The sequence below is a fragment of the Oryza sativa genome, chromosome 6, assembly GCF_034140825.1.
Source record: "Oryza sativa Japonica Group chromosome 6, ASM3414082v1".
In the NCBI taxonomy this organism is placed as follows: Eukaryota; Viridiplantae; Streptophyta; class Magnoliopsida; order Poales; family Poaceae; genus Oryza; species Oryza sativa.
The window spans coordinates 404,425-672,500 of record NC_089040.1 but is presented as its reverse complement, the minus strand read 5'-3'; the positions used below and the strand labels follow the sequence as shown (position 1 = coordinate 672,500).

The 268,076-nt window shown below is 45.9% G+C and overlaps 31 protein-coding genes and 2 long non-coding RNA genes across 45 annotated transcripts; 19 read left to right on the top strand and 14 right to left on the bottom strand.

The window, feature by feature from the left end:
* The first annotated feature begins 3,652 nt into the window (after nt 1-3,652).
* LOC107276467 (expansin-A17-like) lies at nt 3,653-4,941 on the top strand. Its single transcript, NM_001425697.1, has 2 exons — nt 3,653-3,900; nt 3,996-4,941. Exons 1-2 carry the CDS (start codon nt 3,690-3,692, stop codon nt 4,637-4,639), a joined length of 855 nt encoding a protein of 284 aa, NP_001412626.1. The 5' UTR covers nt 3,653-3,689; the 3' UTR covers nt 4,640-4,941.
* Nucleotides 4,942-5,035: 94 nt separating this feature from the next.
* Nucleotides 5,036-21,733, bottom strand: LOC107276241 (MADS-box transcription factor 50-like). Of its 5 annotated transcripts, none has more exons than XM_015787054.3 (8): nt 21,626-21,733; nt 21,232-21,524; nt 6,528-6,609; nt 6,343-6,404; nt 6,112-6,211; nt 5,953-5,994; nt 5,663-5,704; nt 5,036-5,452 (listed from the first exon to the last, which is right to left on the bottom strand). In XM_015787054.3, exons 2-8 carry the CDS (start codon nt 21,441-21,443, stop codon nt 5,345-5,347), a joined length of 648 nt encoding a protein of 215 aa, XP_015642540.1. In that variant the 5' UTR covers nt 21,444-21,524; nt 21,626-21,733; the 3' UTR covers nt 5,036-5,344. The 5 variants fall into 5 exon arrangements, with proteins under 5 accessions (XP_015642540.1, XP_015642543.1, XP_015642541.1 ...); XM_015787057.3 differs by having other exon boundaries at nt 5,036-5,446; NM_001425698.1 differs by having other exon boundaries at nt 5,090-5,452; nt 6,534-6,609; nt 21,626-21,660.
* Nucleotides 21,734-26,076: 4,343 nt separating this feature from the next.
* Nucleotides 26,077-26,735, top strand: LOC9270779 (uncharacterized). Its single transcript, XR_001546542.3, has 2 exons — nt 26,077-26,243; nt 26,357-26,735. It is a non-coding gene; the product is annotated as an uncharacterized lncRNA (long non-coding RNA).
* A 4,400-nt stretch (nt 26,736-31,135) lies between these two features.
* LOC4339875 (B3 domain-containing protein Os06g0107800-like) lies at nt 31,136-32,164 on the top strand. The gene has a single exon (NM_001420981.1). The coding sequence runs from the start codon at nt 31,202-31,204 to the stop codon at nt 31,799-31,801; it is 600 nt and encodes a 199-aa protein (NP_001407910.1). The 5' UTR covers nt 31,136-31,201; the 3' UTR covers nt 31,802-32,164.
* Nucleotides 32,165-34,842: 2,678 nt separating this feature from the next.
* Nucleotides 34,843-37,334, top strand: LFNR1 (ferredoxin--NADP reductase, leaf isozyme 1, chloroplastic-like). Its single transcript, NM_001402679.1, has 8 exons — nt 34,843-35,329; nt 35,409-35,542; nt 35,647-35,725; nt 36,159-36,250; nt 36,334-36,411; nt 36,535-36,597; nt 36,692-36,926; nt 37,022-37,334. The coding sequence occupies exons 1-8, from the start codon at nt 34,990-34,992 to the stop codon at nt 37,087-37,089; spliced, it is 1,089 nt and encodes a 362-aa protein (NP_001389608.1). The 5' UTR covers nt 34,843-34,989; the 3' UTR covers nt 37,090-37,334.
* LOC9270724 (WAT1-related protein At4g01440) lies at nt 37,308-39,623 on the bottom strand. Its single transcript, XM_015785493.3, has 6 exons — nt 39,125-39,623; nt 38,970-39,032; nt 38,713-38,829; nt 38,185-38,593; nt 37,914-38,065; nt 37,308-37,807 (listed from the first exon to the last, which is right to left on the bottom strand). Exons 1-6 carry the CDS (start codon nt 39,307-39,309, stop codon nt 37,642-37,644), a joined length of 1,092 nt encoding a protein of 363 aa, XP_015640979.1. The 5' UTR covers nt 39,310-39,623; the 3' UTR covers nt 37,308-37,641.
* An 11,376-nt stretch (nt 39,624-50,999) lies between these two features.
* LOC4339872 (uncharacterized) lies at nt 51,000-55,388 on the top strand. The gene is made up of 7 exons (XM_066311419.1): nt 51,000-51,184; nt 51,293-51,449; nt 51,677-51,740; nt 52,499-52,732; nt 52,841-53,056; nt 54,274-54,336; nt 55,211-55,388. Exons 1-6 carry the CDS (start codon nt 51,000-51,002, stop codon nt 54,315-54,317), a joined length of 900 nt encoding a protein of 299 aa, XP_066167516.1. The 3' UTR covers nt 54,318-54,336; nt 55,211-55,388.
* A 3,900-nt stretch (nt 55,389-59,288) lies between these two features.
* Nucleotides 59,289-61,706, bottom strand: LOC4339871 (uncharacterized). 2 transcript variants are annotated; one of them, XM_015786427.3, is made up of 5 exons: nt 61,334-61,706; nt 61,019-61,248; nt 60,451-60,561; nt 60,161-60,313; nt 59,289-60,076 (listed from the first exon to the last, which is right to left on the bottom strand). In XM_015786427.3, exons 1-5 carry the CDS (start codon nt 61,588-61,590, stop codon nt 59,499-59,501), a joined length of 1,329 nt encoding a protein of 442 aa, XP_015641913.1. In that variant the 5' UTR covers nt 61,591-61,706; the 3' UTR covers nt 59,289-59,498. The 2 variants fall into 2 exon arrangements, with proteins under 2 accessions (XP_015641913.1, XP_015641914.1); XM_015786428.3 differs by having other exon boundaries at nt 59,289-60,073; nt 61,334-61,704.
* Nucleotides 61,707-62,777: 1,071 nt separating this feature from the next.
* Nucleotides 62,778-65,616, bottom strand: LOC4339870 (uncharacterized). The gene is made up of 4 exons (XM_015786701.3): nt 65,381-65,616; nt 64,516-64,777; nt 64,336-64,403; nt 62,778-63,662 (listed from the first exon to the last, which is right to left on the bottom strand). Exons 1-4 carry the CDS (start codon nt 65,555-65,557, stop codon nt 63,348-63,350), a joined length of 822 nt encoding a protein of 273 aa, XP_015642187.1. The 5' UTR covers nt 65,558-65,616; the 3' UTR covers nt 62,778-63,347.
* A 3,085-nt stretch (nt 65,617-68,701) lies between these two features.
* Nucleotides 68,702-71,599, top strand: LOC4339869 (uncharacterized). The gene is made up of 3 exons (XM_015785487.2): nt 68,702-68,940; nt 70,337-70,463; nt 70,563-71,599. Exon 3 carries the CDS (start codon nt 70,599-70,601, stop codon nt 71,244-71,246), a length of 648 nt encoding a protein of 215 aa, XP_015640973.1. The 5' UTR covers nt 68,702-68,940; nt 70,337-70,463; nt 70,563-70,598; the 3' UTR covers nt 71,247-71,599.
* A 3,447-nt stretch (nt 71,600-75,046) lies between these two features.
* On the top strand, nt 75,047-77,449 carry LOC4339868 (probable polygalacturonase). Its single transcript, XM_015788293.3, has 2 exons — nt 75,047-75,156; nt 75,804-77,449. The coding sequence occupies exons 1-2, from the start codon at nt 75,112-75,114 to the stop codon at nt 77,214-77,216; spliced, it is 1,458 nt and encodes a 485-aa protein (XP_015643779.1). The 5' UTR covers nt 75,047-75,111; the 3' UTR covers nt 77,217-77,449.
* A 13,891-nt stretch (nt 77,450-91,340) lies between these two features.
* On the bottom strand, nt 91,341-95,741 carry LOC4339867 (uncharacterized). Its single transcript, XM_015786102.3, has 3 exons — nt 94,418-95,741; nt 92,507-92,783; nt 91,341-92,403 (listed from the first exon to the last, which is right to left on the bottom strand). The coding sequence occupies exons 2-3, from the start codon at nt 92,742-92,744 to the stop codon at nt 91,733-91,735; spliced, it is 909 nt and encodes a 302-aa protein (XP_015641588.1). The 5' UTR covers nt 92,745-92,783; nt 94,418-95,741; the 3' UTR covers nt 91,341-91,732.
* Nucleotides 95,083-100,215, top strand: LOC107281230 (uncharacterized). The gene is made up of 3 exons (XM_015786700.1): nt 95,083-95,196; nt 97,725-98,270; nt 99,487-100,215. Exons 1-3 carry the CDS (start codon nt 95,083-95,085, stop codon nt 99,979-99,981), a joined length of 1,155 nt encoding a protein of 384 aa, XP_015642186.1. The 3' UTR covers nt 99,982-100,215.
* Nucleotides 100,216-100,466: 251 nt separating this feature from the next.
* On the top strand, nt 100,467-103,018 carry LOC4339866 (uncharacterized). The gene is made up of 7 exons (XM_015788730.3): nt 100,467-100,700; nt 101,289-101,395; nt 101,569-101,610; nt 101,692-101,779; nt 102,315-102,408; nt 102,515-102,621; nt 102,714-103,018. Exons 1-7 carry the CDS (start codon nt 100,570-100,572, stop codon nt 102,835-102,837), a joined length of 693 nt encoding a protein of 230 aa, XP_015644216.1. The 5' UTR covers nt 100,467-100,569; the 3' UTR covers nt 102,838-103,018.
* Nucleotides 103,019-103,475: 457 nt separating this feature from the next.
* On the bottom strand, nt 103,476-105,539 carry LOC4339865 (septum site-determining protein minD homolog, chloroplastic). The gene is made up of 2 exons (XM_015787444.3): nt 104,968-105,539; nt 103,476-104,111 (listed from the first exon to the last, which is right to left on the bottom strand). The coding sequence occupies exons 1-2, from the start codon at nt 105,449-105,451 to the stop codon at nt 103,675-103,677; spliced, it is 921 nt and encodes a 306-aa protein (XP_015642930.1). The 5' UTR covers nt 105,452-105,539; the 3' UTR covers nt 103,476-103,674.
* Nucleotides 105,540-106,373: 834 nt separating this feature from the next.
* On the bottom strand, nt 106,374-112,787 carry LOC4339864 (uncharacterized). Its single transcript, XM_015787442.2, has 11 exons — nt 112,540-112,787; nt 112,188-112,441; nt 111,980-112,081; nt 111,695-111,891; nt 111,180-111,358; nt 110,976-111,081; nt 110,576-110,892; nt 109,907-110,281; nt 109,229-109,313; nt 107,446-108,942; nt 106,374-106,937 (listed from the first exon to the last, which is right to left on the bottom strand). The coding sequence occupies exons 2-11, from the start codon at nt 112,220-112,222 to the stop codon at nt 106,774-106,776; spliced, it is 3,057 nt and encodes a 1,018-aa protein (XP_015642928.1). The 5' UTR covers nt 112,223-112,441; nt 112,540-112,787; the 3' UTR covers nt 106,374-106,773.
* A 230-nt stretch (nt 112,788-113,017) lies between these two features.
* LOC4339863 (protein REVEILLE 6) lies at nt 113,018-117,919 on the top strand. The gene is made up of 9 exons (XM_015787445.3): nt 113,018-113,321; nt 113,884-113,941; nt 114,530-114,653; nt 114,752-114,913; nt 115,002-115,100; nt 115,873-115,982; nt 116,715-116,774; nt 117,185-117,282; nt 117,367-117,919. The coding sequence occupies exons 1-9, from the start codon at nt 113,152-113,154 to the stop codon at nt 117,380-117,382; spliced, it is 897 nt and encodes a 298-aa protein (XP_015642931.1). The 5' UTR covers nt 113,018-113,151; the 3' UTR covers nt 117,383-117,919.
* Nucleotides 117,920-119,206: 1,287 nt separating this feature from the next.
* Nucleotides 119,207-122,116, top strand: LOC4339862 (WAT1-related protein At5g47470). Its single transcript, XM_026026379.2, has 7 exons — nt 119,207-119,492; nt 119,653-119,718; nt 120,222-120,338; nt 120,427-120,637; nt 120,756-120,917; nt 121,030-121,181; nt 121,574-122,116. Exons 1-7 carry the CDS (start codon nt 119,281-119,283, stop codon nt 121,692-121,694), a joined length of 1,041 nt encoding a protein of 346 aa, XP_025882164.1. The 5' UTR covers nt 119,207-119,280; the 3' UTR covers nt 121,695-122,116.
* Nucleotides 122,117-122,418: 302 nt separating this feature from the next.
* On the top strand, nt 122,419-129,292 carry LOC4339861 (protein transport protein SEC16A homolog). The gene is made up of 13 exons (XM_015788058.3): nt 122,419-124,566; nt 124,646-124,969; nt 125,285-125,413; nt 125,493-125,615; nt 125,725-125,892; nt 126,262-126,390; nt 126,464-126,598; nt 127,030-127,157; nt 127,236-127,347; nt 127,445-127,768; nt 127,838-127,942; nt 128,044-128,339; nt 128,414-129,292. Exons 1-13 carry the CDS (start codon nt 122,611-122,613, stop codon nt 128,934-128,936), a joined length of 4,452 nt encoding a protein of 1,483 aa, XP_015643544.1. The 5' UTR covers nt 122,419-122,610; the 3' UTR covers nt 128,937-129,292.
* A 4,536-nt stretch (nt 129,293-133,828) lies between these two features.
* Nucleotides 133,829-140,823, bottom strand: LOC4339860 (protein arginine N-methyltransferase 7-like). Of its 4 annotated transcripts, none has more exons than XR_001546354.3 (14): nt 140,423-140,769; nt 139,419-139,644; nt 138,629-138,754; nt 138,370-138,534; nt 138,175-138,293; nt 138,010-138,101; nt 137,290-137,546; nt 136,666-136,902; nt 136,453-136,526; nt 135,195-135,288; nt 134,941-135,098; nt 134,792-134,866; nt 134,307-134,403; nt 133,829-134,218 (listed from the first exon to the last, which is right to left on the bottom strand). XR_001546354.3 is itself a non-coding variant. In XM_015785520.3 (14 exons), the coding sequence occupies exons 1-14, from the start codon at nt 140,725-140,727 to the stop codon at nt 134,073-134,075; spliced, it is 2,145 nt and encodes a 714-aa protein (XP_015641006.1). In that variant the 5' UTR covers nt 140,728-140,769; the 3' UTR covers nt 133,829-134,072. The 4 variants fall into 4 exon arrangements, 3 of the variants coding, with proteins under 3 accessions (XP_015641006.1, XP_015641007.1, NP_001407908.1); XM_015785520.3 differs by having other exon boundaries at nt 134,941-135,090; nt 138,028-138,101; XM_015785521.3 differs by having other exon boundaries at nt 134,941-135,090; nt 138,031-138,101.
* A 691-nt stretch (nt 140,824-141,514) lies between these two features.
* On the top strand, nt 141,515-146,416 carry LOC4339859 (dihydrolipoyllysine-residue acetyltransferase component 3 of pyruvate dehydrogenase complex, mitochondrial). 3 transcript variants are annotated; one of them, NM_001420980.1, is made up of 19 exons: nt 141,515-141,647; nt 142,295-142,388; nt 142,607-142,707; nt 142,804-142,901; nt 143,010-143,050; nt 143,201-143,256; nt 143,393-143,467; nt 143,575-143,667; nt 143,777-144,022; nt 144,103-144,175; nt 144,362-144,447; nt 144,537-144,622; nt 144,831-144,906; nt 145,066-145,133; nt 145,219-145,285; nt 145,356-145,451; nt 145,521-145,623; nt 145,752-145,844; nt 145,944-146,416. In NM_001420980.1, the coding sequence occupies exons 1-19, from the start codon at nt 141,618-141,620 to the stop codon at nt 146,012-146,014; spliced, it is 1,653 nt and encodes a 550-aa protein (NP_001407909.1). In that variant the 5' UTR covers nt 141,515-141,617; the 3' UTR covers nt 146,015-146,416. The 3 variants fall into 3 exon arrangements, with proteins under 3 accessions (NP_001407909.1, XP_066167217.1, XP_066167218.1); XM_066311120.1 differs by having other exon boundaries at nt 141,541-141,647; nt 142,591-142,707; nt 145,944-146,241; XM_066311121.1 differs by lacking the exon at nt 143,010-143,050 and having other exon boundaries at nt 141,541-141,647; nt 142,804-142,918; nt 143,184-143,256; nt 145,944-146,241.
* A 3,096-nt stretch (nt 146,417-149,512) lies between these two features.
* Nucleotides 149,513-151,405, bottom strand: LOC107275984 (scarecrow-like protein 6). The gene has a single exon (XM_026026076.2). It carries the CDS (start codon nt 151,221-151,223, stop codon nt 149,754-149,756), a length of 1,470 nt encoding a protein of 489 aa, XP_025881861.1. The 5' UTR covers nt 151,224-151,405; the 3' UTR covers nt 149,513-149,753.
* Nucleotides 151,406-154,752: 3,347 nt separating this feature from the next.
* LOC112936019 (vacuolar-processing enzyme) lies at nt 154,753-156,917 on the bottom strand. The gene is made up of 3 exons (XM_026026077.2): nt 156,505-156,917; nt 155,895-156,054; nt 154,753-155,789 (listed from the first exon to the last, which is right to left on the bottom strand). The coding sequence occupies exons 1-3, from the start codon at nt 156,841-156,843 to the stop codon at nt 154,930-154,932; spliced, it is 1,359 nt and encodes a 452-aa protein (XP_025881862.1). The 5' UTR covers nt 156,844-156,917; the 3' UTR covers nt 154,753-154,929.
* An 11,084-nt stretch (nt 156,918-168,001) lies between these two features.
* On the top strand, nt 168,002-169,506 carry LOC4339856 (L-lactate dehydrogenase B). Its single transcript, XM_015787092.3, has one exon. It carries the CDS (start codon nt 168,157-168,159, stop codon nt 169,237-169,239), a length of 1,083 nt encoding a protein of 360 aa, XP_015642578.1. The 5' UTR covers nt 168,002-168,156; the 3' UTR covers nt 169,240-169,506.
* Nucleotides 169,507-171,906: 2,400 nt separating this feature from the next.
* LOC107278286 (lipid transfer protein EARLI 1) lies at nt 171,907-172,426 on the bottom strand. The gene has a single exon (XM_015787093.3). It carries the CDS (start codon nt 172,371-172,373, stop codon nt 172,005-172,007), a length of 369 nt encoding a protein of 122 aa, XP_015642579.1. The 5' UTR covers nt 172,374-172,426; the 3' UTR covers nt 171,907-172,004.
* Nucleotides 172,427-207,807: 35,381 nt separating this feature from the next.
* Nucleotides 207,808-210,318, top strand: LOC4339855 (BAG family molecular chaperone regulator 7). The gene is made up of 3 exons (XM_015788700.3): nt 207,808-208,688; nt 208,989-209,264; nt 209,849-210,318. Exons 1-3 carry the CDS (start codon nt 207,903-207,905, stop codon nt 210,053-210,055), a joined length of 1,269 nt encoding a protein of 422 aa, XP_015644186.2. The 5' UTR covers nt 207,808-207,902; the 3' UTR covers nt 210,056-210,318.
* Nucleotides 210,319-214,732: 4,414 nt separating this feature from the next.
* Nucleotides 214,733-219,143, top strand: LOC4339854 (monocopper oxidase-like protein SKU5). Its single transcript, XM_015785718.3, has 9 exons — nt 214,733-214,945; nt 215,554-215,663; nt 215,781-216,051; nt 216,139-216,277; nt 216,556-216,922; nt 217,635-218,000; nt 218,086-218,164; nt 218,407-218,609; nt 218,723-219,143. The coding sequence occupies exons 1-9, from the start codon at nt 214,808-214,810 to the stop codon at nt 218,829-218,831; spliced, it is 1,782 nt and encodes a 593-aa protein (XP_015641204.1). The 5' UTR covers nt 214,733-214,807; the 3' UTR covers nt 218,832-219,143.
* Nucleotides 219,144-225,188: 6,045 nt separating this feature from the next.
* Nucleotides 225,189-228,831, bottom strand: LOC136356881 (uncharacterized). The gene is made up of 4 exons (XR_010741908.1): nt 228,627-228,831; nt 226,313-226,871; nt 225,780-226,132; nt 225,189-225,653 (listed from the first exon to the last, which is right to left on the bottom strand). It is a non-coding gene; the product is annotated as an uncharacterized lncRNA (long non-coding RNA).
* LOC4339853 (NAC domain-containing protein 105) lies at nt 225,493-226,848 on the top strand. The gene is made up of 3 exons (XM_015787478.3): nt 225,493-225,682; nt 225,791-226,083; nt 226,237-226,848. The coding sequence occupies exons 1-3, from the start codon at nt 225,493-225,495 to the stop codon at nt 226,846-226,848; spliced, it is 1,095 nt and encodes a 364-aa protein (XP_015642964.1).
* Nucleotides 228,832-232,068: 3,237 nt separating the features above from the next.
* LOC4339852 (uncharacterized) lies at nt 232,069-234,242 on the bottom strand. The gene is made up of 2 exons (XM_015787479.3): nt 234,011-234,242; nt 232,069-233,254 (listed from the first exon to the last, which is right to left on the bottom strand). The coding sequence occupies exon 2, from the start codon at nt 233,221-233,223 to the stop codon at nt 232,315-232,317; it is 909 nt and encodes a 302-aa protein (XP_015642965.1). The 5' UTR covers nt 233,224-233,254; nt 234,011-234,242; the 3' UTR covers nt 232,069-232,314.
* LOC4339851 (uncharacterized) lies at nt 234,087-239,730 on the top strand. 2 transcript variants are annotated; one of them, XR_001546730.3, is made up of 15 exons: nt 234,087-234,772; nt 234,845-235,102; nt 235,196-235,375; nt 235,471-235,606; nt 236,302-236,636; nt 236,802-236,931; nt 237,390-237,518; nt 237,771-237,815; nt 237,949-238,032; nt 238,126-238,222; nt 238,567-238,656; nt 238,754-238,807; nt 238,896-238,961; nt 239,040-239,205; nt 239,412-239,730. XR_001546730.3 is itself a non-coding variant. In XM_015787472.3 (15 exons), exons 1-15 carry the CDS (start codon nt 234,087-234,089, stop codon nt 239,414-239,416), a joined length of 2,457 nt encoding a protein of 818 aa, XP_015642958.1. In that variant the 3' UTR covers nt 239,417-239,730. The 2 variants fall into 2 exon arrangements, 1 of the variants encoding a protein (XP_015642958.1); XM_015787472.3 differs by having other exon boundaries at nt 237,949-238,028.
* Nucleotides 239,731-241,112: 1,382 nt separating this feature from the next.
* Nucleotides 241,113-244,565, top strand: LOC4339850 (probable methyltransferase PMT17). 2 transcript variants are annotated; one of them, XM_015787475.3, is made up of 6 exons: nt 241,113-241,216; nt 241,400-242,097; nt 242,181-242,391; nt 242,506-242,803; nt 243,429-243,896; nt 244,100-244,565. In XM_015787475.3, exons 2-6 carry the CDS (start codon nt 241,405-241,407, stop codon nt 244,323-244,325), a joined length of 1,896 nt encoding a protein of 631 aa, XP_015642961.1. In that variant the 5' UTR covers nt 241,113-241,216; nt 241,400-241,404; the 3' UTR covers nt 244,326-244,565. The 2 variants fall into 2 exon arrangements, with proteins under 2 accessions (XP_015642961.1, XP_015642962.1); XM_015787476.3 differs by having other exon boundaries at nt 241,113-241,253.
* Nucleotides 244,524-249,841, bottom strand: LOC4339849 (membrane protein of ER body-like protein). Its single transcript, XM_015787474.3, has 9 exons — nt 249,556-249,841; nt 247,064-247,738; nt 246,451-246,615; nt 246,086-246,361; nt 245,861-245,977; nt 245,671-245,748; nt 245,340-245,594; nt 245,201-245,262; nt 244,524-245,121 (listed from the first exon to the last, which is right to left on the bottom strand). Exons 1-9 carry the CDS (start codon nt 249,770-249,772, stop codon nt 244,708-244,710), a joined length of 2,259 nt encoding a protein of 752 aa, XP_015642960.1. The 5' UTR covers nt 249,773-249,841; the 3' UTR covers nt 244,524-244,707.
* Nucleotides 249,842-268,076: the final 18,235 nt, after the last annotated feature.

Below are 268,076 nucleotides of genomic sequence, written 5' to 3'. Positions count from 1 at the left end.
AGGATCGGAGCAGTAACTCTATTCTATAGAGGAGCAATTTTGTGTGTAACCCCAGTTTTACAGGACAAAAATGTTGAGCATGACTGTATGAGCCGTATCAAATGAGTCAATAGCATGCATGGACTTAAAGTTTAACGAAGGGTTCAAAAGTTTAGTGCTTTAGGATGAGAAAGTGTTTAGGTACCCATAGAAATTTCAAATATTTTGTTAATTTTAGTTTGAAGACGACGGCGCGCGATATATATAGGAAAATGTTGATGCGTACATGTATACATATGTGGTGGACGGATGGGAAAGTTTACCTGCATGACGGACCACGTACGTATGGGTACGATCGATCGATCACCAACCAACCTGCAGATTACTTGTTCACTTCATTCTTAGACGACCTCGCCAATAGCCTATAGATATTCTTAATTTGTCCTAGCAAACTGCAAACGAAAAAAGTCAATCTTAATTCACCGAATGATTTTTCATTCTCACAGCATTCGTTTTGTGGTCCATTGATTTCGGGTGGCAAGATTCGTGCAAAACAGTGTGGACTCCTCTGCTATTCTTTTTATAGGAGCGCTAGAAATCTGCCGAATGATTTTTTTATTTCCACATCATTTGTTTTCTGGACTGTCGATTTTCGGCGTCAAAATTCGTGCAAAACAGTACGTGCTTCTCTGCCATTTTTTTTACATAATTGTTACTCCTGGAAAACTTTTGCAAGCATTTTGTTCCCAAAACTTCCATATTAATTAGTGACCATCAAATCACTTCGAGATTTGTGCGTAAAGAAAAAAATGCTAGAAAATTTTTTTCACACATGTCATACATAAGATCCTGATGCTAACCAACCAAACCATAGTTAAATAAAAGTTTTATATTAATTATATCATAGTTACAGTATAGTTATAGTGTAGTTACAATATAGTTACACTTAAATTATATTATAGTTATATCTAAAAGTTTTTCGCTCCAAAAAAACCCTCCCATTACATACTTTAATTTTTCGTTCGGGGTTTATATATCCTGACGCATGGATATATTATGCAGCTGTAGTTGCTTCATTGCTTGGAATCAGTATACCGGCCGCATTAGGAGATTTTAGTGCATGGATAGACTAGTGGTTCGGCCCATTATTGTTGAAGCCCAGGTTTGATTGACCTGCAGGCTGGGCTTGCTATTGTAGCCCAAGCACCATCCTATTCTATTCTAGGAATAAGTTCATCTAAGGTCCCTTAACTTGTCAACGAATCCGATTTTCGTCCTTCAACCACAAAACCAGATACAACGGGTCCCTCAACTATCAAAACCAGTGCAGATGAGGTCCCTCGGTGGTTTTGACGGTGGTTTTGGCTGACGTGGCACCTATGTGGCAAATTTGACTTAGTCTTCATCTGATGTGGCATTGACGTGGCGCATACGTGGCAATTTGATCTGGAAAAATAATAAACTTTGTGGGACCCACATGTCAGTCTCACACATAAATCAATAAAAGAATGGTGGGGCTCACGTGGGCCCCAATGTCAGCCACAAGTCCCTCTCGGCTTTCCTTTCTCCTCCTCTTCGCTCTCCCTCGTCCTCGCGGCGGCGGCAGGAGCATGCCGGCGGACGGAGCGGCGGAGAGGCGGGCGGAGCGGCGGCAGGCCGCGGGCGGCGGAGGTTGCCGGAGGAGGAAGAGGCAGAGGAGGAGGTCGTCAGCGAGCGCGACAGCTACACTCCGTTGGCCGCTCCGCCCGCGATGCCCAGTTGAAAGGCGCTGCCCTCCTCGCTCGGTCTCCGCGCGCCGCCTCCCTCCTCGCCTTGCCGCCACACGCCGCCTCCCTCCTCGCCCGACCGCCACCGCTGACATCCTCGATGGTCACATCTGGGTCGGAGCTGCCCCTCCCCTCGCCCGGCCGCCTCAAAAAACCCAAGCTTTTGCCGCCGCCCCGACTGGCTGACCATCCCAAGAAAGAAGGCACCTCCTCGTCGCCTCTGCTGCCTCCACACTGCCCGCGGCGTGAGGGCCCTAGACCTCCGGGAGGGCTCCGGCGAGGTCCCGGCGGACCGCGAGTTGGAAATGCAATTAACAGATTCAAATATTCAATTCGCTTCTTGATTGAGCAAGTTATAGGTGCAAGGATTTTACTTATATGTATAATGAAGCTATTAATATTCCCTCTTGTGATGCTATATTTGCGATATGCTTGGCTCTGTCTGGATATTGGTTGCCGCGAGCTTTACTTATATGTCTGCTGCTGCTAGCCGTAGTTGACGAGGAGACGCAGAGCGGCGAGATGTCCTCGAGGGCATCACGCTAGGCAACGCCCTGGAGAAGGAGAAGAGCAAGCTACGTGGCGGCGATGACCCGTCGCGCTGGTCCGACGAGAAGAGCGGCAGCGGCAGGGAGTGGTCAAGCCTGGGATGGCACGGCGATCCTCGGCACGAGCAAGCGGTACTGCGCATATGCGAGGAAGGCTCGTTTGGCGACGGACGGCCGTGGCAGTCCGAGGGTTGGCGGGGAGAGGAGGGGCGGCAAGCCGGCGGCGGGTTCGGCCTGGTCAACGGCGAATCGGCGATGGCGGGGCGGCTGGGTCCAACGATGAGCTCCGTGAGGGAGGAGGCGAGCTCCTTGTGCTCCGACGGAGGAGGGGCTCCCACTCCGTCCCCTCGTACTCGGGTTCCGGCGACGAGAACGGTGGTGGTGGTGACGAGAACGCCGCGAGCTTCCATGGCAGGTTCTTGTCGCGTCCGGTGCGGGGGAGGAGGTGGCGTGGCCGCCGTGTTCCGTCTCGCCGCCGGCGCCATCCATCGGTGGGCACCGGTCGATGCCATCCACGAGAGAGAGAAGGGTGAAGGCCGAAGGGGAAGATGAAAGGTGATGAGGATAGAGATGACATGTGGGGCCCACGTGGGTCCCACCATTTTTTAATTATTTTGTGTGTGAAGCTGACATGTGGGTCCCATGGGTTTTATTATTTTTTTCATATCGGATTGCCACGTAAGCGCCACGTCAATGCCACATCAGATGAAGACCGAGTCAAATTAGCCGCGTATGCGCCACGTCAGCCAAAACAGCAGTCTAAACCGCCGAGGGACCTCGTTTGCACCGGTTTTGATAGTTGAGGGATCTATTGTATCTGGTTTTCCGGTTGAAGGATGAAAACCGGATTCGTTGACAAGTTAAGGGACCTCAGATGAATTTATTCCTCTATTCTAAGAGGATAAAAGTCCATTCGGCCCTAGAAGTTGGCCTTAACCAACCCCCCTCCCCTAAAAAAAAAACTTTTAAAACCGTGTACTAGACCTTCAAAATTTCAATACGAGGGCATCTGACCTCTTTATAACGTTTTCAATCTTTTTTTTTTGGTTCTTCTGGGGATAAGATTCAAAGAAAATTAAGCTCAGGAGGATTATTGGGATGCCTGCAGGCCGGCATGAAATTAATAATATATCTGACTTAATATGTAGGAGTAATATGCGTGGCGAGCATGTCCTGCAAGCATTAGTCACACACATTTTTTAAAAAAATAAAAATGAAAACAAATTAATCGTGCGCTCATCAACATTTGGCGCGATCGATCATTAACGTGGCAGGCACCAACTAACAAGAGCTAGCTAGATCGATGTACCCATGCATATATACTCCAGTAGCTAGCTACAATCAAATCATACGTACGCTAGCTGCACATCCCTCGCCGCCGATCGACGACAATAGCATGGCCAGCAGCTGGAATAATCCGGCCATCTTCCTCGCCGCCGCGCTGGCGGTGGCGACGGCGGCGCAGGTCGTCACGGCCGGTTTCACCACAGACTTGTACTGGCAGCAACAGCCGGCGCCTGGTGCCGTCACCCCCTACAAGACATCGGACTGGCACGACGGCTCCGCCACCTTCTACGGCGACCCCTCCGGCATGGGCGACGACTTCGGTACGTAGTATCGTCTTCATTTCATTTGCTTTTCTCTCCGGCCATGAACGCCGACGAGCTATATAACGAATGCATGTACTACTACTGCTATATAGGTGGCGCGTGCGGGTACGTGTCGAACGACATCGTGTCGCTCTACTCGACGAAGACGGCGGCGCTGAGCACGCCGCTGTTCGCCGACGGCAACGGGTGCGGGCAGTGCTACGAGCTGCGGTGCGTCAAGTCGCCGTGGTGCAACCCGGGGTCGCCGTCGGTGGTCATCACGGGGACCAACCTGTGCCCGCCCAACTGGTACCTCCCCAACGACGACGGCGGCTGGTGCAACCCGCCGCGGCACCACTTCGACATGGCGCCGCCCTCCTTCCTCAAGCTCGCGCAGAGGGTCGCCGGGATCGTGCCGGTGCAGTACCGCCGCGTGCCGTGCCAGAGGACCGGCGGCGTCAGGTTCTGCCTCCAGGGGAACCACTACTGGTTGCTGCTCTACGTCATGAACGTCGGCGGCGCCGGCGACGTCTCCTCCCTCTCCGTCAAGACCTCCGGTGGCGGCGGCGCCTGGATCCAGGCGGCGCACAACTGGGGCATCACGTACCAGGTGTTCGCCGCGCTGGACAACTCCGACGGCCTCACCGTCAAGCTCACCACCTACAGCACGCCGCAGCAGACCATCATCGTCTCCGACGCCATCTCCCCCTGGTGGATCACCGGACTCTGCTACCAGGGATCCAACAACTTCTACTAATCATCAATCGATCGATCATCAGATCGAGTTCAAAGTTGCAGTGGTTCATCTCTTCATTTTGTTTCTTCTTCTTGGCTTGCTCTGCTATGCGATGCGATGCTAGCTATTGTCAAAGTTCATGGACTCTCTGTTTCTTTCTTTTGTTCATAGAACGGGATGCATTTCTAGTTCAATGTTTATGCTAATCCATCTTCTGTTGAGAGAATTCTTTTTCCCTTTTTCAAAACTTTCAAAAATGGTGGATTGATTATGATGTATACTTGATCTCCGCATAAGTTCAGTAAATATATATATCCCTGAAAACAAAGTTTGGTTTCCTCTCTGTGTATAGCTGTCTGGACTCTGGAATTCGTGCCACCAACTAGATTTGATCGAGAATATCACACATATATCAACTTCTTTTCAAAGATCTACCACCACATACATAATTGATATGATTATTCAATTTGATTGGTTTATGTATATCCGATCCGAACTGCACAGCATGTCTGTTGGTCAAACACAAGCCTGAATACAATGCTGCATGTATAGGCGCCACTACCTTCTCCTCATAGCAAGATTATATAATATCGACAAATAAATTTAGCAACTTGCTACAAACAAATTGTGTATAACTCGCTCAGTCAACAAGTTGATCCTCATCAACACATTCACTTCTCTTCTGTGAACTGTTTCCACAACCACTTCTGTAAAATCTGAATATTTTCACCGTCTTCCAATGACCAGCTCAGTGTCAACATCAATATCCTGGACATGCTGGTTCTGATTCATCTCGCGCGCTGGAGCCCCGATTGGAGCATGTTGCACCTTGCCCTCCACAAACAAGAACGAACAAGAAGAAAAGATTCATCATCATGCAAAAGCTGACATGTATAGATGGATATTAACACCGGTCACTGTAAGTTGCATTGGATAGATAGCGCCTTTTGCCCCACATGTCAGTGACATTATTGGCAGATTAATCCGGCAGCTAGTAGGTGCAGTAAATAGGCGTGTGGTTGATGATGAGTTTTTTAATGATACCTGATCGAGGAGCAGTGCGTTCTCCTCCGACAGAATCTTCTCCTGCATGTTCAGTTTCGTCAGTTAATCACACATGGATATATAGATAATCTTTTGAGATTTGTATTTGTATCAACATCTTTTGTAAAGCAGTACACTCCAGGAAGAGACGGCTTGTTGAGGCGAACAAGTGTTTCCATCTAATCATACTGATGTATTACTAACAAGTTATGCAAAAATCCTCTTTCAGAACAATAATTCTTGTCAGCCATGCTTTGATATATATTATATTCAGATACATAAGTGCATACCTGTTGTTGTAGCTGTGAAATCTTATCCATCAGCTTCTTTTGCTGCAATGTTGACGGACAACAAGAAAGATATTTATGTAAATCTGATCAAAATGCATATATCATAGAGATATTCACAACAGCAACAACATAGATAGCACATTGCGACCATTTGCTTGCCTTTTGTAAACGGATGCTGCTTAGGCTCTTCTCCATCTGCATCTCCAGGCCATGCAGTTCTTGCAACGAGCATGATTCCAGGTTTTCGCCCTGCATCTTCCTACGTGAAAAATCATTTTCATCTAGTCATGTGAATTTCCCCACCCTAATAATTAGGAACATATAGTAATTGCCAGTCTGCATGATTTCATATATATTCTGATAAGGAATAATCATTGCTATTATAGTTACCTTGTGTATGCCTCAACTGTGTCAATCTCCATTGCTAAGGTTTCGGATTGAGATTTCATATTCTGTATGCAGTAGTTGTGAAGAAAAAAAAATTAATGCAAGTTGCACACATTATCGTCATCGATCCTAACAGTATATGATCATGGTTGATAGATATGAGGAATTCAGAATGTATCCACAAGGACCTTTACAGTAAGTTCACGGGGCTTCTTGTTTGCAGGCGCCTCTTGGGTGTGGCTAATGTAGCGGTCGATTGTCCCCTCCAGGCTGAAAAAAGAATTCCAGAGTTGTGAAAAATAGTTTATTACATGGAAATACAGATAATATATATGTGTTCATAATCAAGTAACTGAACGTACTACTACTGGATATCAGACCAAAGTAATGTTTTCACTAAAAATAGCAGCGGTACTTATATACGTTAATTTGTGCCTAATAAGATACCGGTATCAGAAACGAATAAAAACAATACAAATTTCAGCAAGAATAGATACCACTACATATGTACATGAAACTGACTATTCTCAACAAACTTAAATTGTAAATGGATGTCCATTAATTCTAGGAAGCATTATAGATGATGAATTAAGGATCCACCATTGACATTTAATTTATCTGATAACAAATTAATTGAAACTAGTATACTAAAAAACATCAATTAATATAAGACATGAAATAAATTGATACTTCCTCCTGTCAGAAATATTTGACAACGGTCTAACACCCAACACCACAGGCGACGGCTGGGAACCAGGACGAAACCCTAATCTTCACTTCACTTTATCTTCTCTTCAGGGCCGGGGAACTATATATATATTTATATAGAGCAAGGGTGAGTACTTTCGTACTCAGCAAGTCACGGGAACTTAGGTGTTTAATGCAAGCTTGGAAGAGAGGCAAGGTTGTTTTGCAAATCTTTTATTTGAAGACATTTTGAAATCACTAAGTGATTTATTTCTTTCTAAGTTTGGGCCGAAAAGAGACTTGCGTCTCGATTCGACATTAAGAGATGTTTTTTTTTCAACAGCTCATTTAGTAATGTACCGACCTCCCGGGTCAGATCATTACTTCTCGGCTCCCAGAGCCATTCCATTTGATTAATCGGCTCCCAGAGCCTTTTTCATTTTCTCGGACTCCCAGAGTCCAGCTGCCCAGCAGCACAACAATCCGCTTCCACTCGGGAAGCCTAGTCTATGATGCCCGCAGACATCCCGAATCACACAGATTCGTTTCTGACCACTTAGGTCGTCCATCTGCCACATAGGCTGATTCTGGTTACGATTCCCACACCACAACAACTTTTCACAAAGCACAGGCAAACAAATCTACGCAACGGGAACCACCTCACATCCGCCCATGACCGTGGGCACGGCTGCTCGAACAGTTAGTTAACCTCTGCAGAGGGGTACACTTTACCCACAAGATACGAACTTATTCCGAACACCCGTCGGTATCGGAGGTTCGCAACAAAGCCTTTCCCCAGCCGACCCAGGGTTACCTCATGCCACATAGAAGGATCAAATCCTCACATAAACATAGGCCATTTTAGGCGTGCACAAATCAAACTCCAACCACCTTGATCGGTAAGTGAGCAAGCTTCTCGTCCTTGCCTTACCAGGAACCCGGTTTGTCCGACCCCGCCCCGGCGTTCCCAACTATTGGCATGCGAGGTTTCCCTGAACCGTCTAGTTACTTAGCTAGGGTGTCCCATTCCACCTTGTGGTTGCACTTTGGTTATGTTCGGTGAGTTTCCCACAGGAATCGGTCCTTATATGCGAATACGGGACAGTGCCACATAGGCACAACCCCCGCATCGCGAGTTTTCACAATTCATTTTATTTTCAAACACACCGACACCACATGTCGGGTTTTGAAGGCTTCACAAACCCATTTCCCAAGTTTTCGACAAACAACGGTGTATGTGGGATATTTGGTATACGCGCTCAGAGAGCACGAATACCGAGGTACCACAAGGGTGGAGCGTCAAGGAATCAGGGTAGTATGACCTACGGAAATTAGTGCGACTACTGGGTAGGTCCGTCGATTTGGCATGCAACCCGAGGCCAAGCAAGTTAAGTGTGTGATTCTAAAAATGCAAGTTGCAAACAAAATAATAATGATTTTTCAATTATAGGAGCAATTGATCAAAGGGTGACTTGCCTTGCTCAAGGTCTTCACGAAGCTTCACGAATCTTCGAGAAAACCCGCGATCGACGAAAATCCGATAACCGCAACTATACGCAAACAATCGAAAACCTAAACAAAAGACCAAAAGAAAGATCCTATTTAGACTAATTATTAGTGCCATTGAATAGATCTCAATTTTACGGAATTACTGGAAGTGGAACGGAGTCAATCGGATGAGCGGTTGAGAAGACATGAATTTTGGAAGTTTAATTGGAGTTTCTGGAATAGGAGAAATGGTTTATGGAATTTTATAGAAATAATATTCTCAAGAATATTATTGACAGTCACTGACGCGCGGGACCAAAGGAAATGATTTGTGGAATTTTGGAATAAGGAATTGATTTATGGGACAAAGGAAAAAGGATTTATTAAATCCCTGGAAAAAGAAAAGGATGGAGGGATGTCAATCAGACTTGTCTCGGGTGGCATTGGCGCGGCCCGAGGGACTTGCGCAGCTCGGGCGAGCCTAATGGGCCGGCACGGCCGCGAGGAGGGCGGCCCAAGGGGCGCGCGGGGAGAGAGGGTGGCCCGTCGGGGTGGGCGCGGTCCACCGCGCGGGACCCACATGGCAGTGGTTGGGTTCACGGTGGGGAGGGTGCACGCGGAGGTGGGCGCTAGGGTTTCGGATGCACGCGGTTCAGGCGCGGCGCGCCGGGTGGACGGATGGCGGCGGGCCCACGTGCAGCCGCACGGCTTGCCGTGGACCGCGCGCACGGGAGGGAAGACGGAGGGAGGAGGCTGACTGGGCGCGACTTGACCCAGTCAAGCGGGCCCGGGACTGAGGTGGCGTCCACGTGGAAGTCACGTCGGATGGGGAGGCAGAGGAGGCCGGGCAGGTTGATCCGACAGCTCACGGCATGCGGCGGGATCCGGCGAACGGCGGCGAGCCGGAAGGGGCAGCTAGCACTGGCGGCAGGAGGAGGAGAAGGGGAACTCATTCCACGGCTCGGATCAGGAAGAGGACGCGCGACGACGGCCGGCGGCGGCGGCCAATCTCGCCGGCATGCCGACGTGGCCGCGCGCGAGGAGAGCGAAGGGTGCGCGGGCTTGGGTTTAGCCGAACCGGTATGGTGTTGCGACGCGCACGCGGTGACGCGGGACCCGATGGTCACCGGCGGCGCACGCACGGCGGCGTTATGCGGCGGCGGAAGCGGCGACACGGCGCGGAGACAAAGGAGAAGGCCGACGGCCTTGGGGCAGCCAGGGGGAGGTCAAAGGGATCCCCGGGGGCGTGGCGGCGAGAGGAATCGACGCGAGAGAAGCCGACGATGGCGGCGGCAATCACCGGAGAGCAAAAAAGGGGAAAACACGACGAGACGACGAGGGTTCGATTCAAAGGGATGGGAGCATCTCCGGGGTTCAAGGAATCCATTCCCGGCGTCGGATTGGACGGAGCGGCACCGAGGTTGGCTGGCGACGAGAGACGGCCTCCGGGACAGAGCATGGCGGCCGGCGAGCTAGCGCGCGGTGCAAGGGCGACGAGCGGCGGTTCGGCGGCGAGACCTGGGGCAGTGTCCATGCGTGTTCGGGGGGCTAGCCGAGCTACCACGCGAGCTAGGGAGGGAGAGGACGAGCAAGAAGGGAGAACGGAGGGTGGCATTACCAAGCCGAGACGGGCGCAGTGACGAGCGGCCGACGGCTCGGGAGCGAGCTCTCCGGCCTCGGGCCGAGGAAGGGGAGGAAGGAGGGTGCCCGGAGTCCCGCGTCACGCGTCCTCGCACGCACCGGTCTCCCGGTGCTCTGCGGCGGACGGCGACGGCGAGAGCAGAGGAAGGGCGACAATGGCGCAGTGGAGTAGGAGTGTGAAGTGGGAGGGATTGAGATGGAATGGGGAGCTCGGCTTCGGGTTTTATAGGCGCGGGGTGAGGCGATGTCGGTTTGGGGGGAGAACCGACCTTGGCGGTCAAGCGCTCGGCTTGCGGCAGCGGCGGTTTCGTGGGCGATGCGAAAGCGGCGACGGCGTGGATGCTCTGGGCGGCGAAGGCGGTGGATCGGACGGCCGATTTCGAACCACGGGAGCGCAGGGCTGGCGCGGTCAAGGTGGGAGCGGTGAGCTGGCATGGTCGCGGTGGTGGCGTGGGCGCGACAGGGCGCAAAGGTGGCGTCAGCGGCGCCCTGTGTACGCTCCCGCACCAGGACAAGGGAGAGAGCGAGACGGCCTTGCCCGCAAGGGAAAAGCGAAAGGAGGAGGAGGAAAGGGAGCCTTGCTCCTTCCGTTTTTGGGCGGCGAGGCTGGAGAGGCGCGTGGGATTGGCGTCGCCACGTTGGCGGCTTGTGGCATGCGGAGGCGGGGCCATGGTGACGCAGCGGATGACAGCGAAAAGGGAGGAGGGCTGGTTTGGCGGCGAGCGCGGACCAAGGCGGTCGACGCGGCAGGGGCGACGGTGGCGCGGCCACAGCGGTCGGCCATGAGCGGCGCCGCGCGCGGGAGCATCGGCGTGGCGCGGTCAAGGTGGGGCACAGGCGCGGCAGGACGTTGTCGGCGTCCTCTGCCTCCGCGCACAAGAAGACAAGGGCGAGAGGAGAGAGGCCGGGTTTAGAAGGGAAAAGTGAGGGAGGACGGTGGAAAGGGAAGCCTCTCCCTTCCGTTTTGGGCGGCGGGCAGGCGAGGCGCGCGCGGGAAGGGCGGCCGGCGAATTCAAACGGCGGCGGCGGGAATCGGCGCCGAGGTGAGGAGAAAGCAGAGAGGGCGAGAGAGGGAGAGGGCGGCGCTCTCTCTTGGCTCGGGCACGACGCGCGTGCTCAGCACGTGGGAAGGGAAGGGGGAGGAGCGGCTGAGAGGAGATGGGCCGAGGAGAAAACGGCCCACAAAAATCCGAGGGAGGCAAAATAGACTTTTTCGGAGGAGATTGATTTGGAGAGAAATGGAGAGATTTAGGGTTTGGATTCGAATTCAAATTTGATATTCAAACTCGAGGGTTTAGGAATGAATCAAGGGAGACTCAAGGAAATGATTCGAGATGGGGATTTGATATTTTCGGAAATGGGGATAGGTATTTGGCGGGGATTCAAGGGATGTGATTGAATTTCGGAGACTTGAGTCGGATTTGGAATCTTGAGGTGGACGATTTTGATGGCGATGAGAGGGAACAACGGGATTTGAATTGAGGTCCTTGGCACAACCTAGACTCGCACACAAAGAACGAAAATTTTCGCAATTACGATTTTGCCGAAATAGTTTTTAACGACTCACGAAAAGCGGAGCGTTACAGATCCACCCCCCTTACAAGAATCTCGACCCCGAGATTCGAAGGTGGACCACACACACGAAACCAAAAAGGATCTTCAGACTTCTTCACAGCTTCAGACTCTGCTAGTCTTTCTTCAACTTATTGTTGCGTGCTTGCCGCAAAACGGTCTGGTACTCTGACTCACTTAGAATTCTTCATCTTACTGTGGCTCTGCTCTTGCCTGTGGAACCTGTTCTTCTCCTGCTCCTTCAACTTGCTCGAGATTCACAACTTTTCCGTTTGTTTCTACTTGCACATGGTTCAGACGACCTTGTCCGACGGGCGGTGAGGTCAACGAGGCAGAACCACTGTTTGGTGACTTTGAACTTTTTGGTCCAGATACGTTGGGAAGGCTTGTTGTTGGTTGGACTCGTTTTGACTTGACTTTCTGAGGGCAGCACCATGAATAGTGTCCCATCTCATGGCAGATGAAACATTCGACTCCTGCCTTATAACCACGTCTTTTTGAAGGTGTAGGGCATGGTACGGAGTTGCTTCCTTCATGGCTATTACTGTTGATCATTGTGGCTTGCTGACCAGGTTCTGACATAGTCGAACGAGACGTAGAACCGGAACTAGTTGAATGCTGAGATGCTTTCTGATAGTATTGTGCTGGCGAGTTTGTTTTTCGACACAAATCTTCTTTTGCTTGAATCTCTAGGGACATTACTTTGCGTCTCTTGTATTCTTGCATCTCTTTCTTTTCTTGGATGTCTTGGCACATGTCGCAGGATGCTTTTGCTCTTTTGTCATCAGGGAAGGTTGAACGTACTGCATTAACATTTGGCGAATTTGGGCTTCCTTGGGGATAGAAGGGCATCCTTGAGGTTCTCATATTAGCTTGTAGTGGTGCATCCATATAGGGTTTTTGGGGGCAGTGTCTCATGTAATGGCCAATTTTGTGGCAAATGAAGCATATGAATCCGGGAACGTGTCTGATCTTCTTTGATTTGAGGGTGGGGGACTTGGGTAAGTTTTGGCAAGATTGCATTGTCTGACATTGTGGGACATCTTGCATGTCAACTTCTGATGGCAAGGTCTTTCTTTTGTGACAACTTCCTTCTTTAATCATGCTATTTTCTCGCGATACGGATTTATTGATTGAGTTCTGAAGGTTGGGGCAATTATTAGCTCGAAGTGGGGTTTTCATCCCTGTAATCATCACATTTAAGAATTCTTTGTTCTTCTCTTTATGGGTATCAGTGCCTTCTACTGATTGTGTTCCTTGTATTTCTGCGGCCTCATTCTTACTCTTGTCTGGATTCACCTTGGGCTGTGGTAGTAGCAGTTGTTGTTGTATAGAAGCCAAATTTTGAGCTATTTCTTGTAGCATCTGAGTCTGGTTGGCTAGAATCTGATAAATATCCATTGAGGAGTGTTGATTTCTGGTTGCAACTTCCTTGTTTGGTCCAGGAACAGTATTATCAGTCTTGGCAACTTGGTTGGGGACTTGTTCAGCTAGTTGATTTGGATTTTCTGACAAAGCTGGGTCTTCCTTAGAACCAAGGTAGTTGCGGACACAAGTCTGACAGGTTGGTTGAGGTGCCATCTGCTTCAGAGGGACTGAGATCTGACCAACGCAGAAAGTAGATAAGAAGAAAAGGAGGAAAACAAAAACACTACATCAAAACGGTTTTCGAAATCACAGAAGACATAGGTGGTGTGTTCCAGCCGGTAACCCAACTGGTCTAACACCTGAACACGGACTACCAAACAAAACTCACACACGCACTAGTTCACCACAACTCCTACCGAGCGTGTGACGGTACTAAGGTTAGCCTACCAACAAGGGCTTAACTAAGACTCCTAAAGGCTTGAGCACACCTTTCTTCAACTGGGCGTGAAGACAGGTTTACTCTAGGATAAAAGTCAAAACGAACGACTAGCTTCTACTTTTGGACACAAAAGATTTTTCGCAAAACTAGAGCTAAAGGGGACAACGACACCTTAGCTTTCACAAATATTTTTGTACTCAAATAATGCCATCCTATTAAGGGGTTTCGATCCTAGGGCCAACCTATGCTCTGATACCATCTCTGTCACACCCCAATCTGATACCGCCGTACAACGGCACCTGACAGGAGCGTGTCGTAGGGAAAACGGCGCGAACCGCTTCCTACGAAACCGCGATCTCGGTACCAGTCCCAGGACATAGTGCTGGTACCCACGGTGACAAATATGAATCATAGCAATCCTTAAAATAAATAGAGGACTTATTTACCTTAACTTAGGTTGCAGCTCAGACAGCCCGAGAATACAACCGACGACACGGACGAGGCGAACACCAACAACAGCAGCAGCAGCGGAACCAACGGTCTAACACCCAACACCACAGGCGACGGCTGGGAACCAGGACGAAACCCTAATCTTCACTTCACTTTATCTTCTCTTCAGGGCCGGGGAACTATATATATTGAGTACTTTCGTACTCAGCAAGTCACGGGAACTTAGGTGTTTAATGCAAGCTTGGAAGAGAGGCAAGGTTGTTTTGCAAATCTTTTATTTGAAGACATTTTGAAATCACTAAGTGATTTATTTCTTTCTAAGTTTGGGCCGAAAAGAGACTTGCGTCTCGATTCGACATTAAGAGATGTTTTTTTTTCAACAGCTCATTTAGTAATGTACCGACCTCCCGGGTCAGATCATTACTTCTCGGCTCCCAGAGCCATTCCATTTGATTAATCGGCTCCCAGAGCCTTTTTCATTTTCTTGGACTCCCAGAGTCCAGCTGCCCAGCAGCACAACAATCCGCTTCCACTTGGGAAGCCTAGTCTATGATGCCCGCAGACATCCCGAATCACACAGATTCGTTTCTGACCACTTAGGTCGTCCATCTGCCACATAGGCTGATTCTGGTTACGATTCCCACACCACAACAACTTTTCACAAAGCACAGGCAAACAAATCTACGCAACGGGAACCACCTCACATCCGCCCATGACCGTGGGCACGGCTGCTCGAACAGTTAGTTAACCTCTGCAGAGGGGTACACTTTACCCACAAGATACGAACTTATTCCGAACACCCGTCGGTATCGGAGGTTCGCAACAAAGCCTTTCCCCAGCCGACCCAGGGTTACCTCATGCCACATAGAAGGATCAAATCCTCACATAAACATAGGCCATTTTAGGCGTGCACAAATCAAACTCCAACCACCTTGATCGGTAAGTGAGCAAGCTTCTCGTCCTTGCCTTACCAGGAACCCGGTTTGTCCGACCCCGCCCCGGCGTTCCCAACTATTGGCATGCGAGGTTTCCCTGAACCGTCTAGTTACTTAGCCAGGGTGTCCCATTCCACCTTGTGGTTGCACTTTGGTTATGTTCGGTGAGTTTCCCACAGGAATCGGTCCTTATATGCGAATACGGGACAGTGCCACATAGGCACAACCCCCGCATCGCGAGTTTTCACAATTCATTTTATTTTCAAACACACCGACACCACATGTCGGGTTTTGAAGGCTTCACAAACCCATTTCCCAAGTTTTCGACAAACAACGGTGTATGTGGGATATTTGGTATACGCGCTCAGAGAGCACGAATACCGAGGTACCACAAGGGTGGAGCGTCAAGGAATCAGGGTAGTATGACCTACGGAAATTAGTGCGACTACTGGGTAGGTCCGTCGATTTGGCATGCAACCCGAGGCCAAGCAAGTTAAGTGTGTGATTCTAAAAATGCAAGTTGCAAACAAAATAATAATGATTTTTCAATTATAGGAGCAATTGATCAAAGGGTGACTTGCCTTGCTCAAGGTCTTCACGAAGCTTCACGAATCTTCGAGAAAACCCGCGATCGACGAAAATCCGATAACCGCAACTATACGCAAACAATCGAAAACCTAAACAAAAGACCAAAAGAAAGATCCTATTTAGACTAATTATTAGTGCCATTGAAAAGATCTCAATTTTACGGAATTACTGGAAGTGGAACGGAGTCAATCGGATGAGCGGTTGAGAAGACATGAATTTTGGAAGTTTAATTGGAGTTTCTGGAATAGGAGAAATGGTTTATGGAATTTTATAGAAATAATATTCTCAAGAATATTATTGACAGTCACTGACGCGCGGGACCAAAGGAAATGATTTGTGGAATTTTGGAATAAGGAATTGATTTATGGGACAAAGGAAAAAGGATTTATTAAATCCCTGGAAAAAGAAAAGGATGGAGGGATGTCAATCAGACTTGTCTCGGGTGGCATTGGCGCGGCCCGAGGGACTTGCGCAGCTCGGGCGAGCCTAATGGGCCGGCACGGCCGCGAGGAGGGCGGCCCAAGGGGCGCGCGGGGAGAGAGGGTGGCCCGTCGGGGTGGGCGCGGTCCACCGCGCGGGACCCACATGGCAGTGGTTGGGTTCACGGTGGGGAGGGTGTACGCGGAGGTGGGCGCTAGGGTTTCGGATGCACGCGGTTCAGGCGCGGCGCGCCGGGTGGACGGATGGCGGCGGGCCCACGTGCAGCCGCACGGCTTGCCGTGGACCGCGCGCACGGGAGGGAAGACGAGGGAGGAGGCTGACTGGGCGCGACTTGACCCAATCAAGCGGGCCCGGGACTGAGGTGGCGTCCACGTGGAAGTCACGTCGGATGGGGAGGCAGAGGAGGCCGGGCAGGTTGATCCGACGGCTCACGGCGTGCGGCGGGATCCGGCGAACGGCGGCGAGCCGGAAGGGGCAGCTAGCACTGGCGGCAGGAGGAGGAGAAGGGGAACTCATTCCACGGCTCGGATCAGGAAGAGGACGCGCGACGACGGCCGGCGGCGGCGGCCAATCTCGCCGGCATGCCGACGTGGCCGCGCGCGAGGAGAGCGAAGGGTGCGCGGGCTCGGGTTTAGCCGAACCGGTATGGTGTTGCGACGCGCACGCGGTGACGCGGGACCCGATGGTCACCGGCGGCGCACGCACGGCGGCGTTATGCAGCGGCGGAAGCGGCGACACGGCGCGGAGACAAAGGAGAAGGCCGACGGCCTTGGGGCAGCCAGGGGGAGGTCAAAGGGATCCCCGGGGGCGTGGCGGCGAGAGGAATCGACGCGAGAGAAGCCGACGATGGCGGATTGCGGCGGCGGCAATCACCGGAGAGCAAAAAAGGGGAAAACACGACGAGACGACGAGGGTTCGATTCAAAGGGATGGGAGCATCTCCGGGGTTCAAGGAATCCATTCCCGGCGTCGGATTGGACGGAGCGGCACCGAGGTTGGCTGGCGACGAGAGACGGCCTCCGGGACAGAGCATGGCGGCCGGCGAGCTAGCGCGCGGTGCAAGGGCGACGAGCGGCGGTTCGGCGGCGAGACCTGGGGCAGTGTCCATGCGTGTTCGGGGGGCTAGCCGAGCTACCACGCGAGCTAGGGAGGGAGAGGACGAGCAAGAAGGGAGAACGGAGGGTGGCATTACCAAGCCGAGACGGGCGCAGTGACGAGCGGCCGACGGCTCGGGAGCGAGCTCTCCGGCCTCGGGCCGAGGAAGGGGAGGAAGGAGGGTGCCCGGAGTCCCGCGTCACGCGTCCTCGCACGCACCGGTCTCCCGGTGCTCTGCGGCGGACGGCGACGGCGAGAGCAGAGGAAGGGCGACAATGGCGCAGTGGAGTAGGAGTGTGAAGTGGGAGGGATTGAGATGGAATGGGGAGCTCGGCTTCGGGTTTTATAGGCGCGGGGTGAGGCGATGTCGGTTTGGGGGGAGAACCGACCTTGGCGGTCAAGCGCTCGGCTTGCGGCAGCGGCGGTTTCGTGGGCGATGCGAAAGCGGCGACGGCGTGGATGCTCTGGGCGGCGAAGGCGGTGGATCGGACGGCCGATTTCGAACCACGGGAGCGCAGGGCTGGCGCGGTCAAGGTGGGAGCGGTGAGCTGGCATGGTCGCGGTGGTGGCGTGGGCGCGACAGGGCGCAAAGGTGGCGTCAGCGGCGCCCTGTGTACGCTCCCGCACCAGGACAAGGGAGAGAGCGAGACGGCCTTGCCCGCAAGGGAAAAGCGAAAGGAGGAGGAGGAAAGGGAGCCTTGCTCCTTCCGTTTTTGGGCGGCGAGGCTGGAGAGGCGCGTGGGATTGGCGTCGCCACGTTGGCGGCTTGTGGCATGCGGAGGCGGGGCCATGGTGACGCAGCGGATGACAGCGAAAAGGGAGGAGGGCTGGTTTGGCGGCGAGCGCGGACCAAGGCGGTCGACGCGGCAGGGGCGACGGTGGCGCGGCCACAGCGGTCGGCCATGAGCGGCGCCGCGCGCGGGAGCATCGGCGTGGCGCGGTCAAGGTGGGGCACAGGCGCGGCAGGACGTTGTCGGCGTCCTCTGCCTCCGCGCACAAGAAGACAAGGGCGAGAGGAGAGAGGCCGGGTTTAGAAGGGAAAAGTGAGGGAGGACGGTGGAAAGGGAAGCCTCTCCCTTCCGTTTTGGGCGGCGGGCAGGCGAGGCGCGCGCGGGAAGGGCGGCCGGCGAATTCAAACGGCGGCGGCGGGAATCGGCGCCGAGGTGAGGAGAAAGCAGAGAGGGCGAGAGAGGGAGAGGGCGGCGCTCTCTCTTGGCTCGGGCACGACGCGCGTGCTCAGCACGTGGGAAGGGAAGGGGGAGGAGCGGCTGAGAGGAGATGGGCCGAGGAGAAAACGGCCCACAAAAATCTGAGGGAGGCAAAATAGACTTTTTCGGAGGAGATTGATTTGGAGAGAAATGGAGAGATTTAGGGTTTGGATTCGAATTCAAATTTGATATTCAAACTCGAGGGTTTAGGAATGAATCAAGGGAGACTCAAGGAAATGATTCGAGATGGGGATTTGATATTTTCGGAAATGGGGATAGGTATTTGGCGGGGATTCAAGGGATGTGATTGAATTTCGGAGACTTGAGTCGGATTTGGAATCTTGAGGTGGACGATTTTGATGGCGATGAGAGGGAACAACGGGATTTGAATTGAGGTCCTTGGCACAACCTAGACTCGCACACAAAGAACGAAAATTTTCGCAATTACGATTTTGCCGAAATAGTTTTTAACGACTCACGAAAAGCGGAGCGTTACATCTTAATGCCTGAAATGCCCTTTGACTAATTGACTAAAACCTAGCCCAAATTTCACGAATCCTCACCGCCGGCGACCAGGTGCCGCCCTCCCCGTCATCCGGCCACCACGACTCCACCGCCGGCGTCCTGGCTCCGCCCCCCACCATGCCTCCATCGCCGGCATCTTGGCGCCGTCGCCCGCAGCGCCGCCGCCCTTCCCTTCGTCCGCCCACCAGGCCTCCACCGCGGACATCCTGACCCCGTCGCCCGCCGCACCGCCGTCCTCCCCGTCGTTCACCACCACGCCACCACCGCGGATGTCCTGGCGCCGTCGCTTGCTGTGCCGCCGTCCTCCCCATCGTCCGCCCACCACGCCTCCACCGCCGGCGTCCTGGCGCCGTTGCCCGCCGCGCCGCCGCCCTCCCCGTCCTCCGCTCACAATGCCTCCATCATCGGTGTCCTGGCGTCATCGCCCACAGCGCTGCCACCCTCTCCGTCATCCACAGCGCCGCCGCCCTACCCGTCGCCCGCAGCGCTGGCGCCCTCCCCGTCCTCTGCCCACCACGCCTTCACCGTCGGCGTACTGGCGCCGTCGCCTGCAGCGCCGCCGCCCTTCCCATGCTCTGCCAACCACACCTCCACCGCCGGCGTCCTGGCTTCGTTGCCTGCAGCACCGCCGCCTCGTCCAACCGCCCACCGCCCCTCCACTGCCGGTGTCCTAGCGCTTCCGTCCCCATCACCATCGTCCCCGGCGCCGCTGCAACCGCCGTCCCCAGCGTTGCTGCAACCGGTCGCCCACCGCCGGCAAGGAGCTGGCCCTCCTTGATGACAACAAGGAGGTAGCCATGCCTGTAGAATGGGCTAGGGGCAAATAGGTCTTTTTAGAGCTCTAACAGAGGTTAACTAGACGGTGATGGCACATTTTAGAGGTTAAACAAAACACGGTGGTACATTATAGAACTTTACAATATCAGTGGTAGATTGTAGAAGGGTGACAAACTCAGTGGTACTGAGTGGATTCTCTCTATATACTATCTAAAACACTCTATATATGACCAAAAGTTCCCCCATACACCCCTGCAAGGAATGAGTCATGCATGTTTAATTAGCACCTATATTTGACTTACCTCCTTGTTTCACACGAAAAAGGGTTGACATGAAAGTATGATGCTTTGGGCCATGCAAGAAGGCTGACATGCCAACAATTTGATGATCTTATAATGACAAATAGTTCATGTTAATTATGTAGTCTCTTCATCGATCGTGCTTATTAGTCATAGCCAAATTTTGAATTTTAAAACTTAATTATAGAGTTAATTTTAAAGTTATTTCATCTTAATCTGTTTTTCAGCAATGGGTTTTAAACCACTAATAATAACACAGATATAGAATTTATATTCATAAAATTAGTTTTGGCGTATTTGTTCATTATATTTTTTTTCATAGCTTGTGATCTGCCGCAGCTCAAACAATTTGCAATGGATTTAATTTGCCCTCATTTTTTTTATATGAATGCTTTGTGTAATCGCTATACCTCTAATTTGACATCAACAAGTAGTAATGTAATTTGGTTAAGGCTATGGTTTTGTGAAACATTATATGGCATAAAACGTGTGGTATTACATTATTATTGGTGTTAGCATGCATTATATTTTGTTTGCACAGTTATAATTATAAAACAGAAAATTAGTTAATTGATCTCTCTTGTCACAAAAAACAGAATTACGTGTACATGTGTCTGTATATTTATGGCCGATGGATATATAGAAAATGAGAAAAAAAAATAATGCCTATGCATATGTAAATGTGGTGGTGGTTTGGTGTATTAATTGAAAAAGCAATGTGTGATAGAAATGAATGACATATCAATTCAATATATAGTACTACTAGGAAATAGTAGCTACTCCATATATAGTAGTTGTAGATTGCATATATAATTCTGAGATTTTATAAGCTATATACTCCCTCCGTCCTAAAAAAAGACAAACCCTGGTTTCCGTGACCAACGTTTGACCGTTCGTCTTATTTGAAAAAATTATGAAAAAAATTAAAAAGACAAGTCGCGCATAAAATATTAATCATGTTTTATCATCTAACAACAATGAAAATACGAATTATAAAAAAAATTTCATATAAGACGAAGTTGGGCACGTAAACCTATAGTTTACCATTTTTTAGGACGGAGGAAGTATGACGCAATTTACAGTGTGGAGGTGAGAAAATAAAATGGATCGATCTATCAAATCCATCTGATATCAAATTAAAGCTAGTAGTACGCTGCTACACCAGCTAGTAGAGAAGCAGAAACAGTATATTTCATGTAGTAGCTCGTGACACCTTCTTTAAATCCGGCACGTACGGATCGAACTAGCTAGGGGAATAATAAGGGTGAAAAACAGATTAGAAAGATGAAAAATATCATGAGGTAATTTAGTAATAAATTAGGGAATTAATAAGCTAGTACAGTAGTAGGGAAGAAGGAGGAGGGCGGGATGGTGGCGTACGAGGGAGCGGAGGCGAAGTGGAAGAAGCGGCCGCGCGGGGAGAAGACGAGCAGCGCCACCTCCGCGTCGCACAGCACCGACAGCTCCGACGCCTTCTTCAGAAGCCCCTTCCGCCGCTTCGAGAACGTCACCTGCCGCCTCGTCGTGTCCTCGATCCGCCGCATCTCTCGCCGCCCGCCGCGCCGCCTCTGCTGCCCTCCCGCCGCCGCCATAAGCAGTACGTGCGTGCAGGGTATGCGAGAGATCTACTCCGGCTCGCCGGCCGGGAACAGATCGATCTATGTCGCTGCTGGCTGCAGAGGAGAGGAGACGTACGGATCGGATAGGGAAGTAGAAGAAGAAAGCGGCGGCGATTGAAAGAATGAATGATTTGGGGGGCCTTGAATTGGGTTACCTGATTTTCCTCGCAAAGGAAAGCATCCCAAACCTGGAAACACTTGGCATATATGGTATTCGCCTTAAATGGCCCTTCTTCCTCCCCTCCTCCACTGCACCAATGCCCGCTTCACACTTCATACCACATATATTTTTATATTTTCTTTATTTATTTACTTTCTGAAGAATATGCTTTGCATCAGTCACTGACATGCTGGGCGCTCGCTATAGCCAAATACATATATACTCCCTCCGTCCTATAAAAAAACCAATCTATTACTACCGAACTAGTTGGGTGGCCCGCGCAATTGCGCGGCTAGCATCCATATAAAATTATCTATTTTTTCCATATGATTTTATTTAAAATTATCATTCCCGTGTTTCAAATTTTATTGCACCTTATTTCTTTATCACCCCTTTATTGTTTGCTTGATCTATCACTACGACTATTCATTGTCTTTAGAAATTTCAAAAATTAGACCTTGTAGCTTTTACAGATCATTGTCTAGTTGACTTTCGTTCTCATAATTTTTAGAAGTCCCATCAAACATCGCCAATGTACTCCTCTATGGCCCGTTTACTATCTCATCTCTTTACTATCCTTGGGATTTTAAAAATCGAACATAATTATTGTTTGTGTTCTTTTTACTTTCTGAAAGTCCCGCCAAACTATTAGCGGCTTCGCCACTATACTCCTCTACGGCCTGCCCGCTGCCTCCCATCCTTTTTGTCATTGAGATTTTGAAAATCGAACATAATTATCATTGGGGTTTATTTATTTTATTTTCTATAAGTTCCGCCAACCGCCATAACCGTGCTGCTTAACGGTGTGCCCGTCGTCCCTCCTCTTAATCGTTATTGGGATTATATTTTTCAATAGTCTTTATTTTTATTACGAATTTTATTTATTTATAAAATGTATTCCAGATGAACTCCTATTTTTTCTTTTTCTAATTTTAGGATTTAGTTTATTTTAAATTTAGAATTTTAGTTAATCTCATATAGTGCTCTGATTTTATTTAAAAATATCATTCTCGTGTTTCTAATTTTATATTTTTCAGTCACCCCTTTATTTGATTTCTCGATCTACCACATTTTCTTTAGAACTTTAAAAATTAGACCTTGTAGTTCTTAGAGTTCATTGTCTTGTTGAGTTTCGTTTTTATAATTTTTAGAAGTCTTGTCAAACGTTGTCAATGTACTCCTCTTCGGTCCGTCCACAGCCTCATCTATTTATTGTCTTTGACATTTTAAAAATCGTTCATAATTATTATTTGTGTTCTTTTTTATTTTCTAAAAGTCCTGCCAAATTGTCAACGGTTTCGTGCAAAACTTATGGTTGAAGGAGTTTGACTGCCCAGCTGGTTTGCCTTCCTGCACATGATTTTGTACAGGACGTGTTAATTGTGCATATATACTATTTCTAATTTAGCTATGCGTATAGGACGTGATTGTCTCGTGTCAGTAAATTAAGTTTGGTAATCTGATTTTGATTTCAGAGGCTATTGAGCACATGTCAAATGTTATTTTCGCGCTTTTTCATGAAAACATAGTCAAGCTTTTACACCTATTTCGATTAAATCTCAACTCTTATAATCTAGATCTATTATGATCTAATGGTGTAGACTTTTTATTTCTCTCTGATTTTCGTGAAAATTTCTAGACCTGTAGGGCAAACGTGATGTCTCATTTTAAAATTATCTTAATAATGTACTTTTTAATGATACTCATATAAAAATGTAGGGAGGATGTCTTCAGAAATTTAAATTGACGTGTACATCTTAGTTCTTATTTGTTTGAATATCTAAAAGGTGCTTGGTAGTATTTAAGTTTAGAAACTTGAAAGCAAAAGAGAACTCATATAACTTATAATTTTTAAAATTAGCATGTGCTAATCATTAAGAGCTTGTTGTAATTAAGGAGTATAATTATCAGGCATCGATGATTACTAATTATATGTTTGAAGAAAACCAAGAACGTGTCCGGTTGATAGGCCAGAAGCTCAAAAGAACCTTTCTACTTTGTCCGGCTGGGAATCCGACTCTGAATAGGAGTCCAAACATGATTTATATAATTTCTAAAGCCTGAATAGGACTTATATATATACGATCAATCTCAACCGTTATAATCTAGATCTACTACGATCTAACAGTTTAAATATTTTTCTTTTTCTCCGATTAACGTGGGATTTTCTAGCCTCTACATCAAACGTGGTGCCTTATTTTCAAGCTGTCTTAATTATATAATAGATAGTATAGCACATCTTAATATTATGCATCTGGACATACATCTGTCCAGATTCATAGTACTAGGCAGGGTTCCTCTCACCGTTTTCGGTGTGGTTGCCGGACCCGCGGTAACCGTGCGGTTACAGCGAAAACCGTGTGGTAACCGCGAGACATACCGTGGTTTATAAGGTTACCGTGCATGGTAACCGCGATAATTACGTGGTAGCCGCGCGGTTTTGTAAACCCTGGTACTAGGATGTATCACATGCTATCCTAGATTTGGTTTTTATGGGATAGATAGAGTATGTGTTTATTTGCACTTATATATACATTTGTAGCTTATCACGCATTATCTATTCTTGGGATATGTTAGAATGATTTCAAGTCAGTCTCTAGACATGCTCGTACATACTACAAGGGATACCGTCACAGTAATCCATAAGAATCAGTTTTACTTTCAAAAAGAGCATGCCAACCAAAATAAAGGACGATCGGAATTGTTGATTTCGTACGTCATTAATTCCTGCCCGACTTGGGATAAAGCTGGACGACAAATCGAGCTCGTATTTGAAGGCCTCATTGTTTGGCTTATGCTTATTCCTATAAACCAAAATTTAAAATTTAGAACTTAATTTGAATTCAAATTTTTGGCTTTTTTATCGTACTTTTTTTTACATCATTTGCTTTTGAGTCGCTAAGAACATATGTATAAAAGATTTGCACACAAATAAAATAGTCTTTAAACGAAACAATGGGCTGTGATTATTTATCCACACGTATGTACAAATTAAATTGGCTCTACCCGTTGCAACGCATAGGGGTATTTTTTTCTAGTATATTATTAAGAATATAATTATGATTAGTTTGAAAAGAGTACTCAAATTCACTCTCTAGGCATAGACCGTAAGCACTGGATGAACATCAGCTGTTGCAGCCACAGTCCCAGCCTTATGAACACTCGTATAGAAATTATTACCAGATCGACCGGCCGGATAAATCGAAAGGCACATGTTGCAGAAATGTTTATATTTAGACAAAATTTAAATCCTATAAATCATTTATATTCTGGAGCAGAGGGAGAGGGCGTAGTTGTTTATACTCCATCCGTTTCAAAATGTTTGACACTGTTGATTTTTTATACGTGTTTGACCATTCGTCTTATTTAAAAAATTTAAGTAATTATTTATTCTTTTCATATCATTTGATTCATTGTTAAATATACTTTTATATACACATATAGTTTTACATATTTTACAAATTTTTTTAATAAGACGAACGGTCAAACATGTGCTAAAAAGTCAATTGTGTCGAATATTTTGAAACGGAGGGAGTATTAGTTAGCTCATGCGCATTGCATACCTACATGCGGGTATGAGTTCTTTGGGCACTCCAATAATAATCTCCTATTTTAAAAGCCCCAAAGACCAAATGAAGGTTGCCCCATTTAATTTCCTGAGAACCTAAAAGCTCTAAACCGCACTCCAAACCACTTACTCCCTCCGGTTTTATTTTAATTGACATTTTGGACAATGACACCGTCTACAAAATATACCTTGACCTTATTTTCTATTATAATATATACAATAAATAAATACATGTTTACTTTTATTATAGTGTTTTGAAAGACAAATATATATATGTTGTTCTAGTTTCTTTAAACTAAATATTTTTAAAGTTATTGATGGTTAAAGTTATAAAAGTTTGACCTTAACCTTGTTCAAAACGTTAATTATTATAGAACCGGAGGGAGTAGGATGCAAAATAAGCTGGTCTTGATAGTTGAGAGATATTTTATATTTGGTTTAACGGTTGAGAGATGCTTATCAATTTGGGCAATATATGAGGGGTCACAAAAAGACTTTTGAAAGGCTTTTATGGGCCAATGCAGGTGCGGAATCCGTCTTGGGCAGAGTATGTGTCATGGGCCGTGCAATGGCTCACCGCTTATTGGGCTTTTTCGCGCAGCGTGTGAGAGGCCGGAATGGGGGGAATGGGATGGAAAAGGTACACCGAAGGTCCCTCAACTTGTCATCGGAATATAAAAACAATCTCGAACCGCAAAACCAGATATTTGGGATCCCTTAACTATATAAGACCGGTCACCCGAGGTTCTTCGGTGGTTTTGACCCGGTTCTAGTCTACGTGGCAGCTAAATCAGCGTGGGACCCATGTGAGACCCACGTGTCAGTGTGCCACGTCAACAGCCTTTATTTCCCATCTTCTCTCCCCCCCTCTCTCTCTCAATCTTGTCTCTGCAGGGCGCCGGCGGGTGGGGAGGAGGCCGGCGGGGAGCTCCTCCTGCGTGGCCGCGAGCTCCGCGTCAAAGGGTGGTGGGTGCTGCCGGTCAAGGCGCACCACGCCGCGGGGCGGCTGACGGGCGCCGCGTCCGCCATGCTTGCCATCGCAGCCGTAAGACATCCCTCCTCGGCGAGACTTCCCCTGTGTTCATGTTCGCTGCTGCTTCTTGATTCGTCAGGTCCCGCGATGAACTTGCTCTTCCTGATTTAATTTGTCCGGTGCAGTGCGGGAAGCCTCTGCAGCATGGCGCCGTTGCGCGGGGCCAAGCGCCGGAGAAGAAGGCTACAATGGCGGCGGCCGCTGCGGCGGGTGGCGTGCCCAGAGCAGATTGCGAGGCGGATCGACGCCGACGGCGCGCCGGGGGAGAGCACAGCGCTGCGGGCGCGCTCCTACGGCTGCATCCGGGTGTTCCTCGTCCTATCCCTGCTGCTGCTCGCCGTCGAGGTCGCCGCCTACCTCTAGGGGCCTTGCTCCCCCCGCCGCCGCCTACCTCGGCCAGGAGGACGGGGGAGCTCCGTTTTCGTACCCAGCCACCGCGACCCCATCTTGAATATTGATACATACTCTGAATTTTGAGAGCTTTTGGTGTGTGTTCTTGTTTCATGGTTGCCCTCTCGATCTTCATGGTCATGGGACGACGTTGTCCTTCTCCAGCGGAATCGATCGATCCACCCGTCCGTGGCCATAGCCGCCGTCGCCGGTCAATACATCATCCACGCAATTGTGCTGCTCCTCTCCCAAGAAAACCACGCAAGCGAGCTCCGCGGAAACCGATCTCCGCTGCCGACGACAAAATAGGCGATTTAGATGCAAGATTGGGGAACGGCGGGGAGGATTCCTGCTCCATGTTGATCCTCCGCAGCAGCCGTGACCGCGTCCATGTCCCCATCAGCCGCCATCCCGCCATCCGGCGGGGACGAGTGTCGCCCTCCTCCTCCCACCACCGCGCTCGCCTCCCGCCCCGTGCCGCGCCGCGCCGTTCCTCATCGTCGACAGCCTCTCCCGCAATCACGACGGCGCGCCGCGGCGTCGTCGGGGCAGACGAGCAGTTGGGCCTCCCCATGCTTCGCCTCCCCCCGTGCTCCCGCCGCCGTCGCCATCGGCTGCCGCACCTCCTTTCCTGCCTCGCCCCGCCGGCCTCCTCCCCACCTGTCGCCGCCCTGCCCGAATGAGATGAAGAGTGAGAGAGAGGAGGAGGTGAGAAAACAGTGAAAAGAGATTGGTGATGACGTGGACAGTCTGACAGATGGGTCCCACGTAGGTCTCACGCTGACTCAGCCGCCACGTCCAACAAAACCAGAGACAAAACCACCAAAGGACTGTTTTGTAAGTTGAGGGATGTTCTATATCTGTTTTGCGGTTGGAAGATGATTTTAAAATTCGATGACAAGTTGAGGGATGTTTGGTGTACTTTTCTCCGAATGGGATTGCGGAGTATATATGGGCCGTATCTTTTGTGAAACTTTTTGGGCCGACGCGGTGAGGAATTTGACATGGTCTATTGGGCTTCTTCCATTTCCCTTCTAGTCCGTGTAATTAAGTATAGTCAATTCGCCATCGTCAACTTACTCCTCATATAGGAGTATATACTATCTGATCATGAAACATCTATCTCACCTACTTCCTCCGTTTCACAATATAAATCATTTTAACATTTTTTATATTCATATTGATGTTAATGAATCTAGATATTTTGTCTAGATTTATTAACATCAATATAAATATAGAAAATGCTAGAATGACTTAGATTGTGAAACAGATGGAGTAATTAGCTACGAACTTACTTAAATTTGTCCTGACCCGACCTGGATTGATATGATCAGTATCTTGTTGGTTTATATATTATCTGGTAGTACTTGTACTTACCACTAAATATATGCTTAATTAGATATGCCATGCCGGATATATGCATGTACAACGAACTAATAATAACTCCTTAATAACTGAAAAAATAACTAATAACTCTTCAACTGAACCAAGGGTTAAGCAGCTCGATCGATCGATCATCCTCTCTTTATAGTTATTATATATGCCATCATAATCATTAAGTATACTCAACTAGTGTACTGCACGCTAGCTATTTCCATCTTAATTGGCACGTCGTGGCATAGCCAACTAGCATCAATAATTAACTTCCATCACGCACTTTTTGTGGCCAAAGGTATTACTTATTCATCAAGCCAACAACTGCATGCAGCTCATGTAAGAACTAATTCACATCGAACTTTTTTTTTCTTAAAAGAAGAGATTAAAATCCGGTCTCTCATATATTTCATAATGTTGAATGACTTTGCAAAGTGAGTGGATAGGTTTCTTGTGGTGAAATCTATCTATCCTGTTCAAGTTCTAAATTTGACACATGCGCTTTTATTTATGACTAATTATTCTTTTAATGATAGACGATACATATACCCCTCACAGCGAGACACTCCTAGTGATTTCTTCAATCTTAAGACATGTCAATCTAATCTTTCAAAAATGTTTATAGGGTAGTTTGTGTGTTTGTAAATCCCAAGACATATCAACTCAGTTTTTTAAAAGTGTTTATTGTATTTTTAAAAAAGAAACAATACCGTTGTGTGTCTTATGACATAAGCCGGAGATGTAATCCATTTCCATTATCTTAAAAAAAAAAGAAACAATACCGAATCATTCGTGTTTTTTGGGGTAAGTGTGAAATCGTGTTTCAAAAAAAAATTGTTGAACGACTTTTGACTTAATATTTTTTAGGTGTGCCTTTTCTCATGATCAATAGATAATAGATGAATAGTTTGTGATAATTATTTATGGTATAAATGAATGACTTAATAATTATAAAATTTTAAAAAATGGATTTAAAAGTATTATAAGAAGTTCATAATATATAAAAAGTTTTAGCAAATATTGTACCGTTTAGGATCGAGTGGCCTAACACAACTAAGTAGGAGTTTAACTGAAGCAAGTTACCAAGTTAGCCAGCTAGGAATAACTGATCTTGTCTCTTGGGGGAGACGAGTGGGTCACAAACAACAAGTGGCAAAGCAACATCTTCTCCATTAATCAAATACAACTAGGGCAAGTGCGCCCTAATCTCCTGGTCAGGAAACTTGGGAGCTATTAACTGTTTGCGATTAAACTATACAAAATGTTTTGATTAAAGGGAGCTACGGCAACAACCAGCTTTGAATCCTTCTGACCAAGCAGAAACAGGGGTGACATAAACCACCTTTCCGACGCTGACATCACAACCTTCAAGCTTAATTGGATATGTATAACCTGTTATACCCATCAGATTCCTACAAGAAGAGGAACACTATTAACTTAATCCTAATCAGGGCCAACAGGATGAGGACAAGGTCACCATGACATGGCACATTGCCAATTTGCCTTTTCTTTTCTTTTCTTTTCTTTTCTTTTCTTTTTTTTTTTTGGTTTTCCTTTTGGTCCTCCAATTATGCACTTAAACAATGGGATCATTTTTTTGTTTCCCACAGGACAATAAAAAGGCTTAATTGGACTGATCAACTATTGCTGCTTGCAAAGCTTGCTCACCTGGCAAAGGCATTAGTTTAAGCTTGGTCGACATGACCAGCTGGTTGAGCATGAAGTGTACTAGATTTGTTTGATTCAGCTGGTTCCGAGCTAAGCCAGATAACTACTTGCCAAATAGAGTATATATAACTATCTGATTGATACTCTCAATGCCTGTATAAACATGAGTATTTAATTTGGTCATTAGCATCCAGCTTTGCTTGCATCTACTCTAAGACTTTGCAACCGATATATGCGACAAAATTATCAGTTGACCGACTTAATCTCTTCAGCTCATTTATTTATTTATTTCTCCTACTCTGCAGCATAATCGGAGTTGATTATCTAATTGGGTAGCTGCTGGGCATTCATAGTATGATTAGCTCAAGTACATCACTACATCTGCAAATGGTAATTGTCTAAGCAATAGTGCCCATGGCATCATTGCATTACAATAATAACCAGTTTGATTTGTTCAAGCAAGAAGAAATTGGTGTGTGTAAGCATGTGAATTTGCATTACCCATGGTTTAATTCGATTTATATTTACCTCCTGCAGCAGGACCGACGACCGGCCGGTTCTTAACCTTTTCTGAAGAAGAACAGTTCTGTTAACGTCAACAGATTCAGCAACTCTGTAGATGAAATGGTAAAGGTGATTACAAGTGCTTTAATTAATTAATTAATTTTTTTTACTGGCGTCAAGTTTCGAGTGGACTGTATCTCACTCTTTTTCTTACCTGCTCGATCGTAGTTATTTAATTAGTCACTCATGGGGCCTCATGGTTTCACATTAATCTGATCCTCAACTGTAATATACCAATATATACTACACTTATCAAAGGAGTGATCAAAGCATGACACAGTGAGCAAAAAAAAAAAGCATGACACAGTGATCAGACATAAACCTTGGATCAGCATGCGCAACTAAGCTACTGGTTCAAAGATCAATACACGGTGGATTGAAGAATCATTCTTTCAACCTCTCTCACTTGTAATTATTTTGGATATGTAAAGTTAATGTACATGGATTATTAGTATCTAAAGCTGTGAAATAGTTGTACGTACGTACGTACGTACGTGCAGTAACAGAATTTAGACTGATGCAATTGATTTCACAAACCATGGGAGATGGTGACGTGCACGACAGCTTGATTTCTTGATCTGATTATATAATTAGGGTAGTCTAATCACGCTCCCACATGTATCTAATCTATACTACGTAGTACTATCTAACACGCGGAGACTAAGGAACATTTCCTCCCCGTTGACCACAAACGAACACAAGATCCATGCATCCGGGCCGTTGGATCGTATGAATCAACGGCTAAGATTATCCACGCGCCAAGCACGAAAAGTCAGCGCATGTACGACGGGCAATGAGAAAAGTCATAGGCCGTTGATCCCTGATCGGACGGTCCAGGATCAACCTGGAAAGATCCCACGCCTAGTCACCATCTATATATACGTGGAGACTGGAGAGAGATTAGCTTTGTGATTAGTAAGCAACTTAACACAAGATAGTCCTAGTTCTAGCTAGATAGGTTTGAAGAGCTAGCCATGGCCACCATTGTTGCATGGGAGAGTAGAAACCTGCAGCTGCAAGGAGGAGGAGGTGGCCATGGCGGTGGCGGCGGCGGTGGCGGCGGCGAGCGGCGGGAGTACATGTTCGAGAAGGTGGTGACGCCGAGCGACGTGGGGAAGCTGAACAGGCTGGTGGTGCCGAAGCACTACGCCGAGAAGTACTTCCCGCTGGGGCCGGCGGCGAGGACCAGCCCGGCGGGCACCGTGCTGTGCTTCGAGGACGCGCGGGGCGGCGACAGCACGTGGCGCTTCCGCTACTCCTACTGGAGCAGCAGCCAGAGCTACGTCATCACCAAGGGATGGAGCCGCTACGTCCGCGACAAGCGCCTCGCCGCCGGCGACACCGTCTCCTTCTGCCGCGCCGGTGCCCGCCTCTTCATCGACTGCCGGAAGCGCGCCGCCTCCGTGTCGTCCTCGTCGCTGGTGCCACCGGCCTTGATCAAGGTGCAGCTGCCGCCGTCGCGGCCTGTCGTCGACGAGGAGGAGGCTGCGTGTGGCCGGCGGTGCCTCCGGCTGTTCGGCGTGGACCTCCAGCTCCGCGCCGATGCCTCGCCGGCGCTGGATTTGCAGCTTTGATCTAGCTGAGGCATCTCATCAGTTTTGTACTAATTCTCCAACTGATTAGTATTCATTTTCCCTCAAAAAAATTAGTATTATTCATACACGAACATGCATGCTGCTCTCCTGTCGAATAAAATGAGGTCGTCGAAGACGAAGTTGTACATTAGATTAGCACAAGATTAATTAGGAGGGGTGAATTTAATTAATTAGACATGGATCGATTGATATATATGCACTGAAGATGATTAATTGGACGATGGAAGCAAGCAACAACACAAGGCTAAGGTACCTAGCTAGCTTTGCTTTCATTTTTCCAAATTAAATTTCATGTTTCTTGTCAGATCGATGAATAGAATTTGTTTTTGCGGGTTGATTGTGAATTTCGGTTCTCCTGTTCTTAATTTCGCCCTCTTCACACGCGTCGCCATACGACATTAACACGATCGCCCTCTTAACATATTCTAATTCAACTAGCTAGCCACCTACACCATGATCAGAACAAGAAAGCCTATCACTATATATCTAACTAAGCTCTAGCTAGCTCCAAATATATATATATATATATATATATATATATATATATATATATATATATATATATATATATCCCGGCCACTTGATATATTACATACATCAGGTCAATTAAACTTACTCATCTTGTTCATAAACAATCTGCAGCTTGACTGCATTTATATGCAGTCATAGCAGCTAGCGTGTAAGTTCACTTGGTGCAAATCAGGGAAAAATCAAGTTGGTACCAAGAAAGAGGAAGGCCCATGTACACTGATGTCTTCAATAAACTTAATTAGGCCCACCGCATTCATGCTTCAGTGCCCATGCGGCCCAGCCCATCCCTTCAATTGGGCTCACTGTGGCCTAGAGCCTACTCCAGTAGTTTATCTTTGGCACAGACATCTCTGCCCCAGGACAATTATCAACTTCTTTACACATTAACCCTTCTAATCCCACCGTCAAATATTTATTCCCCCAATTCCAATTCCTGGTGCCTAGTTTCGTCCATTACGCTGTTTTTTTTTCTCAAATTGTACTAAGCACATGGAAAACAAATACAATAATTAATCTCTACTATTATAAAAATTAAAGATGTTTTTGTCGGTACTTTAGTACGTCATTCGTGTTTGAGTTGGTTTTTAAATTCATTCACTTTTAGAAATACATATTTGTGTTTGACTCAGTTTCTAAGTTCATTCTCTTTTAGAAATTTAGAAGGAGTCGCATAAGAAATCTCTTAAAAAAACTCGCATGCTAACTTGAGACGATTGGACTTCTAATTGCAACTTATGATTTTGTAAAAAAAAAACAAACAACAATAATAATATTAAAATAGCCCTTCACCCGTTGCAACGCACGGGCATTTTTTTTCTAGTAGAAAAAATTGTTGAAACCAAGACAACAATTGATCTACTGGTGACCTATTTTAGACCGAAAACGATACCAAACCTAAACCTGCTCAGTTTATTAGAGGAAACCGAGATAAATCAATGAAGACAACCAACTCAACACCTAGCTAAAGTAACCGCAATAATAGGATTAGCAAACTTAAAATGTAGTAATAAGACTTTAACACTCTGGCAACAATCCAATGTTATTGTCGTCATACCATCGTATCTATGACTACAAGCCGATTTCAAAGGAAATAAGGCCTACCAACCCACGCTTCCAACTCTATCAAATTTGTGTTATCATTGCCACATGTTGCGTTGTGCCAATACCGCAAGTTTTCACTTGATGATCAACTTTATTACAATAGGGCTAAGATCGACTGAAAGAACCCAATAGACTTAGATCAATCATTCATGCACCCGGTTAGATGGAACTGTCGACTCCATTGTATCATCGTTGCTCCTGATTTAATTGACACTAGTCTCAACTCATCAGACACTAGCTAGCATAGGGTTAGGATCTCCAAAATGATGACTCCATGGTCAGATGACTCCGACTTCGATATGAAGCACCAATAAATATGGTCAAGGTGACTTGAGCTATGCTCCTAGAGAAATGTGACGTCTGAAGTCTCTCCCTGCGAACTTGATGGTTTTGGCCTAACCAATTTCGGTCGTCTGAGCCTTCAGCACATATGCCTAAACCAGGCAATTGATTAGGGTTGCAACCAAACATTACTCTGGCAGCTCTCAAGCAGCAGTCCGTTCAGGCAAATTTGGTTCAGGGTAGCAACCAAACACCCCCTAAGACCTGCAACCCAACCCATATTTCCAACTCAATCATACTTATGTTATCATTGTCGCACATTGCAATTATCGACTTTATAATGGTAGTGATGAGATTAATTGGAAGAGCCTAATAGAATTAGAGCAACCGGTCATACACACAATTAGATGGAACCATCCACTCCATCAAATATTATCGTTGCTCTTGATTTAACTGAGACCGGTCGTCTAGCATAGGGTTAGGATCTCCAATATGATGGCTCGATGAGACTTCTCGATTTAACAAACCAGATTTAGGGCCCATTTGATTTGGAGGAAAAACATAGGAATTTTAGAGGATTTCAAAAATTTTCTATGAAGCCCTTTGAAACAAAGGATTGAATTCTATCTAATCCTTTGAAATTCCTATGGAATGAACAATCCTATAGAGATTTTGGAAGAAATTTAGCAAGAGTTTCAACCTCTTGCTAACTTTCCTTTGAGTCTATATCTCTCATCCAATTCCTGTGGTTCAATCAAACGGTCATTCCTGTGTTTTTTCTGTGTTTTGCAATCCTCTGTTTTACACTTACATTCCTATCAAAATCCTACGTTTTTCCTATTCCTACGTTTTCTCAATCCTGCGACCAAGGTCTTTTCGCTACAATTGTATCATATTGATGTAATTGACCCATTACAATAAAGCTTCTTTCATCTGAGAAAAAAGAGATATTTTTTGAGTTGTAAAGGAGAGATGGAGCAAAGGTAGAGGGAGATAGCTGAAGAGATATCTGAATCTGCAGGAATCTGAAAAGGAGAGCAGCACCACCCAAGGGCAAGCTGAGAGAAGAAAAGTGTGCAGTGTAGTGTGGAGTTCCCTCCAAAATCACTGGCTACCCCGCCACATCCTCTGCCTTCCACTCATCATCTATCTCTTCTCTTCTTCTCACTACTACAACTACTTCTTCCTCCTCCTCACACCTGCACACACTTGCACACTTGCACCCACCCTCTCTCCTCCATCCAGCACCGACCATGGCCGCCGTCACGGCTGCGGCCGTCTCCACCTCCGCCGCTGCTGCAGTCACCAAGGCATCGCCGTCCCCCGCCCACTGCTTCCTGCCATGCCCGCCAAGAACCAGAGCCGCCCACCAGCGCGGCCTGCTGCTGCGCGCGCAGGTGTCCACCACCGACGCCGCCGCCGTCGCCGCCGCGCCGGCCAAGAAGGAGAAGATATCCAAGAAGCATGACGAGGGCGTCGTCACCAACAAGTACAGGCCCAAGGAGCCCTACGTCGGCAAGTGCCTCCTCAACACCAAGATCACCGCCGACGACGCGCCCGGCGAGACATGGCACATGGTCTTCAGCACCGAGGGTCTGTAACTCATCATCCATCCTATCCAATCCAATCCAATCCAATCCAATCCTTGATTACTCACTACTCAGGATTGCAGGTGAGATCCCCTACAGAGAGGGGCAGTCCATCGGCGTCATCGCCGACGGCGTCGACAAGAACGGCAAGCCGCACAAGCTCAGGCTCTACTCCATCGCCAGCAGCGCTCTCGGCGACTTCGGCGACTCCAAGACCGTCAGTCCCCCTCTTCTCTTCTCCTCCTTATTCAATCTCATTCCTTCTCATCGGATCGATCTCCTTTCTTCACACCAGATAATCATCTTCACTTGTACCTCTAGGTTTCACTCTGCGTCAAGAGGCTCGTTTACACCAACGACCAGGGAGAGATTGTCAAAGGAGTCTGCTCCAACTTCCTCTGTGAGTTCGTCTGCATTCTTCTCATGATGATCACAATTGCATTCTGAATTTTACTGCATTAGTTTGCATTCAGCTCTTCTCAAGACGGTATTCAGAGTACTGCATTCTGCTGTCCTGATCAACAAATAGTTTCACACAGTATATATTCAGAGTACTGCGCTTTGCTGCTGCTCTGAACCTGAATACTAACATATTAATTTGTTACAGATTTCAGAGATTCAGTTTAAGTCTTACATATCTCAATCTGCTAGTTTTTTTCCCACTGAAAACAACATGCTGCTAGCTCTAATCTTGAATAATCAATATGATCCATCAAATTATATTTGATTCAACATGTAACCTGCATATAATGATTCTCCATTCAATAAGTTTATGTCTCACATCTACTTTTTGCGGGGTCATGTCTCACATCTACTTCACCTTGCTAATATAGGTGACTTGAAGCCTGGTTCTGATGTCAAGATAACCGGACCAGTAGGCAAAGAAATGCTCATGCCCAAAGATCCCAATGCTAATATTATAATGGTGAGCTTAAATTGCATGGTGAATTGATCCATCTCAAAAAATCTACACCACAACAAATTTTAACCTTGTGCGGTTACTTGCAGCTTGCGACCGGTACTGGTATTGCCCCGTTCCGCTCATTCTTGTGGAAAATGTTTTTTGAGAAGTATGATGACTACAAGGTACCAATGTTGCATCATTAGTTTTCAGACTTTATGCTTGTTTCAAAATCTTAAAATTCATACTTTATTTCTCCAAATGATTTTTTTCTTTGTTTTAAACAATATGTGTGAACTCTTGTGCAGTTCAATGGTCTGGCTTGGCTCTTCTTGGGAGTCCCAACTAGCAGTTCTTTACTCTACAAGGAGGTCAGCTTATACATACATCTCTGCAAGTGCTACTGCTACTTTTGTGTGCTACTGAAATTCCTCACTTGCACTGTATGTATTTGTTAAAATTCAGGAGTTTGACAAAATGAAGGCGAAAGCGCCAGAGAACTTCCGGGTCGATTATGCTGTGAGCAGGGAGCAGACCAATGCTCAAGGAGAGAAGATGTACATTCAGACCAGGATGGCAGAGTACAAGGAAGAGCTGTGGGAGCTCCTGAAGAAGGACCACACCTATGTGTACATGTGTGGACTGAAAGGCATGGAGAAGGGTATTGATGACATTATGGTGTCATTGGCTGCAAAAGATGGTATATATGCTTCTGAACCTTACCTTTTTGCATGGATAATTTAAGAATCTGAGTAATTCTTTTGCATGCTAAATTTTGCATGGTATCGTTGTTAGGAATCGACTGGGCTGATTACAAGAAGCAACTGAAGAAGGGCGAGCAATGGAACGTGGAAGTCTACTAATTCTTCCAATTTTCCTCACATCTGTTTCTTTTTTTTCTTCCATTTGTATCTGTGTGCACATCTGTGCCTGTGATCACTCTATAATGTTAGATAGGCGTATATATATACTGTTTGTCATGTTGGTTAAATTCAAGCTTCATATAAGAATTACTACTTATGTCTGATCCAAATACTACTATGGTCAAGTCAAGAGTAATAATAATAATAATGCAATGCAGTTCACTCAAGAACACCTTTATGCCGAGTATATGTAAACTCGCAGAAGTCATGGAATTACACGGTTTATCCATAAATCACACGTAGAATTCTTATATGGTTGCAGTTAAACTATTGCATACAGGATCTATTTCTGAAGTGGTAGCTAATTAACTCAGTGTTGGTTTAGATCATTTCTAGTATTCTTTGGATCAATTAAAACCTAAATAACTTCATGCATGATAGTGCTCTCGGATTAATTGTACAACAACATGGCTGCCCTGATTGACAAAAAAAAAAGTTGGTGGAGAACTTATTTGTTAAAATCCCAAAGGGGACGCTGTCACCACTCTTCATTCAGAGTTGCACTTGCTGCTGCTGTTGTTGCTGCTGTTGCTGTTGCTGTTGCTGTTGCTGCTCTTTATCATGTTCAGCAACTTTTGGAGGGAGGTGCAAGGCCTCCTGCCTCTTGCCCCACAGCAGAAGATAAAGGCCACCTATCACAAGTACAGATCCCAGCACGCTGCATATGTGTATGGCAGTGCAATGGTTTCAAAATCTGAATGTGCAATCAATCTGACATTACTTACATAGGAGCATATATATGCTGTAACAATGAGTAACCGTACCTTCCAAGGAAGAGCTGTTCATGGAGGACAGTGAAGTCAATCACTGAAACAATGATCTGCACCACCGGAATGAAGGCTGCGACGAACACTGGACCGCGCTTCTCGATGCACCATGTCAGTAGCACAAACGAAAGGCCACACCCCACCACACCCTGAAACAAAAGAAATGAAGAAAGAAAAAATGATGAGAAAATTAAGCAGAATTGAAGCTCTGTAAGTGATCAGTGAATTGAAGCAAGAAGAAACAGAAAGGAGTTGAGTAATTGCGTACGGCGTAGAGGATGGTGAGTATGTGGAACTTGGTCCTGACGATCCAGACGGAGACGTTGCGTTGTGTGGAGAGGCCGACGACGGCCACCTGGAGGAAGCTGAACATGCACATGAAGGCATTGCAGGAGTAGACATGGGGGTACTTCTTGGCGAGCCTGCTGTGGAGGAGGAACCAGCAGGAGAGGCACACGCAGTTGCCCAGGATGGCCACCGTGCCCAGCGTCCAGTTCCTGCTGCTCATGGCTGCTTCTGCTGCTACTGCTGCTGCTGCTGTTGCATGGTGGATCTTGGTTGTGTGGGTGACAGCCACGCCCTTGTAAAATGTCAGCACCATGGCTCCTGCTACTGATATCAGCGTGCCCACAAGCTTTGCAATGCCTGTCTTTCTCCTCAGGTTCAGTGATTCTGACCTGTCCATTCGTGTATAAGGCCAGGCCAATTAATTGGCAAGCAAAAGATAAAGAGAAAAAGGTTGACACCTGGTGTGCAATAATTCAGAATTTATTGGGTCTTCCAATCAAGAACCTACCGTGTTAGGATGGCAAGCAAGAATGTGAGGACAGGAGCGATATTGGAGAAGGCAGTGACGAAGGTCGCCGTGGTGTATCTCAAAGCAACGAAGATCATGTACTGCCTTAGAGCTGCCCTGCAAGAACAAGAGAGAAGAACAACTTAGTAAAGCCATGAATTTGTTTTTTCGCCGGGAGATGAATTTGTTTTTTCTTCAAGAGCAAAAGAAGAAGAAAATTAAACTAGAGGCAAAATTCGTATGAATTGAATTGGTACCCGAGCGCAGCACTGACGAAGAGATAAGTGAAGATCTCCAGTGTGAGCTTTGGCCTGGACTTCCTGCATGAGCACAATTCAATAAAGCAGTTACAGCACTGAATTGTTGAATAATCCAGGTCCAGGATGTGTAGATGCAAGTCATTGATGAACACCTCTCTTTGAAGTAGGCAATTGGGCCGAGGAAGATGGCGGCCGTGAGCTGCTGAAGAGTGACGAGGACGAGAGGGTTGAGGCCGCCGTCCATGGCGACCTTGACGAGCGACACCAACACCGCCGCGACGACGTTGAGAGCCAGCATGGCGATGACCGGCAGGCCACCTCCGAGCCACCACCCCATGCTAGCTTCACTTGTTCTTGGAAGCTCGATCCTCTCGGTGCAGTGCCCTCTGCTCTCTGACTGGACTGCAACAACAACAGCTAAGCTAAGCTGTCTCCTTGATACAACAACAAAGTCAGTTTCAGGTAGATTTATAGGGTTTCGATCGATAGAGGAAGGAGATGAAAGAAAGAAAGAATGAGGTGGCGAGGATGACAAGACACAAAATGCTGGACGGGCAGGCGCAGGGGGTGACCAAAGAATCGTTTCAGGTACGCCTTTTTCGTCCTGAAGAAAAAAAGATGTTGATCTCTGAATTCTGATGATGATGATGGATTAGTAGTTACAGCATCTGGGTGCCCGATGAACTGTACAACGCCATCATTTTAATTGGTGTGGGCAATGATGCAGTCGGCATTTCGCATGGCACAAACCATCTTTCCCAAAGCCAAAATCATCTCCGTTTTAAAGCTCTTTAATTTTAACTGTTTGTTAGATATGTTGGTATCCCCTTGCAATCATGCTCCCTTTGATTTCATTTCATCTCAATCCCATCAGCCCACATGTATTTACACTTATACATACATAGCATACATTCTCCTCTCTTTCACTGCACTCACATACTTAATTAGCTGTATAAACAGGTGAAGCATATCTCTGCTTAATTACGGCGGCAGAGCGGTTAAAGTGAAAGAGGGAATAGAATTTCCTTTCTGAATGTCTTGTTCCTGCTGCAATTGCGCTTGTGCAGCAAGAATAATTTATTACCATACGGAATTGGATGTTAATATAAGTAATTAGCATTTGCAGAAAGAAAATATGCAGCTAGCTTAGCTTTATATATTCGATCCCTCCGGCCGGCCGGCGTCACAATGTCTACCAAAGGTATAATAAAAACACATATTTTTTTATTTGGTAAAAAAAAAAAACCTAAGGCAAGGCAAGGCAATGCAAGAGGCCAGTTGTCCTCTCAACTGTTGATTGAGATGAGAAGGTGAGAAAAGAATGGTAGGGGAGAGGAAAAGCGATGACCTTATCACTTTGTGTCTGAGATGACCTGAAATGAAAATTTGATGGCACTTTTCCTAGTGCATGAAAGAATCAGTCACTTGAAACCATTTCTTTAATGTTCTTTCTTTCTCCCATGGAAGTGATGAAGTGAAGTGAAGTGAAGTAAGGGGAGTAGCATGCATGCACACCCATGTGGTCTGGTCATCTATATGTACTACAGTAACACATGCATGCACTGGCTGTTCTTCATTTTGCTGCCTCTCTCTCTCAGTTTCAGTTGACATGAGAAAAGGGATCTGATGCTACTGCTCTTTAATTAGCTGCAATTGTACAAAAAGAAACACAAAGGGGAATTAGCTAGCACCCCTCCTGAAACGACGTCTTTGGTCTATATATATATATTAGTAAATGATCAGATCACACAGTTGAAGCATATGCTGTGGGCTTTCATGCTGTCTTCAAATTTAAAATGGACAGTAATATCTTTCAACTGCATGCAGAATCATATGATTCACTCCAAGGGATTTATTCATTTCATCTCAACAATATTGAACCTTATCTTCATCAAGTTGAAAACTTTCAGTTCCAGTACTCCACCGTTCTGAGCTTTTTCTTCTGTAATAATAATCCAGACGATAATTAATATACTGAGTCTGAAAAAGAAGTAGAATGGACAGGAGATTCCTCTCATTTCTTGCATGTCATCAAATTTTTGACAAAAATTGACAAAATAGATTAATATGAAATATCACTCTACAAACATGCAAATCTAAATTCAACTTTTACATGTAAAAAAAAGAACAAATTAAACTGAAAATAATTAACGTGCATTCATAGTTATATATTTTTTTGTTTTTGTTACAACTTGTAAAAGTTGGATTTGAATTTGTATGTTTGTGGAGTGATATAGTTCATATTAATCTATCTTTTTAAATTATTTATGACTATTTTAGATGACATGTAAAAAAAATGAGGGATATCCACTTGAGAGATGAGAACACTTTCCCGAATGGATATTGATATTTCAGACTTGATCTGAAACCACCCATGCATACACAGTGGAATTCAGATCTTTGTGCACTAGTACGTGCAGTGCAACCTAAAGGACACTAATGCGTCCTTGTAGCCACTTAGTTATGTTGTTAATTTTTGGAGGGTCCTAGCTTAGCTAGCTAGCATCTTTTCTAGTAATGACTACTGAGATCAGCGACCAGGAGAGGATACAGTTGATACAAAACTGTCTTTGAATCAAAGCAATTAATTTTAAGCAAGTTGTGGAAGCGGCTAGTGTCCTCCCCTTAACTGGCAGGCAATTAAGTTTATGATTATCTTAACTGCATCCAAACATACTGATCGATACTTTCATGATCAACAGTAGTAACACTGTTAATAATGCTTCAATTAGGTAAAAAAATACAGCCCTAAACTAAAAGCAAGAAGGAGCAGGGCAGTTCTTTAATTTGTAGGGGCAGAGGACGCTGTGTTTGCCCTGGCAGATCGTTTGCTAGCTTAATTCTCTGCTTTCCTCGATCGATATATCACTTTGACGAGACATTACATTGTTGATATGCTAGAGCTCCCTTTTGAGTCATGGAATATATAGTATAGTATAGAATAGGCAAAGACCCTAACACATGCAACTCTTTGAGGAGCCACCTTTATCTGTCTCCTTATTTTTCATATAGACACTATTGACAAACACCTCTGATCTAATCTAAACTTACCATATTGTGTTGGTCTATCAAGTCACAAATACTGGAGGTGTGTTTAGTTGGGGAAAAGAAAATTTTTGGGTGTCACATGGAACGTTTGACCGGATGTTGGAAGAGGTTTTCGGATACGAATGGAAAAACTAATTTCAGAACTCGCCTGGAAACCGCGAGATGAATCTTCTGAGACTAATTAAGCCGTCATTAGCACATGTGGGTTACTGTAGCACTTATGGCTAATCACGGACTAATTAGGCTTAAAAGATTTGTCTCGCGATTTCTCCCATATCTGTGCAATTAGTTTTTCTTTTTATCTATATTTAATGCTTTATGCATGTGTTAAAGATTCGATGTGATGTTTTTGGGAAAAAAATTTAGGTAACTAAATGGGCCCTGGGTAACAACAGTGCATGCTCTTTAATTTCCCCTGTTCAGAAAACAGAACAGATCGAGCACGAGTTCACTTACAGTAGTGTGTACTAATTTTCCACAAAAATTATACTGCTTTAGAAAAATTAACATTTTGGTCACAAAATTTGGATTACTAGCAAAAATGCCCGTGCGTTACAACGGGAAGTGTATAGACCAGAAAATTGAGGAAAAGTTAAGAAAAAAATTACATTATGTAATCAATTAAAATACAAATTTGCTGAAATATTTAGTATTTTTAAGTAGATAGGTGTATAATTAAATCAATTTATAAGTAAATCAAGTGTGAGAAATAAAATGACATGGTTAAATTTAATTTTATTAAATTCTCCATGATTAATTACGCTCTTTAGAATTTTATTAAAATTATCAGAGCTTAATTGCTAATTTTTAATAATACAAACATCATTTAACAATTATTTAATTGGAAAAAGGAATCAAAATCCTCCCTTATAGGTTTGGGCCGAATAAAGAAAAGTTTCCCTCCCTTCGTCTATTCTATGTGTCTGGCCTGTTTCCTTTCTCCGTTGAAGTCCATTTTGCATCCTCCATTCGGTGGCCCAATAGGTCGGCGGCCCGACACGGGAGCATCTGGAGCCGTTCGATCGAATGGACGGTCCAGATTAATCCTAACCTAAATAAATATACCAAAACCCTAACCCTAACCCTAGGATTCATTTCCCCATCCCCCTGCCCCCAATCTCCCCCGAGCGACGATGGTGGTGGCACCCTCCTCCCCCGAGCGGCTGCGGCGGCTCGGAGCAACGACCGGCGAGCGGTGCCCCTGATCCCCTCTCTCAAAGCAACGGCGGCGGCGCCCCCCCTCCTCCTCTCCCTCTCACCTCGGCGGCGGCGGGTTGGTGGCGGCCGCGGCGGATCCGAGGGTGGGGGCAGCGTTGGCGGCGGCGACGGCGGCTCCCTCCATCCCCTCTAGCCTCCCTCCCGCGGCAGATCCGCCGGTGGTGGCGGCGGCGGCGGTAGCCACGGGTGGATCCGTAGGTGGTGGCGGCGGCTGCGGGCGGATACGACGGTGGCGGCTCTCTCCTCCCCTCTCGTCTCCCTCCTGCCCCAGATCCGACGGCGATTGCGATGTCTGTGCGTCGGCGGGTGAGTCCGTTGGCGGTGGCGGCGGCGGCGGGCCGGCGGCGGCTCCCTCCTCCCCTCTCGCCTCCCTCCTGATCCGGCGTCGGCTCGCTCCTCCCCTCTCGCCTCCCTCCCGCTCCAGATCCGGCGACGATGGATCCGGCGACGGTGGCGGCATCGGCGGCTGCCGCGGATGGATTCGGTGGCTACGGCGACGGCCGAGGGTGGATCCGGTGGTAGGGAGTGAAGTTTTGTGATGTATGTATGTTGGATGATTATTTTTGTAATATTTTGTAATTTTGGGCAAAGATTGGTTGAATTTTGTTTTTTTTTGCGGTGTGTTCATCCGATTTGGTTGTGCCGATTTTGGGATGTGTTCCTTGTATTCGATTCTGAGTGCAATAGGGATTCGGGGGGTTTTGAAGGCGCACCGTGAGGGACGAAGGCGCCTTTCGTCCCACTTGTGACGATAGGAAAAATCCGAATATTTATATTAGTTAGTTATAGATTTGGTTCTCTTGGAGCTGTGAGAAACAAGTGTAGTGCATTCGGCCCGCGAAGGTGAAGAAGGCCTGCTCGGACTCAAAGTTTGTGCAGCACAGTCCTTTTCTCCGGCCCACGTGCATGCGCGCCTGTGTGGCCCACAATTAAGGGGAGCGTGCTACGCGTCGGACGTACGGCGCGAGACGAAAAATCGGACGCCTCGCACGACCGTCGGATCCACGCACGTGCGCGCCAGCCATCCATCATGTATGGATCAAGCGAACTTTAACTATTTTTTTCTCTTAAAATATTTATCCAAATCATGATCCGATTATACCATTAAATCCGTTACAATTGAATCTTTAAAACAAGACCACATATGAATATAATCTGATGAAAAAAAATTAGTTTATTATTGAATTATTTTTAAATGTTGTACGTTGTTGCGCCAAGTATATCGGAATTGTTTCACTAAGTTGATAAAAAATGTTTCACTAAGTATATCGAAATTTGCAAATCTCCGGACGATGTCGCACTGTACGTTAAAAAATGTTGCAATGTTTCATTGCTTGAAAAAATGTTTCAATATGAATTGTTTCTTGATGTTTCATCTTTCACTGAAAAATGTTTCACCGCTTTATCGAAAATGTTGCAATTGAATGCAACACTCGAGAACGCTGACTGCAACAACAAAAACACAGTATGTGCAACAACCAGTACTGACCACAACCGTCACCGTCGCCGGCGGTGGGATCCTCCTTGATGCGTAGCATCCTCCTCAGCTCTTCCTCCTCCTCGTCCCACGCCTCCGACAGGTACGGCCTCCTCGGCGCCGAGGAGAACGAGGAGGCGTCGGCCGGAGCAGAGTTGATCCAGCGATCGGCTCCACGCGGCGAGCCTCCTCGGTGCGCCCCGACGCGCTTAGCTTCTTGATGAGCGCGGCGAAGGTGCCCGCATCAGGCCTCCGCGCGCACCCGACGAGGCGGAGCGCCTTGTCGAGCTCCCCATGGCGGACGAGCTAGCGGAGGCGATCTCTGGAGGAGGAAGATGCCCGGTGGGACACGGCGGCGGAGCCTGCGATGCGGAGGCGCGGCCTGGGAGCGGCGGCGGTTCTCGGCGCGGGAAGGGAAGGCTAGGAAGGGCACGAGGCGAAGGAGAGGAGGCCGGACATGGCAGGCAGCAGCGAAGCTGTCGGTGCGGGCGTGACCATCGGGCCTGGTTTTCGCTGAGCTCGATCCGCTTCACCCCCTACGTACACAGCTTCTTCGTCGACACATGCACCGTGCTCCAGCAGCGGCCGGCCGATGCCGATCTCACCACCGCCGCCGCTAATGGCGGCTGTGCCTTCTGCCCGCCCGGACGTGTTCTGCACCCCACCGAATTCTACTGTGGAAAGCAGCAGCACAAGGATGAGCTTGATTTGTCGCTTCAGAAACTTAAGTTATTGTCGTAAATATTATATTCATCCTGCATGCTGTTAGCAACCCAATCAGCAATCTTAACACCAACTCAATTGGTAATCTACCAGTGCAAGTCTAGTATATTTTGGGAGAGTTGGAAGAGGGAAAACTAAATAGATGCAAGTGGTAGAAGGCACCAGAAGCTTCTAGAACAAGCAGGAAAGAAGGGAGGTAGGAAGAGATCGACAAGGGTGCCCACCGGCGCTTCTAGAACAAGTAGGGAAGAAGGGAGGTAGGAAGAGATCGACAAGGGTACCCACCGGCCACCCAGGTCACCGCCGCCACCGAGAGCTTCGGGGAATTTAATTATTTGCCACTTTTAGATTTGTCAATTATTCAAATGCTCCTTTTAGGTTCGCGCTTAATAATTTGCCACTGGAGAGAGGTGATTTTTTTTAACTATTTGCCACTTTTGCCTACGTGGTGAGCCATCGTGGCGTGCCCGCATGGAAAATAACATGGACCCCACCCGTCAGCCCCTCCCCTCACCTTCTTCTCCACCTCCAGCCGCAGTTTTTCCTCCACCTCGGCTCGCCGGGGTTCCTGTTCCTCTCGCCGACGTTCTGCTTCCCGATGCTGGACCGCCTCGACCTCTCACTTGTCTCGCTGTGGGGGCACCCGCTCCTCTCCTTCGTCCGGCCTGGCGGCGGCGGCGCGCCGTCGTTGACATCGACGTCGTCGAGGATGAACCTGTACCACCCCGAGGCGATCTCCGAGCAGAACGCCTCCATCGCCGCCCGTCTCGTGGGTTGCTTGCCGGCGGTGACCTCGCTCGCCGTCTACTGCTGCGACCCCACCACACTCGCCAATCTCACGCCGCACTGGCAGGCCTCCCTCTACCGCGTCAAGCTCGTGCGCTGGCACCAATGCCCACCCAACCTCCCCATGGTGCGGATTTCGACTGATGGGTGGAGAAATGATGGCCGGAGGTGGAGAAGAAGGAGATGGGAGGGGCTGACGGGTGGGGTCCACGTCGTTTTCCACGCGGACATGCCACGATGGCTCGCCACGTAGGCAAAAGTGGCAAATAGTTAAGAAATCACCTCTCTCCAATGGCAAATTATTAAATACGAACCTAAGAGGGATATTTAGATAATTGACAAACCTAAAAGTAGCAAATAGTTAAAATTCCCCGAGAGCTTCTGGTCTGTTCGTCCTTAGAGGACCAGCTGCTGTTGCTCTTATAGTTCTCTCTTTTGGGCTGGTTTGGGACACTGCTCGGTGAGAACTGGCCCATTGGATGGCACAAACCGAGTCCCTGACACATGCATTCTCGTATATCAAGAGATTTTCTAGAATGCTTGGAATGCCTAATATTCGTTGATTGGCTGTGATCTAACGGTTTACAACATTTGAACCATGTCATCAACCACGATTACATGGTTCAGTTAATCACTTACATGAGTCCATGATATAATGGTCTCTAACACACATGTACGAGTAAAAAAAAATAAATATTAGGGAAGAATCTAATATCAAATAAAAGGCTGGCTAGCCCACCGCCTTGTGGAATTACCCGGAAGACATCTTGATGTTTCTCACATGTATAAGTTATATGCCATGATCATATTATATGTGAGATTAATTCCAATAGAGGCAACTAGTTCCACTAATGATATTAGACGTGTTGTTGGGACAAAGTCCAAACAATGTATTCAATGTGTATTCTGTATTCAATTTGCCCTTAACTGTGGGCAATGCTTACATATACTAGGGATACAAGAGAAAGTTACATCTTTGCTCTAACTAAAACAGATGTAGTGTGGCCGGCCGATGGGCTAGCCCTTGGGCAATCGTTAAAATCCCAAGTGACAGGAAAGGCTGCGCCCATTAAGGATGCGGTGACGCTTTCCGAGGGTGATGGCTATTATCCGGGTAAAGGCATGCCCCCGGATGATAGTGGATGCCGCCCTGCCCCTGTCAGAATGTCAGAGGTGGTTGGCGGACGCGTAATGCGTATTTATGGCGCCCCACTACGCTCGTGCGCCATTCCTTCATGCTTGGATACTTTGGGTCCCCGGATATTCCGGAGCCCTTGATCTGCTTCGGAGCTATTGGTTAGCTCCAGCGTCGTTGATATGCTCCGGAGCCTATGACAGGCTTCAGGGCGGCTAGTCTGCTCCGGAGCTGGTGATGTGCTCCGGAGCTCTCGGTTGGTTCCGAAACCTTCGGTCATTCTCCCTTGGTGGATGGCTCCGAGTAGAGTTTCCCCACTGACGGAGGCCAGCTCCGTCAACCGGAGCCACTCCCCCAACATGTGTGAATCATCCCCGCCTACTCTCTCCGTCCAAAAAAAAATCAACCTAGGAATGAGATGTAACATAATCTAGTACAACGTATCTGGATATGCTTCTGTCGTATCTGGACATGCTTCTGTCTAGATTCGTTGTATTAGATTATGTCACATATTAGTCCTAGGTTGAGTTTTTTTTTTTTTGACGGAGGGAGTATACTTTTTTTTTTTTACACGCGGACATACACCCTTCTGTTTGTGCGATCGGTCCCTTCCAAGTTGGGTTTTTTTTTTCTGTTAAAAGAAAAAGAAAAAGACTTGCGCAGAAGAGTGGTAGGGTGAGGGAGGCCTCGTCACTTGTCAGATCCAACGGCTCAGAAGTTGAAAATTATGCTCCTAGCTTCCTATTCCTCGCCGCCGCCGCCGCCGCCGCCGCCTGCATCGCCTTCTCAGTCCTGGTTGTTCCGCCGCGGGCGTACTTCGTGCGCCCCTCTTGCCGTCGGCTCCGACCGCGACCACTCCTGCTCCGGCTGCCTCGGCGCCTCCAACTCCGGCGGCGCCATGTGGTTGTGGAAGTGGGGAGGAGTCGGCGCTCGGCGGCGGAGGACGGGGCGCGCTGGCCGCGTCCTCCTCCTCCCGGCCCCCGCCACCTCTTCAAAGCACATCACAAGCCCGCAACCAGGCACGACAATTCAGATTCGGTCACAATATTGGCTAATTACTAAATGCATTCAGTCTTTTCTTGTTTTTTCAGCCAAGCTGATACAATACATTCACTAGTTTGTCAAATCACCTTCATCAAGTAAGGATTGCTTGTATTCCTTTCATCATCCCATAGATTATTAAGGAAGAAATTTAGTTTACTTATCAACATGGTAACACTGAATCTGTTGTCTTCAGTGGCCTGTTTGTTTTGGGTCTGGGCGTCTGGCTAGCAAACATGGTTGCTAACTTTGATTTCGGGTTTTCCATACTTTTTTACTATATAGCATCAGCATCCTATGGTGATCTTTCTCAACTTATGGTGCTTATTATATATGTTTTCTAATTGCAGCTTACCAGAGCTGGAGCTCCCAAGGAAACAATTTCGAGAATCATTAACTTTCTCATTATTTAATTCTACGACTTGCTGTTTCCTGATTTTTTTTCCTTTTTTTTTTTGACGCAACTGATTTTTCGTATTGTGCTGCCCCCATAGATTCCAATGTAAATGAGAACCATCTCAATCATGTGCTGAAATTGGTCATGTGAAGATTTCTCTAGGCAAAGCTCCGTGGATTTGCCCAATTTACTAGCAGCAGATTAATGAATTCTTCAAGCTTTCTTTGTAATCATCTTCACCTAATACTATCAGTACATATGATTCTTTGTTGCTTTGGTTATATTATTCTACTTTCAGGTCATCCGCTAAAGAAACCATCCATCCGTGTTTGGAGTGTATCTCCGATAGGTGGGTACCAAGTTCGGCTTTCATGGGGCTGCTCTCCTCATCAGAACAAACAGGTTTCTGTACAGAGTTTAATCCTTGGTTGTTTATGCGAGCTGCAGCATGCATGTGCATAGGTTAACCCCAAAACCTGTAATGCCAGCTGACTGAATTTCAGGCCTCCCCAGCAGGATCCCAGCCAGTGGAATGGCAACTACTAAGGATACGGGCTGTGATGCATACTATGGTGCACCAAATGCACAGCATCCTAGCACGCAAAACTACTTTGAATATGTGATAATGGCAATCATGAGCAGCAGCAGGAGCAGACACAACATCAGCAGGACTCCCACAGCAGGTATGACATTGAAAGCCCAGTCAATCATCGACATTTTTCTCATCATAACATACACCATAGTTCACTTTTTAAACTTCAAATGAGCGAAGAAGCATTGATGTACATCTGCTTTGTGAGCTGCAATTGTCAACTGAGTTCTTGCAGCCATTACAAAACCTCATTATGCAGTGACCATGGTGACAGTACAACTTTCAGAGTGCAACCGGATTACCAGGGAGTACACTCGCATGAACTCGAGTGGTGTTTTCTTGAGTTGTTGCAGAAGTCTTGTCATGTGGACGATGCCATGAGTTATCATCCATTGTCCTTAAACGACTCATTAAGTCATTTTTTAGTATCACCACAGATACCTGGTACTCTTGAGAATCACTTGAATGTGAGACTTGTTTTTGTTAATCAACATCTTTACCATTCAAGCTGAAAGTGATTTTTATGGGCTTATTTCTCAATCTGACAATGACAATAGGTTTAGAATAGAACAGCACAAAGCAATATCTACAAAAAGAATGGTGGGCTGAAAGTTGGAAGGTGGAAGTAATTCCCGGGATGTACTGTGTGACTTTCTCTGGTTCAATATTTGTGTCTGCAGTTGACTCCCTGAGGATAAAGGACATCATCAAGACCATCACCCAAGACTCCTTGGAATAAAGGATATTTCCATCTCCATCATCCACAATTAAGTTACTGTTGACCTGTGGATTAATTTCTATAGCTTGAGGTTTGGAACTTGTTTTCACATCGATGTCCCCAATATACTTGTTTGGCACATTCTTTGTGTGGCTAACAAAATGAATCTTTGAGGTAGCAGGAAGACCAAGTGAAGCAGTATATGCGGAGCAAAGTTCTCCATGAAGAACCTGCTCAGATCAAACACCTCTTTGTCACTCTGGACTCTGGAGGTGCACTGACTTGAGACTGGTGACAAAAGCCCTTTTACCCAGTTGCTGCAAATTGGGATATTGAACCAGCCCTGATGCTGTATTCTGAGATATCTGCTGCAGTAGTTGTGTATTTGGCTAGAAAAAGGAAATTTGCAGAAGCAATAAACATGATTTATTTATTTTGCGTGTATATAGTGTTTTGCACCTGGGAAGAGTAACGGAATGCATGATCAACTTGCAATATTCATTCTTGGCAAAATTCTCTTGTGACATGATAACACATAAAGAAAAGCCTGCTAATCTTGACATGGATAGCTCCTTGCCCCCGAGGATTACCATAACTCAGTACTATTATCTGTTTAGAGCTTTTCTGGTGAGGACTAATACAGTGTGGTTTGTTCACTCTGTTGTTTGTTTGAAGGCAAGAAAAAGAAGCCGCCATGGCAGTGGGGAGAAGGGGATGAAGGAATACTTAGACACGTGGCATGATCTCAGGAGCCGAGGGGCCTCAAGTCGGTACAGGTGCGGGCTTCAAATACTAGTACCCGCTCTAACCCAACGGCCTCCAATTCTCTCTCTCTTCCAGCTATTGAACCAAGAGAGCAAGAACCACCGGCCGTGAAGTTCGCAGCGGGGAAATGGAATTCGAGGAGGATTCGGCCTCCTTCCATGGCGGCGAGGGCGTCACCTGCATTCTTCACCGCCCCAAGAAGATGCTGCTGGAGCTCGAGCAGGCGCCCCTGGGCCACGACGTCAGCCAGCGCGGGGGCGCGATGCCGACCCCCTTCCACGGCGGCGAGGGCGTCACCGGCGTACTGCGCTGGCACACGACGACGCTATCGGATTCGCCCATCGGCGATTAAGAACCCCTCTCACTGGGCCACGACGTCACCAGCCTCTTCTCCTTGTGCCGCGACTTCCGCCGGTGCAGGGTTGTGATTCCGAACCCCATCTACGGCGGTGACGCCGGCCTTCTACATGTGCACAACAACAAGAAGACGCTGGCCATCCGCGAGCAGGTGTCAGTGTCGCCTGGCCGCGAACCCGGCGTCAAGAACAGGACATCCGTGTGCAAGCGGCGTCCTCGGGTAATTAAGTCTGTTTCTTGTTCTTGATTCGCTCAACATTGCCACCGCCATGTCATTCTCATGGGGTTTCTTGCACCCCCTCTCTTGCGCCGTGTTTCTTCTGGTTATTCCCCTTTTCCGCCTAAAAAACAAATTCTTTCATCATGCCTGGGGGTAGCTACATCTTGATGTGAAATTCCTGATTCAATTGTTGATCATGTGCTTCCCTTGTGTGTTTTCCGTTGCAGACGTTCATCTCCCTTCGTCTGCTTCTCAGAAGCAGTGGGCTCCATATACATCACATTGTATCAGGTAACGATATAACCAATATTTATTATCATGATTGTTCTGATAGATGTTTTCAGTCTAAACACTGGCTCTCTCTTATTAACTGGTATCATCATTGAAAACAGCCCATAGCCTGCTCCTCATATTTCTGAAATTAGCTCCATATGTTAACTGAAACTGAGTGAATGCTTATATGTTCACTGGAGACTGCGTGTAGCGCAGATGGCATGGTGCAGCCGTTGTGCTCCCCGCGACCCGCGTTCGACTCTGGCCGGACACGCTCACCCTCTTTCTTGATAAATTCCACATTGGGTCCTTCCCCATTGTCCAGCGTTTTGTTTTTCTTGTATGTTCACTGAAATAAGGTTGTTGCATGTGTTTATATTTCAGTAAACAAACATTTCACTGAAGAGCACTTCTAAATTGAGTGCTTTAGAAGTACTTGTAATTTGGTACAGATCTCAAATGCTACATGTGTTTATATTTTAGAATGGAGGGAATAGCAGCTAGTACCTTAAAAAATGTATTCGCTCATTGCTCCATGTCTGCCTGAGAGATTGAGTTTAGCATGAAGCTAGTAGTGTAGCAATTCGTTCAGGTAGTTTTTGTCCTCGCTAGCTCCAACAAGCTCAAGTCCAAAACTAGAAGTAGTAATTGAGGCTGTTAGCTGCATGGGTCTTGCAGATCTACCAGGTTAATTTGTAGTAGTAGTAGTACATTGTTATGTTTGTTCATGCTTCTGCTTCTAGTCACATGACGAACAAATTGCACAATGCTTGCAGATTACAAGGATAGGAATGAAGAGGAATATGAGGGAATGAACATATCACTCTTGGAGGAGGCCTCAGTGCAGAAGGCTGATGCAAAACCTGTGTACTGCACAAAGTTTCTATCTGACTGGGTTTGCAGCTTAAGAAATTTTAAGTGGAAAGTAGTGGCAGGGATTCACCAAGCATTAGTACCGAATGAATACAGTTGGGAAGAAGTAATGGGCTCACCAATTATTCAATACGCAGGTGAAGCTCCTAACTGGAATAGTAATACCTGCTCTCTCATTGATTGACTAATTTCTCCACCCTCTCACTGACTGATCTCTCTGTGTATGTATTGTATGCATGGTGCAGGAGGCTGCTCGCTCTCGGCGTGCAGTGTATGTATCGACCGGCTTGCGTTTGAGAGAATCCATGGGAGAGGATCCTTTGCATGGAGGGTAGAATCACCCCCTGCAAAACTCAGAAAAGAATGCCTTAAGAGGAATGCCTGGTCACAGGAAAGTGGTGGGAAATCTGACAGGGTGCTGGATGTAATCATTGACATCGGAGGGCTACCAACGACTGACGGTATGGCTCTACTACAGATAGAGAGATACCGTAGATTTGTTGGACCCTACAGGACTACAATTCAAATGCTTTTCTCCATGTTCGAATGGCCCTGTCATTGGGGTCCTCTGGGCTACCCCAAAGGGATACTCCGGTTGCGATGCTGACAAGGATGCCAGGAGGGTGTACAGAGGCTGCCCAGCGTTCTTGGTTGACAACCAAACGGCCTCTCTGCATGCCGTTGTATGCTATGCATACCGGTTTTCGGCAACCCCTTTTGGCCGGGAATTGCACATTGAAGTTCTCGACAGTCACAATGCTAGAGGTCCTCCAAGATGGGTTCTATTTGAAGCGTTCCTTAGGTTCTTTCTGCCGGTCGTCCGGCCTCTGTCCCCTCTTGCCAGTTAGCTTCTCAGCTTACAGGCGAACTAATTCAATTCATTAGTTCATTGTACAACAGATAACTGATTGCTTCTATTCTATGAGAAGCGTTTTGGGATGTTGTTACTCTCTCTGGAGTGCAATACATAAATCGTTGACAGACCCCTCGCTCCTCCAGCTATCCATCCAGTCTCTTCTGCGCTTGTTCTCTTTCAATAGCTATCCATCTCAGCGATAAAAAAACTCCCAAGAAACCGGGATTGAAAGAGATTTGACTCTGCCCTTGTTCGTTTTCTTGGTCCGTGGTTAATTATCCAACAAGGATTCCCGGGGCACGCTTTGAGTTGTGAATACTTCATTCGTGCTTCCACAGCCTCCCAGAATGCCATCTCATGTTGTTGTTTTACCAGCCCCGTAGTTGCAGGCGATCAGCTGTCCATATCCTGTTTTGAAATCAGTAGCCAAGCCACACATAAATTCAGCACTTGGAACTTTCCAGATCAAAGTGGGACAGTGAGAGAATTATGAACTGATCTGAGCTTGGTAAGCTGATCTTGCCGTATACATCCATCTCAGCGATATTATCATCTCGAAGACTACATCACCGCCTGATCCCGCTTCCTCGCCATTGACCTCCGCCCATCGTTCCATCGCTGCCGACTTATTCACTATCATGGAATAAAATACAAAGAAAAAATTGCACTCCATATGCTTTTGAATCTATCGCAGGGGTCAGATTGTTGAGGTTCATCTCAACAATTCAACAAGGATGACATAACAGTTGTTGAAATTTCTTTGTTTCCTGCATCCTGTCTCTGATATTCAGTTGCTTATTCAGTCAATTTTTTTTTTGGCAGGAATTATCATGTTACCTTGGTTGCTTTGCAGCGTCAAATGGTAGATGTCCAAAAGCATTTCAGGTAAATAGCTCCCTTCTAATAACCTGAGCTGTGCCACAAAATATCTATTCTCAGTGATGAATTCAATAGTGGTTTGGTGGCATATGATCTTAGAAGGACCACTTCTTTAGACATATATCACATTGTGTCAGAAATGATTGTGGATTATCACACAATAGGTAGGATAAGTATAACAATATTGAACATTGTTCTTCAATCATGTTGAGAATATTGACCATAAAAGAGTGATGGAGCAATCTTGTAAAAGAATATCTAAATTGCAGACAAATTCATAAGGTGTATATACTATTTTTCAACTTTCTGATTAACTTTGGCTATTCTTGATGCCTGATTCACTGCATAATATCTGGGGTATTGATGCCAACTCATATAGTGCTCTGCTCTCACTATTTCAGTAGTATATATACTACTCTATCCGTTTTAAAATGTTTGACGCTATTGACTTTTTAGTACATGTTTGACCATTCGTCTTATTCAAAAAATTTAAGTAATTATTTATTCTTTTCATATCATTTGATTCATTGTTAAATATACTTTCATGTACACATATAGTTTTACATATTTCACAAATTTTTTTAATAAGACAAACGGTCAAACATGTGCTAAAAAGTCAACGGTGTCAAACATTTTGAAACGGAGGGAGTATTACACAAAATGATTTCATTTTGAAACCTCGTTGCTTGATATGGTTTGACTCCTTCCTCTTTTGAAAGGTTTTCAGTTGGTACAGTTTTTTTGTTTTTTTACTACAATTTATTGACAATGCATTCCATTTTACTACTGGAATTACTTCACAGGTTAGATTGTTCATGCCTTTCAAATCTGTACGAGTCATAGATCCATGCAAATATAAATGTGAATTTTCATGTTGCAGGGGTGGCTCATAATCCGGCTGCAATAGATTTGATGCTGCATGTTTTCATTTAACACTGTAAAATGATGAATCCTTCTTTGTGATGTTGATCAGGGATAAGATGCCCATACTATATATGTTTCTTTGTCATTTGAGATCAAGCATTATGTTCCATTTACGTGAACTATTTGCAGATTCATTAACTTATTGAATTACAATGAGAATTTATTTGAAGACATTACACCTATAGTCATACAGTAATTTAAGAACGCCCTGATCTCCCTCTTGCCGAAGAAGGACGAGGCTGTTGACATTAAGGATTTTAGGCTGATTAGCCTTATCCACAGCTTTGGGAAGCTGTTCTCCAAGATCTTGGCCTCTCGTCTCTCCCCTCGCCTGGACGAGCTTGTGGCGTCTAACCAGAGCGCTTTCATCAAGGGCCGCTCTCTTCATGACAACTTCCGCTATGTCAAGCTTGCGGCAAGGGCGCTCCACGCCAAACGCGTTCCCTGACTTCTTCTCAAGGTGGATATCGCGAAGGCCTTTGACACGGTCAGCTGGCCTTTCTTGCTTGAGGTGCTAGCCCAACTTGGCTTCAGTCAACGTTGGCGTGATTGGATCTCCCTCATTCTCAGTGCCTCCTCTTCCCGGGTGCTGGTTAATGGGGTGCCAGGTCCACGGTTCCCCCATCGGAGAGGTCTTCGCCAAGGAGATCCTCTTTCCCCCATGCTTTTCATTCTAGTCATGGATGTGCTCAATGCGATGCTCCGCAAAGCCTTTGACTCGGGTGGTTTTCTTCCCCTCAATGATCGTGCTATTCGACATCGTGCATCCCTCTACGCCGATGATCTAGTTCTCTTCCTTTCCCCCGTTCGGCAAGACCTTGAGTTCATCCAAGGCATCCTCTCTGTCTTCGGTGCCGCTTCTGGGCTTCGGACCAACTTCACCAAGTGCTCGATTACTCCGATCCGCTGCTCGGTTCTTGACCTGAAACTGGTTCAGTCCTCTTTTCCTTGCTCAATCTCGGAGTTTCCCTGCACCTACCTCGGCATTCCACTGTCAGTTCGCAAGCTGCCAAAAGCGGCCCTGCAACCGCTTGTGGATAAAGTCTCCCATCGGCTCCCTCCTGGAAGGGCCGTCTCACCACTCTGGCGGGTCGCTCGGTTCTAGTCCAGTCGGTTCTCTCTTCCATTCCAGTCCATGTTTCTATGGCGATCGGCTTGCCAAGCTGGGTTATCAAAGCCATTGACAAGAAGCGTTGCGCCTTCTTGTGGACGGGTACGGACTCGGCCAATGGGGGATAGTGCCGGGTGTCCTGGACGAGGGTTTGTCGTCCTAGGGATCTCAGTGGACTGGGCATTATGGATCTCATGATGGCTGGCTTTGCCTTGAGAGTTCGTTGGCTCTGGCTTCAGCACTCGGGACATCACTACTGGTTTGTTCTGAAGGCCCCTGTTGAGTGGAGCGTCTCCGACATGTTTGCAGCATCCACCTTCTCTATCCTGGGAGATGGTCAGTCCACGCTCTTCTGGACTGACCGATGGATCGATGGTCGCTCGATAGCTTCTATAGCTCCTGACCTCCTCCACGCCGTGCCTCCACGCTTTCGGGGATCGCGCACGGTTGCCGTTGGGTTAGCGAACAACTCCTGGGTTGGTGACATATGTGGCGCCCTCACTGTCCCGGTCATCTCTCAGTTCCTGTTAGTCTGGGATGCGGTGCTTCCTACCCAGCTCTCATCGGGTGTTGAGGATCACCTCGCCTGGCGTTGGACGGGTGACCAGTGCTACTCAACGCAATCGACGTATCGGGCGTTCTTCCTTGGCCAGCACTCTTTTGCCTGTGCCGACCTACTCTGGCACGCGAAGGGCCCTGCTAAATGCAAGTTCTTCCTTTGGTTTGCATTTCAGCAGCGCTGCTGGACTGCCGATCTTCTCCAAAAGCGTGGTATCGATAGCCACTCTGCTTGCCCCTTTTGCGCTCAGAAGCTTGAGACGGCGAACCACATCCTCATCGATTGCGTGTTCGCTCGGCAGGTCTGGCTCCGTGTGATGTCCCCTCCTGGCTGGGCTGCCCTCTCTCCCCTTCGTGGCAGCTGGCTCCAGGATTGGTGGTCATCCTCCAGGGCCTGTTTACCTGAGCACCACTGCAGCGGCTTCGACTCCTTGGTACTCCTAGTCTCCTGGCAGCTGTGGAAGGAACGAAACTCCAGGGTTTTCGACTCTGCGCTCGCTTCGGTCGCAGTGGTTATGGAGTCCACCCGCTCGGAGGGCCAGCTGTGGTCTTTAGCCGACGTTGCTTTTTTTGGGGATCTCTTAGGAGTGTAGCGTGGCTCTGTCCCCTCCCGTTGTTTGGAGTTGCGTTTTTAACCGTCGTAGTAGTTCCTAGCTTCAAGTTTTTTTATTTTGCTTTTTCTCCCCTCCTCCCTTTGCATAAGCCAGTCTGGCCGATTACTTTGTGTAACAAAAACTCTTTTCTTGCTAATATATTGACGTGCAATCCTTTTGCGCGTTCTCAAAAAAGAAGCGCATCAAGAACATATATATGGTTTCAAAAGATAAAAAAAATGGGGATGTTATTTTAGACACTTGTGGCTATGTAATTCACAATATAATAATTCTATGTCGTTCATTTTTCATCAATCTTAAATATATCTTATTCAAGCTCGTTATATTACATTTATGTTTGGTTTGCATTCCAAATATCATCGTAGCGTTAGTATGTGCATATTACTAGTGGTATTTAATGTGGAAAGAAAGACTAATTTTCAAGAGGTTAGCCTAGTCGTGCAGGAGTTAAATCAATTACAACTTCTTTGGTTTCTTTGTTTCTTGTTGGTTGTAGGATCAAACCAACTGGAACGCCCTGAACTCGAAAGCGATCTCTTTGGACTTGCACTAGAGTAAAGCAAACCTCTTAGGCTAGCGCGTATTTTTCGCATCGACAGCTACGCGGTTCTGGCGGGAGGACGAAAGTGTAATTAAGCGGAGTGGTATGTGTAAGTGGGCCCGCCTGTCCGATAGGCTGGCTACGCGGTACGGGAGGGAGGGTTGTTACAGTTGTTGCCGGTCACCGAGCTTCGTCGGATATGGAGGAGGTAGGGTTGCTGGAGCATGAATCACAAAGCAAATCTCAAGGTTAGAAATTAAATTTACAAGATTTTGACCTTAGTTTTCTATTGGATGACATTTAGCAATTCCGATATTTTTTCCATTCCATGCCCTAGCACGAATCGTAACACTCATCTGATGACTGACAAACTAAGAGTTTTATTCAGGGAAAAAAAAAATCTGGCGACAGTTGTATATCAAATCCGTTTTTGTAATTTTGATGAGAAGCAGTAGGAGTCGTATTGAGATTAATCTATAATGATTCCGATTTGGATACAAACACGAAACGAGGGAGGCTGCCTACAGATTGTAAATAAATATAAGAGATACATCGCGCGGTGGATCGAATCGTTGGGGTTAGTTTTGGGACGCGCAACGAAAGGTGATGAGGTGAGGTGGGTGATGGTAGAGGGGGGCGCCGTTTTGGACGACCCCAAGCGGCCACCGTACCTGGAGGAGCAGGAGCAAGCACGCCGGCAACTACTTGTGATGGGGTCCTGCACCGAGCACCGAACGCCAATGACGGAGCAAGAGCGCCGTGCGGAGTACATCCAAGAAGCCCTCGCCCATTACAACTCGCCACGATGGCGCCGCCATTGCAAGAGCCAAGGAGTTGATGACGACTACTTGGTGTTCGACCCAGTGGAGGACAGCAAGCTGCTGCCTGACCCGCCTCCCATCGCCGCCTGCTCCATCCGCTTCAGAGGCCTCTTCTACCTCCACCTCAACTTCGTCGCTCGCAGCATCAAAAACCCCACCCACAAGCACCTCCTCTTCGCCGAGCTCCGCTTTACGCCCTACCTCCTCGACGCCCCCAGCTTCGTCCACGCTTGCACCCTGCCATTGCCAACTACCACCACCACCTGTGCCTTCTGTCCCCCTGCCCGTTTACTGCACCCAACCAATTTTCCTCACTGTGGAAATCAGCAGCACAAGGACGAGCTTGATTTTTCGGTTCAGAACCTTAATTTGTTGTAATCCATCCATCATCTGCAAAACTTTTCTTCTTCTTCTTCTAATAATAATAGTATTACTCTTGATAAATAATACAGTATTTTCTTCTTCTTCTTCTTCTTCTTCTAATGTTTACACTTTTCATTGAAATGCATGCATGATTCTTCATTGCTACTACTCCTCCATTATTATTTATTGATCACAGCTATATATAAACCAATTGAATTGTTAGTACTATAGATTGGTTAGGCGCCGCAGATCCTCCTGAGCACAAACATGCCGAACCCGATGCCAACAAACGTGGCAATGGAGATCCCGAACATGCCCACCAGGATGCCCGGCACGATCAGCGAGCTCCACCCCTTGGCCGTCGCCATGGCCGCCGCCGTCGTCGGCCCGCCCACGTTGGCGTTGGACGCGATCAGCAGCGGCTTCCGCTCGAACCCCATCAGCTTCCCTGCGGCGAGCACGATGCCTAGGTGGATGGTCACTTGCACCAGCGCGAACGCGAACACGCTGGGCGCCTTGGTCACCGCGTCCACCAGGTTGCCGTTGGCGCCCACCACCGTGAAGAACACCTGCATCAGGATCAGCGCGATGGTCTCGCCGGACGGCGCCAGCTTCCCCAGCAGCCGCGGGAACGCCGTCGCCAGCGCCACCACCAGCGCCGTCACGCACGGCAGGGTGCCGCCCTGGATTCCCAGCTGGCTGGAGATGGCCGACCCGGCCTTGCAGATCACGAACGACAGCGCCACCGCCGCGCCGCCATGGAGCACCGACATCCGCCTTCCGCCCTCAGACTCGCCGCCGTTACTACCCTCTGCTATGCTCCATCCATCATTTCATTAATTAGCTTTATAAGCTAAGAAATTCAGATGATATATACATATTGAATCTCCGTACGTACCTTGAGCAGTTTTAGGTTCAGCTGGTATCTTGGCTGCCAGCGAGAAGAGGGTCATGAAGTAGAGTGCAGAGATGATGTTGTCTGCAGCCACACCGGCTGCTAGCACTGACGGAGAAACGCCAAGTGCTTCAGAGATTGCGACGTAATTCACCGCTGTTTCAATCATATGGAAATGGAAATGCGTGCTCAGATCATAATTAATGTCCTAATTAATCAAAATGTAGTATGTGTAATTCTTTCTTAAATCCTGCCAAAATATACCCCCCATTTAGCTGGTAACGATGATTTACCTCCACCAATGTAGCTGCCCATGAGCGCAGCGGCGATCTTCCAGCTATCTTGACCCAGTGATTTCATAGGAACCAACAGAAAGGCTATCGTTGTGCCAATTGTAGTTGCAACTGCAAAGGTTAATTGCATCATCAATAATAAAGCACATTCAGCCGCATCACATCAATCTTGTCAGTCAGTTAATTCCTGCTCAACATCACTGTCCCAGTGTTTGAGTGACTGGGTGACTTGGAAAGATGAAATCATTGTGGCATTTTGTAGTTAAAAATTAATCAAAGTAAGTACTCCTACCAGTTACAAAGGCAATGACACATGCACTATAATGTCAGTATGACCGAGTGAGTTTGCATCTTGGGAGCTTGCGATTTGTTTGCTTTTAAACGAAAATTAATTAGCTGGGCTGGCCGGCAGGCCGGACGGCAAGAGGGGGAATTAATCAATTAAAGTAGCAAAGTTTTGCAATGTTATTGGTTCGCTGATTCAAGAGAGAGACATTAGTTAATTAATTAATTGTGGAGGTACTAGAATTGATTAATATACACATAATAAGGAAGATAATTAAGTTACCTGATCCGATGAGGAAGGCCTTGAGGAGGTCGCCGGTGGTGCTGACGACGCGGCGGAGGTCGGCGCCGAGAAGCAGGAGCGGGACGGTGGCCGGCAGCAGGTAGTCCATGACGGCGTCTTGCGCCGGCGCGCCGGCCGTGACGAGACCCGTGGCCGTGGCGGCCAGGCCGGCCATGATGCTGACGAGCGAGCCGCTGAGCGCGGCGCCCCACGACGTGGACTCCTCCGACCTGCCATGCCATCATTATTCAGCAATGAGCAGGCAGAGCAGAGCAGACGAGACGAGCATGAGAAGAAGGGAGCGGCATTCGGTACCAGGTGCCGAAGGCGGCGGCGGAGAGGAGGAAGGCCCAGTTGCCCCAGTGGTCGCCGGGGGCGATGGCGATGGCCGGCAGGGCGGCGGCACGGAGCGGGGCGGCATGCCGAAGGCGAAGGCGAAGGCGAGGGGGCGGCGAGGGCGAGGCCGAGGCGCAGGCGAAGCCGGTGGCGTGGTGCAGGATTGGGCGAGGCAGGAGCGGGCGATAGGAATGGTTGGAGGGGAGGAGGAGAGCGGCCGGTGCCGGTGGCGCCATGCCAGATTTCTTTAGCTCTCGTCGTTTACCTTTACCACCTCTACCTGTACGGTCTCGTTGTTTTGTCTGCGCCAAGTGTGACGCCCTCCTCCTTTTCTTCTTCTTCTTCTTTATGTTGCAACAAACAACTAGTAGCATTCAGGTTTTGAGCATCAATTCTCTCCTGATAAATCCAAACGCAATTTAATTCCTCATGCTGATATTTTCTACTACCGTGGTACCAAACGGATAAATGTTTTTTTTTCTTTCTTTCTTTCTTTCTTTCTAGTTTGTCCGTCGTGGCGTGCTGTTTAAACATTTTTAGTCAGGCACACCAAAACACAAAACAGTAAATTATAATTTTTTTTAATGGTCAGGCTGTTTGGCTGTGCCTGAGTTGCTGCGCGAAATCATGGTTTTATATTTGGGGACGGGGAGTGGCGAAAAGCGCCATAAAAATCGAGTCATTCAGTTGAGAAATGAGATAGGAGAAGATATGGTACGAGTTACTTGTGACCACAAACCCTGATGAGTGATGAGATGAACGCCGCGACCTGCTTCTGCTTCTCTCCCACAGGACCAGGGCTTCTCCTACCTACTGTTCCAAAAATAAATAAATAAATAAATTTAGAATTGGATGTGACATGTCCTAGTCACAACGTATCTGGACAGAATTTCTAACCATGTTCGTTGTACTAGAATATATCACATTCAGTTCCAAGTTCGTTTTTTTAAAAAAAAATATTTACGGAGGGAATACCTTACTTCAGGATGATCAAGTCTTGGCATAGGAAACTTCTTCCATCCATCAGAGATTCATCACCAGTACGTGCATTCAGCCAATCTCTGGACTGCAACTACTCTACCACGCAAGCAAGGATAATTGGCAATAATGGTGGACATGATTTCCTTCAAGATTGAGACAATGCTACGAACCTCATGATTGCCCCCCTAATAAACAAGCTTAACCACAAATGCTTCTGCATCAGGTTTTATACTCAGATTTGGGGGACATCACAGGTTGGCAACAATTCTTTGCACCTGAGAAACATGGACACGACACCACACCTGACCAGAATAAATGACAAGTCTGCAGTTTGTTCCACCAGATGCACACATGTCTGTTCATCAGAAACCACAGAGCCACAATCAAGTCAAAGATTTGCACATCACACGCGGACAAACAGCCCAATCAATCCTGACACAAATAGATCAACAGAAGCATCTCATTTCATACCAACAGACACTGCAAGATTATACAAAAAAACAACATCATTCAGGTATAGTCAATGGCTCCCTCAGCTAATACGGCAATGAAACAAGAGTTTAGCTGTCATGTCTTCCATTCAGATACAACATCTCCTAGCCTATAAGTACACGACGGGAACAGAGATCAAGCATAGTGCCAGACAAGTTTTCTGATATCTCCTTCACCAACATGGGCGAGAAAGCTTGCAAGGTTGCCTCTGCTCATCTCATCAAAGTCTACAAGGGCGAAAAGCAAATGAGAGTTCGTCCACTGCCACGCCGTGGGCAAGTAAAGTCCAGGATTGCACGCATTGTGATGAGCGCCATCACTTCGGCACTTGTCAGGGCTTTGTCACAGCTCCCCGTTCTTGATCACAAGTCGATGCCACCCAATGTGTAAATTAGGTTCTTGTTGTAGATTGCTTGCTCGCTGTGTAAATTTTTTTAATCAGCAAATTGCAATCTTGAAATGTTGCTCCTCTTTCGGTACATTGTGGTGTGACCTTCATGGATGATGGCATGGTCTATTCTCACTTTCCTGCTTGCTCTTGTGTAGCATCCTTTTTTTCTTCAATTTGATCACCGCTAGGCTGTTGGCAATCTGATTCCCTCTCATCTTCAGATTTTTCATCATCTGAACTATCTGAACTATCCGAACACATGAGACTCCTTGATGGTTTCATACTGATGCCGATGATACTTCTGAGCCATGTCCCCTCAAAAAGAGAACTATTTGTTGAACCGCCTGAGTCATCTGCATTTGATGGTGAACTTGAAGATGCACCAGTCAAATATGTGGTGGCTGCTTTGCATGCACCCGCAATGTCCTTTTTTGCTTGCTTCAGCTGAGTGAAAAGTAAAAAAGATCTATGCCAGATCAATTTACTCCAAATAAATAGGCAGTAAAACTAACTAATGTTAATAGTCAGTGGACATGGTATTTGGATTTTTGCACTTCTTTTGTTTTTATGATCCTTGAGGAGGTACCAAAAATTTATACTAAGAACTATTGTTCATGAATTACCTTTCCAAACCGATGTGACAAGTTGACAGTGTGCACATTAATTTCAAAATTTTTGACAGCTAGTATAAGTGCTGATTTGCAGTTTTTTTTTGTGCTTTCACCATATTATTTATTTATTTCAATTGAGCATCTAAGTATCATTCATGTGCTCACACAGTTTATGTGCTACGGCTGTATCCATAATTTTGTTACTGAAAAATCTAGCAGATATACGGGACTTGAGGGGATATATATGGTATTGGGTTTCTACCTTCTAGTGCCAGTTAAAGTACTGAACATACAAATGGAGTATAACCAGTATTAAGTTGAAGCTGGGAACCAGCATATAAACCTTAGATGCACAAAGGAAGCTGGTTAACCAATTAGCATGAGTTGAGTTAAAAGTGCAAATGGGTTGCTATGTGTGTATAGTATATATAATGGGGTTACTACTTACTAGAGCCGGCTTGGACACTGGGCTGTTACATATAGCATAGAAGTTCAGAATGGTGCACCTTTTCTGCTGTATTTTCAGCTACCTCTAGAGCAGCATCCCCAGCATTTGCGAAGCGATTGACCCAAGCTGTACATAATTGATTGAAATTTTGTTGTCATTGTGTGTTGTAAAACTATTACAGTCAGATATGAGTACATATGGTTTATATGGTAATGAATCAGCAAACAATTTGAAGGACCTGGAAGTTTTGGTACATCAAGCTTCTCACAGAAAGTATTGCAGAAGTGATTGCAGTTCCTGGACAGGAGTTCATATGAGCCTCCAGGCCATTTCCAGCTCAGTTCCCGTAGTATTTGGTTTACCGTGAAAATAGAGCAGGTCGTCTTCCCCAGCACTATGGACTCACGGTACGTGTACATGGGGTTTTTGCACGGGGGGCAGCTAAAAACCCCGGTGCCATTTTCACAGTAACCAAAGGACCATTCTTCATCTCCATACACCTGTAATAGGCACACAGAATGAATCAATACCTAGGGGTTCATCTGATTGCAGATGCTCAAGAATGAGCATGTATTAATCAACAGTAAGTAGCTAGGGGTTTCGTTGCAAGACCATGTATCAAGAAAGTTCAACAAGGAACAGTATTGCCACCTATTAAGTGCATCAATATAATTTTTTTTCCCGGAAGGCTAGTATATGCAGATTTACCCAATTCGTAGTGAACATTTCAGCTAAAATGTAGGATATTTTTTGACGATTTAATCAACAAGAAATTGAGACCTAAGTGGAAGCCGAAAAAGGCTCTGAATTGTCCTACCAGGTGTACTACATTTCTCACAGTATTCTTCCAGTTTCTAAAAGGTCCGATTTTTGCAAGGCATTCTACATCAATTGAGTTGTGCACCACCGGTTCCAATGTGACTGAATGAGCAAAGATCTTCCCAGGAGAAACTGGTTATTCCCAGATCGACCGCTGTCTGTTTGCTTAGCATTCAAAATGAGAGTTTTTCTTTTCCGTAGAAGACGAATACATTGGGCCGGGCGCAAGCAAGATGCAGATCGATATTTCTTACAATCCGGAAGAACAATTAATGGGGGGAAACCTGGATGGCGGTGTGGAAGATGCCGCCGAGGCCGATGGCGTCCTTGAAGAAGCGGTTGACGTGGAGGATGGCGGTGCCGCCGCCGCCCCCCTCCGACGACCCGCTGCTCGCAACGTCGTACACGTGCGCCACCACCTCCTGGACCTGCCTCCCCTCCTCCTCCTCGCCCTCGCTCATGGGTGATCCCCCGGCAAAATCTAAACCGAGAAGCCTCTTGATTTAGTGTTAATCAGCGACCATCTAGTTGTGAGAAAAAGTACTACTACACGTGCATGCTTTTTTTCAATGTAGACATGCATGTCTTTTTTTTTCCGACGATTTTTTCTCGTTCAATGTCTTTTTTCAATGGTCTCGAAGATAGAAATTTTGCATTTTTATCTATGGGGTCACAGCCGAGGTCGTGGTAAATCCATGAATTTGATTCAATTAGTTTTTCTTATACTATAGAAATAAACATTAGAATTCAGGATTATTCCATGATTCCTATTTCCAAGAAAGCCTATTTTTTAAGGGAAAAATGAAAAAAAGTAACCTCTCTTTTCCCTTCTTATAAAGTTTTCTCTCAAATTACTTATCCGATCTACAATCCGATTACACTATTGTGTTCGTTAGAATTAAATCTTCAAAACAATATCTTACATAATTATATTACGATGAACAAATGTTTATATTTATAAATTATTTTTATTATATACGTAAGTTACTTTTAGATTTCACTAAATTACTTCTTCGACATATAAAAGTAAATTCAATAAAGTCTAAAAGTAATTTACATATATTATAAAAGTATCTTAAAACAAAACGGAAGTAACTTTGTCACGACATTAGAAGTAAATTCGTTGTAGGGATAAAAATATGACTTTATCTAGAAATTAAATTTAATCAGCACAGATTAACACACATAAGTTTAACAATTTTTAAAAGTAACTTCAATGTTAATTGGAAGGAACTTTTGCATGGTTCAGAAGTAACTCTCTATAAATCTGTTTAATTACCAATTGTTTTTCTCCTTTCATTTTTGTTTTTCGTGTAGAATGAGAAAAGAAGATAAAACCTTTGATGGATTGCAAATAACATTGATGGAATAAATAATGAGAATTAACCATGTATAAGATGTAATAGCTACTTCCTGATAACTTGGAAGTTACTTTCTATAACATGTAATAAATTACTTTTAAATTAATAAAATGTTAGAATATATTCAATATGAATCTCGTTTTGTCACATATTTTGAGTGAAGTACAATGATACAAATAGATCTTAAAAATAATATGAAAGGAGACACTAGATGGAGTACAAACCAACTACCACTAGTTGTGTAGTCACGGCTAATGAAAAAAAGGCATGCATTAAAGTTACTTTCTTTTTTTATAAGTTACTTAATATATGTAAATTAATTTTAGGCTATATTGAATTTACTTTTATATGTCTAAGAAGTAATTTAGTGAAATCTAAAAGTAATTTATAATTTTTCATCAAAATATAATCATGTAAGATCTTGTTATAAATATTTAATTGTTACGAACACAACGGTGTAATCGGATCGTAGATCGGATGAGTAGTTTAAGAGAAAATTTTATTTGAAGTATAGGTGGATAGGATCTCTTATAGATGGAGTGGTAGTTAGTTTAGACAAATCAGCTACCACTAGCTGTGTAGTCACGTCTGTGATCCCTCCTGGCTCATGCCTGCCTCCCTTGCTTTCTATTTTTCACCCTTTCTACGTTTCTTTCCTTTTCTTTTCCCCCCTTTCGATAGCAGGAGTTTTGCATTCGATTTTCTTGAGATAGGTTCGATGAGAATCAAGGTAAATCAAAATGTTTTATCAATAAATGATGTGGCACATAATAACTATTACTCCCTCCGTTTTTTAATACATAACGTCGTTGACTTTTTCTCACATGTTTGACCATTCGTCTTATTCAAAATTTTTATGTAAATGTATAAGATATAAATCACACTTAAAGTACTATGAGTGATAAAACCACTCATAACAAAATAAATTATAATTACATAAATTTTTTAATAAAACGAATGGTCAAATATGTGAGAAAAAGTCAACGGCATCATCGATTAAAAAAACGGAGGTAGTACTACTACTGGATCGTATAAGGTAGAATGGTGATAAATCCGTACGGCATAGATCTTTTTACCCGAATACTTATAAGATTTTTTTAATGTATTGGTTTATTTATGGTGCCTGTCCTATTGAGCATGTGCTGGAAGAACGTTTTTTCCATCTAGTATAGGCCCTGTTTAGTTGGTGAAATAATAATTTTTTGATGTCACATCGGACGTTTGACCGGATGTTGGAAGGAGTTTTCGGACACGAATGAAAAACCTAATTTCATAACTCACATGTAAACCGTGAGACGAAACTTTTGAACTTAATTAAGCCGTCATTAGCACATATGGGGTATTATAGTATTTATGGCTAATCATGAACTAATTAGGCTTAAAATATTCGTCTCGCGATTTACATGCAAACTGTGCAATTAGTTTTTCTTTTTATCTATATTTAATGCTCCATATATGTGTCCAAAGATTCGATGTGATGTTTTTGCGAAAAGTTTTTGAGGAACTAAACATAGCCTTTATATGAGTATGACATGTAAAGTCTGAATCGAAAAGCCTAATGGGCAATCGATCGCCCCGAGCTATCACCCCCTCCTCCATGTGGTTTTCTTTTTTGGCACCGCATTACTTTCCTATTTTAGTAAATTTATGTACCTAAAGTTTATACACCTCAAGTTTACACATCTAAAGTTTAGAGACCCAAAGTTTATAAGTCAAAAGTTTATATATCCGATTCAAATTTAAATTTGAATTCAAATATTTTTTATATATAGTATTTCTATACATCTAAAGTTTATAGACCCAAAGTTTATAAGTCAAAAATTTATATACCTGATTCAAATTAGAATTAGAATTCAAATATTTTTATATGTAGTATTTCTATACATAAATTTTTCTAACTTTGTTTTTTTATTTTCTTTAAAAAATTATGGTGTAGTAGGAAGAGAAGAAGAGGAGGAGGAAGGGGGGAGAGGAGTGCATTGGGGGGGGGGGGAGGGACGGCGATCACCCGTCCATTAGCGTCACCCAGTCTAAATCTACATTGCAAATATGATGTTTCTTTTTTTCAACTTAGTGGCATTTTATGATGGTGCGTTGCAAATTGGCTTGAGAAATTTTAAATTTTTTATTGCAAATTTAAGCCAAATAGAGATAATAGTCTTGGATACCGATGGTCCCACCCATCCCATCCCATGTAGTACAGCGGTAGTATTTTGCGGTGGTTGGATTGGAGGGAGGGAAATTAATTGATGATATCCGGTTTGGTGCCCGCGGATTCCTTCCTTCCTCCCTCCGTCGCCGCCTTCTCTTCTCTTCTCTTCTCTTCCCCCGCGAGGCCGCGACGCACTCGGTCGCCGCCGGATCTCGACCCCCCTCCGCTCGCCGACTTCGCCTCCTCCCCCCCGGATCTCCACTCGCACCCAACGGATCTCTCCCTCCTCCGCCTTCTCCGCCGCCACTGGGACGCATATAGGTCCATAGGGGTGAGTTCCCCCAATCCTTCATCCTCAATTCTCTCTCTTGTTTCTTACTCAGATGGACAAGGGACGCCAATTGCTTCAATTTTCCATCTTTTTTTTCCGGTCAACTGTACCAGGATAACACTAGTGGTGGTAATTGTTTTTGCATATAGTAGTATTGATCAAATCTGTAAATCTAGGTTATTTCCGAGGATTTGAAAGCCTTACGCTAGATACAAATTTTGCTTGATTTTGTCTACTCTATTAGGAAACTTTTGGCTTTGGCGATCAAATAGGTAAAAATGGGACTCCACTATTTAGGTTCAATTTCCAATTAATGCTATGAGGGGGAATGTCTTGTCATAACTATTTATCCTCTGGATGCCCAAACTTGTAAATTTTGGTTAGTATGTAGCTAACTCCTTGAATAGCTAGTTCCTATGCACTCTTGTTTTCTATGACCCGTCTATATTTCCAATTTCCAAACAAAGTATACACAACAGAATTCACCAGGGGTATTTAGAGTAGCTGTGAAAATTAAAGCCAGAAACTTGTCGCGCTGGGTCCTACTATCCGGCGGTGATTAATGCGTATTGTGCTTGGAAGGAGCCCTGGAGGACCAACAAGCTCCGGGTGGGTGGAATCAGAACCCTTTGGCACGGGCAAGGCAGCTGTGAATTGTATCTTCAGGCTGCATTTTCCCATGCTAAGTGATGAGACAAATAATATTAGTATTAACTGCAGTTACTCAGGATCACTTCTATAGTTTTATGGAGTTTAGTCTGATGTTGGGCTTAGGAAGACAGCTCCTGTCTGATATGAATCTTTTGGTCTTTATTAAATCTGAGACACAAAAGTAGACTTTCCTATGACTAGAAGTATTAATCTTTGATCTTGGGCTCCAGCTATGTGTTATTTAATGATAAGAACTAAATATTCGTGGTCTGCATATTATATCTAAGAATGCAACTCTTTAGTTCTTAGTCTAATTATAATTTCTGGTGCACATAGTACATGGCTGCTAGCATCTTCTTTGCCTTTGTTATTTATATTCCTCTGTTCTCCATATATGTTATTGAAATTTGTAGTTGACAATAGGGTTAAGATACCACTGTCTCTTCCTGAAAAATTCCGAAAACCAAAAGCATATCAAACTTTAATTTTGAAAAAAATGTTCCATTTTTTTTCAACATGGTTTGGCTTGACTTTGCGTTCAGGTTCAACAAGTAATGTATCACCCTCATCTTAGGCCTGTCAGCAAACATATGTTGTACTTGATGGCCTTTATTCCCCGTGTATATTCCTTTGACTGCTAAGAATCACCTTGTATGCTCTCCTGCTTTACTCCAGCATCTGCATTTTGTACCTTCATATATTAGTTCAGTAGTCAGTACCTCACTTTGTTATTTCCTTAATACAGGAGAAGATCCATATGAGTTTGTTGTGCTATGAAAAGGGGCAAAAACTGCGCAGCAAGAAATTATGGGCAAAATTAACAATAGAAGAAACAGTATATTCTTTCAGTCCTGACTCCTGAGTTGATTTAGGTATTCCATCTTGAATTCATTACTGCCTGAATAGCTTCTTCATTAAAATAAAATCTATCATTGAGGTATCTTTTGATTCTGAATCTTTGATTTGTATAGGAACATCACATATAGTGAGAAGGTGGCACATTTTCCATGGATAAGGCTGGAGGCAATCAGGGAGGCAAGGTGTTGAAGAAAGGGAAAAAGAAGCATGCAAAAGATGAGCTGGATCGCCAAAAGCAAGCGGAGAAGAAAAGGCGCCGGTTAGAGAAAGCACTTGCAAACTCGGCTGCTATTATTTCAGAACTGGAGAAGAAACGGCAGCAGAAAAGGGAAGAGCAACAGAGGCTAGATGATGAAGGTGCTGCAATAGCTGAAGCAGTGGCTCTTCATGTTCTCATAGACGAAGACTCCGAGGAACCCTGCCATTTGATGTTGAACAACCTTAGAATATGCAACCACTGGGAGGATTTTGTGGGCTTTGGATTTGCTCCAGATTCACAAGGAGTAGATGCTTATCCTTCTGGCAAACCAACAAGTGTCTCTCATGCTTATGTTCCCCAATTGAGATGGACCAATTGGGGCATGTCCCAGACATTTTCATCATGGGAGCAATTGACGGATTGTGAAGCACCACTCTATCAAGAAGCACTTGCTCAGTCAGATATCCACCCTGGCCCTATAGCCATTGTCTCACCATTGCAGAAGAGGAGGGAGGATCCATTTACCATCCAAGGAGAAGCAGTAGCGGCAGCATCTTCAGCCACTGAGTCTGAAAGTGGTCAGTGGAACCAACAATAGGCTGAACAGAAATACAGAGAGGATTATAAACATACCAAATGCATAATCTGTATGTAGTCACATAAGATGCATCTTTTTATCAGAGTGATACTTAGTTTTTTTTTCTTTTCTTTAGAAACCAAAGTTTGGTATAGGAAAGCCATTTTTACTGTTGCATGTTACGAGTTCAAAGACAAAAATGTTTGGTGTCAGTTAATTATATAGGTGTTGTAATGGGCCCTCCTTGCCTTATTTGATTGAAAGTGTTTGTGGTGTAAACTGCATTTTTAGATGGCCTAGCTAGCTTCCTTGAGAGTTGAGGAGACTAGTGATGAATGATATGATGCTTACCTGATTGTTTCGTTGTGTTGGCATGATCGCATCTCGACCAGAAATGACCTAGCATCTGCATGTTAAATTCCCTCATAGTAGTAGGTCAGATGTGGCTGGAATGGATTATTGATGAATTGTCACCTCCAGGTTGTGATGCTTGTTTTCCTAATTTCTTTCCGGCATATGCATGTACTCTAATTCTAGTGGATAGAAAGTGCATGTATTATTGTTGTCCATGCATGGTTGGGTTGGCTCCTGGCCACCTTCCTTTTTTGCAGCAGTCATTCCATTGTTAATTTGATAGAACAGTGTTAATATTGGATCTGTACTCTCTAGCTATAGTGTGAGTGGTGGGGACTGCATTCCCATCGATCTATATATGTCTCTCACCTTTGTGCGAACTCCCCAAACTGCTTCATGCAAAAAGCCAAAAGGATATGGAGTATATGTTACATAATAGTATAACAAGAACGGTAAGCTCATTTGTGCGTGTGTACGTGGCATGCATCGCACACAAGAGCTACTGCAGATCGATTGTCCATGAACATATTTAGGCCTGAACACCACACATGTCTACTCCTTGCTAGTGTCATGTATGTATGGTGGTATAAACATGTGTTTATATGTGTCATTTTGCTCGTTGCGTGCCTGCTGGGAGAGATTGGAAATTCAAACCATTTTCATTATAAAAAGCTATGTGTCATTTTTTTACTGTTTTATCACTGAAAAATTAAGTAAAAACAAGAGTATATATATCGGCTTGCTAGGTGATTTCTTTTTTTTTTTTAAAAAAAACTAACCGGCACTTAAACCATACCAATTTTATTATATATAGCAGGAGAAAAAGGAAAAGGTACAAGTAAGGAAAGAAATGTAATCTTCGCGGAAAAAAAAAGTACGAGAAAGAAACAAAGTTAAAGGATAAGTTGTGAGAGTCGTTTTACTTCTAGAGCCTAGGTTGAGTTATCCTTGATTTTTCGCCGCCGCCAGCATTATCACCGAAAGCTCTGTGACTCCTTTCAGTTCACTTGAATTTTACTGAGCAATGATCGGGTGATTTAAGTTGAGAATGGAATAGATGGATGGAAAATGGTAGTGGGCGATACCAATCCCATCCCATTACTGGACGGCCGGGCGTGCCACAAACGAAAGGAAAGGAAAGGAAAAGGAGAAACCCTTTTCTCTGACGAAAAGCACCGGGCGTGCGTATAATTTCGGCCTCTTTTCTGACCTTGTAAAAATATGGATTGTGCTTGGACCAGCATATATATTAAGTGATGCATGCATTTTCAATTCCCATATGTAAATATTGTGGTTGGACAAGCATTTTCAGCTGTCTGATATCCTGTAATATGTACATGTGCAGCCTGCTCAAAATAAATAAATTGCTGATCGAGTTGTGAATGTTGTTGTGATGGTGGAGAGCATAGCATATATGGCAGAGCGGCGCCGACCCACTGAAGCTAAGCGCGTAAAGCACGCATGCAGACATGAGGTTGCCACTTGTTACTTGATTAAGTTAAGCTTGCACGCATGCAATGCAAGTGTAGTGTGTGTTTGTAGTGGTACCGAACATGTACTACAGTAGCATTCACTATCTTTTCTGTCTGAATCCTTAAAGCCTCACTGAATAGTATCATAGTAGTATTTGTTTGTAACATTTTTCCTTAACAACTTGTATTCACTGATGTAATGTCTCATTTCTGTCTCATTTCACTGATGTAATGTCTCATTTGCTTGGCTCTCCTAGTTAAAAAAACACTTGTATTCACTGATTAGCAGCAGTAATGAATTAACTGAGGTTCATTTGCATGCTCGGAGTAGGATTACAGTTTGGAACCGGCTGCAGAGGGCAGAGAGCGTACTGAAACTGATTCAGGAGAAGACAGCAACAACTGAAAGGACTGAGCTGATGAACACTCAAGTTCTACTCAACTGAGGCGAGCAAGCATATCCGTATGTATGTTGAGCTCGTGAGCTCGCTTTGCGTAATCCAAGAAAAGGCTAATTAGTAGTAGTAGAGTGAAGGCCGAAAGCATCGTGATCGTGTAATGGGACCGACAACAATAATACGACAATGGTACTAATGCATATACTACGATCCACCCGTGAACCACAAAGAACGACCAATCTCACCAACTATGAACGCCCCGTGACATGGCTGAATTCCTCTCTCTCTCTCTCTCTCTCTCTCTCTCTCTCTGAATCTCTGATAGTAGTACAATACAATGAGACGCAATGCATGAACTATGAACCGGCTTCTTTTTTTTTAAAAAAACTAAACCGGCAGTTTGTCTCTGAATATATGTCCAGTCACCACCCCCACACATGATCTATCCATCAGTAATTCAGTACCAATGTGATCCCTCGGTTGTTCATAAGCTTTTTATTTTTGAGGATCTTGCAAGCTGATTTCATATGGAGTAATACTCATGCACGGATGCACCTGCCCATTTCTATACAAATGAAGGAAATCAAGTGCAAAAGCAGGTTTAATCCTCCTGAATAATAACTACTATACTAACTAGTTGAACCAAAAAGTGCACAAAATTCTAAAGCAATTTGTGGCCACAAAATCCAGCACGAGCGGCGACTTCCCAAAGACCTGTCATGCGTAGGATTGCATGCGCACTGAAACAGAGCACTTCAATTCCGGCGACGACGATGACAAGCACCGCAACATATATATGTGGTTCATCGATCACAACATGAATGAATAGACAAATGAATTGTTCATTACCACCGTCCCACAATCACAGCTTTAACACATGCACTTTTTTTTATCACAAAATACAGCATGTGGTCATTCATACTTCATAGTGCACAATAAAGACTGAAAAAAAAACAGAGCTGATTCAGTAACAGAAAAAAAAACCTTAGTTATAGCTGAAAATTAATTAGGGGGTTTAATTTGAGAATATTGTTATAGAAAAGATATAAACTCGGAGGGTAAATGCTGCTGCCTAATTTCTAGACCCGTGACTGATTGACAGTATCAACCATCTAGTGTTAAGATAGGGAAACAGACAACCTGAAAAGAGAGCACAACACTGAACTGACCATCACATGTGATCTCTGAACTGAACAAACAAGAACTCTACTACTAGTATAAACTGAATGCTTTAGTAGTTCACTAGTTCGTATTAAGTCACAGCGAATATAATCTAGGCATCGATAAGATGAGGCCGGGTGGCCGGTAAAAAGCAAGCTATTGGGCTATTGGCAGGCAGGCAGGCAGCTGAAAAGCTCTACTAGTAAAAAGGTAAATTTTTCACATGAACTGGTAATAGCATAAAGTATTCAGGATGTCAATTTGAAGAGAAAAAGGGAGGAGTCGTACAGAAAAGAAAAGACAGGGAAAGTTAGTGCTGGATTGCATGGATAATAAATCTCACTAATTAATTAATAGTACTAAGGATGAGGCAGGAGTGAGTGCTCAATAGTGCAGAAAGGCCTCCTATAAATCTGCAGCTTCACTCGCCGCTACCATCCAATCCACCCCACTCCATTCTCTCATCTCATCCGTGACCACACTCCACTCTCATCCAGAGCAATGGCGTTGCAAACGCAGCCGGTACCAAATGCGTCACCTCTTCATGTATGTAACTGACTCTGCCTCCATCTTGCTATTTAGTAGCATCATTCATTGCTTGCGTAGCTGTTTCGCTTGCTGTATTCTTTATGGCTGTCCTAAAAATCTTATGAATGGCAGTGCCAGAACGCCCGTTTCATTGTCTTGCAACCTGTTCTTGGTCATTGCTTGTTCCTGTTTCTCTGTACCTAATCTTCTCCTATCCTGAAGAATGCTCTCTTCTTCTCTGAATATTGTACAGTAATGTTTTTTTTTCTTGTCTCGTTTTCTATACTGTATTTAACAATGCTTTAGGAATGCACTACCAACTAAACAAAGATCACGCGCTCCCTGCTTTTTGAATCCCAATTTCTGGTTAAAATTTTCTGTCGGGTGTGTCGGACAGTGCAGTAGTACAAATTATGTGAGCTTTCACTGTCAAAGTCTGAAATTCATCACCACCTTTTCCCCTCTATTATAAGGAGTATAGTATTTGTTTTCACTAAATTTTCTGTCCAATTAGCAATCTCCATCCCCTTTTCTGTCGAAGTAACTAGCAAGCACAGTAGATTGAGAAATCTGAGTATGTCGAAATCTGCAATTTTTCATATTTTCCTCCCTTTTATTTAGGAGAGTACTTTAGTAAATAAGATGATCTTAATTTGTTGGCACAGGTTCTTCGGTCCGTATGCGTCCTCCTCCTGGCCGCGTCGGCGACGGTGGCGGCGCGGCGCCACGGCCCGGCGGCGCCCATCGCCGGGCAGAGCATGTACCTGGCGCCGAGCTGCCGCGCGCACACGGCGTCGCTGACGGACTTCGGCGGCGTGGGCGACGGCACGACGTCGAACACGGCGGCTTTCAAGTCGGCGGTGGACCACCTGTCGCAGTACTCCGGCGAGGGCGGCGGCGGGGCGATGCTGTACGTGCCGGCGGGGAAGTGGCTCACTGGGCCGTTCAACCTGACGAGCCACTTCACCCTGTTCCTCCACAGCGACGCCGTCATCCTGGGGTCCCAGGACATGGGCGAGTGGCCCATCATCGATCCCCTCCCGTCGTACGGCCGCGGCCGCGACAAGGCCGGCGGCCGGTACGCGAGCCTGATCGGCGGGTCCAACCTGACGGACGTGGTGATCACCGGCGCGAACGGGACGATCGACGGGCAGGGGGCGATGTGGTGGTCCAAGTTCCATTCGAACAAGCTCAAGTACACGCGTGGGTACCTGATCGAGGTGATGCACTCGGACACGGTGGTGATATCGAACGTGACGCTGGTGAACTCGCCGGCGTGGAACATCCACCCGGTGTACAGCAGCAACATCGTGGTGCAGGGGGTGACGATCCTGGCACCGACGCACTCGCCCAACACCGACGGCATCAACCCGGACTCGTGCTCCCACGTCCGCATCGAGGACTGCTACATCGTGTCCGGCGACGACTGCGTGGCGATCAAGTCCGGGTGGGACGAGTACGGGATCGCGTACGGGATGCCCAGCCAGCACATCGTGGTGCGGAGGCTGACGTGCGTGTCGCCGACGAGCGCGGTGATCGCGCTGGGCAGCGAGATGTCGGGCGGGATCAGCGACGTGCGGGCGGAGGACATAACGGCGGTGAACTCGGAGTCGGCGGTGCGGATCAAGACGGCGGTGGGGCGTGGGGCGTACGTGCGCGACGTGTTCGTCCGGGGGATGTCGCTGGACACCATGAAGTGGGTGTTCTGGATGACGGGGAACTACAAGTCCCACCCGGACGACGGCTACGACCCCAACGCCATCCCCGTCGTGGACAACATCAGCTACCAGGACGTGGTGGCCACGGGGGTGTACAAGGAGGCCGCCAGGCTGGAGGGCATCCAGGGCGCCCCCTTCCGCGGCATCTGCATCGCCAACGTCACCGCCACGCTCTCCAAGTCGCGCAAGTACCCGTGGACCTGCACCGACATCGAGGGGGTGTCCACCGGCGTCACGCCGGCGCCGTGCCAGCCGCTGCAGGGGGCGCACGATGGCGCCTGCCCGTTCCCCACGGACACGCTGCCCATCGACCAGCTCGTCATGCAGCAGTGCGCCTACTCCGTCCCGGCCTCCATCTAGCTGATCTGGCTGCAGCCTGCAGCGCTGTAGCTGTAGCTGTGACCGTCGTTACTACTACAACACTAGCCTCTGCGTGCGGTCTTCTGAAACAAAAACAATAACCCAGAGTGACCTTTCTGACTGTGCTGCTTCACAGCGCTCGCTCTGCGTCATGTCAGTGCTGCCTCTCCTTGCTCTGCAATTATGTAACTTAAACTTCAGTTCGTGAAATACAAATGAGAAATTAGTCGTCAGCCACTTTGCATGCTTATATTCTGATGAAAGAAAATCTTTGACATCTTTCTATGGCAACTTTTAACTATGGCGTCAGTCTTATACAGCGCAGCGCTCGATTGTCAATTGTCTGTCAAACAATAATTAATCAGAGATCACTGTGTTAAACAATAGAGATGCTGCTGCTTACGTTACTGCATAACTGATTCGTTTCCGATGCTGTATAGGTGTTTTCCTTGTGTATGTAGAATCTGTATAGGTTAGTAATATACGATTCGGTCTTGAGTTGTACTATTGCTGTATCGTATATAATGACTTGAACAGCCTCCACGAGAGGTAGATTGCCTCAATAGTTTTTACACACTGCTGCCTAAGAGTATACATACATCGCTCTCTCTATCTGTGTGTGCGCTGGTGTCACTGCCTGCTTCATCTGCTTAATGTCTACTCCCTCTGTCCCAAGAAAACTTAACCTAATACTAGGTTGCTTTTTTTTTGACAGAGGGAGTACTCCATAACTTTTTTTTGAACGACTCGCACGAGACGGTGCGAAGTTCTATTGATAGAGCAGGAAAAAATTACAAGATTACAACCCTAGAGGGTCGTAACCAGGAAAAAGGAAAAAAAATATACCAACACCCGCACACCGACAGCGCCAACACACAACCCGGGAGGAGGATAGCACCGGACCGGCCACCGCTAAGCGTGACCGACCGCCGCTAGACCAACAAAGGAACACAGACAAGATCGCCCTCTAAGGGATGCCAAAAACGACGTCTTCAAGAAGAGAAGCGACCGAAAAAACCGCCGCCGCCTTCCGTCGGGGCTCAAAGGAGCCGAGACTAGGCTTTTGCCCGGCAACCGCCCTTGAAGGGTGAGACAGCACGACAACGCCCTCAGGAGGGGGAATGAACCATTGTCGTCGGCCCGGCCAAGGCCGGACTAGGTTTTCACCCGCTGCTCACCACCTGCAAATCCTTGGCTGACGCACCGGTGCTCCACCACCTCTCCAGCTCTGCCGACATACGGGACCCCTGCACTGGCGTCTCCCGCCAGCCAGTCTTCGTGCGCCAAAGACCACGCCATACCCACCGGCCGCTCCTCCTCGCACCAAGGTCGCCTCCTCCACCGCCGGTCGCGCCTCTCGCGCCAAGCTGGCCTCCATCTCCGCCGCTCGCGCCTCTCGCACCGAGCCGGCCTCCGCTGTCATCGGCTATGCCACTCTGTGCCAAGCCGGTCTCCGACCCCTCCTCCAAACAATGCTGCGCCGGTCCGATGTAGCCGTCTGCCACGCCCTCAGCCAGTCGTCCGAGGCCACCATGCCTCCGGCGACCGTGGTCACCGCAACCGCAGCCACTGCTGCCGAACGCACCACCATGCCTCCTCTCACCGTGCCACAGCAGCCGCTGACGCCGCCGCTGCGACGAGCTCCGAGGCCTCTGCCTCCGCACCGACGGGCGTTGCCGCTACTGCCTCAGGCTGCAGCCGCGGCTGCCACTGGCACCGCCACCATTGCCCATCACCAGCCGCGCCGCCGACACCGTCGTTCCCAAGCCTCGCGCCGCCGTCGCTGCCGTGCAGCCGCCGTCACTCGGCCCGCTGCCACCAGGGCCGGCGGCGCTGCAGCCGTCACTCGCCCCCCAGCGGCGCGAGCACCGCTGCCCGCGCGCATCTCACCGTCGGGGCGGCCGCCGCCGGCTGCCGTGCAAGTCGTCGCCGTCGCGTCGCCGTGCCGTCGCCGCCGCCTCGTCGTGCCGGCGTCGCCGGCCTTGTCGCGTCGCCGCGCCGCGGCCTCCTCCGCCACCAGCACCCACTCTGGCCAGGGGATGGCCAGATTCGGCGAAGGTGAAGCCAGATCCGCCGTCTCCTTGCCGGCATTGGCCGCCGCCGTTCGCCGCCTCTCCCGCGCTAAGAGGGGTCGCCGCCATTATGGCTCGCCCGCCGACTTTCCGGCGGCGGAGAGGTGGGGGAGGGGGGAGAGGAAAGGCGGCGGCGCTGCTAGGGTTTTGCCCCCCGGGTCGCCAGCGCGTGGGCGACGCGGGGGGGGGGGAGTCCTCCAAGGTAATTAAAAACGGAAAGGCTATATTACTGTCGCATGATATTTGAGTCCTCAATCATTCTTTTTTGGGCTGTTAGATATGGTTGAGATTCGTGCAGTTGAGTTCTGTGATTTGGACTATTTTTAGTTCGGGCTAAATGTGGGCCTTCTTCTGACTTTTTGTTTGGGCTGACAGTTGGACTTTTTGTTTGGGCTGGACTTGCCTTTATGTTTTCTTCGGGCTTAAGTTGGGCTTCTTCTAGGTTGGGCTCGTTTTTTTTATTTTTTTTGTTTTCATGTGGAACCCACAATTACTGTTCAAATTTCGGAATACGCGCCTATCTTTTTGCTGGCATTGACCGTGTCGGAGAGAGAGAGAGAGAGAGAGAGAGAGAGAGTTGGAGAGAACTTTTTCTCGTTCTCTTCTCTGGGAGGTGAGAGAAACAGAGAGAGAGGCGACCATTTCGGCGATTTTGCCGTCGTCAACGCGAGGGATTCCGCCGCGGCGTTGATCTGGCGATTCCGCCGGAGCGGCGTGAGGGTGATTCGTCGGTGAGTACTTGCTCATCTTCCTCCTTCTTCCCTTCGAGTGTCGACGGAATCGGTAGCCATCTGGATGCGTGATTTTTTTGGGTAGTTCGTATATGATTTGTGGTCGAATTTGTTGATGCATAGGATTTGGGGATCAAGTTTTTTTTGCAACCAGTACTAGTAGTTTTGCGTGGTGGGCTTTTGCTTTTTGGAGATTGTGATGTTTTGCTTCTCACAACGATGTCATGTTGTTCGTGTATGATTTGGTGTTTGAATCTTCGATCTAGTTGTTATCTGGACTTGATTCAGTTTAGATCTGAGGATGAATGTACTGGATTTAATAGAACATGATGTGGGATTTGAAGTTGTTGTGCTCTTGATTTAATAGAACGTGATGTGTGATGTAGATATGATTTTAATTCACTAGGCTGATTTATTTTGTGTAGTTTCGCCAATATAAATTCAGATCTATGATTTAACTGTGTGATTTTTTGCTTTTGCATCTGTTTATCATTGTTGTTGCATTTGTTCTGTGTTTTGCATGGTTTCCCCCCTATCCCCAACTTGTGCTACCGATTTGTGTTGCAACTAGGTGCTCACAAGCAGGAGGACAAATTGTTTGTGATGTGATGCTTTTTATTATTCTTTCTATAAGTTTTTTCTGGATATAATGTAAGGTTTATGTGATTTTTAGTACTCTATCTGATGATAGGGATGTAACTTGTAATGTGTTTTGGTATTGTAGTTATTTTAATTTGATCTTAATGTAATTCTCTTTGCTATGTATGTTTTCTCTGAGATCAAATGGATGTAGAACTTTGTTTTTACCAAAAGGGATTGATGTAACATTTTTATTTCAATAGGAATATGATTTATCTTAACCAATCATTTCAACCTTATTTCAATTTTTTTGTACTCCTGATTTGTTGTACTTATGTTCATGCTACAGAAGCTCAACTTCAATTTGAAAAGTTTTACTAGCACAGTGTTGATGATTTACTAGCACAGTGTTGATGAGTTGCACGATTAGCTCATGTTTTTGTTGATGTGTATTTGTTGTGCAGTGCCAAAAGGTCTGTGTGTTCATGTATCCAAGGAGCATATAAGGTTAGACAAGGTTTGTGTTATTCAATTTCTATTAAGATTCATGGTCTTTTTCTTATGTGAATTAATTTCCCTTGTATAGTCTTGTAGTTTGTTTACTTTTGTATGTAACCTGTTGTGTGTAATGACCATGTTGTATTTTTTTTCATCCATTTTTTGAACTCACTGAGTATTTGATAATTTCAGATCATCGCCTAACCAGAAAGAACACTATTTGTTTATGTTTTTGTGCTATATTTTTCAGTACTGCATCGCTATGCAGAAGTTACACATTGATTTTAAATTTATATTTGGTAGCTTTGGTTGGCATACATAGTAGTGCATTGCATTTTTCCCTCTCTGAATATGTTCAATGCTTTTTATGATTTTTTTTGCTAGCTGATTTTTGATGGGGCTTTCTGCAATGCATCACTACATTGTGCAATGTTCATATCCTTACCTAATTGTACACCATTTTCTTTTGCATGTGTATGCCCTAGTGAATTACATTAATTTTGTATGTATGTTTGTGAACTTAATTTTTTTAACCCATGGGCCTTTCTCTGTTTGCCCCAATTTCATATAATATTTTAATGTTTTGCCCCATTTTTGCTGATAACAAATTTTGAACAGATGGTTCGCCAAAAGCGCTCAAAATTGGAGGATTGTAGCCAGTCTTTAAATGAATCTGATGATATTCATTCTGAATCGTTGCCAAATAATGATGATAACTACCAATGTGATTCTAGTGATAATAGTGACAGTAATGTAAGTTTTTTTTTAACTTGTTACTTTTCTTTTTACTGTGATTCTGGTGATAATTGTGACAGTCATGTAAGTTTTTTTTTAACTTGTTACTTTTGTTTTACTTTTGCACTAATGCTTCATTGATATGCATTTGCACAGTTTTAATTTTTCTTTTTTTATTTTCAGCATATGGATGTACCTTCACAAGACCATCTTAATGTAATTTCTACAAATGATCTTAATGTAATTTCTGTTGTAGCCATGTTTCATAGCACATTTGCAATGTTTTAATTGTTTAATATGTTTTCTTAGGATATGGATGTTTCACAACCACATGTAAATGAAATTTCTACAAATGAACTTCTGAAAACTTTGAAAAGAAAACTCAGTAAGTCTAAAAGAAGTGAAGATGATAACATTAAGGTAATTATTTTGTTTGTTATTTTTCATTTTATATTTTCCATCATTTTTGTTTTTAATTTTGAATTTTTTTAGATGAAAAGGTCTGAATCTATTGAATTGGACAATGATGTAATGATAAATCAGGTTCTACGTGATATCATACAAATGGATCAGATTATCAACAATTTGAAAAAAAAGCTTAATATTCATCACAACATAGGTGATCAAAATTTGAAGGTTAGTTTTTTGCAATGCCCTTTTATATCTATGTTTGGTTTTTATTTATTAATTAATTTGTTTTATTTTCTTTTTGTTAGGACAAAAATGTTGACACTGATTTGAAGTCTGATGCATTCTCTAGATTCTCTGTCAAATATTTCTCAAAAGTTCTTGATTCTTTAAGTCCACATCACAAAACAGTCATTGAAAATTCTTGTTTTCGAAGCATGCTGCTATTTGACAAGTGTTTTGTTCCCAATTCTTTTGCTCTTTGGATTGCAAAACAAGTAGATGTGAACTGTTCTGATATAGTTTTGGGCCAAAAACTTATTCCATTGAACAAGCAATCTGTCCATGTTGTGCTAGGCCTCCATGTTGGTGGTAGTACAATCCATTCAAAATTTGATTCTGGCAAACAAAAGATTCTTCATATTTTTGGGAAAACTTCTATTCCTTCTGTCAAGTTCTTTGGAGAAAAGTTAATTAAAAATGAAGAACTTCCTGATGATCAAATTCTCATCTGCTTTATGATTGTTTCCTTGAATTGCTTCCTTTGTCCGAACTCTTCTTTGATTCCGAGTACAAAATACCTAAGTGCCTTTGAAGACATGGACTTAATTGAAAGTTTGGACTGGTGCAAGTTAGTTTTTGACTGGTTGATGGATCACATTAGCAAGCTTGAGAAATTGAAAACTTTTGGTGGTTGTTTATTACATTTAACGGTAAATATTTTTTCCCTCCATTTATGCTTATTTATATTTTGTACTAAATGACTATTCATTTAATTTCTATATTCAATGTTTCATAGGTTAATTACCTGGATTTTCTCAACTTTGGTTCACAAAAAGTATTACTTGATACACCAAGAATTAAAGTTTGGAAAAGATATATGATTAAGGACTATTCCAAATTTGATAAAATATCTGAAAGAGTGTATGGAAAAACACCAGTCAATGATATTGCTTCAACTTGTTACCAAATGGTAAATGTTCAGTTTTTTTTCAAATTTTTATCTTTTCAAGTTCTAATAAATTTTCTTAGATTGGAATTGAAAATTCTGTTTTAATTTTTTAGGTGGATAATAGCTCATCTTCATTTGCTGATATGCTCAAAAGTTCTGTTGGTGATCTGTTGCCAAGTGATGTTCAAGACAAAATTTATCATTTGCTCTACAATCATTTTGGAAAACAAGATGAAATCTTTGAAGACAAAGCTAAGAAACTTCTTATAGATGTGCTGTTGTTGTTAGCTGATTGCAGTTCCTGTTTCGTCGGAGATGACTTATATAACTACCACTAACTGCACATGAAAATTCAGGTTATTACTTTTAATTTATGAATTTTGTTGTTTATTTTATTTTTAATTTTTTTCCATTCATATGTCTTGATTTTTTTTATAAATTTTAAATTAATGAATTGAACCAGATCATGAACAAGATGAAGAAATTAATGATGATGTTAATCAAGCTGTGCAAAAAAATAACAATATCACCTCATCTACAAAGGTACATTGTTTTCTCTTCTCATTTCAATTTTTTTTATTCTAATAGTCATGTGAATCATTAAACATTTTTTGTCCTTTTATTTTTTTTTTGTAGGGAAACAGTAAAACAGTACTAGATGATGACAAGTTGCCAATTCCAAATGAAGAATTTAATCCTGTGAATAAGTCTACCAATTTGAATTCTTCAGAACAGGTTTTTTTTTCATTTTTATTTCAATCATTATAATATGAATAGATAGAACTCTAATTGTTGATAGTTTTTAACTGTCATTTTTTATTTGTGTAGATTAAATATATCAACATTGATGAAATAATGAAGAAGTTGAACAAAACAGGTTATTTTTTTTCTAGATTTGTTAATCTGTTTTAAAAAAAATTAAATATGAATTATTGATGTTTCTGCCTATTTATCATTGAAGGTCATGTTCCTATTAATCCACCAGATGAAACAGAGAAAAATTCTGCCTTGACAGGTTAATTTTTCTCAATGGAATATCTTTTGTTTTTACTTGTAGATCTTTAACTGTTCTAGCAAAAAAAATTGAGTTATTGTAATATTTCATTCTTTTTGTCATGTGATTTTAGTGCACTGTACTATGATCCTCTTACTTTTTGTTGCCATATTTTTGTTTCTAATTCTTGTGTTATTGCTGTAGCTCGAAACAATCAACTTTTTCGACCGTCTTTTAAAATCTGGGATTCTGATGATAACCTCCATCGTGAAAAATGATGATTTCAAAAAAGAAATTACACCTGCTCATCTTGTAGATTCACATTAAGTTATTCCTGATTCATACTCCCCAAATCCTGTTTTAATAAATAAGGTACTTGTCTAATAACTTCAAACTTCATAAGGAATACTTTTTTAGAACATTATATTGATTTATACAAATCTTGCAGATCACTCCAAGAAAGTTGTCTCAAACTTTTGTTGCTGCTGTTGAAAGCCCAATAATCTGTTCAGATAGTCCGGTAATTCTGACATTAATTGCTTTCTTTATTTCTTCTGTATATACAAACTAAACTTGCATTTGTTAAATTTGAAATTTTAGGATAAGATGTATATGGTGACACTTGAAAATTCAACTTCTCCTACTGCTTCTCTCAATGAAAACAAAGAAAATGAAAAAGGTTGTCACATGATCAAGGTATGAATAATCTCATAGTTTATTTTCATTGATGATCCCTTTTTGAAATTAAATGGTGTTTAAAAATTTTGCTAATCCCATTTTTGCATTGTTATTCTCCATAGTTTTGTTGTAATTCTTGTAGGTTACAATGTATTTCAGTTCTAGTTAATAACAAACATTCTTTCTTTTTTTATTCCAAAAGGTCTTTCTTCTCACTGCTTATTCATTACTTTTTATTAAGTTTATAATCTCAAGTTTGTAAGTTTGCTGTTGAGCATCACTAGTTTATTTGCTGAACTGTTATTTCATATTGATATTTCAAATCTTTCATGCCCTGTACCTTACTTTTATTTATCATTTTTCTGTTCTGGTTATAAGCTAATAATTATTTTTTTTCTTTCTAGTTATTTTGATCTCCTTTTTTTAATATGTTTCTAACTGTACTATTTAATTAATCTGTTCAATCTCAGGATTCCCCTGATGTTGTTTTTGTTGGTGAAAAGAAATTCTCTAAGAAATGTGCTGATATTGGAAACAAAACCAACATGATGTACAATAAAATGAATAGAATTCTGTTAGATTCTCAGAAATAAAACTTCAAAACCTTTGCTAGTCCAGAAAGAGTTTTGTTATGCAATATGAAGAATTTCAATCCAAGTACTTATGGAATAAAGTTAGAGTTATTTTTTTCATTACTTACAGTGATTTAATACTGGAATTACAGTGTTTCATATATGTAATTTAGCTATAATTCTCTGTAACTTGTTCTGTTGTATCTTAAGTTCTTGCATCTTTAGTTCTGTTCAGCATAATGTGATCTGCTAATTTTTAAATAGAAGCAGTTGTACCAAAAACAATGAAGTTATCATTTCCTGTCAATTATGAGAACTATCTTGATATGTATCTTTTTTTATGTGACTCCTGCTAAACAGATTTTAATTTTTTACATGAAATCTGCTAGTATGTTTTCTTGTCCCTAATCTACATATAACTCAATCATCTTTTTTTTTGTTTTTTCAAGGATATACCAAATGATACAATTCCTTGAATTTTAAGGTAAATACTTTTTCCTTTTTTTATTACCTTCCATCAAATCAATGTTTCTCCCTTCTCCTTTTTCCTTACCACTCTTGCTTTGTGTTTCCTTCCATATGGCTCCTGCATAGAAAGAAAGAAAATATTGTTGAAACAAATTATGACTTAATCAATCTGATATATAAGTAGGATTACACTAAATATGTATTTGTAATACAGTGAAATGCTACAATGAAAAAACACAACTTTAATCAATTCATTCTTGATGTTTAACTAGCAAGTTCTGAAACATAGAGTGTATTTCCCAATCTTTTTCATAAGTCCATTTACAGTAAACATATATTTGTATTACAGTGAAATTATACTGTAATTCCAGTAAACAGAAGCTGTAACTACTTAAAAATCCAACTGTAATTGATATTTTCTCTCTGATATGTGATTTTGCCTATTTTTTGTTGTTGCCAGATGATGAATAATATAATTTTAATTAAGCAAATCAAATTTCTGCATGTCATCAGGCAAGAAAATTAATAATCCTAAGTAAAAAAGAATTATTAAATTCCTTGTCTGATGATGTGCAGAGCTTTGAGGTGCTTTTTTATATCTGATGGCATTTTTTAAAAAATTTCAAACTCATTTTAATCTTCTTATTGTGAAGAAAATTTGAATTTATCTTGTTCACCTGATTCTTTTTCTTCTATTTCCATAGAACTCTTGCTTTGTTTCTCCTTTTGTATGACACCTGCATAGAAAGAATAAATTAAGATTGCAAAAGAACTTTTAAATTTCTAAACCAGCAAGTTCTAAAACATAGAGTGTATTTCCCATTCTTTTTCATAAGTCCATTTACAGTAAACATATATTTGTATTACAGTGAAATTATACTGTAATTCGAATAAACAAAAACTGTAACTACTTAAAAATCCAACTGTAATTGATGTTTTCTCTCTGATATGTGATTTTGCCTATTTTTTGTTGTTGCCAGATGATGAATAATATCATTTTAATTAAGCAAATCAAATTTATGCACGTCATCAAGCAAGAAAATTAATAATCCTAAGTAAAAAGAATTATTAAATTCCTTGTCTGATGATGTGCAAAGCTTTGAGGTGCTTTTTTATATCTGATGGCATTTTTTTAAAAATTTCAAACTCATTTTAATCTTCTTATTGTGAAGAAAATTTGAATTTATCTTGTTCACCTGATTCTTTTTCTTCTATTTCCATAGAACTCTTGCTTTGTTTCTCCTTTTGTATGACACCTGCATAGAAAGAATAAATTAAGATTGCAAAGAACTTTTGTATTTCTAAACCAGCAAGTTCTGAAACATAGAGTGTATTTACCATTCTTTTTCATAAGTCCATTTACAGTAAACATATATTTGTATTACAGTGAAATTATACTGTAATTCCAGTAAACAGAAACTGTAACTACTTAAAAATCCAACTACAATCAATTTGATAATTGATTATAGACACTGAAGTGAACAAATGAATCAGTTTGTATAATTCTTTCAAAATAATTTTAATATTACACTAAGTATGTATTTCAATTACAGTGTAATGCTACTATAATTCAAGTTAAAATTTACTGTAACTTTTTTACCTGTATTTTTTCCTTCTATTTCCTTAGAACTTTTGCATTCTTTGTCCTTTTGTATGACACTTGTAAAGAAATAATCAAGCAAGTCTTTAAATGTTTTTCAAACCTGTATGAGTCTGTTCCATAAGTAGTATTACAGTAAATAAGTATTTCAATTACAGTGTAATGCTACTGTAATTCCAGTTAAAATTTACTGTAACTCTTGTTTACCTGTGTTTTTTCTTTCTTTTTCCTTAGAACTTTTACATTCTTTTTCCTTTTCTATGACACCTGCAAAGAAATAATGAAGCAAGTCTTTAAATGTTCTATATACCTGTATGAAATGTGATTTCTAATTGTTCTGTGTACATTGCCCTGGATGCTTTTCTAAATGGCAAAGTCAGCGAAATATAAAATTACTTGTTAATATGACAGTTATTAACTGAATCACTGTCTTTTATTAAAAAATCACACATCAAGAAACACTAAACTACTGTCCTTTATGTTTTCTTAATCATATTTCAGTTGTGCCAAATATGAAATTATTCATAAATCAGGCTATGATTTATGATCTTTTTAAAATTCATATAGTTTACATCATCTGTTTTCCTGATTGTGACTATGCTTAACTATGATGACTTGTTCTAATTCTAGTTTTACTTTTCACATTTAAAAGTACATTGTATATTGTAGTTTTTTGGCCAGATGATGATCAATAAAATTTGAATTGAAAAACAAATCAAAATTTTGCACGTCATCAGGCAAGAAAATCAATCATCCTAAGTGAAAAGAATGATTTAATTTCTTGTTTGATGATGTGCAGAATTTTGAGGTGTTTCTTATAATATCTGATGGCACTTTTTCTTTTCTATTTCTTTGTACTGTTGATTTGATTTGAGCAGTTTGCAAAATATTTTGTATTTTTGATATATATTTGTGTTAAAAGGATGTTAAATCAAAGTTTAGATTTGAACCTGATTCCACTTTTTGCATGTCCATAGAATTGTTCTTTTCCTTTTCCTTGTTTCCTTTGAATCCTGTAAATAATGAAATGAGTTTGTACTGAATAATGTATTAGAACTGAAAGTAAAATATAATGAAGTCAAAAGAATGCATACCTTTTGAAGTTTTCATAGATATGAATTCATTTGGCTTCTGCACATGAACCAACTTTGAAGTAGTGATATCCTGTTCTTTGCTTGATGAATCTAAAATCATTTTTTAAATTGGAAATGAAGATGCATTAGTTCATGAAATCAGCAATAAAACTCATATACAATTGTGTTAAGAGACATATATATTGTGCTGATTGTGATAATCCTCCTGTACAATTGTGATAATACTAATGTACAATTGTGTTAGACTGTCCTGTAATTAGAATGAAAAACAAATTGATTTTAAATCTTCAAAATTGATTTTGAAAGTAGAATTTTCAGATATGATTTGTTTTGGCTTTTACATATGTACTACTTTTGAAGTATTGATACCTTGTTTTTTGCTCGAAAAATCTGAAATCATCTTGAAATTGAGATTGAAACTGCATTAGATCTTGATTTCGTATGAATTTTACATTGTTTCTTTGTAGTTACATGTATGTTCAATTGAAATTGTAGTGTTCACTCTATATATTTGTAATAGAAGTTCACTGTAACTAGTTTCATTATATTCTATTTTGAGACATTGAACAAATCAACAATGATCTATTATCTGAAATCTTCATTTGTTGTCTGATGATGGGAGAAACATTAAACTGAGATAGTCTTGAGTGTAAAACATATCTTGAATGTGTTCCTGAATTTGTGCATGATTGTGTGAGCTAAACTTTTCTGAACTAATCTTTTACTACAGTGAGTTAATACTAGAATTACAGTGATTCTTGTATGTAATTTTATTACTTTTTTACTGTAACATGTTAAGAAATTTGTGAGTTCCTATAAATTGGCTTTTTTGTTTGTGCTGTATGAGATCTTGAGCTTTATGAAATATTGAGTTGTATGAGACAACTGGTTGACATTGAGAATTGAATTTGTCATTAGTTTAATATGGTGATTATGCTGATAAAATTGAATATATCACAATTCAGGATATGCTATATGGCCTAGTTGTTATATTTCTGTATAACTGTATAACTGTGATATCTTCAGAGTAAAATTCAGTAAGGTTGGAAGTCTAATCAATCTGTCATGTTTTTTTATAAAGTTAGTTTGGTATTCATCAATAGTACACAATAATACAATCATCCAGAATGCAGTTTTGTAGTACTGAATGCAATTTAGTTTTACTTTTAACAATACATAGTTCATATTTACAGAGCAAACATATGAAATTTTCAGTTCTGAGTTGTATTTATCCAGCAAAGTGGAATGTTAAGTACTGATTCATTTACCTTGTTTCATTTGACATATTCAGCAATTTCTTGTATTCTTTTGAATTGTATATTTGACCTAAACTCTCTCTTTATTCTTGTTCAGGATTTAGAATTTCTAATAGAGGTTAAGAACTGGAGCCTTGAACTAACCTTTGAACTGGAGCCTTCTTGTTTCTCTTAATCTTGCCTTCCTCTTGTTTTTCCTCTGCGTTCTCCAGATGTTGTGTTTCCTTTGTATGGATCTCAACTTTCTGTTCAGAAGTTGTCTTTGATTTCTTCTTTCCTCTAGAACTACTCTTTGATTCTGACATTATACTCTCCCCTTCTTCCATCTGCGATTTGGATCCTCTTTTTCTCTCTTTTTTCTCTTCTCCTAGCTCCATGTTTGATTCGTGCTAGATCTGTTTGTGAACTAGTAGCGCTGTTGAAAAGTAGGGGATTGAAAAGTGTGGTCCCATACATGGTTGATTCACGTGACATATTTTTCATCTACTTGGCTTCCAAGTTTGGTCCCTACTACTTTTTTGCTTCTAATTTTGTATCTTGGGCCTGCTTTTTACTAACGGGCTATTATGGATCTGGATATGGACTTGGGCCTTCAAATAATTGGCATGGGCGAAAAAATCATGGGCTTTGTTTATTTGTGTGTGATTCAAATTTTGTATCTTGGGCCTTCTTTTTACTAATGGGCTTTTATGGATCTGGATATGGATTTGGGCTTTTATAGATCTGGATCTGAATTTGGGCTTTCAAAAAAATGGCGTTCAAATAATCAAATAATATATCTGTTTTTAAGTGTAATATTTATTTGTATCACTTTTTCTGAGTTGTTGGATGTGCATCCTATGGTAGATAAAATCTACATGATTGGACCTTCAGAAATCATTCGATTCCTATATAGACAGCCCCAATTAAAAAACGGTTCGGTTTCTGATACAAATGAAAATTTATTCGCAGGCCACTTTGCATGCTTATCTTCTGAAATCTTTCTTCTCTTACTATTGGATGGTAATTTCTTTCGCACTCTTTCGATGTCATTACAAAGTAATAATTACTTCAAATCTAATTGCGTGCCACTAACATCACTAGATAATTCGTTACAAAGTATTAGTAATGAAATCTGATCTTGCCTTTACCTTTTCTACAGAGAAAGAGAGTCTCTGTATTCTTGAATGCTACTCTACTACTGTCTTTCTTGCTGCATACATGCATGCATTTGACAAAAAAAGGATTTTTTTTAAAAAAAAAGAAACATCAGTAGTACGTACAAAGAATCAAGCAAAAGAACTTTAGTACTGGTATTAACTGTATAAACGGATCAAAATCTAAGATTCTAGATAGCTGCCTAGTAATTAACTAGCAGCAGCTGATGCTAACACCAGATATACTAGAAAAATCTCTCTGATAACAGAAGAAGCGCCGAGTTAATCGGTTAATAAGCAACAGCTACTCCAATACAGTTGATGCATCGCACTGGAAGAAGAAGAAGCAGCAGGTACTCATGTAAATGTAATAACGTTTGCATTCAGTACGCACCGAGGGAAGACAAGATGAAGCTTCCCAGGTACATGCTCTGCCCTTCTGCAGTGAGTTAAGAAGCAGGGGTAGGATAAGAAGAAGCGACCACCCCAACAGACAGAGTTACTCTACACAGGTAAGAACAGATCTATTCCGATGACGACGGGCGGGGACACGGCGGCCGGCAAATGACTGGCAGACAGAACCTGTCGAAGGCATCAAAACAGATCCACCTCCGAGGTCCGTCTGGGCTGTGGCTGTCCATAATCTTCAGCTGAAGCTCTTCTCCAATCAAACTCTTCACGAACCTATACTCAAAACAGACAACTGCGTGCCAGGCCGCCTTACGGGCAATTATTGCAGACTCGGGACAGCCTCTGTACACTCTTTTGGCTCGCTGTTTTGCATCCGCCCGATAAGAGAAGTAGTGGGGTGGGTTAACCGCCAGTGCACCAATGATCGGCCCTCTCTGACGAATAAGCCTGGCTGTCTCTATGGCGGTCAGGGGTTTGACATACTCCGTCAGTCTGAGCATCTGGGTCTTGTAAGGTCCAGGATACTTATTCAACCCTACCACGGGGAGGAAGTAATCATCATCCATAGTCGGCAGACCTCCCATGCCAACAACAACCTCCAATACATGCTCAACCTTACCACCTTCTTCGGGGTTCCATGCTTCTTTCTTTATGCATTCCATCCTCAGAGTAGTTGGAGGTACCTCAACTCTCCATCGGAATGAGCCTGAGCCATGGAGCCTATCGTAAATCATCCGATGCTGAGCTTCAGTGCATACAGTGCAAGCAGACAATGAACACCCACCTGCAACCACACATCAATATCATTCATCTCTGTATCTGCTGTCATGCAAGTTAATTTAAGCATCCATATATACTATCAGTATGATTGATTGGGAGCTTCTCACCTCTGCCTTGAACAGCAGGTGATCCGACAATTTTCTCCCAGCTCCATGTATCTGGTAACACGAGCCCAGCAAGTGTGGTACCAGTCTTCCATGCCAGCCATCTTACAGCTTGGTTGCACCAGCGCCATGGTGTTAAGTATGAGATGCAAGCAAACTCCGTGTCAACCTTCCTAATGCCCTCCTCCACCAAAAGCATAGTCTGCGGCCCTTCAGCCCTCTCATTATCTGCACCCATCATACCATTGTCTCCGCCGATTGGGAAACTGGTTCCACTTATCTGAGAAAAGAACACAATGTTCAATTCAAATTCTCCATAAGATTAGCACAATCCATTTCAAAAAATATTACCACGATGTTGCAATTATGCCCATGTTAGAACCGAAATTAAAAATGTTTTGTTTACTGCCAGAACATTTTCTGGAGAAACACAAACGTGCCCCTGGTGCATGAAAACTGTTACCAGAGCTACTCTATGTCAGATTTGCAAATATTGAAACTATTGGTTTATCAATTATGGCTAAGAAACAGGATTATGTAAAATTACATCAGACATGGTTTCATTTAAGCTAAGTAAAAGAAGAAAGTTCCACACATTCAAGAACATGAGTGGCAAATGTCATGAGATCAGTGCATCTGTGAACATATATAAGAAAGAAAAAACTTTGAAATTTGATCTGTATAAATAACCACAGGCTAAAATGATGAATCAAATAGAAGGCATCTTCATAATTACATGGAGAAGCCTAAACCATGTAAACATGTCATTTTCTTGTGTGCCAAATAATCTGAATAAACGTGTTGGTTCCAGCACTCATAGACTAGCATTATTGATAAAATGTCAATGGGATTTGCAGCACTAAAAACTTGAACCTACAGGCTAGAGACTCCTTATGGTTTTTTTTTTTTTGAAGGGAACCTATGGAAATAAATGATACTAAGAATTTCTTCCCGCATAATGAAAGAATTGCAACGGAGAGCAGAACAAATACAATTTGCTCAATCTGCATCCTCTGTTTCAAGAAAACATCAACAGTTGATCCCCAAACAACGGAGATGCTCGCACGAACCATATATACAATGCATCATGTCCTATGGGCTGCAGCAAAGAGGATGGCATATAGCAATTCAATACAATTTGCAAAGAACGCAAACAATCTTGAACATCATCTAGCACGGTGCTATCTAGGACATAGTAAGAGAATGACAATGGCGATCAGATGATGTTACCATTTTCAAGAACCACACCGAAATAAATTTGGAGAGGAAAATTCATAGCGTGTACAGAAAATTTAAGTAAACAGAGAGAGAGAACGATATTTTAAGCAGGTGCGATGATGACTTTTTGATCAGCTATTGTTGCACCTTGTTACAATGAAATAAAACTGAAATCTCAGCTTTCCTCTAGCAGAACAAAAAACTATTAAGGGAACATAAAATCCCTACCGCTAACAGGAAATGAAAATTTCTAAATATATTATTCTATGCACTTGTTCTTTTGGTAATGTATAAGCTAGAAGTTCATGGTGAATAATGGTAAAAAAGGGAATTACTTCACACTAGGTCTTTTTTGGGGGAATAACAAAACAAGAAGTACACTTGATAGCGTGGTCATGGTGGAGTTCTTCAAGGGTACAGTTGTTACCCTGATCACCCTGGAAGAACCAAGTAAACGGAGCTGCTGCACTGTGAAGGAAGCAAATGGGGAGGAGCGAGAATTGGATAGCAACCTAAGAACTGCCCCCCTACGAATGTAACATACAGAATTAAAATGCAACTAAGAATTCGAGACATTGGTAACATCAGAAGCGAAGAATTTTCTGCAATCTGCGTTCAAGAGGACATCAAGAATTGCCTCAAAGAACCTAAGTCATGCAAATCAATTAAGAATTAGCTAGGGAAGGGAGTGCTCACCAGAAGATTTGGTTCTGAAACTGGAAGGGAAGGCAGGGAGTCTCTCGGGGGGATGACTTGCACCACGCAGGACGTACTCGTGGGAGCGGCCAAGGCATCCAGCAGGACGTCGTCCCCCGATCCCAAGACGACGGTGAACAAGCCGAGGCGGTGTAGGTCGCGCAGGGTGACGCGGTTGCCGCCGAGGCCAATCTGCTCCCAATCTGCCAACACGGTCGTTGCCGCCGCGTGGCGCCGTCCGTCCGTCCGTCGAACGCGCGGAGCATGTGCGCCGGCCACGCCGCGTGCACCGTCGCGCGGAGCGGATGCAGGAAGACCCAGCTGTCGCCGTCGTCGTCCGAGGCGGCGGCCGCGACGGGGCACAGGGCGTGGACGTGGTGGCCGCCGTGGAACAGCTCCATTGGTTCCGAAGAGCGAGGCGAGCAGAGGGGGAGAGAGGCGCACGGATCTTGGGTTCTTGGCGCTCCCGCTCCGGTGAGGGGGAGAGAGGCGCGGGGCTCTTGGTTCTTGGCGCTTCCGCTCCGCTGAGAGGGGGAGAGCGGAGGAGGGCGGTTGCGACAGTTACCTCCCGGCGCGCAAGGCGGCTGCAATTTGAAGTAGCTCTCCCGTTAGCTGACAGGTGGGGCCGCACTTCCTCAGTCGCTGACAGTGGGCCCACATGCTCCATGACGTCCTTCGTGCAGCTGCAGGCTGCAGCCTGCACCACACCAGACGCCACGAGCTCACCGACGTCCACGGCGGCCAGCAGAGCACTCCAGCAGCGTCGTCCAGTGGCGCCGGTATGTGCGTGCAGCATCGTACCGGCGCGGCGGCGCCCCCGTCCCCGTGGTATCGCATCAGAACAGAAAGCAAAGCGAACGACTCCCTCCCAGTCATTTCAACGAACATCATATGTGCGCATCGCAGGTAGAAGAGAAGACCACCATTTGTCTCAAACAAACACCGCCGCCAGAAGAGCTTGCTCCTCCTCTCCTTCCTCCAACACCAATCCTCAATCTTCAAGAAGACCAACCCCGCCGTTGTCCTGCTTCCCTAACCTCATCTCCCTGATTCCCTGATTCCCTGATCCTATAGCTCTGGACGCCGGCCAAACACCTTGTGGCCGATCTGGACCCCCAACTCCCCTTCTCCCTGCTCTGCATCCCCCAAGAACCTCCGACATCAGCGCAACATAGGTAAGGTAAGGCTTCTTCCCGACGATGACGACGACGAGGCCGTGCTTCCTCCGCGCGGTGTGCCTCTGCTTCTCGCAAGGGAAGGGAGAGACTAGAAGCATGGGTTGATGGGAGGAGAGATGAAGGAAAGTGAGACCGACATGTGGCTCACATTCCTGATGATTACATCTTTGCACAGTTAAACCCCTCCCGTACTTTTCACTTATCTCTATTCCCAAACCACCCCCTCTCTCACTCGGTCACTCCCTCCAATCCTAGAAGGGGGGCAATTTTCACCCGCCAATGAGCGGGGATGGGGACCCGCAAATTTCCACAAACAGGGGTGGGGATTGTCAGCTACCCTCGGGTGACCCAGCGGGGCCCTGGGATATTAGATATGCCTTAAAAATATAGTCCATTCCAACAATACAAGCCCAGTTAATCCAATAAGTCACTCATATAAAAACTAAACCCTAATTCACCAATCCCCCATCCCCTACTCCCACTCCCCTCACCATCCTCCACAACTGTCGTTGCCCGGTCGTCTCCTCGTCCCCTTCGCCTCCGCTCGTCGCCGTTGTTTCCACTCCGCCTCTACTCGTCACCACTCCACCTCCACCTCCACTCGATATCGCCTGTCACTACACTGCCTCCGCTCGTCGTTGCCATTTCCGCTTCGCCTCCGCCCGTCGGCACACCGCCACACGGCCGCGTCTCCACTTGCCGCCTCCTTCAAGCATCCTCGCCTACGAGTGCAGTGGGCCCCCGGAGGGGCCGAAGATGGGGATCGATTTCAACCCGCCCTCCACTCCGAGGTTGGGGCCGGGTGGACCCGCAGAGGAGCGGAAAGGGGGTCGTTCCAGCCCAACCCAGGCCTACCCTGCCCTGTTGCCATCGCTACCCAACCCTCCAAAAAAACATAATGGAACCGCTAACCTTTTGTCGACGGAAAATGCATCCCCAAAACTTGTAGATTGTAGATTTAGATCACTGGATGTGCTTCATAATTCGTGCTCCATGTGCGTCTTCTCCAACTCCGATGACCTCCTCTTCTTCTCCGGCGCTGGTGACAACCCAAACTTCAGCAGAGGGCCGACGAATTAGGGTCCCGGGGTGGGGTGGGGATGGGAGGGTTGGGAGGGGAAGAAGGGGGATGTTGTCGGGGTTAGAGGGATGGTCATGCAGACGTCGGCCTAGCAGTGGGCGACAGAACGAGTGGGCAACAAGGTGTCGGAGCCACGGGGATGGATGAGGGTGGTGGGCGGACGTTGGTGTCGGGGGCATCTCACTATCGATAGCTCGAGGAGGTAGGAGAGAGGAAGGAGGTCGGTCGAGGGTGCCTCGCCGGCGCCGTTGATGCCTTCCGACCAATCGGCAAGGGGCGGGCGTGTGGTGGTGTGGTTGGGCAGTAGTGGTGTAGGAGGGGATGGAGAGCACGACTGCGTGAGGAGGGGAGCGAAGTGGCGGCAGCAAGATTGAGGGGAGAGGGGAGAGGGAAGAAGAAATTAGGGTTAGGTTTTCACTGGATGAATCTTAAAGCGATCTAACAGTTCATAATTTCCAAGATTTTAAGGGGTATTTTCTATCAAATGACATATAGACAGTCCCAAAAAATAATTAGAAATGTCAAAATAGTATAAACCACACCCAATTATCACGCTTGTTTTGAAATTTCACCTTATAACCTATTTAGAAAATTATCACGTACCCCTAAATTTTTACCCAATATCTCCCTCTCCCCCCCATTTTACTAACTCTTTTACATACCCTTGAATATTTTGTTTAGATCCCTTCCCTAACCTTTCCGTTAATTGATTGTTAAATTCATACCATTTTGTGCCCTTTACTATGAACAAGCTGGAGTCGGACTCATCCCATAGCCACGTTCGTTGAGCCCACCCTGACTGAATATGACTTGCTATGAATCCATGCGGAAAGAAATAGAGAAAATCCCTTGTATACCCATGAAAAAACTTACCTAATCTCTTCTATACCCTCCAATTTTACTCGATCTCCTGTGTACCCCCAAATTTTCACTTTGGTCCCCTCCATACCCCTCCCGTTAGGTTTCCGTTTGATCTGTAGCGTGACCTGTGTGTTACATTGTCAGTATTTTCAAAAAATACCAAAATGCCCCTGCCAGCCAACCCTAGGTAAACAGATCCAATCTCCTTCTCTTCTCCCCCCATCCTCTGCACGCCGCCAGTCTCCAATCGCGCGGTGGCCGCCGTCCTCCCGTCGCGCGGTGGGGCGCCGCTGGCTCCCACCCCCCCCGGTCGTGCGCGCCGCTGGCCGCTGTCATCCCGTCGCGAGGTGGGGCGTCGCCAGCCGCCACCCTCCCGTCGCGCGCGCCGCCGGCCGCCGCCCTCCCGTCGCGCGGTGGGGCGCTGCCGGCCACCGCCCTCCTGCCACCCTCCCGTCGCACGGTGGGGCGCCGCCGGCCGCCGCCCTCCCATCGCGCGGTGGGGCGCCGCCGGCTCACGCCCTCCCGTCGCGCGCGCCGCCGGCCGCTGCCCTTCTGTCGCGAGGTAGGGCGCCGCTGGTCCCCGCCCTCCCGTCGCGCGGTGGCGCGCCGCCGGCCACCGCCTTCCAGTCGCGCAGCTGCCGCCCATAGCCCTCTGTCGCAGGCACCGCCGGCCACCGTCCTCCTGTCGTGCGGCCAAAGTCCGATACCCTCTCGTCGCTGCGCCGCCCTACTGGTAGGAGTAGCAGCAATTTTCATTTCTTCTTCTTGCAGTTTTCATTTTTGTTTGCTGTTGTGATGCCTTACAAAGTGTTTGACATATTTGATCTGTCATTTGCAACATTTGTGTATGGAGTGGAAAGTTGGTTTGGTTCCTGCACTATTGGGTATGGAAATGAAATTGTGGTATGTGCATCATATGAGCTGTTCTGTATGGATGATAAAAATGAAATTGATATGAAGTGCTCTGTATGGATGATGAAAATAAAATTGTATGAAATTTATATGAAGTGCTCTGTATGGATGATGAAAATAAAATTGATATGAAGTGCTATGTATGGTTACTACTATTTTGATTGATGATCTATGATGATCTTGATGCTCTTATTGATCCAGATTATTTTGTTTCACAGATTTTCTCCTTTGTCCACATTCCTGTTGAGTGTACCAATTTTTTTTACACAGCAAACTGATGTCACTTTGATTTTCCAACCCTATTATTTTTTTTCAAAACAAATCGTTCGATGGATTGCATTTTTTTTCCAATACCACAATAAAAGTTTTAAACTCATTATTAGTCTCATAAAATACACATGTTGTGCGGTCAACATATTCCAATTCTTTTCCAATCTACCTGCAGTTGCTCCTCCATCTAAAGGGCATTATAGACATTTGCAACCACACATAACTATAAAATGAAGAAAACCTAACGGGAGGGCATGGAAGGGATCAAAGCGAGAATTTAGGGGTACAGAGGGGTTCGAGTAAAATTGAAAGGTATAGAAGAGATTGGGCAAATTTTTATGGGTACACAAGGGATTAACTCAAATAAATAGACCGAATCAGTTAGTTGCATGTGTAAACTATGATGGGAGCAATTTCAACATAGTAGTATTAGGTGGGTGGTTTTTTTTTACATAAAATACGTTATGGGATAGAATTTGAAAACAACACTGATAATTAGGGTGTTTTATGTAATTTCGCCTTTTAAGTTAGGCAATTTTTTTGCTTTAACCCACAAGGAATAAGTCCAATTTAACTTCATCAAATATCAGTCCGATTTCTGATTCATATTTCTCAAATGAAAAACCGGATATATCGATTGACTCCTATAAATATTTAAATCCATGCGAAACAATAACTTTTGACATGAAATATATACGAATTCATGCATGCACGATGAATGAATCAATATATATTTACGACAATAACTTAAGTTTCTGAATCGACAGATTAAGCTCATCCTTGTGCTGCTGCTTTCCGCAGTAGAATTCGGCTGGGTGCAGAACGCGTCCGGGCGGGCAGAAGGCACAATCGTTGCCATTGGCGGCGGCGGCGGTGAGATCGGCATCGGCCGGCAGCTGCTGGAGCACGGTGCATGTGTCGACGAAGAAGCTGTCAAGGACATAGGGGGTGAAGCGGAGCTCCGCGAAAACCAGGCAACGCTGCTTCTGCCAGTGGCTGTTCCTCGCGCGAGTGCGAGCCACGAAGTTGATGTGGAGGTAGATTTCGCCTCTGAATCGGGCGCAGCAGGCGTTGATGGGAGGCGGCAGGGGGATGAGCTTGCTGTCCTCCACGGGATCGAACTCCAACTCATCCTCTGCTCTGCTGCAGAAGAAGGCGTGGTAAAAGGGGAGGACGTCCATGATGTACTCCACGCGCCGCTCTTTCTCCGTCACTGGCATCGTCCTTCTTGTACCCCGACGACCAACTGCTCTCAAAACTGAACTCCTCACCTTACAACAGGCTTCCCCGGCCATCTCCAATAAGATTGCGCATGACAAACCTGACCCCATTGATCGATCGATCCAAGAGTTTTGGTTTTCTTGTTTTTGAGCTAGCCACCGTGATTGATTGATCTATAGATCGATTGGTGCCTGGTGTGTGTATTTGTAATAAGCAAATTAATTAACACAAATCGATCATGATTCGGATCTGAATAAGATTAACTTCTTATCCTACCTGGATTGGATTGGATACACAGAATTCTAGTTAGAACCGGACATTCGTAATCCTAATCCAATTTACTAATTACCACTTTATACGTACAATTATTGATCATTCTTCTTTAACAAAAAAAGGGACGGATCGTTTTTGTGGGTGGGGGGTCCGTATTTATTTATTTATGTGGGCCGGCATCCTCCCTGGGCTGGCCCATTTACCAACACAACCGCCTTCCTCGACATATACACGCTTCTGCAGGGGCTTCTCTGCAATTTTGCAACCGCGTCGTCTCGTCTCGTCGAGGAGAGGATAGAGAATCGAATCCATCGCCGCCTAGGGTTTCCTTCCTTGTCAATCGCGCGGCCGCGGCGATGACCACGGCGGCGCGGCCGACCTGGGCTCCGGCCAAGGGCGGCAACGAGCAGGGCGGCACCCGCATCTTCGGGCCCTCGCAGAAGTACTCCTCCCGCGACCTCGCCGCCCACACCACCCTCAAGCCCAGGTACTCTTTCCCCCTCTTCAATCCATCCACATCAATTCGATTCGATTTTTAGCTATGTGCGTGCTTCGTGTCGTGGAGATCTGGATCGGATATTCTTCTGCTTCTCGGTTCCACTAGTGATTTGGGGAAAGGGTTAGGATTAAGCTCTATACCTGGAACCCTTGTTTTGAGATGATTTTTCGATAGTAATTGCTTCCCCGAACGTAGCTCGGTGGAATTGCAGGGCATAGACGGCGAACACTAGCTTTTAGACCCTCCCTGCTTCGGTTTGGTTTTGCTTCTTTCGGGGGCCCAAATTGGCTAAGAAGAAACCATTTTACTTGCTAATAGTCTGTAAATGTCTTTATCACTTGCTTTGTGTTCAGGCTGGGCAGGATTAGACGCACGCCTGTGCCATTAGCTGAGCTTGTGTTATGCGATTCAGCAAATGAAGATAGTATATGTTTATGAACTGCCTTTCCTGTAAGGGGTATGCAGTCAAATGCCAAAAAAGTTACGATTCTCTCTCAAATGATGTGATCATTGTAGAAATATGCATCTTTGTCCAACATATGTCCAGGAAATTTAACCCTTCCCTCCTATGTCCAGGAAAGAAGGACAACATACCCAAGAAGAGTTACAGAAGAGGAATCTCAGGGACGAACTTGAGGAGCGTGAGAGGAAGCACTACTCGTCAAAGGACAAGTCCTATGCTGGTACTAACTTTGGGTCTTTGTGTATTATACTGCTCCCTCTTTTGTTCATAGATTGCTCGCCAAATTATTTATATATTTTCCTGTGAATTTTTTCTTGTTCCCTTGTATAATTACTTGCCCATTGTATTTAAATTGATGTGCTGAACCACTTGAATGCTTCTTTGCCCTTGCAGAGGAGAGAGATAGGCGGAAAAGCACAAGCCTACTCCTAGAAGGTTTGTACCACTAATGCTCTATGAAGATATGTTTGTCTTCAGACATAGTGTTTCTTAGTTGTTTCTTCTGCTAAATTATAGGTTCAAGGAGAGAGGCTGAGGATAAGATAGTTCCTAGAGAAATCGATGCAGATGATTCTGATGTGGAACCCAGAAGTGATGATGAAAGGTCTGTCTTGCACTCTTGTTCAATCTTTTATAAATCACCATGCTCATGTAAAATACAGGTGACATTCTTGTGGCTGCATTAGTGTGCTTATCTCCACATCTTTTTGCTGAATTAATAATTCTGGAGGAAGGTAGTTTGGGTTGAAATAATTTTGTCTGTCGATATATACTGTAAGCTTGGTTTTGGTCAGAAGGCTAGTGAACTAGTGGTTGATATCCATTCTTATCTAGAATATTTTGTTGATTGTGTCCACTGTCCAGCCATTTTTATACCATTTGGATAAATCATGAAGCAACTTACTTTCCATTTTTAGTGCATATAGTTGCGTGTTTGGATTCACATATTCTTGTTTTATAGCTGAAAATTGCAAGGGGTATGCGGCTTTAACCCCAAGGTCCCATGTTCAATCCCCAACATGCTCACAATTTCTTCTTAAAAAAAGTTTGGAGGGATGTCTCTCCCTCCAAACCTCATTTTTTCTTATAGCTGAAAATTTCAATATATGTTTACATGTGGAATTGCAATTTTGTTTCAGTGATGAGGATGATGACGACGATGATGACACTGAAGCTCTAATGGCAGAGCTTGAAAGAATCAAGAAAGAAAGAGCTGAAGAAAACCTTAGAAAGGTTTGTTGTTTTATTCTCTCCACTAGTGTCAAGGCAATATATTTCTTTAGGTTTTACTCTTTTGTTTGGTAAAACAGTAAGAATAATATTATGCTCGTTGCTTCAGGAACGCCAACAAGCAGAAGAGGAGGCTAAGATGAAGGAAGCTGAACTGATGCGGGGAAACCCCCTGATCAATATTAACAACGCCGGATCCTTCAATGTTAAGAGAAGGTTTACACACAGCTCATCGTGCTGTATTACATGCTTCGCTAATATTAGCACACTTGATGAACTTATTTCTATCCTATTTTTTTTTTCTGCAGGTGGGATGATGATGTTGTATTCAAGAACCAGGCTCGTGGAGAGACCAAGACACCGAAACGTTTCATCAACGACACTATCAGAAGTGATTTCCACCGTAAGTTTCTGCAGAGGTACATGAAGTGATGCTGCCGTTGTACGCTGTTCCCTGGCCTTCACGGCCTGCCTGTCTCTGTCTGAGATCGCTGTGTTTCTGTTTCTGTAATTTGAGTGGAAGATCTATATATGACACAACTGTAACATCTGCTTAATCTGGATGGCACATTTTTCCACTAAAAATGGAAAAAAAATCTATGCTTGTGTATTATTTGCTTGGTGGCTAAGCTTATGAATTGTTTTAATTCAACTTTACCTTTTATACGTGTCCTCAAGCCAGATATACATGATGGTAATGCTAGACTGCTAGCTGTAACTTATTGATAAGAAAATATTCAACAATCATCAAAAGATTTCGGAGTGTTCCAGTTGAGTTTGATGTCGTGATACAAAATTTACCTTGTTATGATGTGGCTACCATTTATCAAATTGCCGAGATAGCAAAGGTCTGGCAAAATGTCAAAGAAATCAACCAGACCTAGTCCTCGAAGACAGAAAAATTTTAAGGGAAACATTATAAAGTAATTGGCGTCAAACCGAACAGTATACAGTTTAAAATCAATGGAACTATGGAAGCATTCAACTCGACAACTATACGGTTTGATTCTGACGACAAAAACGAGCATCTCCATTCTTGCTTAATTCTGACGTAAAACCAGATCCAAGACTAGAAGCACCAAAACATATCTTCGTAAATTACTTATGTACTGAGCAAACAAGGCAAAATACTCCAGTCTATGGATTTAAGCACAACGGATGAATCATTCTACACTATAACAAAGCAAAAGAAATGGGAAAAACAATCGTAGCTCCAAAACGCAAATCTGTACACACTGCCTACACTGAGCTCATTAATCTCACAGCAAATTACCCACCAAAGAATGAAAAGAACCCAGCTTTCTTCTTGGGCCTCTCCTGCTCCTCTACCATAACTGCTGTCATTGCATCTCTTTCCACCAACCGCCAAGTCGCCTGCTCCAGAGCAAGACCAGCTGGTGTGGGTGGGTCGTTCAGAACCAACGGCACACCTCTATTTGTACTCCGGATCACCTCCGCGTCCTCTGGCACAACACCTAGCAAAGGCAAGCCAAGCATTTCTTGAACATCAAGTGCTGACATCATATCCTCTCCCTTCACCAGGTCTGGGCGTACTCGGTTGACAATAATCTTAATGTCTTTGATGCCGTCACACTCCAATAGCCCTGCAACACGGTCAGCATCACGGAGAGCCGTAATGTCAGGGGTAGTAACAAGCACGGCCTCTTCTGCAGGGGCAATAGCAGTGACAAACCCTGCATCAACACCTACAAAGAAAAATCTGATTTAAGCAATCTGGCATAACATATGTGGATGCATATATAACTGGTTATAATCTAACATTATTATCAGGCAACTGCAGATAATATTTGTGGCACTGGAATTGATCAAATCAGTGGTGACAATTGCAGTGCTCTAACTTATTATCTGTGAACATGGGATAGTGAATACAGCACTATAGAGATAGAAAAGGAGAAGGTTCCTTCTTTTTTAAGAAAGAGAGGATGACATTCCCATTTCATTAAGGAAATGTAATAGACGTTTAACCAGTGATTACAAAGCCAAAAGGAACCTATTACCATTTCACCGGTGCCATGTCCTAAGCAAAGGATAAAGCTAAGTCTTGCAACATTTTCACTTAACAGACCAGCACTAAAAGGTGAAGGTTCATAATTATATATTGACATGACAGAATTATGCTGCAGTTAGTTATGGATGGTCAATCACTCAATCAGTGGGGTTGAAATTTACAGCTCACAACCAAATTAAACAAACTGATGCCTGGCCTAAACAACACCTATATGTGGCAGGTAAGAAAACAAAATCTTAAGTTACAATGATCAAAGGATAACTTGATATGGCTCTAAAATCTAAAATAGAAAATAGGTAATATGCATAAATGGATTGACTTTGAGAATATAAGTTGCATCACGGTTATGCACTGGCATCATAAAAAGTTTGACTTGCATCATGGCTCTTAAAGTTACAATTCTGGGCAATAGATAGGGATGGGCAAGCGAGAACAAGATAAACATCACAATTATTAATTGCGTTAAAGCAAATCGAGTGGCATATAACATCCATCATCATAAGTTGATGGAAATGGTGGTGGGGCGGACTGACCTGCAGGGCAGTCGATGAGGATGAAAGCGGGTGGGTTGGCGGCGCGGCGAAGCGCGTCAGCGACCCAGGTGAGGGTCTTGGAGCCGAAGGCGAGGGGCAGCTTGGAGCGGGGCTTGGAGAGGCAGAGCAGCTGCAGGTCATGGAGCGCGCGGTGGCGGACGAGGGCCTGGTCGAGGCGGCAGTCCCCAGCGAGCACGTCGGCGGCGGTGAGGTGGACGCGGTTCTCGAGGCCGAGGAGGAGGTCCAGATTGCGCAGGCCCGCGTCGGCGTCGACGGCGACGGCGGAGAGGGAGAGGCGTGCGAGGGAGGCGGCGAGATTGGCCGTGGTGGTGGTCTTACCCACGCCGCCCTTGCCGGAGGTGACCACCACCACGCGCGGGGTGGGACCGGACAGCTCAGGCGCGGTGCGGCCGCCGTGGCGCGCGGGGGAGGAGGCCGGCGGGGGGCACCGGGAAGGTAGGAGGAGGCGCGGGGCGAACGCCATTGGAGTTAGGGTTAGGGTTGGGGTTCTCTTCTCTTCAAGCGGAGATCCTCAGGAAGGAAGGAAGGTGGGTAGTGGAGGTGGTAGCGGTGTCCGCTTTGGCTGCTACTCTACTTGCCTAGTACTAGCATCGTTTAGGCCTAGAAATGAGAAACTTCCCAACATTTTAAGCCCATGAATTGTTTGCTCCCTACCAAAATAAACCCACTTATAATATATTCTAAAATAAACCAACTTAGAATAACATGATATCCTATTCTAGATTTATTTAATTTGAAAAATGTTACCATTGAATTTTGCATATATACGAGTAGAAGAAAATAAATCATCATACATTGTACTCCCTCTGTCCTATTTTAAATGTTTTTTTTTTACCATTCGAAGGAGGGAATCAGGAAAATGGGTGAAAGCCCCCTACAATGGCATCGCATGTCAGTGGTAGTGACTACTCCACCACAACTGTTTAGTATAGATATATAATTTTGTTAAAAATTTTGTAAAAGAACAAATCCTAGCAAAATAAATGGTAATTACATACATACGTGCAAAAATCATATATTTGCAAAAGTCATATATTAAAAGAAGGATTGATATAAATTGTTTGGTTAAAAAAACAGATAGCTTAGTATAGGAAAATACCAATGTTATACACTATTTTTCTAACATGTCATGTTCTGAGTGGTTGATCTTTCTGCGGCGACTCCTTATCCTGAACTACTACTCCGTTAAAAAAAAACAAATTCCTAGCTACGAATCAAGGTTCATTGGTAGGATTGGTCTCTTTTTTTTTTTTGAAAACGGAGGGGGTAAATGCTTAAATACCAGAGAATCGTTACATGGATAGCATTTTATCCTAGAAACTAAATTAAACATAAAATGCTACTGTAGCTAAAAGAAAAGGTGAGGCCAGGGAAACACTTCCAAATGTGTCTGTCAATCTGGTACTTTCTTTTGCAGAATAGTATTTATACAGAAACTGAAAACAACAGATAGGCAGGCAGACAGACACAATGCAGAGGTGGCTGCTACGGTGATGGACCTCACCCAATATTCGTTGGGTTCCCCACTTTCACAACAGATCACTCCAGATCACCAACCCATTCATAACTTCTCCATATTTATATGCAAATGCAACCAACCCCCACCACCAGTGAATCATCAGGTACCTTATCGCAGCCAAACGATTGTATTGATGGTAAACGCTAACCCAAGCTCATTGACACAGGTACATAGCGGTATGGCATGGGTAAAGAGTACTATTTGACGCAAGTACAGCAAACCGTTTCTGGGTCCTTCATACTGCATAAGCAATCACACGCATCCATCTATCTGTATCTCAAGTTCATGTCAAGCTCGGGCCCGTACATGCCGCCAGGTACATGACCAGCCATTGCTGGGTGCATCTGCTTGGATCTGGCTGTAAGCTCCATCTGGAGAAACCTTTCAAAGGCATCTGGGTGATTGCCTCTCAGTTCTGGACCTGATGGACCTAAAATCGAAAAACGAAAGAACAGAAATCAAACATGTGGTCCAAATTGGTATACAGGTAAATTCAGGGTAAAAACCAAACCTATTTGGTTGACAAACAATGGTAATGTAGTCCTAACAATGAACGAATCGAGAAAATGTTCCCCTTAAAAAGTGATTTCAAGGAAATAATAGAAAGCCCGTTCCATATAGAGAATAAAACAATTGGTATAGACAAGAATAACGAAAAAAAAGTACTTGGCATGTTAAGCTCAAGGAAAGCAGAAGCACACAATTATACCACAATTCATATTCCCAAACCTTAGTGCCATATAATTCAGATTAGAGATTTTGTCTATGTGAATTAGTGAATTCTGTAGTTTTCAGTCATGGATGTCACATTTGGGACACATATATTATCTTGTCACCTGTAGCAGGCCTGCTTCTGCAATCTCACCTTTGTAAACTGTGACAACATAAATTTGCAAATACACACAACATATAATATCAGCTTGCAGAGGCTTTCTAACCTGCCATCATCAATCCAAATTCTCCATAGTTGGGCTGGCGAGGGTGCATATGGAAGTTATTTACATTGCTCATCTCAGGCCTATAACCAGGCATGTGATGCACAGGCTGAGATGGCGGAACACCTCTTTGCAGGCCTTCTGGTGGAAAATTTCCAGGTGTGGAGATGTGCTGCATCATAAGATGATGAGCAGCTGGGTCTACATGAGGAGCCCGAGGAGCATGAAGAGATTGTTGCATAGGATTCATGTTCGATGAAAAGGAACGGTGAGGATCATGCTGTATCGCTTGTGTCATGTCAAACGGGGTTTGCTGATTCCTATTACCAATGTGATCCATCATAGGACGAGGAGCCAGTGCAGGTGGTCTACCTTGTAGAAGATGATAAAGATTTTGAGATTCAGCCTGATAACGCCGTTCATGAGAATGGGATCCCAGCGCATCAGGACCAAGTACTTGAACATGTTCTGAATCACCAGGCACTAGACTTTGAAGCCTATAATTAAGATCATCAACTGCCTTTTCTGGTAGTAGCCCCTCAACCCTACTGGATCTCACCGATGGAAAAATATCAGGCTTTTGACCATCCAAAGAGTCGTTCACTGTAAACAAATTATCTTCTTCAGGCAACTGAATCTCCAAGCTTTTCTTATCTAAGCTAGCACTGCCCTGACTTGGGCCAGATAATGCTAAATTCCTGTTGCCAGTTCCTGATTCTTTAGGGGCAACTCCATCTTTAATGGTGCCGAAGGGTAGGACCTGTTCACCAGGGTAATATCCTTCATGGCTTGATGCAATTGAAGTTTTGCCTGTCTCTGCGAACTCATAGTTAGGACCGCTAGTTGCAGATCCTCGGATAGAAACAGGTGCATCCTTGGATTGGAGCTCATTCATAAATGCAGCCCCAAACAATGCTTCCAATGTTAGGTTTTTCTCTGAAGTGGGAGCAGTTTCAGCTTTATTAACTGGAGCTATTCCAGATACTCCACCATTGGATGTAACATCAGAATTATGTGATCTATCAGATGATCCTATGTGTAAGCCAAAAGAAGATGATCCCTTGTTATCTGTGCTCTTTGTTAATAATGAAAGAAGGTGCTGTGATGCATGATTGTCTACAGCCACTTTCTGTGTAGCAATCGGCTCATCTACAACAAGCTGATGCTCCTGTACAACATTCTTCTGATTGGAGTTGCTACTGGTAGCAACCTGCGCCAGCATTGCCTGCTCAAGATCCTCACACGTCATCATAATTGGAGCAGGATCAATATCAGCATGGTTGTGCTGTTCCAGCATTCCCACGGCAGGTGCAGCTGGTGTGAACAAGGGGTGCGTTGATGCAACATCAAGTTTATGAGTCGGTGATATTGGTAATAAATTCTGAACGGCACCATCAGATAAAGGAGGTCCATGAGCTATACTTTCTTGACCTGGTTTTTCATTTTTGACAATCATGGATAGCAGACCATTTGATGATAAGTCTTCTGCAGGTTTCGAGTCTACAGAAAAAAATACAACATCAAAGTTGTCAAAATAATAGATAATCAGATGAATGCTGCGGAGTAACCGAGTAAGAGGTACCTAAGCATGTATTTTCACCTAACATGAATACCAAGGAATCAGCTAATCTGGCTTTTAGAGGTTTTTGTGTCAAGATTAATTATCAAGGAACTTATACACTTTTTGAACCAAATGTTGAGGTAAGAACAGAATTTCACCAACTAATGTAAGATCATAAAACTAATACATAGCATGCAATATAATTTATGGAAGATGAGTACCTACCTTCGTCATGAAACCAGTGAGCAAATTTGGATGATTCTGGTAAAGAGGAAACAATCACATCGTCATCATTTTTCATCTGCTGATTCTGCAAAAAAGGTGGATAAAACAAAATAAATACATGATCAAATAATAGATATTTGAATACCAAAAAGAAAACATAGCTATCTTCTTTCAGGACCACCTTGCTGCAAAACAGCAAAGACCAGGGAAAAAAAGAACCGTTGATTCTGCATTGGCAATCCACCAAATTTAAGGTTGAAAGGCTAAATGCAGGTATGAAGAGTGAACAGATCAGACATACAGAAAATCTACGGTTATTACCATTTGCTAACAATGCAAGACCACAAAAGTCATTCCTTCTTAAAGACAGAAATCAGTGTTTCTAACAAGTAAAAAAAAAGAAGCTCAAGAACCATCTGCATTTTACACAACAAAGTTGACAGAATTGCAAACTGCAAACTGCAAAGCTTAGTTAACGTCAGAATTTGTTTGCATTGACAAGATTATGTTGGATCATGTAAGTCATAAGGATAGACCATTTTTTATTGGTTTAATAATTCTTAAATTAAATAAATATCTAATGCTTGTATGTACAGAAATCAGAGTGCCATACAAAAGGGACATCTGCACAGATAGGAAATTAAGAGTGAGCATACGCAAACAAATTTGTTGTCATACCTCAACATATGGTGGCAAATCAGTTCCACCTTTTGACAATGCACTGCCAAAGAATTGTTCCAAGATTGAGATTGAATGGTCCTTCCTAACAGAACCAATATTTTTAGACTTTCCTTCGTTTTCAATAGAATACTTATCCATTGCATCACCTTCCCAGTCTCCACTTCCTTTCAGAATGCTCGATGCAAATTCAGCTGAATATGTAACACCTCCAGATGGAAGTGTGTGTTGTTTACCTACACTAGCAATGTTATCAGGAATGCCCTTCTCTTTATTTTTGCTTGCTGTGATCTCTGATGCTGACTGGTTACCCTCTACAAGGCCACCAAATTGTGCTGTAGCCAATATGTTACCCTCACTAGTTGCATCAATAACCTACAAAGTACAAAGTCAATTAAGGAGCAATCTAGCATTGCTGCATAATAGATTTGTTATATCCCTTTGCTAAGCAAATGACACACTAGCATCAGTAGAACATTGTGCCTTCCATCCTGATAGCAAATCAATCTAGTAATGTCAAAATCAGAATTTATCAATCTAGTAAAGCTTCCGTTAGATAGAGCATAATGATCTGAAGATACAACATATAACATCATCTTAAAAAGGTGGTAGCAACTGTATGTTATGAAATTGTTCGTTTAGCTACTCAAATAATGTCATGATCTGCACCTTTGGTTCAAGAGAGATGTTGGACGATTGTGGCTGAAGCTTTTTCTCCACAAAGGCATTTGAAAAACCAGGCGGCACAAGTGGTCTGGCAGTGGAAGCTGATAGAACTGAAGAGGTTTTAGTGGTATCTTCTTGATAAGCTGAGGAAATTGCAGATCCATCTGGCTTCTCACTTTTAGCTGTGGTTGCTGTCCTTTCGGAGGGAGTCTGTAACAGTGAAATGATATCATGACCGGAGTTTTCTTTCTCAATCTCAGGACCATTCTTCTTTTCTTGAAGGGCTTTATGTTGCTCTTTCCTCATCATTTCAAACGATGCTGCACAGAAGGGTAATATGAGACACTGAAAATGAATCCAGCTAAAAAATTAGATGCCATATGTTGCATGAAGAGGGACTAACCCCTTCGTTTCCTTTCTTCCTCTGCTCTATCCTCATTTGAAAATTCAGAAGACCCAAATGTTTCATCGTTCATTGCGTCAATATCTTTCCGTGGAAAAGGCGCAGCCTGGTAACAGCGTTAAATTTCATCATCAGAAACTAATGTGCAAAAGGTTGATGATCCTGATCCACACAGGAGAGGAAGGAAAGAAACATGTGTAGAACCTTGGGACGAGGTGGTTGGTAGCGTTCAGATGTCCTGTTTGGCTGATACGTATTCCCACGATCCTTGGATGCCACTTGCCCTCCATATCCAGGTGGTCTAGGGAGAACGCCACTTCCCAGCAGGCCATCATGCTCTTGATTCTGCCAATTGCGCCTGTATTGGTTCCCATTACGCCTATCTGCATTGAGAGCGTTATTAAAACCACAGATGTAGAAAGTGAAGAAGTCAGCATGCCTACTGCTATGCCCGTGGATACACGGGGAAATGTACTATGCATCTAACTAATAAACAATATGGCGGTGCAGTTAACATACATTTAACAGTGTACTAATATTCTGAATGGCAAGTTTAGAAGTAAAAAAACAAATTACCATTTTGGGGAGAACATAGTTACCATGGTCATGCTGAATAACGTTTCACTAACCTTGTTTGCACAGGCTACTGAAGCTAACCCACAAAAGAGGAAGTAAGAGAACATATAGAACAGTGCCGAAAATGGTAAAAATTCACGTACCCTGCATTGATGAGTCACGGTCAGGCAAATCTCCGTCGCGGTCACTTGAACCAGAGGAGCGTGTTTCCCACCTTCCCCCTGAGCTCCCGCCATGAGAAGAATAAGAATAGGGACCTGAGCCGTCGGACCTCCCCAGGGGTGTAGTGTAGTAGCCTTTGTTCCTGTCAAGCACGCCAGCGGACATCTCCTGCAGATCACTGCTCGACGACAAAAAATAGAGATATGAGGAGAGGAAGGCGACGTATAGAAAGGTGGCGCGCAAGCGATACACGACAAGGCTACAACCTGAGAAGTGAGGCATCAAAGCCCTGGGGCAGCTTCTTGCAGCGGTCGGTCTCTCCAACGGAGATCATAAAGTCCCTGGAGTAACTGATCCTCATGTTGCGCCTGTGAGAGATGGACACATGAGCATGGCGACGAACAGGATCTATAGATGCTAGTAGCTTATTAAAGTAGCAATAAGAGAAAGGCATATAGAGAGAGATATACTGACTTGGGCGGCTCTGGCTCTGGGGGCTCGGAGCTCATCTTCAACAGCAACAGCAGGTGCAGGTGCAGGAGCAGGAAGAGTGGAGAGGTGTAGAGGTAAATGTAACAAGTAAGCAGAAGGCGAATCGGTTGGAAGTAGAGGATCCTACGTGAAATCTAGGTCATCCGAGAGAGTAGAATCAGTAGGTCGACGAATCTAATAACCCTACATACACATACAAGCCCCGAATCGCGCGGCGGTGGCTCCTCTCCTTCCCCCTGCCAGAAATCGCAGCAGCAACGAAATCAGAACGAGGCGCAGGAAGAAGAAAAACTCACCGAAGCAGAGGGGATGGGGGGGCAAATCTGAGGTGAACCAGGAGCGGATGGATGAGCAGTCGAAACCCTAGGCGCGCGGTGTGGAGGATCGGCGGGGGCGGGGGCCTGAATCAGAGGCGAGGCGAGGCGAGGGAGCGGTGGGTTCGCGGCGGCGGGATTCCGGGCGATCTGCTGCTCCTCCGACTCCGATGAGCGAAAAAATTGAGAAGAGCGGAGGAAGGAAGGAAGGGTGGGAGGAAGCTAAGCACGCCCCACGCCGATGCAACGAAGGATGGAAGAAGCAGACAGCTGAGAGAAAAAAAAAAGTCGGTAATAAGAAGAAGAAGAAAAAGAAAATTGTACTGTACTAGTGGGCTCGGCGGATTTCTCTCTCTTCTGGGCTATTGGGCCTGGGCTTGTATGTAGAGACGGACGGCCCATGGAAGTTAGGCGGAAAGGGGTGTGGGGCCCAGTGTCAGCGTCAGCGGGGGAACTCGTGGACAGGAGAAGAACCCGCGATGTGATGTCTTTCTTCTCACTCCACGCACCATTTTCTTCTTCTTCTTCTTCGTCTTCGTCACCGCCAGCCAACCACCTGACAAAGCAAGCAATCGAGCTGAGCACCCCAACCCAACCCTAGGCAGAGGCTGAGGCTGAGCGAGATCGCGGGCATGAGCTCCGCGCCGCAGCAGTTGCTCGATTCGTCGTCTCCGGGGCCGGGGCCGGGGCCGGAGGTGGAGGACGACGGGGGAAGGAGGGTGAGGAAGCCCTACACCATCACCAAGTCGCGGGAGAGCTGGACCGACCCCGAGCACGACAAGTTCCTCGAGGCGCTGCAGCTGTAAGCATCCATGCGCCTTCTTCTAACTCTTAACTGCTGCCCTGCCTCCATCTTCTGCTACTTCTCCATCCAATTTCATATGCCGTTTTGCCTGCTGTATCCTACTACTGTTCTAGTTCGATTGTTATTACTGGACATCTAAATCTAATTCTAATTCCTCAATTTCACTTCGGGACAACAAAATACTAGTATTAGTATATACTTCTTCTTTGAATCCTAACGCTCACCTGGATTTAATTGCTCACTCATGTGAATGCTAAAAATGCCTCTACTTCATCTTTACTGCCCATCTAACTTGCTTTATCTTCACTGGACCACTTCGAATTCAGTATGATCTCTTTACTCCGAACTACAGTACCAAGTAGCAACTCTCTTTCAAATTAGTTAGATGCAGCTCTCCATCATCAACTATCAACTGCTAACAACAAAGGGATCATTTCCCCCCCTATGATCTTTGAATTCTTATCTTGTGGCAAACATTACGAGTGGGGTTTTACCACAACTGAAAAATGGTTCCTTCCTACTTATTCTTTGCATTCTTTACTTGCTTTTACTATAACAGGTTTGATCGTGATTGGAAAAAGATTGAAGCATATGTTGGCTCTAAGACTGTAATACAGGTATAGTTTATAGCTATCTCAACTTCCTTCTTTTTTTTTGTTTTCTTCTTTAGTTGGTTGCCTTTGTTACTGAATATTTCAGAGTTTTACAATTTTTAAATCTACCGGGTACCAACTTCAACTTAAATCCAATTTCAAGCTAGCAGTTTTCTTTTTTCAGTACCATCCCGCCATGCTTCTTCTGTGATGCTACAAATATGTGATTGTCATCTATTGGAAGCTTCTTCGATTATCCACAAAGCAAAATGTGGCACTTTTCTGTTTTCATTAGTTGCGTGCTGTTGCTTCAGATGCTTAAAAATTAAACACATATTAATGTAATGACATGGCTTTGTTTGATTTAGCAATCGGTTTGTTGGTAGTTAAATTTCCTAGTCATACAATCTTTCATTTTGCTGCAAGATGTTTGTTTGGCAATCTTGTTTTGGTGTAGGATCTGCATTCGATTGTCCGTTTAACAAGATATAACTCACTCACTCTCAACTTATTACTCCAATAAGTAAATGAACATGTTTGTTTTTGCTTAATAGTAAATCGGTAATGCATCTGACATACCGTGCATGATCTAAAATACAGTTATCTTAACAGATCAGAAGCCATGCACAGAAGTACTTTTTGAAGGTTCAAAAGAATGGAACAGGCGAGCATTTGCCCCCTCCTAGGCCAAAACGGAAGGCAGCACATCCATACCCACATAAAGCCTCAAAAAGAGGCAAGTTTTTCATCCTCACCTGACTAGCATTTTCTTCTTTACCTCTTATTTTTGGGTCAAAGGCGGAGATCTTATTATAAACCTTGGAGTTCTTGCAGCCCCTCAAGTTGTCCTACCACAACAAGCTTCTCATCTAATGGAGCAAGGCTGTCTTATACCTATGGACATATCTCCTGTTGCTAGAAACTTTAATGCAAATGATGTATTTTCTTCCTGGGATAGTGCTCTTGCCCAAAGTTTCAGTCCAAGGCATACACATGGTATATAATTCTGCCATCATTGTATTTCCCATTTTCAAATGTTAATTTTCTACAGAATACTAGGTTATAACAAATCCAACATATTCAGGTGCAGCAAATAATTGTTCTAGTAGCGTAGAGAGCCAATCTGGAACTTGTCCAACTTCTGAGGCAATTGAGCAAGAGATCATGCTTCCAACGCTGCGTGGTAAGCTGCCTGTTTCACTGCATGCATTTCCCCTCCAGAGTTTCTACACAGAATTCTAAATGGTCCAACATAAGGGGTTTATATATTGTGTAAGTGTGTTGGGGTAGACTTGGCCTTCCTTGAGGATGCAAATTCTGAGTATTTTAGAAAATATTTATAGATGGGGGTGGAAACCTGTTTGAGATTCAACTTTGAGCTTCTCTGGTCATCTGTTTCCGCTCCGAAATGGAAGGTTTGGATCTATCTTTTGTCGTGAGGGATAACATAAGATTTTAGGCCACCTTTGCAAGATGCATAAGACTACCTTTGTATAAAGGGAGATTACTGCCTCCAGCCTCTGCTCCTACCAAGAGCATTGGAATACCTATATATCTGCAACTAACGAGCTTGAGACTTTGAGTCACCTTGTGCTGATTTCCCCTGAAAATGAGCCTTTTTTTAGAATTTCAATTACTCTGAGTCTCATTAGATCCTTAAGTTCTTGATGTCAATTGTTCTGTTTGGAGATTCTCCCTTTTCTGCCCTTCTACATCTGTTTACCTTCATTTTGTCCTTCAAATTCTCAAGTCTTGACATAATACTCCTGGCATTTGACTGGTGAATGCTGTTATGACCTTACTACCAAAGTGAAAAAATGGATCCTTGCCGTTTTAGCTTCCTATACTTCCTTTGTTGGTGGTGTTAATATTAAATCAATTTATTTGTACTCTACATGCCCCTTTTCTTCATTCATATTCTGACTTCTTTCTTTACCTTGCGTCAAAATTTGCAGCCATGCCAGACTTTGCTCAAGTATACAACTTCCTGGGAAGCATATTTGATCCAGAGACAAGTGGGCATCTTCAGAGGTTGAGAGAGATGGATCCAATCGATGTTGAAACAGTATGCCCTTCTCTAAGCGATCGTGTGTGTGTTTTTTTTTTTTTGCTATAGTGTTACTCTGTTCATGTCAATATGTAGACTATCTACAATAGTGCTATTTGTTTAAGTATAGTACTTTAGTGCTTGCATGGAAGCTATTCTTGATTTCATTTGCATCTTAAATGAAGCTTTGGCTTCAATTCTAATAGAAATTGTCACGCGAACTTGTACTATTACTGCCATTCCATCAGCAACTTGAAAAACTCTTGTGTGAGATGTCAGATAAGACAGAAAGATGATGCTATAATAATTAAGTACATCGAAGACTTTTTTTAGAGAAGGTAAAATAGGAATTTACTATGCAGCATAACTGAAACTCGACTGTTAATGTGTTTCATTTTGTTAATTATTAGTGGTGGATACCAGTTACTACATGTGGCTTAGATAATCTTGACATAGTAAGAATGGATCTCCTATGTTTGGCATAATGTCTCTACTATGCACCTTCTGAGGCCATAAAAGAAATATTTATTTTGTTCATTGCCCTTTTCTCTTAGTTTGTGCAGTTCATACACTTTCATGATTTGCATGTCAGGTCTGCATGGGTTGTTTTCCCTGTTTCATGCATTTTTAAGGTTTAAATCAGTTTGTTCAGTGAACACGTACACTTCAATGTTTGTTATGCCAGTACATAATTGCATTGTATCACTTGAAATGATAATGAAAACTGTTTTGTTTTGATTTGATATCCAGGTGCTGTTACTGATGAAAAATTTGTCAATAAACCTGACAAACCCAAACTTTGAAGCACATGTAAGTACCTTGCTTCTTTTTCTTCGTTTTATTTTATCTTCTGTGCATCTGTTTGTTATTTCAACTTGCTAGTACTTGGCAGCACAATGGAACATTACTCTAGTTCTCATAGCATTACCTGATTATTTTTCTCATAGCTCGAATCCAATTCGGCCTGTATACCGTCATTTGTTTCAAAATAGGTATATCGATGCAGTCTCTGGCATCCCCTTTTGTGTTCTTTTTGCAACCTTGACCTATTGATTGCGCTTTTTACAGTTATATATGTTGTTACATGACCTAAACAACACCATGTTTGCTAGTGTTCTGAGTTTCTGACTATGTTCCATAAATATTTGCGCTGCCTGATATTCTGATTCTATACTCATGCGTGGAATCTGAGCAATGGAAATCCCTTATTGTTGTTGCAGAGGAAGGTACTCGCATCACATGGATATGGCATGGACCAAGTGAAGCATGAGAATTTAGGGGATCTGGGATCAACTCACACCCTTCATCTCCCATTCATGTAAACAGTCATTATTTTTCACAGTATGGTTCCATACCTGAATACATGCATCATCATTTCACCAAGCTATGAACCCCTTTGCAGGGTAACGACCAAATGAAAGAACACCACCACAATCAGCATCCATTGGGGGTAACAAGCAAACCCTGCTATCAGCACCCAGTGGCGATTTTGAGTGAATCCGAAATACCACATTGTGTTAGCGACATGTTGTACTGTCACGTTGTACATATAGCAGTTAGTAATGCTCTAACCATTAGGCTAGTTTTGCTCATCATCTAGATGGCCAGGTAGTTTATGTGCCTGTGATTTTTTTTTTTTGCCTTTCCTTTTATTTTAACTCATCTATGAACCTGCCACATAGTGGGGTATGTTGTATCACGGCATATGCATGCCTTTTGTTTTTAACCCCCTTTGAGAGTTTGGTACTTTGGTTGCATGTATTTTTGGCCGTGTATGCATATATGTATATGCGTGTGATTATGTATAGCTGTTTGCACAGGCTAACAAACAGTAGTTTGTATGGTAAATAATATGTGTCGTGTACCATCAGATGATGTTAGATGCTCCTCTGGAACTGTTTGTGTACTGAATATCCTGGACAGGTGCAACATAAATAAAGTCCAGTTTGCTGACACATTTGATCTCTCATTTTCTGGGTCTGTTCTGTCTGCTTTCACAGGGAGATTTGTTGAATGGAACTGTGAAATTTGAGAGGTGATTCATGATTTGCACAGCATATGGCGTGTAAAAAGTTGTCAAAGATAAAATCTTCACGAAACAGTGTGGTGTGTACTCTTTCCTTTTGCTTGGAAGCAAGGTAAGCAAGTGATGAGATGCCTGCTTCAAAGTCCTGCAAACTAGAGATTGCCTCCCTCTTAATCCAATCCATTCGTCTGAAGAATATAAATATATGATGCTATAGAAGTACTACTATTGTTTGAGTTGGATTGGTGATAAACCATGGAGTGCAAGCAACAAGAGAAGTAGTATGTGAAGTGCAGGAAGCATTGATTGAGCAGGGTAGGTTGCTTGAGCAGTGATATACTGCTACAGCAGCATGAAAGTAACGCCCATCGATCGTGTGCGGGTGCAGTCGCACTTTTTTAACTTTTTTTTTTGAGAACTTTGTTAACTTTTGTAGAGGTCTGATATATACTCTGATAGTGAAAAGAGTGAAGTATTATTTAATGTACTTTTAATTTAATGATGTCCCAGCAGCTTAATTTGAGAGTTTGGCAGAAGTACGCATGAATTGTATGTGTCAAGTGATCGATGGTTATAAATACGGACACCGTGATGGAGTGATCGATCTAAAAATGCAGAGTATAAGTACTACTCCTGTGGTAGTACAGTACAACACAGTAGGTGAGCACTTGAGCTGCTGCTGCTAAGGAAAGAAAAGAAGATTGGTAGAATCAAGAAGAAGAAGAAGGTGAGTAGTACTGTACAGTACGTGTTTGATTTTCAGTTAGAGCTTGACTATTTGTTGCAGCACATTAACTCTGGCTCTCACAACAAGGAATAAACTAAGCAAAGCACCGCCCAACGAAAAGATAGCCCTATGCTTTTCTTGCTCAAGTTAGTTAATTAAGGCTGTGTTTAGATTTAAAGTTTGAATCCAAACTTCAGTCATTTTTCATCACATCAACCTGTCATATACACGTAACTTTTCAGTCACAAAGTTTGGATTCAAACTTTAGTCCTTTTCCATCACATCAACATGTCATATACACGTAACTTTTCATTCACATCATCTCCAATTTTAACCAAAATCTAAACTTTGCGTTGAACTAAACATAGCCTAATAATAGAACTGCACCAGACATTATCTGAAAAGAATAAACTGCACGCAAAGAAAGGAAGGACTCATATATAATTCATTCATTGTTTAAATTGTTCAGGATACCACCAGTTCATTCTTATTGATCCTGTAGTACGAGCGTATATATTTCTTCCAAGAAGAAGAAGAAGAAGAAGAAGAAGAGATTGGGTGCAATGGTGCAAGGTGCGAGCGGCGGAGGATGGTCATCGAAAGTGGAGGAGGGGGTGATCGTGGGTGGGTTGCTGGTGGTGCAGTGCATCCTCGCCGGATACGTGGTGTTCGTGGACCATGTCCTCAGCCTTGGAGCCAACCCGCTGTCCCTCATCGTCCTCGGCGCCGTCGCCTCCTCCCTCTTCTTCCTTCCCTTCGCCGTCGTCCTCGAGAGGTACTCCGGCCACCATTACTTATTTTAATTCAATTCTCTCTTGATTAACTACTCATTAGCTAGTAGTTTCTCCACATATATATTGAAGTTGATGAGATGCATTTCTGTCCGCCTGCCTGCCTGAATGTAAGTAATGCAATGTTTGGTTTGTCTGTGTCAGGAAGAAATGGCCTTCCAAGATTTCTCGCACTCTCATGGCGCAATTCGTGTTCATAGCTCTTGGAGGGTAAGATTTATACATTAACTGCTGATGATTTTTTATTTCAACCATATTTCTAAATACTAGTATTAGCAAAACAGTCCGAGAAGCTCGTGCTAATTGGCTCAAGTTTAGCCAGCTATAAATATGTGGCACAAAGTGATTGATCTGCACTGAAAACCGTTACCTTTCTCGATCCTTAACGTACTAAAAGCCTCAAAATGGCAAGTGCATTTGCAATTCTAATAACCATGCATATACTGATTCTACCAGTCATTTAGCAGGGGCAAGTTGTTGAGTGCACGCAGCAGCATACATTAGTTCTTCAGATAGACGACCTGATGATGTCTCAGTTAGTACTAGGCTTGTGATACCTCCCCAAGGACCACGTATTAAATACACACACATCTTTTGAATGGCAAAAACACATATACTTAGGAATAATCTATTTGGGAGATTATTTGCCATACACATGCATGGTATAATTTTTTTTAATGCTTTAGCCTTTGTATCCAATGAATAACCTTCAGAACAACGGTGTTTCAAGAACTGATGCTTCTGGGAATAAAGAAGACAACACCAGCTATCGCATCAGCCATGCCAAACTTGAGCCCTGGACTCATCTTCATCATTGCGGCTTGTTTCAGGTATAGTAGTAGCTGCTTATAGATGAAGCTGCAATTGATGACCTACCTAAGATATATACATTTACCTGAATTATTACATATACTTAAGGTTGGAGAAGTTTGACAAGGGATGCAAGTACACAAGAGCCAAGATACTGGGAACGTTGGTGTGCTTGGTGGGAGCTATGGCCATGAGCTTCTTGCAGAGTCCCGTTTCGTCTTCTCCACAACTCACAACAACTAGTTACTATGACTGGATCCTTGGTTGCTTCTACCTTTTCCTGGCAGTAGTTGTTCTCTCTATCTACACGGTGCTCCAGGTAATCATCAATTACTACTAATTCACTCACTCTACATACATGCATGTAGTTTCATTGTTAGCTAGCTGCTCATGGATTACTGAAACTTGCAACAATATATACTCATGGTATTATTCAGGCAGCGACGTTGGTGAGCTTCCCTGCGCCATTGACGATGTGCAGCGTAACATCGATGATGGGCGCCGTCTTCACCGCGATCCTGCAGTTCATCGTGGACGGCAAGATCGACATGGGCTCGCCGAGAATCGATGAAACCATCATCTCAACGATCGTCCTGATGGTACATACCTTTTCCTCGATCTTCTGCTGCTCCATTTACATTAGTAGGAGCAATTAGTGGTGATGTGTACTGACTGACGGACGCATATGATGATGAAATTGAAAATGCAAAGGGAGGAGGGGTGGTGGGCGGATGCGTGGTGTTTCAGACATGGTGCATCGGGAAAAGAGGACCTCTGCTCGTCTCTATCTTTGGCCCTGTGCAGACCGTCTGTTCTGCCCTCCTCTCTGCTCTTCTCTTCTCCCAGTTGCTCTGCCTCGGAAGGTACCTTTAATTATCTCTTCAATTGATTCCTTTATCTTCTTTGTTTTTATGGTCTTTATAAAAAGAAAATGTAGAGATTCGACTGCACTTTCATACTTAACCTCGTGTGTTTAGTCTATTATATAAACCTAACATGATCCCAAAAGAAATAGTAAATTAAGAACAACTATATATGCATATTCACTGGAATCACATGCTACCTTCTGGGCTTTGGCAAAAGAAAAAAAAATACATATATGGTACATTTGACTGTAACAACAACAATAGTAATACAACTGTCATTATGATACATATAGATATGCTGATTCGTTTATGTATACATAATAACGTGGATCTGAAAGGTATCAATAATGATAATCCTGTGGGTACATTACATAACATGCGTGATACAGCTTGGCAGGGATGGTGCTCATGTTCTGTGGGCTCTACATCGTCTTGTGGGCGAAGAGCAAGGAAGGTCATAGTATTATTCATTTGGAAGGTGGCGATGTTGAGAAGGCTCTTTTATCCTAATTAACAACCCACCTTTTCTTTTTCTCTTGTAATTCTTGTAAGTATGTACGTATTAGATGTAATTGCAAAATAGTAGCAGTAGCTCTTTTTTTTTTCTTTCTCTAGGTGTATCTGTGTCTAGTACAAAAGGTAGTATTTGTTTGTAGCAAACGTCAGCACATACTTTTGAGTGCGGAAGAAGATAGAGTACACTACAGTACCCCTACATGAGGAAAGAAAAAAAAGGAGTTAGACCAAATCTGGATGAGATTAGGACTGTTGATGACGAATTAATTTGTCTCTACTGTGCATGATGCATCATCACAATGTAGGTGGGTGTCAAAGTGCCACCTTCCACCACTGGAGCTGGAGTGGTATGTGATCGTCCAAACAAAATCGAATCGCAGCAATTATTAAGTTTAATGGTGATGATACGACGCTCACTCAGGCCTTTGCCATCTCCATCGTTGACAATAGAGACAATTTTCCATAATCTAAATCATACGCACTTTTCATACTACTTTGAAAACAAAAAAAAAGTTACTACTCGTGGTATTTTTTAAAGGATAAAAGAAAAATAAAAGGTGGTAGTATATTTTAGTGGAGTCTGGAAAATATATCCATGTCGGCTGTTGATGAAAAAGAAAAGAGGAAATACAACAAGCACTAGTAGTAGGGCGTATGGAATAATAATACTGGGGCGGGGTGAGTAGCTAGGAGAGGAGGAGCACGCGTCGTCGTCGTCGTCTTCCTCCTCCTCCGCTCTTCTCTTCTCTTCTCCGCATCGCATTCATTCAAGTCTAGTCTCTAGTAGACGACGAATTCGAGATCGAATCGATCGATCAGATCCCTCTCCTAAACTATACCAAACCCTAGCCCTAACCTCATCCACCTCTCCGCCCGCCCCCCTCCCTCCCATCTGCCCCAAACCCTAACGATGGCCTCCGCTTCCGATTCGGACGACGCCGACGCCGATTTCTTCGACAAGCTCGTCGACGACGATGACGCCGATACCAACCGTCGCCTCGCCTCCGACCTCACGCCGCCGCCTTCTCGACCGGAGCCGGACCAGGCCGCGCCTCCTCCTCCACCTCAGCCTCACACCGCCCCGCCGCCCCCTCCTCCTAATGCGGAACCCGAGGCCCCTCCTCCTCCTCAGCTGGAGGTTAAGGCCCCCGCCGCCACACTGCCACCAAACCCAGAGGCCGCCTCGCCGGGCTCCGCAAAGGACGTCCATACCGCCGTCAAGCAGGTGCAGTGGAGCGCCTTCGCCACCAACAGCGGTGTCGGTGGGGATGATCCTTTTGGAGAATTCATGGGCGACGATGCATTTTTTGGAGGTAATAATACTCATACCATGACGGGTGATCAGCCCATACAGGCTTCACTTGTACCTCCTACCACTAGTACCATTGGCTCCATGGATCACCAATTCTCCAATCAAGTGGATAACATCGCCGATTCACAGCCCGGATGGCCTGCTACTGCTGCCGAGTTTATGGATCACAACACTAGCGTACAGTCAGACTCAACCACCGCCGCTGCTGTCGACTCCACATCCACCGATCCCAAGTATTTTGAGAGCCTCTACCCTGGCTGGAAGTACGATGAAGCGACGCAACAGTGGTATCAGGTGGATTCTTCTTACACTGCACAGGGTAATGCTGACAATCTTGGTGCTTTACCGGTCGTTGGGGGTGATAATGTTCACCAGCAGCAACAGCAGCAGCAGCAGCAGTTCACCGTTTCTTACTTGCACGACTCTTCACAGGCGGGGTTGGAGACCATCGCAGAGGAGGGAAGCACCATGGCTACAAGCTGGACCCCGAATGAGAGCAATACAGGAGCCGTAGAGTACCCGTCCAACATGGTGTTCTACGCTGAATACCCAGGATGGTACTTTGACACCAATACTCAGCAGTGGCTCTCACTGGAGTCGTATCAGCAAGGTGGTGTGCAGGCAGAAACTACTGCAGCAGCCTCAGCTGGATATGCAGGAACAGGCCATAATGTAGCTCAAACCAGTGATTCTTACACAGGTGACTATAGCCATCAGGGACAACAGCAACATGGCTCGTTGGGTGATAACAGCTTGTCGGATAGTTTTTATGGTTCCAACCAGCACACTGAGAATCAAACTGCTCAGCAGGCAAATGTCGAGTCATTGGAATCTTCTAAGTATTATCATGCTGATATCAACACATATGCGCATTCTACAAGTCAGTACACTAGTAGTGAGGATCACCAGGCGAGTTACAAGGGATTCGGATCTTCCACTAGTCATCAGAGTGTTTACAAGGGTTTTGAACCATCTGTAGGTCATCAAAGTACTTTTACCAGCCATCATAGTGGGTACAATGGCTCTGAATCTTCCACAGTCCAACAGGCTGCTCACCAGGGATTTAAACCTTCTACAGGCAACCAGAATTATAAGGGGTTTGAGCCTTATTCAGGTCACCAGTTGGGATATAAGGGATATGATTATTCTACGGGCCAGACTGGCCACCAGGAATTTGGACCTTCTACAGATAGTCAAGCTAACCATGTGGCATACCAACAGTTACCAAGCCATTACAGCAGCTTCAATGGTGCTGCTAAGCCACAAGACTCTGTTCCAACAGCAAACATGCCCCAGATGCAAACACGTGCTGATTCTGATGGATGCATGAATTTGCCAAATAACTATTTGAGCACTGGAAGCTCTGTAAATTTTGCGCAGCAGCAATTCATCAGTTCCAATGCTTTACCTCAACAATTTGGTTATTCCTCCCATGAGCAGAGGTCATCAGCTGGACGCCCACCACATGCTTTGGTTACATTCGGATTTGGGGGGAAGCTTGTAGTTGTGCGAGAGACCATTTCAATGTCCACAAACTTTGATAGTGGGAATCAGGTACGATTAGAATTTTTATTTGTACTTCTCTTCTTTGCAATGTCATCGTGACTGAAAAACTTTATTGCTGCAATTTAAGGGAAATCCATGTGGCACAGTGTCAATTCTTAATGTGTCAGAGATTGTTTCTGATAGAGTTGATCATCCAAGTATCCCTAGTGGTAGCGCACTTAGTTACTTCCATGCATTGTGTCGTCAACCTATTCCTGGCCCCCTTGTTGGTGGAAGTGCTGCAGCAAAGGATGTGAACAAGTGGCTTGATGAGATCACCGGAGGCTATGATTCCTCTATCAGGGAGTTCCAGGGAGGAGATGATCAGAAGTTGCTCATTTCACTGCTTAAAATATTGTGCCAACACTATGGAAAGCTCCGTTCACCTTTTGGGTCTGATCCATCGCAGGAGGTATTTGCTTTTTGTCTTGCTGTACTATATTTCTATAATTCATGACCACAGTTAAAAACATCTCCTTGTCAAGTTGTCATTAATTTCTCACATGGAAAAATGGCCTGTCCATACAGGATTTTAAGCATGTAACCAGCAACACTGAAGTAATGTATGCATGTTAAACTGGACCTATGAAATGAAAAGACCTATTCTTCCTTGAGTTCACTTTATTTTTCAATCAGCTTTATCATATAACTGCTGGCTATCTTTTATTGAATTTATTTCTATTCTTTTGAAAGGAATATTGAATTTATTTTGAATTCTTGGTAACAGGGTATAGATGGTCCAGAGATGGCAGTGACAAAACTTTTCTCATCTTGTAAGAGTAGTGGTGCTCATAAGGGAGAGTATGGAGCCATTGTCCATTGCATGAAAAACATTCCGTCAGAAAACCAGATCCAGGTAATTCTTATTTCTCTAAGAACACCAGCTTCAGGGGAAAAAAATAGTAATCCTGGGTGTGGCAACCATTTTATTGCAGGCTACTGCTAAGGAGGTTCAAAATCTCCTAGTTTCTGGTAGAAGGAAAGAGGCTCTTCAGTATGCTCAGGAAGGTCAGCTTTGGGGACCCGCATTAATCCTTGCTTTACAACTTGGTGATAAGGTCTGCTACTATTGATATAAGTTTGCATTCATTTTTCGGCTGCATGATACACATATTTTTCTTTTTTCCCTGGACAGTTTGTTTAATGTTTTCTTGACTGGTGATGTAGTTTTATGTGGATACTGTGAAGAAAATGGCTTACCACCATTTTGTATCTGGATCACCTTTGAGGACATTGTGCCTTCTTATTGCGGGACAGCCTGCAGATGTTTTCAATGCTGAGAACCCTGTTGATGGCAATTATGGTAATTTGCATATACCCCAACGGCCGGTGGAGGTAATACATAACTTCATTACCACATTCTTGATTGCTCATGACAGTAGAAGGATCTATTGATCAAACATTTAGACGGAATCCCTAAATTTATTACTCCTACCTGAATGATTATTCGATTCGAAGCAATAGGGGACATGTTGTCTATTTCTTTTGTTATAGGATCCAAATGCTTCTATTTAGACTCTATAATAATTCTATGTTGTTTATGACCTATAGTTCTATACTCATTTCGTGTTTATATGTCATGTGATGTATATCATTTGATTGTTCTTGACTTCCCATTCCATGATTTTCATACATTTTAGTTCTCATCTTTTATCGTGTGTGGATCATTAGGGTTGAACCTAACTTAGCATTTTTGTTGGATAGGCTGTGAATTCTAAGAGCATGCTGGATGATTGGCAAGAGAATTTGGCTATTATAACTGCAAACAGGACGAAAGGTGATGATCTTGTAATTACGCACCTTGGAGATTGCCTCTGGAAAGAGAAAAATGAGGTTTGAATCTGGCTAGTTGAGTATATGATTTATTGACATGGTTTTGTCAAATACCTTACATATTTTTATGCAGGTGGCAGCTGCTCATTCATGCTATTTAGCTGCGGAACTAAATATCGAGTCGTATTCAGAAAGTTCAAGAATGTGTCTAATTGGTGCAGACCATTTGAGATGTCCTCGTACATTTACCAGCCCTGAAGCTATCCAGGTCTTTTATACCTGTGCCATCTATTCGATGTTTGTGCTTTCTGTGATGATAATCTTTAGCTACATGTTGCATTGGACATACATCAGTCAGATGAATGGTAGGATATTATTATGGGACACGCATTATGCTATAAGCTCCAACAATATCTCAGATATGAATCATTATGTATCTAATGTAGATGGTTTCGCATTTTTGCAGAGGAGCATGCGTATCACATATGTTTTTAGATGTGTCAAATTCTAGTGTTATTTTTTGCATGACTTACTTTAGTCAAAAGCTTTACAGTCCCTCTATTTGGACCACTTCTTACTCAGAAAATGGCATGATTAGATGATGATTGTCCTCGGCCTTAATTCATATTATTACTGTTTTTTTTTTTGCTTTTGTCATTTGCTGTTTCTAAACAAATGTCCTCACAATGTAACAAACAGCGAACAGAGGTGTATGAATATGCAAAAGTTCTTGGTAATTCTCAGTACATCCTCTTGCCATTTCAACCATATAAGCTGATATATGCATACATGCTTGTGGAGGTTGGGAAGGTTTCTGATTCATTAAGGTAATTTGCTGAGTTACTATTCCAGTTTTTCCCCTGGTTTCTTAGTTACACACATTGACTTTAAACTACTCTCTTTAGGTATTGTCAAGCATGCTTGAAGGTGCTGAAAGCATCTGGCCGTGCACCTGAATTAGAGGCATGGAAGCAGTTGTTTTCATCCCTAGAGGAGCGGATACGCACCTACCAGCAGGTTTGAATTTATTGTAGCTGTTGCTTGCTGATTCTCGTATTTACTAGAGCAGACTGTTTCTTCCATGTTGACTGATGATCAACTCATTGTTATTCAGGGTGGTTATGGTACAAATCTAGCCCCTGCAAAGCTTGTTGGAAAACTTTTCACATCACTTGATAAATCTTTGTCCCGCATGATGGGTACACAACCTTCAGCGTTGTCACCAGTGCCACAGGGCTCCTTAACCGAAAGAGATTCCTATTCGGCTCCTGCAGCTACAAATTTTGTGAATAATCAGCCAGTGATGGCTATGTCTTCTTTGATGTCTTCTGTTTCAGAGCAATCTATGAGTGAAATGTCAGGAAATACTGGCCCTGACAGAAAAGTCACACATAACAGAAGTGTCTCTGAACCAGACTTTGGCAGAACCCCCAACCAGGTGCTTCTTAGACTGGAATGTTTTCTTGATGTGTTTCATTTCTCTTTTCTGAAATTGGAACTCTCACAGGGTGCAGGATTAGATAATGCACAAAGCACATCAGGTTCAGGTAGTTCACGTTTTGGATGGTTGCTGCAGAAGACAATGGGACTTGTTTCAAGATCTCATCATCAGGTGCTTGCTAAAACATTAAATTCATCCGATCCCGGTTTCGAACTGCATGTCACAGTAGTTTTTGATTTGTGTAACACAACTAATTCTTTTGTGCCCTAAAGGCGAAGCTGGGGGAACAAAACAAGTTCTACTATGACGAGAAGCTGAAGCGGTGGGTGGAAGAAGGTGCTGACATACCTGCTGAGGAGCCTCCCCTTCCCCCACCTCCAACAAAGGCCTTGTTCCAGAACGGTATTCCAGATCAGAGTTCGAATGGCCCAGGCAGTGTAAGTTATACTGCTAATGGATTTTCAGAAGCAAGGCCTTTGAATCCTTCTGGGCCTAGTTCAGGGATGCCACCAATGCCACCTAGCCAGAACCAATTCTCAGCACGTGGACGGATGGGTGTTAGATCAAGGTAATTTGTTTAGTTATTGCCGCTGTTTGCTTTATATACCAAGTGGCTTATATCATTTCCTTGCCCCCATGTAGATACGTCGACACATTTAACAAGGGTGGTGCAAGTGCCACTGGACCGTCATATAATAAACCAGCCACCCCATCCATGAATCCACTGTCTGGTGCCACTTTCTTTGTGCCAACTCCAGCTACTGTTGCGTCAGAGCAGATCCCTGACCCAACAGTCAATGTTCATCAGGATCAACCATCTTCCACGATAGCTCTGCGGGAATCCTCGGCTTCGCCACCACCATCAGTACAATCAATACCAGTTCAATCAAATATTCAGCGGTATCCAAGTATGGACAACATCATGACCCCATCTGGCAGTGGGAATGGCAGCTCATTCTCAAGGTCACGAGCAGCATCATGGAGTGGAGCATATTCAGAGCAGTTGAGCGGCAATGCTGTTTCGAGATCACCAGATGGACAACGGACCATGATGCAGTCTCCGTTGATTCCTGGACAGAAACAATCCCACAGCCGTTCCAGTAGTAACTCATCACTTCAATTCAACAATGGCCTGGGCGAGGATCTTCACGAGGTAGAGCTCTGATACCTGAACAAAAGGGTAAAAGATGAGGTGCGTCCATCGTGTAAATCAATCATATGGCCATGTTTTGTTTTTCATGTCATTTTGTATTTAATATCTATGATGTCTAGAGAGGAAACAAAGGAGCGGCGTCCCTTTTCTTTTCTTTTCTTTTTTTACATGAAAGAAGTATGCGGATGCCGTTGTACAGATAGATCACTGCCAGTTGATTTGAGATGCCAAAGGAAAGAAATGACTTGGTGTAAAGTGATTACTTTGCTACTTTCTTTTACCCCTTTAGAGCATTTGTTCATTTATTTGAAAACAAGGATGGTCTGAAATAACAATGCCGTGTGGCTGATAAGGGCAAATGTTGTATATACCGTATCATTCTTTCTTTCGTTCCCTGATGTTTAGATTTCAATGGTTTTTAGCTTTTGACCTAAAAATTTATGGGTATTAACCTTATGCCAAATGCGTATGCATGCCTTCAACACAGTTTTATTATTTTTATCCCTTTAGCATATAATTTCGTGAGTTATATCCTTCAAAAAAACCGAATGAAACTTTTTTTCTTCGGCTCAAAATTACACGAGCATTAGGCTTGGGCCCAAAAACACATTGACATTATTCTTCTTGCTAAAATTAGGTGATTAACCTTTTGACAAAAAAATGCTGAAATTTAGTCTCCGGCCAAAAATACAGGAATTGAATTTTACCCGTTGGGCTTAAAAAACGTATGCATGCTAGCCATCGATGCACAATTCCGTTATATTTAGGGGAAACTCATGAGTAAATGTGTTTGATAAAAAAAACACATGAAATTGTTTTTTACTCAAAATTTCATGGGTATTAACCTTGTGTCTGAAAACACATTAACTTCTTCCACCAAAAATTCAGTGAATATTAGCCTTTGACCTAAAGACGGTAAAGTTAAGTCTCACCCAAAAAATACAGGAATTTCACCCGTTGGGCTCAAAATTGGTGGGTATTAACCTTAGGACAAAAACATATACATGTTAGCCTTACACACCAAAAATATGTTATTTTAAACCTTTGGCATCTAGTTTCCTGAGTTATGCCTCTTTGCCAAAATTGATGAGTATTAGCTTTTTGGAACAAAACGCATGAGGTATTTTTTATTTGGTGAAAATTTCATGTGCATTAGCCTTGGGCTTGAAACCAAATTAAATTTATTCATCTGCCAAATATTCAGTGAATATTAGCTTTTGACCTAAAAACACAATTTCATTATTTATATCCTTTGAAAACAATGGTTGAATTTTTTTCTCCAGCCCAAAATTTGAGTATTACCCTTGGTCCCAAAAACATATGAACACTATTCTTCTGCCTAAAATTCAGTGGTTATTAGTCTTGTACCAAAAAATAAAAGAAAAGTCTTGGTAAAAAAAATACCGGAATTTTTACTGGTTTGTCTCATAAAATCATGGGTATTAACCTTGGAAAAAAACCATTGGGTATTTTTCGCCGCCCTAACATTTTACGAGGTTTAGCCCTGACATAAAAATATATTAACATTATTTTCTTGTTTAGAATTTAGTGATGATTAGTTTTTGATCCAAAAAATACAAAAAAAAAGGTCTTGCCAAAAAATAGGAAATTTACTCATTAGACTTAAAATTCATGAGTGTTAACCTTAGGACTAAAACTGTATTCAAGTGTTAGCCTTCCATGCAAACTTTTGTTATTTTCAGCTTTTGGTCGTGAGTTATATAGGTTTCAGCCAAAATTCATGAGTATTAGCCTTGGGAAAAACTGCATGTGTATTATAGCCTATAGTTTCGCGAATTATACTCCTTGGCCATAATTCATAAATTTAAGTCTTCACCTAAAATTTTGTAATACAAAAAAATTGGTCTCGCCAAAAAAAATAGGAATTTTACTCATTGGACTTAAAATTCATGAGTGTTAACCTTAGGACTAAAACTGTATGCATGTGTTAGCCCTCCATGCAAACTTTCATTATTTTCAGCTTTTGGTCGTGAGTTATATAGCTTTCAGCCAAAATTCATGAGTATTAGCCTTGGGAAAAAAAACTGCATGTGTATTATATCCTATAGTTTCGCGAATTATACTCCTTGGCCATAATTCATAAATTTAAGTCTTCACCTAAAATTTTGTAATATAAAAAAATTGGTCTCGCCAAAAAAATAGGAATTTTACTCATTGGACTTAAAATTCATGAGTGTTAACCTTAGGACTAAAACTGTATGCATGTGTTAGCCCTCCATGCAAACTTTCGTTATTTTCAGCTTTTGGTCGTGAGTTATATAGCTTTCAGTCAAAATTCATGAGTATTAGCCTTGGGAAAAAAACTGCATGTGTATTATAGCCTATAGTTTCGCGAATTATACTCCTTGGCCATAATTCATAAATTTAAGTCTTCACCTAAAATTTTGTAATACAAAAAATTGGTCTCGCCAAAAAAAAAGGAATTTTACTCATTGGACTTAAAATTCATGAGTGTTAACCTTAGGACTAAAACTGTATGCATGTGTTAGCCCTCCATGCAAACTTTCATTATTTTCAGCTTTTGGTCGTGAGTTATATAGCTTTCAGCCAAAATTCATGAGTATTAGCCTTGGGAAAAAAACAGCATGTGTATTAGCCTATAGTTTTGCGAATTATAGTCATTGGCCATAATTCATAAATTTAAGTCTTCACCTAAAATTTTGTAAGTAGTAAGATTGGGCCTAAAATACAATATATGAATGTAAGATTGGGCTTCGATGCAAGAACATATGCAAGAATGTATATGTATTAGCCTTTGACCAAAATTTCATGGGTATTAACCTTAGGCAAAGCCAAATGGATATTACTATTTTGTCCAAAATGTCATTAGTATTAGTCTTGGGCCACAAAATACATGAATGTTAATCTTTGGGCCAAATTTCGTGAGTATTAACTTTAGGCCCCAAATAACTAAATTTTACCCTTCAACCCCTAGACACATGAGTATTAGCCACAAGTCCAACATCTAATGATTATTAACCTTAGTCCCAAAACCAAATGAGTATTAGTGTTTGGCCTAAGATTTCATGATTATTAGCCTTGGCCACTGAACACATGAATATGTTTCTTTGGGCCAAATTTTATGTGTATTAACCATAGGCTCCAAGATGTTGAATTTTACCCTTCGATTTGAAACCATAGGAGTATCAGCCTTCGGCCTAAAATTTCATGACTATTAATCATTGGCCCAAATTTTCATTAGTATTCATCTTGGGCAAAAAAAAATGCATGACTTTTTTTTTAAAAAAAAGAGGAATCCTTAAGCACAAAAGCACATCAGTATTAGCCTTTGGCTCAAAATTTCGTGAGTATTAATCTTGGGCAAAACAAATGACTGATAGCATTCAGCCCAAATTTCAAGATTACTAACCTTGAGGCCAAAAATATATGAATACTAGCCTTTGGCCTAAATTTCATGAGTATTAACCTTATAGTTGAAAGCCACATGAATATTAGTCTTCCATCTACTCTTGGACCAAAAAAAATAGATGAGTTAGCCTTCTTGGCCCAAAATTTTATGAGCATTAAACTTTAGTCTTGGAAACAAATAAGTGTTACCCTTTCGTCAAAAATATAATGATTATTAACTTCGGGCATAAAACGCATGAATTTCATGAATTACCTTGGGCCAAAAACACATGAATTTTAACATATTTACCAAAAAATTTGTGACTATTAACCTTGGGCCAAAAATGTATGAATTATATGTTTTTAGTGCAATAACATATGTATATCAACATTCGAACAAAACTCCCTAGTATAGCCTTTGGGCCAAAATTTCATGAGTAATAACCTTGGGCCCCAAAAGTGTTGAATTTTACCCTTTGGCCCAAAAACATCTTAGCATTAATCTTTGGCCTGAAATTTCATGAATATTAATCGTTGGTTCAAATTTTCATTTGCACTGACCTTGTGCAAAAAGAAACATGATTTTTATCCATGGGCAGAAAACTACATAAGTATTTGCCTTCCACTCATAATTTCATGAGTATTAATCTTGGGCCAAAAATGACGCCAAAATTCATGACTATCAACCTTGAGGCCATAAACACATCAACATTAGCCTTTGACCCCAAAATTTTACGAGTGCCGATCATAGGCTAAAGACACATGATTATTGATCTTGATCTTAGAAATGTATGAACGTTAGTCTTTCTCCCAAAAACACGTGAGTATTAACCTTCAGCCCAAAAATGCATGAATATTAGCATTCTGTTCAAACTTTCATGATATTACCCTTGGGGAAAAATAAGTGCCTTTGAAACAAAAAAAAACAGAAACAAAACTCTCGGGCAAAAAAATCCTTATGCACAAAACTATTAGCCTTTGGTTTAAACTTTCGTGAGTACTATCCTTGAACAAAACAAATGATTGTTAGCACTACAGTCAAATTTTCAAGAGTATTAACCTTGAAGTCATTACAAGTGATGAAATTATAATTCGTGTCAAATTGAACATTAGCATTTGGGCCAAATTTCATGAGTATTAACCTTAGACTTATGGACGCATGAATATTAGTCTTTCCGCTAATTTTTGTGATTATTAGCCTTGGGGGCCAAAAAAAAAGCATGAATTCGGCCCAATTACACATGAGTATTAAGCTTTTGGACAAACACATTTGTATTAACCTTGGGTTAGGCATGAATGTAAGTTTTCGGAAAATAACATGCGAGTATTAGCAGGTGAACTAATGCCTTCTGGCTCATTTATGCTTGGCGGATTAACGCATATAACGTCATAAGAATGAACCTTTTTCTCAAAAGAGAGAGAGAGAGAGAGAGAGAGAGAGAGAGCCTTTAGGCAAAATTTTACGAGCTAGATACGGCGGGACAATGCCCAAGGGTGTCCAATCTGGCAGCCCTAGTGCTCGGCATCCGTGGCGGTTGCTCTAACACCCGTTAGTCTCTTTGTTTCCCCTTTTTTGCATCTCAATTTTAGAACAAAAGTTAAGACGTTTTGGACTGAACGGTTTGTGGCCTACGCACAAATAACCACTGCCAAATATCTGCGGGATGAAAACACTAATGTCCTACGGTGCGCCGTAATCGCTGGGCCGAATTACGCAAGCAATATGCTTCCCATGTTGCATAGGCGCACACACAGATGGCATAGCAATACAGCATCGCCTCAGGAGCAGGTTGTTGATGAACTGCTGAACGTTATCTCACCCGTGGAAGGATCGAAGGACGCCTCTACATGCATCACCGACTTGCCTGGATTTACTTCTACAGGCTTGCTAAAGAGCTGTACTCCTTGTTTCCAGTATCGGTTATCTGAGCTCAAAATCAACACCAACACCATCAATCTTCTCATCAATTCATCTCTCCCAAGCACAGATATCAGGAATTTATATATATTTACCTGGTCCGGTTGTTAACACAACGGATTTTCTCTCATCAAGAACCCAATCAATCCAAACCGCAAAACCATGGCATGTTCCATCATGAGAAAACTCGATCTGCAAGGCCGTAGACAGTAAGATAATTATATGCGCATTTCAGACCACAAATGCATGTTTATCTGAGAAAGCACTTCCATGATTTGTTAAGATCACGAGACTTGGAAATCCATCCACTGCTAAACCAATATACAGGGTACAGATTATAGATTACTCGAACTAACATCATCTAGCTAAGTGCCAACCCTAGGTTTCTTATACACCTCTTAGCAATACCATTGTCTAGAGGCCAAAAAGAAAGGTTTCGCAGAAGTATAACAGAATCACCCACAAAAGATAGCCTGCAGGCATTTTACTCAAAATACTACTTGGGATCTTATCAAATTGCAGGGCTAGTAAATTCAAAAACCTCAATGACATGCATTCATGAAGAAACATCAAAATATACCTTTGTTTTCCCAAAACAGGAGTGGATTGGCTCAGAAAAGTTGAAATCCATCAGAGAGTACACTTTACTTAATTTCTGTAAAAGTTAAGGTCATTACTCATTAGTCACTTGAAAATGACACTGCATCTGCACTCATAATTCGATTTTACCTTGGTATAACCACATTGCCATACATAATACGGCAGACAAGGACCTTGCTGGTCTCCAGGCAGGCAACCACAGGCTCCTAAAGTCTCATTGACAACTGAGTGATCAAAACCCTCTACATCTTTAAGGCTGCTACGGCTCCTCCATAAGTCCTGCAGTACTTTAATTCACGAAAATGAAAACTGACAGTTTTTTTCCGCAAAAGAAAACGATGTTGAAGAAACATAACAGAAAGGTGAGCATGTGAAAATCTGACCGGAAGTGACATTGCACATAGCTTTAGTATTCCTTTACAAGGCATGATGAATGCATCCTCAGATAACATCGAGTCAAGTAGGGTCCTCACACTCCTAGTGTTAAAACATCAGGGATATATATTTTTAAGTCTTACCTTAAAAATACAATTGAAATCAATATAAAAATACATAAAAGGTGATTTCAAATAAAAAAAATGTTTGCATTTTTTACTTGTCCTCCCTGGGTTTGATGAATCTTAAAACAATATGGATGTGTGGTGCTTGATAAATGCAACAGAAACAAGGAAACCAGGTGTATCACTACCAGACAAGTCCAGTCTGCGCAAACACTACTAGTAACTCTTATTCCAGCTTTTGCTTGAAAGATTAACCTGGTTGTGCAAATTGTTCCCAAGGTTTATACTTCATATGCAACTATAACCAAAGAGATGGTACTCCAAATAATTTCACACCAAACATGGGTTAAGTAATACTAGTGAGTTGTTTGGTTTGAGGAATCAAACCATCAACCATGAGTTGATTCATGATGACATCATCCCATTCCTGATTTTTCTAGTAAGCATGTGTCTTTGAGGGATAAGGTGGCGACGTACTGATCTAAACTCTATTCCATTCCTTAACAAACAAGTTGTACAGGATCAAGTGGTCAATTGCATGTTCTATTGTGAATCTGTGATGGATTGTGAATCTGTGATGGACATACTGCAGGCTACGGAGTACCATACAATATCGAAAATTATTGGCTTCACTGTTAGGAAATCTTTGAAAAGCAGCATGCACTAGCAGAGTGTAGAAATCTCTAACATCAATCAGCAATGGCTTCATCTTATCAAACTGGGGGTAGTTTTCCCCTTGTACAGAAATATGCCAAAAACAAAAGGACAACTCTAAAGAATCAAGTTTTTTACACAGTGAATGATTTAAAGTGCAAATTAATCAACATATTGATAAGTAACTAACTGTATTTCCTTCGTTTCAAAACATGTCGAAGCTCACCATGCAAGAGAATAAGAAAGCGCTAATTTAACAATGCAGCTAACCAGAAATCATCATGTGTACCCCCTTAAAAGATAAATTACAACCATTTCTCACAAGGACCAGAGAACGGAACAATGCAGAATACACACCCAGTTTCTTAAAAGGACAGACTGTGTGGCACAACATTTCCCAAGATAATGAACAAAGATTGTGACATTAGGGAGTAGAAAGCCTTATTTTAAAGGGGCAATTGGTAATGTGAGTTGGTATCTTACGAACCAGAAACGTAGATTTTGCCACGGAAGCATTCCTTCACTTCCAAGATAAAATGGCTCCCCCACTAATAAATTAACCTATGGAGATGAACAGATAATTAATAATATCAAGATGCATTCATATAACACGGCAGCATATGAAACTCTGAATTTAAACAAGAATGAGGGAATCGACGAATATTCAAAATCACCCACTAATGGCATTTACAGCATTTACCTTTTTATGTTTCAGGTCATCAGCTGTAATAGATGAGGCTCTTTTACCAATCACTTGAATCTGGTCTATGGAAAAATTATTTGCATCTGCAACAGATCGAAGATAGGCTGCACCCTTGTCCCGTAGACCAGGGTACATCGCGATGACTTTTGAAGTGGGTGACATGGAGGAAATTAAGAGAGCCAAGAACATGCTGTCGTCAGCCACAACACAAGTTGGGGAAGATTTCACAGTTAACTGGCAAGGCAAAATTAAACATCAATAAGCTCAAGTTGTTATACATAGCATAAAAATATAGAATTAATCGTGTATTCCCACTAAAAAAAGTGATCAATTTTAAGAACAGAAGCAAAATCATCTCAGAGCTGCTGATAACGTCGAACAATATGCTTCATATATGCATGAAGGGGGCCAACAGAGGTTATCAATTAGAAACTTGAATGTCAGTAGGCAAGCATAGAATTCCCTCCCTCCTTCCCAAAAGTAACAGATGTTTGGATTCTACGGAAGTTACACATAACCAACATAAGTGGTTCCTTCCCAGTAGTGCAAAGTGGAAGGCCACAGAGAAGTTATAGCTTAAATATCATAATATTTATAGGCAAATGAATTGGGGAAACTCACAGCATTTTTAATGGTATTTATCAGAGCTGATCTCCAATCTTTATCACCATAAAGTGCAATCCGTTCTGGCAACAACGTTAGATGGTCACCTTTGGAACTTCTATCACATGCTTCATCATTGATGTTCAGCTGATAGGAGATGCTGGTTTGGTTATGTCTAGCTCGTAACGAAAGAACTTGGTCTTCCGTAGCAGGGATCCCCTTGCCTTGCATGAACCATACACACTGCTTCCAGTGATCACACCAATCCTTCATGTCTATAAAAGCAGAAAGCAATATGAATAAATTCTATAGTTTCAAGTAGTTTCAGTATTTCAGAAGTAATGCTAGTCCTAAAAGGCCCACATCAATAGCATGCTAGTCTGACTGAGTGGTTTCAAATCTTTATTAGCGACTACAGTAAATATTCAAGTTAGTAGCGATTATGGTTTTTCATTGTGATGATCTTCTATGAATGGATCTGTGTATGCATATGTGTCTGCCTTGGATGATCTTTTGTGAAGCATATGATCGTATACACATATGCATGTGACCTAATAAATAGTTTTCTATGGCTTGGTAGAAGTCAGACTCTAGAATGACTGTTCTACTTATCAGGAATTGGCATGCACATATCAACTGTTCTACATGTTGTGCACAACTCTATGATCACATAAATCTAGGAAAAGGTACTGACTAAATGCAAAAAAAGGTGGACAAAATTCTAATTATTTAACCAACCGCGTTGCGGCCCCTCACTACTTGATTGTCTCGCCCATCTAGGAGCAGTTGAGTAGAAGATTGACCCAGCAGAATCCAATTGAAGTACCCACCTGCAGTCACAGATAAATGCATTTATTCAGAGAAATTTCAGAAGACTAGAGATTCTTCAAGAGGCTGCACTACCATGAAATAATAGCATGAACATATCCATCTCGTGTTGTTCGTATCTTGATATTGGCCTCACGATGACTATCTGGCCGTTTCCAAAAGTCAAATTCAAAAACTTTGAAGGGTTCTGACAGCTACATTAAGACAAATTAGGACTTGGGAGTTGGGACAATACTTTTCTACCAGATTTTGCAAAACTAAAGTCCATACCAATCGTATCTCATCTTCTAGTGCATCACATTGCATTGCATGTTGTTGTGGCTTCACAGACACAATCCTCTCCATCTCACCAGGAGTAAGCCATACACCGTCTGCAGCATTTGCTTCATTGTTGTGCAAATCATGTAGCTTCCACAAGAATGTACTTTCAACTAGCTAGGACATCAAGGAAATCAACAAATTCAGTATAAATTTATCTCACATTGTTAAAATTGGGACAAACGCATATTAGAAGGCACTGGGAACTGACCTGCCCATATGTAGTGGCTCGATAAGGAACTATCTTTGGATTTTTTGCCAATAACATGTCATATGCTTGCTGTAAAGTAGGTATCAGACCCTCGCCCAACAGCTCAGAATCAAGAATTTCACTTACCTGCAGAACATGTCTTTGTTAGCACGAGTATTAGTTACACATAATACACAATAGCAAGAAAAGTGTTAAACCCTCTTATATCCTAAAACACAAATAGAAGGGAAAGTAAGCAATATTGAGTTGGCCGTGCCTCTGAATGGCAGTAGTCAAAATAACAAAACAATCCCCTGTTTGTAAAGGTCTTGGCCTGTGGGGTCTTGGTGAGGGGAGGGGCTCCCCTCCCAATTCTCCTGTTTTTCTCTTCTTCTTAGTGAAATGATACGCAACTCTCTTGCGTATTCAAGAAAAAAAAACAAAACAATCAATACATCTACAGCAGTTTGCCTGATACAGATAGTCTATCACATTGACAATAAGTGAGATCAGTAGAATGGTTTTCTTTTGGGAAACTTTTGGTTGGATAATCAAGTATAGATGAGATTAGCAATTTTAATTCAGAATATAATGGGGGACTGAACATTTGGGGTGGCAAAATCAATCATTTCCCACACAATGTGTAGACTCTGACCATGGGTCCTGAGGCAACATGTCTGAGAGACAAGGGGTAGCAAATGATCAAGTGCTACTCTTTAGATTGGAAAATGATCATTTTCCCCTGCCAAATTTGCTATATATATGAGCAGCATCTTATGGTCAATAGTGCTGGCCTAAAACAAGAGCATACCAATATATCAGCTGGTGAATCCAGGTCATCTCTGACTTTGAGCTCATCCGAACGCTTGTGAAAGACTTTGACCCTGTTTTCCATCCCATTGGCTCTCAGTACCCTTCGCATCAATTTTCCCATTGGGAGGTAAGATTCACATGCTGAAACACTTCCTCCTCTAGTTTCACCCCCAACAGCTGCCAAAGCTCGGGCGGCCATCATGGATAGCAACCCAGTCCCAGCTCTGAAATCATTAAAGACATAAGCATCCATTCCACCTTTTGCTAGAAATAATCATGCAGTAACCAGGACAACTTAAGCAAGGCAATGAGACACTTGCACATAAAAGGCTGAAAGTAATATTTGCTTTGTAATATAGCCTTAGGAAACCTATAGCCAGAGATAGATAACTTGGTCAAAACTTATATTCAATGATTGATAAAAGATAATTTAGAAAAGAGAGCCCACTATCTGTTTATATTTATCCAATCCAATGCAACCTGATGGCTTGATATTCACTGAATCCTAATCTAAAAACTTCACAAAAAGCCCCAACTATAACCCTGTAAAGCAATATTTTCCCTGAGAATTAACACCTAACATGAGTTTGGATGCTTAGCTTTATGGTGCTATTAAAGATAACAGTGAGCATGATCTCGGTGCCCTATGCAGTATCCATGAGTCATGAGATGAGATGAGATCACATTAGCTAATAATCCAGTAATGCTAGTAAGTGAACCTAAATTCGACAGGCAGTTGAATTATGGCCTACAATTTGAGGTATGTAGACATCAAAGAGATGATGTCCATTTGGAAGGAACCTGAGTGTTTTAGAAAGAAAAAATTTAGATGCTGGAAGTGCGTGCTGTTGGTGTAAATGAGTTTGTAACTTGTACTGTTTCCCCAATGTTAATGAAATTGGTTAGCCTACTTGGGCCGGACTGGCTTAAAAAGAAAAATTCAGGTATTTAGAGCATAAACCAAAATTGAGGAGGTATTTGAATTGGGTTGGGTTAGCTGACCCAATGTCGAGGACGCGCGAGGAAGGGTCGGTGACGGCGGCTTCGATGGCGCGGCGGTATGCGCGGTTCCGGGCGGAGTCGTTGAGCATGTCGAGGTAGGAGGTGGTGGCGAGAAGCTGCTTGGGTGGCGGTGTCGGGTGGTGGTCCTCCTCCTCCTCCTCCTCAACGACGAGCCATTCGGAGTCGCCGGTGAGCGGGTTGAGGCGGAGCTGGAAGGCGCGAGAGGCCATGCGGCGGCGCAGGATGCGGAGGGCGGAGGGCGGCGAGGGGAAGCCGAGGCCGAGGAGGCAGCAGCAGCTAGGCATGGGGCGGCGGCGCGACGCCGGCCGTCGTGAGCTAGGGTTTACGGGTTTTTTTGGCGGCGGCGGCGGCGGTCTCTACTGGAGTGGAGTAGCAACACAAGATCGAGACCGTGCAAATTCCAACCAACGGTCCAAAATCCTTCTTCGTTTTCTGATTTTCCATCTCATCAGTAATAATTCCTTGATACATTAATAAACTACTCCATATACTAATAATTGTGAATTTCGTTTTAAACCCTCCACTCTTATTATAAAAAATACTGGTAATAAAAGAGTTCCAAACTATTTCATAATTCAACGTTTCGAATAGAATTAAGGTTAGTTCGACTATTAGAACTTTAACTACTACTGAAAAGTGTAAATATTTAGTTTAAATACGCTATATATATATATGAAAATATTATAATAAAAATAAAAGTATATTAATATATTGCGTATATTATATTTCATAACCATATATGGTTGCGTTCTTTCATATATATATATATATATATATATATATATATATACACAAGATAAATAATAATTATTTAATTAGAAGACAAACCAAGTGCAAATTGGCTACGACGACTTGAGTTTTTGTCTTTTGATGACAAATGTCGTTCAAGAAGACCTCTCCAAAATTGAAACGTACTAAGACTCAGCATTCTAAATTTTCTAAACCAAAAGTAAAGGGAGGTACAGCGCAGCGAAGCGCAACAACCAACTAATCCCTCCCTATAAATTACGTACTCGTCAGGGATTAATAAATTAAATAAATATATTAAGGCAATTTAATTTAATTTAATTTAATTGTTCCTCCTCTTCTTCTTCTCTGTCCGTCGTTCCAAATCTGTAGTAGCACCTCCTTCCCCAAGAATCGCGCGCGCGCGCCTGCCTCGTCGCCGGCGGCCATGGCGCTCCTCCTCCGCCACTCTCCCAAGGTCTCTCCTCTCCATTCCCCCCTCCCTCTCTCACTCTCCCCGTCTCTCTGTCTCTCGCGTCGTCGTCGTTGTTGGCACCGCATCCCGGTTTGTTGGAATTGGCGCTGCTCCGATCGATCCGTTCCGGCATGCGCCGATGCCCCCGGTTTGCCCACCACCTGCGGCTGCGCTCGCAATTGCTGCGCCTGAGGGCTGAGGCTTCTTCTTGGGTGTGCCAATCTATTCTCTCGCGTTTACCTACCTTGTCCTTCCTGCCCTTTTATTTTACAAGTTGGATTACAAGAGTACAATTATTTCTAGCGCTGATGCGCACTGTGATCACGGGATTTGTTTCAACTGTTCAAAATGTCCCCTTTTTTTTTTCAGAGTTGCACAAATCCTCTCTCGGTAATCACGCCGCTACTTTTAAACCCATTCTATTCATCTTACTCAACTGCTATCATGTACAAATCGATCTAGGTCATTGTGGAATTACACCAAAGCGCATGTCTGGCTTGCTCTATCTTCATGGGCCTCTGGTTTTTATCATTTATGTCAAACACAACAGGATTATATATGCTTGCATTTCGTCTATGAACATTCATTCTGTTATTATACATATATGGTTTGCATATGCTCATAGTTGCCTGCACAATCTACTCACACAGTTGCGAAGAGCGCATGCTATCCTCGGATGCGAGCGTGGGACTGTTGTTCGTCACTTCTCATCCAGCACTTGCTCCTCTCTTGTAAAGGAAGATAGTATGTGTTCTCTCTTTATTCCTTTCTGATGTCTCAATAAACTTTTGTTGTTCAGAAAGAAAAAGGAACTTCCTTTCGTCATACAAATATTTGGGCATCACTCGCCAGTTTTCTAGTGCTTCAACACAGAATATTTTGGTCTTAGTGAAACATTTGTAATGAAAATGGTATTTTCTTCCTCTACATGTATTGCCTATTATAGCGACTTCCTGTTGCAGCTGTATCAAGTTCCAACCTTCATCCAGAGTATGCAAAAAAAATTGGAGGATCAGATTTTTCCCATGACAGGCAGTCTGGAAAAGAGCTTCAGAATTTCAAGGTTATGCGGTTCTAATCAAGCTCTCACCCTTTCTAAATTTGAATGCTTAAGCATTTGTTCTAATTCTAGCTTGTTGTCCTATCTTTCATTCCACAGGTCTCACCGCAAGAAGCAAGTAGAGCCTCCAATTTCATGAGAGCATCCAAATATGGAATGCCAATTACTGCTAATGGGGTACATAGTTTGTTCTCATGGTATGTACTTTCCTTTTGTGATTTTGTTCTGAATTTTTCTTTAGCCATACGTTTGTTCTGGTTTAAATAGCTGAGAGTCCATATTCACTGTTCGTTATTTATCATCAGTGGGCAGGTAGTACCGTCTAGGTGTTTTTCAAGTGGAGCAGGTACCTTCTCTAAAGTCATGACACCTATGTCTAACACTATGTTTGTGTTATAGATTCAGATCCTTCTGTTATAGCATTATGCCCAACTTTAAGTTATATCATAGTTAATATCTTCCTTCGGAGTTTTCAATAGTATTGTTTACTGTCCAGATTTGCCTCCACATCAGGAAATCGGAATGCCTTCACTCTCCCCTACCATGACTGAGGTACAATACTCAACAGCTGAAATTGAATAAATAAATAAAATCATGGCATCATGGCAAAGAGAAAATTAAAGGATGAGCAGTGTCATGTATCTCTTGAGTTGCCTTTATCATGTCAAACTTATTAAATTGCCTGTAGGGAAACATTGCAAGGTGGGTGAAGAAAGAAGGAGATAAAGTCTCACCTGGTGAAGTTCTTTGTGAAGTAGAGACTGTAAGTTACTTTCTTAATGTGCACACCAAGACTTGATTTAATTTCCCTACTTTATTTAATTAAGGAGCAACAGCAGCTTAACCATCAATCACATTTATGGTGATTAGGATAAAGCGACAGTGGAGATGGAATGCATGGAGGAAGGCTACCTTGCTAAAATTATCCATGGAGATGGTGCCAAAGAAATTAAAGTTGGTGAGGTACATATTCTTGATTTAGAAAAGACACTTTTTCCCTCCATTTAGCCCATGTTCTGTGCTGATATGAACTTGAGTTGCCTTCAATATTTACACATTATTTGTTAACCAGATTATTGCCGTAACCGTGGAAGAAGAGGAAGACATCGGCAAATTTAAGGATTATAAGGCTCCATCATCTGCTGAATCTGCAGCTCCAGCCGAATCGAAGCCCCAATCTGAGCCCACAGAACCAAAAAAGGAGAAAGAGCAGCCCAAGGCTCCTGAGCCAAAGGCTACAAAGACAGAAGAATCTTTTCTTTCAGAGGATCGCACATTCTCCAGTCCAATTGCAAGGAAATTGGCAGAAGACAACAATGTAAGCTTCTAATATTTTAGCTATCCATACGGTTTCCAAAGAACGCAGTTTTTAATTTTGAAACCTTGTTTCCTAAACAGGTACCACTGTCAAGCATAAAAGGTACTGGCCCCGATGGGCGAATTTTGAAGGCAGATATTGAGGATTACTTGGGTATGCAATTGTTCTGTATTTTTATTCATGCTGAAAAAACATCATCTTGATGGTGGCCTTCAGAATTAAGATGCTTATATATAAGAGCCAGATTAAAGCATGATAAGTAATGAATGGTGATAGTTTTACCTATAAAGAGTAGAGTAAGTGGGTTCGGTAATCTAATGATATTTATGCTTAATGAAGCTTCTGTGGCCAAGGGTGCCAAGAAGGAAACAGCAGCAGCTCCTGGACTAGGCTATGTGGATCTTCCTAATACGCAAATAAGGAAGGTAATATCATTGCCACTTAATTTCTTTCAAGGTTTTTGTTGCTGTTGGTGCTCTACTTCTATTAACAGTTTCTGATATTATTTCGTCAGGTTACTGCAAACCGCCTGCTGCACTCCAAGCAAACCATTCCTCACTACTATCTGACAGTTGATACTCGTGTTGACAAACTTATTAAGTATGGTTTCAATCAAAACTTTGTTCAAGCAATTTAGTATTTTATCAACCTGTACCCAAGAACATATTTTGTGAACCTCTGGTTGATTACTAGATGAACCATTTGCTCTTTTTTTTTTTTGGGGGGGGGGAGGCCTCGTTTTTGTTTGCACCATATTTTTCTATAGGGTTACTTGACAAGCAAAATTCTTGATTAATTTATGTTCCAGGTTGCGAAGTGAGTTGAATCCTCTGCAGGATACCTCTGGTGGCAAGAAGATATCCATAAATGATCTTGTTATCAAGGTAAATTTTGATGTGATACTCTTCTTTCCTCAAGGCTTAGTTAAGTTTAGACTTGATCAATGCATGCGCAAATCATTCCTGTTCAGACAAACAATTTTCAGAGTTACTATTTTGCATGAGTGGTAGGATGTTTTACCTAAATTATTGTCCAATATGCAGGCCGCAGCATTGGCTCTTCGTAATGTTCCTGAGTGTAATAGCTCTTGGATGAATGATTTTATTCGCCAGTAAGTTATGAGTAATTGATCATTGAGACTGGGATGTTCACTACTACTACTTATGATGTGATGTGCTACATATAATCTCATGCAGATACCACAATGTGAACATCAATGTTGCTGTACAAACTGAGGATGGCTTGTTTGTTCCCGTAATAAGGGTATGCCATTTATTTCCATGGTTTTTTTAAAAAAATTATTCAGCATCTTTAACTTGTATTGTTTTTACAGGATGCTGACAAGAAGGGCCTAGCCACTATCGCTGATGAGGTGAAGCAACTGGCTCAGAGAGCAAGGGACAACAGCCTTAAGCCAGAGGATTATGAGGTATAGGCCGAATATATATTTGATTCGATAGTATTTTTCCTTTGACAATTTGGATGCAATGTCTTGCAGGGTGGCACTTTCACTGTGTCAAACTTGGGAGGCCCTTTTGGAATTAAGCAATTCTGTGCCATCGTAAATCCTCCACAATCAGCAATTTTGGCTATTGGCTCAGGTAACATGCTGCCTAACAATCACGCCATCAGGATCTGCTTATCTATCATGTCTAATGGTCTATGCTCGCTTGAAGCCATTTTGTTATGATGTTTACTTACCACGTCTAGAAATTTGTTGTGTGCACAGCTGAGAAGAGGGTGATCCCTGGAGCTGAGGGTCAGTTTGAAGTTGGTTCGTTTATGTCAGCAACATTGAGCTGCGACCACCGGGTCATTGACGGTACGTTTTGGATCAATTGGCACTACTTGTTGCTTGCTATCTGGGGGAAGGGATTCACCATAGCTTGCTGACGGATTGCCCTTTTCTATTTTCTGGCAGGTGCCATTGGTGCAGAATGGATGAAGGCGTTCAAGGGCTACATCGAGAATCCAACGACCATGTTGCTGTAAATGAGGATGACGGGGAGAGTTATTTTTTGTAGGTTTTCACAAATAAGGCTCACAATAACGGTGTCTTCGTTCTTTTCATTGTTTTACACTGTATAACCTCGGCACGGCCCCATGAGGTCTTGAAACCAAAGAGCAAACATACATAGGAGTCAGCACAGCATCCCTTGTCATCTCTGTAAATGCATTTTTATCCTGAGCTAAATCACAATTTACAGCGCGTAGTGGAAGTTTGATGTTCTCTTGTTTAAGACAAATTTTCTACTCCAGGAGTTAAACCTTTTTCATTTTTTCTGTCCAAGGTGATAAATGATAAGGAGAAATGTGGCCTGTGGGTAAGGAAGTCTTTTTTTGGAATGGAAGCCCCATGTACTTGGCTCTTTTTCGAAACGTTTTTGGCTGTGCAAACTTAATTTTTTGAAAGAGGTGCCAATTTCATTTCCATTCACAAGTATTTTGGAGTAGGATGCAACTACAATGTAGTAGTATTGTTGTTGACTTGATTATATTCTCTACTACTTGTTACTGTCAATAATTCGTGTGTAAAAAATGGGACGCTGACATAAAGAAAGCTGTTATGGCAATGCATCCTCCAAAAGGAGAGGCAGCGAGCGAAAGCTTGCTCCAAAATGCGGCACAGCCTAACCATCCATCAGAATTCAGATGGTGGTCATCATCTCAACAAACATGCCAGTCTCCATCATGTTTTTGCAAAGAACTTGGTGTCATCACTCGTCAGCAATCACTGGATCACATATTCTGCAACTGTAGCTGAACCTCATCATCTCATACAAATGTATACTGTATCAGCAATCACGTTTGCTGCTAAGGACTTGATGTCTTCCTCTTTATCAGTTATCTCTATTTTTCTGCGCTTTGACCGATATTAGTACTGAACTGGGAACATCATATCCAACTGGATGATTATCCAGAGTCACATTATAGCACAAATCATTTGATTGATGGGCCCATTGATGGCTACCGGAAAATCATTTTCCTGGTCGTATTTTAAGATCTAAGCTTAATTACACTGACAGTGACCAGAGTGCCTTTGTTGATACAGTGTAGAGTGCCTTTGTTAATACAGTGTTTTTTCTGAAGGTTGCAGCAGGAGGACTGCTTCGACAAGTACCGGTTCAGAAAAAAAAAGGGGCAATAACAGTTGACAGTCTGAATAAATTTTCATGTAAATATCTATCCATCTTTACCAGAGCTTGTCTGAAACTGAAAGGGAGCCAGCCTCCATGATCCTACTTTGCTTGAAGGCTGCAAAATACCTTTCCTGGGCAGCAAGAGAAATCTGTAAAGTAAAGCAGCCATATATCCATCCCAAGGCCCCTTTTATCCTGAGGTTAATTCACATGCAAGGCACCAGAGTTCAGAAGCAATGAAGATGCTTCTCTTTTATTTTAGAAACAGTTTCTAACCTGGATATTCAGCTCACCATGTCAGTATGGTCCTAAACTGATCATTCACACTTGAGCAATGCTTATAGATGTTTAGCTGATTACAACTTTACTTTGAGTCCACAAATTTTGGCATCCCATGAAAGTGTCCTGTGTGGTCCTAATAGCTACTTTGGAGGTCATAATCTTCAATCAAGAAATGGCAGGCATTAGTCCTTATCAGATCATATCTCCATCTTTCAGCAAAGGTTCAAACAAAAATACGGTATGTCATGTTTCTTTCCCCCCTCCTCTCTAATTGAGCTATATATTCATTGATCAATTGCAGTTGGGGATATAAACTCTTGCAGACTTTTCACATTGGAGAACATGTTGGGATTTATCAGAACATATATAGCTAACTTGTGGTCACCACTGTACAAGAAGAGACAAGACACAAGTGCATGCATTTCAACTGTATTATGTGGTTCAAGCTCAACTAACACTAGTTCCATGAGGGGCCAAAAGATAAAATGAAAGTTCATCTAATGGAGATGAGATGTATTACTACCTGATAGAGTGTGGAGGGGACAAGTGAAATTAAAAAAAAAAGTGTGGTCTACATGTGATGAGAGGCAAAGTCCATGTGACACCAAATGATTAAGGCCTAAACACAAGACATATAATAACACACCCATAAGAAATAATTATACATGTGTACAAGGTGTACACGAGGAAAGACAATGGGACAAGGAACTGCTTGGCTGTGAGCCTACAATACATACAAACCAATGGGAGGCAGAGGAGATTTGCCTGTTGCTTTGTGTTGAAAAGATTACTACTAGTCCCAGGGCAGGAAAAGGATGGCATGTCGTCTCAATCGTGTAGCCATACATAGTGCTATCCTGAAAATGAAAGATCAGAGAGGGAGAGCCAAAATGGACAAATCAAAGCTGAGTGACCACAAGTATATCGAAAATCTTGCAACAGTCGTCTCGCAAATTGAAGCTGCAATACAAGCCGCTCGAAGATAAACTGCAAATAGTCCTTCATTTATGCAGCTGAGTACAAAAGGACAAAATCTATTGTGATATGGAATGTTTCTAGTGTTGAGTGATGACTCCCTAAAGAATTTGATGCAGATTTGCAGTGACAAGAAAACCTTCTTCTAACATTTATCTGAATGAATACACTTAATATATGGAGAAGGAACCACCTTTCACATTGAAAATTCTAGGTCTGGTTTCTTTTGCACTATGGGATGCATGTTAGTCTCTACTCTACCAAAATCAATTGCAATTCTGAGTAGATCTGACTGGACATTTAGCAGGTTATGGACCACATGGCCAACAAATGCAAAGACTAGTCCTAACAACTGACGTAGCAACTGCAAGCAAATACCAAGATGATGAAACTTTGACATTTTGCAATAAGTGTCTGCCTTATGAAATGCTTCCTAAATAACAAGCAGCAAAGTTAGTGTATCCACATGGTCGAAGGTCGGTGTCATCACGATGACCCTTCAGCAGAAGAAACAATTCCATGTTTACTGGTAGGTATGAGGATGCATACATGTTACCCTTCACTTCAGTTCCTAATTTCTGCATCGTGTAGTGGAGGAAATTTGTGGTATCCCCTGCATTGAAGAAGAAAATCACGCTTCGGATTGAAGGAAAAAAGAAAAGAAGAAGAGAATTCTTCAAGACAAAACAAGGATGCAACTTGCAATATATCCTGATGAGTGAAAGATGGTGAAATGGATGTCACCTGTCAATAAAGGCACATCACATTCAAATGGACTGTTCATTGTTGATGGCCTTTTCCAAAAACTAGAAAAGAAAAATCTGCCAGTGAAGAAGAAAAGTCACAGCGTTGCGGTACACCTTAATTGCAAACTGGTTGATGCAAACCATAACAGTGAACAAAGCCTATCATGTGCAATAGCAATACAATTATCCAGTGACATTTTCCTTGTGTTTTCCCCAGAAATGTGTTTCCACAGGAAGAACCTTGATGGAGTGACTAGAGAGGAAAGAAAGAGCCAAAAATAAAAGAGAACTACTCTGTATATTAGATCAGAGATGTGCACAAAAGAAAGACGTGCGGTTATGAACAGTTGAATCACAAGGTTGGGGGCTTGCACTCTTGAGCACTCCCAATTTTGTCATTGCCATACAAATTGTACAAGCATGCCATGGAGCATGAATTCTCCCAGGCAAGAAATAATTACCCAATTACTACTACTAGTGCTAACATATCACAAGCAGCTTTGGTTTGATCAATTTACCCAAAGCTGAAAATATTCAAGATCAATGAACACCAAACATTTGTAGTACAAGTGTACCAGGCAGAGGCAGCTAGCATCGCCACGCTGACACCGAGACGAGCTCCGACCGCTGCCACCACAGCGCCAGCGCCGCCTGCCGCTTCTCCACATGGAACCCATGGCTGGCCGTGCGCCTCAGCAGGCATTCCGCCTGCGCCTCCGCCGCATTGCTCACCTGCAGCGCCGCAAACCCCGCGGACGCCAACATGGACTGCAACGGCGGAGGCAGCTTGTCGCCGCCGCCGACCGCGAGGCGCTCCACCCGTGGCCGCAGGACGAACTGCTCCACCTTGGACACCACGTCCGGCGACGCGCCCGCCGCGTCCAGAGACTCCAGCAGCGCCGCGCAAGACTGCAGGAGGTTGAGGGCGCCGCGCTCGCACCCGTGGTCGACGCACACCACAACGGCGGGGCGGAGCTCCTTCACGACACGGAGGTGCGCGGGCGCCGGCGAGAAGGCCCCGGAGCCGGCCGTGAGATGGACGGCCACCGCTTCGTCGGGCGCGGCCGAGAGTCCCAAGGGCGGGGACGCGCTGCTGAGGGGGTCGAACACGAGGGCGGTGAACTCGAACGGGATGCCGAGCTCGGCGGCGAAGCGCGTGAGGCTCTCGTTGGTGAGGTGGAGCTCGAGTGGGTGGCTGGACCCCGGCGACACCAATGCGGTCACCTTGAGGTTCGGCGGCGGCCCAGCAGCGCGGCGCCAGTGGTGCGCGAGCTCCTGCATGAGAGGCGGCCAATGGGCACCGAAGCCGACGTCGAAGTCGAGGAGGTGGAGGCGGCGCGCGGAGCCGAGCGCGTCGAGGAAGGCCTGCGTGGATGTGAAGGTGGTGAACTGCACGGTCGGGGAGGCGTCCGCCAGGGCCTTGTGCGCGGCGAGCTTGAGCGGGACGTCGAGGGGAGTAGAGGAGACGGGGAGGGCGGTGGGCGGGAGGAGCGCGTCCCGGAGGAGGGCGGCGGCGCGGAGGAGCGGAGGGTGGGCATGGCCCGGAGGCGACGGAAGAGAGGGGAGGCGATGATTGAGCCGCGCCAATATCTCCCTAGCGGAAGTGGAGTCCCCGGCGTCGAGGAGGCGTGCGGCGTCGAGGAGGTCGTCGACGAGCGGCTGAGGAGGATGGTCAGAGGGCATGGGCATGGGGAGTTGGAGCAGGTCGGAGTCGAAGGAGGGGTGGTCGGGAAAGGTGTCGGCGTCGGCATAGCCGGTATCCATGATCCAGCGGAGGAAGGAGGAGTCGGGGGCGGGGGCGGGGGCGAGCATGTGCATGTGCATGTCGACGACGGCGTCCCAGTCGCAGTCGTCGTCGGCGGCGATGGGGGGAGGAGGGTCCTCCGGTGGTTTGGAGGAGCAGGAGCCGAGGGAGGTGCTCGGGCTGCTGCGGTTGTAGAGCACGGAGGTGGGCTCCGGCGACTTGCTGCTGTCCGGCTCCGGCAGCGGCAGGGTGGTGGGGTTGTGGGGATGGCAAGAGGAGGAGGACATGAGGGCAATATTGATCATAGGCAGCATGTAGAGTACTCCTATCCTATGAGGCTGAGGCTGAGGCGGAGGCGGAGATAGAAATGGAGGAGAAGAGTTCGCTGGAGTAGCAGTTGATCTCTCTCAGTTACTACTACGGGAGTGGATTTTCGTCCCGAGCGAACATCTTCTCATTGTTTACATGTCACCTAAATAGTTATGAAAAAAAACATATATTAACATGTGATATATCACTCCACAAAAATACACGTTCAGATTCAACTTTTACACCTCGCAACGAAAAAAACAAATTAAACTATAACTAGTTAATATTCACAGTCCAATTTGTTTTTTTCGTTGCGAGGTGTAGAAGTTGAATTTAAACTTGCATGTTTGTGGAGTGATATATCACATGTTAATACATCTTTTAAATTTTTTTCATAACCATTTGGGTGACATGCAAACAACGAGAGGATATCCCCTCGAAGGATGAAAATAGTTTCCCTACTACTACTTCTATATTTTAATGTACGACACCGTTGACTGTTTGCCTAATATTTGATCATTCGTCTTATTTAAAAAATTTATATAATTATCATTTATTATTTTACTGTTACTTGATTCATCATCAAATGTTATTTAAGCATGACATAAATATTTTTATATTTAAAAAAAATTTAAATAAAACGAATAGTCAAACGTTTGATAAAAAATTAATGGCGTCATCATACATTAAAGTACTTGCTACTGTACTAATTGGTCAATTTTTGGAGGGAATTAACACACTGCTTGCCACCGATATACGACTCGCACGCCAACGCCATCATCACGAAAAAAACGTGGTACAAGATCCAAACTTTACCATCACACTGAAACACGTTGTTTGTTATTCGGGTTAATTAGATCCACGCCATATTTGTTATATATGAAACGTGCTGTTTAATTAGGACCAGAACATAATAATTTTAGAGGAAACAGTTCATTTCTTCACAACATAGTTTTCATGTCATTATCTTAAAAAAAACAGAGTTTTCATGTACTACTACTACTATGTATATTAGCTATAGCTAGCTTGTTTATATATATAAACTAGCTAAGGTAGACAGTATGAACTGCGTTAATCATCAACAATGACAGCTCTGCAACTACCAATTTTAATTGCATGAGAAATGCCAAAGTCTTGAGTTAACGATCGACGCTAGCTATCGCATCGATCGATCTATCCTGAGATATGATCATATACCTCCATTCATATGTAGGGACCCGTTAATTATTTGGAGTATATTAGTATTAACTAGGAGTAGGACTAGGACATTCGTGGTGGTTGGGAAGGGAGTTAAGTTAGTTTGGCATCTGTTATTAAAAAAAAAGTTAGTTTGTCATCCAATAATTATTAACAACTGTTAAGCAAGCATGCCTTGTACAGAGTTGTATGCATTTAAGCTATATATATCTTTCTTGACTATTGATCTTTTGATCGTTATGTGAATTTCAAAGTTAGGCCTTGCTTAGTTAGGGAAAGTTTTTGGGTTTGGTTCTCACATCAGATATACGGACTCACATTTACAGTATTAAACGAAGTCTAATTACAAAACAAATTACAGATTCCGCTAGAAAACTGTGAGACGAATTTATTAAGCCTAATAAATCCATTATTAGCAAATGTTTACTGTAGCACTACATTGTCAAATCATGGCACAATTAGACTTAAAAGATTCGTCTCGCAATTTACACGTAATCTGTGTAATTGGTCTTTTTTTCTACATTTAACACTCCATACATGTGTCAAACATTCAATGTGACAGCGTGAAAATTGTGTTTTGGGAACTAAGCAGGGCCTTAGCTACTACTACTACAATTGTTACAGTACATGTAGAGCAGTATACGGGAAAAGGAGAGAAAATGAAATATTGTAAAACGGTGCTGCAGATGGATGCATGGTCTCTCGAGCTACGTACAGCCCATAAATCAAGATCAAACGGGCCACTTTGTGTAGTTGTGAACAAAGCTCATTTTCTTGGCCCATTACTACATATTGGGCTCTTTAGGTGATTTGAGAATTGAGGCCCATGAATATATTGTTTAGCATTGGGATTAGGTTGCAGTAAGTTCACTTTGACTTCTTAACTAGGGACCAAATCTGATTCGTATCCCTGAACCACAATACCGAATATCTCGACCCCCCAACTATTAAAACCACAATTTAACTCCCTCGGTGGTTTTGGAGGACAGTTTCACTAATGTGGGCCCTACGCGGCAATATTGACTTGGTCTTCGTTACATGTGGCGTTGACGTGGCATTATAATTAAAAATATGTGGGAGACCCATATGTCATTGAACAAAAGTATGTGTGGGACTCACTGACATGTGGAGCCCACATAATCATGCTCTTTCTTTTTCCTTCTTCCTCTTCCCCCCTCTCCCTCTCTCTCTTCTTCCCTGCGGCAAGCCGCAAGTGTGGGACGGGGGCCCGGAGCTCGTGGCGGAGTGGCCCCGCCGCCTTGCCGTCGCCCGCGACGTGGCCGCCGCGCTCCATTACCTCCACTCCGTCGTCAAGCCGCCGGTCGTGCACGGCGACGTCAAGCCCAACAACGTCTTGCTCGACACGTCGAGCTCATCTAGGGCGGAAGCGGCAGCAGCTAGGGAATCGGGCTGCTGCCACTCCCAACATCTCCACCGCTCGAGGGCCGCCGCGCCACGCCCTCGTCTCCGCCGCTCGCCGCCGTCTCCGCTGCCCGCCGCCGTCTCGAAGTCGCGAGCTCGCAAAGGGGATCCGATCCTCGCCCGCCCGCTGTCCCACCGCCGCTGGCTCCCGGCTCCTGCCCGCCGCTGGCAGCGCCGCCCCAGCAGCGCGTCCTGCATGCAGCGACCCGTTGGGCATGAGGTCATACACCAGCATCATCACATGCGAATTGGGTTTGTAGTAGGAATGGTTATCCTCTCGTGTGTGATGCTCTAACCAATTTGTGAAAATGCGGTTTGAATCTACTATCTATCAATATAAAACTCTAGCTTTACGCAAAGAAACATATATATAGCTATCCTTATTATATCCTGCATATAACTGCATGCATATTCTGTGGTGACTCGCTAAGTATGTAAGTACTCATCCTTACTTATAATTAAGTAGTACAGGAGAAGGGATCGAATTGTCGAACGTGAGCTAGGTCCTCACGGCCCTAGTCAACTGCCTGTGGGCATGTTGTTTGGACCCACTATATATATGTTCTTCTACAGTTGGTTATCTGATAGATAGATTATGACCTATTTAGCACTATTAATTGAAGGTAATTAATCATTTTAGTCTTATTTCCGCGCACCCTATGTTATGATATTGCTTTATATGTGCGTACCAACTACTGATATAGGAAAACACATGAGGTTTCTGGTTTCTAAAATTGGGGGCTGACAACATAAAACGATACTCACTCCGCTTTATACTCTAAGATTTTCTAGCATGATCTACATTCATATAGATATATTAATGAAACATATAAATGAATATGTACAATGCTAGAAAGTCGTATAATATAAAACGGAGGAAGTATATATGCTAGAAAAATTAAAAAACATTGAAAATAACACAACAAACATGCACATGATGCATGTCTTTATTTTAATTATCAGGCCGGGATTACCAGCTTGAGTATGTTTACATATGCACCGATCGAGTATTATATGTAGTTACTTACGTACATACATGAAAACAATATATATTTTATTTAGCCGTTGTTGTTCGATCGATGAGAATGATGATTAATAAGTAATGACAGGGGGGTGCATGCAGGCCTTGGAGGCGGCCTTTGCCATGTGGTTGTGGTCGAGGGCGGCGTTGCACATGTTGGCGAAGGCGCGTGTGTGCTTCATCCCATACTGCCCCAGCGGGCCACAGTGAGCCTCGAACGTGCGCACCATGGACTTGAGGCAATCCCAGTCGTCAACCAGCGGCTGCCCCGCCGGACGCCGGATGTGCAGGAGCTTCTTCTTGGAGGAGTCGCCCAAGAGGATGTCTCCGATGAGGTCGACGCTGCTGTCGACGCGTGATCGCCTCTCCATTTCTCGGAGAAGGCGCTCCCATGCCTCCACCGATTTCTCCTCGTAGTACTTACGCCACAGGTAGACGAGTCCCGCATCCCGTTGGTTCACGCCGCCGACGCGGCCTTCGTCATCGATGACGGCACTAGCTGTTGAGGTGCCGGGGCCGGGGGGCAAGTAGTAGAGGCTGACGGGTTGGGAGGAGAGGCTTAGGTCGCCGTACCGACTGACGTGTGACAGGTTGGTGCGCTTCGCGACGATGTCGTACAGCTGGCCGAGCGTCTCGGGATCGCCGGGGCGGCGCGCGTCGGCGTCCTCCATCCAGGCCACGCTGAAGAGGTCGCCGAGGCAGGTGTTGTACTCCGGCGTGTCGCAGTAGGTGGCCCAGCTGTTCTCCGTCGCGTTCGACGCCGTCATCGCGTACACGCCGATGTTGGACGGAAGAAGCTGGCCCTCGAACATGCTACCCGACTCGCACGCCTCCACGTACACCACCAGGTTCTTGTACGCGCCGGCCGCGTTCTTATTCTTCAGTGCTTGAGAAAGATCGTTCGCGTGCAGGTTCCCCCCCGATGGCATGCCTGTACGTAGTGTCGTATCCAATTCAATTTAATTAATCGTATGCATTATATTATTCTTTGTTTATATATATACAAGGATTCCATTGGTTACTAAAAATTACGTACAGACGTATCCGGGGCTGCCATGATCTGAGTAATAGACGAAGATATGGTCGTTGGGGCCGCTGCTGATGACCTTGCCGCTGCCGGCGCCGGTGAGAGCCGACTTCTTGCCCAGCAACACGGCCAGGAAGTTGTTCTTATTCACGTCATTCCCATTGTAATCCTGCAAGTGATCACGCATGCATCCATGGGCATAATTAACCATTATACATATATAGTGGACGAGCGGCAGCGCTCGCGGAGGTGACGGAGGGCGTGGACGAGCGCGGACAAGCTGACGTTGTTTCTATCAGGAACCAACTCATTACGCTCACCTCTAAATCAAACACCTCTGGGTTCATCTCATTTCATCCCATCCCATCCTTGTAATGAAATACTCCCTCTGTTTCAAAATATTTGATACCATTGACTTTATAGCACATGTTTGACCATTCGTCTTATTAAAAAAATTTGTGAAATATGTAAAATTATATGTGTACATGAAAGTATATTTAACAATGAATCAAATAATATGAAAAGAATAAATAATTACTTAAATTTTTTGAATAAGACGAATGGTCAACCACATTCAAACATTTTAAAACGGAGAAAGTACTATCTAATGGACACGTACCTTTGGGACTCCAGCGTAGACGTTCGGACCGTTGGGTTTGTTGATGATGACACCCTTGTGAGGATTCTCGGGGTTATAGGCGATGTCGTCGTACATCATAACCACGATGTTCTGGTCCTTGAGTCCTCCCTTCTTCATTATCTGGTACGCGTGGCACACGTCTGCCTGGTGACGGTAGTTTTCGTACCCCTTCGACCCCGCGATGAGCAACGCCCACTTCGTCCCCCCATTCTCCGTCGGCAGCCGGAGGAACTCCTGCCACAGCCCGCCGTTGCCGAGGCCCAGCCCAACTTGCAGATGCATCAGCATCAGCATCAGCAGGAGGACACCCATGGCCATGGATCTTCTTCCTAGCTAATTCGTTCGTGCTAGCGTAGTGTATTGATCGATGGAATGTACTGGGCTAGCTATTGAGTTCCGATTTCCCCAGCAAAGTACGTACCCCTATATATAGCACTAGCAAGTAGCTTAGTTACCATGCGTGCGTACGTACCCCTATTATTACTGATACAAAATACGTACATACGCCTCCAATTGGAAGAGGGTAAGTGAGGCAAGCAAGGTTAGCCCAATTCTACTACCTAATTAAGCTTAGTTTACGCGTTACTACTGCTACTATACTATTAAACAACTCTTTTTTGGACCCTTAATAATGATCATGCGTTGTTTCTTTTACTTAGATTTCAAAATAAAAGGTCAATTGTTCGTTAAGTAGTTTTCATAACCGATGGATCGTACAAGGTTAGGATAATACATGTTCGCTTTCATAGCCTAAAAATTCTCATATTAATCTGAGAAAAAGAAAAAACAGAGTCTATATAGGAATGAAATTTAAAAATAACTGAAATTCGAAATAAAAAATAAGGAATATATAAAGAGAAAACTAGAGTCTATACCGATATACAATAGAACTAATGGAAATTTGGAATTAAAAAAAGAAAATTGAAAGTAGAGGGTAGAGTCCATATATAAATACAATTTAGAATAACGAAAATTCAAAATTAAAGAAACTAATGAAAATGCATGTGTGTTGCAACGGGTGAAGACAATTTTCATGATTGATAAAAATTCCAATTTAAATGAGAAACTGATACAAGACAAACAAAACCGTGACAAAGCAAAGTCATAAATCATATAGCATTGAACCCGGTTACACTCGCTTCATGCGTCATCACATGAAGAATCCATTCTATACATTTTCCATAGCCTCACATATCGATTGGGTGGCTATTCCATAAATTGACGTATGTGTATTTTGCTATATATTGCTAAAGAGATACTCTCATCAATCAAAAATTAAAATCTTAATTATTTAATTAGTGAAAGATTTTTACTATAGATGGAAAGGAGTTGCAAATAACAAGCTTGCCGCATACATACATTAAATAACAATAATTTCAAAAGAAAAATATTTATGAGAAGAGAAATTGGGAAGAGGAAAAAAAGGGAAAAGAGAAAAAAAGGAGGAGAAAACAGAGATTGGGAGAAAAGAAAATGAGAAAAAAAAAGGAGAGAAAAAAGGCATCTAGTGGGGGAGGCCGGGGCATGTGCGGCACACAAGGCAGGCGCGCGGGACAGGGCGGCAGGATGGTGTGGGTCGGTTGGGTTGAGTTGGACTGGGAAAGGGAGGGATTGGACTGAGAGGAGGTGTATAATAGTTATTTTAGACTTACATCGAATTGGATACTGGTGACTTACCAAACGAATGACGAAAACATCTTTAATTTTTACAATAGTAGAGAAGAGATAGAGATAGAGATAAAGAAAAAAATAACTAAAAACCGATTTAAGCACAGATGATATACCATAATCCCAGTAGAAACATAAGTAGAGAAGAGATAGAGATAGACATATACTACTATATAATTCACGTTGCAAATAAAAAAAAGTACGTCCATGGCTGCTGGACAGCTCGATCGGTCGGCACGTACCAAAAATTGTAAAACTCAAACTCGTCCAGTCCTACATAAGTACATGATGTGACTTCACCGGCATAAACAAATTCGCTACGGGCATGTTTAGTTGATGAAATAAAATTTTTTGAGTGTCACATCGGACGTTTGACCAGATGTCGGTAGGGTTTTCGGACACGAATAAAAAAACTAATTTCATAACTTACCTGGAAACCGTGAGACGAATCTTTTGAGCCTAATTAAGCTGTTATTAGCACATGCATGTGGGTTATTGTAGCACTTATGGCTAATCATGGACTAATTAGGCTCAAAAGATTAGTCTCGCGATTTACATGCAAATTGTGCGATTAGTTTATCTTTTTTTATCTATATTTAATGCTCCATACATGTGTCCAAAGATTTAATGTGATGTTTTTGCGAAAATGTTTTGGGAACTAAACCGAGCCACATGGTATTTGTCCATTACCACACCATACTTGTATGATACAAATGAACCAAACGGTACGTTATGCGATATAAATATTAGAAAACCAACTAAAAACTTAATCAAACACGAATGACGTACTAAAATTCCGGCAAAAACATCTTTAATTTTCATAATATAGTTAAAGAAATAAGGAATATTGTAAGAAAAATATAGAGTCCATATAGAAATACAATTTAAAAATAACTAAAATTAGGAATTAAAAAAATAAATATTGAAAGATAAGTTTAGAGTCCATATGGGAATACAATTTAAAAATAACTGAAATTAGAAATTAAAAAAATATTGAAAGATAAGTTTAGAGTCGATATAGAAATATAATTTAGAAATAATAGAAATCAGAAATTAAAATAAGGGATATTGGAAGAAGAGTATAGAGTTTATATAGGAATTTAGAATTAATTAAAATATGGCAAAAAATAAAATTAAAAGTAGAGTTTAGAGTCCATATATAAATATAATTTATAAATAACTGAAATTCGGAATTAAAAATAAGAAATATTGTAAGAAGAATATAGGGTCCATATATAAATACAATTTGAAAATAACTGAAATTAGGAATTAAAAAAATAAATATTAAAAGATAAGCTTAGAGTCCATATAGAAATGCAATTTAAAAATAATAGAAATCAGAAATTAAAATAAGGGATATTAGAAGAAGAGTATAGAGTCTTTATAGGAATTTAGAATTAATTAAAATTAGGAATAAAAATAATAAAATTAAAAGTAGAGTTTAGAGTCCATATAGAAATACAATTGGAAATAATAAAAATTCAGTTTTCTTTAAAAATAATATTAGAAGAAGAGTCTAGAGTTCATATAGAAATATAATTTATTAATAGTAAAAATTCGGAATTAAAAAATAAGTCTAGAGTTCATATAGAAGAATAATTTAAAAATAACTAAAATTTTGGATTTAAAATAAGAAATATAGGAATAAAATTTATAAATAATAGAAATTCATAGTTAAAAAATAAAGTATGTTGGAAGATGAGTCTGGAATCCATATAAAAATATAATTTAGAAATAACTAAAAATTGATATTAAAAATAGTTAATAACTATTATGTGCATACAACACGATATGAATATTGCACATTGATAGTTTGATCAAGCTAGTACAAAATTTAAATTATGTTATTATTTTTAAGATATCTTAATAATAAAATGAGAATATGTATATATATGCTACTATATGAGAGAAAATATAAAGGATATGCTAGCCGCACAATTTACGTGGGTAAGCATGAACCATGATTGTTACTGATATAAAATATGTACTCCTCCAAGAGGGTAAGTCAGGCAAGCAAGGTTAGTCCAATTCTACTACCTAATTAAGCTTAGCTTACGCATTACTACTACTACTACTATTAAACAACTATTTTTTGGACCCTTAATGATCCTGCGTTGTTTCTTCTATTTAGATTTAAAAATAAAAGGTCAATTGTTCGTTAAGTAGTTTTCATTACCGATGGATCGTAGAAGGTTAGGATAATATATAGTAATAAAATCCACATGTGTCCTAATCAGCTGTAGAGGACTTATGTACCGAGTATTTAGTTACTTGTTATACATACATGAAAGACATCGAGCGAAAGCAACGGTCCGATCTGTATTTTACTTAGCCGTTGTTTTACTATATATATGTACGTACATATTATCATATTTGATGAGAATGAAACCTTCAGTGACACTAATTATTGCCATCGTAGTAGTAGCAGCTAGCCATCGGATTAGACGAGAAAGAATCGAACCATTATATTATATTCTTAAAAACCGAACAAAGGAACAGTAAAACGGAGCACGTGTAGAGGCATGCACCATGCATGAAAGCAAGACATGCATGATGACAGCAAATCGAACAACAATATAATAATCAATGCGCCAGCACCGCGAGACTAAACAGCCTAAAAACGCATGCCCAACACGCAAAGAGATGAATCAGCACTAACAACACACCGCGTAACTAACAACTAACATCCATATCGATCCCTACATAATCACTCATTCCAAACAAGGAACAGAGAACGGAATTTTCTCTTCTCTAGCTTCATGTTACATAAGTAAGAAAGACAGGCACATAAAAGGAAAAGCAACAAGACACATAGAGAAAGAAGGAAGGGCACGTACTGAAATAGAAAAGGAATCGGATGATTAAAAAGGAAGAGGACAGTTAGAATTAACCGGCAACGACCCGTACGTCCACAGCTACCGGCACGTACGCAAGCGCAAGAAGAAGCAAGGCTAATCTACGAGATTAACCGGACGATCAATACCTGCCAGTGACGAACGCATGCACGAGGAGATCAAGTTTAGCGTAAACATGCAACGTGTCAGGGAACGAAATAGCCTGAAAAAATTCTCCAAACTGAGATTAACGCAACGGTTAGGAGAATTATCAATATAGATGATTGTCTCATCCCAGCTATCTTCAACTTGACAGACAATAGCAAGTCGTCTCTTTTTGAGAAATATAAATTTTATTAAGCATGAACAGATTTTAGGGGATAAACCCCGTTACATATCTAAAGATGAAAATTGTAAACAACTAGCCATCCTTGTGAAAAGAAGGGTTAACTGAACTACAGAAGCAACCATCTTGATGTAACCAAACAGTAGAAAAAGAAGCAGATCGATAGGGAGCTGCGGGCTGCGGCACTGCCGCGACAACCGCTACCTTGGGCCTCAAATAACGTGCACTCCACTTGACAAGCCGTTAATCCCAATCGGCTGCCTCCATAGAAACGACACAAAACAGAGGTTTGTTGCTGAGCCGTGGATTTTGGTTGTGAGCATCACTGGACTCAGCAAAGGATTCCCACGGAGTTCGTCATTGAATCTAAGGAGCTCTAACATCAAACCTGCCAACCGAGGTTGCATAGGTAGTTCGAGCTCAACCCGAATGACAAACCCTGCATGGTTTCTTCTGTTAGGGAACAAAGGAGAGGGCAAATTCAAAGACCAATCAACCTTCAACATTGAAGTATTTGAATGGCTGCACAATAACTTATGTCTTGCTGAGAGGACAAAGACGGTCGAGGAAGAGGTGGCCTGCAACTTGAAATTACAAGATCATGGTGTTAACAATAGAATTTGGCATCAGACTCGAATAAGGAGGAAGGAGATCGAGATGGATTTGGTGTTGAAACAAGTTAAACTCGGGATCGGACTGTGCATCGGCTAAAGATCGAGACTGGAGATTGATCTGATTGATGGCCAATACAGCCAATACGGCATAACTTGGACTTGGCATGGGCCCAGATTGGAATAACCGTCATTGCCAATTAGAGATAAAGCTCAATAAAGGCAATTGTATCTATTAATTAGGTTAGTTATGTTGGTTTTGTTAGTTTTGGTAAGAGAACGCCATCGATGGTCTTGTTCATATCTAAGTTTTTAGAAAGTTTAAGTCGTGTCCATAATGGACTTAGTTTGTATCCGGGGTATAAATATAAACCCCACAGCACTGTAATACGGGAGACAATCCAATACAATTTCACACTTTTTTACTTTTCCTCTTTTTTACGTTCCGACAGAACTTGAGTAACATCCTTAAATTTTAATCTAAAATTTGACTGCATCATTCTTGCTCTTAAATTTTAATCTCAATTTAGCAAATAAAAAATCTCTTAAAAATTTCTTGTTTAATTCTTAATTTTGGTTCAAGTATTGTACCCTTAGAATTCCTTCGGACTATACTATGCCATCCTATTCAAATATTCCTTTATCCTAAACTTTAGAAATTTTATGAAATCCTTCCAAAGACCAAAACCTAGAACCCTCTTTTATATTATCTCAATATTAGTGAAACCCTTTTATACTACCAAAACCTTCCAAAAATTAAGAGGAAATTCTATTCTCTTTAGGCATTTTTGTCAAAATTTGAAAATGTACTATTCATTGCACACAACGTGCTCGACAAATCGCCTAGCCCAGCTCTGACCCAAATTGTTCTTCAAGTCTTCATTTTGAACTAACCAACATCAAATAAAAAAAAAGGGAGGTAGTATGATTTATGTCCCCATTGGTTGCCTGCAAAGCCAAAGCTAAAACCAAAATTTAAAATTTAAAACTTAATTTGAGGTTACTTTTAAGATGTTTTAAACATAGTTTCTTTCTAGCATGACTTTTAAGCTTCTAAAACACACATATATAAAAATTTTACATATAAATTATTTGTTAATCGCTAATAAAACACACCAAGCACGGTATCACACTGCATTTCTCGTCCTCGCTTTCGATGAAAAAAAAACCATATTCGTTGTTTACAGTGAACGGGCGAGAAACAGGTGAAGCTGCGGCTAGGAAAGCGAGGTGGGACTGAACTGCTACAGCGCCGTGATGTACTGTAGCGCTGCTGCTCTGCTATGCCTGTTGCGCTGCTGCTTTGCATGCTTGGGCCAAAGGCCCAAGTCCTGCTGCTGGGCTGCTTTGCTCTTTTTCCTCTAATTATTGCGGAGCGTCACATGAGGCCCTTAATTAGACATCACTATCATTCTCAGTTCAATTAACACCAGTTCTTCTACATATACTCTTTTTAGTCATCAATAAATCGATATGCAAGCTTCAGTTTTTCTGCATATAATCTTTTTGAAGTTAGTACAATCGCAACTATTGAAATACAACAAATAAGATTGTACTAACCTCGATATTTAAAATTAAAGCAACTTACTTGCCCACAGTTATCAAATACATCAGCACTCCGTCACCTAACTTAACAGATGCTCAGCACCATTAGACCTAACAACTTGTCTAGAATACATATGAATGCTTAAAAAATCATCTAACTACTCACACAGTTTGGTCAGTTCGCCGAATGATGTCTTCCTATCTGGATGCCTTGCTCTCTTGTTCATACTCCTCATTCCTTGACTGATGTATCCATTCCTCCTGTCAGAAAGGAAAAAAAAAACAATCATAACATCATACTTAGACCATGTGTTAATTTTCCTTTTTCCATGGGCTTGTCAACTCGAAGCTTAATTCCTACTGTTAAATCCTAGTCAAATCAACAAAAAAAAAACATAAGCCCAGCGAGAGAACAATAGAAACCTTGAAAGGGTGTCTAGTCTCACCGCTCACCAATTTGGTAGGAAATATTGCTAAAGTTCTGAGAATAAGTTGTCCTAAATCCTAACAACAACATCTTATCGCATCAAAATTGCTGGCATAAAGACTCTATTTAGCAAGTTTGGGCTTTCTTTCAAAAATCTGGGTATTAAATCTACCTGGATTCTGGAACAAAAACTTACTGGCATAATACAGAAAATGCTTACACTGATCGCATAGGAATGGGTTTAAGAAGGCAAAATTTGCTACAGGACACCCAAAAAACGTATAATTAGCTATGGGACACCGCAAAAACGCGTATTTGCTATAGAACATCGCAAAAAACTGGACATTAGCTCCTGGACACCCGTGTCATTATTTTATTATTTTTAGAGGAATAGGAGAGAGAAACAGCTGTGTAAGTACGGTTCTACCCTTCGAATTATTTTTCTTTATTCTTCCTTATTCTTCTCTTTCTCATTCTTTCTCTCTCTGCTATTTCTTCAAGTGAGCCCGAGGCAGAGGGAGAGCGCTGGCGACAGCGTGGGCTGGTGCAGTGCCTCGGTTGGGGCGGCGCTGCACGGTCATGCGGGAGGTGGTGGCAGAGCTAGAGGCCAGGGCGGCGCTGGGGCGGCGCTGCGCAGGCAAGGGCAGCCGGGCTCGGCAGCGCAACAACGCCAAGAGCGCGGCTGCTCCAGGCCGACTTCAGGAGGCTGGATCGGATGGCACCGGCGCCGGCGCGGCGAGGCTCAAGCCGTCGCTGCGGGCGCTCTTCTCATGCGGGATCTTCAGCGCCTGCACGCATCTAGCACTCAGCCCGACGGTGACGCCCAACAACAATGTCGCATGCCATCAAGCTGGTTGTGGAGGCGGCGTCGTCGCTGGTTGTGGAGGCGGCGGCGGAGGTGACGGCGGATGCAGCAGCGGGCGGCGGCGGCTGCTTCGATGATGGTTGACGAGCCCGACGACTGCAGTGACGGAGGCAGCGGCGAGCAGCGCTGGGAAGCGGGCGGTGGTGATAGTTTCAATGATGATCAGCGAGCTGGCGACAGCGGCTTCGATGGTGACGGTTGGCGAGCGGCGCTGGGAAGCGGCTGCCAGCAATGGGGATTAGATAGAGCTAAGGGAAATTTTGTCTTTTTGAAATTTCTCTCTCCTCTTTTTGATAAGAAATGATAAAATATTGTCTCGGGTGTCCTATAGCAAATTACACAAATTTTGTGGTGTCTATCAGCAGCGACGCAAATTTGCAGTGTCTCCCAGCCAATTACACAATTTTTGGATGTCCTAGGGCAAATTTTGCCTTTTCATTTATATTAGGTCAATGCTCCTCTGATCCCTCTCCTTCAGGTTGTGCCTTGTACATAGTTGTATGCCTTTAAGCAATATCTTTCTTGACGATTGATCTTTTGATTGTTTCTGCAAACTATTTGGTTGTGAATTTCAATGTTAGCTACTACTACTACAGTTGGTAAAGTACATGTAGAACAGTATCCAGAAAAAAGAGAGAAAATGAATATGTAAACGATGCTGCAAATGGATGCATGGTCTCTCGAGCTACGTACAGCCTAGAAATCAAGATCAAATGGGCCCCTTTGTAGCTGTGAACAAAGCTCATTTTTATGGCCCATTACTACATATTCGGCTCTGTGGTCTGAGAATTGAGGCCCATGAATGTATTGTTTAGCATTGGGATTAGATTTGATCGCTCATATGAAATCTGGCCCGTTATAAATGTCGATATGCTAAACTATGTACTTTTGACTCTCAAAACCTTGCAAACTTCTAATATGCATTATTGGGATCTGTGCTCTGGTCAGTTTCCCAACTTCAATAACGTTGATGAACTCCGATGTGGGTAAGGGAAGAGGAAGTTCCCCTGACTGGCCTGGGAGATCGGGGAGGTGGCGGCCTGACGGTGGGTAGCGTTGACATCGCTAGAGCTATGGGATTAGCTAGACGGTGGGTAAGGTTGGCGGCAAGGGCAAAAAATAAAAAAAATGATGGTCGAGTTAGGAAGCGACAGGAAGTGACAGTGTATTCGACGACAATAACCACCGGAGATAGGTAACTAAGATGTACTCCCTCCGTCAAAAAAAAAATCAATTCCTAGATTTCTGTGTCTAACGTTTCTCCGTCCGTCTTATTTTAAAAAAATATAAAAAAATTAAAAAGATAAGTCATGTATAAAGTATTATTCATGTTTTATCATCTATCAATAATGAAAATGCTAGTCATAAAAAAATTCATATAAGACGGACGGTCAAACGTTGGACACGGAAACCAAAGAATTAAGTCTTTTTGGGACAGAGGGGTAGGTGCAACAAAATTTAAAGTCCGTGTTGGCAATATTGGTGGATGAAGAAACCACCGGAGAAGGGGGTGGGTGGGGGAGAGGATGATTGTGAAGGAGGTTGTCATGCCTCCACAATGTCGGGATGACACCATTAGATCAGATTTTTGGAAAGGCTCGCCTGAATTTTCACCTGTGTGTGTTTCAATTCCTCACCTGAATTTTCATTACGGAATCTGTGCTCTAATTTAATTTGTTACACATGAATTCTTATGAACGAACAAGCTAGGATAACTGCTCCAAAATCGATACGAAAACTAAGAAACAATTAAAGGGAAGACGTACTCACGTGCATATATAGCTGATAGCTTGATCACTATGCAGGATATATGTAGACTATATATATTCGCTCTAGCCGTTGATCTGATCAGCATCTGATCGCTGTGCTGGAAACTGCATCGATCGGTAGGACGTCTGGATATACATATATCTGCATGCAGTTAATACGGGGGGAATCCATCGATGGATGCTTCCAAGAAACTAACTTTTGCCGGCCGGAATGGTCGACCAAAGTCCAATTATATGTCATCATGGCATATATATGCACGCCAGCAGATATAGAATAATGGTCAATATATAACCCGGTCACTGCAAAATGGATTAATCAAAGTAGCACAATTAACTTCATTTGTGGTCACTATCAAGCTAGAAAGAACAATGAGTATATACACATTCGATCGGCCATTATATATTATTATATTCGACGGTGACCAGCTAGCCGTCTGATTTCAGCTGATTGATATGATCAGCTGAGAGACCATCTTGCTTATCATATTCTTACCGACCTTTTCAACTACTAACATCGATCTTCCTTTTCTTCTTTTTAGGGAGAAAGTAACAAAGCGGAATTAAGAAACCGTGCGCGCTCTCAAATTAAACCAGCGGCAGCTCGTAGTACCTAGGATCATGCTTGGCCACGAACTTATAATTACTGTGTTAAGTAGTGGCCCCTACAGCTACTTGTAGCTTGTTTCGCAAGGCCCTTCATGCATTTACTTAGTAGTACTACTGATTATCATATCAAGGGTGTCTCTGTCAAGGATGATCTGAGCTTGAATCGATCTATGTAATCAGCAGTCATGCATGATGTTTCTGTGTTGGTGGACGCCACGGTTTTCTCCCTCAGCTCATCGTTTCAAACCGAAAAAAAAGAATGGAATCTTGATCAAGATTCTTAAGACCTAATTACCACTACAGCCGCGACCTCGATTTTGTTTTCTTCCGGCCTGATCCAACAGGCATCGCAAGTTAAGTACGTGGTTTTCATCCCCATCAATTCAATTCTACCCAAATCAAGTCTTATGTTAACGGCATGCGTTGGTCGTCTAATTCATGCTGACCACTAATTAAGTTACTGGCTAGTAGCTTAGCTACTGACAACATTCTTTCTTAAAAAGGGAGATCTATATACATTCATATATATGTACATGTGTGTGTCGCTTTATTAAAGTGGATCGATGAACCGACGAAGAAATTAGGTACCACAAATTAAAGGTAGCAGTACTGCCGCCATTGTGCCAAAAACCAGCTAATTAACCATCGGTTTTCACTAATCAAGCACAATCATGCTACTAATTACCCTTTTCAACCTATAAATTTATCACGGTCAGATCAATTTTTCTAATTACTTTAAAGATAATATAATAGTAGTAATCAACCCTATAAATACACAAGGGGTGCAACGACCATGCATGTATAGCAAAAACACATTTCCAACATTCGGTCTTCACTACTAGCTAGTAGTGTTTTTTTCCTACATATATAAACAATAATTATTCATTGACAGGCATCAAGCTAGCTAGCTAGCCAACTGTCTGCAAGAAGAAGAAGAAGAAGAAGGTGCAGGATAAATCGATGAAGAAGGCGTCGTCGCTGTCTGAGCTGGGGTTCGACGCCGATGGCCCGTCATTCTTCCGGCACCTGACGCTGACCGATGGCGACGACGGCACGCTGCCCCGGCGGCGGCTGATCAAGATCTCGGTGATCGGCGCGGGCAACGTGGGCATGGCCATCGCGCAGACGATCCTGACGCAGGACCTCGCCGACGAGATCGTGCTGATCGACGCGGTGGCGGACAAGGTGCGGGGCGAGATGCTGGACCTGCAGCACGCGGCGGCGTTCCTCCCCCGCGTGAACATCGTGTCCGGCACGGAGGTGTCGCTGACGAGGAGCTCGGACCTGGTGATCGTGACGGCGGGGGCTCGGCAGATCCCGGGGGAGACGCGGCTGAACCTGCTGCAGCGGAACGTGTCGCTGTTCCGGAAGATCGTGCCGGCGGCGGCGGAGGCGTCGCCGGAGTCGGTGCTGGTGATCGTGTCGAACCCGGTGGACGTGCTGACGTACGTGGCGTGGAAGCTGTCGGGGTTCCCGGCGAGCAGGGTGATCGGGTCGGGGACGAACCTGGACTCGTCTCGGTTCAGGTTCCTCCTCGCCGAGCACCTGGAGGTGAGCGCGCAGGACGTGCAGGCGTACATGGTGGGGGAGCACGGGGACAGCTCGGTGGCGCTGTGGTCGAGCATCAGCGTGGGGGGGATGCCGGTGCTGGCGCACCTGCAGAAGAACCACCGGTCGGCGGCGACGGCGAAGAAGTTCGACGAGGCGGCGCTGGAGGGGATCCGGCGGGCGGTGGTGGGGAGCGCGTACGAGGTGATCAAGCTCAAGGGGTACACGTCGTGGGCCATCGGCTACTCCGTCGCCAGCATCGCCTGGTCGCTGCTCCGTGACCAGCGCCGCATCCACCCGGTCTCCGTCCTCGCCAAGGGCCTTGTCCGTGGCGTCCCCGCCGACCGCGAGCTCTTCCTCAGCCTGCCCGCTCGCCTCGGCCGCGCCGGCGTGCTTGGCGTCGCCGCCGAGCTGGTGCTCACCGACGAGGAGGAGAGGAGGCTTCGCATCTCCGCCGAAACCCTCTGGGGATACTGCCACGCCCTCGGCCTCTAAATTCATTAATTACTACGCCAACCCGTTTATATATGCCCATATATATATGATTAATAATCGTCGTGCTAATGCCTATCGATCGATATTATGCATCATCGTATATGTCGGTCGATCGAAGCTTAATTTCATGGCCGCCCGGGTTGTAATAAGCTACTATTCTCATTGTGTGATTAATTAGCTCTATTTCTCTGATTGAGCTAATTATGTGTAACTGTATACACATTGTGTTCAAACAATAATGGAATGAATAAAATTGATTGAGACAAATATATGTACAATATATATATAGTACTGCTCAACGTAACGTGTCTTGTTTACTATTGTCATCAGTATTCAATTTGTCAGACAATTAACTATAAGTTTTATCATCAATCATCATAGAAATATGTGCTTGTGGCTTCTGACCTAGCTTGTCGAATGAAGTTTAAAACAAAGTGCATGCAAGCTAGCTGCGCAGCGGATATGGAGGGCACTACTACTACGTACTCAATCGTATCGATCACTACTACCTCCGTTCTAAAATATAGTAACATTTTTTTTTTATTTTACGTAAAAGTTAAAGACTGTACCTTGTAATCATCATTATATTAATGATGGTCAAGTGTGAGAGGTAAATAGCCGAAACACAGTGGAGAACAGAAAAGAGTGGTACAGATTGCACGTCAATATATTAAAAGAAAAGAATATTTGATCATCCGTCTTATTTGAAATTTCTTTAAAAAATATAAAAACATAAGTCATACATAAGGTATTATTCATGTTTTATCATCTCATAACAATAAAGATACTAATTATAAAAAAATTAAATAAGATAGACAATTAAAGTTAAACACGAAAACTCATGGTTGTGCTTAAAATGATACGGAGGTAATGCATGCATATAGTACATACCATGATGAGTACAGTATATATATATATGGTATTATCTCCGTCCTAAAATATAATAATTTTTTGTTTATCCAGATTAATAGCTAAAAATACTTATATTTTAAAACGGATGGAGTACTTAATTAGTACACGAAGAATTACATGATGAAGCTGTAGGCAGGTCACATCACTCGTGTATATACGTATCTATGTGCAACCATGAGCACTCACAGTACTGACTCACGCTCGCACGTTTTGTACGTATACCTACCTACTACAGTAGCTCTCTGCAAACTTAATTTTATTACACCAATTAACACCACTAGTAACAGAATATGCCATAGGTGCCGGTTTGCAAGTGTCTATAGGTTCCGGATTTCCATCCGGCACCAATTAGTCAGCACCAATAGCAAAACCCGGCACCTATGCAAAAATAGAACCGGCACCTATAAGTTCACACGAGCCAAAAAAAAAAAAAGAGGAAAGAGCCGGCTCGAATCGCGCCGAGCTCACCAACTGCGTCACCACGCCCCGCCCCACATCGATTGCTCCCGGCAAATTCATCCACAAATTCACAAAAAATCATCCACAACCACACAACCATACTCCATGTTCATCACCGCCCTACTCGATCCCCTTCATCACCGCCTCTCGGATCCGAGATCAACTCCAACAGCAAACTACTATATTTATCAAGAACTAGTAAAATACTACAAAGATTAATGAACTCATGCGGGAACTCAAGAACACTCAAGAACCTTCGTCCTTCTCCCTTGGGTTGCCTCCGGCCTTCTTCCCCTTGAGATCTGCCGCTATGGCACGGCCGCCGCCGCTGTGGTGCGCCGCAGCTGCCTCCTCCAGGCAGCCGCCGGCCGCGGGAGCTCGCCGCCTCCCCACCGCCTCCCCTTCCGCAGGATCTAGTGGAGGGGAGGGCGCAGCCGCCGCCGCCGCTGTCCCAGGCAGCTGCCCGCCGCGGGAGCTCGCCGTCTCCCCTCCCGCCAGATCTGGCGGAGGGGAGGGCACAGCCGCCGCCGCCGCTGCCTTAGGCAGCGCGCCGGCCGCGGGAGCTCGCCGCCTCCCCTCCCACCGGATCTGGCGGAGGGGAGGGCGCGGCCGTCGCCGCCGCTGCCTCCGCCAGGCAGCCACCAGCTGTGGGAGAGAGATGCGCCAGCCGCTGCCGCAACCCTTCGCCCGCCGCCTCCCCTCTTGCGCCACCGCCTGCCGCGCCTCCCCTCCCGCCGGATCCGGCGGAGGGGAGGGCGCCGCCGCAGCCCGTTGCCCGCCGCCTCCCCTCCAGCAACCGCCACGCGTGCTGAGAAAGTGAGAGAGCCGAGAGAGATGGAGAGGATCGGATAAGGCTGATGCGTCCTCATATAGGGATGAGGCCGATACGTCGGCGGCTCGGTGGCTCGGCTCGATTTGGATAGGTGCCGGTTTTTAAAAACAACCGACCGGCACCTATAAAAAATTATAGGTGCCGATTCTTAAATTAACCGGTACCTTAATTTATTATGGGTGCCGGTTCTTTTAAAAAACCAGCACATATATTATAGGTGCCGGTTCTAATGTCCTTAAAGATGCCGGTTTCATATTTTTCCACCGTAGGGAGGTGGGAAAAGCTCTATAGGTGCCAGTTTTAAATGAACCGGCACCTATGAGCCGGTCTGTATGAGGGTTTTTTTTAGTAGTGCACAAACCCTGGCCTGGTAATTAAGCTAGCTAGCTAGGGAGCACTATGTATGCATATGCTCATGACATGCACTTCACACGCACATGCCCCCCACATGGGGCTAGTCTAGTTTATTAGCTAACTAATGGTAATGGAGTGGTACGGTACTGGTACGAGTAGTACGTAATAAGAGCTTCTCTAATTGTATAGAGAGAGTAATTAATTGTAATTAGGCACACTTGAAGCCAGCAGGGAGCTTGCAGCCGCAGTAGTTGAGGAGGAGGGAGAGGTCGACGGGGACGTCGAGGTTGAGGCCGAGAAGGTTGGCGTTGATGGCGAGGCAGACGCAGACGGCGGCGTCCAGGTCGGCAAGGCCGGCGATGAGCGGGCAGCAGGGCTCCTTGGGCGGCGTGGACGCGTGGATGAGCCCGTCCAGCACGTCGGCGCACACCCCCAGCTTCACCGTGTTTATCGGGCACTTCCCCGCCGGCGTCGGGCATGGGTGCCCGTCGCACGCCGCCGACTGCCCGGCGCTCAGCCACAGCACGCCCACCACCAACACGCACGCCACGCCGGCCATCTTCACTGATGCAGCCATTATATTGCTATCTACGTACACTACACACTTTACAAGCTCTACCACAAGCTACTGTCTTACTAATTGCTACTGTTCTGCTTAATTATGACCTCTCTCTCTCACTATTGATTTATAGGGCAGTCCTTTGGAAGGATCAGTTTAGCCATCATCGATCGAGTTAATGCCACTGCTAATTTTATTACTTACTTGTTGCACTAGAATATATAACACTAACTGCAGACCTTCAAGATAAGATCGATGATACATAGATTAGTGCTGCAAAGATCGATCGATCTGGCGTACGTATACGTACATGGCCTACATACCCTCAAGACAACAGTAAGGTACAAACAACCTGATCGATTTGCTAGCTAGCTAGATATATATCGTCAATATATATAATCCCTTAAATTTAAGGACTTGTTTATTTTGAGAGAGAGCGGCTTAATTTAATTACCATTTCAACGTCCCGTGTATAGTGAGAAATCAATTTAATTAAGGCGATCGTGTATACCATGACATGATTAATTAACCGTGCCTAGCTTACAGCAGTTAGTACTTTTACTGTAAGATATCGAGAGTGCCCAATTGATCCATTCATTCGTGACGGTGTTGCTGGGAATGACGAGAGAGGAGGCGTTAGGGTTAGAGGTAGGCGTACAACACACGAATCTTAAAACGATGTAATGGTCTGAAATTTGTAAGATTTTATGAAATGTTTTACAGTCAAATGCCATTAAGGCAGTCTCGAAAGAAAAAGAACGAAGACAGAAAGAAAGCCAAATGGTCTTGTCTCCGCTTTAAAAAAAAATGGTCTTGTCTCTGCCATAACATGAAAGTGAGTCAAACAATTAATATACTGTATATATATAGTCTCTGTCAATCGCTAATATAACTTCACAGGAAATGTTTACAATTAAATTACGCCCATATCTTCACTACTAGATATGGGGATTATATTGTTGAAACTAAACTACGGCCCGTGACCTTTCTTCAGCTGCCGGCCTAATATCTCCAAACCTGAACCGGATACGGACACCAAACAAGATCAAGTTCTCATATTACATCACAAGTCCCGCCACATAATGACAGACCACTAAACCCGTGATTAATTGATATCGAAGGCGAAACATAACTTAAATTACACAATTCACCTCAAACTCGGCATTCGCATTAACAATTGCAATACACGTCAATAATTTGTATATACTTATAAAAGATATGGATACAAATCTGAATTTCGTGGGCAAATTCTAAAACATTAATTTACAAGAAAATACTAGCTGACATCAATTGATAGAAATTAGGGAGCAAAATCATGCAAATTTATATCATTCCATTTATGTTATAAAACTAACACTGAGATCGACTTTGGTAGCAAAACATGGAAGAACACCATAAGAGATCCAAACATCGAGACACGATATTAAATTTGTTAACATGGCTAGCCAAAACGTACATTCCCAGAGCACTTGTTACAGACGCTTCTCCTTGATCATATCACAGTGTATCAGATGTCTATGACCCTCAACTGGCGGGTGTGACGGGACGACGGTGATGCCACCTTGGCTGCGAGGAGTAGAGTAGTGTTGATGGCGAGGTAAGTTTTACATTGGAGTAGTTAAGAGGCGGAGGCATGTGCATGCGTGGTGGATATGACGGTGTAAGAGAATCATAGTGAGAGAAGATAAAGAAGTGTACTGAAGTACGGTTGCGAGAAGGATGTAGGTTGATGTCACGCCCCGAACTAGTCCCGACCGGAACTAGCCCGTGACGCTCCAAATTAACCTGTTAATCGATACCAGTCTGACGGAGCATGAGGCTCCTCACCGGGAGACCGCGCAGGCCCCCCTTTGCCGGTTCGGCCGGGGGCCCTGGGTGAGATTCTAAGCTCTTGGTCTGAGTGTGGAAGGTTCGCGAGAGTGGAAACACACAAGACACGGGCGATGTATACAGGTTCGGGCCGCTGAGAAGCGTAATACCCTACTCCTGTGTTTTGGTGGATCTGTGTATGAAGAAGCTACAAAGTGCGAGCCAGCCCCCGATCGTTCCCGGATCGTTTTTTTCCTCCCTTCTCTAAGTGGGCAAGGTCCTCCTTTTATATCTCAAGGGGATACCACATGCACCATCTCTCCCTCTCACTTCTCTTCTCTTCGTTAATGGACGGAGATTTGTATGGCTGCCGTCCGAATGACCTTCTGATGGGACGGCCCATACCTACCTCCACTTCCGCCGGAAGCAGGCGCAACGTGGGAACATGGCTGTCTGCTGACGACATGACCATTGTCAGACCGGTCACAAATCGGTCACTCTTGTCCACCACGTGTCAGTTTAACAATCTGCATGTTCGCCCTTCTCCATACAATATCTTGCCTGTAATGGTTAGGATGAAGCCTGGCGTATATCTGACCGGAACCAACGTGCCATCTCCAGGAGGTAACACGCCGGCTCCGGCTAGGGACGAGTGCTTGGAGGCTCTCGTCCTGACGGGATGGGGCGAGGCGTACGTCAGACCGCCTGTCGCCACCTAATCCACGATTTGACCGGTCTGTGACTGATCACAGACCGGATGAACGAGCGCGCTGCACTGCGTTACATGCGGCGTGACGCGCTCGTCCAAACCGCAATAAATGCGGTTAGGTGAGCGCCGCTGCGCTCACCTAACCCATACACGCGGCGCAAAATCCACAAGGGGTCGGGGCACCCCAGCCCTCGGGGCCGAAACGGGAGCGGTCCGACCCCTCGGGGAGACAAAGAGAAGGGCGGCCGTATCACCCTCGGGCCCGACCCCCTCCTCCCGAGGGGGTTAGGCCACGTGGGTGATCGTGTCTGCCTCAAGTCTCTAAGTCATGATACTCCCGGTCCCATGTCACCGACAGTAGCCCCCGGCGTTATGCCAGGGCGATCGCCCTCCTCGAGGGAAGCGGTCGGGCGTGACGCCACTTCCTAAGGCCTGGTGACAGGTGGGGCCGGTCTAAAAATCGGGACAAGCCGGTTCGTTTTTCCTGGAGATATGGTGATGGCGCTTTGATCGGCGAGCGTAATTAACGCGCGCACGAGATGTTCCATCTCGACTGCCACAGCCGCATATCCACCTCATGCACCGAAAACGGGCGAATGGGATTAGTGGAAGCGTGGGCGCGAGAAACGAGGGGGCAAGATAGTGGGTGCGAGAAACGAGGAGCCGGGCACAGCGTTGGCAAGGGTATAAAGTCGCCGAGGAAGAGATTTGCTTCCTTCCTCTCGCCATTATTCCCCTTGTCTTCGCCGCTTGCGCCCTAACTCCTTGTTTCCTGTACCCTACCTTCGCCACACGCGCTCGCTCTTAAACATCTCTTCCTCCGGCGTCATGGCACGGGGCTCCGCTTTGCTTGATGGTAGCGTGCTGCCGCCTTCCCGCATCGTGAGCGAGAGGCAGGCCGGGCTGCCGCGCCGCTTCATGCCGGAATCTGCCACCGGCCGGGAGATAGTTACGCTGGGCGAGGGACGCCCGGCGCCATGCTACCCGGGGCGGTCCGTCTTCTTCCTCACTTTTGCAATGGCAGGGCTGGTTCCGCCATTTTCTTCTTTCTTCATGGATGTTCTGGAGTTTTACGATCTCCAGATGGCGCACCTCACCCCCAACGCGGTAATGACATTGGCCATCTTCGCGCACCTGTGCGAGATGTTCATCGGGGTGCGCCCATCCCTTCGGCTGTTCCGGTGGTTCTTCACCGTACAGTCGGTGTCGCCGCCGTCGGTGGTTGGTGGCTGCTACTTCCAGCCGCGGGGGCCGGTGTTGAACCGCTACATTCCCTGCGTCCTCCGCAAGAAGTGGGATGACTGGAAGAGCGACTGGTTCTACACACCCCTCGCCGACGAAGCGCGCCTCCGACTTCCGAGCCAGCCCCCGGCGCAGGCCTCCAGCTGGCGGGCGCCGGTAGATCTGGGAGATGGCTATGACGCCGTCCTCGACCGCCTGGCGGGCCTGCGATCCCAGGGGCTCACAGGGGCCATGGTGTTCGGCGACTACCTTCGTCGCCGGATTGCGCCGCTCCAGCGGCGCGCTCGGGGCGCCTGGGAGTACACCGGGTCCGAAGACTACATGAGGACCCACCAGGGGGTCAGATGGGACTGGGCTCCTGAGGACTTCAAGATAGTGGTCCAACGGGTGCTGAATCTCAGCTCTGTGGAGGCATCCCTCATTCCTCAAGGAGTCCTCCCCCTCTGCAGCGATCCAGACCGCGCCTCCATCCTGACCATCATGCAGGCGGTCGGGGCGTCGGAGGAGCGGGCTCCTCGAGGCCACGATGGCGCGGGCGGGAGCCGCAGGGGGGAACAATCTACCCCGGGAGGGGGTCGTGCTTCTGGGCCCCGCAACGGGGGCCCGGGGAGCGGCCGCCCTGCCGACGCCCGGGGGAAGAGGAAGCAGGAAGGAACCCCTCCCCCATCTCCTCCCCGAGGGGGCGGGGTGGCACGTGCCAGCAGCAGGCGCCCGGAGGGGGCCACGCCGACGTCGCAGCCCGAGGGGGAGCGGAAGAAGAAACGGCCCCACAAGATGGGGGGCACAGAACCATCCCGGGGAAACCTTATTTCCCCTCCAAGGTGGTCGTTTAACCGACCCCCTCGCAGGTTCGTCCCACGCCCATCGTGGCCGTATTCATTCCCTCAACGCGAGTTTTCACTCATCCATCTTGTTTGTCTTCTGGTCTTTCTTCTGTTTCAGCGAGATCCCGTCGCGTCCCTCCCGCCATTCCAAGTCCGGCCAGTCTGAGGCCGAGGACCCGGCGACCACAGAGGCTCGGAGGCGGGAATCTGACCGGCGAGAAGCCGCGGATCGCCTACGGGAAGCCGAGGAGGCCGCCCAGGTGGCCGTCCGAGCTCGCCAAGCTGAAGAAGCCGCTCGGGAGGAGGCCAGACTTCGCCAGGCCGAGGCGACGGCATCCTCCGAGGCGACCCGTGAAACTGACCAGCAAGAGGCCGCGGATCGCCTTCGAGAAGCCGAGGAAGCTGCTCAGGTGGCCGTCCGAGCTCGCCAAACTGAAGAAGCCGCTCGGGAGGAGGCCAGACTTCGCCAAGCCGAGGCGACGACGACTTCCGAAACAGCTCGCGACGAGGCTGCGGGCGCATCGCTTGGGCCCACTCCCTCGTGCGACGCTCGGGACAAACCAGGTCCGGGGGACATCCCCGAGTCCGGCACGTCCATCGGCGGGCCAAGCCGCGCGGCATCCTCTTCGAGGCGGCTCTTCCCCACGCCTTCCGTTGCTCCACTGAGCGCAGAACCCCTTCTGCAGGCCTTGGCAGTCGCAAACACCATGGTGTTGGACGGGTTAAGTGCCCAAATGGAGGCCTTGCAAGCAGAGCGGGTGGAGCTCGACGCCGCATGGGCACGTGTCGAAGAGGGGCGTCGCTCGGTGGAGGCCATGGTGGAGGTGGGCCGCAAGGCACACCGCCGGCACGTCTCAGAGCTCGAAGCCCGTCGGAAGGTGCTGGGGGAGATCGCCAAGGAGGTGGAGGAGGAGCGGGGGGCTGCCCTCATCGCCACCACCGTGATGAACGAGGCGCAGGACACCCTCCGCCTTCAATACGGGAGCTGGGAGACGGAGCTAGGGAAGAAGCTCGACGCCGCCCGGGGGGTCCTTGACGCTGCCGCTGCCCGAGAACGGCGGGCGGCGGAGACCGAGGTGGCATCCCGGCGGCGCGAAGAAGCCCTTGAGGCCCGTGCCATGGCGCTGGAAGAGCGTGCCTGCGCCGTGGAGAGGGACCTGGCGGATCGCGAGGCCGCCGTTGCCATCCGGGAGGCAACGCTGACTGCGCACGAGGCCGCCTGCGCCGAAGAGGAGTCCGCGCTCCGCCTCCGCGAGGACGCGCTCACCGAGCGGGAGCGAGCTCTCGAGGAGGCCGAGGCCGCGGCGCAACGGCTGGCGGACAGCCTGTCCCTCCGCGAGGCAGTGCGGGAGGAGCAGGCGCGCCGTAATCTGGAAGATGCCCGCGCCGAGAGGGCCGCGCTGAACCAGCGGGCCGCTGAGCTCGAGGCGCGGGAGAAGGAGCTGGACGCGAGGGCGCGCAGTGGCGGGGCGGCCGCGGGTGAAAGCGACTTAACCGCCCGCCTCGCAGCTGCCGAACACACCATCGCCGATCTGCAGGGCGCGCTAGACTCGTCTGCCGGGGAGGTCGAGGCCCTCCGCTTGGCAGGCGAGGTAGGGCCCGGCATGCTTCGGGACGCCGTCTCCCGTCTAGACCGCGCCGGCCGGCAGGCGGGCCTCTGGGGCGGGCGGACTGCGAAGTACGCCGCCAACCAGAGGGGCCTCGCCCAGCGCCTCTCGGAGATAGCCGGGACTCTCCAACGGCTCCCCGAGGAGCTCGAGAGGACGATTAAGTCATCCTCGAGGGACCTCGCCCGAGGAGCGGTGGAGCTCGTACTGGCGAGTTACCAAGCCAGGGATCCCGACTTCTCCCCATGGACGGCGCTGGACGAGTTCCCTCCCGGGACCGAGGATGGCGCGCGCGCGCAGGTCCGGGACGCCGCCGACCATATCGTCCACAGCTTCGAGGGTTCGGCCCCTCGGCTCGCGTTCGCCCTCAACTCCGACGAGGAGGACGATGACGGCGGAGTGGACGACAGTGGCGACGAGGCTGGCGACCCGGGCGCATCGGAGTGAGCCCCCAGGCCCCCGCCAATCTTTAAATAGTTTCTTCTTTTCTTCTTCCGAGGCCTTCGGGCCCCCTTCTTGTATAGACTAATTTAATCTGCAATCAAATAAAGAGGAAATTTTTTGTGTCAATTCTATTTGTTGTGTATATGAGACGAGGATGGTCTGTGCCGCGGTCCTTTTGTGTCTTGGCTTGAACAAGGGCTCGTGCCCAGGTCCTAGTCCTCAAATGGCTCGGGTCGGGGCTAGTGCCTGGGGAGATCCACATGTCGAGACTGGCCAGGCCGGGAGCGTGATGACCGAGGGTTATGGGTGACCCGATTGTGGGTTTTTGCCGATTCCCCCCCGGAGTTCACCACGCCCCGGGGCACGGCTCGGTTCTGGGCCCCGTTTGGCGATTTTAGCCGACCCGAGCCCCCGAGGGCAGGATTGAACACGAGTAACCTATTTCAAGTCAAGATCCTTCAAAAGGAAACAACAGCACAGATACAGCCTTTTAGGAAATCGAAAATACTTTTATTGAAATACAGATATAAGAGAAATAAGAATATGCATATGTGGTAGCCCCCGGCCAACCCTGCACGCCCGAGGGGGGTGCGGGGTTGGCCCGAGCCCGAAACCTGACACCCGATCCCCCTTTAGGGGTAGAAGCGACGAAGGTGTTCGATGTTCCACGGGTTAGGCAGCTCTGTGCCGTCGCCCGTGGCCAGCCGAACGGAGCCCGGCTGGGGGACACCGATCACTCGATACGGACCCTCCCACATTGGTGAGAGCTTGCTCAATCCAGCACGCGTTTGGACGCGGCGTAGGACGAGGTCGTCGACGCAGAGTGATCGGGCCCGGACGTGGCGCTGATGGTAGCGCCGCAGGCTTTGCTGGTAGCGCGTGGCTCGGAGGGACGCGCGCCGCCTTCGCTCTTCCAAGTAGTCGAGGTCATCTCTGCGAATCTGATCTTGATCAGCCTCGCAGTACATGGTGGCCCGAGGGGACCTCAGGGTGAGCTCGGATGGGAGAACCGCTTCCACGCCGTAGACGAGGAAGAAAGGCGTTTCCCCGGTTGCTCGGCTTGGCGTGGTTCGGTTCGCCCAGAGCACCGCTGGCAACTCCTCGATCCACGAATCGCCGTGCTTCTTGAGGATGTTGAAGGTCTTGGTTTTAAGGCCTCTGAGGATTTCCGCATTGGCGCGCTCCACTTGGCCGTTGCTTCTGGGGTGGGCAGGTGAGGCGAAGCAGAGCTTGATGCCCATGTCTTCGCAGTAGTCGCCGAAAAGTTCACTAGTGAATTGGGTGCCGTTATCCGTAATAATACGGTTAGGCACTCCAAACCGGGCTGTAATGCCCTTAATGAATTTAAGTGCGGAGTGCTTATCGATCTTGACGACCGGATAAGCCTCGGGCCACTTAGTGAACTTGTCGATCGCGACATACAGATACTCAAACCCGCCCGGGGCCCGCCTAAACGGTCCCAGGATATCGAGCCCCCAGACAGCAAATGGCCATGAAAGTGGTATGATCTGCAGGGCCTGGGCCGGCTGATGGATTTGCTTGGCGTGGAATTGACACGCTCTGCATCGCCGGACCAGGTCGACCGCATCATTGAGAGCTGTCGGCCAATAGAAACCTTGTCGAAAGGCTTTGCCAACCAAGGTGCGCGAGGCGGAGTGGGCTCCGCATTCGCCTTCATGAATATCGGCAAAAAGCTCGACGCCTTGTTCCCGAGGAATGCACTTCAGGAGGATTCCGTTAGCCGCGCGCCGATAGAGGGTCCCTTCTACCAGCACGTAGCGTTTGGAGATGCGCTGGACGCGTTCACTCCCTTCGCGGTCCTCGGGTAGAGTCTTATCTGTGAGGTATGCTTGGATCTCAGCGATCCAAGCAATCAATCTAAGGGAGCTAGGAGCGCTCCCCTCGGGTCCCGAGGCCTGGACTCCGACGGGCATCGGGGGCCTGTCAGGCACGTCCGTCTCCCCTAAGGGGTCGGGTCGCGCCGACGGCTGGGCAAGCCTTTCTTCAAAGGTGCCCGGTGGGGTCTGGGCTCGCGAGGAAGCGAGCCGTGAGAGTTCGTCGGCAACCGTGTTATCCCGTCTGGGCACGTGCCGAAGCTCTATCCCGTCAAAATGGCGCTCCATACGCCGTACTTGGCGCACGTAAGCGTCCATCTGCGGGTCATAGCACCGGTACTCCTTGCAGACCTGGTTAACGACCAGCTGGGAGTCGCCTAACACCAGGAGGCGGCGGATCCCCAGTCCAGCTGCCACCCTGAGTCCCGCAAGGAGTCCCTCGTACTCTGCCATATTATTGGTCGCCCGAAAGTCAAGGCGAACCAAATATCTGAGGACGTCTCCGCTCGGCGAGGTCAACGTGACCCCCGCACCGGCGCCCTGAAGAGACAGGGAGCCGTCGAACTGCATCACCCAGTGGGCGGTGTGAGGCGGCTGCGAGGGGCCCGAGCTGGCCTCGGGGACTGAGACGGGCTCGGGAGCTGGGGTCCACTCTGCCACAAAATCGGCGAGGGCCTGGCTCTTGATAGTGTGGCGTGGTTCAAAGTGCAAATCAAACTCAGAAAGTTCGATTGCCCATTTCACCACCCGTCCAGTACCCTCTCGATTATGCAAGATTTGGCCGAGGGGGTAAGACGTAACCACCGTGACCCGATGCGCCTGGAAATAATGGCGCAGTTTCCTCGAAGCCATCAGAATAGCGTAAAGCATCTTCTGGGCCTGAGGGTATCGGGTCTTGGCGTCCCGGAGGGCCTCACTAACAAAGTAGACGGGCCGCTGCACCTTTCGGTGGGGCCGATCCTCTTCGCTAGGGGCCATATCCCTGGGGCGCTCTTTGTCCAAGCGGCCTCGCGGGGTGCACTCGTCTTCTGTGCCGACGACCTCGGGGTCGGAGGACGACAGGGGCGGCCTTCCCACAGTGGCCTCGGGGCCGTCCTGGGGGTCGGGGGCTCCTGGCGTTGTCGGACAAGCGGGCAAAGGGCCAACTCCGGTCGTCAGGGGCCTTAGGCCACCGTTCGGCTCGGGGGCCTCTTCTCCCTGCTCTCTCCCGGGTCGAGTCGGCACAGGGTTAGCCTCGGGGTCAGAGGGCGATAGGTGCGGCCTTCCCGCAGTGGCCCTCGGGCCATCCTGGGGGTCGGGGGCACCTGGCACCGTCTGACAAGTGGGCAGAGGGCCTGCTCCGGTCGTCGGGGGCCTTGGGCCACCGTTCGGCTCGGGGGCCTCTCCTCCCGGCTCTCTCCCGGGCCAAGCCAGCACAGGGTGGGGGTGCGCGGAATGAGGATTGTCCTCATCGCGCTCCACCACCAACGCCGCACTAACCACTTGCGGGGTCGCCGCTAAGTAGAGTAGCAAGGGTTCATTTGGCTCCGGGGCGACCAGAACTGGGGGAGAGCTGAGATACGCCTTCAACTGAGTGAGGGCACGTTCAGCTTCCTCCGTCCAAGTAAACGGCCCGGAGCGTTTGAGGAGCTTAAATAAGGGTAGCGCCTTCTCTCCCAGCCTCGATATGAACCGACTTAGGGCGGCCATGCAACCGGTGACGCATTGCACATCCCTAAGCTTGCTGGGGGGCGCGCATCCGCTCTATAGCTCGTATCTTCTCGGGGTTGGCCTCGATGCCTCGGGCAGAGACCAAAAACCCGAGAAGCTTGCCCGCAGGTACACCGAACACGCACTTATCGGGGTTCAGTTTTATGCGGGCGGAGCGGAGACTCTCAAAAGTTTCCGCTAGATCCAAGAGTAAGGTCTCTTGGTTGCGCGTCTTTACAACCAAGTCATCGACATAAGCCTCAACATTACGTCCTATTTGGCTACCCAAAGAAATTCGAGTAGTACGTTGAAAAGTAGGACCTGTATTCTTTAACCCGAAGGGCATTGTCGTATAACAATAAGTTCCTATGGGGGTAATGAATGCAGTTTTTTCCTCATCCTCCCTAGCCATGCGAATCTGATGGTAACCCAAGTATGCATCTAGAAAACACAAAAGGTCGCACCCCGCTGTGGAGTCGATAATCTGATCTATACGAGGCAGGGGGTAAGGGTCCTTAGGACATGCCTTGTTAAGGTCGGTGTAGTCGATGCACATCCGAAGCTTGTCGTTCGCCTTGGGAACGACCATCGGGTTCGCCAGCCACTCCGGATGGATGACCTCGCGGATGAATCCGGCCTCCAGAAGTCGCGCCACCTCCTCGCGGATGAAGGCTTGACGTTCCGGGGCCTGGCGCCGCACTTTCTGCCGGACCGGCCTTGCGCCCGGCCGCACGGCGAGACGGTGCTCAATCACCTCCCTGGGGACCCCGGGCATATCCGCCGGTCTCCATGCGAAGACGTCAGCGTTTGCCCGCAGGAAAGAGACGAGCGCGTCTTCCTATTTGCCGTCCAGAAGACCACCGATCCGTGTGGTCTTGGACGGGCCGTCGCCCAGGGCAACCTCCTTGACCGGGACCTCGTCGCATGTGACTATCCACTGCCTCGGGGCGGCGGGGGCAGGGGTGCCAAGCCTCTCGTCGCCTCCCTCGGGCTTGGACGCGGCGGCGAGGTGGTCCGCGCGCTGCTCCATACAAGCAAGCGCGACTTTGAGGTCGCCATGGACAGAGATGGGGCCACCGGGGCCCGGCATCTTCATCTGGAGGTAGGCGTAGTGGACCGCCGCCATGAACTTCACCAACGCGGGCCTCCCCAAGACCGCGTTGTAGGGCAGACTGAGGTCCGCCACGTCAAAGTTCACCCGCTCCGTGCGGAAGTTGGCGGATCCACCAAAGGTGACCGGGAGGTCGATATGACCTAGCGGCCAAGTGTGCCCCGGCGTCACACCGATAATCGGCTGGGACGGCCGGAGCACCATCCCCGGGGCCTTGATGGCGTCAAAGGCTGCGGGGGAAAGGATGTTGAGGGCTGCTCCCCCATCAATGAGGACACGCCCCAGCTTCACGTTGCAAACAGTGGGGGAAACCACCATTGCGATCTGTCCTCCCCGGGCAACGCACGGTGGGTGGTCGGTCTGGTCGAAGGTGAGGGCAACCTCCGACCACCGCGCCCGGCGTGTCGCCTCATGAGTAGGGGCCGCGGCCAGAAGCTCTCGCTTCATGGCCTTGAGGCTCCGGCGAGAAACGTGAGCACACGCTCCCCCATCGACAGTGGCAATGGTGGCCCCAGGCTCTTGGAAACCTAGGTCATCATCGCCGTCATCGATGTCCTCGACGGGGGCCTTCTGCTTGGCCTCACTTCGCCGATTGCCGGAAGGAACCGCCGGGGACTTGCCCTCTCGGCGCTCCTGCCTCCTCTCCTCCTCCCACTTCCTCGTCCGCTCAGCCAAACTTTTGACTGCGCGGCAGTCCGCGAGGTCGTGAAGGGAAGTGTTGTGGACGATGCACCACTTGCCGGTTGGGCGCTCCCTGCTGGGAGCGCCGGCCTCCTTCTTTTTGTCGCCCGCAGGCCTCCCCTTTCGGGTGGCCCGCGAAGCGCCCTCGACGGCGAGGACATGACCCTCGTCGTCGGAATGGGCTGACCTCTTCTTCCTCCTCCTGTCATGCCGCCCTGTCTGAGCAGCAAATCCGGGGGCGGCCGAAGCTGCCACACCGGAACCGGAGGGGTTCCAGGTCCATGCCTCTTCCTTACGAGCCACTCGGTCCGCGAGCTAAAAAAGCTCCGTGGTAGTCTGGGGCTCTTTGGAGGCGATCTTTTCGAGCATGCGGTTGTGCCGCACACCCCCCCTGAACGCGTAGATCACCGCGTGTGCAGGGATGCATGGTATGGTGTTGCGGACTTGACAGAACCGCTGAATGTATGAGCGAAGTGACTCAACATCCCTTCGCTGGACTGCATGTAAGTCCACTTCTTCACCTGGGCGCGGATATGTGCCTTGAAAGTTCATGGTGAACTGTTGGCACAAATCCTCCCAAGAGTGGACGGACGCGGGTGGCAAGTTCATTAGCCAACCCCGTGCCTGTCCCTTCAGGGCCATGGGAAAGAAATTCGCCATGACCCTGTCGTCACCCCCGGCGGCCTCGATCCCGGTCGTGTAGACCTGGAGAAACTCGGCGGGGTTGACGCTCCCGTCATATTTTTCGGCGATGGTGGGCCGGAACCTTGGGGGCCAACGGACGTTCCGAAGGCTCGCCACAAAGGCTCTACAGCCGACACCACCAACCGGGGGCACGGAGGGCTGATCCCCGCGTCCGTGTTGATGTGACACTCCGGACGAGGAGGCGCCCTCCGTTGCGTGGGCAGCACGCCGGCCATTACGCCAGCGCTCGATACTGATGCGGGCATCCGGCCCCCCACGCAGATCTTCCTGGGTCGGAGGCGCTGACGAAGGAGTGGCGGCTGAATGGCGAGCAACAGCCGCCGCTCGCCGCGCCCTCCGCCTTGACGACACGGAGCCGGTGGTAGCAGCGCCAGAGGTCTTGGTGGCGGAGGACCGCCCACCAGCACCTAGGCGCTGCCGTGCCGTCATGACCAAGTTGGCCACGTCGTCCAGCCAACGTTGGGCTGGAGACTCCGGGTCAGGGACAATGGGCGGGTGACGTAGGAGCGCGCCCGCAGCTTGGAGCGCGCCCTGGGGCGTGCTGCCGTCGCCGTAGACAAGGAGGCGACGCTCCCCATCTCGCCGTCCTTCCCCATCACCCGTGGATGTCGAAGTCGCGGATCCTTCGACCCTCTCGAGCGCCTCCTCCCGCCTAGGACTTTGGCGTGGAGGGGGCGGTGGAGTACGATCTCGACGGCGTGGGTTCGGCTCCCCATCGTCACCGCTAACACTCGGAGAGAGGTTGTGCGCCTTTGCTTGTTCGGCCATTGGGCTGAACAGGAAAAGCTTGGCGCACACGAAAGAATGCGAGAGCTTAGAAAAACACACGCAAAGCCCCCTACCTGGCGCGCCAGATGACGGAGCGTGAGGCTCCTCACCGGGAGACCGCGCAGGCCCCCCTTTGCCGGTTCGGCCGGGGGCCCTGGGTGAGATTCTAAGCTCCTGGTCTGAGTGTGGAAGGTTCGCGAGAGTGGAAACACACAAGACACGGGCGATGTATACAGGTTCGGGCCGCTGAGAAGCGTAATACCCTACTCCTATGTTTTGGTGGATCTGTGTATGAAGAAGCTACAAAGTGCGAGCCAGCCCCCGATCGTTCCCGGATCGTTTTTTTCCTCCCTTCTCTAAGTGGGCAAGGTCCTCCTTTTATATCTCAAGGGGATACCACATGCACCATCTCTCCCTCTCACTTCTCTTCTCTTCGTTAATGGACGGAGATTTGTATGGCTGCCGTCCGAATGACCTTCTGATGGGACGGCCCATACCTACCTCCACTTCCGCCGGAAGCAGGCGCAACGTGGGAACATGGCTGTCTGCTGACGACATGACCATTGTCAGACCGGTCACAAATCGGTCACTCTTGTCCACCACGTGTCAGTTTAACAATCTGCATGTTCGCCCTTCTCCATACAATATCTTGCCTGTAATGGTTAGGATGAAGCCTGGCGTATATCTGACCGGAACCAACGTGCCATCTCCAGGAGGTAACACGCCGGCTCCGGCTAGGGACGAGTGCTTGGAGGCTCTCGTCCTGACGGGATGGGGCGAGGCGTACGTCAGACCGCCTGTCGCCACCTAATCCACGATTTGACCGGTCTGTGACTGATCACAGACCGGATGAACGAGCGCGCTGCACTGCGTTACATGCGGCGTGACGCGCTCGTCCAAACCGCAATAAATGCGGTTAGGTGAGCGCCGCTGCGCTCACCTAACCCATACACGCGGCGCAAAATCCACAAGGGGTCGGGGCACCCCAGCCCTCGGGGCCGAAACGGGAGCGGTCCGACCCCTCGGGGAGACAAAGAGAAGGGCGGCCGTATCACCCTCGGGCCCGACCCCCTCCTCCCGAGGGGGTTAGGCCACGTGGGTGATCGTGTCTGCCTCAAGTCTCTAAGTCATGATACTCCCGGTCCCATGTCACCGACAGTAGCCCCCGGCGTTATGCCAGGGCGATCGCCCTCCTCGAGGGAAGCGGTCGGGCGTGACGCCACTTCCTAAGGCCTGGTGACAGGTGGGGCCGGTCTAAAAATCGGGACAAGCCGGTTCGTTTTTCCTGGAGATATGGTGATGGCGCTTTGATCGGCGAGCGTAATTAACGCGCGCACGAGATGTTCCATCTCGACTGCCACAGCGCGCACGAGAAGTACAGTCATGTTGGGCTGCGGACAGATCCCGAGCTCACAACTGCATTACAAAAGGAAAGCGGAAGCCAGGACTTGGACCAATCATCACAGGCGCGACTTGGGAACTAGGCCGAAACCCTAAAACTCATCGTAGCCGACTTGCTCCTGGAAGAACTCCTCGTCAGCAGGATCCACTTCATCTTCTTCAGCAACTGGGGGGGATTATTTATATAGAGCAAGGGTGAGTACGGGAGTACTCAGCAAGCCAGGGGAAATAAGTGTTTAATGCAGGCTTCAAGGAAAGGCTGTTGTTTTTGTAATTGATTTTATTTGAACTCTTTTTCTAAAACAACTAGATGAGTGCTTCTCAAACGACACGGATGAGACAGTGCGTCTCATCCGGTCGGAGTATGTGCAATGTATCAGTCTTTAGGATTGCAACAAGGTTGGCACCCGGCCAACAGCTTTTCAAACGGCCACCCGGGCCAACAACTTTTCAAACGGCCACCCGGGCCAACAACTTTTCAAACGGCCACCCGGGCCTAGCTGATCCCATCAGCTACAGATTTTTCAAACATCGAACCCCTTTTCACAACAGCAATTTCACAAGCAGTAGTCAAACAAAACTATGCTAGGAATCACCTCACATCCGCCCATGACCGTGGGCACGGCTGTTCGAACAGTTTAATGACCTCTGCAGAGGGGGTACACTTTACCCACATGACATTACTAACCCGGATCATCCAGCCCGTGGGGATCAGCCACGTCGGGAGACCTCCAAGCTTTCATGACAAGGCATTTCGAAAGCCGACACAGGTTTACCATATGCCGACGAGAGGGGTCCCAGACCAACAACAGGTTAGGTCCCAGACCATACTGTGCCAGGAAGCCCAGGGGTCCTCCCCGACACCACCCCGGCGAATCCACATGTCTCTCGGCATCAAGGCTCCCCCGATTAGCAATTTACTCAGCCAGGGGCGTCCCATTCCACCCATGTGGTCGTACTTGTCTTATGTTCGGATGAAATTCCAAGGAAACGGTCCTTAAGTGCAAGAGCGGGAAACCGTACACCCGGTACGTTCCCCGGTCCGCGGTTTTGGAAATTCATTTAGTTCGCAAGCACCGACCCAGGTGTCGGGTTTTCCAAGTCTTTTGTAAACCTAAGTTTTACCCAAGTTGTTACTCAGATTTTAAATTTGAAGGCGACCGTCGATACTCGCACAGAGTGCGCGAGTATCGAGGCGCAGCTGGGTGGTTACAAGGGGACATGGTATAGCAATTAACAAAGGAAGGATCAAATGCGACAAATTAGGTAGGTCCGCCAATCTGCCTTGCAGACGGGACAAACAGATTAAGTGCGATCCTATCAATGCATAATATTTTGCAAGCAACATAATTAAATTTCAAATATAGGCTCAAGATGTTCAAAGGTGGCTTGCCTTGCTCGAGATCTGGAGCTTGATCCTCGAAATCCTCGCACTGCGGGTCTTCGGGCTCTGAAACTACACGGGAAACGGGACAACTCAACAAACGGCAAAAATAAAGCCCTATTAACGACCTCTAAGCGTGCCATAAGATCGATCTCGAGATTTGGGGAATTTTGGAAGTTGAACGGAGTCAAACGGATTTACGGTTGGGAAGATATTGAATTTCTAAGATTATTGAATTTTTTATCTAAAGGAAAAGGATTTAATTAAATCCTTTTTGGAAAAGAAAAAGAAAAGAAGGGAGGGAGGGAATATAGACTTTTCTCGGACGGCTAGGGCGCGGCCCAAGAGAAATGGAGCGGTCCGGCCGAGCTAAATGGGCCGGCCGGCCCAAGGCGGCCCAAACTCGCGCGCGCGCGGGAGGGAGGAGAGAGAGAGCCGGTGGACCGGGCTCACCACGCGCGGTCCCGGGTGGGACCCGCTTGTCAGCGGCTCGGCTCACCGTGCGGAGGGAGCACGCGACGCACGCGCGCGGGCGGGGAAGGGACGCGGTGCATGCGCGCGGTCCGCGGTGGACGCAGGTGCGGCGGGCCCACGCGCAGCCTCACGGCTCGCGGTGGATCGCGCGCACGCGGAGGGACCGACCGGGGTCGGCCCGACCCGGTCTGGCTGAGCTGGCGCCGACGTGGCGCCTACGTGGCTGCCACGCGGGCCGGCGGGAGGTAGACGACGACCCGGCCGCGAATGGACGGCGGGCGGCGGCGGCGAGCGGCGGAGCGAACCACGGCGATACGGGCAACAGCGAGCACACCGGACGGTTGCACGTGACAAGGGGAGGCGAGCCAACGGCTCGGATTCGCCGGAGGTTGCTCGACGGCGGCGGATTGCGGCGGCGGCAACCGGCGGCGGGAGAAGAGGGAAACGGCGACGAGGTCACGAGAGGTCGATTCCCGGCGGTGAGAGCATCTACGCGGCTTCGGGAACTCGACGGTAGCGTCGGATTGGGCGGAACTACGCCGAGCGAGGCCGGCGACGAGCGGGTGCTACGGAGCTCGGGCGGCGACGGCGGCGAGCACACGGCGAGCGACGGCAACGGTCGGGGCGGCGCCGGCTAACTACGGGGAGTCTACTCAAGCTACTACCGAAAGCTAGGGGGAGGAGATGGAGCGAGGAGGAAGAACTGAGAGGGACACTACCGTGCGGGACGGGGCGCAGTGACGAGAGGCCGACGGCGCGGGAGTGATCTCTCCGGCCTCGGGCCGAGGAAGAGGAAGAAGAGGGCGCGCCCGGAGTCCCCTTCCGCGTCCACGAACGCACCGGCTCACCCGGCGCTTGGCAATGGACGGCGGAGGCGAGGCAGAGCACGGGAGCGGCGGCAACGGTGAGGAGGCGAATGGGAGAGGAAAGGAAGGGAGGGGGAAGACGGGTTTAAATGGGCGGCAATGTCGGTTTGAGAGAGGGGAACCGACATGGGCGGTCAAGCCGGCGAGCTGGCGCTCCGGCTAGCGTCCCAAGCGGCGACAGGAGGTGACGCCGGCGAGAGGGGAAAAAGGGGAGAAAAAGAGGAAAAGGAGGGAGAGAAAGGGGGCTCGCCCCTTTGCCGATTCGGGAAAAGGAGGAGGGAGCGGGGTGACTCGGCAGGGGGAGAGGGGCTCTCTGCCTCCGCCCCTTGGAGGCTAGCGCGCGGAGTGGCTGGGGCCGGGCGATGACGACGGCGATGACGGTGGGATGGTTTGGAGCGGCGCGACGACACGGGTGACAGGCGTGGGCTGGCGCGGCAGGGGGGTGACGGCGGCGGCGACCAGGCGGTCGGCCACTCGGCACGCGCGCGCGGGAAGCAACGGGCGGCGCGACTGGGCAGCGGGACCGGGCGACGCGGACGGCGCAGACAACGCGGCTCGGGCGGGAAACCACGCGGGCGCGCGCGCGAGCAACGGCGCGCGGGGCCGGCTTTGCGAGCGGGGAGCTTGCGCGAGAGGAGGGGGCGCTCGGCGCGGCTCTCGCACGCGCGAGCAGCGAGCGGGGGGGAGGGGAAACGCGCCGGGGTGGGGAGGGAGCGAGAGAGAGAGAGAGAGAAAGAGAGAGAGAGAGAGAGCGGGAGAGCGCCCGGGGGGGAGAGGGAGAGATGGGCCGGGGAAGAGGGGAAGATGGGCCGAGCGAGATTCGGCCCATCGACCTCGGGGGAGGCAAAATAGACTTTTGCGGAGGAATTTGATTTGGAAGGATTTGGATTCGGAATTGAACTCGACGATAGATCGGGGATTGAGATCTTGAGATGGCACGGACACTAGACAACAATCAAAGAAACAAATTTCGCAATTAGGGTTTTTAAGAGATAATTTTCCCGCTAGGCGCCACGACGGAACGGGCGCTACAGACCAACCCCCCTAACAAGAATCTCGACCCCGAGATTCAGCACCTAAGGGAGCAGGTCCGGGAACTCGGCGCGGAGAAGATCTTCTCGTTCCCAGGTTGCCTCATCTTCAGAATGATTGCTCCATTGGACTTTGTAGAACTTGATGGTCTTCCTTCGAGTCTGACGTTCTGCCTCTTCAAGAACCTTGATCGGTCTTTCCTTGTAGGTCAGATTCTTTTCCAGCTCGATATTACCCAGGGGAACTTGCTCTTCTGGAACTCGAAGACATTTCTTTAGCTGGGATACGTGGAACACGTTGTGCACATCTGCGAGACCTTCAGGTAGCTCAAGCTGATAAGCCACTTCGCCACGTCTGGCGGTTATGAGGTAGGGGCCGATGTAGCGGGGTGCTAACTTGCCGGACATCCCAAACCTTCTCATACCACGGAGGGGTGATACCCGCAGGTACACATGATCTCCCTTTTCGAACTCAAGGTCACGCCTCCGATTGTCAGTGTAATTCTTATGACGGTTCTGTGCTGTCTTCAAACGTTCTCGTATCAGCTTAACTTGTTCTTCTGCTGACTTGAGTATGTCAGGACCGAATACCAGTGCTTCGCCCACCTCATTCCAGCACAAGGGGGTGCGGCACTTTCTTCCGAACATTGCCTCATTCGGCGACATCTGAATGCTGGCCTGATAACTGTTGTTGTATGAGAACTCAGCATACGGCAAACAACGATCCCAAGTGCCTTCGAAATCCAAGGCACACGCACGCAGCATGTCTTCTAGGATTTGGTTTACCCTTTCCGTCTGACCATCGGTCTGTGGATGGTAGGCCGTACTAAAATTTAGATCAGTTCCGAGGGCTTCATGCAACTGCTTCCAGAACCTTGAGGTGAACTGAGTGCCTCGGTCTGACACAATTTTCTTGGGACAGCCAAATCTACATACGACATGGGTCATGTAGAGTTCTGCTAGTTTCTTTCCATCATAGGTGGTTTTCACTGGCACGAAATGAGCTGATTTCGTGAGTCGGTCCACGATTACCCAAATGGAGTCGTACCCGTTGGGGGTTCTTGGCAAACCGGTGATGAAATCCATTCCGATCTCTTCCCATTTCCACTCGGGAATCGGTAGGTGACGGAGCGTGGGGCTCCTCACCGGGAGACCGCGCAGGCCCCCCTTTGCCGGTTCGGCCGGGGACCCTAGGTGAGACTCCAAGCTCCCAATCTGTATGTGGAAGGTTCGCGAGACAGGAAGCACAGAAGACGCCGGCGATGTATACAGGTTCGGGCCGCTTAGAAGCGTAATACCCTACTCCTGTGTTTTGGTTGATTCGTGTGTGAAGGAGCTACAAAGTATGAGCCTGCCTCTCCCTTGTTCTGGGTTCCTAATCTGGAAAAGTCCAGTCCCAAAAAAAAAACCTCCCTCTCTCTCAGTGGGCAAGGTCCTCCTTTTATATCTTAAGGGGATACCACATGCACCATCCCCCCCTCTCTGTGGGGACTTACCCTACCTTTTCATAAATGGACGGAGATTTGCATGGTTGCCGTTCGAGTCACCTTCTGATGGGACGGCCCGCACCTACCTCCACTTTCGCCGGGAGCAGGCGCGACGCGGAATCATGGCTGTCTGCTGACGACATGACCAGTGTCAGACTGGTCACAAATCGGTCATTCTTGTCCACCACGCGTCAGCTTAGCAATCTGCACGTTGGCCCTTCTTCACACAACATTTTGCCTGTAATGGTTAGGATGAAGCCTGGCATATATCTGACCAGGACTAACGTGCCATCTCTGGGAGGTAACACGCTAGCTCCAGCTGGGGACGAGTGCCTAGAAGCCCTCGTCCTGACGGGATGGGGCGAGGCGTGCGTCAGATCACCTGTCGCCACCTAACTCGCGATCTGACCGGTCTGTGACTGGTCACAGACCGGATAAATGAGTGCACTGCACCGCGTTACATGCGGCGTGACACGCTCAGCCAAACCGCAATAAATGTGGTTAGGTGAGCCCCACTGTGCCCACCTAACCCATACACGCGGAGCGAAAACCCACGAGGGGTCGGGGCGCCTCGGCCCTCGGGGCCGAGGCGGGTGCGGCTCGACCCCCTCGGGGGGACTAAGAGGAGGGCGAACACATCACCCTCGGGCCCAACGTCCCCTGAGGGTGCCAGGCCACGTGGGCGATTGTGTCTGCCTCAAACCTCTAGTCATGATACTCCCGATCCCATGTCACCGACAGTAGGGGTTGCAGCAGACCGGCTGGCCTCTGATGCTCTGCCTTGACTCTTTGGCAAATGTCACACAAGGCTACGTATTCTGTGACATCTCGCTTCATTCCAACCCACCAAAAGTATGCCTTGATATCTTGGTACATCTTCGTACTTCCTGGATGAATGGAGTAAGCGGACTCATGAGCTTCCTTTAGGATGAGATCTCTTAACTCCTTCTTGGCCGGTACACAGATGCGTGGACCGCACCAAACTGTGCCTTGATCGTCTATGGAGAAGTTGGTGTCTTTCTTCTCCTGTATTCTTTTTATTAATTCTTTTATCCCTTCGTCGTCTTTCTGAGCCTCCCGGATTTGCGACTCTAGGGTAGGCTGTACTGTCAAGCTAGCAGGGACACCTGACTGTACCACGGTCAGTCTTAACTTCTCCAATTCTCTGCACAGGTGATCTTGGTCAGGCCGTATTTGAGCTATATTGCAATAGGCCTTGCGACTTAGCGCGTCAGCGACCACGTTGGCTTAACCAGGATGATAGTGGATTCCAAGATCGTAATCCTTGATTAGTTCCAACCATCTTCTCTGCCTCATATTTAACTCGGTCTGTGTGAAGATATATTTAAGACTTTTGTGATCGGTGTATACTTCACATCTGTTCCCGATTAAATAATGCCTCCAGATCTTAAGAGCATGAACCACGGTTGCCAACTCGAGATCATGGGTGGGATAATTGACTTCATGAGGCCTAAGCTGCCTGGATGCATATGCCACAACCTTTCGTTCTTGCATTAGGACACATCCTAAGCCTTGTCTTGATGCGTCACAGAAGATCTCAAAATCTTTTCGGATATCTGGCAAGGTGAGAACTGGTGCAGTGGTCAACCTTTTCTTCATTTCTTGAAAGCTGTCTTCACAGGCTGTAGACCAGTGAAATTTCTTTTCCTTCTTTAACAGCTCGGTCATAGGTCTGGCTAGCTTAGAGAATCCTTCAATGAATCTTCGATAATATCCCGCTAAGCCAAGGAAGCTGCGGATCTCTGACACATTCTTGGGCGGGTTCCAAGCAAGTACAGCTTCAACCTTGCTGGGATCTACTTCGACACCGTTAGAGGAGATCACGTGTCCAAGAAATGCTACTCGGTCCAACCAGAATTCCCATTTCGAGAATTTAGCGAATAGTTGATGATCTCTGAGCTTTTCCATTATCAGCCTCAGGTGTTCAGCATGTTCTTCCTCGTTCTTGGAGTATATCAGGATGTCATCGATGAACACCACGACAAACTGGTCTAGGTATTCCATGAAAATTTTGTTCATTAAGTTCATGAAGAATGCTGGAGCATTGGTGAGTCCGAAGGACATAACTGTGAACTCATATAGACCATAACGCGTTGAGAAAGCGGTCTTCGGGATATCTTCAGATCTGATTTTCAGTTGGTGGTAACCTGACCTCAAGTCAATTTTTGAGAAAACTCTTGCTCCTTTAAGTTGATCGAATAAATCGTCAATCCGTGGCAACGGGTACTTGTTCTTTATAGTTACTTCATTCAGGGCTCTATAGTCGATTACCATTCTCTCCGAGCCATCCTTTTTCTTAACCAGAAGCACTGGGGCTCCCCAAGGGGATGAGCTAGGTCGCACATAACCTTTACTTTCCAGTTCTTCGATTTGTCTTTTAACTTCTGCTAACTCATTAGCTGCCATTCGGTATGGCCTTTTTGCAATTGGTGCAGTCCCTGGTGCCAGTTCTATGGCGAACTCAATCTCTCGGTCTGGTGGCATACTCGTTAATTCTTCTGGAAATACGTCGGGATATTCACAGACTATGGGTACCGACTCCAAGGAGGTGACTTGTAGACTGGTTAGGATAGACCGACTTGCGGTAGGGGTGTTAGGGGTAAAGCGGACTTGCTTTCCTCCAGGTCCTTGCAAGGTGATGGACTTTTCGGCACAATCTATCTGTCCTTTGTGCTTAGCCAACCAATCCATCCCTAGGATGATGTCCAAGCTTTGCGAGTCTAGGACTATCGGTTTGGCTAGGAAGTCAACTTCCTCAATTTTAAGGTTAACTTCCGGGCATATTTGAGTTGCCCTTATATTCCTTCCAGGGGAATGTACTATCATTGGTACACGTAAATTTTGGGTTTTCCAACCGTTTCTTTTCACAAAAGCTTGTGATATGAAAGAATGGGAAGCTCCTGAATCAAATAGAACTATTGCGGGTACGGAGTTGACAGAGAACATACCCATCACAACGTCTGGAGCATCCTGAGCGGTTTCAGCTTGAATGTGATTCACACGTCCTCGACCAAAGTGGTTGGAAGCACGAGAACCTTGTCCACTTGCCTGAGAGCTAGGACGAGACTGAGCTGCCGCTGGAGTAGGAGTTTTGGCGATGCTGCCATTAGCATGCCCTAAGTTGGTGTTGGTAGGATTCTGAGGGCACTGTCTAGCATAGTGACCCATCTGGTTGCACCGGAAACACTGAACTACTGACGGTCCCTGTGGTGAGTTGAAAGAGGTAACACTGTTTGGCGCAGTGTTGCCACTAGGGGCACACTGCTGTGGCGGAGGTGTCGGACGGTTCATCTGAGGGCGAGGGGCGTAGCCTGGCTGGCGGTTAGCCTGAGTGACCGACTGGTGGTATTGCATGGGTTGACCGTAGCGAGGGCGAGGTGTGCCTCGGGAAGAATTTCCCTGATGGTTAGACTTGCGTTTCTTGTATTCTTCGGTAGCCTCTTTTCTGGCATCCTCAAGCAGAAGTGCCTTGTTGATCATATGTTGAAAAGTGGGGAAGTCATGAGCAAGCAACTGGAGTCTCATTCCAACTGCGATTCGTTTCAAGAATTTCCTGATCTTCTTCTTATCTGTGTCTACTTCCTCAGGGGCGTACCGAGCCAACTTGTTGAACTGACTTAGGTACTCATTGACACTGCTGTTGCCTTGCTTAAGTCTGTTGAATTCTTCTTTCTTCATGTCAATAGTGCTTTCAGGCACATGAGCTGCACGGAAAGCCGTAGCAAACTCATCCCAAGCAATGTTAGTGGGTTCAGGATGTGCATTGCAGTAATTCTCCCACCAATCTGCAGCAGGTCCTCTTAGCTGGTGAGAGGCGTAGAGCGTCTTCTCAACAGGAGTACACTGCACTAAGTTGAGTTTTCTATCAACATCTTTCAACCAATCGTCAGCCTCGACGGGCTCGACGGTCTGAGAGAACTCTGGCGGACGTGACCTCAGAAAATCTGTCAGCTTGGATCTATTGTTGCCCACGTGAGGGTGGCCATTTCCATGCGCATTATGCTGAAAACTGGCTATGGCTGTGGTTAGTCCTTGCAAGATTTGTGTCTGAACTGCCATTATGTGTTGCATGTTGTTTTCCACATGAGGTGGGGAAGGGAGGCGTTCTTCTCCAGAATTGTGACTGGCAGTGCGGTGAGAGCGGTGAGACTGTTCCATCTCTGCATCACGGGAAACTGCGCGATGCGAGCGGCTGCCGCGGCGGGGTTGCTCAACTTCTGCGTTACGGGAAGCAGTACGATGCGAACGGTTGCTGCGGCGAGACTGCTCATTAGCCGACTCATGATTTTCTTCTGGCTCAACTCTACCATCTTCAAAACCAAAGCGGGCTGGTGCACGGGCTGCACGGCGGGGGCGGCTAGCCATCTAAACTCCCAGAAGAGGGCGGGATAAGAGTCAGATAAGCACTTAGGAGGGCAAGGAGCAAAGCAAATAGCAACTCAGATAGCACACACTAGGCATAAACTGGATTTTTCAAATCATAAAAACACCTGATACAACGGGTGTGGACAAGTCACAGAGCTACGCCGAGCTTGACTGTGCGCACACCACCTAGGAGAACCAGACTACCAAACAACACCCACAACAAACACACGCACGCACTACCTCGCCACGACTCCAAAAGAGTTGGCGGCGTGTCGCGACCGAGAAAATTGCCTTTTCCCGAACGCTAGTGTATTAATCCCCGTCCCAGGAAAAGCTGGGGTACACCATACAAACATGATATAAAAGACACATCTTTATTATATCGATAATATTTACATTATTACAAAGGCACTTAAGGCCTGACAATCAAAAATAAACAGCAGCGGACTAGCGGGCCTACGGCTCCATCTTCACAAGCGCTCAACTGGGGTATAAGCCAGGACTCCACCTAAGACTTCTTCTCCAAAGCTTCTCTTACTGAAGGGGGAAAAGATTGAGCAAGAATGAGTACAACCACAGTACTCAGCAAGCCACACCGGAGATGCATAATTAATGCAAGGGAGTACAAGGGGATAATAATATAGGGGTTAAGTTTTGCAGTAAACAGCATTTAAAAGTCACTTAGTTGCCCAAAGCCATTTTATAAAGACGATCCTAGAGCTACACAGTATTATTAATCAAGGTCGTGAACCCTCACGAACCTGCCTTAACCCAAGGCCTACGATGATTCAGACCGAACTGGCAACCCGACCCTGGGTCCCAGCTCGTCCCAAGCCAACCCAGGCCAACCATTCCACATTTTAGTTGTTGAGCAAATTTTAAGAATTAAAACACTAACTTGGGTACATTGCTCGGCTTGCCCATAACCGAGGGCGCGGCTATTCGAATAGATTATACTCTGATCAGAGGTGTACATCTTTACCCACAAGACACATCTTCCTCACGTGTAACCACGTGCCACATACCACCACGGTATACGGACGGAAGACGTGACATAGTTCCCAACCCATCCTAGCCATAAACAAGAGTACCGACCCAACCCCACCTACGGCCGGAACCCCCGGGACAGGCAGGCAGGATTGAGCCCCCTAGCAGCAGGACACCAGCCCTGTGCCATGACATCTCGACTACCGGGCCGCAGCTCGTGTAGCCTTCATTTGTCCTAGAGATGTCCATCGACCCCCGACTTCGTCCATCTCCATCCGTGTACTTTTGTTTACAACCAGACTGAGCCACAAACTAAGCCTTACCCACTAGACATGTGGAAGTACGGTAGTGCTTTGCAACAGAGGCCCGAGCTTAATCCTTATAGTGGCCGGGGTGCTACTTCCCACAACTGGCATGCACCCAAACCCCACCGAAAAACAGGTTTTAGGGGCTTTGAAAGAGGAAGAGAGGGGTATGTCCAATTCCACCATAAGCCAACCATTCCATAGTGTCCAAATGATATGAGAATTCCCAAAGTCTAAAGTTATAAAAACCACCTAATGTTGTCCAATTTAATCAGCGAAGCATCTACCTAAATTCATACTAGTGGAACCATGAATAGAGTACCCACTAGTTGGGGTTTTGTTTTCCTAGGGTGAACAAGGTAATAATAACAATAGCAATAATAATAAGGTCATAACAAAGGTAAATAGGCATGGCTAAATAAAACAGTGATAACGCAGGAATTTAAATAAAGCGATAATGCATTAATTTAAATCAAAATAATTTTATAAACTGGGATTCAATATGCTCAAGGATGATGTGACTTGCCTTGCTCAGAGAGAACGGCCTTCCGAACCTTCGGCGACGACCACGAACCACGCTTCGGGAACCTCCGGAACGACGAAAGCTACGCGAAGCACACAAGCAAAGCTACAAGCCTATAAAGAAGCAATAACAACACATAAAAAGAAAGCACAGGGTTCTTTAGGTTATATCAAACATTAAGAGACTTGAACGGGTCGATTCGGAGCTCGCATGACCAAGATATGATCATCCGAAGTTTAATGCTGTTATATGGAGATTTGCGGATTATTATAATTAAGCTTTGCAACTATAAAACAGGTGTAAGCGCTAGCCTGGAAAAGACAGGAAGGCTGCGCCGTTGACATGCGGACCCCACATGTCAACCTAAAGGACCGCGGTAGACCGGGTACACAGAGACGGTCCACGGGTCGACGGAAGCGGACCGCGTGTGTCAACCGAGGCGAGTGGCCAACAAACGGAGTCCACTAGACACCACACGGGCTGCACACGTGGAAACCACGCGGCTACCGAGCGGGCACACTAACACGGTCACCACACGCACAAGCGAACGACTACCGACACCGGTACACGGGTACCGGGGTCGACAACCGCACAACGAGCACGGGCGACAACGAAAGGACGAGGACGGGGCAGCAAGAGGGGAGACCTTACCACCACGCGACGAGGCGTGGGAACGACAACGACGAACAGGCGCGGCGGAGACAGACGGCGAGGGAACGACTTCGGCGGCGATCCTTGGACGACGGCGAGACGCGGCCGGCACGAGGCTTGACGACGCGGAGGCGAGGACGAAGACGATGACGGGGGCTGCAGCGACCTTGACGAAACACCGAGGACGGACGAGAACAGCTCGACGGAGGGACGAACGCCCCGACGACCGGGAACGACGAGAGGACGACGACGACGACGACCGGGGCCGGCGAGGAGACGATGAGGGCAGCCGACGACGGCGTGGACCACGCCGCTGCGATGCCGACGACGGAGGCGGCGCCGCGAGACGACGAGCCGGGTGACCGATGGGACGTCGACGACGAGAACGATCGGAGACGACGATGATGGACCGCGGAGGGGTTTGGATGGAGGGGAAGCGAGGCCAAGGGCGACCTTGCCGCTGCGATGCCGGAGGTGGTGGTGCCGCGGCTGACCGGTAAACAAGCGAGGAGGAACGGGCGGCCGGAGGACTCCGGCGAGGCGGGTAGAGGGGTTGGTGGCGACACGGCGGCTTCCGGGCGAAACCGAGGGGTGGACGAGGTGGAGGGCTACGTCACCGTGCCGAGGGAGGGGACGGCAGCGCCGGCTGACGCATGGGCATGGCGAAAGGGGCAGCCGGAGGAGATGCCGCCGAGGAGGAAGGAGAAGCCGGCGCGGGCGACGGTGTTCCGGCGAAATTCGGGCGAGGAGGAGGAGATGCCGGGGATGAGGGCGGCGTCGCGGAGTCGAGGGAGGTGGTGGCGACGTCGACCGGCGCTCAGGCAGGGAGATAGAGGCGGCTGGAGGCGGCCGACGCGGATGAAAGGGAAGGGCGACGGCGGGAACGCAGCTCCGGGGGTCTCCGCGGGAAACGGAGGGCAAGCCGGGGAAGGGGAGGCAGCTGCGATGCTGGAGGAGGCGACGGCGCGACCGGACGACGCTCCGGCGAGGAGGGAGAGACGGCTGGAGGCGGCCGGCGGCACGGGAGAGAGAGGAGGACGGCGGGGAGAGGGCTAGGGACCACGGGAGATCGCAGGAGGGGGCTAAAACGATAGAACGGAGCGAGGGGGTTGCATTTTATAGCGGAGGGAAGCGAGCCGAGCACGGGAGAGGGCGGAACGGCGACGGGAATGGCGGCCGGCGGCAAAGGAAGGCGGCCGGACTTGGCGCGTCCGTTCCCGGCGATTGGGGGCGCCATTCAAGGGGGAATTAAGGGGGAAAGAGAGAGGAGGGAAAGGGGATTAATTCCCCCTAATCAATTTGGGAATCCCATGCTTGAATCGCGCGGATTTGAGGGAGGAATGGCGCTAGGGTTCACGGGAGAGGGAGAGAGGACGGCCGGGCGGGAGGAGGACGATGACCCGCCTGACGCGCGGGCCCCACGCGGCCGGACGCGCGGTCAGCGCACGCGCGGCGCGCGTGTGCACGGCCGGCTCGGCTCGGCCTGGCTTGGGCGCGGCTTGGGCCGGGCGGCCGGCCCAGGAGGAGAGGAGGGGGAGGCGGCCTGGGAGAAAGAGGGAGGAGGAGGGAGTGGGCCGGGAGGGGAAGAGGGGCCCAAGAGGAGGAGGGAGAGAAGGAGAGGGAGGAGAGGGAGACTTCGGCCACGGGCCGAGGGGAGAGAGGGAGGACTTTGGGCCAGATTATTTTTAGGTTTTTTTTCTTTTTAATAAACTCTAATAATTGTTTTTGTTGCTTAATAATTATTTCCGGTGCTCTGAAAATTCCACAAAAATTTGAGGGCTCTTTTTAGACCAAGGAGAATTTAACAAAAATTCTCCGTGCCACATTTGAATTTTTCTTGTACGTATTTTAATGTTTGCCAATTTCTTTTCGAATTTTAATTAATTCTATTATTCCTTTTAGGGAATGATTTTTATTTCGGGATGAATTTATCAGGACGTGACACGGCGGAACAAAAGGGCCTATCACACGGACGGCTGCTGAAGACTGCCTCCTCTACTCCTCGTCGGCCTGGCTGCCTCCTGTAGTCGGCTCCTCAGTCGAAGAAACGTCGATCGGCTGACGCGAAGGGACCGGCGGAACCTGTCGAGGGCCGGCAGCAGCACGGGCCGCTGGCGGTGGGGGAGCTGGGTAGTGGAAACGGAACACGGTGGAAGAACCAACAACACGCTTCCGCGCGGTGCGGATAAAGCGTGGGCCACGGCGGGAGGAAGCAACTGGGGTGTGTCCGGGGGTGTAGGAAGGGCTAACTGGGTGTGGGTAGGGAGAGTACACTGGTGAGTACGGCGCACGCGAGCTGGGGGAGCGCGGGCCACTAGGAGTGCGGGCAGAGCCGCGGGAGCTGTGGGAGGACAGGTGGCTGGCGTGGCAGAGGCGGCCTGAGTCCCAAGAGATAGTGTCAACTGAGGTGACACCCTCCACGGCCAAACGGGCCTCCAAAGCGGCGTAGCGGCGGGCAAGGGAGCGGTAAGCCTCAAGGAGTAGGTCGTGCTGAGTGGCCTGAGCCTCCGAAAGCTCGACCATGCGAGTCAGCACTGGCTGAGACTCGCTGTACGGACAAGGGTACCTGGCGTCTGAGTGGCCAGAGGGAAGGCGTGGAAGCTGCCGGAAGGCGGAACCTCCGAGACGGTGGCTGTAGTCGTGGGCCAGGCGACGAAGCGCAGTCCAGGAGAGGTCCTGGTACGCGATCTGGAGAGTGGGCCTGGCCACAGTGAAGTGGTGGGGGCGAAGGCCAGCTCCGTGTATACCTCCACGGGGGTAAAGGTACACAGAGAGCGAGCGACGGCAACGGTCGGGGCGGCGCCGGCTAACTACGGGGAGTCTACTCAAGCTACTACCGAAAGCTAGGGGGAGGAGATGGAGCGAGGAGGAAGAACGGAGAGGGACACTACCGTGCGGGACGGGGCGCAGTGACGAGAGGCCGACGGCGCTGGAGTGATCTCTCCGGCCTCGGGCCGAGGAAGAGGAAGAAGAGGGCGCGCCCGGAGTCCCCTTCCGCGTCCACGAACGCACCGGCTCTCCCGACGCTTGGCGATGGACGGTAGAGGCGAGGCAGAGCACGGGAGCGGCGGCAACGGTGAGGAGGCGAATGGGAGAGGAAAGGAAGGGAGGGGGAAGACGGGTTTAAATGGGCGGCAATGTCGGTTTGAGAGAGGGGAACCGACATGGGCGGTCAAGCCGGCGAGCTGGCGCTCCGGCTAGCGTCCCAAGCGGCGACAGGAGGTGACGCCGGCGAGAGGGGAAAAAGGGGAGAAAAAGAGGAAAAGGAGGGAGAGAAAGGGGGCTCGCCCCTTTGCCGATTCGGGAAAAGGAGGAGGGAGCGGGGCGACTCGGCAGGGGGAGAGGGGCTCTCTGCCTCCGCCCCTTGGAGGCTAGCGCGCGGAGTGGCGGGGGCCGGGCGATGACGACGGCGATGACGGTGGGATGGTTTGGAGCGGCGCGACGACACGGGCGACAGGCGCGGGCTGGCGCGGCAGGGGGTGACGGCGGCGGCGACCAGGCGGTCGGCCACTCGGCACGCGCGCGCGGGAAGCAACGGGCGGCGCGGCTGGGCAGCGGGACCGGGCGACGCGGACGGCACAGACAACGCGGCTCGGGCGGGAAACCACGCGGGCGCGCGCGCGAGCAACGGCGCGCGGGGCCGGCTTTGCGAGCGGGGAGCTCGCGCGAGAGGAGGGGGCGCTCGGCGCGGCTCTCGCACGCGCGAGCAGCGAGCGGGGGGGGGAACGCGCCGGGGTGGGGAGGGAGCGAGACAGAGAGAGAGAGAGAGCGGGAGAGCGCCCGGGGGGGAGAGGGAGAGATGGGCCGGGGAAGAGGGGAAGATGGGCCGAGCGAGATTCGGCCCATCGACCTCGGGGGAAGCAAAATAGACTTTTGCGGAGGAATTTGATTTGGAAGGATTTGGATTCGGAATTGAACTCGACGATAGATCGGGGATTGAGATCTTGAGATGGCACGGACACTAGACAACAATCAAAGAAACAAATTTCACAATTAGGGTTTTTAAGAGATAATTTTCCCGCTAGGCGCCACGACGGAACGGGCGCTACAGTTGAGTGGTTTGGACTTTGGAGAGGCTCCTTGGCATGTTATAGGGCAGTGAGGGGCGGAGGCATGATACTTCTATGGGGTGTTTAGGCTGAGTTCGACACTTTATCTTCCCAACCCATATCTTTTGTTTTTTTTTTGCGGGGAACCCATATCTTTTGTTTTTGTAGCGCCCGTTCCGTCGTGGCGCCTAGCGGGAAAACTATCTCTTAAAAACCCTATTTGCGAAATCTGTTTCTTTGCTTGATGTCTAGTGTCCGTGCCATCTCAGATCTCAAATCCCCGATCTATCGTTGAGTTCAATCCCGAATCACAATCCTTCCCGAAAGTCCCTCCGCAAAAGTCTATTTCGCCTCCCCCGGGTTGGATGGGCCGAATCTCTCTCGGCCCATCTTCCCCTCCCTCCCCGGCTCTCTCTCTCTCTCTCCCTCCCTCCCGGGCTCACTCTCCGCTCTGCCCGCGCGCCGTGCGCGCGTGCGCGGCGCCGAGCCGAGCCCTCCGACTCGGCCCCCGCGCGCCGTTGTTCGCGTGCGCGCGCCCGCGTAGTCGCCGCCCGTGCCGCGCCTGCGCCCTCTGCGTCACCCGGCCCCGCTGCCCTGCCGCGCCTGCCGCCGCGCAGCCGCTCGGCCCCGCGAGCCAGCACGCGTGCCCGAGCCGCGCCGCTCAAATCGCCCCCGCCGTCATCGCCGTCGTCATCGCCCGGCCCCTGCCACTCCACGCGCTAGCCTCCAAGGGACAGAGGCAGAGCTCCTCCTCCCTCTGCCGCGTCGCCCCCGCTCCCCTCCTCCTTTTCCCAAAGAGGCAAGGGACAAGCCCCCTTTCTCTCCCCCCTTTTCTCCCTTTTTCCCTCTCGCCGGCGTCACCTCCTGTCGCCGTTTTGGCCGCTAGCCGGAGCGCCAGCTCGTTGGCTTGACCGTCCAATGTCGGTTCCTCTCTCCCAAACCGACATTGCCGCCCCTATAAACCCAAGCTCCTCCTCCTCCAAATCTCCCTCGTTTTCGTCTCTCGCCGCCACTGTCGCCCTGTTCGCCATCGCCGTTCGTCGTTGCGCGTGTCGGAGGAGCCGGCACGAGCAAGGACGCGGAAGGGGACTTCGGCCGCGCCCTCTTCCTCCTCTTCCTCGGCCCGAGGCCAAAACGATCACGTTTCGCGCTGTCGGCTCTCGTCACTGCGCCCGCCCGCACGGTAGTGCCTCCCTCCGTTCTTCCTCCTCGCTCCTTCTCCTCCCCTTAGACTCGGGTAGTAGCACGAGTAGCCTCCCCGTAGCTAGCCGGCGCCGCCCCGACTGCTGCCATCGCTCGTCGTGTGCTCGCCGCTGTCGCCGCCCGAGCTCGGAAGCGCCGCTCGTCGCCGGCCTCGCTCGGCACAGCTCCGCCCAATCCAACGCTAGCATCGGATTCCCGTAGCCGCGTAGATGCTCTCGCCGCCGGGAATCGGCCCCTCGTGACCTCGTCGCCGTTTCCCCCTTCTTCCGCCGCCGGTTGCCGCCGCCGCAATTCGCCGCCGTCAAGCTCCCTCCGGCGAATCCGAGCCGTTGGCTCTTCTCCCCTCGTCTCGTGCAACCACCCGGTGTGCTCGCTTTCGCCTGTATCGCCGTGGTTCGCTCCGCCGCTCGCCGCTGTCGTCCGCCGTCCGTTCCGGCCGGCGTCGTCGTCTACCTCCCGCCGGCCCGCGTGGCAGCCACGTAGGCGCCACGTCGGCGCCAGCTCGGCCAAGACCGGGTCGAGCCGACCCCGGTCAGCCGCTCCCTCCGGCCCCGCTCGCAGGCGCGGTCCACCGCGAGCCGTGAGGCTGCGCGTGGGCCCGCCGCATCCGCGTCCTCCGCGAACCGCGCGCGTGCACCGCGTCCCTTCCCCAAACCCTAGCGCACGCCGCATACTCCCTCCGCACGGTGAGCCGAGCCGCTGACAAGCGGGTCCCACCCGGGACCACGCGAGGTGAGCCCGGTCCACCGTCTCCCTCTCTCCTCCCTTCCTGCGCGCGCTCTCGGCCGCCTTTTGGGCCGGCCGGCCCATTAAGCTCGGCCGAGCCGCCCCTTTTCTCTCGGGCCGCGCCCTAGCCGCCCGAGGGAAGTCTAATTTCCCTCCCTCTTTTCTTTTCTTTTCTTTTCTTTTTCCAAAAGGATTTAATTAAATCCTTTTCCTTTAGACCAAAAATTCAATAATCTTAGAAATTCAATATCTTCCCAACCGTAAGTCCGTTTGACTCCGTTCAACTTCCAAAATTCCTCAAATCTCGAGATCTATCTAATGGCACGCTTAGAGGTCATTAATAGGGCTTTATTTTTGCCATTTGTTGAGTTGTCCCGTTTTGCGTATAGTTTCGGAGCCCGAAGACCCGCAGTGCGAGGATTTCGTGGATCAAGCTCTAGATCTCGAGCAAGGCAAGCCACCTTTGAACATCTTGAGCCTATATTTGAATTTAATTATGTTTCTTGAAAAATATTATGCATTGATAGGATCGCACTTAATCTGTTTGTCCCGTCTGCAAGGCAGATTGGCGGACCTACCTAATTTGTTGCATTTGATCCTTCCTTTGTTAATTTTTATATCATGTCCCCTTGTAACCATCTAGTTACGCCTCGATATTCGTGCACCCTGTGCGAGTATCGACGGTCGCCTTCAAACTTAAAATCTGAAAAACTTCTTGGGTAAAACTTGGGTTTTACAAAAGGCTTGGAAAACACGACACCTGGGTCGGTGCTTGCGAACTAAATGAATTTCCAAAACCACGGACCGGGGAACATACCGGGTGTACGGTTTCCCGCTCTCGCACTTAAGGACCGTTTCCTTGGAATTTCATCCGAACATAAGACAAGTATGACCACATGGGTGGAATGGGACACCCCTGGCTAAGTAACTAACTTATCAGGGGAGCCTTGATGCCGAGAGACATGTGGATTCGCCGGGGTGGTATCGGGGAGGACCCCTGGGCATCCTGGCACAGTATGGTCTGGGACCTAACCTGTTGTTGGTCTGGGACCCCTCTCGTCGGCATATGGTAAACCTGTGTCGGCTTTAGAAATGCCTTGTCATGAAAGCTTGGAGGTCTACCGACGTGGCTGATCCCCACAGGCTGGGTGATCCGGGTTAGTAATGTCGTGTGGGTAAAGTGTACCCCCTCTGCAGAGGTTAACAAACTGTTCGAACAGCCGTGCCCACGGTCATGGGCGGATGTGAGGTGATTCCTAGCGTAGTTTTGTTTGACTACTGCCTTGTGAAATTGCTGTTGTGAAAAGGGGATCGTTGTTTGGAAAATCTGCAGCTGATGGGATCAGCTAGGCCCGGGTGGCCGTTTGAAAGTTGTTGGCCGGGTGCCAATCTTGATCAATTTTAAAGACTGATACATTGCACATACTCCGACCGGACGAGACGCACTGTCTCATCCGTGTCGTTTGAGAAGCACTCACTTAGTTGTTTTCAGAAAAGAGTTCAAATAAAATCAATTGCAAAAACAACAGCCCTTTCTTTGAAGCCTGCATTAAACACTTATTTCCCATGGCTTGCTGAGTACTCCCGTACTCACCCTTGCTCTATATAAATAATCCCCCCTCCCCCAGTTGCTGAAGAAGATGAAGTGGATCCCGCTGACGAGGAGTTCTTCCAGGAGCAAGCCGGCTACGATGAGTTTTAGGGTTTCGGCCTAGTTCCCAGGTCGCGCCTGTATTGTTTGGTCCAAGTCTTGGCTTCCGCTTCCCTTTTGTAATGCAGTTGTGAGCTCGGGATCTGTCCGCAGCCCGACTTGATTGTACTCCTACTCTATAATAAAGAGACCTTTGTTGCTGTGATAATCTGTCTTCCTGTGATACCAGCACTGTTTCCTGGGACTGGTATCGATTAACAGGTTAATTTGGAGCGTCACGGGCTAGTTCCGGTCGGGACTAGTTCGGGGCGTGACAGTTTTCCTCGTGCACGCTTTTCAAACTACTAAACGGTACGTTTTTTGCAAAAAAAAAAAGTTCTAGATGAAAGTTGCTTTAAAAAAAATCATATTGATCCATTTTTCAAAAGAAAAAAAAAGCCAATATTTAATTGATCATGTGTTAAAAGATCACTCCGTTTGTGTGCAGGAGGGATGGGTTCCCATCCTGCACCGTCGAACACAGCCTTAGTGCTGGGTCTCGGCTACTCGTATGAAACTAAGTGGAAGGGAATGGAGAAGAAGTTGGATGGTTTGATTCATATCCATGTATAAGTTGATATTAAGATATTTCCAACGTAATGTTTTTTCAGTATTGGATTTTAAATAATTGAAATCATATATATAAAAGTTGTGCATGTAAAATAATTTTTATTCCCTAATAAACCGTTTTGGATTAATATGGGCAACCAAACCGTTGTTGTGCATCGTCTTGCATAGAGAAAAAGGCGTTTCCCGGGCTGAAAAGCGTATATCACGAAGACGTATTCATCTTCCGTAGAGAAGAGAACCCCACCACGTTTGACATTCCATCGCTTTCCCCACCCCATGGATGGAGTACCACACCAGATCCGATCAGATCAGATCAGCAGATCACCAAGTCTCCTTCACACTCCCACTCCAGCGGCAGCTGAGCAGAGAGCTCCACCGCCGCCGGCCACCATGAGTTCTCACCACCGCTACGCCCACCTCCTCGACGACCCCTTCTTCCCCTTCCCACCGCCGTCCTCCTCCTCCTGCCCCTTCCTCTCCCCACCCGCCGCTTCCTCCACCTGCCCATTCTTCGCCCTCGACTCCCCCTTCGCTGCTGACCCTTTCCATCTCCACCCCTTCCTCCCCACGCCGCCCACTAGCTCCCTCCTCGACCCCTTCCTCCTCCACACCCTCACCGACCGCGTCTCCCAACTCGAGCTCGCCCTCGCCGCCCGCGCCCCACACCCCAGGCCCACCAGCAGGAAGTGCACCTATGTCACCGAGTCCACCGGCCGCAAGGTCAAGTGGACCACCGAGGACAAGCCTCGCGCCGGCGAGAGGGTGCTCAAGTGGGAGGCTGAGCTCGACTCCCCCTACGACGATGGATTCGACCGCAAGTGGAAGTGGGAGGCCAAGGCCAAGACCGCCTCCGCTGCTGCCACCAAGCTCAAGTGGGCCACCCACCTCAAGGGCAAGGGTTGCCTCGAGCCATGGTCACACTCCTACACCTGGGAGGAGGACTTCTCTGCCACCGACGACGACGACGACGAGGAGATCGAGGACCAACTCCATCACAAGGCCCTGCAGGATCACAGCAAGCTCAAAACCAAGGCCAAGGACGACAAGAAGAAAAAGAAGAAGGACAACAACACCGTGGTGGTCAACAAGGAGCAGAAGAAATGCCCCTTCTCCGTCAAGATCGAGGAGATCCCACCTGAGGAGGACAACACCGCTGGATGCGTCGCCATTAGAAAGGTGACCACTTTCTCAAACCCCATCTTTTACATTACATGTAGTCACCATTTCGCTCGCTGAAGATCACACTTTTATGTGATTATTTCCAGAAAAAAAGATTGTATCTGTCATAATAGAGGGGTTTGGTTTTTACAGAGATACTACTAGTGTCTGCAAATTAGATGTGCATCGGTGCTCTTGCTGTGGGCATAATATGGAAATATTTGTTAGTTAGAGAACAACCAACCGATTGATTCCTCTTGTTTCAAATGTACATTTATGCTGACAATCCTGCATTTTCCTCCCCTCATTCGATCAAAGGCTTTTGCATTGGGCAATGGCAAGGCAAAGAAGAAGGAACTGTCCCCACAGGATGCGGCATTGCTGATCCAGTTGAACTACAGGGCTCACCTGGCACACCGTTCACAGGTGCTTCGCTGCCTGCGTGATCTGGCTGTGGCTAAGGCCAAGCTCAAGGAGATCAGGTCCCTCTTCTATAACATCTCTTACAGGCATCGCATGGCACATGACCATGAAGAGCGCCAAAGGTTCACTGAGAAAATCATCGTGCTGCTGCTCACTGTAGATGCGCTTGAGGTGAGCGTCGGCCTTCTATTTGTTTGCCGTCACTGTTTCTGTTGCATTATCAATCTGCAACCTCTATGGTTGGTCCAAGGGCGATTAATCCTTTAGGGATCTCTGCATAGGTTTCCAATGCTGCTTTATCACCTCAAGTTACTGATTAGTCCTAATATTAGGGGAATCAAAGCATGACCTAAATATTGCAGCTGCTGTGCATCTCTTTCTTATACATATGGTTGTGAAACACTAGTTGAATATTAACCAAATTAATATGCATTTCCCTTTAACGCACAAGGAGATGAAGGGTGAGCATTTATACCTAGTAGGTAATAAAATGTCTGCACATCTCATCAGATTCAGATGTATAGCTAATTAAATCTACTTGTTTCTTCTTTATATGTTGCTCATTTTCAGTTCTTGCACATAGCATACCTTATTTAGTCTCACATTTCCTGAAGCACAAGGATGTTATATGATATCACCGCACAGGGGTGCTATATCATATCACCTTATAATAGTTGGCCTTTGATCTCGCTATATGTTTGGTGCTTCTTGTCCCTGTGGTTCTAAAATTATATTTTGTGGTTGGATCTTAACAGGGTCCTGACTACATGGTGAGGACAGCAAAGAAGTCTATGCTTGATGAACTTGAAGGTATGCTGGAGATTGTGGACCCTCAGCCACCAGGGAAGCAGAGGTCGTTGACCCGCAGGAAGTTCGATCTTCCAGAAGGAGGGCCGATCACAGATGAGAAGATGGCCGGTGTGAACAATGCAGTCAAAGTCATCCAAAAGGGAAAGAAGTAAGAGGCCATATCTCATCTCGTCTAGTGGTTATCACGCATATGATGGAGCTTGTAGCACTGTATCATCATCATCATCATTGTAGCACTGTGATAACCACCGTTGTTGTTTTCAGTTTGTTGAGGAACACATTGTGCACTATGCATGGTAGTCTGATTGTGCTAGCTAGCAAGCACTAAGCAGCTGTTTGGTCCGGACGTCCAGCCATTTTATTTGCTTTGTACTCGTATGCTGTTGTTATCCAGATGTTGTTGTTGCTCTTGTTAGGATCTCTGTCGGCTGTTAAACTGCCAAGATGCCCTAGTTCCATTTAAGCTGAGCACTGCCGCACTGGATGTGTGTGCGCCTGTGCGTGCCTATGGGCTATGGTGTCGTTGTGGCCTTCATCGGGCCTGCTTAGTTAATTAATTGCTTCCCTGATTCTCCAGTCAACTGAATAAATCATCAATTCATCATATCTTACCTACTCCATCCGTCCAAAAAAAAAAGGCAAACTATAGGTTTCCGTGTCCAATTTTGACTGTTTGTTTTATATGAAATTTTGTTTATAATTCGTATTTTTATCGTTGTTTGATGATTAATATTTTATGCGTCACTTGTCTTTTTAATTTTTTTTAATAATTTTTTCAAATAAGACGGAGTAGTATGCATATTGGCTTTTGTTTCTTCCGGCCTACTGCGCCCATCACATTCTACATATACATGTTTGATCAAGATGCTACTGTAGTAACTACATGTAAATAGAACATCTTAACATGGATAGGCAAAGTAGGGAGAAGGGAAAGGAAATTAGGTCCAGTTTAGTTCCCAAACAAAATTTTTTCACTGTCACATCGAATGTTTGGACACATGCATGGAGTATTAAAAGTAGATAAAAAAAGAAAACCAATTATACAGTTCGCCAGGAAATCGCGAGATGAATCTTTTAAGCCTAATTGTGCCATAATTTAACAATATGGTGCTATAATGAACATTTGGTAATAATGGATTAATTATGCTTAATAAATTTGTCTCGCAGTTTCCTAGCGAAATCTGTAATTTGTTTTGTTATTAGACTATACTTAATACTTCAAATGTGTGTCCGTACATCCGATGTGATATGTATGGGTAAAATATTTTGCCAACTAAACAAGCCCGTACGAACATTCTTGTTGTTGGGCTTGGGCTATGAAGCCCAACCAAGTAGGTCAAATTTGATGGTTTGATGCTGTTTCTTAAATCTAGCAGTACTACTAGTATTTCAGATCGTACTTGCGAACAAATTACTACAGTAGTATGTACTTACCACTCATAGTAGTAAAATAAATTAATTGATGGAAAATAGAACCAGTACTGAGGACTAGTAGTATTAGGTAGGTATACTGAGTAAATTTTTCAGATTTGGAAATATGACTAGATTTTGGAAATATGACTAGATGGAGGGAGTATACTAGTATATGTACCTTAGAGCAAGTTTAATAGTATAGCTCACTACTAGTTCCAATTCATCTATAGCCAATCTAATAGCCAATTCGTACAATAGTTGTTTACTATACTATTAATATATGGTCCCACATGTCATACACATATTGTGTCTTGGAGTTCGTGTTGTAGCTGGCTACAGATCTGTAGCCCGCTGCTCTTCTCTCTCATCTTTTATCTTATTAAAATATATTTATAGCTGGCTAATAATATGCTATTGTATTTGCTCTTATCTTCTAAACAAAATACTCTCTCGACATCCCCATGTTCAGATTGAATCAGACAATATTTATACACTTGGAATGGAAGTAGTACTAGGTAGGTATTGTAGTACTCCATTTCTCCCAAAATATTGAGTATATTTCATCGTAAGTCATTTTCTATTACTGATATTTCGCTTTGAACCATCCTCTAATCAATATTTTTACTTGGAAGTGAGTAATCTTGCCTTTATTTCAATTTAGATCATCTAGACTCTTTTATTTCAATTTAGATCATCTAGACTCTCTTCTTACGCATATGAATGACCTCGAGTAGGCCGGCTCCTATTCGTCAACAAGCTCTCTGTTTCTTTAACATATGACAAATTGTACGTAGATGGATAAAAAAGTTAAGGATGACTCAAAAGTACCACAAATATAAAATTACCCGGTCTAAAGTGAAAGCATTATTTAGAAAATGATCCAAAACAGAACATCGATAATAAAAAGTGGCAAAAAGTGAAATTTACAATAAAAATATAATTTTTAGAGTGGACATGTAGCTAGGTAGCTACTCCTTTTGTCCTGTAAAAATAGTTTTTATACATGAATTTGGATGAAAGCTATGTATAGATTTATACGTAGAAGTTGAATTTGTAGGACGAATGAAGTATATTTTAGAATGAAGGTGGTATACATATGAAATATTTATATTTTAGCTTTTTAAAAGTTTTATTTTATAAATAAATCTTTTAAAAAACTTATTCTAAGGAAATGAAACATTTTTGTCGGTATTAGGGGCTTTTGTGCCGAAGTTCAATGTCAATGTCTATTAACGACCGTCCAAAGCAGGTGTAATCTACGGCTTCGGTTCAAAAAAAGCGAGACAAAATCACCGACCTTGAAAAAGAAAAGGAAAACCAAAATTACAATTACACAGTACTCTCTCCATAAAAAAAATGGTAAATCTAGAACTGGATGTGACATATTATAGTACAATAAATTTAGACAAATGTATATCCAGATTCGTTATGTCATAACCAGTACTAAATTGGTTTTTTTATGGAAGTGAGAGTGTACTTCACTGGAGTAGCTCCATTGGTAATAATAAAGAAAAGAAAAGAAAAGAAGAGAAAATAGTTAAGTAGGGTATCTCCGGTTTGAACGCGGCGCGCGGCCAAATGCGGAATCATACAATTCTTTACTCCTTCCTTAAATCCGTTGGTTTCGTTTCCGTTGTTTATGCCTCGGAAGCCGCATGCATCTCCTTAAATCTTCTTCTTGGCCGGCATCCGCCATCCCTAGAAAACAACTCACGAAGAACGTGGCCATGCCCATGCCAGCTTTGATTGATGAGTAGTGGAGTACACTGGACTGGACTGGACTGAAGGAGTAGTTGTTGATTGATACCGATTTGTCTACTCCACCACATGATCAGCACGAGCTAGACAGGCAGGCACAATTAGCTGGGAATGCGACTCGATCCTCGTTTCACGCAGTCCATCAAGGAGAAAAATAAAAGCACTATCTTGCTTTTGGCTATTTTCCTTCCTTCCAGCAATATATACCTTGAAGCATATGTAGAGAACATGTCCCATGTGAACAGGTATGTTACACTCTTCTCTGTAAGGGCATTACCTTATGTTATAGTTAAAGGTTGACTCTATTTTTCCTTTGCTCTTGCTTTCTATCTCTGTAAATTTAATGTAAATATCTTGAGCACGTGTAAAGCAAGCTCTTGTATTAGAGCTAACACTTTTTCTCTTTTTTCTATATAAGTTTATATTTGACTTATAGCCTACCACTTCACTATCTTTGCTCTAAAAGAAAATAAACTAATGTCTACTCCATCTGTCCCAAAAAAAAATCAACCTACGTGGACATATTCTTTTTTGGGACGGAGGGATTACTACTTCCACCCCCCACTAAACCAAAAAAAAAAGATAAATTAGGAGGAGATATGATACTCCATCCATTCCAAATTGATATACATATAGTTTTTTTAGGTTATTCCTAAATGATCTACATATTTGTGTTCATTTATTGAGTCTATTCGTTATTTGTGTATTGGAGTAAATGGACATTGATGCATGCATCCATGCACACAAGCATTTATAACCCACATGTAATATCTTGATTTGTTATTGGCTAGAAAATATTGGGAATGGTGCATGCATTGAGTTTGTTGCTAGAATAAATATAGTATGAAAGAGTTATTAGCTTTTTTGGTTTTGGTGTACCTATAAAATATGTAGATCAATTTGGAATGGAGGGAGTACCTCTTAATGAGAATGTGACTCATCCTAATACAACCAACCAACAAATTTGGACGGTATTTTTTGAACGGATGGAGTAGTTAGAAAAAAAATAAAGTAAAGATTTTTGCTCTTCTTTTTCCCCTCATGTCAGGTGAGGTGTACAGTAGTCGGCGTCTCATAAGCAGAGGCGGGCAGGAGCAGTGTGTGTGAGTGCGACCATCACTTATCTCTTCTCTAATGGTGTAGCGGCACGGCCCGGCACGGCACGGCTACTGTAGCGGCACGGCCCGGCACGGCCCGCGGCACGGCACGGCCCGTTTCGCCGGCGGCCCGTCAGGCCGAAAGCGCCACGTGGGCGGGCGGCGGTCGAATGGGAAGGCGCCACGTGGCACACTAACGGCTATTTGACCGTTCAAATTTGAAAATAACCGTTGGGAGGCTAAAAAATTCATAAAAATTTCGAAAAAATTCCAAAAAATCTCAAATTTCGCCCCGAACGGCCCGTGGGCCGCAGGCGTGCCGTGCCGGCACGGCACGGCCCGGCCATCCACGGGCCGTGCTTGGGCCGGCGGCTCGGCACGTGGGCCGGCACGGCACGGCCCGTTTCATCAGCCGTGCCTAACGGGCCGTGCCGAAACGGGCCGTGCCGGACCCGTGCCCGTGCCGGGCCGGGCCGTGCCGCCTGTTTGGACACCTATATACCAGAGTCGTGGGGCTTGCCTTCACTCACAAAACCCCCCCCCCCCCTTGGACCTTGGTTTGTTTCCTTCCCACACGCGCACACACACAGACAGACAAGAGGAGTGAGGGGGAAGAAGTGCTTGACTTCACCACCAATGGCGGCTGCTGCGGCGGCGCTCTTGGCCTTCGTCGCCGTCGCCGGCGCCTTGGTTGCGCAGGCCACCGACCCCTACGTCTTCTTCGACTGGGACGTCTCCTTCATCACCGCTTCCCCGCTAGGCCTTCCCCAGAAGGTTCTTCTTCTTCTTCTTCTTGCTATACTACTTCTGAGCACTACTAGTAATAGTGTTGTGTTACAAATCAAATCAATCCATGGAATGCCTCCAAAGCTTCCATCTTGCTTCCTCCATGGAATCCCTCCCTCTAAGATTTCTTCTTCTTTTTTTCTCCCCCCGATTCGTGCCCCTCATTCCTGGGACGAATCAGATTTGCTCATTGCTTACACTCTGCACTAATATATTAGGGGAAACATTTGCGTGCGCCGGAACACTAGCTAGTTTATTTCAAGATTCATTCTTTCATTCGCATTCGCATCTGGATTCTAGACGGACTGGATGTGTTCCTGTTACTTCAAAAGATATATTTTACATTTTTCAGACTACAACTGCTCCAACCCTTTGCCAAACTTCTCCTATCGCTCTAGCAGTAGCAGATCTCCGCTACTCCGATCCGTCCTTCCCCTCGAATTGAAGCACTAATCCCTCTTGCACACGCCCTAGTACTAGTATTACTGCCTGCCTAGCTCTGCTCACCTCTGCTTCTCTTTCCAACTCGCGAATGCTAGCCTCCATCTTCATGCCTGTCTCTTTACTAACATTATGCCTCCTTTTACTTGTTTCAGGTTATCGCAATCAACAAGCAGTTCCCTGGCCCCGTCATGAACCTCACCACCAACTACAATGTGGTCGTCAATGTGCTCAACAGCTTGGATGAGCCATTACTCATCACTTGGTCAGACTCAATTTCCTCCCCCATTCCATTATATTGTTCAACGCTCCCATGCTGACATTCACTCGCAATATAATGTGCTGTCAATGTGTTGACTGACCCATGTCTTATTTCAATCAGGGATGGGATCCAGCAAAGAAAGAATTGCTGGCAGGATGGTGTTCTTGGCACAACCTGCCCCATACCTCCAGGTTGGAACTGGACCTACAATTTCCAAGTCAAGGACCAGATTGGGAGCTTCTTTTACTTCCCACCCCTTAGCCTGCAGCGTGCTGCTGGTGGTTTCGGAGGTATTACTGTCAACAACCGCGCCGTCATTTCTGTCCCATTCGACACACCAGATGGAGATATCACCTTGTTCATTGGGGACTGGTACAAGAAGAGCCACACGGTAGAGAGAGAAAAAAAAAACCTAAGCCTATTTTCCAGGACTCATCACATCAATGGTCATGGTGCTGATTGTGTTTGTCTTGTATAGGACCTGAGGAAGATGCTCGATGATGGAAAAGAGCTCGGGATGCCTGATGGAGTTCTGATGAATGGCAAGGGGCCGTATAGGTACAATGATTCCCTCGTCCCTGCTGGCATTGAACATGAGACTATCAAAGTTGAACCAGGTGATTAGTCCTCCCACACTTTCAGCATGATAAGCTAAACTAGTCCTTGTACATGTTGCCAAAAAAACTGCTCCTATAAGTCTATCTCTCTGCTGCTGCTACCAGTATTTTTGAATGTAACATTGAATTGTACAATGTGTTCTCACTGCTATGTTGGATGAATGAAAGTGATAGTTCATCATCACTTCCATGACAGGGCCAACTAAAATTTCTTTGAACAATGATTGCCTTTGTTTATTCTCATGATTTGGTAACTGACTGCTCAAACTCCGCAACAGGAAAAACATACCGTTTCCGTGTCCACAATGTGGGTATATCGACGAGCTTGAACTTCAGGATTCAGAACCACAATTTGGCCCTTGTTGAAACTGAGGGATCATACACAATGAAGCAGAATTTCACAAATCTTGACATCCATGTGGGACAGTCCTACTCATTTTTGATCACCATGGATCAGAATGCAAGCAGTGACTACTACATTGTGGCCAGTGCTAGGTTTGTTAATGAATCACTGTGGACCAAAGTTACCGGTGTTGCAATCTTGCAGTATTCAAATTCAAAGGGAAAAGCTTCTGGCCCTCTTCCTGATCCACCAAATGATGAGTACGACAAAACTTTCTCAATGAACCAGGCACGCTCCATCAGGTTTGTACAAAATAACTCTTTCTTCTTAGTTGCAGACCCCGCACAAATGACCAATGTCTTATTTTCCTCTCATGCAATCCTAGCCTCTTTAAAAGCATGTACCTTAGAAATGGTTGACCCATCATGTGCTGATACTTTCTAATAGTCTTCTTTATACCCAGCATACGCTGCAAATTTTTTTTTTTGCTAATGTGATATAATAATTTGTTTGTAACTTTTCTTTTGCTATACCTACATCTCCTAATTTGTTTTCACCTTTTCCTTATCATGGACCTTATGCTACTTCCCATAATGTAAATTATGTACATTTAGTCGCATTGAATTCACAAAGATATTTCATTCAAATATGACTTGTTTTCAGATTCTGCATGGGAAACACACTTCAAACAAAATACATACATCCTTTTCTTTGCAAATCAACACTTCTGTCAGTGTACTTGGGAGTTTTCTGCCCAGACAATCTGTTCTTATGCATACCTCTACCTTTTGTATTCCTTTAGAAACTTCAATTTGCTTCCAATACATATAGTGACCTCTAAATGTTTAGTAGTCATTCCCAGTGGTTCTGTGTCTCTGCTAGCATCATCTATTTATAAAGTGTAAGGTTGTCTGCTACAACTCGTGAGCAACATAGAGTCTAGACATATATCACTGTCCCCAAGAGTTTGCAATATGTTGTCCTCAACAAAACACTTTCTTTCTCTTTTCCCAGGATGAATGTGAGTACTGGTGCTGCTCGTCCAAATCCTCAAGGTTCATTTCACTATGGCTCTATCAACGTCAGCCAGGTTTACAAGCTCAGGAATGAACCACCTGTTACTATCAACGGGAAAAAACGGACTACACTGAGTGGTATCTCTTTTTCCCCACCTGATACCCCTATGAGGTTGGCGGATCTCTATGACAAGAAAGGAGTGTACACGCTTGACTTCCCTACTATGCCAATTGATGGACCGCCAGTGATGAAAACTTCTGTCATTAACTCCACATACAAGAATTTCTTGGAAATTGTATTTCAGAACAATGACACGAAAGTCCAGACCTACCATATCGATGGATATGCATTTTGGGTTGTAGGGTGAGCAATGCTTCAAATTTGCATTTCCTTGGCTGTCAATCAGCAAACAACCTGTATAATGGATCATTTGCATTTTGCCAACCAGGATGGACTATGGTGAGTGGACTGAGAATAGCCGTGGGACTTACAACAAGTGGGATGGTGTTTCTCGTTGCACCACACAGGTAACTATCGTAGGCTGGCCATTTCTCTTGATGAAGTCCTTGTGTTTCAGGATGCTTTTTAACTATGCTAATGTTCACACCCACTATAATGTTTATTTATGAGCTGGTGGATGCAAGATGTTAATATTTCTTCTTAGTCAAGATTGAAGAGATATTTATTTATCTAGTCATCGATTGCTGAGATGAGCTTATTGCGTCCTGCAGTTAACAACGATAGATACTATCACACACTCATGTTGTAGGTATTCCCTGGAGCATGGACTGCTGTGATGCTGTCACTTGACAGCCCGGGTTTTTGGAACGTACGCACCGAAAATCTGGACACATGGTATCTTGGTCAGGAGACATACATCAGGGTGGTGGATCCAGATGGAGGCTATAATGTCACTGAGATGGTGGCTCCAGATAACATGCTCTACTGTGGCCTCCTCAAGGATAAACAGAAGTATGTTGCTAGTATTTTGCTTATGTGCTTTAGAGAGTACTCCAGCTACTTTGCATTTGACCTTACAGGAGTAATGACTAATGCTTCAACTGTTTTTTTTTTTGGTCCTCTAGGGCTCAGAAGCCTCATGGTTCATCAAGTTCATCATCCTCTGCTGCATCACCAAACCGCTATTGGCTTGCAGTTGTGGTGTCTCTGGTAGCGGCGGTGTTCGTCCAATGAAAATATTTTTCCTGTTAGTGCCCTGTTGGCTGTTGTTTGCAAATTAGGAAACTGACAGAATTCGGGTAGGTCGAAAAATTTGTAGGTTCCATGATTCGTGTGGAATACTGTCATTGTGCATCGGCAAAGTTTGTCGGAATTTAACAGAGATTGTGTAAACCATTGCATTGAGTCTGTGTGTCGGCACCTGCAAGGAGTGGTGCCTGAGAGTGTGTTTTCTCGCATCGATCGACTTATTAGTAGAGATCTGGATATTGATGATTGTCATTCCATCTCAATTTAGTACTACTAGCTAGAGAAGTTTGTCTCTCCTGTTCCTGTCTCTCTGTATGAAGTTGCAGATACTATAATATTTTGGGGCTTGCAACTACTGTACTGTACAACAACTTTACTGGCAGGCTTGCATGTAGGAGTAGACAGTAGATGATACAGCAAGATATATGCCCAGATGGATGGTGCATGAAATTTGTGAGGCTCAGACCGACTGATTTGAATGTCAGGTGGTGCAACGCGGTTTGTTGATTGGGACTGGCTATAGCTTTCTTGCGGTTTTACCGGGACTGCTTGACAACTGACAAGTACTCCCTCCGTCCCAAAAAAAAAAAGACAAACCCTAGTTTCCGTATCCAACGTTTGACCGTTTGTCTTATTTAAAAAAATTATGAAAAAATTAAAAAGATAAGTCACACATAAAGTATTTATCATGTTTTATCATCTAACAACAATGAAAATACTAATTATAAAAAAATTTCATATAAGACGGATAGCCAAACGTTGGCACGGGAACCCACGGTTTGCCTTTTTTTGGGACGGACTGCTTTTAATTTGACGCAATATATATTACTACTACTCTCTCCGTCCTAAAATATAAGACCTAGAGTAAGATGTGACATTTACTAATACAATGAATCGGGACAGAGTGCTAGAAAATATCATATACGATTCTAGATCCTTGGGATGGAAGGAGTAGTTAGTAGTATATGCAACAGGCGAGTTGTTATATACTATACATTGTACCGTAATCAACCTGATATTTTGAGATATATTTGTTTTATTGTTTAGAGTACTAAGGAGAAACGTGCATCCATTATTAAGTACAGAATAAAATGTTGAAATAACCTGTTTCCGAGAGGATTTGAACTTATGGCAGTGTTTGAGGTATTGGAGATAGGGGCGGAGCCACTGTCCGACTAGCCCGGACAGCCGCCCAAGATCGCTGCTGAAAACTACATTAAATTTTAATATTTTTGTAAATAAACTGATGATAAAAATTCTATATCAAATGATAGTTATAATAAACTTTACTCGAGTTCAAAAATTTTTGTAACTCTGTCACTAATTGGAGCCATATATACACTAATATATAAAATGGCTTTAGTACCGGGTTATATCTCCTTGTTAGTGTTGGAAATCAAACTGACAATAAACTTTGGACGCTTGGCGATGGGGTGCATGTGTGTGGGGTACATAGAGGGGGGGGGGGGGGGCAGTGGCAGATCTAGAAAATTGATTCACTGGTGTCATAGCATGCTAAGTATACTTAGATTAGTGTGTTATAATATATGGATAAGCAGTTTAACATAGATTTTGCTGAAAGTCGTCGGTGTCACCTGACACCGATGCTAACACTATAGATCCGCCCCGGGGGAGGGGGGGGATAATATATAATTGCCTGTTGGGGCTACAAACAACACTAATAATATGGATCAAAATTTACAATGTAGGCTACGGAAGAACTTTAAAAAATAGGATTTGAAGCCGAGACCTCTCCCTCACATGCGTGGTAAAGATTTGAATAATGGATTTAATTATCTAATTAAAAGAATTCAAATGAAAAGGTTGTCAACTACAAAGATTTTGTCAAGACGTACAATTTTTATATAAATTTTATCGTACGATTCGAGTTCATATGATAAAAATTATGTTCATATCTAAAACGAACACTAATATTATGAGGTTCATTAGTGTGGGGTCATTATATTCTTATAAACCAACGCCGATTGTATGCTGAATAATGTATGCAGGTTGTTAATATGAACCGGCACTGATGTCGGGTCTTGCCAACACATAATGCGAGAGTGTTTTGTGGGAAGGGAAACCATAATCAGTAGACACCAGTGCTGGGTCTTACTCTTACCACCGCACAACGCGAGAGTGTTTAATTTTGTGGGACGGGAAACCATCATCAGTAGATATAACATTAGTACTGGCCGGGTCTTGTCATTGCATAGCGCAAGAGTGTTTTGTGGGATAACCAGGAAACTATCATCACTGTTAGGTTTTGTCAAACTGGTACTAATTAATGTGCTGTTATATGAGTAGTGATAGTAGCAGTAATAATTTTGATTTAAAAAAGAGAAATGATATGAAATGAAATGAATTAAGAAAAGGAAGATGGTTAATGTGCGCATGGGAAATTAAATAGGAGGAGCAAGCCAGGCGAAGGGAAGGGATACACGCAAGCGTAGATCTAGAGACCGGGTGGATGTAAATATATACTCCCTCCGTTTCAAAATATTTGACACCGTTAACTTTTTAGTACGTGTTTGATCACTCATCTTATTAAAAAAATTAAGTAGTTATTTATTCTTTTCATATCATTTAATTCATTGTTAAATATAATTTCATGTACACATATAATTTTACATATTTTATAATTTTTTTTAATAAGACGAACGGTTAAACATGTGTTAAAAAGTCAACGGTTTCAAACATTTTGAAACGGATGAAGTATATGCAGTGCACATCTCTCGTGTTTGTGTGTGAGGCTAATGATCGGCTCAAGCTCACGCCTGCAGCTAGCTGCCTGCCTGCCTGCCTTTAAATTCTTTCGCCTTTTTTTTCACTTTTCTTTTTGTGGTTGTGGGGAATTAATACAATCATCCACGGATTAATACTGCCTGTATTCTCCAACACACCTCAACCTCACTTGGACATGTATGCATAGCATGATGCCATCCTTTCTGCACCTGCCTTCACCGCCATTAATTATATAATTAACTTTTGCTACCTTTTCATATGTTAATACGCTGGCCGGCCGAATAGCTATAGCAAGCGCGTACAAACATATATAAGCCTTGCCTTTTTCATGGAAATTGGCCTTTTGATATATTAATTGGTAGCGATCGATCGATCATCCAACATATATATGCAATTTCTCCGAAACCTGATTTCATTTATATACTTACGAACGAAATTTTGCCGGATGTGAAAACTAGTTTCGTATAGGATTGGTACGTCTAAATTCAATTAATGTGTAGTATGTTCGTAGCAATAGTATGGCTAATTAAATAGGTAAACTAAATAGTGGAGCAGAGATATGTATACACACACAATATCTTTTTAGATTAATTAGCTAAAGGAAAAGGAAGAAATGATGATGGCGCGAGGCTGCAGTGGATTGATGGATGGATGGGGATTCATTTGTTTGGTGAGTAGTGGTCGGGTGGGTCCCATTTTTTGCGTGCCCTCTGTAACGTGGGCCCCACAGTGTTTAGCTCTCAGGCCTGAGGGAGGAGGGATCGATCGAGTAGACAAAGAAAGCAAAGCTAGCTAGGTCAGTCGCTGTTCTCTTACGTCTCCTCCTTCCTCCCTCCCTTCGGCCGCCCTAGCTTCGCCATCCACATTCTTCTTGCTTCTTGCTCCTCTCTCTCTCTCTCTCTCTCTCTCTCTCTCTAGCTTCCTGCTGCATCTTCCTCAGCCATCTCTTTCATCCTCCCAGTCGTCCCAGGCTGCTTAATTACATATATCTAGATATATATATTATTCTTGTTAATTTCGATCCATCAGTGTGCAATATATATATATAGTTTTACCTCTAATATTTAGCTTCTTAATTTCTCCTCATTTTTCTGCCTGTGCTACTGCATACATGCGTTAATTCATGGTCGCCATGGATCGCATGGAGATCCGTTTCTTTACTACTCCACTTGTTTTCTCTAGCTACTAGTTTTCTCTTCTTCTTTTCATCAAACAATCAATCAATCATATCCCGTTCTATCTTCACACATCAACCCCGTTCCCTGTTCTCCGTTCTCTCTCAGCTGCAGCTAGCTACCTCTCCTCCTCTCTTCCGATCTCTCATCAGGATCGGATCGAGGAGGGAGGAGGGAGACCAACGATCGATCGAGCCATCCAGGATTTACTAGTCAATCAACAACTTTATATATCATGCAGCTGATGCATCCACACATCTAGGTATTGTGTAGCTAGGTTTCTGATGCTACTCTTGAGTTCATGAGCTTATATATATATATATATATATATATATATATATATATATATATATATATATATATATATATATATATATTTTACGTGCTACTTTTTTGCAGATCATATGTGTAGAATTGTAGATCGACGACATACTTTGATTTATTCATACTTCTTTAATTAATTATATTTGTTGTTTTTTAAGATCCCTCACACTTTTGCTGATGATGTCTCATGTTGTTGTACATGCTTCTGTAACATTCTTCTTGGGATCTGAACCTGCAGATAACGAGCTAGATAGCTAGCTAGGGATCGAGAAGGAGAGAGAATATATACATACTGCATATATATATGCACATTGATCGAGCAACTAATCCAGACAGGGATCGACAAGAGAACAAAAGTTCATTCATGTCTCCTAGCTAGCTACTCTTATCTGCTACCTATCGAGATTCATCTTTGGATTTCTACAAGGATTTTGATCACATCATACACTGATTTTAACCCAACCAACCACGACTGATCAAACCAAGGTATATATACATCTTATCTTCCCTTGATTGATTTCTTGACCTTGTGTTATTGTGTGTATCTTATTCGATCTAATCCTCCTTGCATTCAAGCATGTATAAACCTAGATATATATGTAGTTATCGTCGTGTTTAATTCCAGATTTTCAGTAGAATTCTATGTGTGATACACATTTGACAAAAATACACAACTATAATACTCCCTCTGTTTCATAATGTAAATCATTCTAGCATTGCCCACATGCATATAGATGTTAATGAATCTAGACGTCTATATGCATATGGGTAATGCTAGAATGACTTACATTATGAAACGGAGGAAGTAGATTGTTATTTTTTGCCCATCCGACCTTGTGTTTTTTTATCAGAAAAGAAAGAGTAGCTAGACAAACTATATATATGCACAAATTATATGTACGAAATATGAAAACTAAGATAGTCGCATATGTTCATATCATTTAAATAAATATATATTCCACTCAGATTTGTCATTATTATTATAGTCATCATTTTCCAGCTTTGATTGTCTCTTAACTAGAAATTTAATTTGTAGTTTTCTACATAAAATTTCTTACGAAAATCTGTATGAAAAATAACGATCTATTATATATTTAACTTTTTAGCAAATAAAGTAATTAACCGCTGTGTATTGCATTTTTAATTCAGATAACTTCAGGGATGCATATATGGCCGGTATGCATTGTTAATTAACTACTAGTAACTACTTACATGCAGTATAATAGCATAAGCTAATTAACTCCAGTAAATTATACATAGTGTACGTTTTATATGTCAATTATTTTTCAAAACCGATCCGCTGGTTTGTCTTTCTATATATAGGAAAACGTTTGCATATTTCTACATATTATTATGCAAAAGGCTGATCAGTATGCATATAACACAAAAATATAGCAATTGACTGCACATCTCTGAATTAGCTAGGATACTAATTACTGTGATAAACATGGACGTGGTAGCACAATCATAAGTTCCCAAGCACGCGCAAAATGTACATGTACATGTGTACATAGGATCGAAGAGAGAAATTAACAAATAAGGTGTTTATATATACACTCATCGATCAATTAATCAGCAGATAGCTAGATCTCACCCATTCAAATTAAATTAAGCACAAAAGATCGAGATGGCTGGCTATAGCTGCAACATGATATCATCTCTGTATGTAATCAATAAGAGTACAATTAATCGAGCTTAAAAATATGTACACGCAGGCAAGACATACTATACACAGATCGAGATGTACACACATACAGTACAGTTTGATCTATCTAGCTATACATGCAGTAGTAGTAGCTAGATAGTGTGACAAATTAAGGTTGCATTGGTAGCTAGGGACATACAGCATGCTGCATGCATGATGAGGACTTTTTCACTCACTATGGTATGAGCTAGTGAGAGGAGAGAGGCCGGCCGGGGAACATTCCACAAAGAGCAATGAGTGAGCATGCACCACATGCAGGCTGCAGGCAGCATATATATATATTCATTCATTCATTTTGTTAGCTAGTAATGCATTATGCGTGCGTCACTCCAAATCATCATCGATCGTGCTCACTCTCCCTCTCCTGCTTGCTAGCTGTTGCTTCCCTTCGACTGCATGCATTCCTATATATATACCACTACTGCACTTTTCATTCGATCTATCTAATCCATTATCACATGCATTCATGCGTCTCCAGCCGGCCAGCCAGCCCCAGCCAGGTGTTCAGCTGGATTAAAAAAAAAATCATGTATACAGTAATTAATTAACTGCTCTCGATCGATCGACTACGTACGTACGTACATCACTGTAAGTATTCGTAGTTTATAACAATATTGACATGCATGCATGACTGTGATTTCAGGCAAGCAGAGGCAGGCTCTCAAATATATAGATAGATAGCGATCGATCGATCGAAATGGATGGATCTAGTATGAGCAGCAGCAGCACGCAGCAGCAGGCGCAGGTTCCTCCTGGATTTCGTTTCCACCCGACGGACGAAGAGCTGGTGGATTACTACCTTCGGAAGAAGGTGGCCGCAAGAAGGATTGATCTCAATGTCATCAAGGACGTCGATCTCTACAAGATTGAGCCATGGGATCTGCAAGGTCAGTACTCAGTACAGTACGTACATGCATGCATATGATAGATGTGTACAATATTCGTGTGCTAATTAAGCCAGCAATAATTAACTGGGAGTATAACCATGCATGCAGAGCGTTGCCGGATCAATGGCGGGTCGGCGGCGGAGGAGCAGAACGAATGGTACTTCTTCAGCCACAAGGACAAGAAGTACCCGACGGGGACGAGGACCAACCGTGCGACGGCGGCCGGGTTCTGGAAGGCGACGGGGCGAGACAAGCCCATCTACGCCACCAAGCAGCACAGCCTCCTCGTGGGCATGAGGAAGACGCTCGTCTACTACCGCGGCCGCGCCCCCAACGGCCACAAGTCCGACTGGATCATGCACGAGTACCGCCTCGAGACCACCGAGACGGCCCCGCCGCAGGTAGGAGTATATATCTATCTATCTTCTTCTTAATTTCCAGTTCATCCATCTGCTTGCATATATATGCTAGCTTCAGAGAAACGTCACATACTCCAATTAATGCAATTAATTCATTCAAGGTTATAAATTAAAGAATGGATATGATGCATGCAGGAAGAAGGGTGGGTGGTATGCCGGGTGTTCAAGAAGAGATTACCCACAACAAGAAGAGATTCAGACCATGACGCACCTTGCGGCAGCTGGTACGTTGATGAAGATGCACCGGGCGCCTTCATGTCTCCGATGATGATCACCAGATCATCAATATTGCGCCCACACCAACACCACGCCGGCATCACGCTGCAAGAGCAACACCTCCACACCACTTACAAGCACAGAGACCTCACTACTAAGATTCAGCAGCTCCAAGTCCCTGCGGCAGGCCATCATCTCCTCAACACCATGCCCCATGACCTGGAGAGTTCTACTTCCTCCTTCCATTCTCTTTTGGTCTCACCTGATCACCACCAAATCAACATGCACCATGCTCAGGCTGATCCCTTCTTTGACGACATGCATGCAGTCGATCAAGCCACTACCACTGACTGGAGAGTTCTTGACAAGTTTGTTGCCTCTCAGCTTAGCAATGATGCTACAAACAAGCCTGCGGATCATTATACTGATGAAGGAGACATTCTTCAGGTCAGTGACAAGCAGCAAGAGGTGGCAGCCGCCGATTATGCGTCCACATCAACGTCAAGCAGCCAAATTGATCCATGGAAGTGATCGATCCATGCATGATCGATGCCCTGCACGCATTTAATCAAGATATATTATATCTTATAGATAAAATTATCTCAATAATGATTATGATCGTATCGTATCAATTGGACAGATCGATACAAGTGGTTTGAGCTACATATTAATGCCGTGTAAATAAGACTACTCTAGCTAGTACAACGTGTGGTGTTTGTGTGCTGCTTATATATATATTGACCTTCGTACGTGTGTTTCTATATGAAATAAGGTCATGGAGGACAAATTAAAAGCTTCATGAATATAATCGTGGTTTGTAATAGATAAACCTCTTCTGCTATGTGATTGTAAACTTCTGGTGTTTCAACATATGTAACAAGTACGCCAATATGCACAAACATTATATAGATACTCTCGTTAATTATACATTATGGATTTTATTTATATATTTCTACACGATGTGCTTTTGGCACAATATATATTTTGCTTCAAGCAGTGCGGAGTCAAAGAAGATTAGATAGCATGAAATTCTTAAATTATCGTACGTGGTTTGGAATTACATAAGGAGAGACTAACATAGTAATATGTAATAAACAAGAAGATAAAAAAACAAGCATCTCACCCGTACGTACCAGTATTGAATATCACGTCATTTGCATTGCGCACTACCAAAAATGTCAATTTTCTAATGCACGAGACCAGTACATATATCGACCTAGCAAATTTTCAGCACACTTCACCATGCATGCACATATTCTACAAACATGTTCCTTAAACCCTTGTACATTTCTTACATTTTTTTTCCAAATTAAAATGTCGGAGAAAATAGAGAAGTGTGTAGCTACAGTTATTAATTAAAACATGCATAGTCCAAGGGATGAACCTGATGTCTTTCTATTTATGCATGCATGTGTTCATTTCGTAACAATCAGTTCAAGAAATGCTAATTCACGGCAAGTACTAAGGATTCCTATTTACTGCTATTATGATTTTAATGCAACAGAAAACAAGCTGTTGCAACAATTACCTGTTATTGCTATGGTAGCGACTCTCATAACAATAGGCAGTTTTATTACCTAGATTTTAATTATTATGTATAGACCAATGATCTCAAGCAACTAGACCAGCTGCTAGCAAATGTATGATGCCAAAAACATGCAGATAAGGCTGAAACACAACAGGGCATCATAGATTCATTTAGTTATAGAGTGGTACATGCCCATCACAAGTTTGTCTAGAAGACGATCGACTTAGTTCAAAACTGCGAATACAGTCAATTAGAAGATATATATTGAAGAAAGGACGCATGCATATGCATGGAAGAACTCCTGAAGATCATAAATAGAGCAGTTCAATTAAATCATATTGAATGCTAAAGAGAAGAAAAACTGAACAGGCCATATACAAATACTCGTTGCATGTGGATCAGTAGAAGAAATTTAACAAAGTATATGTATGGTTAATAGAACTTCAGTAGAAGATTAATTGTCCATGATCACTCGTATGCATACAGCTTAACAGAGTGCTAAGAAGTTTGAAAAATCATCTGTGTAACTAGCTAGCCATATCACTCTGGTACTTCCTGGAGAGCATAGATGTAGTTCTTTCAGGAGTCATAAACCATTTACACAGGGAACTAATGAATCTAAGAGCAAAATATCATCCAAGTTGTCTGTTTATATGTTTTTGAACTGTCAGACAAATAAGTTTGCGTCTCCAAAACACAGAGAACGAAATGACAACTATGTAAGCCTACGGAAATTAGGATAATGACGCAAAAACAAAGGCGGAACAGTAATGGAACTCACCTACCAGAGAGTATGTTGGTGATTATGTCCAAAGGATGATGTGAAGCAACTCAGCAAGTAGGCAGATGACAGCATTAGAGACAGAAAGCTAGAGATGAGATAGCAACCCCCGGCAATGTGGTGGTACCTTGGAAGCTGATGGTTCCCAACCGTTGCTTTTCAAGAGATGAAGATTGTCAAACATGCATAAGAGGTAGGAAGAAAGGCATGCATGCATGCCTCCCACCAACTTAGCTTCTGGCTTATATAGTGCAAGAACCCCACACTCCAGCACAAGCCATGCAGCCCGGACGCACAGCCCTCCCTCTTGCATGCATCACACATCTCACTACTTCTCAGTTGTCTATGTGTGTGTCGTATCATGAAGTATACGGACCACCATGTCAGCGGCTGCAGCTTCTGTCTTTCTGAGAATGAAAGGAGGAAATGCAGTATAAATGATATAATTATTTGCGCGTGTATGAGGTTAAAAAGGTGTGGAAAAGGCAAAGGTGTTGGGAACCAGGTAGGCATGAGAGGATGAGATGAGGGGGAGAGGAAGGAGGGAATAATTAAGTTATAGAGAGAGAGAAGGGAGGGGGTGATGTTTGTTTGTAGAGGAAGATAAAATGATGCCTGCGTGAAAGCCCTCATGTGAGAACCCATCATGCAACCCCTCTACCACCCTTAATTACTCTCCTCTGTTTCACACTTAAAGAATATATATGTATAGCCTGCTACATATACCAGCTCAACAATGATGCATTTAGATGCATGCATCACATATAATTAATTAACATTCCAGGACTGCACAAGAGATTTAGAGAACATATATATGCAATGGAGGGGAAAAAGCTCCTCATACTTACTTCATTGTTGTGCTCATTCCAAGCTGGAGGAGTATGTATTGTGGAATCATGGATGCAGACCCACCATTTCCAAATATAACAAGATCAATCTATTTTATTCTTCCTGTCTCGGCAATTAATCGAATCATTGTACTCAAAACGTACGCAACCCACCACTTTCATGGTATTGTTCACTTCCATGAGAAAATGCTAGAAAAATTGCTTTGGTAAATCTGCAGAACAACAAAAGAGATATATATTTAAAAACTGCTTTAAGGAATCACAGAAAGTGCACGACTCAATATAAGTCCACGAGAAGGAAAAGAGCTGACAATTTGAAAAAAAATCAACTCAATCTATCCATACTCTACCTGGGGTCAGGGGTACGCAGTAGGCACGAAGCCAGGAGCCCTACAAGTAAATCCTCTTCAAATGACATTGGTTCAGGTTAGTCTCAACCCTAACCTCCAAACCTAGTGCTATGATTGGGCTTATGAGTATTTGTACCCCAAACCTGACCAAGCTTAATAAAGAAACCACGGAATGCAAGCATATACTTGATTATCTAATTTTTCAGACATACATATAATGCCTAGGTACTGTATAATGACATATATGAACATGCTCAACAAGAAAAACTAGGTTTTTTTTAATGAAAGATTGAACAATTTTACAGTTGCCGTGGTTTCTAAGGCTTTCATCATGCTAAAATACCACATGCTGGTGAATGGTGAGTCAGGTTCCTGGCTGAACAATCAGAGAAGAACAAGCCGAAATACTATGTGAAGGAACAGTTCTAACTTGGATGCCTGCTGCTTGGATCGGGAACACTGATTCTACTGTCTGCAATGACAGAAAATGCAACAATAATTGCCGTGAGTATCTTGCCTGGAGTTACTATGGCATGCATACTTAAGCTGACTCCACCTACACACCCAGCAGCAATATATACTCATGAACTGAGTCGAGCATAGACCCAGCCACACATGAAGACCACTGCCTAGATACAACACAAGCAGGCCACAGTGAACAATAATGGGACTAGCTCTGAAGCAAGCAAGCATGCATATGGATTGGGGGCCAACCAACAAGGGGACAATGCTTCTTCCCTCAGTGATTGCTGTTTACTCCACCAGGGACCAAACACAGAAAAGGCAAGGCTCAAGGACCCAAACAAGAAAAGGCTACGTTGAGTTACTTTTAAGCGTGAGGACAGGTGTTTGTCCTCCTAAGTACCTCTCAAGGATTTGCTACTCACTTTATTGGCTCATGCAGGCTGCTAAACTTATCCAATTTGCCAAATAATATATTAGTTGCCTTGCACTAGAGTTAACACGGTTAACCTTTCAATAAAGAACGATAGAGAATGAGCAAGCAGCTGTTTCAGAACCTGATGTGGTAAAAATATTGAACAAGTAGAAACCATAAAGATGTAGAGTTGCACAGTATCTTAAGCTAGAAGAATATATCTCCATTCAGTTCAGCAGCAACAACATGAAAAACGAACAGTGGAAAGTAATTGAAGCAGTGAAAATAATGAATTGGACAAATGATTTAACTGAAGCAAATAACCTTTATTTTCATATAGAGGATTCATTATGTTCTTGTGCACGCCTTAGACATTGAGAATGCTTCAAATATTAACAAATTTAAGAGAATTAAAGGGCTATGGCGAATCAGATGTTGAACACTATGATTAATTCCTGTTATTATATTTTTCTCATTTGTTAGTTTCCGTTGATGATATTGTGATATTTTTTATTACTTCTTGACTTTGTGTTTGGCAAGCTGCCGCAGCATTTAAACCAAATGAAAGAAAAAAACAAAATGGACATATTTGTTTAACAGCACAATTGAGTACTATTAGCTTAAGTGCACAGCAAGTCTTCTGCCTTCATGAGCTGTTCCATACGGCACCTGCTGATTTCTGACAGTAAATATTATGCATTTCCTGATGCCCTCAGAAAGTCAAGCACTCATAGTTGCTTGACTTTCTGAGAACATTTTCAGTGAACTGCCAAAGTTACCTAGGCATACCTTGGTGACTGGTAGTAACTGATAACTGTTAAACTTTACAATGGTAAAAATTGCTACTCATCAAAAAGTGGTAAAAAGCTGCATTGTTAATAACAAATCTGTTCTTTTTGTCGTGGAAAAAAAGAAGACATTGATCAGATCCTGCAGAAGCAACAAGCCCGAAATGATGCAGAAAAACAGCACACAAGGTTTTTGCAGCAAACATATGAGTATTAGTAAACAAATATTGCTGTTCCATACTGCAATTACCTGAGGAATGGAAAAGCAGATGAAAGTCCGTCAAAGAGAGGATGATGATGGTGTTTTCTTGCACGGGGAGATGAGCATGTCCAACTTGTTGAGCTGAACTGACTTAAACATCACGTCCATAATATCAGGCTTAAGCATCACGCAATGCAATGACATTGCACTGGAGCCCGGTTGCCTTCTGCTCTTGGGCCCCAATATAATGGACTGCCATCACCAAATAGGCCCAATGCCCATCAACCAACCAATCTAGGTGAATATGACCAATGCTTAGCAAGCATAAAAAGCCAGTAGCTCGTTGGCAAGCAATTGCACAACAAACTCAACAGAAAGAAAAAAACAGCATCCACCCTGTTACATTCCTCTGCTTCGTGCAAAAACGGATCGCAAACAAAACGAACAATTCGAACAACACTTGTGTATCCTAGAGAGGAACGTACATCGACATTGCTCAGATACATGCACCAACCAACAAGTCAGAGTTTTTCAATCTGTTTATCAACCTTATTGCATTTTGGTAAAAAAAAAGACACACAACTAACCCGAGCTCTTTATGGGTGCTTGTGTGGATGAGTTAGTCAGTACTTCTTCCGCACCGAGTGCCAGATGAGCTTTATCTGGTACCACAAAGGAGATATCCCATGAACTCCCCTTGACAACCGTGAATCAAAGACGTTGAATTCACGGCGTCGTAAGGAGTCCAGAAGGACCTGGGCTGGTACCCCTGGGAGGAGTACAGGGATTGCTTCCGCTGGCACAGAAGAGGCCAGCTCCCGCGCCTTCTGCAGGTGAGCATCAGCAACAGATGCAACCTTGAAAACTGCATCTGGGAGCTCATCTCCCATCCTGACCTCTGATCGGCCACCTTCCCGTGTAAGCAGACCGCACTCCTCAGCTATACTTGCTGGGATATACGGTATCCTCCCTTGCTTACTCACATGGTGAGGCAAAGCCTTGAGTAGCAGTAGCAGCCCACTAGCTTTGCCTATGTGTGAGGCGGCATGATCAGCGATAGTTGACTGTATCCCACCAGCTTGCAACGTCATGTAAAGGATGGTAGATTGGGTGTCCTCTGCATACCTCTCCAATTCAGAAATTGTCTCAGGAATGGCATAATCATCCCGGTTTGCATCGTTTATCCTTGCCTCCACAGACCTCTTGAGCCAATGCTTGCTAATCTTGTGCTCGGACACAACAGAAGAGAGCACCTGGGCAACAGGGTGCTCAACCAGCTTGTTTGCAAAGACCTTGTCGACTACATCTTTCCACCAGAGGAGGCGCATAAGGCCAGTCTTAGGGTCCGAGACAACATCCATGGCCTTTGCCGTCTCAATGTTGAAGGCTCGGAAGGCGAATGCAGCCTTGCGCATAGCTGGAGGTAGGTGGAGAAGGCAGAGATAGTGGTGATAATCATAGTTGCGAACTTGCTGCACACAGTACGAGAGGGCGGTTCGCAGGTTACCACCCGCTGCAGCTGTACTACCCATGAACTCTGTTTGAGATGTGAAAGAGGAGGTCCTGCAATGGAGATGAAAGCAGACATTTAGGTACATTCCAATAGTTTTTTTAACCGAAATCACTTATTACAATTCCCTACTATGCATAAGTAATGTAAATGATAAATACTAGAGAAATAATAGATAGAACGTACACTTGGTGAGACTACAAACAAAGAAAAAAAATGTACAAAAAAACCATGGTCTCCCTCTGTGCATTGCATGAATTCCAGATTAGAACAAGCATCTTTTGTAGAAGAACAAGTGCAGGTGAAGTGTTGGTATGATACTTGTAGCACAAATAGAGAAAAGCAGGAGACACAGAACAAATAGTAGCTATAGAATGTGCATCCATTATGCTATGAATTTATCCCTTCCCCATTATTTGGGATATCACTATTTTTGTTTTCATTTGCCACGTCATAAAATCACAGGAATTGTATTTTTTTTGTTCTCTCTTCATCCTACTCAATTATTGCGGAGAGAAGTATGTAGCAGGGGAGTAGATGAATAGAAGAAAAGTAGCGATGGTTGTGATATATAGGAAATATAGAAGGAATCATTAGATAGTTGAGAAAGATGGTGCCGTAATGTGAGCGAGAGAGTTGTGGCTGGCTGCTATGGCAATTAGCAGCAACTAGCAAGGGCTGAATCTAAGAAAATTAGTACTCCCTCCAGTAGCCTTGTTATTGTGCGGTGCAGAAAGTAACAGATGAACTAGGGGTTGAAGCCATAGCCATAGAATAGATAGATTAAGAGGGAGGAGGGGAATTCGTACTCAGTAGTTTCCGGGCTTTATGAGTGAAGGAGGTTGTTGCCGGACCGGACTTGAGTAGGAGGAGGCGCAGGCGGTCATGGAGATGGAGATGGAGGTAGGGAGGCGGCGGCGGCGGATCGGAGTCGGAGGGAGAAGCCAGAAGGCGGCGGCGGCGGGGGAGATCGATGTTGGGATCCCATCGGAAATCGGATGGGATCAGACAGACTGGGCCGTTCGTTCGTTCGTTGTTGCCACGTGCCACGGCCCGGCCCGGCCCATGAAGATACCACGACGTGGCAGGAAACCCATGGTTGGGCGGGTTATCCTCTTGCTCTTGCCTGCCATTGCGCGCCCAGGTTATCCCCCCCTGTGCTGTGCGTCGTCGTCGGCGCCGGCGATGCCCCTCCTTCTACTGCGTGCCGGCGCCGGCGCCAAGCCACCACTCTCCTTCTCCGTGCCTCCGCCTCCTGGGGATGTCCGAATAAGCAGCAGACCACCCACCACGGCCACGCGCTGCTCCTCTTCCTCTTCCCCAAAGCTCTCCTCCGCCACCGTCCAATTCCGCTCCGACTCCGACCCATGGAACCAACCCACTGTTGATGACGACGGCGACTTCGACTTGAAGGGGAGGAAGGCCATCCCCGGCATCCACGTCCCGCGCCAACGCTACATCGCCGTCTCCAAGCCCGCCCTCCTCGACGCTCTCCTCTCCCTCTTCCCATCCCAACCTCCCACTCCCTCTCCCACCTCTGCTGCGGCTGCTGACTTCAAGCGCTTTGCAAGGTTCGTTGCTCATCTTCTCCGCTCCTCACTTCAAGTCCAATTCAATTCAATTCAATGATACATGCATGGCAGATGCCTGGACGCCCTCCTCCACGCAGAGCACAAGGAGATGCTCGAGGAAATGCGAACCTATTACATGCTCACCCACAACCATCACCAACACACCGCTGCCGCTGATGACGATGACGATGACCAATCCGTGCTCAACGGCAACGCCAACACCACTGCTGGTTTTTTTGGCATTACAGACAACGGAACCTTGCTTCTTACCAGAAGCTTGGGTCTCAGAACACTCCTGGGATTGTCACCAGACCCTGATTCACACAACAGGTAACAATTAATCGGATCCTCTTCACTTCCACTTACTAGTACTATATACTGTGCCTATGCTGATAACTCAACTCAACACGCACTTGTTTCCAGAATTGCTTTTGCAACTCATTTCCAGCGCTCCTTCATGAACCTTCTGCGCAATGCTCAATTTGAAGAGCTCTCTGCGCAAGACCTGCTCTTGACATACGCCCTAAACACCGATTACCTCTTGACTTTGCCCATTTATGTCGATTGGAAAAAGGCAGCTGAGTCCAATGCTATCATATTCAGGTAACCCCTCTTGTTTCCTTTTTGCAACCTGATAGCCTATCTACACATGTAACTCACCATGGTACGAATGAATATATAACCCTTTTTCTTCACAGGCGTGGGTATGCAACGGAGAGGCAGAAGGGCCTACTGTTGGTTGAAAAGCTTGATTACCTACAGTCTAAACTCTTGCAAAATATCTTCTTTGGCTTCTCCAAGCCCTTGAGGAAGCTGGGGAAATGGCTCAATGAGGTCAGTTAATCTTTCCATCCTAATGTGTTATGCTAATTTCTTGCTCATCATATAAAAGAAATTATTTCTTATACTGCGCTGTCCTGGTAGTGTTAACAATTCAACCTGCCCCAGTTTCCACTCACGACCAGTACTGTAGTAACCAATGAATGGTTTGGACCAACAGATAGTAGCATCAATCTTAGATCGTGCACAAATGAAGTTAGAATTCAACCTAGTCTTTTCATAACCTGAGACATATACTCGCAAATGGTTCTAACTGTTTTATTCTTGGGATCTGTGTTCCTAAATACAGAGGCAAAGTTATTATGCAGAAGACATCATTATCTTTAGTTGTTACGTGAACAGTCTGAAACATACATCAGTGTACATCACTGTAGCCCCTGTACTATTTTAGATAATTGTAAAATAATTATGAAAGAAAAGATAATTCCAAAATTAGCTGGCCAGGCTATTAACAAAATTCAAGTTAGGATCGCATATAAATTAATTTTTAAGACAATTTGACTATTGCAGTTCTCAACTTCTCATCCTGTCTATGTGTAGGCATTGTGTTATAAATTGGCACTCATGTTGTACTCCTTTTTTCAACTCTTTTAAGTATGGTTGATTGCTAGACCCATTACTACTAGTTTGATGTTGCGTGCATGTAACAATTTTTAGCTAATTGTATGTGATTATTTAGTTCATGGCAGGCATTGAAAAGATCAACAGGGAATGAGGGATTTCAGATCTGGATTGAAAAACTTAAAGTCTGGCTTAAAGAGCAAACCTATGCGGAGAATTCGCTTTCGTTGATTGAGAACTCTTCATGGGATAAACTTAGATCTGATCAATTACCGGATGCTGATCTTCCTATTTGGATTGCTGCTCAAAGGGCAGTCTCTCGTTACGAAGGAATCCTGTCACCAGTTGGTCCTCGTGGCAGACTTCTAAGAAGATTGCTTGCTTGGACTGGTTTAATCCCTTCTCTGCCAGAAGCAACAATAAAGTCAGATATCGATACAAAAGATCTTGAAGGCTATGTGAGGTTAGACCCTTGTTTAACCTTATTGGATTTATTAGCAAGCCATCAATAAGCACCATTGTTCAACTTTGTTTCTTGGTTCTTTCTTTTGGGAAAATAACTATTGAGATATGTTTAACATTAGTAAGTGATGCTCTTTAGATTTACTGAATAAGGCGCTGGTTGTAGGCCAAATTTTCTGCCAAGAATAACACTTGCAAATATATGGGCGCCAGCAAGCAGAGAATCTTGTAACAACAATCTCTGGGAGATAACAAAAGCTTCTTTTGGTGTTTTATTTGGGAAGTCTACTCTTCAGGTATCTACAATGTTTGAGTTGTAGAAACATGTTTCTTACTAATAGCTAATTAATTTTGGTGCCTACATATATTTATAAAATATTCATTATGTTAAATGATAAAAATGTTTAGACTGTTGGGATATTGACTGAATGATTGATTGACCATGTACTCGAACCCAACATCAAAATCACAAAACCAAGCAGGTGTACTGCTATACAACATATATGGACTTGTGTTACACCTTGGGTAATGAATTGAAAGTAAAGGAAGCAATTCAAATGTGTATAGAATACACAGCCTTTGGACTAAACATTGGTATCACTATTATGGTGAGAAAATTGACAATATTGAAATGGTTTCTGTTATTATCCTTTACAATTCTATATTATATAGGATGCCAGAAAAGTACAAATATTTTTCTTTAAAGAAGCTAGCTTGCAAAGGAAATGCTAAATTCTGGCTTGTTCTTCGTCAGGAACCAGCATTCCAAGAACTGATCCTACTTTATACTGATGAGGCTGATCAAAGCAAAGAGAGAGAAAAATCAGACATGATGCCATTGCAACTGAAAATTTTTGAAAGGATCCCCATCCCTGATCTGCCAGTAAGTGTGCTGAGTATCTTACACCTATTGAAAAAGTATAGTGTCTCACATTTTGTTTGTGCTATTCAGATTACTATCATCTACTATTTTTTCCGCCTGGCACTATCATCTTACCATTTACAAGCCTTGATTATCTATGATGTCTACTAAAATGGAAAAAAATGATTAAATAAACTCCAACGCAGATCTATCATCCTACAAAATCGAGCATATCGAAACCATAATGACTACTAGGCTAAACTTTTGTTGCAGGTGGTTTTTCCTCACAAGAAGTTGTCCTTCCGCATCCTAGATACAGTAATTCTTGTCATTTTATCCCTCCCCATGAAAACAGATCTTACCATTTCGTCTGTTTATACAGCTATTCCGTTTGCTATTCTTATTCCCCCGTTTTCTGCACCTATAGTTATGTTTTTCTTCCCTAACACAGGTAAGGTTGGATATTGCTACCGTAATAGGTTTGTTGGCTTATGTCGTGAACTACAAATTTGAGAGTTTAGCCTCATCTCCGTAAGTATGTAAATTTATACATCAGTAGATTTGAGGGGACTACTTTTTATTCTAACAAAACATATGATATTGTTTTCTTTCTCCAATGGTGATGCAGATCGGCTTTTCTTCTTGATATAGTTGCCTTTACTGCACTAGCAATACTTGTGTTCCGTGTGGCGCTGGGTTACAAACAAACTAGGGATAGATACCAGGTAAATCATTACTTTTTCATATGTTTACATGATTACTTAAAATTCGTCGATATATTTTTTTTTCCGCTAGACAAATTCATTAAGATTTTGAGAAATTTAGTGCAATTTTACAACAAACATGGTTGTTTGTGATGGTACTTAGCTTTGGTGGCCTCCTAACAGGCACCAGAGAGGAATTCATCGATATATTAGCATATGCATGCATAACAAATTGTGAAAATTGTACGATATAGTAGTTCACATAGTGTGATGGATATATTTGGTATTAACTCCTTACCTGAAAAAAAAAATAAGTGTGTACTGCCGTAAGGTTTTGAAGTCAGTTGAATATTTTTCTTGTCCAGCTTCTGGTCAATAAAACGCTCTATGAGAAGACATTAGCAAGTGGATTTGGTTCAGTTTATTTTCTCCTTGACGCTTCTGAGCAACAACAGGTGAGATTCAGTTAACAGAGAAAAACATGGGGTTTTTTTTTGTGCATATGATCAGCTTTTTCAGAAAGGGTTCTCCCTTAATGAGTGTTTTGTTCAGTATAAAGAAGCGCTTTTGGCATATGGTATGTTACTGTGCAGGAAAAAGTATCAGGTATGGCATGTTTGCTTTCAATACAGTATAGGAGGCTAGGACCTACATGACATGTCACTAATCGCTTTTCCTAGCTAACCCCATGCAGGTGTCATCTCGTGTAAGCATCAGAGATACATGTGAGCAGTTTATGTACGAGAAATTTAAGGCGAAGGTATGGATGAGCATCTAGAATTGTTTGGTTGGTTATCATGAAAATTGTGAAGTGAGTCATTCTCTGTTATCCCTGTAGATCGAAATGCCTATTGACAAAGCTATGGAGACACTATTGCGTCTGGGGCTGGTGATTGAGCTGCCAACTGACGGCGGCTCCCGTGTAATCGCACTTCCATGTTCAGACGCATACGAGATCCTGAAAAGCCGCTGGGACAGCTTGTTGGAACACAAGACGGAACAAGGTAAGGCATATATATGTTGATCATCTGTGTGGTACTTGAGCAGATATTGTTATATCTCGATATTGTTACGAGGGAGTATGTGCGCCTGTGTTCAACATTCGATCAATTATTGTAAAGCACACGAGTTAAGAATTTTAGTCATTTCATTTTACCTAATATGGTGGTAAGTTGTCTTGCCTAAACTTTTGTTTTGTGGTGTTTTTCAGGCTGATGAAGAAGACTGTATTATTGAGATGGACGGACGTTGTCTGTATTCATCTGTGAGAACTGTTCAGTGGAGAAGTTGAAGGAAGAGGTTCCACAGCCTTGAGGTTTTGTATATGCATACAAGACTCTTGTAGCAGCAAATTAGTAGTACGTAGGTGTTGAAGAAGAAGAATATATGAAATGAAATGAAATGAAAATGTGAGATGTTGCCCATGAAATGGATGATTTGAATCAGCAGGATGTGTGAAGAACGGGCCAAATGTATATACCATACGGCCATTGGCATCTAGCCAAGCTAGTGATTTGAGATGAGAATGAGATGGTGGTGCACTTGTGTAAATGATATATTTTGCTACTACATTTATTATAGCGAAAATAATGGTATAAACGAAAATTTGTCCTTGCAAAAAGGGAAAAAAGAAGAGGTATAGATGGAATGATATGATTTGGAGTAAAAGACTTGAAAAGTCTAAAAACGAAAATTGGAGCGCACGCACTAATTGTTTGATCCAAAGGGTACGTGGATGCGTTGAGAGGCCGGTCAACAAGAAAAGAGGGAGAAGAAAGGTGAGAATTGTTGATCCAAAGAGTACGTGGATGCGTTGAGAGGCTGGCCCACAAGGAAAGGGGAGAAGAAGGATGGGAATTATCGGAAAGGGGAGAAGAAGGGTGGGAATTACCCAAATACCTCGGTCTTCCTCACTCGGTCCACCGTCTTCCTCAATCGGTCACTCGTCTCGTCTGTTGGTTGGTTGGTTTTGTTACCGGAGATGGTTGGTTGGTTTGTTACCAGAGGTGGAGGCACGGTCGGCTTTTCTATGCCTTACCTCGCATGGCGAGGGTCTGACCTAGCTTTCTTCTCTTCTTCCCTCTCCTGTGCACTTGTGTGTACTCTAACTTGTGCACTGCTACGAAACGCCCGGCGACCCTTTCGCTTCGGATCCAACTCAACAACAACAAAGGTACTCACTCATTCTCTCCTCTCCAGCTGCCTGTGGCTGTAGTTTGATTGCCCTTCTATATCGACTTTCGATCGCCTTTTCTCCCTCTCCCTTTCCTCCCCTTTCCTCCCCTTAACTTTCATCCTCATTTCTTTCATTCGCGTTGACTACTAATTTGCAGATTTTCTTTTTCTTCAATAGATAGAGCTCTTGATCGAAAGTGCTGGCTGCAGCAGCGTAGCTGCAGTCGGTCAGCCTCAATCCAAACCAAAAGCTTATTTGCGGCAGCTGTGAATGGCCAGAGAAAAAAAAATTAAAAAGTTGAGGCTGAACCCCATTCCCATGTCTGCTACCCTTCTTTTAGCTGTAAAAGAGCTAACCTTTCCTTCTTCACAAAATCTACTTTTTGGCTGGAAAAGAGCTAACCTTTCTCGTCTTCTTCACAAAATTTACTCTAGTTTATACTGCACAATACCCTATTCTATAAAAAGAAAAATATTTTTATGGAGCCATTTAGTTTGTCTTTCCCAAATATTCATATTTTGCTTAATTTATATCATCACCGTTCAGTTAATACGGTATAATTTTGTCCTATGGTTGAAATAGATTTGAGATGAAAATTTCTAAAGTTTGATCGAAAATTTCGAAATATTAGCATAGATGAGAAGTCGTCCCTCCCAAACTTTGCAAGTGCAGTTTTAATAAAGTAAAAAGGAAAAAAAAAAGATAAAAGTGGAGTACCCTTCATTCCCTTGCGGCGTAAAAGAAAGAGAAAAATCTCCCGGGGCGTCTCGTCGTCTCCTCCGCTCCTCGCGCAGGACGAGTCGCGGCTGCCGATCTCCATCTGCGCCAGGGGAATCCTGGTGAGCATCCACATCCTCTTTCTGATTCATGTTTCTGGTGAGCACCAGGAGTACTTACATCTGGAATTTGCTTGCGTTAACCCTAGCTTCTCTTCTAGGTCTGGAAGAAGCTCTTCTCCTCCTTAAACCTCTCTTAATACAACTAGTAGTAACAGTTTGTTGGATCCGCCCCTTGTCTTGCAGGTGTAATGGCAAAAGAGCAGAGTGGATCCCCTAAGCCCAGGCAGCCAGTGTTCCAAAGGATGCGAGTAACGTTAACCATAGGTGTTATTGGCCTCTGTGTTGCATCATACATTCTTGGTGCTTGGCAAGGCACTTCAACTACTAGTATACACCCATCCATAATCTACACTAAAAGCCAATGTGGTGAATCCATTTTGCGCACCTCCAGCAATTCGTCTGGACGGTCATCATCAGACGCTCGTCTTGATTTCCAAGCCCACCATCAGGTGAGCTTCAATGAATCTTCACTTGTCGCCGAAAAATTCCCACCTTGTCAGCTGAAATACAGCGAGTATACCCCTTGCCAAGATCCAAGGAGAGCCAGGAAATTCCCAAAGACAATGATGCAGTACAGGGAGAGACACTGCCCTCGGAAAGAAGAGCTTTTCCGGTGCTTGATTCCTGCACCACCAAAGTATAAGAATCCCTTCAAGTGGCCACAATGTCGGGATTTTGCTTGGTACGATAACATTCCTCATCGGGAGCTTAGTATCGAGAAAGCTGTCCAGAACTGGATTCAAGTTGAGGGGAAACGGTTTAGATTCCCTGGAGGCGGCACAATGTTCCCACATGGTGCTGATGCCTATATCGATGACATCAACGCTCTCATATCATTAACGGACGGCAACATCAGAACTGCGCTTGATACTGGATGTGGGGTGAGTGATTTAGCAATTTCCAAGATATTATGTGTTTCTGCAAATTTTTTAGGATTTATGAATGTATCTTGGATGTTGTTCAGGTGGCAAGTTGGGGCGCTTATCTTATTAAGAGGAACATCATCACTATGTCATTTGCACCTAGAGATTCACATGAGGCACAAGTGCAGTTTGCATTGGAGCGGGGAGTGCCGGCCATGATTGGAGTGATATCCACGGAAAGAATCCCATACCCTGCTAGATCATTTGACATGGCACACTGCTCTAGATGTTTGATCCCATGGAATAAGTTTGGTGAGCTCATTTATCTCAATCTTTGTGTATTCTCTTTATCGTATTATTACATAAACAACAGCTGCAGTAATAACTATATAATAGGGCTAATCTCTTAAGATTTATTTCCAACAGATGGTATCTATCTAATTGAAGTAGACAGAGTAATTAGACCAGGAGGCTACTGGATCCTCTCTGGGCCTCCAATCCATTGGAAGAAGTACTTCAAGGGCTGGGAAAGAACAGAAGAAGACCTGAAGCAAGAGCAAGATGAGATTGAGGATTTGGCAAAGCGTCTCTGCTGGAAGAAGGTGGTAGAGAAAGATGATCTTGCTATATGGCAGAAACCTATCAACCACATAGAGTGTGTTAATAGTCGGAAGATCTATGAAACCCCTCAGATTTGCAAGAGCAATGATGTTGACTCTGCTTGGTAAGATTTCTGTTAAACTCCGTCTAAGTGAAGCATATTCTCTACTAGTTGCAGCACCCATCTTCTGTACTTGAACAAGCTTATTTTTTCGAAGTACATACTTTGTCTTTTTTGCTGTCCTGAAATAGATATTTTGGACTGATTTATCATGTTATTGTTTTCACGAGCCTGCTTCTTTGAAATTTAAGGATTAACCCAGGCTATACCACTGAATTTCTTTTATAATATCAATATGCCACTCAGTGTGAATTGAAGTTGACAAGTGGGGGCTTTGGGCCCATATGTTAGTGAGACACCAGTGTGATTCTCCCATTCTTTTAAAAAATGAAAATGTTTTAGCATATACGACCAACCAATTGTTCATTTGAAAATTCTGTGTGACTTTATCTCTGGCTACAAGACAAAATGTAACCCGATGGCTATATTTGTTCTTAAATGCATGAAGTATTAATTCAACCTTTCACAGTTTAGGAAGCATCATCTAATCCTTTATGGATCAAGCCTCATGCTCTCATACAATAGTTCATCATTCTAGAAACATAGAAGCACACGCCGCATAGTACTCACAAGGCCTTCTTTTGATATTTCTGTTGATCAGTAAACAAACTGACTTGTTGAGATTTAGGTACAAGAAGATGGAGACATGCATATCACCTCTTCCGGATGTGAATAGTGAAGACGAGGTTGCTGGTGGAGCTCTTGAGAAATGGCCAAAAAGAGCATTTGCTGTGCCTCCAAGAATAAGTCGTGGATCAGTTTCAGGCCTCACCACGGAGAAATTCCAAGAAGATAATAAGGTGTGGGCAGAGAGAGCGGATTACTACAAGAAATTGATTCCTCCACTAACCAAGGGGCGATATAGGAACGTGATGGATATGAATGCAGGGATGGGGGGATTCGCAGCTGCATTGATGAAGTATCCACTTTGGGTGATGAACGTGGTACCTTCAGGCTCTGCTCATGACACCCTTGGTATTATCTATGAGAGGGGATTCATTGGAACCTACCAAGACTGGTGTGAGGCTTTCTCAACGTATCCGAGGACATATGACTTCATCCATGCTGATAAAATATTCAGCTTTTATCAGGACAGGTAATGCAAGAACTGTGTGGTGTGTCCAGTTTATCAAGGCTTTAAACCGTCCCTTTTTTTTCCCTGTAGAGTTCAAATGTATCGTGTTTCTGGTTCATTTCAATGTTAGCGTTTGAGTCATTATAAGAAAATGATTCCCTTGACAACTAATGTTGAACAATTCAAGTAAAAATAATAATCTAATGTTGAACAATGGGTTTCAGGTGTGACGTAACATACATTCTCCTGGAGATGGACCGGATTCTAAGGCCTGAAGGGACAGTGATTTTCAGGGACACGGTGGAGGTGTTAGTGAAGATACAATCAATTACAGAAGGCATGCGGTGGAAGAGCCAAATAATGGATCACGAATCTGGTCCATTCAACCCTGAGAAGATACTTGTGGCTGTCAAGACTTACTGGACTGGACAACCCACTCAAAAGCAGTAGTGGCTTTTCTTTTCAGCAGCAGATGTTCCCTTTTGGTTTTTCCAATTTTCGTTTAGCTCCAGGTTCAGGTTGTGTGTAAATATGAGGCGATGTGATTGGGATAGTATCACCACGATCTTGTGGCCTTGGTTCATTGGCTGCATTGCATTCTTGTGAGTTGTGATGCTTACATTTCTATAATAGGCAGATAAAATGTTCTTTTTCTTCAGTAAAAAGAACAGGGCAAGCCTGACCTTGTTATTTTCCTTGCCAAAGTTTATTGACAAAAAAAAAGGGTGCTATGGTACAACGAAAAAGAGCTTTTACACTATGATCTTGCGAAGGGCTTGCTGTAAATGGGAAGGCATCAAAACTTTTGTCGAACCAAACAAGAAGAAGAAATTCAGTATGAAGCCCAGGAGGATGAAGCAGGAGGGGTTTGGTGGGTGATGAGGGCAAAGTGGGCGAGGAGGCCGGCGACGTACGAGAGGCCCGACGCGCTCACGCCAATGCTCAGGTAGTAGAGGAGGCTCTTCACGTAGCTCCGCCTCCGTGCCACGTGTGCCTTGCCCATGGCCAGCAGCGCGATGCACCCCAGCGACGCCGCCGCCACCGCCACCATCTTCTTCTCCCTCACGTCGCCGCCGCGGAAGGAGAGGCCGTAGATGAGCGGCGGCAGCAGGCCGAAGAGGAGGTAGGACAGCACGGCCATGGCGACATGCAGCCGGTACTTGGATCGCCTCCCCAGCTGCAACCAGTAGTGACCGCCCTGCTCCTCCCTCTCATCCACATCTCCAATGCTTCTCAGCTCAGCCATCTAAATTCAAACCCCATAAATTAGAAATTTATTCAATTCAAGAGAATCTAGTAGTCAAGATATGATTTTGAGTTTTTACGCTGTGAAAGATGATGGGAAGTCCACCGATGAGGTTTGCTATGCCCAAGATGAATATGTCCACTGCAAATCGACCAACATATGTGATGGCTGATGCAGGAAGGAAGGAACCAGAATCAACAACAGAGAGGAAGCTTTACATGTCCTGGCGCCGCTGGATGCAGCTGCTGAAACCACAGAGAGGCTGGTGATCGATTCCACGAGGCCACCGTATACGATAGCTTTCAGGATGTCCCAATCATCCCTTTGCTCTGGTGCAGGAGTATCAATCAATGGCATGCTCGCATCAGGCCCTATTTGCACTGATGAATGCTCAGGTCGAGTTTGTGACTCAACTGCTTCAGGAGGAATCACAATGCCTCGACTTGGTTTATCTACCATTGGCCTCACCACATCTGCAAGTCATATATGCAATGCGACAATCAATATATGTAAAGCTGGCTCCTCAATAATGGTGTAACCACACCACACCTGGTATAAATTTAGCTGGATTTGCATCTGGGATCTTGACTCCCGGTGTAGGAAATGTGTGGCTTGCTGGTGGAGTTTCTTCAAAATTTGCAAGAGACCAGATAAAAAAAATGAGAGACTATCATCGGCATGATTCATCTTCTACTAGAAATAAGAAACAATATGGTTCACGAATCCTGATCAGGCCTACCTTGTTTCTGTTTATCTAGGTGAGCTGCATCTCCAGGCTTTGGAAGAGGAACGTTCTGTTGCAGTACGATGTCCTGCTGCCCAATCACCACATGTGTTTCCCCAGTCTGAAGGAATCCTGGATAAGGGGCTTCAACTTTTAGGTGCAGTCATTGCCAGTTGGTTACCAATTATCACAAATTATTGCATATTCACGAGTTCATTGAGGGTCTTATTATAAACAAACCTGTCGCGGTCTGTCCAGGGTTGATAATGCTAGCAGATGACGATGAAGGAGCTTCTACCGATGATGATCCACTGAACGATACTGTTCCGAAGTCTTCTTTCTTTGTATTGCTGGGTTGAAGTTGGGAAGATGACTCAGCTGGCAATGGTCTCTTTGATTCTTGTTGTTGTACACTTATGCCATGACTATGAACGGATGCTGTGCTACCTTCAACTGATGAAGCTGAACCATTATTGGAGTCCTGCTTGTCAGGTAATAGTGGCTCCTTTTCTGGACCTGCAATGTGTACAAATTGTTCAGAGAAATTCAAGAAATGTAGAGTAACTGCCTTCTAGTAAGTACAGCATGCCTTGCAGATTACATACCTGCATCAGTTTTCTTTGGACCGTCTCCAGGCTCGAAACAAGAAAAAAGCCAACTTGCACAATTGTCGGAGCCAGACATCTGACCTGATGCAGCAGCTTCCTGTACCTGAGCTTCTTGGTTCACTTCCGTCCTTCCAAATATACGGAATATGTTAAAGCCACAACCTGGTGATAACAAACAGGTTAAGCTGGTCTTTGAAATGAAATAGTCAGGTAACACCTGTACAAACCAGTACATATTCATCAATCTTAGTAAATTTGGTTGGCCTATCTTGGCCGGCCCGGCAAAAAACACCTGTACAAACCAAGACATTATCCTAAAACTGAACTAGGAATGCATCGTCGAAAAAGGCAGATTCCTGCCTCCAACTCAATGTCTGAATCATGAATGAAATGAATCATGTGAGACTTTCAGTTTTGGCTCTTTGTGCATAAATAGTGCAGGTATGGTGGATCTGAAACTGTATACACAAGTATAATGATTCTAAGTAACATTTCTACTATTTTTTTTAGTGAATACGCTAAATAACATTTCTATTTCATTTAGCAAATATGCTAAGCTTCAGGTGATGAATGCGTGATTACAATTTACAAGCGCTTCCCCAAATGATACCTGTTGGAATGAAGAAGGCGAAGCATGATAAACATCTGAATATGTCAGGTGACTCTTGCCCTTGTCTTTCAGGTACAGTCTGATTTGAAGTATTAGCAGAAGGCTCTGCAATCTGTGTTTTCTTTGGTGGTTCATCAGGTGATGTTTGTCTTACTGTCCTTTTTCTCTTCCGCAGAATCACCCTTTGAGTTATGCATGAGTTGCAATTGGGACAGAACAGGTCATGAGTTTCTTGCTCATCAAGAATTTTCTCAAGGTCATACTCTTCAATGTTCACTTTGCCCTTAATGACATCTTCATCCTTCTCAGCTTCAATTTCATGGACACTAGTTTTGTTCATGCTGACATTGGCAATGTGAAGAGAACCATTTGAGTTTGCCAGGCCGTTTTGGTTCTTGTCAATGATTGTGATCACTTTCAAGCCTGCTTTTCCATTTGCAACTGTAACTGTTTCACCACTGTTACAGACTTCATGTGAACCATTTGAAGGTGATCTGTTCTCCAAACTGCTGTTATTAGAATTTTCATTAGTTTCTTGAGAATTAGCATTTTCCTGTGTCTCAAGTTCTTTTCCCTTTGAACTTGATGTTTCATGCGCCTTTTCCTTTTTAGCAACGAACTGCTCCACTCTTGTAACTTCATTCTTACCACTTACTTCAGTAACATGCTCAGAAACTGAAAATAGAGAAAAAGGCAATATTATTAAATACTTCAAACTTTACCAGCTTTTCCATCATCAGTGACATGCTCATTTTGTGCATAAAAAGCTTCAAAGAATGATTACAAGAGCTTAAACAGATCAAGCTAGACTCTCAGGTTTGTTGAATAAACTGAAGCAGAACTAGCTCAATGCCGGTACAACCAAAACTGAAGCCTCCCTTAGCAAGCATGATTAGTGACCTAGTTTTGCCATCACTATTTTATTCAGTTTTAAAGAAAGCTTTAGAAATCTAACCATTATTATCCTACGCTTCTGAATACTCAACACTAACCTTTGCTTGGTGAACTGTAAAATGATTCACTCTGAACTAACGATTCAAGATTCGTCGTGATTTGGCAATACCCTTGATGATTCAGGATAACATTTCTGGATGGACCACTCAAGAGGTATGTCCAATCGCAGTGACGGCACTTCCATAACCCTTCAGCAAAGAAATAAATGACTATCTTTAAATGTTTAAAGAGGGGGAAAAAGATGTCCTAAAGTTTGTATCTTGTGTTGCTACCAGTAGTATTTATCTATGGATTCACTTGCACAAGCAAATCATGTTCCATTGGATACACATTTAACATTCCAACAGAAGATGAAGTGTAGCCTTGGAAGAAAGAGAAAATTACCATGTGATTTTGTAAGTAGGATTTTTTATGTGTTCTTTTATCTAAAGTTTCCAATCTATCAGTGAATTTATGTTGGAAGCTTGAATAGGCTTGCTTTTTTTTAGATAATGGATAGAAATTCGGCATCTATATCCATAAATATAAAAAGAGCAAAGATATTAATCCTTAGACTACTTCTGTTGCCAACTGCATATATTGACAAGTATTAATTAGCCATGATTTTCCTTGACAATTGGTATTTGGTTTAGTCAATCAATAGACATAAATAATGTTGCAGTACAGAAATCAACTATATAAATTACAAAGATCCGATGCCATGTCTTTGAAGGCCAGCCTAAAAATCTTAATTGTAAGCCTGTACAAGCTGATGGGTTAATTTCTTCAAAAGTATAAACCCATCTATTTATAACAAGCTTACAATATTGAATCTCCTCCCCCAAATATCAAATTAATGATGGGAGCTTCTAGAAGATGGAATGGAAGATGCTAAACAAGAACATCAAATTCACCATAAAAGACATCCTTTTTCTTAAAGGTACTTCCAAAAGTGACATGACAGGTACTAGACAGAATTTTTGCCTAACACGAAAAAAGTCTAACAAGTGAAGGAGCTGCACAATCATCAGCCACGTAGGGCACATGATGTTCGCTGAAATTTGTGGGCGAAGAAAAGATGATTGGATGAGGGAAAGGGACCTGCAAAACGAAGTATCTGCAGGGCTGTAGCTGTTGGTGGTATCTGTCTATCTCTGTCCTAACCATAACTTATATGCGTCCCCCATGTTAGCCCATTTGTTTTCTTCTCCTTTTCCTTTTCAAAAAGTCTGTTTCTTTTGTGCTTAACAAAAATAACAAGAGAGAGAGAGAGAGAATGAAAGAAATGGAGAAGAAAGGTAGGCAGGAGATAAAATCAGTGTTGAAGGTAATAGAATTTGCAACAAGGCGCACAGCTACAATGCAACAGGAGTTGGCTTAGCTTACTTCCCTCCCCAAAGAAACAGTAGTATCAAGGAATTAATTAAGAAGTAAAAGGAAATTGATTGGTACTAATTGTGGTTGCATCACTACTATTAGTAGTGAGTTGTTCTTCACATAAATAAAAGACAGAAGAAAGCAGTTGAGCAGAGGAGTGAGAAATGAAGATTATCTCTTACCTTGGGTTGGATCAAAGAAGACGCTCTTGTGCTCCTCAACAACCTCTTCTTCTTCTTCTTCTTCTTGTTGTTGTTGTTGTTCATCTCCATTGATGAGCGCGTGCTTCTTGTTCCTGCCCCTGGCCTGCAGCAGGTTGCTGCTGTCGTCTTCTTCCTCCTCCTCCGTCATGATCTCCACATCCTCCTTCAACTCCCATGGCTTCTCCACCTCCATCATCTTCTTCCTCCCTTTCTGAAGGCCAGTTGTGGGTTGTGCGGTGGCTGATAGATAGCTGGCTCTACGCCCAAGAAGACGGAACAGCCAAGAAGGCTTTTTTATACTGGACCGATCGAGCTGCCTCTATCATGCATTCATATGTGTGTTTTTTTTTTCTCGTTATCGGGAGTAAAATAAATCCATGCGTCTTGTGTGGGGTTTGCCTTTTTTTAATTCAGATATCAATGTTGTTGTGCAAGTTGATGGCGAGACCTTGACTTTGGCTATTGCCTGCACCATCTGTATGTATCTCTGTGTGTGTGAGAGAGAGAGAGGAGAGTATACGTAGACGCAGTACGGAAAATTGTTTTTTTATCTGTAATTTAAATAGTAATAAAATCTTTTTAAAAATTTAGTATAATAGATTAATATATGATATATCAATCCACAAATATACAATTTAAGTTCAACCTATATAAAAGAATAACAAATTTAATTACAAATAGTACTCTACTTGTAATTAAATTTATTATTTTGGTTTAAATTGTATAAGGTGAATTTTAACGTGTATATTTATGAAGTGATATATCACATATGGACTATATTGTTATTTTTCTAAAACATTTTAATATTTTTAGTGATATGTACAAAACAAGAGGATATTCTTTTAAAGGATGGAAAATCTATCTCACATACGTAGAGTGTTACAGTTTGGTCCACCTATGCCATGTGTGAGTTATGGACTTATGTATGGTTCACCTGTGCCATGTGTAAGATCATCAGAGATAACATACAGTTGTTTACTTACAAGATAACATAAACTAGTATTTTACATTAAATTGCGTCAATGGTAGGGAACTCACTACTCCAATTAGAAGAGCAGCAGCAGAGTTCCTTAAAATCAAGAGCATAATGAAATTGATACTAGTCCCTCCGTCCTAAAATATAAAAGATTTTAAATGGATTCTATAAGCTATGTCAGATTCATAATATTAGAATATGTCACATTCACCTAAAATTATTTATATTTTAGGACAAATGGGGCATTAAGTATTAATTAACTAACGAACACCTTCCCATCCGATAGCAGTTAACTACCCCCAATTAAATTCTAAACATACTGCACAAGTGCGTTCCAGCAAGTTCGTTCGTTTGGGACTAGAATAGACTAATTACTTTCTTCATTTTAAATCTATAATTGAATTAATACTGTATATTAAAAATAATAAAATATTAAAATGTATCTGATGTAGTACTAAATTGCTACCCCTCCGATCCACAGGGGCGGATCCAGCATGGGGCGGCGGGGTCTCGAGCCCCACTACTGACGTGAAGACTATGAGAGCCCCCACGAAGATCCCATTAAAATTTTTACCATATGTAGATGGAAGGAGGATTGTAACTCTATTTAGTTTGCTCAGACCCTACTGCTATTTTGTTTTGGATCCGCCACTCCCGATCCGTCCCAAGGAAAAGACCCATCCTACTAACTTGGATTGTTATATAAACTTAAGTAGATGTAACAGCAAGGCCCACGATCGAGCTAGCTAATTAAACTTGTGAGGTGTCAATATGAACGTATACTGATTCTTAAGAATAAGGAGGAGATGAGCCTGCCCATGAATGATCAGTTTTGTTTTCTTTCTCTAAATTAAGAAAACATTTTACAGGTTGGTGGAGTATATACAGATTGAATTCGGGAAAGCAAGCTACATAAGATTGAAATCCGGAAAGCAACATATATAGCTAGGATCTAGACACAAGTGAAATGGTCATACATATCTAAAATAAACAACAGATACTAAAAAATGATTGTTTATTTTTGTTGCAATATCTTGGGGGATAGATAATTAATGGCACGGGTAGTTTAAGGTATTCGGGTGGTTGCGCAAGGTGGGAACTGGATGGTTTGAGCTGTCACTGGCTATAGCTAGCTGGGTCCATGTTAGCTGGATTAATTCTCCCTCCAATATCAGGCTCTGATATTGTTTATGAGATTATATTATACATGTTTCTCCATCTCAGGTTTTTCAAAGAATTGACTAGCTATATATATATGCTCCACGTTAATTCTGTGTCTGTTGCAAACATGCATGACTGACCCTTTCAATAAACTGAACAAGCGAAAACACGCGGCTATGATCCCCTGCAAAGTAAGCAAAAATCTTAATTTGCTTGTGTACAAGAGCTAGCACTGATAGCTGCTGTCTGCTAGCTGCAGATGTCATCAAGTGTATGCAGGCAGCCGTTGGTGTTCACATATAAAACTGCATCTGCGTTTTTCACGTTTGTTTGTACTATGAACGAGTGGACCAAAATTAAAAGCTACTACCTCAGTTTCAAAATTGTCAGGTTACGGATAAAATATACCATCTATCTTTGGATGTACGTTGTATACTGATACGGTATACCCGCGCGTATACGGATAGTTTCCGTATACATTAAGGAAATCTATCACGTGATAGAGATAGTATCTACGGATGGAAGGAGTTCTACTCGGACAAGACTGAGTCTTTACCATATTGTGAGGAGTCCGATATCTCCGAGTCCTACTTGGAGAACAACTGACCCACGGTATATAAGAGACCCCTTGGCAGGACCTAAGGCATCGAATATCACTGCCAACACACCCACCATAGCCTACGGAGCCGGAGCGTGCAGGAGCCAAGTCGCCGGGAGATCTAGTCAGACCAACTCGACTATGGTCTTGTCGGTATCATCGAGTTCTGCTATTTCCTTTGTAATCTGTGGTTTACATCATATAATCCCATACCAACTGGATTAGGGCTATTACCTATCAAAGGGCCTGAACCAGTATAATCCTTATCTTTTTTTTGCTTGATGTCGTACTACGTCGATCCTCGTACCAACAGACCCCAATACCCTTTATATCCGGTCTACGAGTATCCCCCGTCAATAAAAATGTAAGCATTTTTAGCTATGAATCTGGACATAGATAATACTAGGAAGGATGCTAATGGATAGCAGCGCTGCGCTATTAGTAGCGGTAGCTAGTGGATTGGAGTAATAGCTGCGTATCCCCTCCGTTTTAAAATATAAGATATATTTATTTTATTACGATAAAACTTTAATTAACAGTTTTTTCTATTACTATATCATTTATATGGTAAAAACATAATTATAAGTTGGTAATTTCTAAGTGCGAATAGAATAAAATTTTATGTTAAAAGAATATATAAGCAATTGTTGATTAAAATCGTATCCAAACAAAATATATAGATATATATTGTATTTTGAATTGAAGAGATGCATGACTATATGTATTGAATTGAAGTAGTAGGTGTACAATTTAAGAATACAGACGAGACATTAATATGTTGATGGATGTCTGATAGATCTGCTCCATGTATTAATCCAGCTGCCATACATACAGATGCAGATTTAACCGTATATATGTACCCTACTACTATCACTAACTAATACGCTACTTCCATCCCTAAATATATAACGATGGTTAAACAGAGGGAGCAATTACTCCCTCCGTCGATACTAGCTTGATCGAAAATTGCTCAACAGGCTAGTGATACAAAACGTAGTAATAAGTTAACACTTTTAAATATGAAAGTAAATAATAATAACATCAATTTTGTTTTGTAAAAATTATATTTTCTTCTCTCTACCTTAGAATTTTTATCATTTTTTTTACCTAAGAGGAGAAAATATGGTTTTTTATTTTAATTTTATATATGCTTGACATATGGATTTCACTGACATGTAGATGTCATCATGGCAATGCCACGTCAGCATATGGAGCGTGACGGAGCGTGGGGCTCCTCACCGGGAGACCGCGCGGGCCCCCCTTTGCCGGTTCGGCCGGGGACGCTAGGTGAGGTTCTAAGCACTCGATCTATGGAATGTTTCGCGAGAGAGCAAATGCGCAAGACACGGGCGATGTAGACAGGTTCGGGCCGCTGAGAAGCGTAATACCCTACTCCTGTGTTCTGGTGGATCTGTGTATGAAGGAGTTACAAAGAGCTGGAGAGCAAGAGAGTTCAAACTCTAGAAACCCTCTTCCTCTTTCTCTCCTCTACGAGCTCAGGTCTTCTCCCCCCTCTTTCCCCAGCTCCCCCCTCTTTTTCCAGCTCTCCCCTTCTTAAGTGGGCAAGGTCCTCCTTTTATATCTCAAGGGGATCCCACATGCACCACTTCTACCTACTCTTCTTTTGGGTGAGGACTCACCCTATCTTCCCAAAAAAGAAAAAACTGGCTTGCGCCTTCGCCTGGAAGCTAAATCACAGCTTGTCTTTGAGTGAGGCCCAGCGTCATCACTCGCCTGACACCGGGGATCTCCCTGTTACTCCCTCATTAATGGGCGGAGATTTGCCATGGCTGTTGTCCGAATGACCCTCTGATGGGATGGGCCATACCTACCTCCACTCCGCCGGAAGCAGGCGCAACGTGGGAGCACGGTTGTCTGCCGATGACGTGACCGGCGTCAGACCAGTCACAAACCGGTCATTCTTGTCTACCACGCATCAGTTTAGCATGCCACACGTCAGCCCTTCTTCATAAAATGACTTCCTTGTAATGGTTGCGATGAAGCCTGGTATGAATCTAGCCGGGACTGACGTGCTAACTCTAGGAGTCAGCACGCCGGCTCCGGCTAGGGACGAGTGCCTAGAGGCTCTCATCATTCCGACGGGACGGGGCGAGGCGTGCGAAAGGCCGCCTGTTGCCACCTAACCCGCGATCTGACCGGTCTGTGACCGGTCACACACTGTGACCTGTCACGGACCGAACGAGTGTGCTGCGCTGCATTAAATGCGGCGTGGGGCGCTCGTCCAACCCGCAATAAACGCGGTTAGGTGAGCGCCGCTGTGCTCACCTAACCCACACACGTGGCGCCAAACCCACAGGGGGTCGGGGCGCCCCAGCCCTCGGGGCCGAAACGGGAGCGGCCCGACCCCTCGGGGAGACAGAGGGAGGGGCGGCCACATCACCCTCGGGCCCGACCCCCCCGAGGGGGTCAGGCCACGTGGGTGACTGCAGCTGCCCCAAACCTCTAGTCAAGATACCCCCGGTCCCATGTCACCTACAGTAGCCCCCGGCGTTATGCCAGGGCGATCGCCCTCCTCGAAGAAAGCGCTCGGGCGTGACGCCACTCCTTAGGCCTGGTGACAGGTGGGGCCGGTCTCTACAGGCGGGCAGGAATCCAGTGGTCGCAAATCACGCGCATCGGCAAGGGAAAAACCGACCGATAATAATGAGCGGCTTTCTTCAAGACCGCTACATTACTTGAGTAGCGCGCGAATTGGGACGAGCCGGTTCGTTTCGCCTGGAGATGTGATGATGGTGCATCGGTCGGCGAGCGTAGTTAACGCGCGCACGATATGTGCCATCTCGACTGCCACGGCCGCACATCCGCCTCGTGCGCCGCAAACGGGCGAGCGGGATTAGTGGAGGAGTGGGCGCGAGAAACGAGGGGGCGAGATAGTGGGCGCGGGAAGCGAGGAGCCGGGCATAGCGTTGGTAAGGGTATAAAGACGCCGAGGAAGAGATTCGTTTCCTTCCTCTCGCCATTATTCCCCTTGCCTTCGCCGCTTGCGTTCTAACTTCTCGTTTCCTGTGCCCTACCTTCGCCGCACTCACTCGCTCTCAAGCCCCTCCTCCGCCGGCGTCATGGCACGGGGCTCCGCACCGCTCGACGGTAGCGTGCTGCCGCCTTCTCGCATCGTGAGCGAGAGGCAGGCCGGGCTGCCGCGCCGATTCATGCCGGAATCTGCCACCGGCCGGGAGGTAGTCGCGCTGGGTGAGGGACGCCCGGCACCACACTACCCGGGGCGGTCCGTATTCTTCCTTTCCTTCGCAATGGCAGGGCTGGTCCCGCCATTCTCTTCTTTCTTCATGGATGTTCTGGAGCTTTATAATCTCCAGATGGCGCACCTCACCCCCAACGCGGTAATGACGTTGGCCATCTTCGCGCACCTATGCGAGATGTTCATCGGGGTGCGCCCATCTCTCCGGCTGTTCCGGTGGTTCTTCACCGTACAGCCGGTGTCGCCACCGTCGGTAGTCGGTGGCTGCTACTTCCAGCCGCGGGGGCCGGTGCTGAACCGCTACATTCCCTGCGTCCTTCGCAAGAAGTGGGACGACTGGAAGAGCAACTGGTTCTACACCCCTCTCGCTGACGAAGCGCGCCTCCGACTTCCGAACCAGCCCCCGGCGCAGGCCTCCAGCTGGCGGGCGCCGGTAGATCTGGGAGACGGCTACGACGCCGTTCTTGACCGCCTGGCTGGTTTGCGATCCCAGGGGCTCACGGGGGCCATGGTGTACGGCGATTACCTTCGTCGCCGGATCGCGCCGCTCCAGCGGCGCGCCCGGGGCGCCTGGGAGTACACCGGGTCCGAGGACTACATGAGGACCCACCAGGGGGTCAAATGGGACTAGGTCCCTGAAGACTTCAAGATGGTGATCCAACGGGTGCTGAATTCAGCTCCGTGGAGGCATCCCTCATCCCCCAAGGTGTCCTCCCCCTCTGCAGCGATCCAGAGCGCGCCAACATCCTGACCATCATGCAGGCGGTCGGGGCGTCAGGGGAGCGGACTCCTCGAGGCCACGATGGCGCGGGCGGGAGCCGCAGGGGGGAACAATCTACCCTGGGAGGGGGTCGTGCTTCTGGGCCCCGTGACGGGGGCCCGGGGGGCAGCCGCCCTGCCGACGCCCGGGGGAAGAGGAAACAGGAGGATACCCCCTCCCCATCTCCTCCCCGAGGGGGCGGGGCGGTGCGTGCCAGCAGCAGGCGCCCGGAGGGTGCTGTGCCGACGTCGCAGCCCGAGGGGGAGCGAAAATAGAAGCGGCTCCGCAAGATGGGGGGGACCGAACCATGCCGGGGAAACCTCATCTCCCCCCCAAGGTGGTCGTTCAGCCGACCTCCTCGCAGGTTCGTCCCCGCGCCCACTGCGGCCGTATTCATTCTCCCATCTCCCAAGGCAAGTTTTCACTCACCCGTTTTTCGTCTTCTGGTTTTTCTTCTGCCTCAGCGAGATCCCGTCGCGCCCTTCCCGCCATTCCAAGTCCGGCCGGTCTGAGGCCGAGGAGACGGCGACCGCGGAGGCCCGGAGGCGGGGAGCTGACCGGCGAGAAGCCGCAGACCGCCTCCGGGAAGCCGAAGAAGCTGCCCAGGAGGCCGTCCGGGCTCGCCAGGCTGAGGAAGCCGCTTGGGAGGAGGCCAGACTCCGCCGGGCCGAGGAGTTCGTCCGGGAGACGGAGGCGGCGCGCGTACGCCGGGCGGCCTGCCAAGCCCCCGACCCGACTCCGCCCGAGGCGACGACGACTTCCGAGGCCGCCCACGACGAGGCCGCGGGCACACCGCTCGGGCCCGACCCCTCGGGCGATGCTTGGGGCGAGCCAGCTTCGGGGAACGCCCCCGAGTCCGGCACGTCCATCGGCGGGCCGAGCCGCGCGGCGCCCACACCGAGGCGGCTCTCCCATCTGCCTTCCGCTGCCCCACTGAGCGCAGAACCCCTCCTGCAGGCCTTGGCCGCTGCGAACACCACGGTGTTGGACGGGTTAAGCGCCCAGATGGAGGTCCTGCAGGCAGAGCGGGCGGAGGTCGATGCGGCGTGGGCGCGCGTCGAAGAGGGGCGGCGCTCGGTGGAAGCCATGGTGGAGGCGGGCCGCAAGGCACACCACCGGCACGCCTCAGAGCTCGAGGCCCGTCGTAGGGACCTGGCGGAGATCGCCAGGGAGGTGGAGGAGGAGCGGGAGACTGCCCTCATCGCCACCGCCGTGTTCAACGCGGCGCGGGACGACCTCTGCCTCCAATACGGGAGCCGGGCGGCGGAGCTAGAGAAGAAGCTCGACGCGTCCCGGCAGCGCGAAGAGGCCCTTGAGGCTCGCGCCACGGTGCTGGAGGAGCGCGCCCGCGCCCTGGACACGAAGGAGAGGGAACTGGCGGGTCGCGAGGCCGCCGTCGCCATTCGGGAGGCAACGCTGGCGGCGCACGAGGCCGCCTGCGCCGAAGAGGAGTCCGCACTCCGCCTCCGCGAGGACGAGCTCACTGAGCGGGAGCGAGCTCTCGAGGAGGCCGAGGCCGCGGCGCAGCGGCGGGAGGAGCAGGCGCGCCTCAATCTGGAAGGCGCCTGCGCCGAGAGGGCCGCACTGGATCAGCGGGCCGCTGAATTCGAGGCGCGGGCGAAGGAGCTGGACGCGAGAGCGCGCAGCGGCGGGGCGGCCGCGGGCAACGGCGACCTAGCCGCCCGCCTCGCAGCCGCCGAACACACCATCACCGAGCTGCAGGGCGCGCTGGACTCGTCCGCCAGGGAGGTCGAAGCCCTCCGCTTAGCGGGCGAGGTAGGGCCTGGCATGCTTCGGGACGCCGTCTCCCGTCTAGACCGTGCCGGGCGGCAGGCGGGCCTCTGGGGCGGGCGGACCGCGAAATACGCCGCCAACCAGGGGGGCCTCGCCCAGCGCCTCTCAGAGATGGCCGGGACCCTCCAGCGGCTCCCCGAGGAGCTCGAGGAGGCGATCAAGTCATCCTCGAGGGACCTCGCCCGGGGGGGCGGTGGAGCTCGTACTGGCAAGCTACCAGGCCAGGGACCCTGACTTCTCCCCGTGGGCAGCGCTGGAAGAGTTCCCTCCCGGAACCGAGGATGGCGCACGTGCGAGGGTCCGGGACGCCGCCGACCACATCGTCCACAGCTTCGAGGGTACGACCCCTCGACTCGCGTTCGCGCTCGACTCCGACGAGGAGGGCGGTGACGACGGCGCGGACGACAGCGACGACGAGGCCGATGGCCCGGGGGTGTCGGAGTGAGCCCCCAGGCCCCCGCCAATCTTAATAACTTTTCCTTCTTCTTCCGAGGCCTTCGGGCCCCCTTCTTGTATAGACTGATTTAATCTGTAATCAAGTAAAGAGGAAATTTCTGCGTCAGTTAAGTTTGTTGTGTGTATGAGACGAGGATGGTCCGTGCCGCGGTCCTTCTGTGTCTTGGCTTGAACGAGGGCTCGTGCCCAGGTCCCAACCTCAAGTGGCGCGGGTCGGGGCTAGTGTCTGGGGAGATCCGCGTGTCGAGACTGGCTAGGCCGGGAGCGTGGTGACCGAGGGTTATGGATGACCCGATTGTGGGCCTTTGCCGATTCCCCCCCGGAGTTCACCACGCCCCGGGGCACGGCTCGGTTCTGGGCCCCGTTTGGCGATTTTAGCCGGCCCGGGCCACCGAGGGCAGGGTCGGGCACGAGCGTGCTAATTCAAGCCAAGATTCTTCAAAAGGAAACGATGGCACAGACACAATCCTCAGGAAATCGAAAATGCTTTTACTGAAATACGGAAGAGAAAAAAGATAAGGATATGCATGTGGTAGCCCCCGGCCAACCCTGCACGCCCGGGGGGGGCGCGGGGTTGGCCCGAGCCCGAGACCTGACACCCGACCCCCACTAGGGGTAGAAGCGATGAAGGTGTTCGATATTCCACGGATTAGGCAGCTCTGTGCCGTCGCCCGTGGCCAGCCGAACGGAGCCCGGCCGGGGGACGCCGATCACTCGATACGAACCCTCCCACATTGGTGAGAGCTTGCTCAGTCCAGCACGCGTTTGGACGCGGCGTAGGACGAGGTCGTCGACGCAGAGTGATCGGGCCCGGACGTGACGCTGATGGTAGCGCCGCAGGCTCTGCTGGTAGCGCGCGGCTCGAAGGGCTGCGCGCCGCCTTCGTTCTTCCAAGTAGTCGAGGTCATCTCTGCGAAGCTGATCTTGATCAGCCTCGCAGTACATGGTGGCCCGAGGGGACCTCAGGGTGAGCTCGGATGGGAGAACCGCCTCCGCGCCGTAGACGAGGAAGAAAGGCGTTTCCCCGGTTGCTCGGCTTGGCGTGGTTTGGTTCGCCCAAAGCACCGCTGGCAACTCCTCGATCCACGAGTCACCGTGCTTCTTGAGGATGTTGAAGGTTTTGGTTTTGAGGCCCTTGAGGATTTCCGCGTTGGCGCGCTCCACTTGGCCATTGCTTCTGGGGTGGGCGGGGGAGGCGAAGCAGAGCTTGATGCCCATGTCTTCGCAGTAGTCACCGAAGAGCTCACTAGTGAACTGGGTGCCGTTATCCGTAATGATACGGTTAGGCACCCCAAACCGAGCAGTGATGCCCCTGATGAATTTAAGCGCGGAGTGCTTATCGATCTTGATGACCGGATAAGCCTCGGGCCACTTAGTGAACTTGTCGACAGCGACATACAGATACTCGAACCCGCCCGGGGCCCGCCTGAACGGACTCAGGATATCGAGCCCCCAGACAGCAAACGACCACGAAAGAGGTATGGTCTGCAGGGCCTGGGCCGGCTGATGGGTTTGCTTGGCGTGGAACTGGCACGCCCTGCACCGCCGGACCAGGTCAACCGCATCGTTGAGAGCCGTCGGCCAATAGAAACCCTGGCGAAAGGCCTTGCCAACCAAGGTGCGTGAGGCGGAGTGGGCTCCGCACTCGCCTTCATGGATATCGGCAAGAAGCTCGACACCTTGTTCCCGAGGAATGCACTTCAGGAGCACTCCGTTAGCCGCGCGCCGATAGAGGGTCCCTTCCACCAGCACGTAGCGCTTGGAGATGCGCTGGACGCGTTCACTCCCTTCGCGGTCCTCGGGTAGAGTCTTATCTGCGAGGTACGCCTGGATTTCAGTGATCCAAGCAATCAATCTAGGGGAACTGGGAGCGCTCCCCTCGGGTCCCGAGGCCTGGACTCCGACGGGCCTCGGGGGCCGTTCAGGCGCGTCCGTCTCCCCTAGGGGGTCGGGTCGCGCCGACGGCTGGGCAAGCCTTTCTTCAAAGGCGCCCGGTGGGGTCTGGGCTCGCGAGGAAGCGAGCCTTGAGAGTTCGTCGGCGACCGCGTTATCCCGTCTTGGCACGTGCCGAATCTCTATCCCGTCGAAATGGCGCTCCATACGCCGCACCTGGCGCACGTAAGCGTCCATCTGCGGGTCAGAGCACCGGTACTCCTTACAGACCTGGTTTACGACCAATTGGGAGTCGCCTAACACCAGGAGGCGGCGGATCCCCAGTCCAGCTGCCACTCTGAGTCCCGCAAGGAGTCCCTCGTACTCCGCCATATTGTTGGTCACCCGAAAGTCGAGGCGGACCAGGTATCTGAGGACGTCTCCGCTTGGCGAGGTCAACGTGACCCCCGCACCGGCGCCCTGAAGAGATAGGGAGCTGTCGAACTGCATCACCCAGTAGGCGGTGTGAGACAGCTGCGAGGGGCCCGAGCTGGCCTCGGGGACGGAGATGGGCTCAGGGGCTGGGGTCCACTCCGCCACAAAGTCGGCGAGGGCCTGGCTCTTAATTGCGTGGCGTGGTTCAAAGCGCAAATCGAATTCAGAGAGTTCGATTGCCCATTTCACCACCCGTCCAGTACCCTCTCGGTTATGCAAGATTTGGCCGAGGGGGTAAGACGTGACCACCGTGACCCGATGCGCCTGGAAATAATGGCGCAACTTCCTCGAAGCCATCAGAATAGCGTAAAGCATCTTCTGGGCCTGAGGGTATCGGGTCTTGGCGTCCCGGAGGGCCTCACTAACGAAGTAGACGGGCCGCTGCACCTTTCGGCGGGGTCGATCCTCTTTGCCAGGGGCCGCATCTCCAGGGCGCTCTTCGTCCGAGAGGCCACGCGGGGCGCACTCGGCTTCTGTGCCGACGACCTCGGGGTCAGAGGGCGACAGGCGCGGCCTTCCCGCAGTGGCCCCGGGGCCATCCTGGGGGTCGGGGGCGCCTGGCACCGTCGGACAAGCAGGCGGAGGGCCAGCTCCGGCCGTCGGGGGCCTCGGGCCGCCGTTCGGCTCGGGGGCCTCTCCTGCCTGCTCTCTCCCGGGTCGAGTCGACGCAGGGTGGGGATGCGCGGAGTGAGGGTTGTCCTCGTCGCGCTCCACGACCAACGCCGCGCTGACCACCTGCGGGGTTGCCGCCAGGTAGAGTAGCAATGGCTCATCTGGCTCCGGGGCGACCAGCACTGGGGGAGAACCGAGGTACGCCTTCAACTGAGTGAGGGCCCGCTCAGCCTCCTCCGTCCAGGTAAACGGCCCGGAGCGTTTGAGGAGCTTAAATAGGGGCAGTGCCTTCTCTCCCAGCCTCGATATGAACCGACTTAGGGCGGCCATGCAGCCGGTGACGCACTGCACATCCCTAAGCTTGCTGGGGGGGCGCATCCGCTCTATAGCTCGTATCTTCTCGGGGTTGGCCTCGATGCCTCGGGCAGAGACCAAGAACCCGAGAAGCTTGCCCGCAGGCACGCCGAACACGCACTTATCGGGGTTCAGCTTTATGCGGGCGGAGCGGAGACTTTCGAAAGTTTCCGCTAGATCCGAGAGTAAGGTCTCTTGGTTGCGCGTCTTCACAACCAAGTCATCAACATAGGCCTCAACATTGCGTCCTATCTGGCTACCCAAAGAAATTCGAGTAGTACGTTGAAAAGTAGGACCCGCATTCTTTAACCCGAAAGGCATTGTCGTATAACAATAAGTTCCTATGGGGGTAATGAAAGCAGTTTTTTCCTCATCCTCCCTAGCCATGCGAATCTGATGATAACCAGAGTATGCATCTAGAAAACACAAAAGGTCGCACCACGCGGTGGAGTCGACAATCTGATCTATGCGTGGCAGGGGGTAAGGGTCCTTAGGACATGCCTTGTTAAGGTCGGTGTAGTCGATGCACATCCGAAGCTTGCCGTTCGCCTTGGGAACGACGACCGGGTTCGCCAGCCACTCCGGATGGATAACCTCTCGGATGAATCCGGCCTCCAGAAGTCGCGCCACCTCCTCGCGGATGAAGGCTTGACATTCCGGGGCCTGCCGCCGCACTTTCTGCCGGACCGGCCTTGCGCCCGGCCGCACGGTGAGACGGTGCTCAATCACCTCCCTGGGGACCCCTGGCATGTCCGCCGGTCTCCAGGCGAAGACATCGGCGTTTGCCCGCAGAAAGGAGACAAGCGCGTCTTCCTATTTGCCGTCCAGAAGACCACCGATTCGTGTGGTCTTGGACGGGCCGTCGCCCAGGGCAACCTCCTTGACCGGGACCTCGTCGCACGTGATCATCCGCTGCCTCGGGGCGGCTGGGACGGAGGTGCTGAGCCTCTCGTTGCCACCCTCGGGCTTGGACGCGGCGGCGAGGTGGTCCGCGCGCTGCTCCATACAAGCAAGCACGACTTTGAGGTTGCCATGGACAGAGATGGGGCCACCGGGGCCCGGCATCTTCATCTGGAGGTAGGCGTAGTGGACCGCCGCCATGAACTTCACCAACGCGGGCCTCCCCAGGACCGCGTTGTAGGGCAGACTGAGGTCCGCCACATCGAAGTTCACCCGCTCCGTGCGGAAGTTGGCGGATCCACCGAAGGTGACCGGGAGGTCGATATGACCTAGCGGCCAAGTGTGCCCCGGCATCACACCGATAATCGGCTGGGACGGCCGAAGCACCATCCCCGGGGCTTTGATGGCGTCAAAGGCTGCGGGGGAAAGGATGTTGAGGGCTGCACCCCCGTCTATGAGGACACGCCCCAACTTCACGTTGCAAACGGTGGGGGAAACCACCATCGCGATCTGTCCTCCCCGGGCAACGCACGGCGGGTGGTCGGTCTGGTCGAAGGTGAGGGCAACCTCCGACCACTGCGCCCGCCGCATCGCCTCATGGGTAGGGGCCGCGGCCAGAAGCTCTCGCTTCATGGCCTTGAGGCTCCGACGAGAAGCGTGGGCGCACGCTCCCCCATCGACGGTGGCGATGGTGGCCCCAGGCTCCTGGAACCCTAGGTCATCGTCGCCATCGTCGATGTCCTCGGCGGGGGCCTTCTGCTTGGCCTCACTTCGCCGGTTGCCGGAGGGAGCTGCCGAGGCCTTGCCCTCACGGCGTTCCTGCCTCCTCTCCTCCTCCCACTTCCTCGTCCGCTCAGCCAAACTTTTGACCGAGCAGCAGTCCGCGAGGTCGTGGAGGGAGGTGTTGTGCACGGCGCACCACTTGCCGGTCGGGCGCTCCCTGCTGGGAGCGCCGGCCTCCTTCTTTTTGTCGCTCGCAGGCCTCCCCTTTCGGGTGGCCCGCGAAGCGCCCTCGACGGCGAGGACGTGACCCTCGTCGTTGGAATGGGCCGACCTCTTTTTCCTCCTCCTGTCCCGCCGCCCTGACCGAGCGGCGGATCCGGGGGCGGCCGAAGCTGCCACACCGGAACCGGTGGAGTTCCAGGTCCAGGCCTCCTCCTTGCGAGCCACACGGTCCGCGAGCTGAAAAAGCTCTGCGGTGGTCTGGGGCTCCTTGGAGGCGATCTTTTCGAGCATGCGGTTGTGCCGCACGCCCCCCCTGAACGCGTAGATTACCGCGTGTGCGGGGATGCATGGTATGGTGTTGCGGACTTGACAGAACCGCTGAATGTACGAGCGAAGAGACTCATCGTCCCTTCGCTGTACCGCATGCAAGTCCGCTTCTTCACCTGGGCGCGGATATGTGCCTTGGAAGTTCATGGTGAACTGCTGGCACAAATCCTCCCACCGACGCGGGCGGCAAGTTCATTAGCCAACCCCGCGCCTGTCCCTTCAGGGCCATGGGGAAGAAATTCGCCATGACCCTGTCATCACCCCCGGCGGCCTCGATCCCGGTCGTGTAAACCTGGAGAAACTCGGCGGGATTGACGCTTCCGTCATATTTTTCGGTGATGGTGGGCCGGAACCTTGGGGGCCAACGGACGTTCCGAAGGCTCGCCACAAAGGCTCGACAGCCGACACCACCAAGCGGGGGCACGGGGGGCTGGCCCCCGCGCCCGAACCGAAGTGGCGCTCCGGACGAGGAAGCGCCTTCCGTTGCGTGGGCAGCACGACGACCATTGCGCCGGTGCTCGATACTGAGGCGGGCATCCGGCCCCCTACGCACATCTTCTTGGGTCGGAGGCGTTGACGAGGGAATGACAGACGAACGGCGGGTAACGGCCGCCGCTCGCCGCGCCCTCCGCCTCGACGACACGGAGCCGGCGGTAGCAGCGCCAGAGGCCTTGGCGGCGGAGGACCGCCCACCGGCGCCTAGGCGCTGCTGCGCCTTCATGACCAAGTCGGCCACGTCATCCAGCCAACGTCGGGCTGGAGTCTCTGGATCGGGGACGACGGGCGGGTGACGCAAGAGCGCGCCCGCAGCTTGGAGCGCGCCCTGGGGCGTGCTGCCATCGCCGTAGACGAGGAGGCGACGCTCCCCGTCTCGCCGTCCTTCTCCATCGCTCGTGGGCGGCGAAGTCGCGGATCTTTCGACCCCCTCGAGCGCCTCCTCCCGCCTAAGACTTCGGCGAGAGGGGGGCAGTGGAGTACGAGCTCGACGGCGCGGGTTCTGCTCCCCGTCGTCACCGCTAGCGCTCGGAGAGAGGTTGTGCGCCACTGCCCGTTCGGCCATTGGGCTGAGCGGGAGAAGCTTGGCACACACGAAAGAGGACGAGGGCTTAGAAAAACACACGCGCCCCCTACCTGGCGCGCCAGATGACGGAGCGTGGGGCTCCTCACCGGGAGACCGCGCGGGCCCCCCTTTGCCGGTTCGGCCGGGGGCGCTAGGTGAGGTTCTAAGCACTCGATCTGTGGAATGTTTCGCGAGAGAGCAAATGCGCAAGACACAGGCGATGTAGACAGGTTCGGGCCGCTGAGAAGCGTAATACCTTACTCCTGTGTTCTGGTGGATCTGTGTATGAAGGAGTTACAAAGAGCTGGAGAGCAAGAGAGTTCAAACTCTAGAAACCCTCTTCCTCTTTCTCTCCTCTACGAGCTCAGGTCTTCTCCCCCCTCTTTCCCCAGCTCCCCCCTCTTTTTCCAGCTCCCCCCTTCTTAAGTGGGCAAGGTCCTCCTTTTATATCTCAAGGGGATCCCACATGCACCACTTCTACCTACTCTTCTTTTGGGTGGGGACTCACCCTATCTTCCCAAAAAAGAAAAAACTGGCTTGCACCTTCGCCTGGAAGCTAAATCACAGCTTGTCTTTGAGTGAGGCCCAGCGTCATCACTCGCCTGACACCGGGGATCTCCCTGTTACTCCCTCATTAATGGGCGGAGATTTGCCATGGCTGTTGTCCGAATGACCCTCTGATGGGATGGGCCATACCTACCTCCACTCCGCCGGAAGCAGGCGCAACGTGGGAGCACGGTTGTCTGCCGATGACGTGACCGGCGTCAGACCAGTCACAAACCGGTCATTCTTGTCTACCACGCATCAGTTTAGCATGCCACACGTCAGCCCTTCTTCATAAAATGACTTCCTTGTAATGGTTGCGATGAAGCCTGGTATGAATCTAGCCGGGACTGACGTGCTAACTCTAGGAGTCAGCACGCCGGCTCCGGCTAGGGACGAGTGCCTAGAGGCTCTCATCATTCCGACGGGACGGGGCGAGGCGTGCGAAAGGCCGCCTGTTGCCACCTAACCCGCGATCTGACCGGTCTGTGACCGGTCACACACTGTGACCTGTCACGGACCGAACGAGTGTGCTGCGCTGCATTAAATGCGGCGTGGGGCGCTCGTCCAACCCGCAATAAACGCGGTTAGGTGAGCGCCGCTGTGCTCACCTAACCCACACACGTGGCGCCAAACCCACAGGGGGTCGGGGCGCCCCAGCCCTCGGGGCCGAAACGGGAGCGGCCCGACCCCTCGGGGAGACAGAGGGAGGGGCGGCCACATCACCCTCGGGCCCGACCCCCCCGAGGGGGTCAGGCCACGTGGGTGACTGCAGCTGCCCCAAACCTCTAGTCAAGATACCCCCGGTCCCATGTCACCGACAGAGCGGGTTTGAACCTGGCTGTTAGGACCTATATGACACACATGACAAGTTTATGGGATCTAAAAATATATTTCGGGAGTTCACGAAACTAGATGATATACCTGCACCAGTTTAGAAACTGTCCATATACTTCACTCTTAAATAATTCTTGATCAAATATGGCTATCGAACAAAATATAGCAAGTAACAAGAACTACAGATCGATTAGCATGCAGTACATTATTGGCGTAGTAGGCATGCAGTGCAGGTGAGCCGTGAGCGTGCTACAATTCGTTTATAAGTGCTAGGCCATGTTCACTTTGATGCCAAAAAAAACCTTACCAATTTTTGGTATATTTTGGCAGGATTTCTTATATAGTTACCAAAATTTAGCAACAAACTAAATGTAGCTACTTTTTAGCAACTTTACCAAAATTTGGTAAGGTTGAAAATGGCATCAAAGTGAATATGCCCCTAGTAGTACTCCATCCGTTCCATAATATAAGACACAACTACTTTTTCTTGGATGTTCCATAATATAAGTCATGCATACAATTAATTAGGACATCTTCTCCATAAATTATTATTTTTTTAAAATCCTCTACTCTAAAGATATCTAATTCTATTGGATGCATGCATTATATTTATTTGGGTGATTCAAACTAGGAGATAATAATAATTGTTTCTTGGTCTTTGGATTAAGAGTGATTGTGTCTTATATTTTAAAACGGAGAGAGTAATAAGCAGTTAACTAAGCAAGCCAACCCATCAATCTAGTCAAATAGTAGATGGCTCGGGCATTGCAAAACGGTGGCCCAATATGCGTACGGGCTGGTTAGGTGAGTCATGCCGTTGGTAGGGTTGGCCGGGCATGGTTGTTCGGTCATCTATAATCTACTTGTAGTGCTGAGTGTTGGTGAATTAATTTTGAAAAGAAATATATACTGTTTATTTATTTTGTTCTTAATTATAAATATTTGGGACGTAAATTTTTTAACAAATATACCGTTGTCACTGAGTGAAAATGCGAGAACGAAACGATATCGCTAAACAAATACGCGAAAGTGACACGCGAGAAACCGGTGGTCGTGCCATGGGTCTCGCAAGGCGGGCGGAACCGAGCACAGTTTGGCATGGCCAGGAAGCGAGACCGGTGAGATGGCCTGACATTGCCTATGTGTAGTGGTTGATTGACGATTAATTAATTACTAATGATACTGATTAAATAAATAATACTGTATTAATTAATTTATTGCTAATGACATTAGTTAATTCATTAATATCCACGAGCGAGACCGAGCGGTCTCGTGCACCCTCCACACGAAGTCATTGGTAACGTGCATTTCGCGCTTTCAATTTGAGACAACGGTATATTTCTGCAAATTCTTTCTAAACACATATATTTATGTAAAATCAATAAAAAAGATGTATATATATATTTTTTAAAAAGAGTGTTGGTACCTTTAGGCGAAATAAAAGGGATGCCACATGCTTAGTTTACTCTGTTTTAAATTAAATTTAAGTTGCTGCGGGTGTCTAAATTTATATCGAGGAGATATATATATATGGTGAAATAGATTAATTATAGCTAAAACATTTTCTCGACCTTGTTGCTGAGCTCCACCCGT

Coding starts and splice junctions, on each gene's coding strand:
- LOC107276467 (NM_001425697.1), top strand. CDS start 3,690: ATGGCCAGCAGCTGGAATAATCCGGCCATCTTCCTCGCCGCCGCGCTG. Junction 3,901..3,995: donor CGGCATGGGCGACGACTTCG/GTACGTAGTATC, acceptor ACTGCTATATAG/GTGGCGCGTGCGGGTACGTG.
- LOC107276241 (XM_015787054.3), bottom strand. CDS start 21,443: ATGGCGGCGGCGGGAGGGCAGCAGAGGCGGCGCGGCGGGCGGCGAGAG. Junction 6,212..6,342: donor ACAGTTGAGGCATACACAAG/GTAACTATAATA, acceptor TTTTTCACGTAG/GAAGATGCAGGGCGAAAACC. Junction 5,453..5,662: donor ACGCACTGCTCCTCGATCAG/GTATCATTAAAA, acceptor TTGTTTGTGGAG/GGCAAGGTGCAACATGCTCC.
- LOC4339875 (NM_001420981.1), top strand. CDS start 31,202: ATGGCCACCATTGTTGCATGGGAGAGTAGAAACCTGCAGCTGCAAGGA.
- LFNR1 (NM_001402679.1), top strand. CDS start 34,990: ATGGCCGCCGTCACGGCTGCGGCCGTCTCCACCTCCGCCGCTGCTGCA. Junction 35,330..35,408: donor CATGGTCTTCAGCACCGAGG/GTCTGTAACTCA, acceptor TCAGGATTGCAG/GTGAGATCCCCTACAGAGAG. Junction 36,927..37,021: donor GTCATTGGCTGCAAAAGATG/GTATATATGCTT, acceptor TATCGTTGTTAG/GAATCGACTGGGCTGATTAC.
- LOC9270724 (XM_015785493.3), bottom strand. CDS start 39,309: ATGGGGTGGTGGCTCGGAGGTGGCCTGCCGGTCATCGCCATGCTGGCT. Junction 38,594..38,712: donor TTGCTTGCCATCCTAACACG/GTAGGTTCTTGA, acceptor ACGAATGGACAG/GTCAGAATCACTGAACCTGA. Junction 37,808..37,913: donor GAACAGCTCTTCCTTGGAAG/GTACGGTTACTC, acceptor ACACATATGCAG/CGTGCTGGGATCTGTACTTG.
- LOC4339872 (XM_066311419.1), top strand. CDS start 51,000: ATGGAATTCGAGGAGGATTCGGCCTCCTTCCATGGCGGCGAGGGCGTC. Junction 51,185..51,292: donor GTCACCGGCGTACTGCGCTG/GCACACGACGAC, acceptor CCGCCGGTGCAG/GGTTGTGATTCCGAACCCCA. Junction 52,733..52,840: donor ACCAATTATTCAATACGCAG/GTGAAGCTCCTA, acceptor TGCATGGTGCAG/GAGGCTGCTCGCTCTCGGCG.
- LOC4339871 (XM_015786427.3), bottom strand. CDS start 61,590: ATGGCGCCACCGGCACCGGCCGCTCTCCTCCTCCCCTCCAACCATTCC. Junction 61,249..61,333: donor GCCGCCGCCTTCGGCACCTG/GTACCGAATGCC, acceptor ATGGCATGGCAG/GTCGGAGGAGTCCACGTCGT. Junction 60,077..60,160: donor TGAACCTAAAACTGCTCAAG/GTACGTACGGAG, acceptor GATGGAGCATAG/CAGAGGGTAGTAACGGCGGC.
- LOC4339870 (XM_015786701.3), bottom strand. CDS start 65,557: ATGAGCGAGGGCGAGGAGGAGGAGGGGAGGCAGGTCCAGGAGGTGGTG. Junction 64,778..65,380: donor TCTTCCACACCGCCATCCAG/GTTTCCCCCCAT, acceptor TGCCTATTACAG/GTGTATGGAGATGAAGAATG. Junction 63,663..64,335: donor CTGAAAATACAGCAGAAAAG/GTGCACCATTCT, acceptor CTTTTCACTCAG/CTGAAGCAAGCAAAAAAGGA.
- LOC4339869 (XM_015785487.2), top strand. CDS start 70,599: ATGGATAAGGCTGGAGGCAATCAGGGAGGCAAGGTGTTGAAGAAAGGG.
- LOC4339868 (XM_015788293.3), top strand. CDS start 75,112: ATGGCGTTGCAAACGCAGCCGGTACCAAATGCGTCACCTCTTCAT. Junction 75,157..75,803: donor CAAATGCGTCACCTCTTCAT/GTATGTAACTGA, acceptor TTGTTGGCACAG/GTTCTTCGGTCCGTATGCGT.
- LOC4339867 (XM_015786102.3), bottom strand. CDS start 92,744: ATGATGGGTGCAGATAATGAGAGGGCTGAAGGGCCGCAGACTATGCTT. Junction 92,404..92,506: donor ACCTGCTGTTCAAGGCAGAG/GTGAGAAGCTCC, acceptor GTGTGGTTGCAG/GTGGGTGTTCATTGTCTGCT.
- LOC107281230 (XM_015786700.1), top strand. CDS start 95,083: ATGACGTCCTTCGTGCAGCTGCAGGCTGCAGCCTGCACCACACCAGAC. Junction 95,197..97,724: donor AGCGTCGTCCAGTGGCGCCG/GTATGTGCGTGC, acceptor AGCCAACCCTAG/GTAAACAGATCCAATCTCCT. Junction 98,271..99,486: donor GTCGCTGCGCCGCCCTACTG/GTAGGAGTAGCA, acceptor CTGAATCGACAG/ATTAAGCTCATCCTTGTGCT.
- LOC4339866 (XM_015788730.3), top strand. CDS start 100,570: ATGACCACGGCGGCGCGGCCGACCTGGGCTCCGGCCAAGGGCGGCAAC. Junction 101,396..101,568: donor AAAGGACAAGTCCTATGCTG/GTACTAACTTTG, acceptor TTGCCCTTGCAG/AGGAGAGAGATAGGCGGAAA. Junction 102,622..102,713: donor TCCTTCAATGTTAAGAGAAG/GTTTACACACAG, acceptor TTTTTTCTGCAG/GTGGGATGATGATGTTGTAT.
- LOC4339865 (XM_015787444.3), bottom strand. CDS start 105,451: ATGGCGTTCGCCCCGCGCCTCCTCCTACCTTCCCGGTGCCCCCCGCCG. Junction 104,112..104,967: donor CCTCATCGACTGCCCTGCAG/GTCAGTCCGCCC, acceptor TTTTCTTTGTAG/GTGTTGATGCAGGGTTTGTC.
- LOC4339864 (XM_015787442.2), bottom strand. CDS start 112,222: ATGAGCTCCGAGCCCCCAGAGCCAGAGCCGCCCAA. Junction 112,082..112,187: donor CCAGAGCCAGAGCCGCCCAA/GTCAGTATATCT, acceptor CATCTCTCACAG/GCGCAACATGAGGATCAGTT. Junction 111,892..111,979: donor TTTGATGCCTCACTTCTCAG/GTTGTAGCCTTG, acceptor GTCGTCGAGCAG/TGATCTGCAGGAGATGTCCG.
- LOC4339863 (XM_015787445.3), top strand. CDS start 113,152: ATGAGCTCCGCGCCGCAGCAGTTGCTCGATTCGTCGTCTCCGGGGCCG. Junction 114,914..115,001: donor CAGTCCAAGGCATACACATG/GTATATAATTCT, acceptor CAACATATTCAG/GTGCAGCAAATAATTGTTCT. Junction 116,775..117,184: donor ACCCAAACTTTGAAGCACAT/GTAAGTACCTTG, acceptor TTGTTGTTGCAG/AGGAAGGTACTCGCATCACA.
- LOC4339862 (XM_026026379.2), top strand. CDS start 119,281: ATGGTGCAAGGTGCGAGCGGCGGAGGATGGTCATCGAAAGTGGAGGAG. Junction 119,493..119,652: donor TTCGCCGTCGTCCTCGAGAG/GTACTCCGGCCA, acceptor TGTCTGTGTCAG/GAAGAAATGGCCTTCCAAGA. Junction 120,918..121,029: donor TCTCAACGATCGTCCTGATG/GTACATACCTTT, acceptor GAAAATGCAAAG/GGAGGAGGGGTGGTGGGCGG.
- LOC4339861 (XM_015788058.3), top strand. CDS start 122,611: ATGGCCTCCGCTTCCGATTCGGACGACGCCGACGCCGATTTCTTCGAC. Junction 125,616..125,724: donor CTTTACAACTTGGTGATAAG/GTCTGCTACTAT, acceptor CTGGTGATGTAG/TTTTATGTGGATACTGTGAA. Junction 126,391..126,463: donor TCTGGAAAGAGAAAAATGAG/GTTTGAATCTGG, acceptor ATTTTTATGCAG/GTGGCAGCTGCTCATTCATG.
- LOC4339860 (NM_001420979.1), bottom strand. CDS start 140,727: ATGCCTAGCTGCTGCTGCCTCCTCGGCCTCGGCTTCCCCTCGCCGCCC. Junction 138,755..139,418: donor ATTCACCAGCTGATATATTG/GTATGCTCTTGT, acceptor CATGTTCTGCAG/GTAAGTGAAATTCTTGATTC. Junction 137,547..138,009: donor TAGTGAGGGGCCGCAACGCG/GTTGGTTAAATA, acceptor CTGCTTTTATAG/ACATGAAGGATTGGTGTGAT.
- LOC4339859 (NM_001420980.1), top strand. CDS start 141,618: ATGGCGCTCCTCCTCCGCCACTCTCCCAAG. Junction 143,051..143,200: donor GTGTTTTTCAAGTGGAGCAG/GTACCTTCTCTA, acceptor TTTACTGTCCAG/ATTTGCCTCCACATCAGGAA. Junction 145,452..145,520: donor TTAAGCCAGAGGATTATGAG/GTATAGGCCGAA, acceptor AATGTCTTGCAG/GGTGGCACTTTCACTGTGTC.
- LOC107275984 (XM_026026076.2), bottom strand. CDS start 151,223: ATGCTGCCTATGATCAATATTGCCCTCATGTCCTCCTCCTCTTGCCAT.
- LOC112936019 (XM_026026077.2), bottom strand. CDS start 156,843: ATGGCCATGGGTGTCCTCCTGCTGATGCTGATGCTGATGCATCTGCAA. Junction 156,055..156,504: donor TCTACGCTGGAGTCCCAAAG/GTACGTGTCCAT, acceptor GATCACTTGCAG/GATTACAATGGGAATGACGT. Junction 155,790..155,894: donor TGGCAGCCCCGGATACGTCT/GTACGTAATTTT, acceptor CACTACGTACAG/GCATGCCATCGGGGGGGAAC.
- LOC4339856 (XM_015787092.3), top strand. CDS start 168,157: ATGAAGAAGGCGTCGTCGCTGTCTGAGCTGGGGTTCGACGCCGATGGC.
- LOC107278286 (XM_015787093.3), bottom strand. CDS start 172,373: ATGGCTGCATCAGTGAAGATGGCCGGCGTGGCGTGCGTGTTGGTGGTG.
- LOC4339855 (XM_015788700.3), top strand. CDS start 207,903: ATGAGTTCTCACCACCGCTACGCCCACCTCCTCGACGACCCCTTCTTC. Junction 208,689..208,988: donor GATGCGTCGCCATTAGAAAG/GTGACCACTTTC, acceptor ATTCGATCAAAG/GCTTTTGCATTGGGCAATGG. Junction 209,265..209,848: donor TCACTGTAGATGCGCTTGAG/GTGAGCGTCGGC, acceptor GGATCTTAACAG/GGTCCTGACTACATGGTGAG.
- LOC4339854 (XM_015785718.3), top strand. CDS start 214,808: ATGGCGGCTGCTGCGGCGGCGCTCTTGGCCTTCGTCGCCGTCGCCGGC. Junction 218,001..218,085: donor TATGCATTTTGGGTTGTAGG/GTGAGCAATGCT, acceptor TTTGCCAACCAG/GATGGACTATGGTGAGTGGA. Junction 218,610..218,722: donor CTCCTCAAGGATAAACAGAA/GTATGTTGCTAG, acceptor TTGGTCCTCTAG/GGCTCAGAAGCCTCATGGTT.
- LOC4339853 (XM_015787478.3), top strand. CDS start 225,493: ATGGATGGATCTAGTATGAGCAGCAGCAGCACGCAGCAGCAGGCGCAG. Junction 225,683..225,790: donor TGAGCCATGGGATCTGCAAG/GTCAGTACTCAG, acceptor CCATGCATGCAG/AGCGTTGCCGGATCAATGGC. Junction 226,084..226,236: donor CCGAGACGGCCCCGCCGCAG/GTAGGAGTATAT, acceptor TGATGCATGCAG/GAAGAAGGGTGGGTGGTATG.
- LOC4339852 (XM_015787479.3), bottom strand. CDS start 233,223: ATGGGTAGTACAGCTGCAGCGGGTGGTAACCTGCGAACCGCCCTCTCG.
- LOC4339851 (XM_015787472.3), top strand. CDS start 234,087: ATGGAGATGGAGATGGAGGTAGGGAGGCGGCGGCGGCGGATCGGAGTC. Junction 236,637..236,801: donor GATCTTGAAGGCTATGTGAG/GTTAGACCCTTG, acceptor CGCTGGTTGTAG/GCCAAATTTTCTGCCAAGAA. Junction 238,962..239,039: donor ACGAGAAATTTAAGGCGAAG/GTATGGATGAGC, acceptor TTATCCCTGTAG/ATCGAAATGCCTATTGACAA.
- LOC4339850 (XM_015787475.3), top strand. CDS start 241,405: ATGGCAAAAGAGCAGAGTGGATCCCCTAAGCCCAGGCAGCCAGTGTTC. Junction 242,392..242,505: donor GATCCCATGGAATAAGTTTG/GTGAGCTCATTT, acceptor TATTTCCAACAG/ATGGTATCTATCTAATTGAA. Junction 243,897..244,099: donor TTCAGCTTTTATCAGGACAG/GTAATGCAAGAA, acceptor AATGGGTTTCAG/GTGTGACGTAACATACATTC.
- LOC4339849 (XM_015787474.3), bottom strand. CDS start 249,772: ATGATGGAGGTGGAGAAGCCATGGGAGTTGAAGGAGGATGTGGAGATC. Junction 245,749..245,860: donor CCTAGATAAACAGAAACAAG/GTAGGCCTGATC, acceptor CAAATTTTGAAG/AAACTCCACCAGCAAGCCAC. Junction 245,263..245,339: donor ATCCAGCGGCGCCAGGACAT/GTAAAGCTTCCT, acceptor GTCGATTTGCAG/TGGACATATTCATCTTGGGC.